Source organism: Mytilus edulis, chromosome 10, assembly GCF_963676685.1.
Source record: "Mytilus edulis chromosome 10, xbMytEdul2.2, whole genome shotgun sequence".
NCBI classification, from domain to species: domain Eukaryota; kingdom Metazoa; phylum Mollusca; class Bivalvia; order Mytilida; family Mytilidae; genus Mytilus; species Mytilus edulis.
Genome location: NC_092353.1, coordinates 40783249 through 41045319, shown reverse-complemented (window position 1 = coordinate 41045319; position 262071 = coordinate 40783249). Strand labels below are relative to the sequence as shown.

At 32.4% G+C, this 262071-nt stretch overlaps 8 protein-coding genes across 24 annotated transcripts; 7 read left to right on the top strand and 1 right to left on the bottom strand.

Annotated features, from left to right (window-relative positions):
* The first annotated feature begins 35364 nt into the window (after positions 1 to 35364).
* On the top strand, positions 35365 to 40364 carry LOC139491173 (uncharacterized). The gene is made up of 2 exons (XM_071278608.1): positions 35365 to 37141; positions 39519 to 40364. The coding sequence occupies exon 1, from the start codon at positions 35611 to 35613 to the stop codon at positions 37129 to 37131; it is 1521 nt and encodes a 506-aa protein (XP_071134709.1). The 5' UTR covers positions 35365 to 35610; the 3' UTR covers positions 37132 to 37141; positions 39519 to 40364.
* Positions 37154 to 39948, top strand: LOC139492771 (uncharacterized). The gene is made up of 2 exons (XM_071280922.1): positions 37154 to 38431; positions 38869 to 39948. Exons 1-2 carry the CDS (start codon positions 37154 to 37156, stop codon positions 39946 to 39948), a joined length of 2358 nt encoding a protein of 785 aa, XP_071137023.1.
* An 8155-nt stretch (positions 40365 to 48519) lies between the features above and the next one.
* LOC139491171 (mitogen-activated protein kinase kinase kinase 7-like) lies at positions 48520 to 117879 on the bottom strand. 13 transcript variants are annotated; one of them, XM_071278594.1, is made up of 20 exons: positions 117675 to 117868; positions 115926 to 116108; positions 115001 to 115046; positions 114097 to 114235; positions 111176 to 111300; positions 110170 to 110298; positions 109780 to 109837; positions 109092 to 109164; positions 107861 to 107930; positions 107117 to 107319; positions 105990 to 106182; positions 103917 to 104000; positions 102573 to 102665; positions 100626 to 100937; positions 98137 to 98207; positions 95617 to 95676; positions 78986 to 79041; positions 53860 to 53953; positions 51013 to 51083; positions 48520 to 50489 (listed from the first exon to the last, which is right to left on the bottom strand). In XM_071278594.1, the coding sequence occupies exons 1-20, from the start codon at positions 117726 to 117728 to the stop codon at positions 50483 to 50485; spliced, it is 2121 nt and encodes a 706-aa protein (XP_071134695.1). In that variant the 5' UTR covers positions 117729 to 117868; the 3' UTR covers positions 48520 to 50482. The 13 variants fall into 13 exon arrangements, with proteins under 13 accessions (XP_071134695.1, XP_071134696.1, XP_071134700.1 ...); XM_071278595.1 differs by having other exon boundaries at positions 48520 to 50486; XM_071278599.1 differs by lacking the exon at positions 102573 to 102665.
* Positions 117880 to 124958: 7079 nt separating this feature from the next.
* LOC139491170 (PAX3- and PAX7-binding protein 1-like) lies at positions 124959 to 152641 on the top strand. 2 transcript variants are annotated; one of them, XR_011656473.1, is made up of 19 exons: positions 124959 to 125205; positions 127355 to 127533; positions 127915 to 128017; positions 129967 to 130102; positions 131025 to 131140; positions 131522 to 131592; positions 134710 to 134882; positions 137209 to 137398; positions 138381 to 138498; positions 139330 to 139405; positions 139802 to 139914; positions 140521 to 140720; positions 141968 to 142115; positions 142709 to 142757; positions 144210 to 144286; positions 144529 to 144595; positions 145374 to 145520; positions 146070 to 146218; positions 151837 to 152641. XR_011656473.1 is itself a non-coding variant. In XM_071278593.1 (19 exons), exons 1-19 carry the CDS (start codon positions 124992 to 124994, stop codon positions 151916 to 151918), a joined length of 2478 nt encoding a protein of 825 aa, XP_071134694.1. In that variant the 5' UTR covers positions 124960 to 124991; the 3' UTR covers positions 151919 to 152641. The 2 variants fall into 2 exon arrangements, 1 of the variants encoding a protein (XP_071134694.1); XM_071278593.1 differs by having other exon boundaries at positions 124960 to 125205; positions 142709 to 142827.
* LOC139492106 (E3 SUMO-protein ligase ZBED1-like) lies at positions 148306 to 150467 on the top strand. The gene is made up of 2 exons (XM_071280248.1): positions 148306 to 149155; positions 149536 to 150467. Exon 2 carries the CDS (start codon positions 149601 to 149603, stop codon positions 150465 to 150467), a length of 867 nt encoding a protein of 288 aa, XP_071136349.1. The 5' UTR covers positions 148306 to 149155; positions 149536 to 149600.
* A 4281-nt stretch (positions 152642 to 156922) lies between the features above and the next one.
* On the top strand, positions 156923 to 161884 carry LOC139492430 (uncharacterized). The gene is made up of 5 exons (XM_071280626.1): positions 156923 to 157004; positions 157412 to 157641; positions 158978 to 159116; positions 159498 to 159664; positions 161614 to 161884. The coding sequence occupies exons 1-5, from the start codon at positions 156943 to 156945 to the stop codon at positions 161856 to 161858; spliced, it is 843 nt and encodes a 280-aa protein (XP_071136727.1). The 5' UTR covers positions 156923 to 156942; the 3' UTR covers positions 161859 to 161884.
* Positions 161885 to 188731: 26847 nt separating this feature from the next.
* LOC139491169 (uncharacterized) lies at positions 188732 to 192996 on the top strand. Of its 3 annotated transcripts, none has more exons than XM_071278589.1 (3): positions 188789 to 188824; positions 189347 to 189391; positions 190894 to 192996. In XM_071278589.1, the coding sequence occupies exons 2-3, from the start codon at positions 189375 to 189377 to the stop codon at positions 192575 to 192577; spliced, it is 1701 nt and encodes a 566-aa protein (XP_071134690.1). In that variant the 5' UTR covers positions 188789 to 188824; positions 189347 to 189374; the 3' UTR covers positions 192578 to 192996. The 3 variants fall into 3 exon arrangements, with proteins under 3 accessions (XP_071134693.1, XP_071134690.1, XP_071134691.1); XM_071278590.1 differs by having other exon boundaries at positions 188808 to 188824; positions 189347 to 189431; XM_071278592.1 differs by lacking the exon at positions 189347 to 189391 and having other exon boundaries at positions 188732 to 188824.
* A 7431-nt stretch (positions 192997 to 200427) lies between these two features.
* On the top strand, positions 200428 to 205426 carry LOC139491168 (uncharacterized). Of its 2 annotated transcripts, none has more exons than XM_071278588.1 (2): positions 200428 to 201013; positions 202486 to 205426. In XM_071278588.1, exon 2 carries the CDS (start codon positions 202490 to 202492, stop codon positions 204167 to 204169), a length of 1680 nt encoding a protein of 559 aa, XP_071134689.1. In that variant the 5' UTR covers positions 200428 to 201013; positions 202486 to 202489; the 3' UTR covers positions 204170 to 205426. The 2 variants fall into 2 exon arrangements, with proteins under 2 accessions (XP_071134689.1, XP_071134688.1); XM_071278587.1 differs by having other exon boundaries at positions 200875 to 200973.
* The last annotated feature ends 56645 nt before the right edge of the window (positions 205427 to 262071 follow it).

Here is a 262071-nt window from a genome sequence, read left to right as displayed (position 1 = left end):
CAAATTAATTCACAATTAAAAATTGAGTGATTCTCGTTTTACTTTCACAGGGTTGTAAAAAGGTGACTAAAGCACATTTTATGTACGCATGTAAACACTTTAACAACCCTTTAATGATACAAAAATATGCATTCTATCCCAATCGATTAACATCACGGTTGTTCGTTGGTTATGTTTTTTTTTAAATAATATTCCTACGTATTGTTGTTACATAGTTATGGCGAGCACGTGCAGTCCTGAATATTTCAAAACATCACAATACACTATGGGACGAGAACATTGATTTCATGCAAGTCTTTCAATAATGTGATCAGTTCATTTGAAATAGATTTGAAATGTGTAAAGTAAAATTGTGACAAAGTCATTTCATGATGTAATAATTAAAACTATATATGCAAGGTCTAACAATGTTCGCTACGTATAGCAGAAGTTTTCTTATTTTGCTTATAAAATCTCTGGTATAATATTACGGTTATGATTTCACACAAGGTTTTGGGTTGAGTTTAAAGGGGCACTAGCTGTCAAATTCATGGTCACCGATTTGACTCAAAATCTCATATTTGATTTATAACAATGTAAAACATTTATCCAAACTATCAAAAGTCTAAAATAAACAGTTTACAGAGCATGGGGTAGATAATAAATAGGTTCGTTTCGTGTGTATTTTAGTCCAGACGCCATCTAATTAACTATCGATTTGACCTCAGATGACCATATAAGCGATGTAAACATAAATAAAGATATGAATAGATTAAACCAACACGTGCAATTGGATTTTTATAGGTCTGTTTGATTTGATTTTATAGATTAAAAATAGATGTTTCTCATTGCTTTTAACCGTATAAGAATAATTGTATGTGCATCGAATTAGTAATCAAATGATTTACCGTAGTTTCACTTTCATTGTTGACATTTTTTTTCTTTAAATAACCAGTACACGTACAATGCACGCGTTGTCAATCTCTAGCTAGGGGTTAAATTGAGGTCGACTCATTCACTTGCAAGTGAATAACTAATTATCAATGTTTCTTAGCGTAATTTGACAAAATTGAACCTTTTTGGCTGCAAAAAGCGAATTGTTATTTCACTATCAATTTCACTTTCATTATTGATTGAACAAAAAAAAATCAAACTTCAGATTTTTTATATATCTCGTAGCTATTGCCCCTTTAACACAAAAAACAACTCACGGCTAAGATTAATCGTAAGTCATTAACAGTTCTGTATACTTACAATCAATCTAAGTCGTAAGTCTTCTTGTAAAACCGACTCCTTTAAAGAAATGACGGGTTTTTTAATGAAAACAAAAAAACAGATTCATCTAAAATAGATATAGATATCCACATATTATGTAACAATACTGAATTGAAGATGTTGATATTGAGGCATATAATGTTACATTGTTATACCGGGTACGTTGTGAGCTCTTCAACGTTCTGTTATAGTTCAACCTTTTCTAGCACGTTTATTAAAGGTTGTGTAAAACTGTTTGTTCCTTTTACTCTCAGATGTGTTTACTTTAGAATTGTACACAGAATGGGGACGAATCTAAATGATTTGAAGTAAGAACATTTAAATTCAAGGTGTAATACTACTATTGATTTTCCCTTATTAGTCTTTGTTAAATTTGCACTTTTCAAAACATTGTGTAGAAATTATCTTTGTTTGAAATACATAAATACTCGACCTGAGTAAAGTTCTATCTTGTCCAGTACAATAGACAAAATTTCACATAACATTGTTTGAATATAAGAAAATAACCATCACTGGTAGTTAACCCATCATATTTTCACACTTTTTGTACCCTTGTACAACCATTAGAAACCATCATCATCATCTTCTTCAATATTGGTCTCGAGTCGTAGACTACTGTAAATATTAACCAGGCGTAGGTCTGAGAAACCACTCTCCACACCGGTTTAGAGAAAATAAAAATTGGTATTTACAGTTAAAAATTTCTACATCAAATGGTGGTTTGTGTGGTTGTTCTCAGGGCAACCGCTGCTTGGAGTTATCCAGAATGGCTGAGTTGGTCACCGTTGTTGGCAGCTGGTTCCAATTCTGGATAGTGCGTGAAAAGAAGGATTGTTTGTACACTTCTGTTCTAGTGTAGATCTGTCTCAGTTAGTGTGCACCTCTAGTTTTGTTGTCTTTTTTGTTGATGATGCTATCGGTTTCTGGTTTGGAAATCATGCCATTGATGGTCTTGTTCATGATCAACAGGCGATTGTCTTTACGTCGGTCTTGTAGCGATTCCCAGTTAAAAAGCCGCATCATGTTGGTGACACATCCACGTTTTTTTTTTTTTTTTATATATATATCTCTGTTGTTATTACAGACATAACGGGCTCCCCTTCTTTGTACTTTGTCGAGGCGGTTTATCTTTTCTATTTTGTATCGGTTCCATACTGTAAATGCTTACTCAAATGTTGATCGGACCTTGCATCTGTATGTTGTTTCTCTGACTTTTCTGTTACATTCTATGAAGTTGCGCGCAAGAATCATAGAGTTCTTGAGGCTTTGGCTGCAGTTATCTCTGCGTGCTTTTTCAAGTTAAGTCTTCGCTGAGAGTTACGCCAAAATATTTTCTGATGTCCACAATTTCGAGTTGGTGTCCATGAAGGTGGTAATGTGTCCCAAAGATGTTTTTTCTCGATTGGTGCCAACTCTGATGACGGTGCATTTAGTAGGGTGAAAGCTCATCGGCCATACATGTTCCCATTGCTATGTCTTGTTGGAGGTTACTCTCATCTGCTTGACTCCTGATGTGCTTGTTTAACAAACTGTCATCAGCAAAAAGGTGAACTGCAGAAGATAATACAGTTACAGAACCATGTAAGCTAAAGTTTCCAATAGAAACACAAAATAAAAAATAATAATGATGCTTTGATTTTTGACCCAGATTGTTTTTTTACTGCAATGGAATGTAGAATTAATTTCCGACAACTGTCAAATTCAGAGGAATATTTTTTTGACTCTTTTTCGTATGTAACCGGATGTGACGTGCAGCCGGATGTGACGTGCAGCTGGATGTGACGTACTACGATTTGGTCGTAAAACACCTCAATAATAAGGGTGAATGCTGTTGTTTACTTGCGTCCATCATTTCATTATCGTTCCTGTATAAAAGCTAGTGTTCTTCTATTTAGATATCATAAGATGCTAAGTCATACAACGGATCACTCCAGACAGTCCAATGAATGTTTAATTCAATAAATTCTAGACACCAGTGCAATAGATGCACAAAATATTGTGTAACAATAGGTCTGGTTTATATCAAAACCAAAGGATACAGATAAGGATGCTTTTAATTAATTCACAAAGTGCATTTTATTGTATTCTGGGCAGACCGTTTGAAGTTTTATTCAGGGTCACTATTGTATCACAAATGATGACCAACATTGCAATTGGTTTGATTTTTATTATTTGTTCTTGATATTTTGTACTGATTTTCTATGATTTGTCTGAATGTACGTCTCTGCAAAGAATCTTGCGTCCTGTAGTAATACTATTTTAGGAAAATATTGTTTATATCTATCTTATTCCTCTTGTCAATTATTTCGACGATATCGATCTTATGCGAAAAAAGTGTAAATTAACAAACAGACCTTTCTTCATAGAAATCCAAGGAAAATTCAAAATAGAATGTCAAATATCAAATGACAAAATCAAAAGCTCAAAAACATCAAACAAAGAGAAAACAACTGTCATATTCTAGACCTGGAAAAGGCATGAAATATCATTAATTGTCCAATTGTTCAGATTTGAGTTCTCATTTCGTAACACTACTGTATGTAATTTGATAAAACAACAACTGTGTACACAAAATTTATGTGCAATCCGTGATGGCAGTAAAATAGTGAGATATTTTCGTGATTCCTTTCTGAAATGTATTGATAAAGGAGTAGGTCCGGTAAGGACCGATTTTGGCCTCAAATTTCAGGTTCATCTGACGAAAGATTTTAAAAACTTTTGAAACACTTAAGTGTCTATTTTATTTGAATTAATTAGTTTATGTGAAAGATTTTAACAGATTTAGTAATTAAAAACGATCCGATTCAAGCTCAAATATGAAAATTCTACCTAATATGCCGGAAAATGTCACTTTTCAGATGGTTTTTGGTAAAAATGAAAGTGGCCGCATCCGTGTTCATCCAACCTTTATATATGTTATGTATTATCATAAAATACAACTTACATTTTAATATTAAGGATGAGCACGAATGCGGCCACTTTCGTTTTACACGAAAACCGTCTAAAATTTAACTAAAATGCTAGAATTATGAGGATTTCAGTAATTTAGCATAACTTAATGGTGCTAGTACTGGATATATGTGCATTGTATTGTCAAAAACAGCCCATATTTATGTAGCAGAAGCATTCTACTGTCCAATAAATAACTAAAGGTTTACATTTTAACAATTTTGTAAAACTGTTATATTTTGGGGCCAAAAAAGGGTCTTACTGAACCTACTCCTTTATTTGTGCTGAGAAAGAAGACAGTCTGCCCCATATCTTGAATCTCGATATTGACATATATGGACAACCTTAAACTAGAATGTAACATGCAGACGTTATGAATTCAACATTCCAATTGTCAACTTCCCCTTTTCTAGCAGCAACAAACCCTTGTCACCATCGTATGGTGTTAACATATCCTATACTTAACTGCTAATGCTCGCGTGTGTTCGTGCCATAAGGACTACATAAAAACTAATCCAACATGGTTATGAGGAAGTATGTCTGAAATCGACAGACATTACGAATTGGTTGATACCTACGAAATATCAGTGTCTCAACGTCAGGTTTTTAAGGGTATTCATATGATCTGTAATTTAACGATTGAGTCCTACTCCTTGCTGCAACATTTTTACTGAATGAGAATTTTTACGGTGGGTAATATATGAATAGCAGGAGGAGCTTGCCCTGTCGACGCACCCTCTCTCATTTTTCTGTTTCTTTTTTTAATAAATGCAATGTCCGCAGTGTTTGTTTATTATCTTGATATAATTTAATTTGGGATGTACCGCGTCTTCTGATTGGATGACGTTGTTTTATTTATCAGCTCATAGACATAATTTAGTCATGTGACCGTGACGTCATTAACGTTTTGACATGGTTTACTCCGGTTTAAATGGAATTTACAATTAAATTATAAGAAATAACTATAATATTATATCTGTCTATTCGAAATAACATAACAAAATGTGGTGCACACTTTAAAATAACACGCTACGAGGGTTATTCAGTGTGCACCAAATTTGTTATGTTATTTCTTCATAGACATAAAAAATATTTCAGTCATTCCTTAATTGTATCTTTCTGATTTAGATTTGAACATCTAAAATATGTTCTGGTATACTCTATTGTCAGGTTTATTTAACTGTTGACAAGCATCCTTGTTATTGATATGGTTCGCTTGTATAGTGGTATCGGCCATTCCGGTCCTCATAGTTAATTACTTGTTTTAATTCAGTTTAATTCATCACTCTATTGTACTGATATACTAAAGGTATAGCATATGGAAAACATAAACAAAACACCACATGACTAAAAAAATATCTAAGTAAATATCAAAAGAGTCCCTTGTCCTCAGTTCTATTTACAAAATGAAAATTCAGGGACAGATCATTGATGAATGAGAAAGTTTAGGCCCAATGCTTATGCAACCACAAACAAGATTCATTGCCATCTTTTAAAAATGCGGTCATGCATGTCAAAACATTTCTTAATTCATTTAAAGGGTAAAATTTAACACTGAAACGATAATTGTGAATTATTGATACGCAATAATGTATAAATGTAGCAAACTTATACATGTCGATTTGAAATATACGACAGAAATGCATGTATTCTTACAACCACCAAAATACATTTCAGGAACTGAAATAAAAATTACAAAAAAGGTTCTAATTTCATGCGTAGAAATCATCTATCATGAAAATACAAACTGGGAATATTGATTAAAGAATCATCGAATGCAAACTCAAAAGTTATAACAAGTATGACCGTGTTAACGGTGTGGTTTCATTTGGATTAAACTATTGAAAGTACTGTTTCTGTCGTTATCAGAGCTCAGAATACATTTCAGTTTGCTTGAACTAATATTCTATTTGCCACACAGTAGGTGAGATATATACATGCAGAGAATTTAAGTAAAATTATAAAATTACTTTGAGTTATCTGTCACAATAAAAAGTATTGATGATGAAATAATTACACATGGATATAGAAATGTTTGTCTTGGGATATTTATACATAATTAATACCGAGATATGTAGCAATGGAGGCGATAACATCGACAAAAGCTTCACGTGCCGTATCTGTGTCTATCTATAACGAACTGTTATGTATTACGAAAACAGATGTAACCAGCAACAGTTATATAGTAGAGGCATATATTAAAAGAACATTTGTAGCAGTGAATTGGAATCTCAAATGATTATAATGGTGTTGAAAATTATATATTTTCCTCACATTTCATCGTTTTCAATATAATGGAATTTGAAGTGACTGCAATACTAGTGAGAGGTTAAGCTAGCTATACAACCAGGTTGAATCGACCATTTTCTATATAAGAATATAGTCAGGAATATAACAATTGTTATCCATTCGTTTGGTGTGTTTGAAATTTCGATTTTGCCATTTAAAACGGGACTTTTGGCTTTGAATTATCCTCCGAGTTAGTATTTTTGTAATTTTACTTCGTATCATATTTTATCTCCAGTTAATTGAATTCCATGACAAAAAATATTTAATGAACTTCTTCTTATGTTTAAATTTAGTACATTGTGTGATTACAAGTTATGAAAAAATATATATATACCCTCTACGTAAACGCAAATATAACAGTATTCCTATAACATCATTGCTACTTTCGCTACTGATGGGTGAACTTTACACTGCTTGATTGAATTTTACGCGAATGACATAAAATGAGAGGTTTAGCTAGCTATAAAAGCAGGTTTATTCCACTGTTCTACAATAGCAAATGCATGTACCATGTCAGGAATATGACCATGCTTTCCATTCGTTTGATGTGTTTGAGCTTTTGATTTTTTTTCTTCTATTTCGTGACACTGCTACACAGTTCTTTCCTTTATAAATTCAAGGGGGACTTAAATGGTCTAATGTGGAATCTAAACCTAAACATCAAAAGGTACACTTTACTGAAATCACATCAGAAAAGATGTGCAAACAAAGGTACATATTGTATGGTCATCTGTTATTGTTAGGTAATGTCTATAACGTTGTTGGAATATATTAAAAGCGGATAGTATGCATAAATTGATGTCTAGTTCAATTTGTAACATCTTAATGGTCTAGTTCGTGCAGAGCATTTCTTTACATTGCAATTTTGCATAATTTTTGATGATTTCGATGTGAGAATATCGACCGTCATCGTAAAAATCTCTAAAATACCAAAATAGTAATATGTTTGCATATTTTAAAGCAGATTGAGGCAATTTGTAAATAGATATTGACTTTAGCACCCAACTGTTATTTCTAAAGTCAGAACAACAGCATGAACAAATTGCTATTTATTGGTTAATTCATATCTTATGGAAATTGTTTACGTATGACTATGATAGGTTTGTTAAAAATTAGTAAAAACTGAAGAAGAAAAAACTGAATTAATACTAGTAGCATTTTTTTACTATAATAATTGTGTTCTTTTTATGATTCTATCCATGGACATATACGAAACTTACTTATCTCTATGGCTACGCACGATGACCCATCAGGACGAAATGTACACCACTTTGACAGAAGATAACATGTAACATGCAGTTACGCTTGGTTCTTTACATTTAGAAAATAAATTTTTGACCAGTTTTGTTATGCGCAAAAGTTTTTGCGAAATTTACCAAAGTAGTATTCAAACTTATGATTCATTCATGACAACTAATAAGGCCATGGGAAAAATGAAATACGATAAAAAGACAACCATTAAAATACTAAAATGAAACTAAATACTGAGCAACACGAACCCGACCAAAAATCGGGGTGATAACAGGTGCATCAGAAGGGTAAAACTATTCTTATCATCATGTGGAACCCGTCGTGTTACTATTTAAGTAAAAATCCCAGAATAAGTATAATTTGGTAGGTCGCATTCAAGGAAAAAGGAGTTTTACTCCAGTATGAGTAGTATCGTCAGTTTAATGGGTTTTTTTTAGCGTTGTCTTTTTAACATCATAATTTCAAATTGTTTCTCAATCATGTGTTGTTAATTGTTTGAACTGTTTCCTCGTCACTATTATTTGATGATTTAGTTTTTAAAGACATGTGTCTGATTTTTGCTTTCTTTATCAATACTTCTCATAATTACGAGATCTCATATTTGTAAGACGTTCTTGTATAGTCAAGTGATTGTTTTCCATGGGTAACAATTACCTGTATACAGGGTCGAAAATACAATTGCCCTCGGCTGACTTTGTTGAAGGTCACCTTTGTCAATAGGATACATGTCCTCATTTTTAAAATTCTGAAAAACGAGAAATTCTTAACAACAATATAATCAATATCTTATTCACACAAGTTGTGTATGCGATAAATAGAAGCACCATCAGAAATATTACATTCAATTTCTTTCAATTAATAAGTGGTATCACTTTCCGGAATGTATAATTCCCAAAGTTCTTTAACTTTGTACTTATTTGGTCTTTCTACAGGTTTGTTTCTTGTACCCCTAATTAATGTTTTGTAGACGAAACGCGCTTTTTGTGTACCAAATAGTAAGCTTGTGACCTTTATTGAATTTTAACAACCACTGTTGATGGACGTTTTGTACCCAAAGATATTAACCGCCAAGCGTGAGCACATATGGGTCGACATAAAATAGAATTGTTACAGTCATTTTCCTTTCATTTACTCAAAACAAAATGTTGAAATATCCGATGGTCTTATGTTTTTTTCGCCTCCTTTTAAACTAGCTTTGGTCCTTTATATGTGGAACAGTGTTTCGGACGTTTCGGGTTTTCAATGATCTTCAACCACGTACTTGATTTTAAAAGACTTTCAAATCCTTGATTCGAGAACCACTGATGTATATTATGTAGATGAAACGCGTGTCTGCGAACCGATTTATAAGCCTGATATCTTTAATGAATTCTTTTCTAAACACGTGTTGATCAACATGTATACAGAAATGGGTTCGGACGCCTAGGGTATCGTCATTACTGCCGTCATTGCTATGTAACTAAAGCAATTTATAACATATTTTTCTTATATTATCTTTATATTAATTTTTTTTTAAATAAAAAACTAAAGCGCAGGCTTCCTGACGTAAAATCGACCTTATTGTTGTCTGGTAGTCATACAAGAAAGAAGAAACATAGCAAAGGGACATTTAAACTCATACGTCGAAATAAACTGAAATTGCCATGGACAAAAAAGAAATTCGACCAGAGAAAAAAATAGTATACAAAACACAACATAGAAAATTAAAGAGTGAGCAACTCGAACCCCGTTACAAACCGGTATTGGTCTAAAGTGGTTAGATTCTGCTCCACATGTGGCACCCATCATATCTTATTTTTGTTTTGTCTTTTTTATGAGTTCTTGATTGTTGTTTCTGGTAAGTTGATATAGTACAATAGTATCTGAATATGGAGCTTACTAGAAAAAAAAGTATTCTGTTATGAATACATGATGTCTGCAATCATCATTTGACGCTTATCATTTTTACTCGGAACCGAATGACAGATGCTTATCATCTGTTTTGGATCATGCAGTTTTGATTGTTTGTATGTCGTACATGTTTCTGAGTTTATGATATTTGCACTTGCATCGTTATATTACAAATAAAATTGATTTCTACAAATTGTTTTGTGACCACTGTCATGATGTTGGGTGTAAAAGGTTATTCTTTAAGTGATTTAGAGTTATAGTTTTAACTTCTTTACAATGACTTTTAATTTTGTATTTCCTCGTTTGTGTAAGTGATTTACTAGTAAACTAATTATGTGTAATGACATACATACAAAGATATTTGAAAGATATATGCAGTGTTTACCTTGCACCGTCATGTTTACAAACATTGGGATAATTCTGACACAATATATTTGTTCTGTAGGTAATTAATTAAACAAAACATCACCGATCTGCATCATTTACATAACTTTCCACTAGCATGGCCGTCATTCCAGACATTATGCAACTGCCTTAAACCATGACAAAAAGCTTTTAGTTCGTTGTGATTTATTATTCCAGTAGCTAGCAGTTGTAACAATACATTAGTCCGTATGTGAAAATCTTTTGGCTCATAGGAATTTATGGTTTATCATAGCCTGCATTATATCTGTATTTGTAAATATTAAATGCAATAGGGCTCTAAGGAATCTTCTGGCTCATAGGAAATTATTGTTTATCATAGACTGCAGTAGATTCGTATTTGTAAATATTGAATACAATAGGGCTCTAAGGAATCTTTATTAGTCTTAATGTCGCTCAATCGTATCGTTTTCAATTATTCGGTTCAAAAAGGTTTCAATACCCAAACACTTGCCACCAGGATGCTTTTACTGGTGAACACAGTATATTTGAGTTATCACTAGTGGTCTGCCACTCTTATTTGCCGAGTAAAAACAATTACTTTCATTGATTACTGTTTGGTTTTGAAAATAATACAAATCTTTTCTTTTTTAATGTGCTTCCTCTACAATGACGGAATCTTGAATAATTGAGTGTGAAATGCAGGAAGAACATGGAGGCTAATCGACGGACTGCGCATTAATGTTCTGTATTTCAACATTTGTCATTTATTCATTTATCAAAAATAATTACATTTTCGATTGCAGCAGTTGTCTAATTTTTTCCAAAACTCCTCATTGTTTTCATATATAACTCAGACTAAAAAAGACTCATCAACAAGCAGTGACTTAAGCAATGATTAGAGAGAATTTGAGACAGAATTTAATGTCATATTTTGGAATACAATGAGACAGAAATGTCATGGTATACTAGGTAATTGTTAAAGACAGTCGTGCGATGTCAACCTATAGAATAACACGTAGCAGAGATTTCAAAGCATCCAAGGATATAATCCGAAACAGAAATCCCACGTGGTGAAAAGGATATCTTTATTATGCGATTTGGATTTTATTTATTTTTGAAGTTGACCTATAGTTGTTACTATCTGTGTCATTTGGTCCCTTGTGGAGAGTTGTCTCATTGTGAGATCTTCTTATTTCTAGTAAGAATTACAATATATAGAGATTTCATATGATTATAGGGAATTTTGGGGCAATAATCTTTGCAAGAGGTATAGGAGTAAAGATTTCACATAACAGATGTTTGCGCCTGTCGCAGGTACTGAACTGCAGTCTTTGTTGGGTACTGTGTGTTATTTTTTTGTTTTGGTTCATTTATTTGTTTCGGAGTAAAGTATGGCGAACATTTCTTAAACTATCATACACTGTTGTTTAGAGGTCAGCTGGAGCCATCCTCTTGTTTGCAAGATTTCTCTACTGCGTTGCTGACCCATAGGTAGCTCTTTTGTCGGGTCGTTTTCTCTTGTACACATTCCGCTTTGCCATTCTTTATATTATACTATGTCATTACGTGTGACAAAAATATCATGTCATTCTCATTAGGAAATAATGTGAGATATAAATCCCCTGTTATACTAGGTAATAACGTAAGACATAAATCTCATGTCATACTAGGTAATAACGTAAGACAATAAATCTCATGTCATACTAGGTAATAACGAAAGACAGAAATCTCATATAATACTAGGTATTAAATAACGTAAGACAGAAATCTCATGTCAAACTAGGTAATAACGTAAGACAGAAATCTCATGTCATACTAGGTAATTACGTTAGACAGAAATCTCATGTCATACTAGGTAATAACGTAAGACAGAAATCCCATGTCATACTAGGTAATAACCTAAGACAGAAATCTCAGGTCATACTAGGTAATTACGAAAGACAGAAATCTCATATCATACTAGGTAATAACGTAAGACAGAAATCTCATGTCAAACTAGGTAATAACGTAAGACAGAAATCTCATGTCATACTAGGTAATTACGTTAGACAGAAATCTCATGTCATACTAGGTAATAACGTAAGACAGAAATCCCATGTCATACTAGGTAATAACCTAAGACAGAAATCTCAGGTCATACTAGGTAATTACGAAAGACAGAAATCTCATATCATACTAGGTAATAACGTAAGACAGAAATCTCATGTCAAACTAGGTAATAACGTAAGACAGAAATCTCATGTCATACTAGGTAATTACGTTAGACAGAAATCTCATGTCATACTAGGTAATAACGTAAGACAGAAATCCCATGTCATACTAGGTAATAACCTAAGACAGAAATCTCAGGTCATACTAGGTAATTACGAAAGACAGAAATCTCATATCATACTAGGTAATAACGTAAGACAGAAATCTCATGTCAAACTAGGTAATAACGTAAGACAGAAATCTCATGTCATACTAAGTAATAACGTCAGACAGAAATCTCATGTCATACTAGGTTATAACGTCAGACAGAAATTTCATGTCATACTAGGTAATAACGTAAGACAGAAATCCCATGTCATACTAGGTAATAACGTCAGACAAAAATCCCATTTCATACTAGGTAATAACGTCAGACAGAAATTTCATGTCATACTAGGTAATAACGTAAGACAGAAATCCCATGTCATACTAGGTAATAACGTCAGACAAAAATCCCATTTCATACTAGGTAATAACGTCAGACAGAAATTTCATGTCATACTAGGTAATAACGTAAGACAGAAATCCCATGTCATACTAGGTAATAACGTAAGACAGAAATCCCATGTCATACTAGGTAATAACGTAAGACAGAAATCCCATGTCATACTAGGTAATAACGTCAGACAAAAATCCCATTTCATACTAGGTAATAACGTCAGACAGAAATTTCATGTCATACTAGGTAATAACGTAAGACAGGAATCTCATTTCATACTAGGTAATAACGTCAGACAGAAATTTCATGTCATACTAGGTAATAACGTAAGACAGAAATCCCATGTCATACTAGGTAATAACGTAAGACAGAAATCCCATGTCATACTAGGTAATAACCTAAGACAGAAATCTCAGGTCATACTAGGTAATTACGAAAGACAGAAATCTCATATCATACTAGGTAATAACGTAAGACAGAAATCTCATGTCAAACTAGGTAATAACGTAAGACAGAAATCTCATGTCATACTAGGTAATTACGTTAGACAGAAATCTCATGTCATACTAGGTAATAACGTAAGACAGAAATCCCATGTCATACTAGGTAATAACCTAAGACAGAAATCTCAGGTCATACTAGGTAATTACGAAAGACAGAAATCTCATATCATACTAGGTAATAACGTAAGACAGAAATCTCATGTCAAACTAGGTAATAACGTAAGACAGAAATCTCATGTCATACTAAGTAATAACGTCAGACAGAAATCTCATGTCATACTAGGTAATAACGTCAGACAGAAATTTCATGTCATACTAGGTAATAACGTAAGACAGAAATCTCATGTCATACTAGGTAATAACGTCAGACAGAAATTTCATGTCATACTAGGTAATAACGTAAGAAAGAAATCCCATGTCATACTAGGTAATAACGTAAGACAGGAATCTCATGTCATACTAAGTAATAACGTCAGACAGAAATTTCATGTCATACTAGGTAATAACGTCAGACAAAAATCCCATTTCATACTAGGTAATAACGTCAGACAGAAATTTCATGTCATACTAGGTAATAACGTCAGACAGAAATTTCATGTTATACTAGGTAATAATGTCAGACAGAAATCCCATGTCATACTAGGTAATAACGTAAGACAGAAATCCCATGTCATACTAGGTAATAACGTCAGACAAAAATCCCATTTCATACTAGGTAATAACGTCAGACAGAAATTTCATATCATACTAGGTAATAACGTCAGACAGAAATTTCATGTCATACTAGGTAATAACGTAAGACAGAAATCCCATGTCATACTATGTAATAACGTCAGACAGAAATTTAATATCATACTAGGTAATAACGTCAGACAAAAATCCCATTTCATACTAGGTAATAACGTCAGACAAAAATCCCATTTCATACTAGGTAATAACGTCAGACAAAAATCCCATTTCATACTAGGTAATAACGTCAGACAAAAATCCCATTTCATACTAGGTAATAACGTCAGACAGAAATTTCATGTTATACTAGGTAATAACGTAAGACAGAAATCCCATGTCATACTAGGTAATAACGTCAGACAAAAATCCCATTTCATACTAGGTAATAACGTCAGACAGAAATTTCATATCATACTAGGTAATAACGTAAGACAGAAATCCCATGTCATACTAGGTAATAACGTCAGACAAAAATCCCATTTCATACTAGGTAATAACGTCAGACAGAAATTTCATATCATACTAGGTAATAACGTCAGACAGAAATTTCATGTCATACTAGGTAATAACGTCAGACAAAAATCCCATTTCATACTAGGTAATAACGTCAGACAGAAATTTCATGTCATACTAGGTAATAACGTCAGACAAAAATCCCATTTCATACTAGGTAATAACGTCAGACAGAAATTTCATGTCATACTAGGTAATAACGTCAGACAGAAATTTCATGTTATACTAGGTAATAATGTCAGACAGAAATCCCATGTCATACTAGGTAATAACGTAAGACAGAAATCCCATGTCATACTAGGTAATAACGTCAGACAAAAATCCCATTTCATACTAGGTAATAACGTCAGACAGAAATTTCATATCATACTAGGTAATAACGTCAGACAGAAATTTCATGTCATACTAGGTAATTACGAAAGACAGAAATCTCATATCATACTAGGTAATAACGTCAGACAGAAATTTCATGTCATACTAGGTAATAACGTAAGACAGAAATCCCATGTCATACTAGGTAATAACGTAAGACAGAAATCCCATGTCATACTATGTAATAACGTAAGACAGAAATCCCATTTCATACTAGGTAATAACGTCAGACAGAAATTTCATATCATACTAGGTAATAACGTCAGACAGAAATTTCATGTCATACTAGGTAATAACGTAAGACAGAAATCCCATGTCATACTATGTAATAACGTCAGACAGAAATTTCATATCATACTAGGTAATAACGTCAGACAAAAATCCCATTTCATACTAGGTAATAACGTCAGACAAAAATCCCATTTCATACTAGGTAATAACGTCAGACAAAAATCCCATTTCATACTAGGTAATAACGTCAGACAAAAATCCCATTTCATACTAGGTAATAACGTCAGACAGAAATTTCATGTTATACTAGGTAATAACGTAAGACAGAAATCCCATGTCATACTAGGTAATAACGTCAGACAAAAATCCCATTTCATACTAGGTAATAACGTCAGACAGAAATTTCATATCATACTAGGTAATAACGTAAGACAGAAATCCCATGTCATACTAGGTAATAACGTCAGACAAAAATCCCATTTCATACTAGGTAATAACGTCAGACAGAAATTTCATATCATACTAGGTAATAACGTCAGACAGAAATTTCATGTCATACTAGGTAATAACGTCAGACAAAAATCCCATTTCATACTAGGTAATAACGTCAGACAGAAATTTCATGTCATACTAGGTAATAACGTCAGACAAAAATCCCATTTCATACTAGGTAATAACGTCAGACAGAAATTTCATGTCATACTAGGTAATAACGTCAGACAGAAATTTCATGTTATACTAGGTAATAATGTCAGACAGAAATCCCATGTCATACTAGGTAATAACGTCAGACAGAAATTTCATGTCATACTAGGTAATAACGTCAGACAGAAATTTCATGTTATACTAGGTAATAATGTCAGACAGAAATCCCATGTCATACTAGGTAATAACGTCAGACAAAAATCCCATTTCATACTAGGTAATAACGTCAGACAAAAATCCCATTTCATACTAGGTAATAACGTCAGACAGAAATTTCATATCATACTAGGTAATAACGTCAGACAGAAATTTCATGTCATACTAGGTAATTACGAAAGACAGAAATCTCATATCATACTAGGTAATAACGTCAGACAGAAATTTCATGTCATACTAGGTAATAACGTAAGACAGAAATCCCATGTCATACTAGGTAATAACGTAAGACAGAAATCCCATGTCATACTATGTAATAACGTAAGACAGAAATCTCATGTCATACTAGGTAATTACGTTAGACAGAAATCTCATGTCATACTAAGTAATAACGTCAGACAGAAATCTCATGTCATACTAGGTAATAACGTCAGACAGAAATCTCAGGTCATACTAGGTAATTACGAAAGACAGAAATCTTATGTCATACTAAGTAATAACGTAAGACAGAAATCTCATGTCATACTAGGTAATAACGTCAGACAGAAATCTCATGTCATACTAGGTAATAACGTAAGACAGAAATTTCATATCATACTAGGTAATAACGTCAGACAGAAATCTCATGTCATACTAGGTAATAACGTCAGACAGAAATTTCATGTCATACTAGGTAATAACGTAAGACAGAAATCCCATGTCATACTAGGTAATAACGTAAGACAGAAATCTCATGTCATACTAAGTAATAACGTAAGACAGGAATCTCATGTCATACTAAGGAATATCAAGGTCCTACCATTCCATGGAATAACGTGATACAGAAAGCACATTACCTCCAGTTTTTAGTGGATGTTGTTTTGCTTGTCGTTATTGTTGTTTTTTTTTGCGATGTCGATTTATTAGTTTGAATGTCCCTCCGGTATTTTTCGACCCTCATTTATAGTAATGAAAAACGAGAGACTGAAAATTCATAGCATACTAGGTGACAACGTATAAAGTAGATTTGGTATTGTGGTTTTGCATCTTTCATCTTTCATCTTATTATAACATTGCTGGAAAGTTTCAATAAAAAAACTCATCATGAGATCATGATGTTGACTTGCATGTATGTAGAATTACCTTCATATAGCATAGACTATGTTTGCATTAGAATATACAGGTACTTTTTTTTATTCATATTAATGTTTCGTTAAAATCAATTGGAAGACACCCAGAAAACTTAATTCGACAAAAGCAATTTGTACAATATTACATATCTAAAACTATTTGCACATTTTTGTAAGAGCTCGTTTGATCACGAACGATTTTATTTCATAATTACACCGTTAGAAACATGATGCCAAGTCAGACAGAAAATGAAAAGTAATACATACTTCAAATAATGATAAATACTGATTCTTGAATTAATTTTCTATATTGCAAATGATTTTGTGGTAATTTTTAGATTGGCATCAAATGCGTTTTCAGAACATGATTTCGACATGATAAATGTTAATATAGCCAAGTATTTTTCTCGCATTACTAAATCATTGTGCATCTCCTTATTATGATGTAACAACAGTTAAAGCTTACTTATCGAAAGTTCAATTTAATTTAATTGTAAAAAGCAGTTATGCAAAACAAATCTGGTTGATAATTTTTTTATGCAATAAATAAATAAATAAATGTTTTTACATTCCAACTGACAGACATATAATTCGAAATATTGTTAGAGAAAAGTAAAATAAATTTCAAAAGTTTATACAGAATGCGTAAATAAAGTAATAGTATGCTACCGCTGTTCATAAGTCATAAATCAATTGAGAGAAAACAAATCCGGGATCACAAACTAAAACAGAGGGAAACACATTAACTTTAACAGGAAAACAGAGGGAAACACATTAACTTTAACAGGAAAACACATTAATTTTAACAGGAAAACAGAGGGAAACACATTAATTTTAACAGGAAAACAGAGGGAAACACATTAATTTTAACAGGAAAAAAACAAAAACACTGAATTGCAATGTACATAGACACGAATTACCTGATAACAATCAAGGTAAAATGCTCGATTTGAAAATTTGAAAGCGCGAATAGAATATGACGAAGTACAAATATGTAACATCAGATGACAAGTGCAATCATCTTGTTGAAATTTTATTGTACAACAGTCATAGTAATGATGTTTTGGCTTATTATTAGGGCGAAATCAATAAATAGATAAAAACATATATGCAAATATGCAAATCTGAGTGTTAAAAGCACATTTTCTTGTGTGTGCATTGGGTTGCAACTAAACATATTACGATTTTGAAATAACTGTTAACATTTATATGTAAATGAGTTTGACTGTCCCTCTGGTATATTTCGTCCCTCTTTTATATGTAAACCGTTATTCATTTTTTTGGAAAACGTTAATGCAGTGCATAAAACATTGTGTTGTAGTTTTTTTAATTACATTTTTTTTCTTTTTAATGACATACATCTTAAATTGACAAAGACAGGGAGGTTTGTACGCATGTTACACTGGTTGAGCTCATCCCATTTTGTGTTTGTACCAAGTCAAGCTTTTTGGGCCAGGTATTGTTTTTGTTATTTTTTTCTTTGTTTGTATGTTAGTTTTCCAGGACTATAGACTGAATATGTTTGATATGGTCGTAAAAGTAAATCAAAATAAATAAACGAAAGCATGCAAATGTAGTTACCTGCAACTGATTACATCAAATAAAAGAAGGCACATAATTTTGAAAGCGGGATCATAATGAGGTCGCTACTACACTAAGGTGGTTGTGACCTCTATTTTCATCAAACTAAAACCCCATTTATGTTAAGTGGACAGCTGAAGCCCGCCTCTGGGCTCGGAATTTTCTCGGTGTGACGAAGACCCATTGGTAGCCTTCGGCTGTTTTCTGCTTAGGCCAGATTGTGTCTCTTTGACACGTTCTCAATTTAAAAAGCGTTGGCTTAGAGTTGAATTTCAGTAGGAGTTCAATCAGTATACCTAATATTTATGTTTACAAATGACAATGCATAAATGACTAGTAGACATACTACATCTTATTACTATGATATTAGGCTTGCCTTTGGGGAACAATGATTTGACTCCTTTTCACTTTCATAGTCTCTATATTAAACGTATCTTTCCCAGACACAAAACAATCATATAATCGAGTGACGTCACTTCTAAAAATGTCTAGGTTTACTTGTCTACTGAGAAAAAATCTATCTTTTCGACAAAAGTTTATTATTGTATTTTTCCTCTTTCATTCAAATATCCTCGAAGGACTTCTCTCCCAGATTGATATTGTTCATGCAGATTTTATTTGGCAGTATAAGGGAATTTTATCCTCAAATCAAAAATGTGTTATATTCAAATTCCATATTGACAAATAATCTGATATTTTAGATAGCCTAGCTTGCAAATAGATATAACCACGCCTTTAAGCATGTCATCTTCTCACTTTTTCTTTCTTTTTTATACCTTTTTAGATAGAAGAAGAATTCTAATGATTTCCAGATATTCTTTCTTGTGGTACAAAAAGGCGAAGTGTTTCTAAAGTTTTAAAATAAGTTAATCCATGACTATGATCATAGCAATGATAATCCATCACAACAAAGTGCTAACTAGTTGGTTGGTGATAGCTTCGGGAAGGAAATCGCCAACAGAAGTGGCATCGACCCATTGGCGGTTAATAAACTCATAGATACCGAGCTTAAATTGTTGTACCCATGACCCGAGTCAAATATAATTAGTGCCTTAATCTTAAAACTAAACAAGAATGTGTCCATAGTACACGGATACCCACCTCGCACTATCATTTTCCATGTTCAGTGGACTGTGAAATTGGGGTCAAAACTTAAATTTGGAATTAAAATTAGAAAGATCATATCATAGGGAACATGTGTACTAAGTTTGTAGATGATGTGACTTTAACTTCATCAAAAACTACCTTGGCCAAAAACTTTAACCAAAACTTTAACCTGAACTTCACACAATCATTTTCGATGTTCAGAGAACCCTGAAATTGGGGTCAAAACTTTAATTTGACAATCAAATGAGAGAGATCATATCATGGGGAACATGTGTACTAAGTTTGTAGTTGATGTGACTTTAACTTCATCAAAAACTACCTTGACCAAAAACTTTAACCTGAAGCGGGACAGACGGACGCACGAACGGAAGGACGGACGAACGAACGAACGGAGGCACAGACCAGAAAACATGATGCCCTTCTACTATCGTAGGTGGGCATAAAAACGCCAAATAAAGTAACGAAGTTGAAGAGTATTGAGGGCTGAACATTTCGAAAGGTTTTGCCGATATTCGTTCAGTCGACCGTTTCTTTCTTCTTTGTTTCACGGTTTTTTATGATATGAATCCATTGCGTATATACAAAATTTAGTCCTGGTATATATGATGAGTTTATTTGCATGTTTGTTTGAATTTTTCGGTCTGATGTGCTGTATATCTGTGGTGTATATTTACACAGTTTGGCTGATGGATCCCAGTTATTTTTTTACAGCGGTGTACTACTGTTGCCTTATTTATAGATATAGGAAGATGTGGTGTGAGTGCCAATGTTTTGGTTGTTCACCTAATTTGATCAATTAACATAACGTAGCTATTAATTGTGAAGAAGTGTGAAATTTATCTAGCTATTAAACCAAATGTAATTAACCCTTTTTTACGGAAAATGCCTGTACTTGTTTTTCATCCATTCAGTTTGTTTTTAAAGCAGAACATTTGATTTTGAACGGTAATATGGTACTGGCATGACTAAAACAAACCTTTCTAAAATTATCCATTTAGAGACATTTTGAAATTATAAAGAACGTAAGGTTTCAGTTCCCTTAGTCAAAAATCCTAATATGGATTTGGTAAATTTTAGGGCCCCTTTTTGGCCAAATAGCTCTTCAACTGCTTCGGTTCTTATACATCTTTACCTTTCAAATATTCGGCGTAGAGCGTTCCTGATGAAGATTAATCCAGAAAAGCGTTTTGGATGCATGAAATTCATAACGTCTTGGTTTTTTTTTATGGACTTCCGCTTTTCAAATTTACCTTTGAGATCGATAGTTTTAAATACTTATTTCGTTAATTCATTTTAAAATAATTTAGAATAACCTTTGGTGATACTGATACATATTTGCTATATAGTTGACAATTAAATAAAAAGTATCGTGCGTCAAGAGCTTTTCTAGATTTGATTCTGATCAAGAACGCTTCAGCTCAAATATTTGAAAAGCAGCTGGTGCGTAAAAAAGCTGCAACATGTATGATAAAACGGGATTTAAACACAAATGCCAAATTCATATTTTAGCCAAATTTGTCTTAAGTAGTTGAAATCTTAAGATAAGTTTATGTTATATATTATGTCAGTGTCAGCATGGTATGGCAAATAATCGAATACATAAGCACTGACTGTTGAACTGATAATACTATAGGGACTAACAGGCCACCAGCATGGTTATCAATCTAGTGCTGGTTAATCAAATACTACTAAACACTTTATAAATTGTGGTCGAGTGGAGGTGTTTGCTGGATTTACCTTCATCAAAAACGCCCAAACCTAATCAAGTCGCTTTGGTGTAACATATATCGGCTTTTTATCCATCGATGCTTTCGGAGAGAGTTTACATAAAGGACAAGTCAGCTGCAAAGCTTTTTTAAAATATAGTAAGATATTCTATTTCTGTCCCTTTTGGTTATATAGTTCTAAACGTTTTTGTGTATTTAAACATCCTTGGATCTAGTTTTTTTAGGATTAAGTGTTCATGATGAAGGTAAATTCAAAACAGCGACATGGACACACGCAATTTAAAAAGTATCATTTTCTGTCAGCTACAATGCACAAAGTGAAAAAAACTGCTATGGGTTTATGTAAACTGTGTATTTGTTGATTTCAGAATCAAACATACACCCATATAAAGATTTAACCCTTATGATTTAAGGAACATTTATCGACTGATCATGATGATAACGTAGTGGGGAAATATGCAACCACACGTATTCATTCGGAAATGTTAGAAAAATAAAATGTCCATTTGAGAGAGTGGCCATATATTTGATCCATTATTTCTTTATAAGTTCGCTACGGATCCCGGAATTCTTATTACTTCATCTAACAAGAATCAATCATTTCACTTCCGGTGTGTGATTATGTCCGATAGATGTCCGGAAGCATAAACAATAAAGATTTCAAGGATTTCCTTTCTTTTTATGTCTGCTGATTCGAGATGGTAATTTGTGTGATAATGGAGTGATGAATGACTGTATAAACGAAATGATACTTTAAACTGTGCTGCATAGTGCAAATCACCAAAATTAACAAAGGATGACTAATCAATCAATGCATTTGATGGAGGATAACTTTCAATACTAAACTGAAAATCTAAAAGCTGAGCTGAAACAAATATTGTTAGAATCCTTTCAAAATTGATGGTTTTAATGTTATTTTGGTACATTTTACTATCTGATGTTAGTTTAAGGATGGAAGGATACATTGATGTTTTATGTTTAAACAATTGCCTCTACACAAAAACCACTGTATATGATTTTGCACATAGACTTTGGAGAAAGACATAGTCTTGAGTTCCCTTGGTGTGAATCAGAGGAGATAGAACCTAACAAATACTTCAAACTCTAGCACAATCCAATACCATAAGAACACTCAGGCGATGGACACTTAAGGGACAAAAATAACAAAAATACAGAACTCGAAGGAAAATTCGAACAGAAAGTCCCTAATCTAATGGAAAAACCAAAAGCTCAAACATATTAAACGAATGGATAAGAACTGTAATATTCCTGACTTGATACAGACATTCGCTTGTGAAGAAAAATCGTGGATTAAACCTAATGTATAACTAGCTTAACTTGTGACTTGTATGACAGTCGCATAAAATTCTATTATATATGTGTGTTCAAAACAAACAGATATATACGAAAGATAAACTCTACAAAATACATTTAAAGCCAAGGTTTAAAACCTGATTTAACCCACCATTATTTCTTAAAATAACCTGTACCAAGTCAAGAATATGGCAGTTGTTATAATTATAGTTCGTTTCTATGAATGTAGCATTGTTGTTTTGTTTTTGGTTGCACTTCTGTGTTCTGTAATTTCGTTATTTTACTCTTATAGTTGATGTGTTTTCTTCAGTTTAAATTTGTAACCCGGATTTTTTTTTCTCTCAATCTATTTATGACTTTGAATAGCGGTATACTACTGTTGACTCTACTTTAAAATGTTGTTTCTATACTTGTGCATTCATAAAAGCCCGAATAAAGACGCATGTGACCGAGACATAGAATATCATGTCCACAATCTTTCCGCGTTACCGAAATCAAATTAAAAGAATATTTAAGATGGTATGTGTCATTTTAACCTTTTGTAGCTGGGGAAATTACTTTTTAACAGTGAGATAAGTGAACTAATTGTGTTGGCTGAAGGTTGTTTATTGGATAGCACAACGAAGTCTCACCGAATTTGCCGTGACGAAATTTAATTTTCTAGGATCAGCATAATCACAAGAGACATTGACAAAAATAAATTGTAAAGGACACAACACAACTTAGTTGTAACTGAAAGTGAGATTTCATGTTTAACTCTCGGTGTGATTTAATTGGAAAATTAAGGATGAAAAGTGTCTCTCTGTTTCTATATATTTGTCCAGACAAGATCGTTGTTGTATTCTCCGTGGACAAAACATTTGCATCACGAAAATTCACCCGTTTCGTACTTCTAACAGTACACATTTGTCCTAGTGATTTTGTCTTTCTGACCTACTTTTTGTTTAATTCCTACAATCTTTTAGCTTACGCTGTTTTTTTCTTATTAGTTTTAGATACAACCAAATGTAAAGTTCTAAAAAAATATTTCTGTCTTCATGTCTTGTAACCTAAACGATAATAATTGTCTTATTACCATTGAGATGTTAAAAGATTCATTACGGTCACGGGTTTTTGTTTAGGTTCATTGTATTATTTGTATGGTTTCTCCTAATAACTTTCTTATTCGTTTCATTGATTAACACAATGTGCCATATCAGTTGGAAGTTCATTTAATACAGAAAGCACATTAATATTTCAGAAGTTCTGTGACATCATTGAGATCATTTTCCAGAAGGCATGCAATTTCACAGACATTGAATATAGATTAAATTATTAAATAAGTATATGACATTGATCTTTTCTGTGACCAAATGACTGTATAAAACTATCTGTCTTCATATAAAAGAGAAGTGTTTCGATGTGTTCCATAGTCATTAATACATTTTGAAAAAAATAGTGAATCGCAAAACTCTAAACTGAGTTAGACCGAGTAAATAAAAATGATATTTTACCAGTTTAAACATTTATATATATAAATAAGAGTATGATGCAAATTATATGAACCATTCTACTTACATTTCGGATGGCTATAGTTCAAAGATTGTCCAATGATCTGTTTAAAGAAAAATAATTGAAAGTTACAACTTTTAATTGTTCGGGATCGGCAAATAATACATTTGTGTGGAATAATACGGATGATTGTTACTAAAATTGAAACATTTCTATTGAAGTCGTCATTTTACTATGCAGATAGTTATCAAAGGTACCAGGGTTATAATTTAGTACGCCAGACGCGCGTTTCGTCTACATAAGACTCATCAGTGACGCTCAAAACAAAAAAAATTATAAACCCAAACAAGTACAAGTTGAAGAGCATTGAGCCATTATCGTCTAAAGAGAACGTAAATAACGCATGTACTTTAAGAAATACTCATAATACCTGTGTTATGACATTATGTGATAATTTTAGATACAGGCATAATTAGTAAAGAAGCAGAGGGAACCACTGACTATACAACAATACAACACCTTGAATAAAGAAAACAACTTTATAATTCACAGAAAATTGATATTGAAAATTGAGGATCCAAAATTCCAAAAAGTTGTGCCAAATACGGCTAAGGTAATCTATGCCTGGGATAAGAAAATCCTTAGTTTTTCAAAAAGTTCAAAGTTTTGTATACAGGAAATTTATAAAAATGACCACATTATTGATATTGATGTCAGCACCGAAGTGTTGACTACTGGGCTGGTGACACCCTCGGGGACGAAACGTCCACCAGCAGTGGCATCGACCCAGTGGTGTAAATAGTTATCAAAGGTACCAGGGTTATAATTTAGTACGCCAGACGCGCGTTTCGTCTACATAAGACTCATCAGTGACGCTCAAATTAAAAAAAATTATAAACCCAAACAAGTACAAAGTTGAAGAGCATTGAGGATCCAAAATTCCAAAAAGTTGTGCCAAATACGACTAAGGTAATCTATGCCTGGGATAAGAAAATCCTTAGTTTTTCAAAAAGTTCAAAGTTTTGTATACAGGAAATTTATAAAAATGACCACATTATTGATATTGATGTCAGCACCGAAGTGTTGACTACTGGGTTGGTGATACCCTCGGGGACGAAACGTCCACCAGCAGTGGCATCGACCCAGTGGTGTAAATAGTTATCAAAGGTACCAGGGTACGCCAGACGCGCGTTTTGTCTACATAAGACTCATCAGTAACGCTCAAATAAAAAAATAATAATTTATAAACCCAAACAAGTACAAAGTTGAAGAGCATTGAGGATCCAAAATTTCAAAAAGTTGTGCCAAACACGGCTAAGGTAATCTATGCCTGGGATAAGAAAATCCTAAGTTTTTCAAAAAGTTCAAAGTTTTGAATGTGTGTTTAATATTTTGAAAGCGAATCTAGAAGATTCTAGAGAAAAGTTTAAAAAAAGTACGATGAAGAATGGCGTGTAGTATTATAAGCTATAGAAAAGATAAAAATATTTTATTAACCAACTAGGTGCATTATTGCCAAAAGTGACTGTTTATTAAAAATAACATATTTTCTGTAATGGCCCTGTTTTTCTGTAATGGCCCTGTTTTTTTCTGTAATGGCCCTGTTTTTTTCTGTAATGGCCCTGTTTTTCTGTAATGGCCCTGTTTTTTCTGTAATGGCCCTGTTTTTCTGTAATGGCCCTGTATTAATGCCCAGTTTGTCTGTATTAAGCCCTGTCAGGGTTTTTAAAAAAGTTAATAAAACTAAATTGTAAAGAATATAATACCTTTTTGTATTTTATTTAAGTTAGTAACCAGCAACCAACATTAAAGAACCATATAAAGGGATCACTGTTCATCCTGTTTTTAACACATATCTCTTTCAACTTAATATCTTGGATATTTGGTTTATTGGTCTATAAAGCTTTATAATTGTGAAGTACGTATACAAATTATTTTGTTCAAACTAAACTGTCATTAAAAGAGTAGGACAGTACATCAAGTTAGCAGCAACACATACGCTTTTGTTCAGTTGGTTAATAAATGTATTAAGAAATGAGTGTTTTTATAATGGCCCTGTTATATGTCCTTGGTCAGTAATAATGGCCTCGGATGTCTGTAATAGCCCTCGGCGTTGCCTCGGGCCATTACAGACTTCCTCGACCATTATTACAGACCTTGAACATATAACAGGGCGTTTATAAAAACACCTATTCATTAATACTATAATAATAACTAAACATAACATTACACAGAAACCCAAATATTGAACAGCACAAACACGTGTTAGACGCACTTTCCCTTTACAAGCCGTGGATCCTGTTCCATAAGTGGAACCCGTCATCCTGCTCATGTACGAAAAAAATATTTCAGATCATTGTTTGATGTGTTTGAGCTTTTGATTTTGTCATTTGATTACGGGTTTTCCTTTTTGAAAATTTATCGGAGTTTAGTAATTTGATGTTTTACTTTTTGGTACGGCGTCATACCATAGCAGATTGGTTATTGGCTCTTGTCTAAAACTAACACATATCAAAATTCAAAATATATCATTACATTATGCAAGATGAAAAATATAAGTATATCTAATGCATTTTAAAAAAAGATTTTCATATGCTAATCCCCAAATTGAGAATGAGAAAATTTACTCTCGGAGGATACAGAAATCAATTGATTTAGATGTATTTAAAATGAATCCAATTTCTATTTTCCTAAGTCTCTGGGTGTTAAGAATATGATTTATAAAGCCATTATCGTCTAAAGAGAACGTAAATAACGCATGCACTTTAAGAAATACTCATAATACCTGTGTTATGACATTATGTGATAATTTTAAATACAGGCATAATTAGTAAAGAACCAGAGGGAACCACTGACTATACAACAATACAACACCTTGAATAAAGAAAACAACTTTATAATTCACAGAAAATTGATATTGAAAATTTTCCATATGTCCACGAATTTTATCAACGCTTAAATTTCCATTTCCGTGAATGAGTTTAAATGACTAAAGCAAACAATCTTTGATTATTATTCTAGCTTGTTTTCTGTTTTTTAGTTCTAAAATTTTTGTTGTTTAGTAAGAAATTTTTATAGACTATTTTATCAACGCTTAAATTTCCATTTCCGTAAATGAGTTTAAATGACTAAAGCAAACAATCTTTGATTATTATTCTAGCTTGTTTTCTGTTTTTTAGTTCTAAAATTTTTGTTGTTTAGTAAGAAATTTTTATAGACTACTGTGAACAGAAATAGTTTTAGAATATTGTTGTTGTGTAAGAAATAAAAATGCAAGGATCAAATTAACAATGAAGAAGAGCTAAAACATTCATGCGAATATTTGTTTTTGGAAGAGTTTACGGTATCTCTATCGGAACTATGAGCTCCGATTTAATCGAGTTGTCTAATATGCCTGTTTCATCAATATCCTACGTTAAACGTGGACGATTAGCTCTGCAATAAACGATCGAACAATAAGCAATGCTTCTGTGTCTATTCTATTGTAGAAATAATCAACGAGTCATTTTCACATTTGGCATAGTTGCTGGCACTGTTAGATTTTCAATCAGATTTCTATTAGAGAAGAGGCAGACTTCGTTTCACAGATCAATAGATGAGTATAATGATTTGTAATATATATAGTTGGGATATAGATTCTGGAATCTTAAATTACTTATCTGGTCATTCTCAAACCTGATGAAAAATTACTTTCTACATTTATGTCAGGACGTCGGAACCAAAACACGTAATTTTTCTCTTCTGGACATTCTCACAAATGAAGTAATTCCGATTCTTATTTAAATCATCTTAACAATGTGCAAACTAGTAAACGGCATCTTTTGTCTAATGTGGCAAAAAACGGTGTAATTTCACTTAAGTGATTTAAATCATTGTTATTTCAACAAAACATGAATGACGTTAACTAATCTGAAAGATCATTGTACTTTCAGGTTCTAAGAAGTCAGAACGAATTCATTATCAAAAGTACAACTCACAAGGAGCAAGACTAATTTACATGTGAATAGAAAGACGAATTCAAACATGAGGGGGGATAGGAGGGGTCCTGATCCCGAAATCCCGGACTTAAAAAAACGAAATCCCGAGGTCCCAAATTTAAATAAAGTAAATCCCGACGTCCCGAAATCCGAAAAAAAGGATTCCCGGATCCCGAAAGGGTCAATCCCGAAATCCCGAGCTTAAAAAACACCCGATCCCGGAGTCCCGATAAAGGTCCTAGCCCCCCTCAAACATGTAAATTAGAACGGTGGCCTTCCGGATTGAATTAGTTTACAATAGTAATCATGGACCCTGTATAGCTTGCAGTTCTGTGTGAGACAAGATTCTGTGGTGAAGACAGTACTTTGACCTATAATTGTTTACTTTATTAACATTGTAATTGAATTTGAATTGAAATTGGATGGGGAGTTGTCTCATTGGCACTCATTCCACAACTTCTTGTTATAAAGAATGAATTTCCGTGCACAGATAAGTTGGGATGCATTTTGTCCTTTAATTTAGAATATTTAATTAATACAGGTAACACAAATGACACACAATGATGACCTGCCTGTCCCAAGTCAGGAGCCTGTAATTCAGTGGTTATCGTTTGTTTATGTGTTACGTATTTGTTTTTCGTTCATTTTTTTACATAAATAAGGCCGCTAGTTTTCTCGTTTGAATTGTTTTACATTGTCTTATCGGGGCCTTTTATAGCTGACTATGCGGTATGGGCTTTGCTCATTGTTGAAGGCCGTATGATGACCTATAGTTGTTAATTTCTGTGTCAGTTTGGTCTTTTGTGGATAGCTGTCTCATTGGCAATCATACTACATCTTCTTTTTTATATATTTGTTGAAAATAAATCGTTTAAAACTCATGAACTTTGAGAGCATATTCATTTGTAAATATACGACAGTCATCACAATAAATGTAAATATTAACAATGAGTAAAAAAATACGACCAGAAACAACAAAAGCAACAGAGCGACATTTTCCGTAATGGCCTACTCGCCTTATATGTGGGATGGCTAATGTTCGATCGTATAAGCTTAAACATTTGTTAAAAGCAGAGGCTAGTTTGGTCGGAGTTCAAAAATGTGTTTGAGAAGGGTTGTTTGTATTCCCTTTGAACGTTTCCTAGCAGTATTACATGTTAAAAATCAGAACAAATTAATCCAAAAACAAATATTGTAGGATTTGAGTAATCATACAATAGTTATCAAAGGCACCGGGACTATAATTTAATACGCCAGACGCGCGTTTCGTCTACATAAGACTCATCAGTGACGCTCAGATTAAAGTAGTATAAAGCCAAAATAGTAATAAGTTGAAGAGCATTGAGCTCCCACAATTGAAAATTGAAATACAAAACAAAAAAAAGATACGTTTAAACTGTAAAATGTTAAATGCACATGCATACATACAATCAAATTTGTTATTGATTTCAACTTACGACTTTAATAATATAGATAAGGTTTGATAGGTTTGAATATTGACCATTCTTTAAAATGGACATTCGATACATGCACTTTAGAGTCTTTACTTTTATGAACCCCTTAAAATACGTAAGACAACCTAGACATAAGTCAATAAATATAAACATAAGCGAAGAAAATCTAATATTGTCACTGGGGTCATTTCCCAGGGGGTTTATACCAATCAAGTGGTAACTCTTTTATCATGAAAAAGTAGTATAACTTGAGTACGGACTATTATCTGGGGATACAAACTTATTATTGCAAATACTTAATCATTTATCACCCAAAACAAAGTTATAGAAAGAGATTATGCGTTTTGGATAAGTTGTCAGCAAAGTTTTTAGGTTACAATGCTGATATTTTGTTAAAGGAAGGATTGGGCAAAGGAAAAAATTAAACAACACTTTATGAATACCAATTGCGTTCTAAGCGCTTTTCTGGATTAATCGTCATGCGAAATACTCAAAGCTGAAAGTCAGCGTGTAAAAGAACATAAAAAGTTGAAGAGCTTTATGACTAAAAATGGACATAAAAATCATAGCCAAATTCATCTAAGGTCAATTGTGCTTGAGGGAATTGAAAACTTAGTTTCTTGATTATTTCTGAATTCATAAAAGAACAATTTTTAAAAGTAAGTTGTAGAGACCCCCAGCCAAGTTATAGGCTACTACCACGACAGATACAAGGATCTGTATTACGATTGCTAATTCAAGCAAATGTTTTTGCTATCGTGTACAGCATGTTCTTGTAGTCTCCAATACAACGAAGTTGACATAGTGTACAGAAGATTATGCATGTGTTATCATACTTAATACGTGTACCAATAGCTGGTAAAAAGTAAAATCTCAAAAATAATGAACTCCGAGGAAATTCAATCGGAAAGTCCCTAATCAAATGGCAAATTCAAAAGCTTAAACACATCAAACGAGTAGATAACAACTGTCATATTCCTGCTTTTGTACAGGCATTTTCGTATTTAGAAAATGGTGGATTGAACCTGGTTTTATAGCTAGCTAAACCTCTCACTTGTATGAAAGTCGGAGTGTGTGAGACATAATCAGGCAACATTATATATGAGTATTGTTTCTCATTATAGAATTGCTTTTTGTGTTGTTTGTAGATGACAATTTGAAATGCTAACTTACTATAAAAACATTAAACTTCGCTAGCTAAATCGGGAGATTTTTTTTCCAGACTGCGTAGAAAATGAAGAGAAATTGGCTTTTTTTTCTACCTTCAAATGGTAAAAATAAACTAATGTGTATAATTTACGAAAATATAATAAATCTCCAGCCTAGAAGGAAGCGAATTTCCATTCCTCACACAGAGTGTTAAGTGAATTAAACAATCAAGTAGATGGCAAAGACAAAACTATAATTAATCATTGTATAAATGGTACGGAGGAAGCCATAGTCAACGGAAAACACTTTGAAATTCAAAAACCTATATTTCAAAGGATGAATGGCATTGGAAAGAGTTTAAGACGTCTTAATCTTAAAGTATAACATTATCAAATGCATTAGTAACACAGAAACAAATTCCGGATCAACTGGAGTATCCTATACGCAACAAATAGTATCGAAGTGTATTTTTATTTGAGTAAATCGGAAATACAAAACAAATTGCGTACCTTAATGTTTATATGCGCTTTCAAAGTATATATTTTTGTTAAGTATCAATGAAGTTGATTTGATGGACATCTAACGATACATTTACAGTACTCAGGGATATCTATAACTTAAATGTTACATGTTTTACAGTCTTAAAGAGCATTGCTGTTGTTCTATGTACTTTTAGACTTCAATTTGCTTTAATGGCAAAAATATCAATAGACTTAACTTACTATACAAAAAAACAATGTTTTCTTTGTTTGGTGTCTTTTGTTTCATTTCTGTATTTGCTTTGATTTCTTTCATGTTTTTGTCCTGTTTCGCTTGATTTTGTTTGTTTTAGAGGATATATTATTGTTGGGTATAAATAATATGATGCTATGCTTTCATTCATTTCCTGAGCCTTTACCTACTTTAATCCTTTTTTAATTAATGAAAGGATTCCTTCTTTTATATTTAAATTTCCTTACTTGAAACAAGAAAGTAAAAAAAGATTTCTGCAGTTCTTTCTCTTAACATTGTTCTTCCTTCAATTTGACGCATTTTTGAAACATTCTATAAAAAATTTCCCATAATGCACTTTTTATTAAATTGGACAAAGCTGCACTTGAGCTTCCAGACGACATTTGATGTAATCGCAAAATGCGCTTTGTCACTGTCGTATCCCTCACATGGCCAATTTAATCCATAATAAAATCTATATTTGTCCAGTAAAGACAATAAACATATATGACCGCTTGACCAATCAGTATAATTGTATATATTTTAGTTTGCTGCTGCAGTCTCGGTCTGTAATGGTGATTATATGTCATAACAATTTCATGTTAAGTTGACACTAACAAAGACTATCTTTTATATTGGTGTCCATTATTGCCTTATTTTACTCATGCAAATTTGTAAGTGCGTATGTACTTCCGTGCACTTTTACGTGTAATCGTCTGTCTGTGATGTATGTTTTCACATTTTTGTGATTTTTTGGGATGGATCCCAATTTCTGTGCTATTTACCAATTATATCTGTTTGAGATGCTCACCCAAATGTGTCAATATAACGGAACGATAAAAAAAAATGTCATACAAGAGGTGGTTAAGCTAGCTATAGCACCACGTTTAATCAACGTCAAGAACATGATAATAGTTTTTGCTCCGTTGGTTGGTTGTCAGTTTGTATGCACTTCTCTTTTTACAATTTAGTTCGGTATTTGGCCGTTTGAAAATTGTTATGCTCTGCCAAGCTTTTATTGAAGACATTAATCATGTGTGTCTTTCTTTCATTAGTGAAGTACGGTTCTTGCTATTGTTTTAGCTGTATTCTTACCCATAGGACTTTTGGACATAATGATAAGTGTCCAATATTACTATTTTACTGACTTTTTGCCATTGATAAGTAATACATAGTCGACGGGTTCCGAGATAAAATCTTATGTTGTTAATCACCATTGGCTAGCAGACGACATATTATACTGTTAATCACTACTGGCTAGCAGACGACATGTGGTGTGGTTTTTGCTTATAACCGTTTTTATACAGTCACATAATAGGAAATAAGAATCGTTTATAAACATAATGTACTTTTAAAAAAAAATAAAAGATGGGTTTGGGTTGCAGAATAAAAAAGGACTATTACTGCAGAAAAATGGACTAAAAAATTTAAGGAAAAACAGAGAAAATTGACATGAAAAAAATTAAGACTAGTTGAAATGTAAAATAAATACAAAATTAAAAAATACAGGTATGTAGGACCATTATCAGACCTTTCTATGTGTACTTCCGCCAAAATGAAGCAGAACTTATATTTTAGAAAAACAGTACAAATGTATTAAGAAGAATATGACCTTTTAAATCGCTGGTAACTTTATCATTCCCTTAAGGTAGATAGGGTGTCTTCCTCCATTTTGAAATACTAGAAAACAAGGTCTAGATCTTTGAAGAAATGTGCAAACTTTTATAGTAGTAGGTAATTCATGTGGAAGAATTTTCATTATAATATAGAAAATGCCATGTTTGATCATATTTATAATTGTATTTTACAAAAATAAGAATTCTTTTGTTTGATTCATTTTTTCCCAACTTTGTCAAATAAGGGGAGGCAACTCAAATGCAAGGGTAGATAATTCAGATAGTGTTACTTTTACAATAGAATATGTTAGGAATTAACCCATTTTTACATGTAGCAAGAAAACGAGTCCGGTGACCCCATTTTTTCTTTTTCTTATCTGAAAGCATAATATTGGAGCTATCTTCACATATTTTATCTCACAATTCTATGGTGTGGTTTGCATTTTATGGCGGAAAAATGGGTTTTCCATGCATAATCTATACAAAATCTTGTCAATTTTGCACAACCTGTAGTGTGAAAATAAGTCCGGTGACCCATTCTTTTTATTAATGTTTTTAAACAAGCAGGATATGAACTACATTTTGGCAAATTATTAAAAGATTATAATTTAGACACCCCATCTACCTTAACAGATTTGTCAATTGTGATTCATGGCTTGATCAGATGTAACTATCAGTGATTTTTCACTTGCCATGTGCAACATCCCGTGTGTCACCAGTATATCAGGAGGTGTTTACCTGACTGTTTGAACACTTACGCTTCTCCATTAGGAAATTTCTAAGTACTTTTTATTCTGGACTAACATTTTTCTGTATTTAATTGTTTTTTAATGTTGTATTTTTATTCTTTGAATTGGGTTTTTTTTCACCTTTTTGTTCTTCTTCTTAAATGATTTGTTTTTGAGTTTTAATTGCAGTTGTGTTAATACTAGGTCTGTTTTGAGTTTTCGCTTGACCCATCGTCATTTACCAAAAAATTATATAGTTATTAAAGCGAAAGTGAGGTGCAGATTCCATTCTCTGTTGCAGATTCCATTCTCTGTGAAAGAGCGAAAACTAGGAGCATGTTCCATATTCCTTAAAAAAGCGATAACGAGGTGCTGATTCCATTTTATGTGATGCTTTTTTGATTATTAACGGCGGTTTTATACGCCGACTTATTCTGGACCTAAGAGTGAACAATGATAACCTAATTCACGGATATTGACTAACGGTGAAGTAACGTGATTTTTCTAATGTGCAATAAAATCATTTAGAAAAACACGATAAATCTTTTATCCTTTTAACCTCTGATTTACAATCAAATAATAATGGAAATGATAAAAAAATACCATTAGTATTGGAAATAAATTATCTAAATAAAACATCTGGTAATGTTAATTATTGAATTTAGAAAATTATCTATAAAATAGATAATTAGATTATACATTATAGAGGACAAATGTACGTACTGACATACTACCAATACTAGTACATACTATTTCACTTTTTTTCTACGTTTAACATAAGCCAATCAGTTGACAAGAGCTAAAAGCTTGAATGGTGTACAATGAAGGCCCGTTTAGTATAGATAGAAGCTTTTATTTTTCTTTGCTCTATTGTCCTTTACAGTTTTGTTTACTATCCTTTGCTTAAACTAAATCTTCAAAATTATATATTGGTAACCCGGACAATATGTGAAAAATAGAACTGAAGACTTTTTAAAACAATACTTCAGCTTCTTACCAGATAACATGTATCGACACACAAACTTATCTTGATTGAGGTCAGCAATCCACGTCTTTCAAGCAGAGCATGTACGTTAAGAAACAACAATTTGAAGCAGCAGTCAAAATACACTCGCACAGAAACTATGTTTATGACATTTTTGTTTGTTCTATCTACTTTTTTAGTTCGACCTTATGTTGTTTGTTAAAATAAAGACTTCAAAATGAAATCTTGATATCAAGACATGTGGGAATTGAAACTGAACCACTTTTTAAACAACAATTCAACTTTAAACCAGATTACGAATACATAAGTTTTCGGTCACCAGTTAAAGGCTTTCAGTAAACAGTCAGAAGAAACTGTCTATGGCTTTTTGTTTGATCTATCTTCTTTTCAGTTTGACTTTATATCTAGTATTTAAAGCAAGTTCTCGATATAAATCTTAATATCAAGACATGTGGAAGTTGAAACTTAACCACTGAAGTACTTAGGTACTGACATGATTTATAACAATCCGTTCTACAAATTTTATATTCACTACGTTACACTTACCTGATAGGTTTACATAATTGGATATTCTCTCCGGTATTTGGTCTTATCTCGCTCAAGCGCTTAGCTGGTCTTTTAAAAATCATCTACATCTATATCAGTTAAGCGCTTAGAACCTCAGTCTTCTTTCCGGCGAAAATCCAGCCGGTCGTGTTTTCGCTCTGAGAAAATACATTGAAATAATTTGTTTATGAGTTAAGAAGTATTAAATAAGTAATATTATGGCAGAAGTCGCTATGAACGGTTCAAATAGCGAGGACGACGTTTTGCAGGAACGTCCCAGTTTGTCAACTGACGCGAACGAAACGACAAAGATGGCGGCTCGTACTCGTTCTTCGTTATCCTCTAAGAAGAGCAAAAGCAGGTCTACTAAGAAAAAGGACGACCAGCTAGACGCCTTAGAACAGAAATGGGAAAGCAAGTTTGCCCGATTTGATTCAAGGTTAGATAAGATATGTAATTTTATGGAAACTAGTCTAAACCCTGGCACTTCGGGTGAGCAGGTACAAAATGTTTCTACTTGTAATCAACAGGATAGCGGCTCTTCGGGAGCGCGCAGACCTTTACAAGAAACACAAACTCCTGATGTAAATTTGCCTACAGATAATGAGGCAGAGGAAAATTTACATGGAGATGTTATGTCTCTGACACCAGGCCGTTCAGAGAGACTTAACATTGGGTTATTCTCAGATGAAGAAGATGGGACTTCAATGAGAAGTGACAATGAAAACCATAATACTGTAGCTAGGTTCAGTAAATATTTAAAGTGTCAAGAAACTGAGGAAACAGACTCTGGTATTGACAATCTTAATCAGTTATTTGGTGACGACGCCAAAACTAAATCAGTTTCTAAGTCAGTTGGCCTTGTTTTAGACAAAAGTCAGATTGATATTCTTTCTGGATCATGGCATTGTGAAAAACCAGAAAAGATAACTGCATACAATGAACAATATAAATTGTGTTTCCCAGTTCATGAAAGTTCTGAAAAACATTTAGATATACCTAGTCTAGATAGCTTTACATCAGACCTACTAGTTAAAAAACATGGTCAAAAAGCTTTTACAGTTTCTAATAAGAAAAAGACTTTATATACACCTTTTCTAAAATCAGTAGAAAAATTGGCTTATCAAGGACAAGCTGCTGCTAAAATGGGTATTGTTTCATCGTCTTACATGCAACAGGCATTAGGTACATTATTAGAAACATTATTAGACAAAGAGGTGAATATGGATAGGGCAGTACAACAAGTACGTGATATCTTTGCTATGTCAACAAAAAGTGTTGATCAGGTTGCAAGAGCAGGTGCATTTCATCACCTTATTAGAAGAAAACTAGTAATGGAAGATACTGGGTTAAATGACATAAAGGAACTTAAAAATTCTTTAATTTCTTTACCACTTTCAAGCAGTGGAGTGTTCGGTGACAAGTTTGAACAAACCTTGAAAGATAGGATAGAAAAAGACAAACAACTTAAGGAATTGCTTCCTGAGTTACATATTGGAAATAAACCTACATCTTTTCTAGGTAAAAGAAAAAACACTGCTTCTAATGATTGGCAAGCAAAACGTGTAAAACAAAATGTTAATCAGAACAGTTTTAAATCAACTCCAAGTACTCAGCGTTCTTTTCAGAGAACTAGCACTGTTTCAAGACCTGACAAGAGTGAAAATAAGTTCGAGAAAGCAGGAACTAATTTTCGTCCCTCATGGGGCAACCAGGGAAAAAACCAACAAAGAAAATGACTATTTAAAGGTAAGCAATATCATGGCTTGTCATCCGGAGATACCTGTTGGGGGACGTCTAATTTATTTTCTGAAAAAATGGGAACAAATAACAGACGATCAATGGGTGCTTTCTGTAATAAAAGAGGGTTACAAACTGGAATTCTTAGAGATTCCAAAGAACACAGGAATAAAATACACCTGTGTATCTGCAAAGGATCTAGATATTTTAGATACAGAAGTAAGAGAGTTAGTACAAAAAGAAGCTGTAGAATATGTACCTCTGAACGAAATAGAAAACGGTTTTTACAGCACATTTTTTCTTGTCCCCAAGAAAACAGGGGACATGAGACCAGTAATAAATTTAAAACCCCTCAACAAGTATCTCCGAAAACAGCATTTCAAAATGGATTCCCTTTCTACGGTTCTCAATCTGGTGAAACAAGGAGATTGGGGAATCAGTCTGGACTTAAAGGACGCATATTTACATGTCCCAATTTACAAAACACACAAGAAATATCTGAGGTTTTGTCTAAAAAACGGGAGAGCTCTTCAGTTCAAGGCTCTACCTTTCGGTCCAACCTCAGCCCCAAGAGTTTTTACAAAAATTGTGGCAGTAGTAGCTGCCCATTTAAGGTCAAGGGGCATAAGACTGGTTGTCTATCTAGACGACTGGTTCCTTCTGAATCAAGAAAAAAGTCAATTAATATTAGATCGAGAATTAGTACTCAATCTCCTTGTCGAACTAGGATTCATAATAAACTTTAAAAAGTCCACTTTGGATCCATCACAACAGATAACATACTTAGGGGCAAGGTTTCTCTTGAATCTGGGGATCGTTTTGCCAACAGAGGAAAGAACGTCAAAATTAATAGCTTCATCCCAGGCAATGATCCTTCAAAATCAAGTAATAGCCAGAGATTTTCTTCACCTTCTAGGGATAATGTCATCCTGCTTAGAAATAATTCCCAATGCAAGATTACACATGAGACCTGTTCAAATACATCTGTTAAAATTTTGGAAACCAGTTTCTCAGGATCTGGAGTTCAAAGTCCCAATTACTGCACATCTAAGAAGCCATCTAAAATGGTGGTTAGATCAAACCAACATAAAAAAGGGGAGATCATTGAAACATTGGGAAACCCATGCCACTATGACAACGGATGCCTCAACATCAGTGGGTTGGGGAGGTCACATGGGGACTCAGATAGCACAAGGAACCTGGAACCTATCAGAGAAAAAACTCCATATCAACTGCTTAGAAATGGAAGCAGTGATAAGAACGATAAAACACTTCTTATCCCAATTGAGGGGGAAAAATGTATTAATACGTTGCGACAACTCAACAGTGGTACAATACATCAATCGTCAAGGGGGGACCAAATCAATGATTCTATGTCTAAAAACTTGGGAATTATGGAATTTGGCAATCGATCATCAGATTCAATTGAAAGCAGCCCACATTGCGGGCAAAGCAAACATTCTAGCGGATTTATTGTCGAGAAACAAAATAAGACACACAGAATGGACACTAGAAAAATCTGTAGTACAAAAAATATTCCTAAAGCTAGGGTCACCAAAAATAGATCTGTTTGCATCAATCCACAACAAACAAACTCAGATTTTTTGCACGTGGTTTCCTCACAATCAAGCTTATGCTCTAGACGCACTGTCAATTCCATGGCAGAATCTGTTCGGGTATGCATATCCCCCAATATGCCTAATACCAAAAATTCTACAACACATGTCCCAGTACAGGTGTCAAATTCTTCTAATAGCACCACATTGGCCAAGAAGACCTTGGTACCCAGACCTGTTGAAATTACTAGTAGATTACCCTTTAAAAATTCCAATCGGAAACAATCTTTTACACCAGCCGGAATCACGGATTTATCATCCAAATCCAGAAATATTCAATCTAACTGTATGGCCTCTATCAACAGACTCTTTAAAAAGAGAGGCTTTTCTAAGGACACTAGACAATTATTGTCTGCCTCATGGAGGGCAGGAACGCAAAAAGATTATTCTGGCAAATTCAAAAAATTCTGTAGCTGGTGTAATGAAAGGGAAATTGATCCCTATACTGCCTCTTTGACAGAGGTAGCAGATTTTTTGACAGGTCTGTTTACTAAGGGACTTCAATATAGAACAATAGCTGGATATAGGTCCATGTTATCTACAGTCTTACCGCCTATAGAAAAAATTCCTGTAGGCCAACATCCATACATAATAAGACTTTTAAAAGGTGTATTCAATTCAAGACCACCTAAAATTAAACTTTTACCGGAATGGGATCTTTTGAAAGTTTTAGACATGTTACAAAAAAGTCCATTTGAACCAATGAAAAACAGTGTTTTAAAATATGTTACTTGGAAAACTATTTTCTTATTTGCTATTACTACTTTCAGACGCTGTAGTGATCTTCAAGCATTGAGAATAGGAGATGGTAATATTAGTGTACATAGTACTGGTGTGTTTTTCATTAGAGAAGGCCTTTCAAAGCAGGATCGTCCTGGACATAATGGTTCAAAAATATTTGTTCCAAGTTTTAAGGACAACAAATTATTGAATCCGAAAAGGTCATTGTTTTATTATTTGAAAATGACGGATAACTTCCGTAATTGTGACAGAAGTAACAGTAAACTGTTTTTAAGTGTAAATAGTCCGCACAACCCGGTCTCTAGTCAGACAATTTCGAATTGGATTGTCCAAACCATCCAAATGGCATATAATGACAAAAACAAGTCTGTCAAGGCGCATAGTACAAGAGCTATTGGTCCTTCATGGGCCCTATTTAATGGTTCATCTATGAAATCCATCATGGAAGCAGCAGACTGAAGTAGAGAGTCTACTTTCACGAAATTCTATTTGAGAAATCTAGAACCAAGCGTTTTATCTTAATCGTTGAATAAGAAAAAAGAAAGAAAAAATATATAAAAATAAACTTTAAAAAAATATTGTACATTCATGTATATAATATATAGATATTGAAATCCTCATTTCCGACGAGATGCGATGGAACTTTAGATGATGAATATAGACTACAAAGTGTTTGAATGATAGAAAAACAGAATATTCATTATAGTATTAGTGTAAATAATAGATGAATTTTAAATGGAGAAGAGGAGGAGTGATTTTATTGTTTTAAAAATGTACAGTGTATATATATAAATTGAACAAGAAATTACTACCAACCACAGAACAAAGTACTGCTTTGAACTCTGGATGTATCCAATTATGTAAACCTATCAGGTAAGTGTAACGTAGTGAATATAAAATTATATAATTTGGTTCACAAATTTGAATTTTGTGAACGGAGTTACACTTACCTGATATACTACCCACCTCCTCCCCTCAGTAGATTTTGGTGAATTCAGCTGGATTTTCGCCGGAGAAAACTGAGGTTCTAAGCGCTTAACTGATATAGATGTAGATGATTTTTAAAAGACCAGCTAAGCGCTTGAGCGAGATAAGACCAAATACCGGAGAGAATATCCAATTATGTAAACCTATCAGGTAAGTGTAACTCCGTTCACAAAATTCAAATTTGTGAACCAAATTATATAATTTTCCATCAATACATTTTGAAATTATAAAGAAACTAAGGTTTTAACTCTCTCATGCAATGCTGACTTTAGATGGATTTGGCTATTTTATTAGGTTATTTTTGGTCATATAGTTCTTGTAAATGCTTGGCTTTCATATATTTGGCTTTGAGCGTTCCTAAGAAAATTAAATCCATAAAAGCGTTTCGGACACATAAGATCTACATAACGTGTTGTTTTCATTTGTTTAACACTAATTCAGCTTTAAACCAGATTTTCGACACAACAACATTAATCTTGGTTTTCGGCCACCCGTCAAAAGCTTTTAGGCAGTGACATGCACGTTTAAAAATGGATTCAAATTAGACAGACACTCCTTCTGAAACAGTGTTTATAGCTTTTTTTCTTCGCTCTATTTTTCTTTATTGTTCGACTTTCGTTTATATCTTATATTTAAAACATGCCTTTATAATAAATGTTGATAAACCGGACGCTCTGTCAAAATCGAAACTGACAAACTTTTAAAAACATTGCTTCAGCTTTCACCTTCGGTAACCAGTCAAAAGTTTCAAAAGCTTTCAGATAGTATGTACATTTAAAAATGAATAAAGTAAGACAGACTCTCTTGTTGAAACGGTGTATAAAGCTTTTTCCACTATTTACCTTCATGGTTTGACTTTATATTTAAATCCCACGCAAGTATTCAAAATAAACCTTGATATTTTAGAAAAAATGTGAAAATTGAAACTGAACACCTTTCAAAATACTGATTCACCTTACAACCAGATTATCGACACAAAAATTAATCTTAGTTTTCGGTTTAGGAAGCATAAAGGCAACAGTAGTATACTGCTGTTCGAAAGCCATAAATCGATTGAGAGAAAACAAAACAGGGAAACAACAAAAACACTAAAGTGCATCAAAAAACTAAACGAAAACGCAAAACACACAAAAACTAACTTTAAGATCACAAGAACCATTTTACCGACTTGGAACAGGACGTTTTAAGAAAAAATGGTGGGTTGAACCTGGTTTTGTGGATAGCAAAACCTCCAGCTTTTATGACAATGTTGAATATAACACTAAAATGACAACATCACATGACAGGACTAAAAAATAAATAAAAAATAACAGAACATTCTTCAAAAAAGAGAAATACATAAATAAACAATACAATCACCAGCCCAGTAGTCAGCACTTCGGTGTTGACATGAATATCAATTATGTGGTCATTTTTATAAATTTCCTGTTACAAAACTTTGAATTTTTCGAAAAACTAAGGATTTTCTAATCCCAGGAATAGATTACCTTAGCCGTATTTGGCAAAACTTCTTGGAATTTTGGGTCCTCATTAATGCTCTTCAACTTTCTATTTGTTTGGCTTTACAACTATATTGATATGAGCGTCACTGATGAGTCTTATGTAGACGAAACCGCGTCTGTCGTATTAAATTATAATCCTGTTTTCTTTGATAACTATATATAACATTATGACATGCTACATGTAATAGTTATAAAAAAGGTACCAGGCTTATAATGTTAACTAATGAAGTAAAGTTAAACAGACACTCCTACTGAAACTGCGTTTGTAGTTTTATTTTTCGCTGTAGTTTGACTTTCGTTCATATCTTATACTCAAAGCATGCCTTTATTATAATCGTAATAAACCGGGCGCTATGTGAAAATTTAATCAGAAACTGCGCAACTTTAAAAACACAAATTCAGCTTTAAACCAGATTATCGACACAAACATTAATCTACGTTTTCGATCACCAGTCAAAGGCTTTCAAAAAGCATGTACCTTTTTAAAAATAAATGGAATCAAATCAGACAGATATTTCTACAAGAATCTGTGTTTATAGCAGTTATGCTATATTTTTCTTTACAGTTTGACTATTTATCTAACATTTAAAGCATGACTTCATAATGAACCTTGATATACTATAGACAATATGTGAAAATTGAAACCTGAACAACTTTTAAAACATTGATGATCATCAACACACACATCTTGGTTTGTTTTCGTCACCAGTTAAAAGCTTTCAGGCAGTATGTGCGTTTAACAAATAAAAAAACCAGACAGATAGTTTTTTTTTTTGTTCGCTCTATTTTTCTATATAATTTGACTTTGGTATATATCTTATATTTAACGTATGTCTTCAAAATAGATCTTGAAAAAACCGGACGCCTGTGTAAATTTAAACTGAACAAATTTAAAACACTGATTCTGCTTATAACCAGATTATCGACACAATCATTTATCATTGTTTTTTGGTCACCAATCAAAGACTTTCAGGAAATAGTCAGACAGATAATCCTGCAGACACTGTGTTTTGTTTGATCTATCTTATTTTGAGTTTGACTTTAAATATTTTATCTAAATCAAGTTTTCAATATAAATCTTGATACCAAGACATGTGGAAATTGAAATTGAATTAAGTACTTCGGTACTGACATGAATTATAAAAATACTTTCTATCAACTGTCCGTTGAAAATTTTCGAAATTATAACGAAACTAAGGTTTCAATTCCCTCGGACAAATTGGCCCTAGATGAATTTGGCTATTTTATTAGGTAATTTTTGGTCATATAGTTGTTCGATTGTTTCGGTTCTTATAAATCCTTGGCGTTCATGCGTTTGGCATTGAGCGTTCCTGGTGAAGCTAAATCCAGAAAAACGCTTCAGACACATGAAATCTATTAAACGTGTTGTTTTCTTTTTTTAAACACTAAATCAGCATCTAACCAGATTTTCGACACATACATTATTATTGGTTTTCGGTCACTAGTCCAAGGCGTTCAGGCAGCATGTACTTTAAACTATGGAATCAAGTTAGACAGAATCTCCTACTGAAACTGTGTGTATACCTCTTTTTATGCCCAACTTACGATAGTAGTGGGGCATTATGTTATCTGGTCTGTGCGTTCGTGCGTACGTCCGTCCGTCCGTTCATCCGTCCGTCCGTTCGTTCGTTCGTCTGTCCAGTTTCAGGAACAAATTAATAAACACTAATTCAGCTTCAACCCTGATTATCGACACAAACATTAATCTTAATTTTCGGTCACCAGTCAGATTTTCAGGCAGCATGTAAGTTAAAAATGGAGTCATGTCAGACAGACTCTTCTACTGAAACTGTCTTTATATCGTTTTTTGTACGCTCTATTTTTCTCTATAGTTAGACTTTATAGTTTATGTCTTATAGCTAAAGCATGCCTTTATAATAAATCTTAATTAACCGGACGCTCTGTGAAAATTGAAACTGAACAATTTTTAAAACACTTATTCAGCTTTAAACCAGATAATCGACACAAACATTTATCTTGGTCCCCAGTCAAATGCCTTCAGAGAGCATGTACGTTTATAAAATGGTATCTAGCCAGACACACACTCCTAAGGAAATTGTGTTTATAGCTTTTCTTTTTTGGTTCCATTTTCCTTTACAGTTTGACTTTAAATATTGTATATAAAGCAAATGTTCAATATAAAGCATGATAAACCGTACAGGTGTGAAAATTGCAACTGAACAACTTTCAAAACACTGATTCAGCTGCATACCGTGTTATCGACCCACTGAACAAAACTCTTAAGCTTTCGGTCACCAGGCAAAGGCTTCCATGCAGCATGTACGTTAAAAATGAAGTCATGTCAGACTGACTCTCCTACTGAAACTGTTTTATAGCGTTTTGTGTACGTTCTACTTTTCTCTATAGTTAGACTTCAGTTTATATCTTATATTTAAAGCATGTCTTTATAATAAATCTTGATAAACCGGACGCTCTGTAAAACTTGTTACTGAACAACTTTTAAAATACCGATTCAGCTTCAAACCAGATTATCGACACAAACATTTATCTTTTTTTTATCGGTCACCAGTCAAAGACTTTCAGGCAGCATGTAAGTTAAATATCAAAACCAGACCAATTAAATATACTCCCAAGACATAACAATTAGACATCTTGCCCTTTACAATCATTGCCAGTGTGAAATGTAAGCCTATACATCACTGCTAAAGCAATAAATCTATAAATATTTTATCAGGCCAAGGTTAATAATGATGAGCCATGGGAGATTTTAAAACCGCCATTTTTCATTTTAATTCTCTTGGGGTAATTTTTCCAGACGATGAACAAAGTCTCTTATCTAAAACATTTCTATAACAAATCACTTTTAAACTACGTTCAACTTTGTTTCTTCTAGAACTCATTTCCTGCATACAGGCTCCTTTTTTGTAATAAGGGAAAAAGCGCACTATGAAAGTAATCCATGTTTCCTCTAAAAGAAGGGCTTATCAAACGCGTCTTTGTTGTGGTTTCATTGTGTTTGGGAAAAAGATACAGGGTTCAGCCGGAAGCTGCATATCGCCTTCGATTGCTGCTGTCAGTGTAAATGTGAAATGTTGACTGCCAAAGATTACATAGAGACCAAATGACATAGAAGTCCGTTTATAAATACAATATAGAAATATAAAATAAGAAAAATCTTTTTTTATTTCTCAATCACAAACAATTTGAAACTCTGTTGAAGTTTCAGAACATACAATGAGTATTTTCCAAAGTTTGCTTCTTGTGTTATCTCACAGACTTGACAAAATGGAAAAACAAACTTCTGGTTTACCACTTCAAATGTCCAGGGTAAAAGATGATAAAAAATTTCTATTCCTTCGTATTTTGTTGAGGAAATTATATTTGATTAAATCAAGACTTGTCATTTTTAAAATAAAATTCTTCTGAAAGCCATATTTTAAGGAGAATCAAGTATGTTTTACATTTAATAGACCAATAAAAAATAATGATTTTTACATATTAGTTTTTCTGTAACTAACATATTACAGTCAATAATTATGAACAAATTATCCAGCACCTTGAAACCAATTACCTCTTTACACGAATAAAATACACCTTACTGAAAAATCTGTTCACTAATTATCTAAATATATAAACAGCACTTCTTGGAGGCCAATTCATCTAACGTGTTTCCAATATGTGTTGTTGAAGCTAATGGTCTTGTTTTCGTTCCATGGTATTGTTATAGATATGTTTTAGGTGTACTTGATTAAGTCCTCAATAGAACAAACAAACAAAGCTGGAATGCCAGAACTACTAAAACAAATGAAAAAAACTTCTTAAATAGCATGAGATAAATACGTTTTATAGCCGACTATACAGTAACTTCATTTGAACTCTAGTGAAAAGTTGTCTCATTGGCAATAATATTAAATACAACTAGTATCGAATATTTGTTTCTAAAGATAATGGTCTTGTTTTCATTCCATGTTATTGTTATAGATACATTTTGGGTGTACTTGATTAAGTCTCTAATAGAATAATCAAACAAAGCTGGAATACCAAAACTATTGCAACAAGAATGAGTCCATAGTACACGGATGCCCCACTCGTTTTTAATGTGTAGTGGCCCGTGAAATTTGGGTAAAAAATCTAATTTGTCATTTAAATTAGAAAGATCATATCATATGGAACATGTATACTAAGTCTAAAATTAGTTGGACTTTAGTATCATCAAAAACTACCTTGACAAAAAACTTTCAAAGTAAAATCACAAAAATACTGAACTCAGAGGAAAATCAAATCGGACAGTCCATACATAATCACATGGAAAAATCAAATGACATAACACATCCAAAACGAATGGACAAGAACTGTCATATTCCTGACTTGGTACAGGCATTTTCAAATGTAGAATTGTCATTGGCTAGCTGCCAGAAAACAATATTGCTGCTCTACTATTGTAGGTGGGGAATAACAAATGAAAAACATTACTTCTCCAATAGCATCAGAGAAAAACATTTTATAGTCGACTATAGTGTACTGTTGAAGGACGTATGGTTGCTTATACCTGCTTACATTCACTTCATTTGAACTGTGGTCGACAGTTGTCTAAGCTCTCATTGAAAATCAAACAATATCTCCTTATTTTCAAATCAGTCAGAAAAAAATTAGCTTTTTTATGTCTAAATTAATGTGTGCAAAATCTCGTCTATAATTTGTCAGATAATAATGTGTCATTAATTAACCAGCATGTATTTTGCACATTTGCCAGAAATTAACCAGACTAAATGAATGCTACATGTACTTTTTGCAAAATATGCAAATGTAACAAACAAAAATTGATGTTCCAGATTCTTGGGCATTCAAACATACATAACTCTTCTTGTTAAAGGTTACCTCCTTGAGAAGAAGGATTAAAATGAATAACCCATAGCAATGTGATGAATTATTAAGTGTTATTTCTGTAAAATAATTACTAACATCAGCCTACAGATTATAATCATATTTTTGTATAATTAGAAATATTGCATCAACATTAATTTCTTAAGATTTAAATTATGGGTAACCTTCCTGTTTACCATGTATGTTTTGTAACTGGATGTAAGAATATTTGGTATATTGAGGGGGAATGGGGTCATAAATGACATCTAGAACTGATTATAATTATAGAAATACAAAAACGTTAATATGCAGGATGAGTTTTAAATTTATTATTTCTATCATTTTTTAAAAGGCAATAAAAATCTTTTTATAAGGCCTCAAGTATTTCATTTAAAAAAAAATTAAAAAACGCCAGTCAAGGTCGTTAAAAACTTCCATCATCATTTTCAAAGTATGTGGTCTAGATAAGCAAGGTGGAGGGGTTAGTACACACAAATAAAACAAAAAGATTATCTTAGCTTGTATTGCTCACCTGGTGAACATTATTTGTAGACTTGCATATCCACATACTATAGAAATTCTAACATGTTTAACATAGTGCCCAGAGTTTGCTAAACAGCCAAAACTACAAAAACCAACATAACAAGGGCAATAACTCAAAAGCAGGTGTTCAAATGTTCAGAGAATACACATCTCATTTACGAAGTTTATTTTTTGTCCAGCTTTTATAATTTTCAATAGGTTATTTTTTGAATTTTTGAATTTTAACCTAGTATCTCCTACATATTTTCAAACAATGGCAAGGAAATGCAAAACAAGTTTAATATAAACATATCAGAGGCAAACCCTCAAAAGCAGGTGGAGAGAATTGTCCACAATTTTCAGGGAAGATAAAACATGGTGTGTTGATAATTTCGGTCCTGTCAGATATTTTGCAATTTATTTGAGTTCAAGAAATATAAACTAAAACTGTACATAGACCTTATGTTCTCTTCTTAGACATGGCAGCAATTTTGGTTGATCAACCTGGACAAAAATCACAAGCTTTAAAATTGAAATCCTACAGAAGAAGTGGTAAAATTTTTATTTCAATCCTTTGAGCAGTTTTTAGAGGAAAAAAAACAATGGAACTAAAATGATGACAAAATCTCACATGGCCCCACACCATTTTGAGCCTAGAACATGTCTCTCTCTTTGTTGTTTTTCTTGTTTTAACATCTGGTTTTCTTTTAAATGCTGGTATGGTATATAAGCAGGGGCTTCAGAAAGGACATACACACTAGCAATTGCATTTATTTAACGTTTACTAGTGTAGCTTGATAACCAGAGAGTAGAACATTATCAGTCTTGCTGTCAACAATTCACTTTGTTACATAACATAAACATTTCAGGTGATACATTCACGTGTCCCAGCTATTAGGTAATGGTTTCTTATAAAATTCACACTTAAAAAGTTTGCTTTTACAATGCAATTTACTCTAAAGTATCAAATAAATATTCTTCTGTTGTCCTTTGTGGGCACACTAATTTTGAATAAAGTATGCACCATTCACCTCTATTCTCAAGTTGTTTCCTTGACACATTCCCCATTTCTATTCTCAATTTTATTTACTGTTTTCTTTTTTAATATCAATTTTTGGTCCTTTGTTAATTCTACCACATAACTTTAATTTTTTAAATAATGACAACAATACACTCTATATTAATTACAATTTAATAATTAATTCAACAACTGCTGTTCATGTCAAGTTTCTTTCACACATTATAGACCTTGTATACTTTGAAAAAATTATTGCACATTTTAACAAATGTCTCTTCTAAAAGCATATATCTATAAAATATTCATATAACATTTAAACAAATGATTCGTTCAACAATAGCAGCTTAAAAGGGCTGATATTTAACATGATTTATGTTTTTTCTTAATAAAAAACCCCATTAAATTCAATTTAAAAACAGTTACGCACATCACACTTGAACTAAGTACTATCAAACTCACTAACTATTCTCAATAAGCTCATTACAATATCATAGTAATTAATATTCATATTCATAATTTATTTTTGATCTTATCTAATAAATTCTAAGGCAACTGAAATAAATTATAGTTCTTCAATATCTTGTCAATTTACATTTTACATATTAAAATTGTTATGAAAGGGGGCATGATAAAATGAGACAGATCGATTATTATAAATAAAAGTGAAATGAAAAATAAACAGGTCAAAAAGAATTCTTTTATTATTTTTTTTACTTTAGTAAATAATTTTAAATTACACTTTACAAATTTCTTGCTTTCTTTCATCAGGAACACTCAATCCCACACATTAGAAAGCAAGGGATGTATACATTCATAAAAACCAAGTTTTCATAGTAAATGGATGCTCCACTCACACTATCATTTTCTGTGTTCAGTGGACCCTGATATTGGGTCAAATCTCTTAACTTTGAATTAAAATTAGAAGGATCATATCATAGATAAACATATGTATTAAGTTTTAAATTGATTGGAATTTAACTTCATCAAAATTTGCCATGACCAAAAACTTTAACCAGAAGCGTTAAAGAAAGACGAACAGACGTGCAGACAGAAAAAAACATAATACTCCAAGGTGAGGATAAAAAAAAATGTAAGGAGCAGTATGAACAAAGGGGACCAAATTCTTCTAAGGTCTACTTTGCCTGAGGAAGTTGGAACCATAAATACTAAATAATTTCTCTATTTATAAATGGTTCTTTCTTTCCATTGATTCTGTCTAAAACAACTAACTTTCATAGTATACGTGTATAATATTCCAGATTATCAAGGGCAGTTGGGGAAACTTGCTAATAATGTCAGCATTAAAACATTTTTTATACCATTCTAAGACCTCTTTATAAAAAAAGTGTTGGGAATTGGGAAATACAAAAGTATTGTAATGGCTGCTCACCTGAGAAATTAAGATGAGGGTTATTAAGTAACATTAAAAATAAATTCAGTTAAATAAATAAAAATGTTTTTATAATTTAAAAAAAAAATATGCTGAACATGGTTTTGAAAATGTAATAAAAGGATATAGTGGCAGTAAGAATATTTCTTGTATTAAACATGCATGAATATGTCTAATTCATAACTCACAAATGCTAATTTATGACTGAAGTTACAAAACAAGAATTTAAAAATGGTATAACATCATTATTTACTGTCTGACAAAAACAAAATAACAACATAATTTTATACATGTAGTTCTATGCAATCAAAATGTGTATAAATCATAATCAACATAATAAAATCTGGTAATAGCTTTTTGAAAGCTTGTCAATAAATTATTCATTCATAATCAAAATGAGTTTTTAATTCCATGATAATGTAATAACAGCCAGAAATACATGTGATATGCATTTCAAAGCTGGGTTTGTTTATGTTCTAAATGAAATTAATTTTTAAGTGATAAGAAATGTACAAGCTTTGTAATCTTTCGAAGATTATTATTCATAATGAGTTCATAATGCAACATGCATTTCACCAACACAGTTGGCAGTGAAAGGAAATTACAGAGCTCTCATATGTTCCTTTGGGAGTTGATAATTTAGTAAGATCTTCACAACAAATGTTTCCATCTTTGAAGAAAAGAAAGTTTCACTGTAAATCAGGTTTCATCCTCAATGGACTATAAATGTCATCTTCTGAAGAAAAGAAAAGTGTTTTCAGAATTTTTTTTATTACAACCTTACAAATAAATGTATGTTTTAATTCAGAATTTTTTATCATTTGAGTTTCTTAAATAAGAACAGACAGAAAAATTGTTGTTTCATAATTAAAATCAATATTCCACCAGAGTACATATCTTAAATACAGCCATTGTTTTATATTTGCCATTTTGGGGCCTTTTATAGCTTACAATGCAGTATAGGTTTTGCTCATTGATAAAGGCTGTATAGTTTTTTGGTCTCTTGTGATGAGTTGCCTCATTGACAATCATACACATATTCTTATTTTATAAGAGGAAAAATTCTAGACCAAAATATAGGGGACTCATAGTAAGAGAAAATGAACAAAATTTCAATACAGAAAAGGAGCAGACATTTCAATCAACTCTCTATAACTCCAAATAAATCATCAATATTGTTCCCTCTTCCAAATAGTGCTAATGTTTTCCTAGGCATAATTCAAAATAAGTTCAAAACAATATAAAACTTTCAACATTACCTTCTTTGTTGTATCTGTCTAATCTGTTGTACCTGTTTACTCAGGTTTTGTGTTAACAGTTTAAGACTCTCCTGAAAAAGTATGCAAACATTTCGCTAATCTTTTATTTGCAATAAAATTGTCAATTAAAGTCACCTTTTTATCATTACAGATAAGGGCTGTTCCATAATAAAATGCAAGGGTGATGATCAGCACTCAATACCCCTATCACCAATAATACAAAATTTCCCTTTAATTTATACATTCATACCCACTTTTATAAGGACAATGCAACTGCTCACAATTAGTTAATAGGGCTGCTTTCTATTCCCATACCACAATCAATTTTGGAACAACCCTTACTGTTATGTTCTCTTTAATATTTTGCAAACTATAGCAGGGCATGCATATGATATTCAGTCTGTTTGTGAATCGGAAATATCTAAAAGTTTAAATGGAGACTATATGTCTTTACAAGTAATCATATATATTCATTTTTTATATAAATAAGGTCGTTATTTTTCTCGTTTGAATTGTTTTACATTGTCATATCGGGGCCTTTTATAGCTGACTATGCGGTATGGGCTTTGCTCATTGTTGAAGGCTGTGCGGTGACCTATAGTTGTTAATGTCTGTGTCATTTTGGTCACTTGTGGACAAATGTCTCATTGGCAATCATACCACATCTTTTTTTATATATATATGATAATTTTGAATTTCTTGAAAAGGAAGACACTAAGTTACAAACTTATATATACTGGTAAGTATTAAATACCGGGTATTGTTTTATGTACCTTCTCATCATCTCTAATTATCTTTTACAAATTCTATTTAGATTTGAATAGTTTTTTTTAGAGTTCATAGATTTTTTATTTTTTTCATACTCAGGTAAAAATAGCTATATAGAACAAATATTCTTTATTTCAAATTTACATAAGATTTAAACTAATAATGAGGTAAAAATTATATCAGTGTCATATTCATGAATAATTGTAAGATATCAATAACTAAACATTAAATTTTCTATTTATGAAAACATAAAAAAGAAGAATATCAAGAAATTCGGTGAGCCACATATTTAAGGTCAATCAATCTAGTTCATTCAAGAAACTAAACTAGACAAAATAGAGCTGGACTTAATCAATGAAGACATTACAAAAATATGTCACCATCTTAAAGACTACCAACATGAATTGAGTAAACACATTAACACAATAGAGTGGTAAACTGAAATATAAAACCTTAATAACACAGCCTTGTAACTAATCAATACCATGATCCTTCATCAAAGATGGCAGCACCTTGTTATCTTTTAATCATTCTACTGACAGCTTAGGTCATGGACATACATGGTCAATGGACCACAACAAATGTCCGACTAACCATCTTTATCAGTCAAATCTAAATCTTTCTTTAAGAGAAAATCGTTAAAAAATATTGAACATGTGCTATATCAACGCTCGTAATTTGAATACTATTGATAAGTTGTAAATCAAGGACAATGATTTGCATAATAAGACCATTTTTGAATGATTTTTCGTCTACATATGGATATAACGATATGTTATAATTTGATAAACTTTGCAGAAATTCATTGACACATCTGCCTCCTCTCTGAAAAATTCTATGCCTCATAAATCAGAAGCTGCTCACCTTGTCAGCACATTTTTATTACATTTATCAAAATATTTATGAACATACAAAGTACTTCTGACCTAAGTATTGGCTTAATGTCATTTCATACAGACTGTTCATCAGTTTAAGCAATGGTAATTAATGCTTTTCAATATTTTGGAGAAAAAAAAGGATGAGAAAAAAGTATTTCCAATAAATAAGCAGAACAAATATTTGCCTACATATGGAAATATTATCGTTTATCTGTGCATTCTACAAAAAGCAGTTGTAAGATAATGTAAATTGAAAGGATCCACAAAAGTTGGTCAAAAGGAAGCAATAACCTAGTTTTGCTATTTGAAAGGCCAAATAAATGATAAAATAATGCGAGTAAAAAAGGAAACATTTACTGATTTCTGCAAATTAGCAAAATTAGGGAAAGCTGGAAAGATTGAAAGCTCCTGGGTTCCAACAAAAGACTAGTCCCTTTATCCAGAAAGTTCCTGGAAGTCAATTTCACTTTACAATTTGAACAAGAGAAAACCTCAATTTCTTAAATTAAACCAAAATTTGTACAAGGTTCTTAAGCAATTAATAAGTTATTAATATTCTATTATTCCCACAATCCTCCAAGGTTTACTGTCGTCTGCTAGATTCCATTACCAGCAGACAAATGTATTTCCCCTTGTTTGTGTTCAGATTAGGTGATACAATATAAAAACAGATGTCTCTCACGTCTCCTATGGTTTTCCATTAAAAATGTTGCCAAAAGGTTTGTCTTTATTTTCCGTGATAATATCAAGTAACCCAGAAAATAAAAGAAAAACATCTTCTATGACAAAATTGATCTACAATTACTAATGTGATGCAATAACTTTTGTCTTTTACTTTATTCCTTAAAAGCAGCATAGGGGAAGGTGTCCTAATCCCAGAAAATTGTCCAAAATTTTACAAAGGGGGTAAATACTTATCACTAAAACTTTGATGTGGAATCATTTTTTCAATCAACAAATCTTTCTTCTTTTATGGTAGCAAAATATCACAAAGTGTGTAAAATCATGAAGAATATCCTTGAAAAGGGAGAAACCTCTTTTAAATCATTTAAGTGTTCCCTTACATGCATGTACATCGATGCTTAATTTCAAGCATTCATGTGAACCAGAATGAAAATAATCTGTGTTTGTAAGCAGCTTAAACTTTACTTGTAAAAATGGGTTGACAAAAACCTAACAATGATTTTTAAGAGTTACTTACATTTTCCTCCATTAACTGATTGTATTCATCGTATAATCTTGTACTACTTTGATGGTTCTGTTCATCTATCTCAAATTCTTTCAATAAATCATTTCTGTAATGACAAAAAATATATCATGATTAAACATATGAACTATTTTTTTTTTGGTAAAAAAGGTCTTCATGTACAAATATCTCTCAAAAGAGAGTTTGGAAAATGACCACTATCATCTATTAAAGTAACTTTTCAAACTTCTAAAGTATGGAAGTAACGTCAAATATCAGCCTGTCCCTCCAGTAAATATGTTTATTAAACTCATCATAGATACCAGGATTGAAATTTTGTATTAATCCCACTTGCATGTTTTGTCTACAAAAGACTTGTCAGTGCGGCTTGAATAAAAAAAGTTAAAAAGGCCAAATAAAGTACAAAGTCGAAGAGCATTGAGGACCAAAAATTCTTATAAATTTTGTCAAATACAGCTAAGGTAATCTATTCATGAGGTTAAAAGCCTTAGTTTTCAAAAATTCAAAGTTTTGTAACCAACTTGATTTATAATTATGACCATATCAATTATATTTCATGTCAACACAGAAGTTCTGACGACTGGGTGGGTGATACCCTCGGGGAATAAAACACTCCACAAGCAATGGCATCTAACGACTGGGTGGGTGATACCCTCGGGGAATAAAACACGCCACAAGCAATGGCATCTGACCCAGTGGTTGTAAATAAACTCATCATAAATTTGAACTCAGTTAGTAGCTTAACATCATGTATATATAGAGAACATCTTAAACAAAAGTACAATCAACACTTCTTTCACCTATTGACTGATGACACCTGTACATTTAGAAACTTGTAAATTAACCTCATTAGTGTTATTATAAGGTCATTCTTCAACTCATCACACAAATTAATATTAGATTTCTTAACCATTTGACCTGGGTGAATGTTTAACCTCCCTTTACAAAAACTTAGTTAATGACCACCAAACATTTCCTGAATCTTAAGATTCATTCAAATTCTCATTAGTTCACATCAGCAGTAAGAAACTATTTACTACTGTAGTAGTCGATTATGTCAGGTGCAAAAATTTGTGCCAGTGGCTAATTAATCATTAGCCGCTTAAATGCTATTATTTCTAAATGACCGCATAGCTGTTTAAATGTATCTTGACCCCCCAAAAAGTTGAAGTCTAAAATAGGTAGACAGTTAATTGTAAAATGTTACAATTAAAAGTTCAAGGTGATATTAAAATTAACCTGACCTGTAGAAAAACAATAAATAGACATAAAGTAATATTGACAACTTATAAAGAAAGCAGGCAGTTTAACTGAAGAAAAAGATCAAAATCATTAGTCTTAGCCATTTTATGTCTGAAACTTTGCAAAGAAGCTGATTTCAGGAGAATTCATTATAAGAAATTTGACTTTTTTTCACTACCTGAAAGTCAGTAAATAAGAAAAGAATTGAAGTGTTGATCAAATTTAACTGTTTTTGGCTGGTGTAATTAGCATGTTATATTTTCCTGATTGCTGATAGATCTGACAAATTAGCATTTAAGTGATATTGATAAAACTTAGAACTTTTCAATCTTTTTCTATCGACATTCATACATAGCGGAAAATGAATTTATCCCTACTGCCTGCTGTATAAACAGTGTGGATCTATGGAGATTAAAATTTGATTGTTACCGAAATACGACTAATTTCTCGATGTTTATTACATTTACGTCAATGTCTCACCACATTTGGCGAAGTAATTGACAACTACATTGCTATATTTGAACATTTGTGGATTTTTTAGTTGTCTGTTTTCGGCTGTGTTATCAAATTTGTGACATGCTGCTGTGCTTTTTCTAATTTAATGGTCTGATATGCTTCTTAGTTTGTCTAATCTAAATTTTCTTTAATCAAAAGTAGCATATTCGGTCAAATTTATTACCAAAATTTTTTAAATATGACTCGCTGCAAATTTTATACAGAAATAGGAAGTTATTCTCATATTTGCCTCCTTTTGTATTGCTTGATATATGATTTTTAAACTTTCAATTCATACCAGTATATGAATTTTAGTTTTTTTATAGAATGCAAAACAAGAACTGTGAAAGAATAATATTTTTTGAAATATTCACAATTTTCAAAAACATATTCAATATGTTTTTGAAAATTGTGAATAAAGTTTTCATTTTCAAAAAATAAAAAAAAGCTTGTATGATTTTTATAAAATAATGCAGAACATTTCCGAAAATTAATTTTGAAAAAGAACTTATTCATTAATGTTAGTGTTAAAATTCAAACTTGGAAGTTGAAATATTTATTTTCCATACATATTATGACAGAATACAGCCTTATAATTACACCACAGTCTTAACAAGTTTTAAAACCACATTTGTACTCTTAACAAGTTTTATAGCAACTTTTTTAGACCCCACAAGTTTTCTAATGAACTCTTCATTTGGTTGATTAGGGGAAATGTCTGTAACCTATTATAATCTCCTGCTTGCATACTATTATGTTTTGTTTTGACTCCCAACAGTTGTAATTTCCATAATGACAAACTATTTTACACTGGAATTGCATGTTGAAATCCCATAATCCTTGTGCACCAATATCATCATTGAAGCTTCAAATAACATGCTGCCAAATTTCCAATCAATCAGTCGCGCATGTATAATTTATAAATTACTGACAATTGATAGAATTTGTGCAGTTTGGGAATTTTTCTAAATCTAAAATTTCATTGTATAATATATCAATATATCTAATTCTTTTTCCTCTGAGAAATTATCTTTGAGGATTATGTCAAATTACATTAATTTTTCAATAATTTTTTACAATGTTATTATAATATATACAATTCATGTACTTTTGTTTGAAATTGAATGTGCCTAAGTGTAGGAGTTGTTTTGACAGATGTAACATGCATAAAATAGACTTATTTAGAGAGCTAACAAAGTCATGCATCCAGTTCAATGTACCATCAAGATTGGTGTAAAATTATCTCCCCTTAGAAATAATGACACATTTTTATTTCAGGACTAAAATGAAAATAACAATTTATAAATTTGAAGCAATATCAATTAGGTGTACAAAATAAGTTGGAGTTGTTTAAAAATATAAGCCCTCCCCCAAACAAAGTACAAAGAAGTATGTCTAATTAAGACTATAACAAAAATTGTTCCTAGAATAAACTTAATAATCAAGTGAAAATAGTGCACAGCAAACTAAACGATATCTGCGTCAATGCTTTGGAGAGCATTACATCTGCTATCTATAAATTTTCAAAGATGAGATAACAGTTCATAGAAATGTAAAATTGTCCAATCTAATTGTCCAGGATACTGTAAAACACTTTCCTCCTACAGGGATAATTGTAATAAGTTATTTCCACTAAATCATAAATGGAAGTTTCAGTAAATAAGATCATATTTTTCCTTCTCTGTTATTATATATATCTGTCATTAGTGTTTGCTGGTTGAATTACTTACAATGACTTTGACCTTGGGTTGTTGTAGAAAGGTCATTGCAGCCATCATAAATCTATTGAATATTGGGTTTTCATGAGTTTTTATAATAGATTTATGTGATGGTAACTGACTGGTCCATAATTACAACACAGATAACATTAATGGAATTGTTCCTAATAGATCTGATTCATAAGAATTGTGTCTTGATGTCTAAAAAATGTTCAATTCAGTAACTCCTAACAATTTAAGTTATTTTTTTCCCAAAGAAAATTTATTCTTAATCTAAGACCTTTATAGGATGAAAGCAATTAACTTACAGAAAAGATTGGGGTTAAATTTATTTACAAAATTACTTGTATTATCTCTTATAGAAAAGCAAATTCGAGGAACTACACAATACCTTATCAGATGAAACTTTGTTCGTGAATCAATGATTTCTTAGCTAGCTGGATACAGGTTCATCTGGGTTATATAGGGCCATTTTACAAATTTTTAATTATGATACAAAATTTGAAGAAAAGTGCATGAGAAATACTATGAATAATGTGTTCTCACCGAGAGCAAGTATCTTTACCAGACCCAGAGGATGACGGTCTATACTGAGCAAGTATCTTTACCAGACCCAGAGGATGACGGTCTATACTGAGCAAGTATCTTTACCAGACCCAGAGGATGACGGTCTATACTGAGCAAGTATCTTTACCAGACCCAGAGGATGACGGTCTATACTGAACTTTCCTCTCTTGATTTTAAAATTTGAATACAGTTGATTAGGGTGTTAAAGGGTTATTTTCGTGCAACGTGCTTTGCCATTTTTATTTCACGTGCAGCCGTGAAAAAGGTTCGTTATTCACTGTGTTTCGTGAAATCGGTAAAAAGATCAACGTGCAAGGCATTTTTAATTGTTTGTTCATCGTGAAATGGCAATTTTATTTCGCGTTCTTCCGTGCAGATGGGGTATCTGCACACCCCTCGTTGATCAGTTTTATGATCAATAATCAACCCCTTAATTGTACTTGAATTTTTTCAATCGAGCCAAAGACCATTCCAAGATTTTTGTCTTTGGTTACAGTTACCTACTGATATCATGGATCTAGCTAATCTGGCCAGACTTCTGGTAACATAGATATTACTATACTTTACAGTTACAGTTACCTACTGATATCATGGATAGCTAATCTGGCCAGACTTCTGGTAACATAGATATTACTATACTTTACAGTTACAGTTACCTACTGATATCATGGATAGCTAATCTGGCCAGACTTCTGGTAACGTAGATATTACTATACTTTACAGTTACAGTTACCTACTGATATCATGGATAGCTAATCTGGCCAGACTTCTGGTAACATAGATATTACTATACTTTACAGTTACAGTTACCTACTGATATGATGGATAGCTAATCTGGCCAGACTTCTGGTAACATAGATATTACTATACTTTACAGTTATAGTTACCTACTGATATCATGGATAGCTAATCTGGCCAGACTTCTGGTAACATAGATATTACTATACTTTACAGTTACAGTTACCTACTGATATCATGGATCTAGCTAATCTGGCCAGACTTCTGGTAACATAGATATTACTATACTTTACAGTTACAGTTACCTACTGATATCATGGATAGCTAATCTGGCCAGACTTCTGGTAACATAGATATTACTATACTTTACAGTTACAGTTACCTACTGATATCATGGATAGCTAATCTGGCCAGACTTCTGGTAACATAGATATTACTATACTTTACAGTTACAGTTACCTACTGATATCATGGATAGCTAATCTGGCCAGACTTCTGGTAACATAGATATTACTATACTTTACAGTTACAGTTACCTACTGATATCATGGATAGCTAATCTGGCCAGACTTCTGGTAACATAGATATCACTATACTTTACAGTTACAGTTACCTACTGATATGATGGATAGCTAATCTGGCCAGACTTCTGGTAACATAGATATCACTATACTTTACAGTTACAGTTACCTACTGATATGATGGATAGCTAATCTGGCCAGACTTCTGGTAACATAGATATCACTATACTTTACAGTTACAGTTACCTACTGATATCATGGATAGCTAATCTGGCCAGACTTCTGGTAACATAGATATTACTATACTTTACAGTTACAGTTACCTACTGATATCATGGATAGCTAATCTGTCCAGACTTCTGGTAACATAGATATCACTATACTTTACAGTTACAGTTACCTACTGATATGATGGATAGCTAATCTGTCCAGACTTCTGGTAACATAGATATTACTATACTTTACAGTTACAGTTACCTACTGATATGATGGATCTAGCTAATCTGGCCAGACTTCTGGTAACATAGATATTACTATACTTTACAGTTACAGTTACCTACTGATATCATGGATAGCTAATCTGGCCAGACTTCTGGTAACATAGATATTACTATACTTTACAGTTACAGTTACCTACTGATATCATGGATAGCTAATCTGGCCAGACTTCTGGTAACATAGATATTACTATACTTTACAGTTACAGTTACCTACTGATATCATGGATAGCTAATCTGGCCAGACTTCTGGTAACATAGATATTACTATACTTTACAGTTACAGTTACCTACTGATATCATGGATAGCTAATCTGGCCAGACTTCTGGTAACATAGATATTACTATACTTTACAGTTACAGTTACCTACTGATATCATGGATAGCTAATCTGGCCAGACTTCTGGTAACATAGATATTACTATACTTTACAGTTACAGTTACCTACTGATATCATGGATAGCTAATCTGGCCAGACTTCTGGTAACATAGATATTACTATACTTTACAGTTACAGTTACCTACTGATATCATGGATAGCTAATCTGGCCAGACTTCTGGTAACATAGATATTACTATACTTTACAGTTACAGTTACCTACTGATATCATGGATAGCTAATCTGGCCAGACTTCTGGTAACATAGATATTACTATACTTTACAGTTACAGTTACCTACTGATATGATGGATAGCTAATCTGGCCAGACTTCTGGTAACATAGATATTACTATACTTTACAGTTATAGTTACCTACTGATATCATGGATAGCTAATCTGGCCAGACTTCTGGTAACATAGATATTACTATACTTTACAGTTACAGTTACCTACTGATATCATGGATCTAGCTAATCTGGCCAGACTTCTGGTAACATAGATATTACTATACTTTACAGTTACAGTTACCTACTGATATCATGGATAGCTAATCTGGCCAGACTTCTGGTAACATAGATATTACTATACTTTACAGTTACAGTTACCTACTGATATCATGGATAGCTAATCTGGCCAGACTTCTGGTAACATAGATATTACTATACTTTACAGTTACAGTTACCTACTGATATCATGGATAGCTAATCTGGCCAGACTTCTGGTAACATAGATATTACTATACTTTACAGTTACAGTTACCTACTGATATCATGGATAGCTAATCTGGCCAGACTTCTGGTAACATAGATATCACTATACTTTACAGTTACAGTTACCTACTGATATGATGGATAGCTAATCTGGCCAGACTTCTGGTAACATAGATATCACTATACTTTACAGTTACAGTTACCTACTGATATGATGGATAGCTAATCTGGCCAGACTTCTGGTAACATAGATATCACTATACTTTACAGTTACAGTTACCTACTGATATCATGGATAGCTAATCTGGCCAGACTTCTGGTAACATAGATATTACTATACTTTACAGTTACAGTTACCTACTGATATCATGGATAGCTAATCTGTCCAGACTTCTGGTAACATAGATATCACTATACTTTACAGTTACAGTTACCTACTGATATGATGGATAGCTAATCTGTCCAGACTTCTGGTAACATAGATATTACTATACTTTACAGTTACAGTTACCTACTGATATGATGGATCTAGCTAATCTGGCCAGACTTCTGGTAACATAGATATTACTATACTTTACAGTTACAGTTACCTACTGATATCATGGACAGCTAATCTGGCCAGACTTCTGGTAACATAGATATTACTATACTTTACAGTTACAGTTACCTACTGATATCATGGATAGCTAATCTGGCCAGACTTCTGGTAACATAGATATTACTATACTTTACAGTTACAGTTACCTACTGATATCATGGATAGCTAATCTGGCCAGACTTCTGGTAACATAGATATTACTATACTTTACAGTTACAGTTACCTACTGATATCATGGATAGCTAATCTGTCCAGACTTCTGGTAACATAGATATCACTATACTTTACAGTTACAGTTACCTACTGATATGATGGATAGCTAATCTGTCCAGACTTCTGGTAACATAGATATTACTATACTTTACAGTTACAGTTACCTACTGATATGATGGATCTAGCTAATCTGGCCAGACTTCTGGTAACATAGATATTACTATACTTTACAGTTACAGTTACCTACTGATATCATGGATAGCTAATCTGGCCAGACTTCTGGTAACATAGATATTACTATACTTTACAGTTACAGTTACCTACTGATATCATGGATAGCTAATCTGGCCAGACTTCTGGTAACATAGATATTACTATACTTTACAGTTACAGTTACCTACTGATATCATGGATAGCTAATCTGGCCAGACTTCTGGTAACATAGATATTACTATACTTTACAGTTACAGTTACCTACTGATATCATGGATAGCTAATCTGGCCAGACTTCTGGTAACATAGATATTACTATACTTTACAGTTACAGTTACCTACTGATATCATGGATAGCTAATCTGGCCAGACTTCTGGTAACATAGATATTACTATACTTTACAGTTACAGTTACCTACTGATATCATGGATAGCTAATCTGGCCAGACTTCTGGTAACATAGATATTACTATACTTTACAGTTACAGTTACCTACTGATATCATGGATAGCTAATCTGGCCAGACTTCTGGTAACATAGATATTACTATACTTTACAGTTACAGTTACCTACTGATATCATGGATAGCTAATCTGGCCAGACTTCTGGTAACATAGATATTACTATACTTTACAGTTACAGTTACCTACTGATATGATGGATAGCTAATCTGGCCAGACTTCTGGTAACATAGATATTACTATACTTTACAGTTATAGTTACCTACTGATATCATGGATAGCTAATCTGGCCAGACTTCTGGTAACATAGATATTACTATACTTTACAGTTACAGTTACCTACTGATATCATGGATCTAGCTAATCTGGCCAGACTTCTGGTAACATAGATATTACTATACTTTACAGTTACAGTTACCTACTGATATCATGGATAGCTAATCTGGCCAGACTTCTGGTAACATAGATATTACTATACTTTACAGTTACAGTTACCTACTGATATCATGGATAGCTAATCTGGCCAGACTTCTGGTAACATAGATATTACTATACTTTACAGTTACAGTTACCTACTGATATCATGGATAGCTAATCTGGCCAGACTTCTGGTAACATAGATATTACTATACTTTACAGTTACAGTTACCTACTGATATCATGGATAGCTAATCTGGCCAGACTTCTGGTAACATAGATATCACTATACTTTACAGTTACAGTTACCTACTGATATGATGGATAGCTAATCTGGCCAGACTTCTGGTAACATAGATATCACTATACTTTACAGTTACAGTTACCTACTGATATGATGGATAGCTAATCTGGCCAGACTTCTGGTAACATAGATATCACTATACTTTACAGTTACAGTTACCTACTGATATCATGGATAGCTAATCTGGCCAGACTTCTGGTAACATAGATATTACTATACTTTACAGTTACAGTTACCTACTGATATCATGGATAGCTAATCTGTCCAGACTTCTGGTAACATAGATATCACTATACTTTACAGTTACAGTTACCTACTGATATGATGGATAGCTAATCTGTCCAGACTTCTGGTAACATAGATATTACTATACTTTACAGTTACAGTTACCTACTGATATGATGGATCTAGCTAATCTGGCCAGACTTCTGGTAACATAGATATTACTATACTTTACAGTTACAGTTACCTACTGATATCATGGACAGCTAATCTTGCCAGACTTCTGGTAACATAGATATTACTATACTTTACAGTTACAGTTACCTACTGATATCATGGATAGCTAATCTGGCCAGACTTCTGGTAACATAGATATTACTATACTTTACAGTTACAGTTACCTACTGATATCATGGATAGCTAATCTGGCCAGACTTCTGGTAACATAGATATTACTATACTTTACAGTTACAGTTACCTACTGATATCATGGATAGCTAATCTGGCCAGACTTCTGGTAACATAGATATTACTATACTTTACAGTTACAGTTACCTACTGATATCATGGATAGCTAATCTGGCCAGACTTCTGGTAACATAGATATTACTATACTTTACAGTTACAGTTACCTACTGATATCATGGATAGCTAATCTGGCCAGACTTCTGGTAACATAGATATTACTATACTTTACAGTTACAGTTACCTACTGGTCCGAGAACACAATTAATTCGTAGTGCATTTCTTTTAGAACATAAATGAAAATAAAAAAAATCCCACCTGCGCTTTCTCAAAGAAACTTTTACAGTGTGTTGTACTACTTTTGGGACAAATTATATCAAATTTATAGAAAACTTCATCGCCTCTAACTCAAAATATTGCCAATTTTATGTTTAGGGCGTCTTGAAATCTTTTGACAGCTTCCGAAGTGCTCATTTTCAACCTTTTTCAGCTGGACCAAATCACTACTTTCCTTTAAAATTCTGGACCCAAATTTTTTTACAGTGTAATTTCAACCCCCTTCTTGCAATTTGAGGCAGTGAATATGGAGAAATAAATTTGGAAGGGGTATAAAAATTAATGGCAAGTAACCCACTGTCAACACTAGGGACTATATTTGTGAACAACGAAAATCAAGGGACGACAATGGTGGTCTCGGACCTAATAGGGTAGAAAGAGTAGACAAATCTTAAAAAAACTTGGTATGAACAAAGCTTAATGTATTATAACACTACTTACAAAGTTTCATGACAATAGGATGTATATTATAGACATTAAGTTTAGTTCTATACTCATCTTTGCGTGTAAAATTTTGACGTTAAAATTGAAAAATTTCAACTATCAACATTTGGGGCTTTAAAAATTTAAATATTGCAAAAAAATACTTGTTAAATGCCTTAATATATAACTTATCATGTACTAAAAGCAATAGAGTACTCATTTGATTTATCAGACTTGGCATAATTATTCATAAGTCAAATTTATATGAGCCTGCGCCTAAAAATTCAGGTTTTTCAATGAAGTGGAGCCTTACATGAAGATGTAATATTTTCCAGCAATTTTAAATTTGTGAAGCTTTTTGGTTATAAATAATCCTTACATATGTATTTAAAGTACTTTAAATGGAAAGAAAAGTTACAAATAACATATCATATTAGTTTAAAAGGGTCTTAGGCCAAGTAAGACTGGAAAAAATTTAGGGTCAATTAAGGCCGTGCCACATATTTACATTTAAAAATGCATATTGAGGCTATAAAAAATAAAAATGTGTGTCTTTTTTATCATTTCTATACTCATGTGACATGATACAACAAATCTGAGCACAAAAAGACTCTTGCAAATAACTTTTCTTACAAGCAGTATGGGCTGAAACAAAGATTTTTGCCTTTTTAGGGAAAAACTTTCATGCAATTTATTCTCAACAGGCTTATATTTAAACCACTTGCTATCCTACAGAAGAAAAGAAATATAGTATGTGAAATGGAACAGGTACAATAGACATTGTAAAGTGCATTTGATACAAATTTAGTGAAGTCTCTAATATGGACATCAAATTTTATATACCAAGCTCCCCACTATTGCCTTCATCCAAACAAGGCGTTAGACAAGGGTCATTCATACAACACATTTTGCACATTTTATCTGAGATAAACTTCTTTTCTGTAGATTCAGAGTTCATAAATAAGTAAAAGAAGCAGGTAAAGGCATAGAAACACAAATATTGACACATAAAAACCTGTCAGATAGAAAGTCAGGATGCCATTTATGCATCAATATTGAAAAAGTTATAAAATGCCTATTTTGACCATAAAATGTCAAAATTGGTCGTTTTGGCAGAAATTCTATAAAATAAAAGTTTAAATCCTTTAGTTTCATGCTATTTGACAAGTTGACACCATCAAATCATTTAGGGAAGTTGCCAGAGTACAAATTCTATATTTACAGATTTCACCTCTTAGGTCCGAGAACACAATTAATTCGTAGTGCATTTCTTTTAGAACATAAATGAAAATAAAAAAAATCCCACCTGCGCTTTCTCAAAGAAACTTTTACAGTGTGTTGTACTACTTTTGGGACAAATTATATCAAATTTATAGAAAACTTCATCGCCTCTAACTCAAAATATTGCCAATTTTATGTTTAGGGCGTCTTGAAATCTTTTGACAGCTTCCGAAGTGCTCATTTTCAACCTTTTTCAGCTGGACCAAATCACTACTTTCCTTTAAAATTCTGGACCCAAATTTTTTTACAGTGTAATTTCAACCCCCTTCTTGCAATTTGAGGCAGTGAACATGGAGAAATAAATTTGGAAGGGGTATAAAAATTAATGGCAAGTAACCCACTGTCAACACTAGGGACTATATTTGTGAACAACGAAAATCAAGGGACGACAATGGTGGTCTCGGACCTACTGATATCATGGATAGCTAATCTGGCCAGACTTCTGGTAACATAGATATTACTATACTTTACAGTTACAGTTACCTACTGATATCATGGATAGCTAATCTGGCCAGACTTCTGGTAACATAGATATTACTATACTTTACAGTTACAGTTACCTACTGATATCATGGATCTAGCTAATCTGGCCAGACTTCTGGTAACATAGATATTACTATACTTTACAGTTACAGTTACCTACTGATATCATGGATCTAGCTAATCTGGCCAGACTTCTGGTAACATAGATATTACTATACTTTACAGTTACAGTTACCTACTGATATCATGGATAGCTAATCTGGCCAGACTTCTGGTAACATAGATATTACTATACTTTACAGTTACAGTTACCTACTGATATCATGGATAGCTAATCTGGCCAGACTTCTGGTAACATAGATATTACTATACTTTACAGTTACAGTTACCTACTGATATCATGGATAGCTAATCTGGCCAGACTTCTGGTAACATAGATATTACTATACTTTACAGTTACAGTTACCTACTGATATCATGGATAGCTAATCTGGCCAGACTTCTGGTAACATAGATATTACTATACTTTACAGTTACAGTTACCTACTGATATCATGGATAGCTAATCTGGCCAGACTTCTGGTAACATAGATATTACTATACTTTACAGTTACAGTTACCTACTGATATCATGGATAGCTAATCTGGCCAGACTTCTGGTAACATAGATATTACTATACTTTACAGTTACAGTTACCTACTGATATCATGGATAGCTAATCTGGCCAGACTTCTGGTAACATAGATATTACTATACTTTACAGTTACAGTTACCTACTGATATCATGGATAGCTAATCTGGCCAGACTTCTGGTAACATAGATATTACTATACTTTACAGTTACAGTTACCTACTGATATCATGGATAGCTAATCTGGCCAGACTTCTGGTAACATAGATATTACTATACTTTACAGTTACAGTTACCTACTGATATCATGGATAGCTAATCTGGCCAGACTTCTGGTAACATAGATATTACTATACTTTACAGTTACAGTTACCTACTGATATCATGGATAGCTAATCTGGCCAGACTTCTGGTAACATAGATATTACTATACTTTACAGTTACAGTTACCTACTGATATGATGGATAGCTAATCTGGCCAGACTTCTGGTAACATAGATATTACTATACTTTACAGTTACAGTTACCTACTGATATCATGGATAGCTAATCTGGCCAGACTTCTGGTAACATAGATATTACTATACTTTAGTTACAGTTACCTACTGATATCATGGATAGCTAATCTGGCCAGACTTCTGGTAACATAGATATTACTATACTTTACAGTTACAGTTACCTACTGATATGATGGATAGCTAATCTGGACAGACTTCTGGTAACATAGATATTACTATACTTTACAGTTACAGTTACCTACTGATATGATGGATAGCTAATCTGGCCAGACTTCTGGTAACATAGATATTACTATACTTTACAGTTACAGTTACCTACTGATATGATGGATAGCTAATCTGGCCAGACTTCTGGTAACATAGATATTACTATACTTTACAGTTACAGTTACCTACTGATATCATGGATAGCTAATCTGGCCAGACTTCTGGTAACATAGATACTACTATACTTTACAGTTACAGTTACCTACTGATATCATGGATAGCTAATCTGGCCAGACTTCTGGTAACATAGATATTACTATACTTTACAGTTACAGTTACCTACTGATATCATGGATAGCTAATCTGGCCAGACTTCTGGTAACATAGATATTACTATACTTTACAGTTACAGTTACCTACTGATATGATGGATAGCTAATCTGGCCAGACTTCTGGTAACATAGATATTACTATACTTTACAGTTATAGTTACCTACTGATATCATGGATAGCTAATCTGGCCAGACTTCTGGTAACATAGATATTACTATACTTTACAGTTACAGTTACCTACTGATATCATGGATAGCTTATCTGGCCAGACTTCTAGTAACATAGATATTACTATACTTTACAGTTACAGTTACCTACTGATATCATGGATAGCTAATCTGGCCAGACTTCTGGTAACATAGATATTACTATACTTTACAGTTACAGTTACCTACTGATATCATGGATCTAGCTTATCTGGCCAGACTTCTGGTAACATAGATATTACTATACTTTACAGTTACAGTTACCTACTGATATCATGGATAGCTAATCTGGCCAGACTTCTGGTAACATAGATATTACTATACTTTACAGTTACAGTTACCTACTGATATCATGGATAGCTAATCTGGCCAGACTTCTGGTAACATAGATATTACTATACTTTACAGTTACAGTTACCTACTGATATCATGGATAGCTAATCTGGCCAGACTTCTGGTAACATAGATATTACTATACTTTACAGTTACAGTTACCTACTGATATCATGGATAGCTAATCTGGCCAGACTTCTGGTAACATAGATATTACTATACTTTACAGTTACAGTTACCTACTGATATCATGGATAGCTAATCTGGCCAGACTTCTGGTAACATAGATATTACTATACTTTACAGTTACAGTTACCTACTGATATCATGGATAGCTAATCTGGCCAGACTTCTGGTAACATAGATATTACTATACTTTACAGTTACAGTTACCTACTGATATCATGGATAGCTAATCTGGCCAGACTTCTGGTAACATAGATATTACTATACTTTACAGTTACAGTTACCTACTGATATGATGGATAGCTAATCTGGCCAGACTTCTGGTAACATAGATATTACTATACTTTACAGTAACAGTTACCTACTGATATCATGGATAGCTAATCTGGCCAGACTTCTGGTAACATAGATATTACTATACTTTACAGTTACAGTTACCTACTGATATCATGGATAGCTAATCTGGCCAGACTTCTGGTAACATAGATATTACTATACTTTACAGTTACAGTTACCTACTGATATCATGGATAGCTAATCTGGCCAGACTTCTGGTAACATAGATATTACTATACTTTACAGTTACAGTTACCTACTGATATCATGGATAGCTAATCTGGCCAGACTTCTGGTAACATAGATATTACTATACTTTACAGTTACAGTTACCTACTGATATCATGGATAGCTAATCTGGCCAGACTTCTGGTAACATAGATATTACTATACTTTACAGTTACAGTTACCTACTGATATCATGGATAGCTAATCTGGCCAGACTTCTGGTAACATAGATATTACTATACTTTACAGTTACAGTTACCTACTGATATCATGGATAGCTAATCTGGCCAGACTTCTGGTAACATAGATATTACTATACTTTACAGTTACAGTTACCTACTGATATCATGGATCTAGCTAATCTGGCCAGACTTCTGGTAACATAGATATTACTATACTTTACAGTTACAGTTACCTACTGATATCATGGATAGCTAATCTGGCCAGACTTCTGGTAACATAGATATTACTATACTTTACAGTTACAGTTACCTACTGATATCATGGATAGCTAATCTGGCCAGACTTCTGGTAACATAGATATTACTATACTTTACAGTTACAGTTACCTACTGATATCATGGATAGCTAATCTGGCCAGACTTCTGGTAACATAGATATTACTATACTTTACAGTTACAGTTACCTACTGATATCATGGATAGCTAATCTGGCCAGACTTCTGGTAACATAGATATTACTATACTTTACAGTTACAGTTACCTACTGATATCATGGATAGCTAATCTGGCCAGACTTCTGGTAACATAGATATTACTATACTTTACAGTTACAGTTACCTACTGATATGATGGATAGCTAATCTGGCCAGACTTCTGGTAACATAGATATTACTATACTTTACAGTTACAGTTACCTACTGATATGATGGATAGCTAATCTGGCCAGACTTCTGGTAACATAGATATTACTATACTTTACAGTTACAGTTACCTACTGATATCATGGATAGCTAATCTGGCCAGACTTCTGGTAACATAGATATTACTATACTTTACAGTTACAGTTACCTACTGATATCATGGATAGCTAATCTGGCCAGACTTCTGGTAACATAGATATTACTATACTTTACAGTTACAGTTACCTACTGATATCATGGATAGCTAATCTGGCCAGACTTCTGGTAACATAGATATTACTATACTTTACAGTTACAGTTACCTACTGATATCATGGATAGCTAATCTGGCCAGACTTCTGGTAACATAGATATTACTATACTTTACAGTTACAGTTACCTACTGATATCATGGATAGCTAATCTGGCCAGACTTCTGGTAACATAGATATTACTATACTTTACAGTTACAGTTACCTACTGATATCATGGATCTAGCTAATCTGGCCAGACTTCTGGTAACATAGATATTACTATACTTTACAGTTACAGTTACCTACTGATATCATGGAGAGCTAATCTGGCCAGACTTCTGGTAACATAGATATTACTATACTTTACAGTTACAGTTACCTACTGATATCATGGATAGCTAATCTGGCCAGACTTCTGGTAACATAGATATTACTATACTTTACAGTTACAGTTACCTACTGATATCATGGATAGCTAATCTGGCCAGACTTCTGGTAACATAGATATTACTATACTTTACAGTTACAGTTACCTACTGATATGATGGATAGCTAATCTGGCCAGACTTCTGGTAACGTAGATATTACTATACTTTACAGTTACAGTTACCTACTGATATCATGGATAGCTAATCTGGCCAGACTTCTGGTAACATAGATATAACTATACTTTACAGTTACAGTTACCTACTGATATCATGGATAGCTAATCTGGCCAGACTTCTGGTAACATAGATATTACTATACTTTACAGTTACAGTTACCTACTGATATCATGGATAGCTAATCTGGCCAGACTTCTGGTAACATAGATATTACTATACTTTACAGTTACAGTTACCTACTGATATCATGGATAGCTAATCTGGCCAGACTTCTGGTAACATAGATATTACTATACTTTACAGTTACAGTTACCTACTGATATCATGGATAGCTAATCTGGCCAGACTTCTGGTAACATAGATATTACTATACTTTACAGTTACAGTTACCTACTGATATGATGGATAGCTAATCTGGCCAGACTTCTGGTAACATAGATATTACTATACTTTACAGTTACAGTTACCTACTGATATCATGGATAGCTAATCTGGCCAGACTTCTGGTAACATAGATATTACTATACTTTACAGTTACAGTTACCTACTGATATCATGGATAGCTAATCTGGCCAGACTTCTGGTAACATAGATATTACTATACTTTACAGTAACAGTTACCTACTGATATCATGGATAGCTAATCTGGCCAGACTTCTGGTAACATAGATATTACTATACTTTACAGTTACAGTTACCTACTGATATCATTGATAGCTAATCTGGCCAGACTTCTGGTAACATAGATATTACTATACTTTACAGTTACAGTTACCTACTGATATCATGGAGAGCTAATCTGGCCAGACTTCTGGTAACATAGATATTACTATACTTTACAGTTACAGTTACCTACTGATATGATGGATAGCTAATCTGGCCAGACTTCTGGTAACATAGATATTACTATACTTTACAGTTACAGTTACCTACTGATATGATGGATAGCTAATCTGGCCAGACTTCTGGTAACATAGATATAACTATACTTTACAGTTACAGTTACCTACTGATATCATGGATAGCTAATCTGGCCAGACTTCTGGTAACATAGATATTACTATACTTTACAGTTACAGTTACCTACTGATATCATGGATAGCTAATCTGGCCAGACTTCTGGTAACATAGATATTACTATACTTTACAGTTACAGTTACCTACTGATATCATGGATAGCTAATCTGGCCAGACTTCTGGTAACATAGATATTACTATACTTTACAGTTACAGTTACCTACTGATATCATGGATAGCTAATCTGGCCAGACTTCTGGTAACATAGATATTACTATACTTTACAGTTACAGTTACCTACTGATATGATGGATAGCTAATCTGGCCAGACTTCTGGTAACATAGATATTACTATACTTTACAGTTACAGTTACCTACTGATATCATGGATAGCTAATCTGGCCAGACTTCTGGTAACATAGATATTACTATACTTTACAGTTACAGTTACCTACTGATATCATGGATAGCTAATCTGGCCAGACTTCTGGTAACATAGATATTACTATACTTTACAGTTACAGTTACCTACTGATATCATGGATAGCTAATCTGGCCAGACTTCTGGTAACATAGATATTACTATACTTTACAGTTACAGTTACCTACTGATATCATGGATCTAGCTAATCTGGCCAGACTTCTGGTAACATAGATATTACTATACTTTACAGTTACAGTTACCTACTGATATCATGGATAGCTAATCTGGCCAGACTTCTGGTAACATAGATATTACTATACTTTACAGTTATAGTTACCTACTGATATCATGGATAGCTAATCTGGCCAGACTTCTGGTAACATAGATATTACTATACTTTACAGTTACAGTTACCTACTGATATCATGGATAGCTAATCTGGCCAGACTTCTGGTAACATAGATATTACTATACTTTACAGTTACAGTTACCTACTGATATCATGGATAGCTAATCTGGCCAGACTTCTGGTAACATAGATATTACTATACTTTACAGTTACAGTTACCTACTGATATGATGGATAGCTAATCTGGCCAGACTTCTGGTAACATAGATATTACTATACTTTACAGTTACAGTTACCTACTGATATCATGGATAGCTAATCTGGCCAGACTTCTGGTAACATAGATATTACTATACTTTAAATATCCTATTCAAACCCTTTTGGTGCTGACCCCAGACCATTTGGTGTTGCAGAACTCATTCCTTCTTTATTTGATATTTAGGTGACACAGACAATGACACATTGGAACTTGATGAAACCATTATACAAGTGAGAGGTTTAGCTAGATATAAAATCAATCCACCATTTTCTACATACGAAAATGTCTGTACTAAGTCAGGAATATGACAGTTGTTATCCATTTTTTGAAGTGTTTGAGCTTTTGATTTTACAATTGCATTAAGTGACTTGCGGTTTAAAATTTCCTCGGACTTCAGTATTTTTGTGATTTTCAGTTTTTGAACAGTTTTCAATTGATTGAGGCTGCAAAAGAACTGAAATAAGTGCATAATATATGGTTAAAGGGTGTTGATTAATTGCTGTCTCATTGGTATTGACCTAGCTTATATACAGTTTATTCTCATTTCAAGATCCTACATAAATAAAACACATTTTTTCATCTCAATAAAGATGTATCTACTGTTAGTTAAAAAAATCGCTTAACAATTTAAGATTGACACACTCTAGACAATTAGGCTAGATTTTTTTATATACCAATAAATCAACCTAAATGTCTATTTCCAGAAAAAGGTTAGAATTAGGAAATAACACAAGGAACAAGATCAATTATACAGGGAACCAGTTCAGCAACCAGGTCAACACAATTGTTAATGCTTTCTTTATGGAAAATGTAAACCAAAACTGTTTTTATATAATTGGGTTTCTCTAAGGAAGATGATTTATGAAAATTTCCTGACTAGAAAAAAAACCCTTAATAAAAAAGTCTTGATATAGATACTGAAATTTACCATTGAGAATATAATAGAACAAGTCACATGGTGATGAATTGGAACAGGAAATGGATTTAGCTATCCCTAAAAATATGATCTACTAAAGCAATCTATTACATGATGTTATTTGTAAAAATACATAAACTTATTTACATAAATTGATTATATAAATTTACATAATTCTTTTGTCATGGTAAAGTGCAAATTAAAGCAAAGTAAATGTGCACATTAAAACAATAAGATTGGAAGTTTGATTTTTATCTTCTGAATATTTAGGGGTAAAAAATGTCATGTAAATACATGTGTTCAGGACAAGAAAAATCTATTAGGGAGGTTCTTTACAGTGGGTTTATAAGACAGAAATATTGCTAGGCACTATAAAGTCCTTGACACTATGCACTTTGCATCAATTATAAAAGACAACAGATCTAGATAATGTTACATCAGCATTTATCACTCATAAATGTAAACCCAAACCAACAAGTTAAATGTATTGGAAACTTATAATGTTACATCAGCATTTATCACTCATAAATGTAAGCCCAAACCAACAAGTTAAATGTATTGGAAACCAATATATACATTATGGCTCATTTCGAATAAAAAACCTTGGGCTTTGCTAGAAAGCGTTGTAAAAATGGCTTTAACAACAGATAGAAAAAGTTCACCAAGAAAGCTGAGATCTCTTCAAGTAAAACAATATATTTTCCTCCTCTTCTAACATGAACATTCATCCTATAACTCATCCCAAACAACTAATTCTCTTTCTTACTGGAGATCAATGTTAAAAGATATGATTTACTCGCATTTCTTAATTTGCCTTATTCAGTTTAATTCACCAGGGGGAAACAGTTATGACTAATTTACAGAGGCATTATGGGAAAACAAGAATTAAACATGCAAACATTAGTTCTCTTTTTGCAATTTTTTTATTTAGTTGAGATGAATTAATGTTCTTTAAAGTCAACAGCACTTGCTTCATGTGAGAATGAATTTCTATGAATAATATAAGATTTTTTTATTAAAATAGTTTAAATGATTTATTTATTCACAGAAATATTAATAATTTGAATTGTTTTGTTTGATTTACCAAGAGAATTATTGCACTAAATCTAAGCATTGATTAATTTAAGTTTAGCTTGAAAGTTGTGAAATTGCTGTGCAATCCAACTTGTACATGCTGGATACATGACTAGATGAATTTTGTAATCTTTATGACTTATTATTTCATACCTAATGAAATCTTCCCATGGACATTAAGCAACCAACAATCAATCAATCTTATCAAGTATGAACATGGGATCATTGAACTTAATTCCTGCCATAATGTTGTTGTTTTGTAATGATATTTTTCAAAAAAGTGAACTGAAAAAAGCCAGTCTGCATCAATAACTAATTTTCACCAGTGACAGCTTTTCAAACTGATACTCCAATGTTTGCAAGAAACAACTTGTAACCCAGCATTTAATTATCAACTGTAGTGTAGAAGTACTTTAGCTGAGGACATATAATCCAATTGAGTGGGTCTGATTCGTCAATGATTTTTAAATAAAATATTTTCATAGACTGAGCAAATTCATGCATTAAGAGGAAGGTTTGTGCATGTCCCAATGCATGAGTTTCCAAGTTTTTCAATATTTTCTCATTCTGAATTTAAAAATGTAAAGCACTATCCTTCAATTTCATTCTTATTTTTTGTTCATGTTTTCAAAAATGAAATTATTTAATTTGAAATACAAATAACTTGCATGTTAACATAACAATAAAATATAATTTTTCATCAATCTTTTCCTTTATCTATGATCTGAATACACAGAATCATTCAAAAATTATTGCAGTTTATTATGTCTATATTTAGATTTGCAGACAGACAACTTAAACTCCAAATCACTCCTACAAATGACATATCGAATTAACAGGTCAAACTGATTGTGCTCACAACTTTTAAATAGGTCCCATGGATCCAAATATTTCTCTCTGAAAACTTCCTGATTCATAATTCATTTATTCTTTCAAATATGGCAGTTTACTCAAAATTTCCCTTGTGTCCACTTATGTTTTTATCTTTTACTTCCTGAACATTTTGCTGACTTGTATTTAATTCATATTTCTCAAAGTGACACAACTCAATTTAAATTTCAATAGCATTCAAATTACAGCTGAAGAATATTAATTTAACAGGAATAGGATGAGGTGTTGTTTTCTCCACATTTTAAAATCATTGTTATATCTATGATCTACACACAGACTGACCTGTTGGCTCCATTCATATATATTCCATAACTAAAAAGAACTGTTAAAATAGTTATCAAAGAATTATTTTTTCTGTATAAACGAGAAAAGAAAAAGTGTTTCAAAGATTTATTTCTGCCATATAAGCCAATGTTCAAAAGTTTCAAGGGAAAAAAACTTTTTTCTAGAGTGATGGTAATTTATGCTTTAAACAATATCACATGTCAACCTAGTCATACAGGATTTAACAGGGCTGAAATATTATTTTGATGGTTCTGCTAATAAAAAAAAGTCACAGTTTGTAGCATTTAGGACAGATAATGTAATCTTTAAAGAATTGAATTCTTAAAATGACATCCAAGACTGTCAACAACAAATAATAATCAATAAAATTGAGAATGGAAATGGGGAATGTGCCAAAGAGACAACAACCCGACCATAGAAAAAAACAACAGCAGAAGGTCACCAACAGGTCTTCAATGTAGCGAATAACCTTTTTGAAAAAATGGGCAAAACAAAACAAAATATTTTTGGACACCAAAATTTTCATACCAAACATAGGGAAAAGAAGTAGAGTCAAGTAAACTAAAAGGGGCCAAATCCAACCTCCGAAAATACAGACAGGCATAATACCAAGTTTCGGTCTTAATAAAAACCATACCTTAATTTCAAAGGAGTTTGAGTTCATTTGCAGTGAATTAAATAACTATTTGCAATAAAGGTCATTTATTCAAGCATACCATAAAATCATAATATTCTGTATTATCGCTATTTTGTGCATTTTTCTTTTGATCTTTTTTTGTGATAATTTTCATATCATGCTTCTCGCTTGAGATGGAAAAATTATCGCTAGAAACTAAGGAGGCCACGTGGCGTTGCTAACGAAATTGACATGAAATTGACAACGTCCTCATAGGTAAAATAGCGATAAACAGATTATCATTGGTCATCTCAACTCGATTGCTTTTCTCACTTTCGCTGTACCAGCTCAAGCGAGAAAATCAATCTCGTTGAGATGACCAACGATAATCTATAATTATATAATCAATTATGCAATATATATGCAATATTCCAAATCTGAATAAATGACAAAAAATCAGCAAAGGTAGCGAATAAAAACCGCCAAAAAATCCCCAATATTAAAGATTTTAAATTTGGGGATACCACCACCTGAAAACTCCTAGAAGGTCAATGCAGTTTTATGAGAGGTGCACCCACACGATAAGCTTTTTGACAAAATGGACAAAACAAAAAAAAACTTTTTTGCTACTCCATTTACACCTTCTGTGAATTCGTTTATTTTTCGTGGGTACGAATTTTCGTGGTTAGAGGAAAACTTGCATATTCATTCATATTTAATTTCATGGTTTTGGCAAAGTCTGCATACTTTCCTCTAGAAAACTTGGAACTTGTTGAACATATATATTTGATGCTACCTTAAGCTTGTACCCACAAAATCCACAAAAAGGGGTATCATATAATTATTAATGAACTCACAGTATTTCAGTTATAAAACTTCTTTGTGCCTAACTTAAGATATCCCAAAATTTTTGATGAAATAAAAGCCAGAAATATGCTTCAAACATAATTCATAATAAATTGACTTGCTATTATTAAAAGAGTTACTACTAAAATTAACACATTAATGAAACCCTATGCAAAAGCTTAATTTTGTAGCATAAATCTCTTAAGAACATAAATATTAATGAAAGAAAATAATTTAGATGTCAATCTGAGAAAAAACAAAAACAATTCTGGTATTATGAAAACATGTAACTCTACAGGACTTTACTTAAAACAACCTCATAACTCACGATTTTTGCACTATTCTTGGCCCAAAACACATGCTTTTTAAATTTTACAGATTTTTCAAACAAGGTTTCTACTTTTTGTATGGTAATTAGAAACATACAAAAGAACCATCATAATAATTAGATTTGGATGTTTAATGTATTTCTACTAGGTTTAACATATAATTTATGCTTACAAAAAATGTATATTAAAATCTAAGTGTCCGCCTAATTTCATCTTCTACATAGAAGATGCCAGGTTGATTTTGAACTAAACTGAACATTACAATATAGAAGAATGTGTCCATAGAACACTGATGCCCCACTCACACTATCATTTTCTATAATCAGTGGACCATGAAATTGTAGTCAAAACTCTAATTTGGCATTAAAATTAGAAAGATCATATCATAGGCAACATGTGTACTATGTTTCAATTTGATTGTACTACAATTTCTGTCTTCACAAAAAATTCCCTTGACTAAAAACTTCAACTTAAGTCGGACAGGGGAAAGAAAGAACAGACACAGTCAGACCGAAAAAAAAATAATACCCCTCCACAATCGTAGATGGGGCAGAAAAATATTTCTCTTGAACTGAATTTTAATGTGCGTATTGTCATGAGTTTACTTTTCTACATTGGCTAGAGCTATAGGGGGAGGGTTGAGATCTCATAAACATGTTTAACCCTGTCGCAATTTTGCGCCTGTCCCAAGTCAGGAGCCTCTGCCCTTTGTTAGTCTTGTATGATTTTTAATTTTAGTTTCTTGTGTATAATTCGAAGTTTAGTATGACGTCCATTATCACTGTACAAGTATACATATTTTTTAAAGGGCCAGCTGAAGGACGCCTCCGGGTGAGGGAGTTTCTCGCTACATTGATGACCCATTGGTGGCCTTTTGGCTGTTGTCTGCTCTATGGTCGGGTTGTTGTCGCTTTGACACATTAACCATTTCCTTTCTCAATTTTATGCTCCCTCTCACCATCACATTTCCATGTCAAGTGAACAGCCAAACCTGGACAAAACCTTTCTTTGGTACATGTATATATTTTTGTGTAAGATCATTAACTTTCTTAATAGGTAATTATCATAAATTGATTGCCTAAGCGTAGAAATACTTTTGAACAGGCAATTATGACAAAATTAGTACTCACTTTCGCTGTATAAGTAAAGCTAGCTCTGTCTGTACTTTAAGGTATTCTTGAGCAAGCTGTAATGAAAAATATAGGAATGGTTAATAACAATCAAATGAAAGACAACTAAATGTATCAGTGTAGCATAACAGCAATACAAAAGATGAAAGATGCAAATCTTGCATCATAAAAAAACTATCACAATGCTTGGTTAAAATATCTCATAATAAATTTCAGTGGAAGTTCACAATTCCTGTCCTAATCTTCACCATATGATCCATATCAAGTGCAAAAAAAGAGGAAAACAAAAGGGGATAGAAACAAAGAAGGAACTGAAACTAATCCGACTTAAATTTGTTTAACAAAAACAAAATGTCAAGCTTTTTTCTTTTTCGTTCATTCTCAAGTTTATGTTAACTATTTTTTTCCCAAATGGGCAATTTCTAAGTTAAAATCTATGTGGATAAAAAGAAATAAATTCAAATTACAATGATTTTTAAACAAATGTTATTTTTCTAGGCCATTGTATACTGTTTTTGTCTGAAAATAAATTGAAAACAATCAATCAAAGTCAAAGAGTTATTGTCCTTGAACCCAATTAGCAGTTATAAGGTTATTTAATAATAAATTGCTTCACTAAGCGCAACTAGATACAACCGCAGAGGTCCAACACTGAACAGTTGGGACAAATTGGACACAATATTCAGGCTTGATATAGGTCTGAATTAGGATTGTAATTAAATATTTGACACATAATAGGTTTCTGACATAGAATAACTGTATACAGTTAAAGAACTTAGAATTGGTTATATGATTTGAATTTATATGCAATTTTTTGAATTTGTGCAATACACTAAGCTGTTGCGAATTGACCCCCACCCCACAATTTTTTTTTGCTTACCCCCACCCCCCTTTTTTTGCTTTCGTGCAATACACTATGCTGTTGCGTATTGCCCCCCCCCCCCCCACACACACAAAAAAAATCAACAAAAAAAAAATCTTTTAACCCCCCCTTTTTTTTAGAAAGCTATTCAATTAAATTGTAAAAGCATCTAGCTATAAAATATAAAACCATAATCCAATTAATGTTGTATAGCCTTCCTATCATATCAAATACACAGAAAAATGCAGAACAAATCCATTTAATATTTGGCAAAAAGTTGTTCCATCAAAAACGTCAAGGGATAATAAATGTTTTTATTTTCTGCTATTTGTGAAAAGGAACAGTACATTTATGGAAGTAATTGATGTATTATATGTTTGTTCAATATAAAGATTCTTTTGTATGATGTAACATTTTATTTTCTTTATAGAAATATAGAAAATGCTGCCCTTAATATCAGTTATTATGAGATTAGTCTGTGCTTAATTCTGGGACATTTAAACATGAAATTAACTCTTAAATGAATCTTTCATATACTGGTACATGTATATAAAACATGTTTATGGTCGGTTTGTTGTCTCTTTGACACATTCCCCATTTCCATTCTCAATTTTATGATTACATCAATTTCAATGAAGAAATGAATCTTTCATATAAAAAACTTATACATGAATTTTTATGGTTACGAATAATAAAGAACACAATTAAAACAGCATATAATTCTATTTGGTTATCTTTGGGCAATTTTTGGTACAGATCAAAATAACACTGAAGGTCCAATCACTTATAAATAATTTTTTAAACAAAATACAGCAAGTTAGTAGAAAGCATGGAGCTATTGAAGTTAAGTATATCAGGAAATATTATTAATTTGTTTCCTGGACAAACAAAAAACTGCATGAAGGATGACAGGGTTCATATAGTCATCAGTGGCAAATATTACATGCATTCTAGGTCAGGAAGTGAACATTTTAATGTTATCTGAATATTCAAACTTAATCTGTGTTTTGTGGTATTATAAGCATTGTGTATAAGTTTCATAACATTTGGTTGAGGCAAACTCAAGTTAGACAAGAGAAACAAATTTTGGGACATTCAGACGGCCAAGGGTGAAACTTAATTCTCCCTCCACTAAGGAAGGAGCATTAATATCATACACAATTCTAACATGCATGTGCTGGAAATTTTGAACCAAAACTAGAGGCTCTAAAGAGCCTGTGTCGCTCACCTTGGTCTATGTGAATATTAAAGGAAGCAGATGGATTCATGACAAAATTGTGTTTTGGTGATGGTGATGTGTTTGTACATCTTACTTTACTGAACATTCTTGCTGTTTAAAATTATCTCTATCTATAATGAACTTGGCCCATTAGTTTCAGTGGAAAATGTTAGTAAAAATTTACAAATTTTATGAAAATTGTTAAAAATTGACTATAAAGAACAATAACTCCTAAGGGGGTCAATTGACCATTTCGGTCATGTTGACTTATTTGTAAATCTTACTTTGCTGAACATTATTGTTGTTTACAGTTTATCTCTATCAATAATAATATTCAAGATAATGACCAAAAACAGCAAAATTTCCTTAAAACTAACAATTCAGGGTCAGCAACCAAACAACGGGTTGTCCGATTCATCTAAAAACTTCAGAGCAGATAGTTCTTCACCTGTTTAACAATTCTACCCCATGTCAGATTTGCTCTAAATGCTTTGGTTTTTGAGTTATAAGCCAAAAACTGCATTTTACCCCTATGTTCTATTTTTAGCCATGGCGGCCATCTTGGTTGGAGGGCCGGGTCACTGGACACATTTTTTAAACTACTAACCCAAAAGATGATTGTGGCCAAGTTTGGATTAATTTGGCCAAGTAGTTTCAGAGGAGAAGATTTTTGTAAAAGATTACTAAGATTTACGAAAAATGGTTAAAAATTGACTATAAAGGGCAATAACTCCTAAAGGGGTCAACTGACCATTTCAGTCATGTTGACTTATTTGTAAATCTTACTTTGGTGAACATTATTGCTGTTTATAGTTTATCTCTATCTATAATAATATTCAAGATAAAAACCAAAAAGAGCAAAATTTCCTTAAAATTAATAATTCAGGGCCAGCAACCCAACAACGGGTTGTCCGATTCATCTGAAAATTTCAGGGCAGATAGATCTTGAACTGATAAACAATTTTACCCCATGTCAGATTTGCTCTAAATGCTTTGGGTTTTGAGTTATAAGCCAAAAACTGCATTTTACCCCAAGTTCTATTTTTAGCCATGGCGGCCATCTTGGTTTGATGGCCAGGTCACCGGACACATTTTTCAAACTACTAACCCAAAAGATGATTGTGGCCAAGTTTGGATTAATTTGGCCAAGTAGTTTCAGAGGAGAAGATTTTTGTAAAATATTACTAAGATTTACGAAAAATGGTTAAAAATTGACTATAAAGGGCAATAACTCCTAAAGGGGTCAACTGACCATTTCAGTCATGTTGACTTATTTGTAAATCTTACTTTGCTGAACATTATTGCTATTTACTGTTTATCTCTATCTATAATAATATTCAAGATAATAACCAAAAACAGCAAAATTTCCTTAAAATTACTAATTCAGGGGCAGCAACCCAACAACGGGTAATCCGATTCACCTGAAAATTTCAGGGCAGATAGATCTTCACTTGTTTAACAATTCTACCCCCATGTCAGATTTGCTCTAAATGCTTTGGTTTTTGAGTTATAAGCCAAAAACTGCATTTTACCCCTATGTTCTATTTTTAGCCATGGCGGCCATCTTGGATGGTTGGCCGGGTCACCGGACACATTTTTTAAACTAGATACCCCAATTATGATTGTGGCCAAGTTTGGTTTAATTTGGCCCAGTAGTTTCAGAGGAGAAGATTTTTGTAAAAGTTAACGACGACGACGGACGCCGGACGCCGGACGCCAAGTGATGAGAAAAGCTCACTTGGCCTTTTAGGCCAGGTGAGCTAAAAAGGAGGGGATGGTGTGTGGGGAAAATGGCAATAAGAGGACAAAATTAGTTACTATACTCAGCCTACTGGACCAGGGTTCGCTCTGTGGTAAAGCTGCATCTTAATCAAATTTATCTTTACTGAAAATACTAACGAGATACAAATCAAGATTTCCCAGTTTAATTCTATACATCTTGCATCAACTTAAAAAACATCCACAAACTAATATAAACCACAAACATATTGGTCAATTTATGATTCCAACCTCCTGTCCAAATTACCCAAATTCACATACATAAAACAATTAATGAAATCAAATAATAAAGAAACAGTTAAACAATCCTTTTCTCCTTTGAGAAGCAGCCAATTTTGATGGTAACCTTGTCACAATCTATTACCTACTATTATAAATTAGTAAAACTTCAAAGTACCGAAACTTTTATCTAATGTTTCATGTGTGATGGCCTGTGAAGTTTTGATGTAGAGATTTAATAATTTCCACTCACTGCTGGGATTATAAATTTAGACTGATTTATCGATTGCCATACTAAAAAATCTTTAATTAATTATAATAAACGTGTTTTTGGTATACTTTATGGTATCCATTTGTAAAGGGCATTTGAAAATGCTAGTAAAATAATTTCATTGAGAACATTATTGTTTCTTTTTTCAATTATGATATCTATTAAAGCAAAAACAATTTTATCTTCTACAAATATTAAGAAAGTATATTCAAAAGTGGAGAAGAAAAAAAACAACTTTAATAATGTTTTGTTTAAAGTTGAGCATGCTAAGTATCAACCATTTTCAGGACAAGAACACCTTTTTTTTAACTAGACCAGAAAACGGAGCAACAAGAGTGGGATGGTATCATATAAAGCAGGGTTCATCAATTATTAGGTCTAAACCTCAACAAGAACAGGATGGTATCATATAAAGCAGGGTTCATCAATTATTAGGTCTAAACCTCAACAAGAGCGGGATGGTATCATATAAAGCAGGGTTTATCAATTATTAGGTCTAAACCTCACCAAGATAGCAACAAGAGCAGGATGGTATCATATAAAGCAGGGTTCATCAATTATTAGGTCTAAACCTCAACAAGAGCGGGATGTTATCATATAAAGCAGGGTTCATCAATTATTAGGTCTAAACCTCAACAAGAGCGGGATGGTATCATATAAAGCAGGGTTCATCAATTATTAGGTCTAAACCTAAACAAGAGCGGGATGGTATCATATAAAGCAGGGTTCATCAATTATTAGGTCTAAACCCCAACAAGAGCGGGATGGTATCATATAAATCAGGGTTCATCAATTATTAGGTCTAAACCTCAACAAGAGCGGGATGGTATCATATAAAGCAGGGTTCATCAATTATTAGGTCTAAACCTCAACAAGAGCGGGATGGTATCAGGTCTAGATATCAACCTTTACCACATATGGGAGCTACCATTTGATTTTTATGGGGGGGCTAGGATGAAAAATTTTGTCCTGCATTTTTTTTTAGCTGTAATCTCTGTTCTGCCTTTTTATTTTTCACTCTGTTCTGTCCTGCCTTTTTTTTTTCAAATTTCATCCTAGCAACCCCCCCCCCCATGAAAAAATCAAATGGTAGCTCCTAAGAAAATCAAGATAGACATAAAAGATCACTTTATAGTATTCCACAATTGAAAAGGCACACTGTACATTCATTTATTTTCATGGGTACCAATTCATGGATAAAGAAATATTTGTATTTTTGTGTATATACTTTTCATAGTTTTACAAAAGTCAGCATGCTATGGCCTATAAAAAATGTCCACTTCATTGGATATTTAAATTTGTGAGTCAAAAGTACCAATGAAATCAACTAAAATCAGTATCCAAAAATAATAAATACAGTACATATTATATGGTCCAAAACAAAGTCAAGAGTATGAACAATTTGAACAGCAACTATAAAATATTCATTCTAGAGATGCAAAGGAGTATATAGTTTGTGAACAATAAATCTGTTTTCACCTTCAATATTTTGTGTCTGTACCAAGTAAAAACTATCTGGACCTTAAGTTGCTTGTTCTTATTTAGTCGGTACCTCACTGTCCAAGGTTAGAGGGAGGGTTTGGGATAAAAAAAATAGTTCCAACCTGCTGCATTTGTTTGCACCTGTCCTATTAAGTCAGGAGCCTGTTGTTAAGTGGTTGTTGTTTGTTGATGTGGTTCATAAGTGTTTTCATGGTTCTTATAGATAGAGACTGTTGTTTTTTTCTCAATTGTTTTACACTGGTCATTTTGGGGCCCTTAACAGCTTGTTGTACGGTGTAAGCCAAGACTCTGTTGCAGGCTGTACTTTGATCTATTATATTGGTTTTTTTTTTTGGCACATTGTGACTTGGATGGAGAGTCCTATCATTGACTCTCATACCACATTTTCCTATTTATATGTATTGTGTGACTGTTAAAACGGAACTAGATTTGCATAATATGGGTTATTATGCAAACAATTGACCGATATCCTTGAGAGAGCACTACAAACCAATGACCGCAGATTTATTCGTCAATATCATATCAACAAAGTGCACAATATATAACATATTTCTTGAACTTCTTTTTACTCTAAAGGAATCAGACATTTTAATAGTCATCTAACTTGTCATATATCACATGGTCAAAAGAATAACTGGCTAATTACGGTCCATAAATTGTCATTAGGTGATCTTCAACAGAAGCGCCCAATCAATGATACAAAATGGGTTATCCTTTGAAAATTACGATCTTTGAAAATTACATCTAAGACAAAAATGCTATGTTTTATGATATTCCCATGTTAACGATTAGATTGCATTAATTCAGGGTTAAAGGACGCTTTGATGGAATATTTGTTAATTATTTTGGATGTAATGACATTATAATTTAGTTTAAATGCTTGGCTATGAATTCCTAATGGATTACCGTACTTCTGTACTTGTAAATTTATAGCCGTATGAACAAGATTAACAGTGATGTCAATTCAGTTCAACAAATAAAAAGAACAATTAACGTGCTTAATTCTATTTGCACAAAAGGGAATTCTGTATATCTAGCAGGTCAACATATCAATTTGCCTTTAACACTTGCTATTCGGGATTAGCCTCAGAATAGGAATCACCTTTCTATACTGGATATTATATTCAGTGGCGGATCCAGAAATTTTCATAAGTGGGGGCCCACTGACTGCCTAAGAGGGGGTCTGATCCAGTCATGCTTCAGTGATTTCCTAGAAAATCAGCCTCATTTTTCCCAGAAAAGGAGGGGCATTTTGTATTTTGGTTGTTTAGAAACAAAACTTGTGTAAAATCTAATTTAAAGTTCAATTCAAACAAGCAACAACTAAATTTCGGAAAATTCATTTTATCTAAATTTTAGTAATTTTAATTGCCTTTCAAAAACGCAAATTTTCAAATATTTCATTTTAAATGAAATCAGACCTTTTTTGTCATTGTATAAAAGAACTAACAACTATTTCATGTTTGATAATAAACAAACAATTTCACTCCTGACATGTTTACTCGAACAATTACATCATAATTCATTTATCTCTGAACGATAATGAATATTATAACCATAAAAAATAGCTATTAAAAGATTTTCTTTTTTCCAGGATGATCAATACATTTGAGTTTTTGGATCATTTATCATCAGATATAACCATCAGAACTTTATCCTACATTTTAACAATCATCTGATATAAAAGCATAAATCATAATTTAGACTCATTATTTGTACATTAAAGACACTGATAAAAGATGACCTTAACCTTAAGCTTTATACAAGTGTGGTTTGAAGTGGAAATTATTTTAAAACAATGGTTTATCAGTTTGAAAATTTTCTTCAACTGATGATAAAGAAACAGTTTAAAACATGTATATTTTTGTACAAAATACAATTAAATAATTTCTAGTAGCCTTTCTGAAACTATCTGTCCATCTGAGGTCGTACATAACCTTAAAGAAATGGTCTACGCAAAATATTTTCAGTAAGCTAGATTATTCCAGGGGAAAACTAAACAAAAAGGCATACTTTGTATGTATTTTGAATGTTTTTTTCTTTAAGGCAACATATTGGCTGAAGGGGTCAGGGTCAAAGGCTATTTAAAGGTTACACAATCACTACTAAGGTCAAAGCAGTGAAATAAAGATGACACTTATCCCTAACTTTGTTATAAAAATTTGACACTCATCCTCAACTTCATAGTAAAAAGATGACATTTATTCATAACTCCGTAGTAACAATAAAAGTACTTATTTTAGTCTCTAATAAATCCAGCAGCAGACATGCCTACCATTCATAGAACAATAAAAGAACATCAGTTCTGTCCTATACTAATATTGCTCTTGTAATTTCATGTTGGGTAGCAGCACGATATGGCTCAAACTTATATCAAACCAAAAATCAATGTTGAGTTTCAGCATGAAATGACTTAGTCCTAATCAAACCAAAAATCGTACAGTCTCGAATAACAAAATAAAAACATCTGTCAGAAACAGAAAGAAGATCTTTCTATTTATTTTATTTCTTTTTCACATTTTCACAAGTAATGTTGCATCATTTGCACTTGACAGAGAATTAGATCTTCGTGTTTTGACAGTTGTGTCTAGATTTATCCGATTTATATTTCAACGCTGCTAAAAAATAAGTGGCTTGTAAATGCACTGGTATTCTATCCTGTTGTAATTACTTACAGGATAACCATTAGATAAGAAATTGGGTTTGAACTTAGTCTTAGTATGTTACATAACTCCAATTTCATATCATTTTCTCAGTTAAATGATTGACAATTGCTGTTATGATAGGCTATTCCCCATACAATAACACTTAGAAATAGAGGAAAAAGGGCATAATTCATTTTAAGACACTGACCTAAATGTAGAACTGAATCAAAAATCTCTCTGTCATAAAATATAAATCACAGTGACCTTAATTAAACTGAACTGCATTGTACAGTGGAGATCAGTTCTAACCTCTCATAAATTCTGTCAGAATCTGTCAGGAGAACTGTTCTAGAACAGTATGTAGAACTGTCAGCCTGACACCTTTTAGTCAGTTCTAGGTTAGAACTGTTCTAGCTAGAACTGATTTGGTCAGTTCTACCTAGAACTGATTTGGACAGTTCTAGCTAGAACTGATCCTGACAGTTCTACCCTAGAACTGATCCTGACAGTTCTAGCTAGAACTGACCAGATATTTGGTCAGTTCTACTTCTAGAACAGTTCTACGGTTAGAATTGATTTCAAATTCTACGGCTAGAATTGATTTATAAATTCTACGGCCAGAATTAATTTATAAATTCTACGGCTAAAATTGATTTATAAATTCTACGGCTAGAATTGATTTATAAGTTTTAAGAAATATTTGTCTTAATATAAAGGCTTCGGCAAAATAGCGATTAATATTATATAGAGTTTTGCTATTTTGCCGGTTTTATTTCAGATTAAAAATTATAATCGGCAAGAGAACATGTTTAACCTCGCCATATTCTGCATGTATGTGCCTGTTCTAAGTCAGGAGCCTGTTATTCAGTGATTTTCTTTTGTCGATGTGTTACCTGGTTACATAAATTATTTGTTTTTCTTTCATTTTTTGAACATAAATTAAGCCGTTAATATTGGGGGGGGGGGGCATTATTATTTCATTTATTTTACATTTGTCATTCGGGGAGACTGCAGGATGACTCGTTTTACATAACAAAATTATCTGACCTTAATGTAATACGTTATTCCGGCCCAAACCACCAGGGACGGATCCAGCAGTTTAAAAAAAAAGGGGGGGGGGGGGTCCAACTAAAATAAATTGTCCTCATTCAAATGCATTGATCTTCCATAAAAAGGGTGCTGTACAGTAATTCAGTTATAATTTTAGGTCAAGAGGGACTGTAATATATACAAGTTATAGCAATATTGGAAAACAAAATTTTGTACGCATGAATTTATAGTGCCAGCATGTCCTCTTCAGGCGCGGATCCAGAGGGGGGGGGTTCCGGGGGTTGGAACCCCCCCTTTTTTTTGGCCGATCAATGCATTTGAATGGGAGCATATAGCTGGAACCCCCCCTTTACTCTAGGTTGGGAACCCCCCCCCCCTTTTTAAAATGGCTGAGTCCGCCCCTGCTCTTTTTATTCAAAGTATTGAATCGTAAACAAATATCAGTAGTTTTCATACTTCAGACTGAGTCGTGTAATAAAATCTTTTGACCTCATCAATCTAAACTGACCTTATTTGCTCTTTCTTTCTGCAAATCTATATAGCTGTACAGCAATTCAGTTATAATTTTAGGTCAAGAGGGACTGTAATATATACAAGTTATAGCAATATTGGAAAACAATGACCTCAAAATTTTGTACGCATGAATTTATAGTGCCAGCATGTCCTCTTTTTATTCAAAGTATTGAATCGAAAACAAATATCAGTAGTTTTTATACTTCAGACTGAGTCGTGTTATAAAATCTTTTGACCGCATCAATCTAAACTGACCTAATTTGCCCTTTAGTTCTGCAAATCTATATAGCTGTACAGTAATTCAGTTATAATTTTAGGTCAAGAGGGACTGTAATATATACAAGTTATAGCAATATTGGAAAACAATGACCTCAAAATTTTGTTCTCATGAATTTATAGCGCCAGCATATCCTCTTTTTATTCAAAGTATTGAATCGTAAACAAATATCAGTAGTTTTCATACTTCAGACTTAGTCGTGTAATAAAATCTTTTGACCGCATCAATCTAAACTGACCTTATTTGCTCTTTCTTTCTGCAAATCTATATAGCTGTACAGCAAGTCAGTTATAATTTTAGGTAAAGAGGGACTGTAATATATACAAGTTATAGCAATATTGGAAAACAATGACCTCAAAATTTTGTATGCATGAATTTATAGTGCCAGCATGTCCTCTTTTTATTCAAAGTATTGAATCGTAAACAAATCAGTATTTTTCATACTTCAGACTGAGTCGTGTAATAAAATCTTTTGACCGCATCAATCTTAACTGACCATATTTGCTCTTTCTTTCTGCAAATCTATATAGCTGTACAGCAATTCAGTTATAATTTTAGGTCTAGAGAGACTGTAATATACAAGTTACAGCAATATTGGAAAACAATGACCTAAAAATTTTGTTCGCATGAATTTTCTAGTGCCAGCATGTCCTCTTTTTATTCAAAGTATTGAATCGTAAACAAATATCAGTAATTTTCATACTTCAGACTGAGTCGTGTAATAAAATCTTTTGACCGCATCAATCTAAACTGACCTTATTTGCTCTTTCTTTCTGCAAATCTATATAGCTGTACAGTAATTCAGTTATAATTTTAGGTCAAGAGGGACTGTAATATATAAAAGTTATAGCAATATTGGATAACAATGACCTCAAAATTTTGTACGCATGAATTTATTGTGCCAGCATGTCCTCTTTTTATTCAAAGTATTGAATCGTAAACAAATATCAGTAGTTTTCATACTTCAGACTGAGTCGTGTAATAAAATCTTTTGACCGCATCAATCTAAACTGACCTTATTTGCTTTTTCTTTCTGCAAATCTATAAAGCTGCACAGTAATTCAGTTCTAATTTTAGGTCAAGAGGGACTGTAATATACAAGTTACAGCAATATTGGAAAACAATGACCTCAAAATTTTGTTCGCATGAATTTATAGTGCCAGCATATCCTCTTTTTATTCAAAGTATTGAATCGTAAACAAATATCAGTAGTTTTAATACTTCAGACTGAGTTGTATAATAAAATCTTTTGACCGCATCAACCAAAACTGACCATATTTGCTTTTTTTTAAGTGAGTCTATATAGTTGAACAGTACTTCAGTTATATTTTTTTTACTGTATAGTATATATAAATAACTGCAATATTGGAAATTGAACAAACATGACTAACTTATGTCTATGGGCGCTGATAACACAATAACGACAGAAGACCCGTTACATCCAAACTTAAATTATTAAATAATGAACCGTCACAAAAAGTGACTTTTTATTTAGTCAGTAGTTCATGATGGTTTTTTTTTAAACAGAACTATTTAACGGCATCATCTAACACTCACATCACTGATTCATATACTTTATTTTAAAATGAAAAGTACATGTATGAAAAGTTCTCTTCTTGGAAAGGTATACTGACTATACTGTTTATATAATTTGAAGAAGGAAAATGATTGGTTTTGTTTGTAGCCTTACGTCCAGTGGCAAATATTTCATTCATGTTCAGATCGAGTATATTTTTCTGACGTTCCAGACTCCCAGATATTATTCATTATCGTTATGGATAAGTTTGGCAACGAGATAATGCAAATCTGAGACCTCAGTGCAAATGTACATAGTTTTCTTGCGTTTAACAACTGTGTTCATTACTATGATATCCCATAATTCATCCACTGTACAATTTTCGTTTGAGCATTTGTCAAAACAGAATCTTAAATCATGAATGTAAATCCAAGGCAAACAAGGTAAATTAAGATTAAATTTACTTGAATTAAATGCAGAGTTATATTTACGAAGAGACTGTTAAAAACGGGGAACGAAGAAACGTAAACAATGATGTTTCCGATTTGCAATCTCATAAAAATATTTCTCCGATGAGTTGGATAACCTCCTATCCACTTCGATATTTGTACATGTAAATTTTGATCAGTAAAAAATATAGAAACATCTGCTATTATATATAGTAAAGTAATTGGAACTGATTTTTTTCTTCTAAATTCTAAATTGCCCTTTCTGCAGTGACGTCATTTAGAACTGTTCTACAGTCCTGACTGATTTAGTCAGTTCTGCTGACAGTTCTACGGTTAGAACTGATTTGGTCAGTTCTACCTAGAACAGTTTTAGACAGTTCTACACTAGAACTGATCCTGACAGTTCTACCTAGAACTGATTTAGTCAGTTCTACCTAGAACTGATCCTGACAGTTCTACCTAGAACAGTTCTAGGGTAGAACTGTTCTAGCTAGAACTGTTCTAGGACAGGTTAGAACAGTTCTATGACAGAATATTCTGACAGTTCTAATGAGAGGTTAGAAGTGATCTCCACTGTACTTTACAAGAACATTTAGAAACATAAACACCATAGTTATATATATTACACTAAACTTGTGAAAATTAGGCACCAAAAAATTGAGAAAAAAAACCGACACAGTAATACAAATGTAACTGAAAAGTATTGTACCAACAAAAAATATTATAGTATTGAAACATGATTGACTTATATTTAAATAGATCTGGAAAAAAATAAATGGGAAATGTGACCATGCCCCCTTTTGCGTATAACTTTAGGGAAATAACGCATGAATGATAATAGTGACACTACACAAATTAAAAATTGATTAGAATTTTGTGGTGATAATGATTGTGTATAAGTTTCATAACATTTGGTTGAGGCAAACTTAAGTTAGAGAACAGAAACCGATTTTGAGACAGACAGACGGATGGATGGATGGAAGGACAGATGTAAGTTTAGACCGAAAAGGGTAAAACTTAATGCACTTTCCACTATGGTGGGGGCATAAAACGATAACTGTGAATAAATACACAAAAAGATTTTCTCCAACAGGCAATACGATCAGTGTATTGAAGTTAGTAAAATCAATTATCTCCCCTTAAATGTGTTTATGTCAGACCAAAGTTATATACCTTTAGCATATCCTCAGGTAGTGTTCTAAAACTTGGTTAATTTTCATCAATATTGTTTAGCTGTTCAGGATTTGTTCTTAAAAGGCAGACAAACTGACAAACAGACAGTGGAACAGCATCTTCGCTAGCCAAGTGTTACGATCCACTCCTGTTCTCTTCACCCTTGGCGGATTGAGACAAAAATTTCGGAGACACAAGGCAAGGGTTTTTATTGGTTGCAGTAGAAACTCGCTGCATCCAATCAAAAAGCACATATAACATGATCACGTGTAGATTTAGAAAGTGTTTGTAAACAATTGCCACATGTTTATTGTGCAACAAGTCTTTACGTTACTAAACAAACCACTATATTTAGTGACAACTTGAATGTTTTTAACCAACTAAAAGAAGTTCCTGTGTATGTTTCATGCACAAATACGTGAATGTTGACGTATATTTTCGTTTCCGGTTTTACCAAGTGTGTAGAATCTAGACGCTATCGTGTTTTTACCTCCAAATTGAAGAGTTCAAGTGCTACCATTGGTCAAGAATAATGTATTCGGAATGAGCGTGACTTTTATCTTCCGATAGATGGCGCAACATTGATATCACAAATGTAAGCTCAATCCGCCAAGGGTGAAGAGAACGGGAGTGGATTGTAACCCTTGGCTAGCGAAGATGGTGGAACAGGAGCCAATAAAAGATTTTATGTTAGGGAGGTGGACCCAAACTTAAATTTTTTGCCAATGCCAATGCAAGGCAAAAAAATTGTTTGATTTTAAATTTTGAAAAAAAAAATCATAATGCTTTGCAAAAATACTGAACATTTCTACTGACTATCAATTTGTTCTGAAACAGTACCTTCAACGTTCACCCAACAGCAATTGCAGAAGCCTTCAAATTCCAATAAATGTTGTTTATGAAACAGGTTAAAAATTAACTACTTCAAATCAAAAAGACGTAAATTATCTAGTTTCTAAATAACAAAACTGGCAAAAAATTGGGTGCTTTATTTTACATTTTCAATTCAACCTTGGTAATTTAGTTGTTTATTCTTCTAACAGATTTAATCTTCACAAAAATACAAAATGCTTGTAGCAAATTATATACATATTGGCTAGAATTAAATTCAAATTTACACCTATTCCTTGCTAATCTTTAACAGGTGATAATAACTACCGTTAATGTGTATATCATACTTGTTCTTAATCCTAAGATTCCTTGAAGAATTTCGTAACTTGCAAAAATAATTTTATGATGCAAACCAACCCAAAATACATATAATTTTCCCAGTCTTATTCATTAACGACTAATTTGAAAAATTCGTTGAAAACAGAAACAGCTATCAATTTGTAATAATTGTTTATATGCTATGAATAACATTTGTTTTTCAGAAAAGATATTATGCCCGACGGAACTTTTTTTTATCATATATCACGCTTTGATAATTATGTTGAAATTAAGTACAATAAAATTTAAGCTATGTATTAAATATAAAAATTGTAATCAGGAAAAGAATCGTGCCAATTGCACTCGGATAAAAATGGGAGCTCTTGTCATTACGATTCATGATATCAAATAGAGAAAACATTTTATACAATTTACATTTCATAATGATTCAGATACCAATTTACATATAGCATTCTTTGAAGTGAATGAGATATAAAAATTTTGATGTAGACGAAATAATAACTAACATATCAAAACTATGCTTCACCTGCGATCTAATTCAATCAAACACTTGTTTCATCAATTGTAGCAGCATTTAATAATGGCCTGATACACAAGGAAATCTTCCTCTTTGAAATTTTACGTGTTTTTAAGCAAAATGTGCATCTAGAAAATCTTTTCAAGTACCAAATTAAATTTGAGAGCTTTTTGGATTTCAACATAAATCACTGTTTCATGATCACCGCATTACTCAAAGGATCGTTCTTTTTTATTCTTCTAAATTCATGCTTTGGGATTCGTACCATTTAATTACAAACATTTATAAGATTAATATATCATGTAAAATTTCCCAAATAATCTATATTAGGAACAAGACCACCATGCGTCCTTCTAAAAATAGACGAGTAAAAACATGAAAATAACTTGTAAAAAGAGAGATATCAAACAAAAGCAGTCCCTTTAGAAGTTACACTTAACAGAGAAATTTTGTTGTTTGGTAATATTAGTTTTTGTCTTACATCAGAAAATTGAAGTTTTTCAACTTGTAATTTCAGACTAAGTACTGTTTCAGACTAAGTACTGTTTCAGACTAAGTACTGTTTCAGACTAAGTACTGTTAACTAAATTGTGATATTTATAGGGTATGATCAATCCCAAAATCAAAAATAATTGGTACATGTACTCCAAAGGAGAAGTGCATGCATACTTTCAAATCACAGTACTAGGTTGACCACCACATATAATATTACCTTAATTTTCCTTCCAGACATACTGGAATAATGCCATTTTAAAAGCAGTAAACGTTTTAAAGGCAGAGAACATATTAAAAACAAATTATTAGAAATATAAACAAATGGAAGTTGTCGGCCAACAATACAATAAAAGCTACTTTTACAGTCTCTTACATTTATTACAGGTCAACATTTGCATGGTTTTTCTTAGTATTTTAAGCATTCATTGTGACTTTGAAATGAAGAACAGCAATAAAAGCACTGATCCCCTTTAATTTTAGTTTTGTTTAGGACAAAATGTATTTATGTAGGGATTTTTTTAATGAATTGATACCCCTTGACATTTCTTTCCACTTTATTTCCAAATATGATTAAATAACCATGAACTTTGACATTTCACCTTCATATTAAATATGATTCATCTTTTTGTCATATAGCATCATAAAATAAAATTGAGTCACAATTATGTGCTGAGATATATATTGTCATATGCATAGGGTTTAAAAGCTGAACTTTTGACCTTGAAGGTAACGAAAGGCAGGCTTTAACTACCGGTATATTTGATAATCAACCTCTGTTAGTTGGCAACCCTATAACTATTTCACATCCATATATCAATTGTGAGGGGGTTGGAAGGATAAAAAAGCAAAGATACCTTCATGTTGCAAACAGCTGAGATTTTAACCTTATTAGTCACAACCTCTTTCAGTTGGCAACACAATTACAATTTTACATCAACTAGGGGGAGGGAGGAAAAAATTTATTCTGACTTACCTCACAATGCTGTTGGTATATCTCCATTGATTCCTGACTTGGGGGATAAGGTGTTATTGGCTGAAATAAAGAAGAGTATATGTTAACCAATATTTATGTACAAGCAGTGGTATCATCTTTATTTTGTTTATAAGTGCTTTTTTCGTTTCAACTAAAATTTGAAATCGGATAACTGTAAACTGACTACCAGAATGATAGAGTATAAAGACAGTGTAAATTGACCTAGGATTACTATCCTCAACTTTTGATACATATGAGTTTGTTTTAATATAAAAGACATATGCTTTTTTCCTCTACCTAAAATTAAAAGTATTCATTATCTGCAGCTTTAAATCTGCTTTGGATTTACTTTTTTTCATTCAGAACCAACTTTCATGGATTTCATGGGGTAGAGACAAACCATGGTTTAAAAGTTCAAGAAGAATAATCCATAATAAGTATGTATTCAAACTTTGGCAATGAAAAGGAATCCAGTATCTACAAATATACTATTTTACTATATCCACAAAATAAATTGCTTTGCTGAGCGCAGCTGGATACGACCACAGAGGTCCAACCCTGAACAGTTGATGCAAAAATGGACACAATTTTCGCTCTTGAAACCGGTAAGAATTTGGATTGTAATTGAAATATTTGACACATAATAGGTTTCTGACTGTAGTCAAAGAACTTAAAAATGGTTATATAATTTGAATTTATATATTTTTTGCTTTTGTGCAATACACTATGCTGTTGCAAATTGAACCCCCACCCCCTCCCCCCAAAAAGAAAGGTTAACCTTCCCTTTTTTGCTTTAGTGCAATACACTATGCTGTTGTGAATTGACCAAAACTCTGAATCCACTCCTTAAAAAAAATTCATTTACCACACACACCCTTTTTTTGCAAATAGTTCAAAACATAACATATCTTTATACATAATTTACAAGTAGTGTAAGGGAGGTAAATCCAAACATACACAACATTGTATTTTAAATGAATTTGGATTACCTCCCTTACACTGCTTTTAAATTGTCTTAATTGTCCATTAACCAGAAAAACCTAGTTTTCCCCCCTTTTTTGCCCCTAATTCCTAAATGGTTTGAGCCTAACCCCCAAAATCAATCCTAACCATCCCTTTGAAGTATGGAAACTTGTGGTATAATTACAGATAGATTCATACACAATTTATTGTCTGGAAACTACAAACATGCTTATTTGTGCCTCTTTTTTGGCCCTAATTACTAAACTGTTGGGACCATAACCCCAAAAACAATCCCAATCTTCCTTAAGTGGTACTGAACCTTATTGTAAAAATTCATAGAGATCAATTCACTTAAACTTAAGTTATCATATGGAAACTAAATGCATCTTTGGATGAAGAATTACATGCATGATAGCATTATACGACACCAAAAAAAAATTTGCGGTTGTATAGAAATTCGTGCACATGAAAAATGAATCCAGAGAATTCGAAGAAAAGAATAATCTTGAAGAAAAAAATATGCCAAGACTCATAAATAATTTAAGAGATCCAGATGAAAATTTGGATTTGCGATACTAATCCCTTGTCAGCATGCATCCCTGTCTCTTAATGTGGTACTTAAGCAGGGTTTCCGCTGGCGGTCGCCATTTTCGCAATTTGCGAAAAAATAATAATTGTGGCGATAAAAATTCGTCATTTGCGAAAGAATTTGGCGAAAGAAATATATAAACCGATTTATTTTCCTCCATCTTGTTTATTTACTTTTTTCGAGTTTCTCGGACTTTACCCGATCAGACAATACTCGGAATTCACCTTGACCTCATTAAGATTTAGACAGAAAATCAATAATCAGCTGATTGCATTTCATAGCTATCGACAACAAAGGACTAATTAATAAAGGTGTTGATTGAATTGTTTCACAAAATGATATGGTCAAATGGCTTCCGCTATAAATGTCACATACAGAATTTATTTACATCTTTGCGACGCACGTGTTTGAAGCAAACTTTTGACATCTCTCCCTTTAAAGATAGTTTTGAAAAGAAAACTGTTGTTGTGAAGAAAATTGTTCAAAAGCAAGAAAAATCTCCGATTTAAAACTTTAATTCTTTTATCCTTTGACTTTAATAAAGTCGTTTGAGTGACACATGCACGTGTTTCAAGCATAGTTGTACGTCTCAACTTTTTCATTTACGATGGTCAAGAAAAGAAAACTGTCGTTATGAAAAAATCTATCCAAAAGGCTGGGAACAACCCCTCGAATGAGAGTAACCCTTCAATGTAATGACTAAACACGAAATGAGGGATCAATTTCATGTGATAAAAGCTTTTGTTTTGTTGTAAAAATTACTTCTTAGTACAAAAGGGCACAACAGGAAAAATATATTTATGTTACTTGGCGAAAAAAATAATAAAGTGGCGAAAAATATATTGTTTTGGCGAAAGAGGTGGTGAAAAAAATAATTGACCCAGGGGAAACCCTGTACTTAAGTATATAAAGTTCCAGTACAAATTCAGTAAACTGTGTTTAATTGAGATTCAGGATATATAACTTACCTGTAACTGTTGGTCTAAGGAATGGTAAACCAGATTCATAGCAAAAGCTTCAGCGTTTGACAGACCAGTACCTAGAACAGAACAAATCATATTGATCAATGATAAAATTGTGTAAAGAAGATTTTTTTCATTTTTTCTACATCAAATAATATGACAGCAAGCTAATAAATCTGATTTTACTAGAATCACTGTTGAATTCTTTGCAATGAAATTACCTAAAATTGTATATATACATATTCAGATATCTTATTGTGCCTATGTCCGCGATTGCAAAAAATGAGGAAAATTTCCTATATCTGGAATTCTTCTGTTCAGATGAAGTCAAGCATGGTCTATTTATTGCATACACACCTGTACTCATCTACTTTTATTTCATAAAAGTATGTTTATGTTCTTGTGTTACTTAAAAGTATGTACTTATTCTATAATTATAAGATATTACATGTACTTTTCACCAACCCCTTCATTTCTGGGACCAATTGTTTTAAATGTTTTGATAACAATCAGTGCTTTTGAAGAAAATGTGGCTCTTTATTTGTTGGATGATTAAATAAACAGAATTATCGCTATTTTGTGCATTTTTTCCTTTGATCTTTTTTTGTGATAATTTTTCATATCATGCTACTCGCTTGAGATGGAAAATTATCGCTAGAAACTAAGGAGGTACGTGGCTTTGCTAATGAAATTGACATTAAATTTACAACGTCGTCATAGGTAAAATAGTGATAAACAGATTATCATTGGTCATCTCAACTCGATTGCTTTTTAGGCTTTTGCCGTACCGGCTCAAGAGAGATAATCAATCTTGTTGAGATGATCAACGATAATCTATAAGGATAGACTATGTGATTGAAAAACTGCCCTCATTCCTAGAGTGTCTATATGATTTTTAAAAAATATCGCAGTGAAGGAATAAGAATGATGATAGTAATAAAGTAAATATCAGACCCATAAAAACAATAATTTTCTTTAAAAAATTCAAGTTTTGTAGTAAATAAAGAAATTCCCAAACTCATTTTTTTAACATTCCATGTTCCAAACATAAAAATATATAATTTATAAACAAAGAAATGAAATTTTAAATAACTACTGTAAATTCAGAAATTATTGCGTACATTTATAATTGTGATTTTGTCATTTTAGACTATAATGCGATTTTAATTTTTGCAATTTTGAGAAAAAAATCTTGTTTAACTCATGTAAAATATTTCAAAATGTGAGTTTAAATTATTGTGATTATAACACTGTTGCATTGTTCACAATAATTTCTGAATTTACAGTACATATGTAAAAGAAATCATGCAAAACAATTTCAATTTAAAGAATTCATGCAAATAAAAATAACTTCAACACAGCAATAACAGTTAACCAATGCAATTAACTTCAATGCTCATAATTAACTAACAAAAGAGGAATAACCCAAGATAAAACAGGAGTTTTTCATTGTCTTTTTTGTAGTAGACAGGTGTTTCAGTCCATAAATGAGAAGGTAGGTGTTGTCCAGCAAAGGAGTAGGTCCGGTAAGGACCGATTTTGGCCTCAAATTTCAGTTTCATCAGACAAAAGATTTTGACCACTTTTTAAACACTTAAGTGTCTATTTTATTTGAATAAATTAGTTTATGTGAAAGATTTTAACAGATTTAGTCATTAAAAACGATCCGATTTAAGCTCAAATATGAAAAATCTACCTAATATGCAGAAAAATGTCACTTTTCAGATGGTTTTTGGTAAAAATGAAAGTGACCGCATCCGTGTTCATCCTTAACCTTTATATAAGTTATGTATTATCATAAAATACAACTTACATTTCAATATTAAGGATGAACATGAATGCGGCCACTTTCATTTTTACCAAAAACCATCTGAAAAGTGACGACCGAATACACGAAAACCGTCTAAAATTTAACTAAAATGCTAGAATTATGAGGATTTCAGTAATTTAGCATGACTTAATGGTGCTAGTACCGGATATATGTGCATTGTATTGTCAAAATCAGCCCATATTTATGTAGCAGAAGCATTCTACTGTCCAATAAATAACTAAAAGTTTACATTTTAACAATTTTGTAAAATTGCTATATTTTGGGGCCAAAAAGGGGTCTTACTGAACCTAATCCTTTCAAAACACCAAACACAACAACCTGCTTAAATTGACAAACTTTTTCTTGACATGCTCAGGCAAATGTATATAACCCCTTGCTCGTGAAGAACATTTTTATGTAAAATGGATTAAATTGTTTGGTGAATTTATGTCAAGTTGTAAATACTACATGTTTTGGTTGGTCCTTTTCTATCTTTTAAGTTACTTTTTGGTGACAATTTTCAGTGTACTTTTTAAGAACTTGTGTATTATTGTGGATTGATTAATATTCGTTGGATACCAATTTTTGTGGATTTTGTGGGTACAGGAGAATCACAAATTTAAAATTTTCATTTATTCATGATACAAAACAACCGATAGTCTTTAAAATATCTAACATCAATTACCTTGCTGAATATCTGATGACTGTGTATTCCTGGGAGGGATCAACTCTATCTGTATACCTCCCCCAGAGTCTGACGTCCATGAGGCGTGACGTGACCCTGTGGCTGGTACCCTCTCTGATGTCTGAGGCTGATGGGATACAGATCTCTGTGGGAGGGCATTTGCCCTGTTTCCTGTTATAGACCCTGGGAAAGTACTGACTTGATGAAATGTTTGTCCAGAACTGACAGGAATGTGGGCGGTGTTTATAAAAACTGGGGAGGTGCTTTTTATTTGGTATCCTTCATCTGAACCAACCCGTCGGTGACCACGCCCTGAAAATGCAAACAGCAACCACATACTCAAAACTTGCATGCAGTTAATAGAAACATCAACTTAAAAGTTCAAAAGTTCAAAGCAAAATATCTTAACAAAATTTCTAAAAGCTGATTTAAGCTTTGAACTAAAATTCAAATAAAAAGAGATCAACCCAACAAAATTTCACAATTAAAAAAACATAACATTTATTTAATCTAAATAATCAAACATTAGATATAAATGATGATTTGGCAATACATTTTTTATTTTAAACATATCACTTTTATCACTAACTATTTTATAAGTCAAAAGTTTCATGCATGAAGGAACAAAAATGTATGAAACAGTTTAGGAAGATCTGATGTGTGAATTATCATTGAGCATTACAATATCAGATGTCTAAAACATTCCAGGGAAAACAGACAACTTCAAGAACTTTTTTTTTGTATCTTTTATGGATGTGTATTTCCAAAAAGACTGAAAATATCGCCTTAACCAGATACGTAGCGGTAATGAGATGTCCCTTTCTAAACGTCTTGTGACATTTTTATCATCACATTCAATTAAGTTTTATAACCCAATTTATAAAGGAGAATAACATGCAATTGACATGCATGGACAATCCAAATGCAATAACATTCAATTCTGTAAAAACACCTCAATTGATGAATGCAGTTTTTGTGTACTATTGTGTAATTAAAAAATTATGTGGATTTCAAATTAATGGTTTCAGACTACAAAATAATAAATAAAGGGGAGATAATTTAATCTTAGCATAATTTCATGGATTTAAAAGAGCAATGAAATAAGAAACATGCATCAAAATATGGCACATATTTCAATACACATTTTTATATTGTTTGAAATATTCAAATTGAGAGTTGCAGATGGATTTTCTTTTCCATGCAAAGATAAGCCGGAATATTTCAAAACAGAATCATTTTGTATTTGATAAACACTTCAGCAAACACACATATTTAAAACATGTTCAAAGATAAGCATGGAAAAGTTTGTCACTTTGTTTCATTTCTTTAAACTACAAGGAAAGAACATGCAGAACTCATTTTAACATGCAAACAGACATGCATTACTAGAAAATGTTAGTGAAAATAGAAGAATCACTCTTTTAAGTTGAAAGAAATGCTGTGAAGCAGCCATCAATAAAATGTAATCAAAGGGAGATAAGTGAGTAACTTTTAACTTTGAAGCCTGGTATCCTGGCCAATGCTGTGCTAGGTAAAACAGATGTTTGTATCATTTAAGGGACCAGCTGAAAAAAGTTCACTCAACCAATTTTAGATACAACAGAAATAGGTGATTAACTGGTGTTTTTTTTAATTGCTATTCATCTAAAGGGACTGAGACATAAAGTCAATAAAGTTGTTTCTAAAATCCTATATATGTAAACAAATATCATTGACATATGTATCAATTTTCCACTTCAATGTTTAAAACTTCACCAAAATATGAGAGTTTGAATTTATTTTTAATAATAAAATCATTCTAATGGCAAATTTAATTTTGTAAAAAATCTGATATTAATTTGATCACATTCTGAAAAATATCTATTTAAACTGCCAATACCAGGATCCCAGGTTTTATAACACTCATTAGTGACAGGAAGTGATCAAAGGTAGATAACTTTATATTACCTGGAAATTTGAATTGTGTTTGATCGGATATAAACTTTGGTGATAAGAGTGCAGCGGTAGTGTACGAGGTATATCGTAGATGAGTTGGTATGGCTAAATATTAAATAAAGACACTGTTAGCATAGGCAAAGACGTTATAATAATGTACTAAATAAAGAATTGGTTAGGTTAGGCAAAGAAGTTATAATAATGTACTAAATAAGTTCTATACCCATAGATACACTTATGGACAGGAGTGAAAATTCTCTTCACTTTTTTAAAAGTTTTTTAAATATAAACATACTTTCATACTTATGAAAGAATACCTAAAGGTCTTTAATGGTCAGTGGTTTTTTTAACTATGGTGATAGTTTACCATGTCTTTGAAAGTAATATAGAAGGGTTATTGAAAACCGGATCGCTTAAAACATTCAAATAGAAAAAGTGTTAGAACTTTTCACTCCCATCTTTAGACCTGTTGCCTTTTTTCGCTCCAAAAGCACAGAAAGAATGTGTTCGTAAATTGGATAGCATCCTACATAATAGATTTCCAATTCACCATTTTTAGATTCTGAAGCATTCTGGGAATAATTTCAAATACCAAAAACTGAACATTTCAAGACATCCTAAACTAAGGAAGTTAGAATTATGACATGACGTTATATTAAGATATAAACAATGAAAGACCCAAAATCCTTTAGATTTTAAAATAGATATTTATAGTTCACCAAAATTATGAACAAAAACAGTTTTGGCTAAATAGGCATCCGATCAGTTCTAATTACAGCATGCATTAGTATTTATGAAAATATTTCTATGAGGTTAACCTATACCAGGGATTTAGAGTACACTTAATATAGACATCACACTATCTTACTTAAAACCTGAACAGATTTCCATACATTATGTATAACATAATACATAACCCACTTTAAGAAACTTTGAAAGAGATGGGATTCTTTTATATACAATTAAAATTGGGCCATGAAATGTAATATGGCAGGTGTTTGGAAAAATACCTTTCTAATTTTTTTGGAAAAAGGATCATTACTTGAAAAATCAATTTAAAAAAGTATCAAAAAGAAATATTCCTACTACAAAATGTTTAAATTCACACTGTAAAAATAACAAGATGTGATATGATTGCCAATAAGACAAACTGTACATAAGTTTTACTTTAAAAAAATGTATTAATCATTAAAAAAAATCTTAAAATTGTTATAAAAAAGTCCTATTTGTCTACTGAAACCATTTGTTATAAAACCCACCACTGGGACCCGAATAAGCAATAGCTCCAACGATCTTCTACCTAAAAACATAAGGAGACAGAAAAGCGAGGTCAGAATTCGTGTTGTGGTTTCTCACCTGCTGACGAGGTTGTCACTGGTGTCTGTATTACTCCACCCGTAATCATTATTATGGTGCCATGAGATCCCGCCCTACGATGGCCTAGCAGAAGCAGAGGATTAATAATGCCATGATTACACGATAGATAAAAAAATCACAAAAATATATATAGTACAGTATATATGATTAAAGATATAGCTGGATTAAGTATTTAGTTGTAAGAGGTAATATTCTGTTTATCAATGAGTTTTCAATATGCATAGAGCAAATTTATTCCAGGTGAATTAGCATAATTCAAAGAAACATTTTGGCTGTTAACTTCAGTTCATAAAATAAGTTTTTGTTCTTTGACACAAGGGAGAGAACTCCTCAAGGGAAAAGTTGACATTTAATTGTTAAAGACTATTTGACATAGGCATATCAAAGGGACATAACTCATGTTGAAATATTTGAGACATTGCAAATATAAACCTTTGATGTAAATGTCATAAAATAAGTTTTTGTTCTTTGGCACAAGGGAGAGAACTCCTCAAGGGGGACAATCCTACAAGATATGTAGACCCTGACCAAATTTGATTCTATACCATATGTAAGAATGACAATACTTTAAATTACTGTTCTTAGTAATGAATTTTAATTTAAAAAAAAACCAATATTATGCCCCAAATCATCAGCATTATCAGACTTATTTCAAATTTATATAAAAATTGGCCTCTGACATTAGAAGAGCCAAAAAGAAAAATATTTGCCGATTTGCCCAAGATATTAAACAGAATATTACCTTTAATTTATGCTATCAGGTAAAAGTCAATGTAAAAACCACACTGATAGTTAGTACAATCTGAATAGTAGTACATGTCCATTCTACTCAACTATAACATTAATATCAACAATCGTAAATGTATGCTCCTTTTTGATTTTAATTAAATAAAAAAATAAAAAGTTGATATGAAAATAGTGAGAATAAAGACTGAAATGAAATCAGAGAATTCAAATGCAAAGTTGAATATAACAGATATCTTAAAGTAAACTGTGATCATGGGAAATCTAATAAAAACGCAATACTAAAAGTAACTTTCAGAAAACATTAATTTTCACTAATTGCTTCCATGATAAAAATAAAAAAGCATAATTAATATACAATACTTTTTCAGCATATTTCGAAATCATAACTCTTGTAGTATGAATAAAAGTCTAGATTTGTAAATTTTTTTAGTTTAAGCTTCAAAATAATTTGTTTAATTAAGCCATTGGTTTAATACGTTCGGTAATTAATACTGTTAATTCCATTTTCTCTCTGCTCATAGCAAAATTTTCATGCAACAATCCTCTGATGAAAATACCTTATATCTTACACAATAAATCTCTTGAAAACAAATTTTGCATGTATGTTTCCAATGAATAATTTATTCAGACAAATCCTAAATTACCTAGTCCATAAGTTTGGATGTTAACAACTTCAAATTTTGTTGTACATATGTCATGTATGTAGACAAAAAAAAAAAATGTTTTATTATAATTTTTTTGTCATCAAATTTAAAGTAAAAACTGAACAAAATTACATCTGTGAGAGGTGACATCCTTATTACATCTTTTCCTATGATCTAATTTTTTGTAAATAGCAAAAGATTATTTTTTTTAATTATTTTTTTGTCAATGAATATATAAAGTTAAATCAAACAAACAAAAAAAAACAAATGTAAATAGTGATGGGATTTTTTTACTACGATCTTTAAAAATCTTTTCATGCAAAGTAATTCATGCTTCAACAAGAGACAACTACAAAAATTACTAAATTGAAAACTTATTAAAATCAAACCAACAAACAAGAAAATTATTTATCGACGATATCAGTATATATGTGTCTCTAATATATCATACTTATTTAGAGTACAAATGCCAATTTAACATATATCTTTTCGCTCACTTCTTCAATATTTTAATAGTTTCTTAGCTGGTATATTAATTTCGCCTAAAAAACATTTCAGAAATTTTTTATCGAACATAGAAGTGGCTTTATAGATCTACATATCTTATTCTCTGAAACAAGCCATTAAATTTCATGCTAATTTGTCGATCAGAGTTACCTACCTTTGTAAGAGTTTCCACTGCTGCCACTACTACTGTTGGTTATCTCCCTACTTATATCACATTTCATCAGAGTACTGTCTGCTGAGTAACGTTTTAAATGATCTGGGGTACCAGCCCGTGCAGCATCGTTCAGACTATCTCGACTACCGGCAAGGGAGGGTGGGGCACTCTGTTGTCCTCTAGTTTGTTCATCCTGAGAAATGTAATACAAAATATAACTTAAGGTGGTACCGAACACTTTCACTAAAATTAATTTGGCTCGTTTAATTTTCATAAAATTTTGTCAAAGTAAATACTTTAACAAAAATATAAAAAATTTCAAAATTTTGAACCAACCGTTTTGTCAGAAAAAATACACTGGTTATATAGCAATTTGTCAAACACCAATTTTGATCATTGAGAAGCTTAATATTCCTTTTACAACACAACGTAATTAAAATGTTTAGCTGACTTTACAGAGTTATCTCCCTGTAGTGTTAGGTACCACCTTAAAGCAACCAAATAATTTTAATCTGTAATTTTCAGGATTTTCTATTTTTGTTCAGTGATTGATGATTGAATATTTTTACTATTAAACATATATTTTTAGTGGGTTTTAAAGCACTTCTTCTGTATTTGAACTATTTAGTATATTTGTTTTATTTGGCAGCACTTTTTTATGACAGAATGTCAGTTGAGGATGAAGAGTGGTGCTTGTTAGCTCCAGACTAACAGTTAGAACTTCTATAACAAAACTTCACCTTTCAATATTAGCAAATGACTGAATTATGACTTGAACTAACACACCTTCATCCAATATATCCAAACCTGCTATAAACATCACCCCCATGAAGCAAAGACATGTCTGGTAAAACAATTTTTGTCCTGCTGTGCATTATGAACTTTTATTCAAAGTCATCTCTGTTTTAAAAAATGTCAGACCTTGAGGTAATACAATTTCAAGTCTGATCATTGTATTTAGAATTTAACCAATAAAAAATGCATGATTTTGTGTTTCTACCACACATTTTGAACTCTGAGTACTGTGTGACGTTTTGTGAAGTTTTATGACTGCAGGCCCATTTCTGACTGGTTATGAAGTTGATCTTTATGTGTTATTTTCTACATTTGTAGCCTCCTAGTCTTACCTCTAACACTGGTGGGTTAATGGGAGGATTTGCCCTGGGTGGAAGAGGAGGTGGTATGTTGAACTCGTCTGACTTCTTGATTGTGTCTGATCCAATAAGGGTACCAGAGCGTGATTCTCCTGTCTGTTGACTCGTTGTTGATGTGTTAGAACTGGGAGGTGTGTTGGAGTATGATGTTGTCACAGGCACTGAATTATTGAAGGCTAAAAATTAAACATTAACACATTAAATTAGAAGTTAAATTTTCCTCAGTTTGAATTGAATTTGAATTTTCCTCAGTATATTTTGTTGGAACGACCTAAGCATCAAACACTAAAGAATAAAATCATGAAAAAAATATATAAAATTCCTTTGACTAACCATATTTTGAATATTTATCTGAAGTTAAAAATAACATACTTGTGTATTCATTTATAAAGATGGATATAATGTTTGTGGGTTGAGGAATTATTGTGTTTTTCAGTGGATAACTGATTTGGTGGTTTTTCACATTTTGAATACTACCATATAGTTTTTGTTTGAACAGTTAATTATTTTTTGCTTGGAAATGTTTTATAGATGCCCAATGACCATTCTTCATATTTTAAAATAAGATTTTTCTCTTACTTCAGAAAACCTTTTAAAAAAAATTGCAATAGTACACAAAAGTGTCAGAATTTTCAGTATAGTAGCTATTTATTTTGAATTGTCATTTGTTTTCTAAATAACATTATTCTTACATGGACTAATTCTAAAAATACCTACTGAAGTCAGGTGATTCACATGATTGTCTATTGTTAGGGTAAACTAAAGGTTCCTCTGCTCCTCGGAAAAACTGCAAACAAGAAGAGATGAAATAATTTATTTAATGTACAACACTATTGATGCACACAAGTATGTTTCTATGTTTTGGTAAATTTCTAATAGAGCATATTTTAATAGCAAATATGGTATGGTGCTTAGTTTATAATAGACCATTTAATCATTCTACTGAGGATTTTTCTAACTTGTGTGGGTACCAATTTTAATGGATTGAAGTAAACATGCATTTTTCATAGAAATCTGGAAAATTGGCTCTAATAATTAAAGATGTGAATTACAGCCGAATGCAATGAGTGTGTAGCTAAAGGTAATATCTTTGGTTAGCTTGCTTGCTAGCTGAACAGTGAAGTCATCATTAGGTAAGGATTACTACCCTCCTTTTGAAGTTGACTAGTCCTACAGATGGATAGCTATAAAATGGTTATCTGTCAGACTAGTCTACTCTTAACCCTTTCAACCCTATATATACATGGCATATGCTGTGATGATGTATGCCGTCCGCCACTGCTATTCTATATATTACCTTTAGCTACAAACTCACTGCAATCAGCTGTAAACACATGTATGATTTAATATAAATAGATTCATTTTAATCATGTAAATACCTTTTTGTGTTGAAATGTTTCAATGTATGTACTGTGATTTTTCTTGTTATTTAAATTCTGATGCAAACAGACTGTAATGGCTGTAAGGTGACCTATTGTTGCCTACCTTCTACATCATTTGGTCTCTGGTGGAGAGATGTCTCAATGGCAATCACACCACATCTTCTAATTTTTATATATATAAGAAATAACATCCTAATTATACCTTATCACTATTTGTCCGCCATTAATGGAGATCACAAAAGTTCCCATAGAATGTTGATGTCACAATGGAAAAGTGATTGTTTTATAATGTCAATACTTCAAGCAGCACAGATTAAGAAATAGCAATATTATAGGTCTATAATTATGATCAGTACAATTTCTCACTTATACAATAATTTTCAACATTTAGTCTTGTTCTAACATGCTGTGTTCAGAAAAAGACAAAATTTCTCATCCAACCTGCTACTATTTCTTATGTAAAAATCTTACTTTTCATTTAAAGGATGTTTGTATGTATACAAGAACATCTCAACCTAAACAGAAAACAGAAAATAAATCTCCAAAACAGAATATCTGACACTCACCTGATATAGATGTGTCATGATCCTTGCCACTTCAATCATAGAGGGTCTTTCTGCTGGGTTACCTGACCAACATCTGTAAATGAAGGAATAACATTCAAATATATTTACAGAGATCAATGTTAGAAAGAATCTGTGTAAACTATGATTACCATTATACAGTATCTCCATGGGTAGCCAAGGTTCTGAAACACTCAAATTAAACTATGTTTGGATATATTGTAGTTTTCCATTATTTTTTTCCCCTTTAGGCAAGTAAATCAAATGATGTAAAACATTACAAGCTGCATTCATATACATAGGAGTGTACAATGTGAGTATAAATTCAATCATAGTATTACTTCAGGGCTATTCTAGAAAAAAATGTATGGGGGGGGGGGGGGGGGGGGGGTTGGAAGGCAGTTTTTGTCAGCACCCGCCACCCAGACAATTGTAATTGAGAATTATAATGCATTATAGTGTGAAAAGTTGCTCTGATACCCATCACCCATGTATTATTAATATAATGTGCCTTCCACCCCCCTACATTTTTTTTTCTGGAATAGCCCTCACCTAAAATTGTATACATATATTGTCCATTTGACTTCTGTGTTTGCAGGAAAAATTGTACATGTGACTTTGTAATTTAAAATTAAATACATGCATACAACAGTGTGAACTTAATAAGACTGATTACAGAATCTATACATACCTGACCATAAGAAGTTCTAGAGGTTTGGGTAAATTACTTATCAGTGGAGGCCTTGTACCTGAAATGCAAAGAAATGAATTCAAAATTAAAATTCATAATCAATACATATGACAGAAATTTATTTTATAATGTTATTGTACCCAGGGAAGGCACTTTGAAAATAAGGTAACCACCTCTCAATATAAAAAAAGAAGATCACTGAGGCCATTCTTAAAATATCATATTTATTTTTAAAGTAAAAAAAATATTTTGATACTGACCCAATACAAAGTTGAAATTAAGGAGGAATAGATTGGTACAATTTGTATTCAGTAATAAATATGTGAAGATATAACCATATTAAAACACTTTAAGCCCATTGTATCTCACATGTGAAACATTACTATTTACCATTATGAACAGCCCACATTATTCTGAAAGCAGGTCCTCCTATTTCATCAAAAGGCTTCCGTCTAGTAATCACCTCCCATAAAATTATACCAAAACTGAACACATCACATTTTTCACTGTACATATTTCCTGGCAAAAGAAAAGAATATTATTTAAACATGGCATGCAATTGAGTGCTTCTAATCAAGATAAGTTATACTGTATTAAAGTGTAATTACAAGTAAAAGATGTTGTTGAGGGTAATTACACCCTGGTTCAAAAATTTTGTCATAATCAGAATCATTAGTTTATTTTCATGAAACTTTTTAATCGTACAAAGAGGGTATGTAGATCTGAAAAACAATTTATTTACTTTATATAATGAACAATGGTGGTTTTAGCATACCATATTTTATATCTTGGTCCTTCTCTGCGAGTCCTGATCACTCATTTTGCATAAAAATGGCTAAACTAAATTTAACTTTAACCTTTTTTACAATCAAAAATTAATTTCCAGAAACACTTCAAGATCTCATTTAAGGTTGCCATTCGAGGATCTGTCAAAATATGTTTTTCATTTGATGGTTTATACACCAAAATGAAAATAGCATATGTAATCAGATAAATGACCATTGTTTAGGATGTTGTTGAAATATTACCCAAAATGCACATGACTCTTTAATGGTGAATTAAATATTACCCAAAATGCACTTGACTCTTTAATGGTGAATTAAATATTACCCAATACATTTGATGGTTGATGGTAGATAACCTTCAACAGTACCAAGAATACACTAGATTCTTAAGTGAGGGGCTTAAAGGGGGGTATCTGCACGGAAGAACGCGAAAAAAAATTGCCATTTCACGATGAACGAACAATTAAAAATGTCTTGCACGTAGATCTTTTTACCGATTTCACAAAACACAGTGAATAACGAACCTTTTTCACGGCTGCACGTAAAATAAAAATGGCAAAACACGTTGCACGAAAAATAACCCTTTACCACCCTCTTAAGTAGTTAATTACCTTCAAATACTTCTGGTGCCATCCAAGCAGCACTTCCTTTGTTATTGGTCATGTGTGTCTGTATATCACAAGCTGTACCAAAATCACAGATTTTCAGAACTGTCCCTCCCATTATTAGAAGTAAACTGAAAATATGTTAAAAAGTCAATAAAGTTACAAAGTCCATGAAGTCATCAATTTTAATTTAACCTAATGTACATAAAAGGAATGATTATGATTTTTTTTTATGATACATATTTAATGATTGGTACTACAAAATTTCAATTCTTTCAAAAATAGTACCATTACCATAAAATGAAATGTTAGGTGAATCTAAACAAGACAATAAAATATAATAGAACCCAAGGACAAAAATAACAGCCTTCAACAACAGACAGTTTTCCATACAAAATGTTTAGTTGGAAATTGTCACAGTCTATAAAGTGGTGGAAAAAATTTAACAAAAACAATCAAAGATTCATACCTAAATCTGCAAATGATGAAAAACATTTAAATATGGCATAGCAGTACAGGTATAATTCAAATGTGTATTGGAATGTAATATGATTATTGATTGACTGCTGACAGCGGATTCCATTGAGTGCAGTGGTCTCGCTAGCCCAAAATAGAAGGGCGCCGCGCCCTGGGTGCCCTCAGCCGCGCCCTGGGTGCCCTTAGCCGCGCCCTGGGTGCCTTCATCCGCGCCCTTCTGCCCTGACGTCTTTTCCCAAAATTATCTTGTGCCGTTTTGGTAAAATTACGTTTCATCGATTTCTGATCTCCAAGTTAATTACATATATGACACCTGTGTGATTGCCGGGCCCCCAGGTTAATCATGTCATTACAATCAATTACAATGATAAAGACTTCAAAGGTGTTAATAACTAGGTAATTTAATTAGGACAATGTATCTTTTTGTCATACTTTTGATGAATGTGTTAGCGAGTGTCTTTTAGCTTGGGTCGGCATTTTCGATCTCCAAGTCACAATGGAAGAGGGTATATAAATGAAGACTTTCATGACTTTAGAATTGAATTTAAGTCATCAGAATAAAACTATGCCTTTACAGAAATGCCTTCCATCTCAACTTGTTAGCGACAAGCACAGTTTTTAATTAACCCAAACGTGGTGGAAATTGATTTTGGAGTTACTTCCCCTGTTTTAGCTTATTACAAATTGGTGCTCTAAAAATATTATCTAGTATCAAAAAAAGGAATAAATTACCAATTGAATATACAATAACATAATAATGTTACCTTAAAGATATTAACTGTCTTTGGACATATTAAAAAATATATATTGCAATTTCTACTTGATAATTATACTTTTAGCAATCCATGTTCTAAACATTGTTAAATTAGTAATGCTCTCAATTGCTTAAGAAATAATAAAAGCTGTAATTCCTATATAGATAAAAAAAAAAAAAAAACCCACATATTCTTTGATAATGGGTAGAGTGAAGTTAAACTGTAAAAACATAATATGTTGATGAAGATGTACAATATCATTCATAACTACACAAACAATGAAATAAAGACTATAGTTGAAAAGCATCTTTATTAAAAAAAAAAACATATACAGTAAAAAAAAAAAAAAGAGATTCGTTAACTCGTGATACACACAGAAACGTAGACAAAGAAATGAGCAGTGCCTTTTCTTATCATAAAAAGTGCCCTGCCCTCCAATGGCACCCTGCCCCTTTTGATTTCTAGCTAGAGCACTGGAGTGTGTAGCCAAAGGTAATATCTTTGGTTAGCTTGCTTGTTAGCTGAACCGTGAAGTCTTTATAAGGTAAGGTATACTACCCTCCTTTCAAAGTAGCATAGTCCAACAGACAGATCGATTGGTTTTCTGTTGGACTAGTCTATTCTTAAAGTAGGGTAATTTACCTAACCTAACAATGACTTCACGGTTCAGCTAACAAGCAAGCTAACCAAAGATATTACCTTTGGCTTCACACTCAATGGATTTGCTGTAATATTATATGCATTCTGATATTGTTCTTATACAACTACCCTAAACATAAAAGAAGATGAGGAAGAGTAAGCTCACAAAATTTTCATTAATAGAAATTTCAGATTAAAAAAAAATTGCATTTAAATAAAGACAATAATCTTAATTAACATTATTAACAAATCTATTATTTATTGATCTAGGTGTAGCTGAGAAAAAGCATAATGTAAAATAAAACAAAAGAAAAACACATCCTTTCTAACTTGCTGTTCAAAGGGAGATAATCAAAGTTTTTCTCAGATCATATAAACTATTGTTGATGAAATTAAAATTAAGTTGTAACCTTTTTGTGTTATTTTTAAATATGTTATTTGCTGTAGGTTCAGATATATTTCTAATTGGATGTCTTCTCTTGAAATGAATACTTTATCTAATAGTTAACTGGTTCAATAATAATATTTAGTAGAATATATTGCATGTATATGTAATTTGAAATACTTCATAGGTTTCCATCAATCAGATGCAACAAGGAATAATGTCAAATTATCTTGAGTATAAAGAAAGAAGAATTGGATGGAAAATAATGGAATCCAATTGTGGATGTTAACTCTGAGGGACATGCTTTTATACTCCAACAACTATCAGGGAACAGTGATGTACATGAATAGTCTGTGAATTAATTTATTTTCCTTGTTTAATTTTCTTGTATTTGGGAATAATTGATTTTTTGGGGGCTTCTAATTTTCCCAGTTTAACAAATTTATAAATGTGTATTTCATTGATTTTCCAAATTTGAGGTTCATTGTACCAGTAAAATGTGTATCCCGCTAATGATTATGTATCCACAGTATATAAATAAGGTTTTGACACCAACATACTTGTAAAATCATTAGACAACTTTTTTTTGTCTTCTTATGGCCCTTTTTTTCTTATGGTCTGTCTTTATCATATATAACTTCTTTATTTAGGTACGCTTTTTCTATACTTACTTTGGAGGTTTCAGATCTCTATGGATCAATGCTTTCGGCTTCATGCCATGTAAATACTCCACACCTATGGCACATTGAAGCAACCAGCTCATGGCATGGGCAGTGTTATAAATTGGTTGTGGACCAGCACCATGAAGCACTACAATATACAAGTATATTAGTTTTAAAGCAGGTCGAATAAGGAAACAATATTTAACATAAACAAAACAAATTACTATTTTGTAATTATTCCAATGAATTCAGAAATTCAGAGGAGTAGAAAATTTCTTAAAATTATGCAATGCGACAATAGAAATCTACATTTTGTACCATTTGGTTATATTTATGATCCCTTTTGACTCTTGTGGAGAATTGTCGCATTGGAAATTATACAACATCTTATTTTTATCATGTTTATATTATCAGCAATTATTAATAATCATATTTTTCTTTGAACATTGCAATTGGTTGTGATTGAACAAGAATCGCTAGCTGTTCAGGAGAATCAGATTTTATCACTGTTTTTTCAAGGCTAAATTCTATTTTTTGGGTTTCGTCAAGTTTTTGTTAGCTTAGACATTTTTCTTTTTTTATTTTACAATGAAATTGACTTTCCATTTTAAAACTTATAACCTTTTTCGAGCAATTATGTAATAAATCAAATGTTCTTTTTGTTCTATTGAAGAAGCAGCTGTTTCATTTAGAAAAGATAACTCAAGACACATTTTGCAGCTCATCTTGAAAGTGCCTGTCCAGGAGATTTTTAAGAAGTGTTTCATTTCATCAAAACCAGAGGATCTGGAAATGTCTTCAAAACAGAATGTAAGACAGAACATGTACATTGTCTGAAACTTGTAAGCAAAATGTGGACACAGCATCTGTACTTCAATAAGATTGACACACCTCTGTTGTTTATAGTACCTACCATTATACAGTGAGCCACCTTCAGCATACTCCATTACAAGACATACCTAAAATAACATGCAATCTTTGTACATGTATAATAAAATATCTAATATATATATATATATATATTAATATATTTTCTTTGTCTGTTTATGTTGTAATGTAACACCATGGTCTAAGGTTAGGGTGAAGGTTGGTGCCTGTTTAAACCTACTGTATTTTTTAAACACCTGTTCTAAGTCAGGAGCCTGTTGTTCAGTGGTTGTTGTTTATTGGTGTGGTTCATAGGTGTTTCTTGTTTCTAGTCTTTTATATTGATTAGAGATTTGGTGTTGCCTGTTTGAATTGATTTACACTAGTCATTTGGGGCCTTTTATAGTTTGCTGTTCCAGTTAAGCCAAGGCTCTGTGACTGTGTTGAAGGCCATACTTTGACCTATAATTGTTAATTTTTTTATACATTGTGACTTGGATGGACAGTTGTATCATTGGTAATCACACAGCATCTTATTTTTTATAATACATGCTTCCCTTTATTAATAAATACATGCAGAAAATATGTGTGAAAAAGATGACTTTATATCTGATGCGAAATATTTTCAGATTTTCATCTCTTACCTATGTCTACAACCAAACACATCTTTTTTAACTTTTTTAGTTTGAAGTTTTTTATTCTTTCAAAGTTTCAACTTGGAAATATTTCTTTTAAATACAGTCTGCACCAAAAACTTTTTCAACTACTAGTTCGAAGACCAATATTCTGACATTTTTCTTATTAGTCCAAACAAAGTTTTGCAAAAACTTACTAGTCTGAATGAAATTTTACCAGTCTGGGTCATCGGACTAGTGGCTAACTGTGCAGACTGTAAATATCAGCACGATCAGGTGTACCACAAACATGCATTATCATCATGATCATATTTAAACCATATACAATGTACTTACTGTTGGTGGTTTAGTACAAGCACCATACAGTTTGACTATGTTAGGATGATTAACTCTTGACAGCTGCTTTAACTCTGTCATAAAAGCTTTCCTCTCGGATTCGGTTTCTATTAGTTTTACTGCAACATCTTTTGATCTCCATTTTGCTCTACTGACAACTCCAAATGCTCCTTTCCCTACAACCTGCAAAAAAAATTAAAACAATATTATTTTAAATAAATGATTGTCATTCTATCTATCAACAACAATACAGTATATATTTCCAACATTACATCTTCATTGTACAATGTATCAAACTCAATGATTTTGTACTAAATTTTTAAACTGCAACTTTTAAACAATGGACAGTTGTTTGAGATTAGACATTCTGGTGTAAATGATATATAAGTATATGTTGTACATGTACAAATATTTTTTTCAAATTTAAAAATTTAAAAAGTAAGTTATTTATTGGCATAAATGAAAAAAAGTTGAGGACTAAAAATTTGATCCATCTTCCCACAAGAACAATTTTGTTTTTTGGTCAATATTTCATATGTACATGTAAGCTATAGTAAAGTAAGATACATTTACATATGTACAAATATATATACATGATATATGTCATGATCAAATGTAACAAAATAAACCACACAAAACCAAGTAAATTCAATCAATATCATGGAAACACAAATTTATTTATGACATAACATTAACAGAAATATAAAAAGAGTTTAATATAAAGAATTTTTAGATGATAAGAATAATAATGATTCATGAAGGAAAGCCAAAAACTCTTTCTCAAGCATGACAAGTGGTAAATTTAGCAACTACCAGCTGAATTTATTGGTTTACAAATTTATAAATTTCATTTCTTTAGATAATGGGTATCCGGTCGTTCTGTCTCCAAACTAATCCGGCCCAAAGTCGATCCGGCCCACATAATAAAATATTGAATAATCTATACTGCCTTAGGCAGCAACTGGGGGGGGGGGGGGGGGGCTATGGATTTTTTTGGAAAAAAAAGTTTGTTTCCAGTTTTTGGAGAAAAAAACAATTTGTTTTTGATTCTGAGAGAAAAAAAATGTTTAGTTTCCCCCTTAGCTGCCACTATATGTAATGCTAAAATTGAAAGAAAAAATTGTTTTCGACTTGTCGCGAGAAAAATATATTGTTTAGTTTTTCGCCACAGGCGAAGAAGAAAGTTTGTCCAGAAAAAAAATCTGTAGCCCCCCCCCCCCCCCCCCAGAAAATCAAATGGTTGCTGCCTTAGGAGATTTGGTGACAGATTTAAATCAGTATAAATGGAATTTGTAAAATCTAAAAGTATCGATAATTGATGACATTGCTGTATTTTGAATCGATACGAAAATGAGTGCAATGTGTCTGTTTAACCATACATGTCAAAGATTAATGAAACAGTAACTTTTTGTACTCATTTTAAAAAAAAATAAACACACATGTTACGGCCTAACTGACAGTTTGGCTGTACTGGCGGACACATCTTGAATTTGGAAGTTGAAGCAGCGGCCGAATTGTCAATTTTTTAGAGCTGTACTGTAGAATTATCATATAATCTAAAAGGTTTTTGTCCACCTGATTACTACTCATAGTGGTTGACAATGCACAAACATAATGTAATCGTATCTTTCATAACTTTATGTCTACTCTAAGCTATAATAATACAATGGAGAATATGATTATGAAAATCAAAACATGGACAGGGTTTGACAGACTAACATATATAAACAAATATACAAGAAGCATAACCTCGTAGAATTGTAGTTCTCGAAAGTCTATCTCCTCCACAAAAGTGGGTTCCATTTTAAGTTAAATACTCATAAATCTACGTTCGTCTTTTCCATGAAATAGGTTTTAAAAAATCCCTGCCCATATTTTGGTCGAACTGAAAGTGGAGGAACTTGGGAGACTCGTTTTGGAATTAGAGCAAATCATGTTACACTGATGTGTTCATGTTATGCAGTCGATATCAACCTAAACCATAATTCCGGAATCATCCGGAAGTTACCGAACAAGCGCGATTGTGAATACGACAATCGCATGTTCATGTTCATGTTAATTAAAGTGATATTGGTGTTTCAGGATTAAAGATTTTGTCAAACGTCAACGAAACAAGTCTTTATAAAAGAAACGTAAAGGATATGGCGTGACACAAATCAGCACATGCATATTTGTTAGTTAATGACTACTTACTAGTATATGCGTACATGAAAATAGACGTTTCGGCCATGGTGTCAGTTCGGCCTTGCCAACGGTTAATTAACATTAATTCGATTTAAACTTAAGTTTGGACACTCTCTCAAATGTAATTGGAATTAAATTATAATCAACTAATTGAAAAGTTAACGTCGTTTGGACGGTGCAGTGAAGAGAATTTGACACGCATTGCATCTACATCTACATCTAAATCTATACTATTGATCTGCAGTGGACATCCATAACGCAGATACTGCTGTGCAAACGTCAACCTGCGTGCTCAGTATTTACAATTGCAATTAAAATTCGATAAAAACAGGTGGTTTCTGTTTACAGCTGCAGTCTCCGAAGTTGCTCCTTGAAGCTTTCCAGAGACTAGCTTGGAAGGTTTCAAGAATCAGGCTGTTCCAGTCAGTGATGGTGCGTAGTTTGTAGCTGTAATTGTAGGCATCTGTGGAAGTACTGATCTGAGTGAATTTTCTGGATGGTATTGTCTATAATAATAATAATAATAATAATAATCATAATCATTAAAATGATGATGATGATGATGATGATGATGATGATGATGATGATGATGATGATGATGATGATGATGATGATGATGATGATGATGATGATGATGATGATGATGATGATGATGATGATGATGATGATGATGATGATGATGATGATGATGATGATGATGATGATGATGATGATGATGATGATGATGATGATGATGATGATGATGATGATGATGATGATGATGATGATGATGATGATGATGATGATGATGATGATGATGATGATGATGATGATGATGATGATGATGATTACAATACACAATATATACGATACATAAAGACAATACTAACACATATATGGTAAAATATATTGGCATTATTTTGAGTGCAGTATCCTTAAGTGTATGAAAAATTTGCTGACTGTATTTTATCAGGGATAACGGCCATGAAAACTCTAAAGCTTGTTTCCAATGGGGTCCCTTCATGGAAACGGCTTATAGTTTCGACATACAAAAAAGATAACACAGAAATCAATATGACATAAAAATTCTTATAAAAATAATTTATATAAAAATATGATTAACAATATAAAAAGGAGTCTGATGACGCCGCACTATAACTTTTGGCCAAGTGCTCTTTGACGCTAATTTTGAATTTCTTTATTTTCTTTATTTTTTTTAACATTAATTGGCAACATATTCCAATCTTAATTGTATGCCATTAAAATAAAATGTGTCTTTAACTGGAGGAACCCAGAAGTTATATTCCTATGGCATTAATAATTTTAAAAAGGTTTACTTTTATAATGTGAAATGTGTATACTGTATTATTGATGGTGAGACGTTAATAAATTATTATTGTATTATTGTTGCACTATTTCGTGTGAAATGATGATGTAAATTTCTCACCGTTGTATAAAATTTGAATAATATAATTAGGACAATGATGGTAATAAATATTATGTATGATGGTTTAATCTCAATTGTTTAACACGATTTTCAATATTAACATAACCAATACTATTCAATACATTATGGTCAACTTTTGAACTATATCCAGTGGTTTTTTTTTTTTATAAATCTAACACATTTGTTTTGTAATACTTGTAACTTATCTTTATATTTTTTGCTGACACCAGCATACCATGCAGAACAGGCCTATAGTCAAAATGACATTGAATTAAAGCTGTAACTAAAGTCTTTCTTGATTGTTCAAATAAACATTTTGCCTGTCTGTATAGGAACTTCAATCTTGAATTTATCTTTTGAATAATAGTATTTAAAAAAATTTCTCCAGAAAGAGAATTATCTATATTAAGGCCTAAATATTTCACACAATATTGCGAGGAAATTGTGTGATTTTTACAAGTAACATCAAAGTTACGGATTTTAGATAATTTACGTTTTGACCCAAACAGAATAGTTTCTGTTTTCCCCAAATGAAGTGATAATTTATTATCAATCAGCCATTTGCTACAAGATTCAAGTTCCTTACCAAGTTTCTCAGATATAACTTCTGGGTTTTTATGAGAGTATAGTATGGTACTATCATTTGCATATAGTAAAATTTTGCAGTCTTTACTAATACTTATAGACATGTCATTAACATATAGATTATAATATAGGAATAAAAGTGATTCTTAAATACTCCCTTGTGGTACTCCACATGTAATATATCTTAAATCAGATTCAGTACCATTTATACTAACTTTTTGTTGTCTATTACATAAATATGATTCAAACCATTTATTACATTTTTTGTAGTTTGTTGCACAATATAAGATGGTCGACAGTGTCAAAGGCTTTTTGTAAATCTAACATTATCATTCCAGTATAAAAACCCTTAGCAGTTTCATTTTTAATATGATCTAACAAATGAATAAGACATGTATCTGTAGAATAAGCAGATCTGGAACCAGCTTATAAATTATAAAGTAGATCATTTTCCACCAGATATTACTGACGATCAATGCATTGAATATGTACATATTGTTGGAATCCCCCTTTCTCCTGGGTTGGGAACCCCCTTTTAAATGTGGCTCGATCCGCCTCGATCAATTCCAGTCAGTATTTACCAAAGAAAACCTAAATAACTTTCCAGATAAAGGAAAAAGTCCATACTACACCATGAAGGACATAAAAATTAGTACCAACGGAGTCCACAAATTGTTAAAAAACCTGAAACCGCATAAAGCTACTGGTCTCGACTCAATACCAGCCTTTATACTGAAAGCAGCAGCAGAACAACTTGCTCCGATACTCACAGACCTATACCAAACATCATTGAACACTGGTGAAGTCCCGCAAGATTGGAGAGATGCCAATGTAGTTCCACTTTTTAAAAAAGACGAAAGGCACCTAGCATCTAACTACAGACCAGTATCTCTAAATTCAATCACGTGTAAGGTCTTAGAACATATTGTACACAGCAACATCATGGACCACTTTGACAAAAATAAAATACTAACTGATGCATAACACGGGTTCCGCAAAAGACGATCACGCGAATCCCAACTAATCGTAACCATCAACGACATTGCATCAAAATTAAAAAGCAGCGGCCAAGTAGACATCATCCTGCTAGACTTTGCAAAAGCATTTGACAAGGTACCACATCACCGCCTCCTACACAAGCTGGAATACTATGGCGTCAACCCCAAAACCAATAAATGGATTCGCTCCTTCCTACATAACAGAAAGCAGAGCGTGATATTAGAGGGTGCTGTCTCCTCACAAGTACCAGTACTCTCTGGTGTACCCCAAGGCACAGTCCTTGGTCCATTACTGTTCCTGGCCTACATAAACGACATGCCAGAAACAGCATCTACATCAGAGACCAAATTGTTCGCGGATGACAGCCTACTCTTTCGTACCATCACCAACCAAGCTGACAGTGAACTACTTCAAAAGGACTTAACAGCATTGGAAGACTGGGAAAACAAATGGCAGATGAGTTTTAATGCCAAAAAAAATGCCTTGTCATCAGAATATCCCCAAAAAATAGACCAGTGATACAAACATCGTACCAGCTACACGGTCATACTCTAGACACAGAGGAAGCAAGCAAATATCTTGGAGTAACTATCAGCAACAACCTAACATGGGATAAACACATAGACAATACAGTAGGCAAAGGAAACAGAACGTTGGGATTTATACGTAGAAACCTCAAAGGCTGTACAAAACCTGTAAAGGCAGCTGAGTATGTATCCATGGTAAGACCTGCAGTGGAATACGCAAGCACAATATGGGACCCAACCGCCCAAAATAAAATCAAGGCAATTGAACAGGTCCAGAAAAGAGCTGCACGATTTGTGAATAACAACTACACAGACCGAACACCTGGCTGTGTCACAAATATGGTTAAAAATCTGAAATGGGAAAGTCTAGAAGAACGGAGGAAAACAAATAGATTATGAATGCTATTTAAGATCCAGCATAATTTTATAAATATCGACCGTCACCAATATTTGACACCGAATGATAACCGGACCAGAGGTAAAAACCGCTTCTTCCAAGAAAGAACAAGTACAGACACTTACGGCCAATCTTTCTTTCCGAGGACAATCAGGGACTGGAACAACCTACCAACAACAGTTACAGCGACCAACACCGTTGAGGGATTCAGATCTGCCCTGAAGGCATGCTCTGAAAGGAAGTAGGAAAACCCAGTTGTAAATAATTTTAATTGTATATTTTTGCGAACGTTTTAAATGTATTTGTAAATAGCCAAAAGAAAGCTTTCTGTGTTGCCCGACACTGCGTAAAGTTTTCGCGCGGAACCATGAACATTCAGTATTGAATCCGGTTCCTTACCTGGAAGAAGAACGAGATATTCGTGTAGCGGCCAAAAGTATACAATGGTGGTAATATCTGTAGGGCAACATATATAAATAATATATATGATATCTGATACCGGTATATCCACTATTTTAACTTCATTTTTCGGTCCAAGTTCCCCTGTTTACATGCACAGACATTATTTTATTTTTTACATTTCTGGTTATTATAGAATTAGTTTTTCCGGTCGTCACTGAATACAAAAAAAGTTTGAAATAGAAAATTTGATCATATAAACCAAACATGATCGTTTTAGATTAAAAATCAGACATGAAATAATATGTTTTGTTACGTTGAAGGTTTCCAAAGAACTTGACGTGTTATAATGTAATAACTCTCAGAACCCTCTCATGAGCCATCACTGTTTCTTTACAGTATGGATCAGGCATTTGTTAAAGCCGCTTAGATACTACCATATATTTGCTATAAAATCACATATTAATTAAATAATTGAGTAGATATAAAAAGATGTGGTACGAGTGCCAATGAGACAACTCTCCATCCATGTCACAATTTGGAAAAAGTAAACCATAATAGGTCAAAGTACGGCCTTCAACACAGAGCTTTGGCTCACATCGAACAACAAACTATATAACGGGTCCAAACTAAATAACTAGTTTAAAACAATGCAAACAGGAAGATCAACGGTCTAATATTTATTAAAAAAAATAAGAAACACTTATAAACCACATCATTATCAACAAACGATAACCGCGGAACAACAATAGCATTGTTCCTTATGATATCTATACGATGAGTTTATTCACTTAGACCCGGTGCAAAAAATAACCGAATTCAGTTTTGTTTTGAAAATGGAGGCAAATAACCATCACATTCCTCTAGCTACTTGATGCAATGTTGCTTAATTGCAACAGCTGTGATTTATAAGCCAACTAGGCAAAAGCAATTCATTTTTTAAAAGATCAAAATTAAAACAAAATGAATATAGTATATTTGTTAGAGTCCTTTAGTTTAAACATAATTATTTATAGTGGATTCGGAAACAGTTTATTGGTACTTATATTAATCCCTTTCTACTTTGCGGGTGCGAGTGTCTTGTAGCGGCATTACTGCGGCCTGTTTTTTTTCGAAATCTATAAGGGTGTACAGTTTACGTGTAAGAGATATCTCTCTCTCTCTTAACATGGGTAAGCCATTTATCGTCCCCTAGCTTCTAACGGACTATCATCTTTTCTAAAGACCATATACTCGCAAATGGTGTCAAGGGAGAGTCCTTTCTTATTTGTGATGAAACAAACAGAACAATGATGAACAAACAAAGAGCAACAATTATTTAGACGCAATTATGTAACGTTATATTCTTCTGATCTACGCCTGATTACTTTATTAACATCAATGAATAAGAGTTGATTCTTGAAAAAGAAACCATGGGCCCGGATTTTAGAACAATGAATAATGGTGACTTTTAAAGTAACTATAAGTATATCAGTATGCTATTATGAGTATATTAAAGGCATTTTCGTTAAAATGGGAGGGTTTTTAACTGCAATTCCCATTATGAGTGACCGCATGTTGCAACCTTACCGGATCAGTGTCATCACATGCATCATCCCCCTCGACAATATATTAAAAATATATAATTTTGTATAATTAACTGGGACTTTTATCTTATATACGCGTACGGTCTGGCTAATATTAAGAAGTTAGTTCATTAGATTCAAATGTAAATAACAGATCAACAAATCTTATATTTCAAATTAATACAAAAAGTTCAATAGATATTGAAATGAAACTGACTTAATATTTTAACTTTTTAAAAAGGTCACGCTAGTTTAATCTGTTAATCTCCTGTAATTATATTAGCATGGCAGTAATGCTCATTGAAATTGAAGTTAACGGATGTAAACAAAATGAAGGGGGACAATTGTTTTAGAATATTTGGGAACTTTAAAACAAGAATGCATATGCAAAGAAACATGCATGAACTGCAAACATGTAAATGTAAAAAAAAAAATAATAACATTGTGGTAGTAAGTGTCAACTTGAGCGAGAGTACATAAATAGAATCATCAGATATAGAATTAAACAAACATTTAATTTCAATTGTACGCTTATTCCTTTATCCATCTAATGTAAAAATAACATCTTGTAGAACTAAAACTACAAATGTTTGGTAATTGGTTTTTCTTTCTTAGATTTAATCCATATGATATGATACCTAAACATGTATGGTCAGCTGGACCGTACGCGTATGGTCGGACCACACGAGTATACTTATACGGTCCGGGCCGTACGCCTACAGTCCAAATACTCGTATGGTCTGGAACAGTAAAACTAACTATAATGCGGAGCCGGAAATACATTATTACTCGTTTTGCATTTGTATAATTTAAATATCTGCGAACAATGAAACAAAAGGAAGTATAAAAGTAGAAAGAATCGATTGGTATGTAACATGCCGACTGTAAATTAAGCTTTTGATTCAGATTTGATTTGATTGATGTAATTAGGGTTACCAGATGATTATTTCAAATCAACACTTTAGTGTATGCTGTTGAAGCAACATGGCGACGTTTAAAAAGCCGCGACGTAATTTTCGAGGTAGAAAAATTGTAACAGAAGAGGAATCAGACGAAGAAAAGGATGACGATGTACAAGAAATGGAAGTTGACGAACAGTCTAATGATGCTGAAGGACCAAAGCTTTCCAAAAAATCAAAGAAGAGTAAAAAAGAAGCGAAATCGTCTTTGAGTTTTGTCCATGATTTACAAAATGAAGGTTAAAATATATATTATTTAGATATCTGTAATTATATAAATAAAATGCATATCGGTCATGCGTGACACCTACAATTTTGGGTGTCAGACCTCTTCATTGTCAATATTTTAAACTTGTTCTGAATGTTCATTCAGACTTTTTGTAGTTCAGTGAAAAGGGGGGGGGGGGGCAATACACTTTATCGCTAATCCCGGCTGACCCGACCGCTTGAACTTTTGATGCATATAACAATCACTTTTCCATTGTGGCGTCAGATATTTTGCTTTATGACGTCAAAATTTTACGGGAACCTGTGTGATATCCGTGGCCAGCATGTCTCCAGTAATGTCGGACAAATAGCGATAAGGTGTATAGGGGGTCCGTTAACATGTTAACAACACCTCAAATTGGACAAAAACAGTTAACAACAAATGCAAAAATGCTGATAGCTGTTAACAAAGTGGGTTGAAAATAGTTAACAGTTAAATCAATTTTTTTTTCTAATATAGGATTTCGATATATTTTTTTATAAATGAACTTTATCATATACTTAAAAGAAAAATGAAATAAAAAGATGGGGTCACCGTTCATTTAAGCTCACAATCTGCCTCTGGAACAAGCATAAATTTTTGTTAATGTCCTTTTTTTCTGTTGAACTAATAGGAGAAATAGATGTAATATCGAAATAAAAAAATAACCTAATTACAGAAATCGCTTAAATTTTACAATTATTTAGTTTATGTACAGCTTATTTGAAAACAATAATAAAAAATATAGGTCACCGATGAGTTAAAAAAGATATTTCAAATTAAATGACAAAAAATGGCATTTTTGCACCAAAGGGAGATAATTTGGAGCTTTTTCAATGATATAAACATTTTAAAAGTCATCTGGGACCAAACTGAATCAATTTTTTGGGTTGATTTTTGTACCATATCATAAAGTTATAACTAATAGTGTAATAAATAAAACTTGTAATGAAAAAATAAAGGTTTAATTTTTTGCTAAAATTTTTGTACCCAGGAGCCACCTTAACAACACCTTTAAAAAGGCCAAAACAGATTAACATAAAAAGGTATTGGGGAAAATATCCATCATTTTTTTCAAATTGGGAAATGTATAATAAACCAAGAATTTGACTGGAACTTCAATTTGCAATCCCCTTTTCAAGAGGTAAAAACCTAATTTGAAATAAGACCGTCTTATTGTCAGTAATGATACATAAATAGACCCTCAAATCTGCATATATAGGGTCATTTTAGGCATGAAAAATGTTAAAATGAGTGTTTTTTCAGTTTATATTCATGCCGTCTTCATGCTAAATGGCAGCCCAGGCTTGTAAAATTGCTCTTGGGCCTGTTAAATAATAAAATCATATCTACAGGCCAACAGAATCTAACTAAAAAATTTCTTAAATTGAGCTACTGGCCTGTAGATTTAACAGTTCATTGTGAAGACTGGTTCATGCACAACTACTACTGAGACTGCACTGTTTGGGGAAAAAAAATGTCTTTTGGGAAATAATTTTAAACCTTTTTTTCAAATTTGGATTCTTCTCCAGGGGAAAAAGCCTTTATTCTCCAGTAATTTAAGGCAAACAATATCACTAGTAGTAGTACTGAAAATTAACAAGATTCTTTTCTCAAAATCAGTTGATTGTTTTATCGTCTTAAAGAGATTGTACATTTTAGCGTCATGCACCAAAAATTACTGTTAACGTTATTTGGCAATAATTTTTACTGTTATTCCTCATGAAGGTACCCCTATTACCACCCTCTGACATTGTCAACTCACTTCAACACTTGATTTTTCTTGACTAACAGTGCTACATGTAACTGAAAAATTACCAGAAAAACTTTAAGGAAGGCTATGTCTAACTCTATAAGCTTAGAATATAAGATAGGTACGGAAATAGGACTACGGAAACACAGTTTTACCCTTTTCCCTCTGTATGTCCTGTGCGTCCCTAAGTTGGTTTCCATTCTCTTACTCTAGTTTGCCTCCACCAAATGTCATGAAACTGATACACAATGCTTATTACTTCAAAACACAGATCCAGTTTGAATTTTGGTGGCGTCACTTTACTTTAACTTTACCCTATACTACTTAAAACTATCTGAAATATGTACATGAACTATGTCTTTGATTTAACTCCCTTTCAATATTTCAGGAGAAGAAATCAAGATTAAAAAATCTAGTCACAGCAAAAAACTGGCAAAGATGCTAAAAAAGGAAATGCAGAAAGAGAAGGAAGAGGTGCATAAAGAAGAAAAGATCATAAAACAGGAACCTGTCCAGGTTGAACATCTTGAAGTTATTCCAAAGGTTGACAGAGACGCACACATAAAGGTGAGACAAAAATTCAACAATTGTTTTGGTTATACATTGTTATAAGGGCAGAATTAAAGAATAAAATTATTACATTTTCCCTTTGATCTTACTGCCTAATATTTGTCTAGATAATGTACAGAACCTGATACTTGAAAATATCAGAGCAGCAAGCTCACATGTTCATATCCATTCACATTGAATTATCAATGTAACTTCAATTCATACAACCAATAAACTTATTAGAGTAAAATAATTTTACCTACTTTTTCATTTTATTTCATGTTTTGAACAACATCAAAAACATAATTTTAAAATGCAAAGTCAAATTGTCAATAAAAAGAATAATGACATTTCATTGTTTATACTGACTCATTCAGAGCATTATTTATATTTTTTCAGAAATTACGAGAAGAGTTACTTACCTTGAATGGAGAAGAGGCTGAGGCAGTAGATAATGAGAGTGATGAGGATGAGAAAGGAGCTATACATAAAATGCTGGGACGTGAGTGGTTTGGAGAGTTTAGATCATTTATTATTATTCTGATTTATGGTACCAATGATTTGCAAAATAGAGGTATAGATAAACCTTATATTTGAAGAGACAACCACCCAACAAAGAGAGCAAAAAATGATGATGCCCACCAAGGTCTTCAACTCAGCAAGAAAATACCCCAACTGGAGGCAGACTTCAGCTGGCACCTACACAAAAATGTGTACAATAAGTACAATTTTTTATGTGTCTGTAAGGCCACACCAATTTGATCCCTTGTTCGACGGACCCGCCCGCACCTATTTTTTTCAAAACAGAATTTTTTTATTTTCTTTATATTCCCGCATCCGGAATTGTAATCATGTCCATTTCCCGCACCGTTTTATTGATGTAGTAAATATTATAAAAAGATATCAACATTTGTTAAATCACAGTCTAACCTGTAAATAACGATTTTAAACATAAAAGGAACTCAACACACTGTGTAAATATCTGTGAGAATATGTGTTTCAGCATGAAACCTGGAGTGCTCCGATAAAAAGTTATAACAGCGGGTATTTCCGTGAAGAACAAGAAATTGGTTTCTTTCCCCCTTACTTATATTCCCTATCAAAATATGTTCGTGGTTAGAATAAAGTACAAAGAATTTCTGAAGGACTTGCCTTCAACTGCAACTACATTGTATGCTGGCGAAACAAAACTATCCATAGCCGCTGCATGTTTATGCACCTGTCCTGATTGATTCAGGAGCATGTCGTTTAGCAGTTATCGTTTGTTGATGTTGTTCATTGGTATTTTCCCGTTTGGATATATAAATTAGATCGTTGGTTTTCAAATTGTGTACGCTAATAATTTTGGGGTCCTGTATAGCTTACTGTTTGGTCTGTATCAAAGCCCTGTGTAAAAGGCCGTACTTTGACCTGTGTTTGTTATTATCAGGTTGAGAACAACCCTCCCTCAGACAAGGGGTCATTTTACTGATGTAGAAAAGAAAATAGAAATACCAAGGATTTGTATAGTTCTTCTATACAAAACCTTTGAACACTTAGAATTTTGTACTCAAAAAGAGGAGAGTTACATCATATTTTAAACAATTTTTTCTAAAAAAGGGGTCCACTTATTTTGAATAATATTAAACTGTTAAAGTAAATGTGTTAACATGGTTAAAGTCCAGGAATATTACTAAATTCTTGGACATGTTTTGACCATTTAATACCAGATAGATATATAGTTCTATGAGAAAATATGAGCCCTTTTGTACAAACAAATATATTATAACTTATATTGATCCCTCATAAAACATGTAAAAGGGATATTTATAACATTAAGGGGTTGCCCCCAAACTGATTATGATTTGGATGGAGAATTGTCTAATTGTCAGTCACACATACATAGACCAGATTTAATTATTTCTTGGTGAGCAGGGAAAAAATACTTCAGAAATTAAAGAAATGTCAAAGTACAAGTGATAAATCAAGTTTTAATATATATATATATTGTCAAAACCTATTATTTTATGTTTACAAAAAAAAATTATAATCGCTTGCCTTTACTTTTCAAGCTTCGCCTCAAAAATTTGCAATTAAAATATTTTTTTATTTAAATTTTCAAATCGCTCGCTCGCCCCAAATTTTGGAGTCCAAAAATCCGTAGAACAAGAAATTAAATTGGTGTGGCCTAATGAGACGTTAGCTAAAACTACAAACTGAAATATCCATACAAATTCATTTTTTTTTCAATCTTCAAAAATTGGTTTCTCCAAAAATAACTGAACTTATAGTAGTTTGTGAAGTAAAGATTTAGTAGTAATTGGCTGACTCTCCATTGAACTCTGAAAGATGTAATTTTATTATTAAAAAAATTGTTAACAGGTAAGTTCTACTGTAAAGCTGTAATACCTGTTTGTGTAGATTACTGAGCACTATTTAATGCATGATTAAAAGTGTCCTTAATATTTGTAGGTGGCCAGATACCAGATGCAAACATGATCCACAGCATCAGAAAACAAAGACAACAGAGACGAGATCTGGGAGATTTTATACCTGTCGAGGATACGGTCAAAGTTGAAAAGGCCAGTTCAAAGTCTAGATTAGTCAGGTACACTATATGTTGTGGGAAAGGTTTAGACAATAGACAAATGCATCAACCTTTTTTACTTGTGTGTAATTGTTTCTGTTTTAAAAACCTTGCGTGCTGTTCTAAATACATACGTACCATAATCAAGAATAACTTAATGCAAAGTATTTCCAAAAGAACTCATAGTTTTAAGCATCTAAAATTGGCACATATACACTGTTTGTAGTACATGTACTGTAATAGGGAAGGAAGTAAATACAATTTTGTTATGAATGAAAATCAAAAGTCTTTGGTGAGGTTTTTATGCATCTGACATTGGTACATTTATCTAAAGAAATAAAAATATAGAAAATTAAATCACAGTTGATTCATTAACTTGTGTTTCAGGGCTATTCCAGGAAATAAAATGTATTACATGTAATATGGTTGGATACGATTCATTAACTTGTGTTTCAGGGCTATTCCAGGAAATAAAATGTATTAATATGGTTGGATACGATATAATTTGTAATACATGTACCTTAAAAGAGAAGGAAGCAAATACAATTCTGTAATATAAGAAAATATGAAGTTCTAAGTAATGAAGTATAAAAAAAAAAAGTGTTGTACAGCACCCTCATATAAAACTAAGGAAATGCAGTATGATACAACAATTCACCAGAGTTTAAATGACAAAGATATAAGCAATACTAGGTACTGCAACCATGAGAAAAAACCTGCATACAATTCAAACAGGAAAACTAATGTCCTTATTTACATATATATCAATACAAATAATGAAAAACAAATGTGACAAACAAACCCACGACAACTGCTGAATTTCAAACTTTATGACAGGCACATAAATAATGAGGCAGATTACACGAACATGACGAAATACAGTAAAAAAGTCAAAGTTAAATTTATTAAGTCTGATTGTAAAATTTATCATTAACTTTTTCAGAGAGGATGACAATGACAAGAGTGATGATGATGAAGAAGGCAGGATCGATTTCTCTGTTAATACATTTGCCAAGGAAAGACAGAAAATACAAAATGACTTCCTAGCTATTGAACATGGTAGGTTAGAGAAGCCTAAAATTGACTAGAAATATTAAAGAATACTAACTCTAGTATGTTTAAAGAAGAATTTCCTATAGAAAACCATGTGTTTATAAGATGTGACATTCTGCGAATTTTTGTTGCACAGAAGATTCTTTAAAGCAATATCCTAAATCAAAAAAAAAGCATTTTGAAATCTAGAAAAATACAGTTTACCAGAATAATATTAGTTGATAAACATTATAAATGCTTTTTTTTCTATAATTTTCCTGACGTAAATTTGTATTCATTTCTGAATTCATGAAATTACAGTTTGTAATTAATATGAAACGTTCTACAAACATGACAAACATATCATATTTTTAAACCAAACAAATATATTGATTTTTTTTTTAACAGGAAGTGACCAAGAGAGTGACCAGGACAAAGAATGGGAAGAACAACAGATCAGAAAAGGTGTCAATACACAGGTACAGTCATTGGACTTTTGTATTGACTGCAACAAATGTCGCAGAATGCAAACCTATCTCATTTCCCAGATTTTATTTCATACATATACATGTACATTTGTACATCATTTATGCTTGAAACACAATAAAAGTTTTGTTATACCTAAAGTGATAATGGTGATTATGATTGTTTTCTCTCTCAGATACCAACTTTATCAGTAGTTAAAAGGACAAGGTACGATAAACAAACTTCAAACCTAAGGGAATATTTTAATGTGATAAGTAGCTTTCCAAAACAAAATGAGAAAATAGGGGGTCCTAAAACGGGCCTTATCGTACCTTGTCCTTTTGGACTTGACTTAATCAATGAGAGCTTGATTGATTGGTGTTTAAAGCCACTTTCAACACTATTGTAATATATATTATGGCATGTAGTCTTATTGGTGGAGGAAACTGGAGTGCTCAAAGAGAACTACAATTTACTGACCTTCTATAGGAAACAGGGGTTCAAATTAGCGGTGGTCCGAGGTCCGTGACCTTACACTATTGCAATCAGACTTTCATTTTGGTTACTAGCTATGCCGTCAGACCTTCGATTTGAAAGAAAATAAAAATTAACTTTGCAGACCTTTTTACCAAAATTTCCAAATAAACGGATCTCAAAATTTATTTTCATCTTTATTATTCATGATAGCGATGTTTATTTTGTTCAACCGCTAGCTTTATACCGAAAAATCGCCAACAAGTAATGTGTAAATTTCGATTAAAATCGTATCTGACTCACTGACAAAAACAATGGATGCCATAAACTGGAAATGAAGACAATTACAATAACGGATTAGATTCCCGGGGCTGATAAGGGTAGTTCCGGGTTTGCCAATCAAATACAATAAAAAAATAATAGTTCCAGGCAGGTGACAAAATACATCTATGATTATGAAATATAAACACTAGAATTGAACAGACATGGGGTAATTGTAATTGTAATCGTTAATCAGCTGTAATTGATTACAATTTTTCAAGTAATCATTGTAATCATTAATCAGCCAAAAATCTGATTACATGTAATTTAATTTAATCAATTACTTTTCAAAATACCCTGTAATCCTGATTACTTTTTGATTACATTCTGATTACAATGAAAAAAATCAAAAACTGTTTATGGTCAATAAATTAACCTTTTTGTTATTCATATTTAATTGTAAACTTCAGTAAAAAAACTGTTACAGTATTGAAAAGTCATCATTACCCTAGAAGTAAAAGATTCACAATTTAAAGATGTATATATATATATATATATATATATATATATATATATATATACATATATATATACTTTATAATAAAATAAATTATTATTATTATATATTTGATAATAACTGTTAATTTCAAGTAATACTTTTCTTTAACCCCTGAATTATAATCTTTTGTTAATATTGTGATCTTTGTCCACTTTGAATTGACAGGTAGGTGACCAATTAAGGTTTGTTTCTATTGCAATTACCAATTGTGTATAGCTGTAGGGAAATCATGGTAATATATATGATAAATGATAAATCAGACATGTGAAAATTTATCTAATTAGCACAAACTAATTGAAAGGGGACAAATATGTAGTTCAAATTAAAAAAAAAATTGTATGTTTTTGGACTGGACGTGTAAAATGCAATGATTTTTGGTACTTATATTTTGTTAACAATTTGGTAAAACAATTCTAGTAACATTTTACATAGTTTTTAATTGGTCATTTTATTTCATCCATATTTTAACTTCCAGAAACTGAACCTTGAAATACACATGATACATGGGGAGGTTTGATGACAAACACCAAACTCTTTATAAACCTTTATTTAATAGAAGTAAAAATAATTCAGAGATCAATGATGATTAAGTGTAATGGGTCTTAACCAATGACATGTAAATATGCCGTAAATTTTTGTAGTTTATTAAAACAGGTTAAGTTTGATGTTATTATTTTATATCATATCATAAAATTCTTATTTTGTTATATTAAACGTTTATTCATTCACATCAGTCAAAATGTTTTTTTTTTAAAGTTCATTGTAATCAGATGTAATCATGATTACTTTCCCAATGTAATCATTAATTTAATCAGATACTTTCAGAAATGATGTAATCGTTAATTTAATTTAATCGTACAAATGCCAAAGTAATTGTAATTTAATCAATTACATTGAAAGTAATCAGACCCATCTCTGGAATTGAAACCAAAAGATATATGGAAAAAAATGAAAAAGCAGAAAATATTTTATACAGAAACTCAAAATTACTTTTAGTTCACAAATTTTCATGTCAAAATCCAATACAATGTGACAGTAATTTTCTTTATCATTAATAAATGTTGATATTACATGTAGATGTTTTTAAAGTGTAAACATATTACTGCAATGCCAAGGGGTAATTTCTTCCGCTCAATTTTGAAGGGCCAGTAAATAGCTGGAAGTTTCTTACTTTATTTTCACAAATAGTGCAACTAGATATGATACAATGTAAACAAAGTAACACAAGCTCTAGTGAGCTTTTAAAATAGAGCTGAAGTAGTATGAACCCTGAGATAATGGTATAATTAGTAATTAATTACCAATCGTTGAGACAACACACCCACCCACAGTGACACCCTCCTCAATACCAAAAAAAAAAGATTATTTGAATTCATAATACAAGACAATTACATTGATTATTGAACATGTTATACAACAGTGACACTGACAATGAAATAAGCTAACCTAACACCAAAAGCACATTAAATTTGTATCTTACTGAGTTATGAAATATTTCAAGTAAAAGTAGGACCTGAAATTTAGGTTGTGGACCTTTCAGTTTCGAGTGTAAAAGGTCCTGGATCTTCCAGTACCAACTGTTAATTTGAACCCCTGGGAAATCTGACAATCCTAGTCAATTATAGTCCAAAACTCAGTGCAGATTTCTAACTCATAACCTCAGCGTTTAAATCAATGCTGATTTTGTGTCAACATTAAAGTGATTAGAAGAGTGATATTATGCCAATGTCTACTTGATACAGAAGACAAATTTAAGCTCTGTTTGTAGGTCATTCAATTGCTTTGTCATGTAGATTTACTGCAAAGAATTACAGCTAGTTAAATTATAAAATTTCAGGGTGGTCCAGGACAGGAGGAATACAGCTATGACCAGTATAGAGAGAACAGTAATGGTTATGGTGGATACAGAGAAGAAGAAGAACTATCATTTAAACCATTCAAACCTCTTACTGACTCACAGGACATGTCTGGTGTAACCATGGAGTCGCTAAGGAAACGTTTACAGGAGAGGTAATATACACCTTTGAAGAATTGAAAAAAAATATACACATATAAGTTAATTATAATGTTTGAATAATCTACCTGTGTTCTCCCCAGGCCCTTAATGCACCGCGGGCCCGCGATGTATAATTTGTGACCGTGGTTCTATCGGTCTTCCCACGATGTATAATTTTTATCCGTGGTGCTAAAATTTTCAGGTGAAATTTGACCAGTTCAAACCAGTTCAAACCCAGATTGTTTACACCACGTGATCAATTTACCTTATGAGGTTAACCTTGTTGATTGGATTTAATCTATGTCACTAACACTTGTAACATGATTGTTTTGTGTCTTAATTAAGATTTTATTTTTATGATCACAAATTACTACACACCCAGCTTGTCTGACGAAACAGCCTTTGGACATCTGAGTCATCTCGGCCTAATATCACATGACCCAGTTAATTCAAGAAGAGAATTCAAGTTTATTTACAATTAATTGCAATCTTTTTTATAAATTAAACTTATAAAAGCCATGACTGTTTTAAAAATTAAAGGCTTAACTGTACGTTCAAACTGAATATCTATATTCAAAATTAATGAATGAAAGAAGTAAACAATGTCCATAAGCACATGTTAAAATCTATTTATATCTACTACTTCCTGTCATTTAGGCGGGAAAATTAGGGAGACTTTGTTGTTGACATTGAATATGGTTACTTATTAGGGAATTCTGTTAAATGAATCATGACAAACAAAGATAAAGGTTTAAGTGAAGCATTTAGGTTGTACAATGTATCTATGTTTGGTTTACCACCAAACACAAGAAAGGTTAATATTTACATGAAATTTATATAAATGGCAAAATGTTCAAAAATTTATAATTTTTTTTTAGTAGAACTAGAAGTTAAGATAGAAACTGGTTCAAATAATAAAACAATATAAGTTCTTGCAAATTTTAAGTCTCCTTAAGACAGGAATCCTTTTATATATATACAACAATTTTCTATCTAGAAACTAGAATTTTTTTTAAATTGAACTCTTAAATGATATTTTATTTGAATTGATCATAGATTTTTTAAAAGATTAAATAACTATAATTATTTTATAGTAATGAATCATGTTTTATTTATTTTAAAAAGATATTCAAGTATACAAATTGTTCATTGATTTACTTCTCTTTTACCAATAATTTTCTGTCTAAATGTCTAAGAAACATATGATAACACAGTACCACAGTATTAAAACAAAACAAAAGACATAAAAACAACAGTAACTAGAAATATAGGTAAGCAACGCAACGCGACACCACACATTATACAATTATTTTACCAAGAGCACATGTATGTTACCCTGGTACTATCCAAAAATCCTGGGGAGATCACTGATCTACCCTTAATTTTCTCAATAATTCACTTGTATTTATAAGTAAATTTTTCTTACAGTCCCACAAAAATTCTCAAGTTTTGAGATGTAAAATCATGCCTTTAATGATTTTTCTCAGATGTAAGCTCATAATTTTTTATTAAAAGTTCAATGTTTCATCTCATTAATTCAACAAAGAAACTGATTGTGCAAAGATCACAAGTATTTTCGCAAGGCCTTCAAAAATAGCTCCTTGGGGGCTTGTAAATGAGCAGTGTTTTAAAGATAACAGACAAATGGGGTTTTCATTGTCCATGAAATAACACTTAAATGATAAGTAAAGACATCTGCAAAGGGCAGACAATTTAAAATTCTATTAGAGCAAGGAAATCTAAGAATTCAAGAAAAGAAGATAAGATGACTTTTTACTTATACAAGTAAAAAAATCTGAATGTCTAAGGGACATAACTAAGCCATTTTTTTTTTACCTATACAAGTAAATAAAATTCACTTGTACAAGTATCATACAAATTAACTTATATGTGTATATATTTTTTTTACTTCCTCAAGTAAATAAAAATTACTTGTATAAGTAATACCCTCAGTAACTCCTGTAAATATAACCAAACATTGTTATTGTTAAACAAGAAAATAAATACCTCTGAGCTGGTTGTTACATATTCAACTGCAAAATACAGCTTAAATTAATCTATTTACGTTTAATAATGTGATTTGCATTTATTTAGTGAAATTCTTGAAATATTTTAAAGCAGAAGTTGGTCGTTTTATGAAGGAGAAAAATTGTATGACTATATGAATAATGGTAAAATCACATAATAGATATAAATTAAAAAATGTTTGGTAGGCAAGTTTTCTTTTTATCTACGTTATATATTCAGACATTCAATTTTTATGTAATAAAAAGATATTTTATTCGTGCTTATTTCATTGGAAATATTATTTTCATCATTTACCATAATGTATCTTTGCAGACTGACCTCGATGGATGAAGTGCATCGTAGCCATGTGCGTGAGCGAGACACACTTGAGACGGACATTGAGGAATCATCAACTAGTATTGACACGTGTAAAGAGCGTGTCAAAGGGTTGGAAGAGCAATATCGCTTCTTCCAAGAAATGAGGGGGTATGTGAGAGACTTGGTTGAATGTCTCAATGAGAAGGTGGGTGTCTCTTCTATGTTGGGAGGGATTCTGTCCCTTGAAAGAGGGTTGGGCTAATGCCACTTGTATATTTCCTATAATTTTATATCCAGGTTAAATTTTTATGTGTAACAAGATTTTTCTTGAAATTTTTGGTACATTTTATAGTCTAAAATTCTGTTCATTAAATTGATTTTTATATTTGAGTACATTTCATTTAGATTTACATAAATACAAGTGGCACAGGGGCCATGTGAGGGTTGTCATCCTTGTATTGTCAGTTTTATTTATGAACTATGTTTACCTCTTTCACTTTAAAGATAACCACTAATTTATTTTTGCAACTACAATTCTTTTTAACAATGAGTAAGAAATGTCTAAAAAAAGGAGTACTACATTTAACCAATGCAATAGACATGACGTTTCTCTTTGAAAGCTCTATATTGTTCTTAATGTATAAAACTTAAGTTTCAGTTAGATCAGCCATGGAAATTACCACACAGTGACATTTTGGGAAATATTTAGGAGTTTATATTTATAAGAACTTATTACAATTAAGAAAGCATAAGTGAGTCAGAGACTTACAGTGAAGAGAAATGAACAACGTAAACAACAGGAAAAACTGCATTTTATACATTTATTTCATTTAACATTTCACAAAAAACATCTGAACAATTTTTCAGTTTTCGTAAAAAATGTATTAACTACAGCATCACTTTTAATATCCTTTTAAGTTTAAATATATTCAGTCAGTCACTTTTAAAACAGTTTGGCGTTTTTTTTCTTCAGAACTGACATGAAAAACACAATTCAATTTGTCATACAATTTCAAATAGTCAAGTATAGTTTGAAAATTCACTTGGTGTCAGTTCGTAGACGAAGGATTCTTTTTAAATGTATAAACAAAATAAAAAACAAAAAAAAAGCTTAAGAAATTGTATGCATGCACATAATTTTTTCTTATCACTTCATGTGTGTCATATTCATTTTCTTTTTATTTTAGGTGCCTACAATCAACGATCTTGAGAATAAAATGCTTAACTTGCTAAGTAATAGAACAGAGAGGCTGATTTCCCGTCGCCAACAAGATGTACGAGACCAGTGTCAAGATTATATGACAAGTCGGTATTTATACCAGTTTACTCCATTCTGTCCCATTTATCATATAGCATTCTGTCTAATTGATGATGTCTAGCAGATAATGATGCTTTGACTTTGATATGATCTTGGTATCTCTTCCTTTTTTGCACAATGGTTGGAGTTTAGACAAAACATTTTGACAAATAACATTAAGTTATTATAAGCCCTTGTTATCTTCTCCTTTTATTTATAAAAGTTTGTCTGCATTGCACAAACATGTGTAATAATTAGATTTTAGACACAAAAAAGCTGTAACATTAAGCAAAATACATTATTAATTATATCCTTTGATAGAGGGATCATAATTTTAAATTTATTTTTTTATATGGTTCTCAGTTAATATGTCTTTAGTCCCCTACCAATGGAGATTTTTCCTTTTTTTTTTATTATATATAAATGTTATTGCAAAATCCTATTATAAAATTTTCCCCCAAAATAGTTGTCAAATGATATTGTAAAAAAAAAACAGGTAAGGAAACCATAGTTATATAAGATTTTATTTGTAGATTACCAAGGTAAGTGCTCATAACAATACACATGTTATCAAAAAAAGATAAAACCTTTCCTCAGAATCAGCTCCAGTTTACCTCGCAATTTATTTTTTTATCAAATTTAAAAAAATGAGTTATTCATTGGAGCGGTCACTTTGCTAAAATTTGAATCACCAGGTAAACTCCATCTCCTTTGGAATATGGGTTCAAGCAATCAATGCTTATTTATATATTATCTAAAATAGAAAGAACAGGAGTAACATGGTTTGTGTGGAATACAAAATACTTCAAACCTTAAGTGTGTAACCTTTGATCTTTCAGGTAAAGCTATAGTTGTCATTGAGACATCGGAGGACCAGGAAAGACAAAGGAGAGTTGCAGAAAGAGAGGCCAGGAGGTATGTATACATATATTTCTTTAAAACAAAACTTACAGCAAAAATTAAATGGCTCTGCTTTTGCGACCATTGTGCTCATGTGATTTAATTTTTCATTGTATATACATATTTTTCGTATTTGTGTAATAAAACTCTTTAATACGGACATGAAGAATTACTAAAAACTTAGTTTCACCAAAATATGTATACAAAATATACATATATAATTAGCAAACACGCCTTTTTCATGATTTTTTTTTACCTCTGGATAACCAACTATTACAAAAAACAAAACCAAAATAAAACACACTTGAGATTTTTCAAACACACGAGCACAGAATGTTAATTAATATGCTTTGTACCCTTCATTTATTTAGCAAACAAGTTGACATAATTATTCTAAATTCTTTTTTTTAGGGCCAGGAGACGAAGATTGAGAGAGTCAAAAGATATTGTAGGTCACCATGACGGTCTCTCCTCAGATGATGAACAAAACCAATCAGAAATTACTAAATTCAATCTGGAAAAAGGTGGAAAGATATTTTATTCATCATACCCCACCCACTAAACTGACACACATATTAACAGTGTACATAAAAAGTCTCCCAAAGACCTTTTTTGTTTACATGATAATGTTTTTATCATTTAATATTGCAATGTATTGTTAGTTCTCTTTAGAATTGGAGTATAAAGAGTTATAAATCATAGTTTGTTAATTGAGTTCATCTTGAGTATCTATGTGAATGTTTACAGCAGCCAATATTTCAAGGGTCAATTGATGGTCCTTAAATGGTAAACTTCTGTACAAAAAAAATTGCATTGCCTACAGCATTAAGATGTAGTTTTTACAGAGTTGTAATGGGAAGATATTGAATTACTAAGATAGTTATACAATTTTTGCTGAAATTTTATCACTTAGTTTTGCTCCAAATTGAATATGAATGAATGAATGGTAATTGCTGAGGTCAAGTAAAAAAAAACTTAATTAGAAATTTCAATGCAATTGTATTGATTTATAATTATCATATTCATTAACAAGAATTATTACAGTATTTTATATTTTGGAACATGAGTTTTAAAGACTTAACCCTGATGAGCTATTTTTAACCCAGAAATGTGTTTCTTTTTATTCTTAGAAAGCATACACACTGGAGTGGAGAGATTATTCGAGGATGTTGTTGAAGATTTTAGTGAGATCCATTCCATACGAGAAAGATTTGAGGACTGGAGGTCTTTATACAATGATACATATAAAGAGGCCTATATAGGACTATGTCTACCCAAACTTGTGAATCCATTTGTTCGGTTACAGCTGATCAACTGGAATCCATTACAGGTAGGATCACAAATAAACAATAAAAGGAGGAGATTTATGCCCCCTATTTCTAGCTAAAATTACATACAAGGATTATAAAAAAGAGGAGTGGAATGAGTGCCAATGAGACAACTTTACATTCAAGTCACAATGTATAAAAAGCTAACAATTATAGGTCAAAGAATAGCCTTCAAAACGTAGCCTTGGCTCTCACTGAACAGCAAGCTATAAAAGGCCTGACAATGAAGAAAAGAATAATACATTTACCATTATAATAAGTCATAGCTTAAACACTGAGTAGATCAAAAATTTGTATCTTTTTTGAAAATTTATGAAGCAGCATCTTTTTATGATGTCACAAAATGCATGACTTTATTTTGGTCAAATTGAACGAAAGCAATGTCACTTTTAGTGGTTTTAAGAAGGGGAAACAAAAAAAGATCTTTTAATATTATGTATGTTATATGAAATTATTACGCATTAAACTTTTATGTTTATGGTTTTGCCCATCCTGGACCCTATATTTCCTAGACCCAAATGTGGTTAAAATCCAGGTGATTTTGACAACTTTCATTACAATCCTTATGTTTACCCTTTTTGGGGAGTATTAAAATATCCCACTTTTTAAGTAAAGCTTATCAGAAATATTCTTATCTCACTTCCACACATAAGAAAAAAAGATGAGAAAGAAAGGTAAGAACATGTGGGACTACTCTCCAGAAGAGACCAAATTATTAAACAAAAATAAAGTAAAGTTCTTCAACAATGAGTAAAACACATACTGCATGGACAGCTTTAAAAGACCCCAAAATGGCAAGTGTAAAAAAATTCAAAGGGAAAACTAACTGCCTGATTTATGTACAAAATAATGAATGGAGAAAAAAGATATACAGCAATTAAATACAACCACTTTATTGCAGGCTCCTGACTTTCTATACATCAACTTGCAACTATTTCCAACTTCACAAATAGATGCAATATTCAGGGTCAAATATGGCCCTTACCCAACATACTCCTTTGTGAAATAGAAATGTGATCTTGATACATTTGTGATATTTTTGTGGGCTGCTTAATACACTTATTATTTAAAGCAGTAGAATAAAAACATGTGATCAAAGAGAAGTTAACAGAAAATTTTAAAAGACATAAGCTATCTTAACTGTCAGAGGGAAATGTAATTAAAAAAAAAATTTGAATCAAAATAGAATTGTGAATGTTTAAAAAAGGTAGTATGCATGATAATCATTTATAAAATCTTTCTTTTACAGGAAAGTTGTCGAGATTTTGAAGAGAATAGTTGGTTTGATACCATGCTTTTTTATGGTTCAAAACTTGAAGAATTAGTGGAAAATGTCGATGATGATGTAAAATTATTACCCACTATTGTGGAAAAAATTATTCAACCTCGTCTTACTGGTAAGATAGGCAATTTAAGGAAAAGAGCTAAAAAATCTATTTTTGTTTTGTTTATCACTATTTTCGAAATCTGTAACATTTGACCCTAGATTTTGTGACATCAAAATATTACGGGAATAATTTGAGTGATGGTCACTAATAGCAGACAAATAGCAATAGGGTGAATTGACCAAATAGTAAGAATGGATATGATGGAAGGCCGTGACTACAAATAGTCTCTTTATTAATTCTATGACAGTTATATTGCATGTTCAGTGTTGAAATGTATTTATAGCTTCCATATATGGTTCCTGATTTCAGCAATGCTTATTGGAGAGGTGCACAAAGGGAGAGTTTTGGGTCCCTGTCAATAGAAAACATTTGAGAACAGTTTAAAGATACACATTTTTATTATGCCTTTGTTTAATTTGATGTTACTTTCAAACGTCAAATAAATCTTATAAATTTGCACTTTTGTTATATAATATTATTCTTAATATGATGCTATAATTTGTTCATACTTTACTATTGAATTGTAAAAGAAATAAACGATAGATTTAATGTTCAAGATTAAGTTGTATGCACACTGACTTGAATGTCATCTTGCTTTTCAGTATTTGCTGAGAAAATCTGGGATCCATTATCAACAACACAAACTTCCAGGCTAGTAAATGTCGTTCAAAAAATTATAAATGAATATCCATCAGTTCATGCTGATAATAAAAAAACACAGGTAAGGAGACATTCCATGTTGTAAACACATTTGCAGGCATTATAAAGAGCACATTCGATCAAAAGCAGGTTTTAAAAATCTTGATTTAACTTCTCTCCTCAAAGGGCTTGCATAGCCAAGTGGTCTAAGTCACTCCTTTCCTAAAGGGGCTTGAGTGGGCTTAAGTGGTCTCAGTAACTTCTTTCCTAAAGGGACTTGAGTGGGCAAGTGGCCTAAGTAACTCCTTTTCTAAAGGGGCTTGAGTGGGCAAGTGGTCTAAGTAACTCCTTTCCTAAAGGGGCTTGAGTGGGCAAGTGGTCTAAGTAACTTCTTTCCTAAAGGGGCTTGAGTGGGCAAGTGGTCTAAGTAACTCCTTTCCTAAAGGGGCTTGAGTGGGCAAGTGGTCTAAGTAACTCCTTTTCTAAAGGGGCTTGAGTGGGCAAGTGGTCTAAGTAACTCCTTTCCTAAAGGGGCTTGAGTGGGCAAGTGGTCTCAGTAACTCCTTTCCTAAAGGGGCTTGAGTGGGCAAGTGGTCTCAGTAACTCCTTTTCTAAAGGGCTTTCCTAAAGGGGCTTGAGTGGGCAAGTGGTTTAAGTAACTCCTTTCCTAAAGGGGCTTAAGTGGGCAAGTGGTCTCAGTAACTCCTTTCCTAAAGGGGCTTGAGTGGGCAAGTGGTCTCAGTAACTCCTTTTCTAAAGGGGCTTGAGTGGGCAAGTGGTCTCAGTAACTCCTTTCCTAAAGGGACTTGAGTGGGCAAGTGGTCTCAGTAACTCCTTTCCTAAAGGGGCTTGAGTGGGCAAGTGGTCTAAGTAACTCCTATTAAAATGTTTAAACTTGCTGCCTTGGTATACACTTGTCCTAAGTCAAGAATCTGATGTTGTCATTGTTGATGTGGTTCATAAGTTTTTCTTGTTTCTCGTTTTTTTTTTATAGATTAGACGGTTGTTTTTCCTGTTTGAATGGTTTTATACTAGTCATTTTTTGGTCCCTTTATAGCTATCTGTTCAATGTGAGCGAAAGCTCTGTATTGAAGACTACTTTGACCTATAATGGTTTACTTTTACACGTTGTAACTTGGATGGAGAGTTGTCTCATTAGCACTCATACCACATCTTCTTATAACTATATATAGTTGTAAAAGGAACTTTTCAGAGTTGAAATGTGTATTATTATCAATCTGTGCAGTATAAACACTGATTAAATGAAAAAAAAATACATTAAAGTGCTGATATTATGCACCAATTTTTCATTGGTTTATCTTAGTGATTTGAAAGTAAACGTCATTATTCTTTCCTAAAACATTATTTACACCTTGAAAAGTTGAATTTAAAACATTGGGGCAGAACCTCTTATTGAATTTTTGCCTGAAATGTAAACTTATAATTCCATATCTTTGTTTACAGGAATTACTGAGAGCTGTTGTTAATAGAATGAAAAAGACTCTTGATGATGATGTATTTATGCCTCTCTATCCCAAATCGTAAGTCATTTGATCTCATCTCCTAATAACACTATTATATATATATATACAATATAGATTATTTTTTTATTGTTAATTTATACATTTGTAAATAAAAAATGGAAGCAATCATCTTTTGTAAAAAAAAGTTTGAAGGGTTTTGACCTATATTTCGTAGTTGACTACAGAAGTGTGACACTGAAAATTATTGAACAGAAAGATCAAAGACTTTATTTTGAAAATTATGATAATTTTCGTTTCAGAGTAACGGAAAATAGAGGATCTGGCTCATCTGTATTCTTTCATAGACAGTCCTGGACATGTATAAAGGTAAATTAAAGCAGTATAGCAACACATAATATATTTACATGTGATTTGGTTTATAATATATACATGTATATATATATATAAGAAGATGTAGTATGAGCCGCAATGAGACAACTCTCCATCCAAGTCACAATTTGTAAAATTAAACCATTAATTAAGACTTCAAGAGGGAGCATTGACTCACACCAGAGAGTAGGCTGTAAAGTTCCCCAAAATTGACTAGTGTAAAACCATTAAAACAGGAAAACCAATGGTCTAATCTGTATAAAATCATATATATATTTACCTGTTGGACTATCAAGCTTATTATGATAGACAGTGTTATATGTAGCATTCAGTTTCTCAATACTCAAATTGAGTATCTTGAAATAATATTACCATACGATATTAAGAATACGTTTTGTGATGTTTTGATCTTGTGTTTGTTTATAGATATGTCTCTACTGTAGTATGGCGACAAAATGCATGTTTTTCAAAAAGTGTTCTAATCTTTTATTAGAGTTGAGGTAGATTCAGGAATTCTTTGGAAAATTTTAATTAACCAGAAAACCTCTAGTATTCATCATCAATGTCTAGGTGATAAAATATTAACTCATAGTAATCACTCATTTGTGATACTTCTGCCTTTGAGTAATCTTTCATCGATTGCTGTAACTTAAAAGAAATGTTAAATTGTGGCTTACAACAAAAATATTAGAAAATGCCACACGAGTTGCACATTACATTATGTTAAAAACTTATTCATTAATTCCTTGTTACATATCAAAGTTTTATATTTCAGCTTCTAGGTAACATTTTGAGTTGGCATGGAATCCTTTCCAGTAAAGTACTACACAGTCTCGCCCTGGATGGGTTATTGAATCGTTATATCATACTTGGTCTGTGTAATTCACCCATTGGTCAAGAAACCATCCAAAAATGTCAATCAGTAAGTTTTTTGGACAGATATTGTGAATTTGGAATATGTTGGTGAACAATCAACAGGCTATATCAAAAAGTATTGCTTGTCTGGGATATTTCTAGCAATGTTATTTGTTGGGTTCAAAAGGCATTTTAAATAATATTCTTAATAGGTGAATCTCCATATATAGAAAAGCTTATTTTAAGTAATGTAGTAGTGTGTATTTCGTTGATTGAAAATACATATTAAAATTCAGTGACGAAACTTAAAATGTATACATTATATTTGTACAGAAAAATACTCAGTGCTATAAAAAAATGTTGAAGAGAGAAAGAAACAGACATCAGCCAATTTAAATTTTTAATATCAAAATTGGAGAAGACGTTACTAAGTTGAAAAATTGTGTCTAATCCATTTGTCATTTTTGAACAATAATGTTTAAACTAATATCAAAATAAATTAAAAAGCAAGCACCATATCTCCTTTATAATACCAAATCTTTTATCAGGACATTTTATATATATAATGTACCAAAAAGAATTTGATGTTTCGTAACATTCTGTGTTATATTTTCAGATCATATCAACATTTCCTAAGCAGTGGTTTACAGGTTTAACAGAAGACAGAACAATGCCACAGTTAGAAAACCTCTGTAGATATTTAGTGTCAATATTTAATTCTATTCATACTCAGTCCCGTACAGATTTCCAAAAAATGGAAGCCAAGTAAGTTTTCATTTCTTAAAGAAATATATTTTGAGTGAGTTTTAGGAAATTAGGAAGAGTGTCTCACTGCATAGTGTTGATTCTTCATTGTATAAAAAAGAAGACAGGGTATGATTGCCAATGAGACAACCCCTCACAAGAGACCAAATGACACAGAACAACTGTAGATCACTTATAAATGGCCTCCAACAATGAGTAAAGCCCATACTGCATAGTCAGCTAAAAAAGGCCTGAAATGAAAAATGTAAATCAATTCAAACGAGGAAACTAATGACATAATTTATGTACCAATAGATGAACCAAAATCAAATATGTAACACAGCAAAAATCAACATGTTTACCAGAACTACAGGGGAAGGGATTGGCGTACAAAATTTTGAAATCCTTTCAGAAGTACTTATAAGGTTTAAATGAGGAAGTCATACTCAAACATAAGAATAAATGATCGATGAGAAAAACAGGCAAAAGACTAGCAAAATGTAAAATGCATACATGAAACAAAACAGATACAAAAATTGAAAAATGTATAATATCAATGGGACACTAAAATAAACAAACTTTTACAAATCCAGTTGTTGATGGTATATTTTTCCATTCTATATTATTATAAGCTATTTAGAATCTTTCAAAATTTAAATTTGAATAGCCATGATAGTAATTGTGGATTCATTTATTTATGTGGTTTGAGGAAAAAATAGTTTGTTTGTATTGTTAAAGCATGCATGCAAGTGTGTTAAAAATTGTACTTTATTAATAACATATTATTCTTTGTCCACCTTTACCCATGAAGTCTCTGAATCCCGAAATAATAATGAATCCACAGTATATTTTACAAATCAAATTGATAGTTTTGTTTTGTTGATTTTTATACGACCGCAAAAATTTTAATTTTTCGTCGTATATTGCTATCACGTTGGCGTCGTCGTCGTCCTGCGTCGTCTTGCATCTTGCGTCGTCGTCGTCTGAATACTTTTAGGTTTTCGCACTCTAACTTTTATAAAAGTGAATAGAAATCAATGAAATTTTAACACAAGGTTCATGACCACAAAAGGAAGGTTGGGATTGATTTTGGGAGTTTTGGTCCCAACATTTTAGGAATTAGGGGCCAAAAAGGGCCCAAATAAGCGTTTTCTTGGTTTTCGCACTATAACTTTAGTTTAAGTGAATAGAAATCTATGAAATTTTGACACAAGGTTTATGACCACAAAAGGAAGGTTGGTATTGATTTTGGGAGTTTTGGTTCCTACAGTTTAGGAATAAGGGGCCAAAAAAGGGCCCAAATAAGCATTATTCTTGGTTTTCGCACAATAACTTTAGTATAAGTAAATAGAAATCTATGAAATTTAAACACAAGGTTTATGACCATAAAGGGAAGGTTGGGTTTGATTTTGGGAGTTTTGGTCCCAACAGTTTAGGAATGAGGGGCCCAAAGGGTCCAAAATTGAACTTTGTTTGATTTCATCAAAAATTGAATAATTGGGGTTCTTTGATATGCTGAATCTAACTGTGTATGTAGATTCTTAATTTTTGGTCCCGTTTTCAAATTGGTCTACATTAAGGACTTTAAGGTCCAAAGGGTCCAAAATTAAACTTAGTTTGATTTTAACAAAAATTGAATCCTTGGGGTTCTTTGATATGCTGAATCTAAAAATGTACTCAGATTTTTTTATTATTGGCCCAGTTTTCAAGTTGGTCCAAATCGGGGTCCAAAATTAAACTTTGTTTGATTTCATCAAAAATTGAATAATTGGGGTTCTTTGATATGCCAAATCTAACTGTTTATGTAGATTCTTTATTTTTGGTCCCGTTATCAAATTGGTCTAGATTAAAGTCCAAAGGGTCCAAAATTAAACTGAATTCTTGGGCTTTTTTGATATGCTGAATCTAAACATGTACTTAGATTTTTGATTATGGGCCCAGTTTTCAAGTTGGTTCAAATCAGGATCCAAAATTATTATATTAAGTTTTGTGCAATAGCAAGAAATTTTCAATTGCACAGTATTCAACAATAGCAAGAAATCTTCAATTGCACAGTATTCAACAATAGCAAGAAATCTTCAATTGCACAGTATTGTGCAATAGCAGACATGGGGTAATTGAAATATGTAATTGTAATTGACTGTAATTAATTACAATTTATCATGTAATTGAATGTAATGTGTAATTGAGCATTTTTTCAATTACATGTAATTGAATGTAATTAATTACATAGCCAAAATTGCCTGTAATTGACAATTACTTTTCAATTACAAGTCAATTACATTTGAAATTTTGGATCAAAAGATTAAATCTTGTGTTTTCTCAAAAAATTATTAAAAGCAATAATCTTAACAAATGTTGTAAGCTGACAAAGAAAAGCCTTCACAGTATACTTTCTGTATTAACACAACCATGGTAGATTCTTCATTTTGTATTGAATGATAAAAAAAATGTAGACACATGCCATAATTTTAAAAGAAACCACTAGGAAGTCACTGTCTTGACCTTAATTAGTAGATTTAGATAGATATTTTAAGACATTGATTTAACATAATTAACTTTATTCAAGGACTTAAATAACCAATAAATATAACCTCTGGCTATTTGTTTTATTACAAACTATATAATGACTGTTTTTATAACAGTTATGTTAAACAGATATAAGGCTAATTAGAGAGAGATAAATATACCCCTAGGGCCTATAGGTACATGTTTAAATTCTTGAAGGGATAATGCATATGACAAAATCTCACTTGCAAAATTTGTTCACTATATATATGAATGTTGAAAGAAAACATTTTATCAGATTTAAAAATGAGCTCCAAGAGTGTACTGGAACATTTTACTGTTCCTGATGACTTCCAAAATGGAAATACTTTCAAAGGAAAATGTATGCATTGTGGCACCCTCATTAGTGGAAGTTATAAAGTTACATCCAACTTTGTTACACATATGAAGGTAATACTATATAAGAATTTTAAAAATTAATAAATTCATAATGCTTCTTTTTCATTTCTAATCAGATTTCATTTATCTTATATCCTCTAATAGCTTACATTTAAATTTGGAAAATATTTTGTTTATTAAATTAATTAGTTGTGATTAAAACTAAAGTTTATTTTTGTTTTAAGAAGTCAGATTTCTAAATCACTTATTTAAGATAAATAATTTGAATAAGCTGGGATAAAAATGAAAATCATTTCAAAAACTAAAAAATAGTGCTCTTTTTTTGTATCATTTACAATCAAATAAATTTAAATAAATGTAAAATTTCAATAGGTAAATTAAAACAATTTAATATTTTCAAGATATTAAATAAGGCCTTTTGTAATTTTCAGAGAAAACACAGAGATTTGTACATTCTGCATTCTGAGAATAAAGAAATTCAACCAACATTGACACAATGCATAAAAAAAGTGTAAAATATTCACCGTCTGATCCAAAACAGTTAGAAATGACAAATGCTCTTATAATGTTCATAGCTGGGGATCTTTTACCACTCTCTATTGTCGAAAGTGAAGAATTTAAAAACTTGATGGAAAAAGCTGACACTAAGTATCAAGTGCCTAGCAGAAAGCATTTATCTTCGAAACTTCTACATGAAAAATCGGTTGAAATAAAAAATAACCTTGTAAATACTCTTAAAAGAGCTGAAAGTGTGTGTTTAACCATTGATCTCTGGTCTAGTAGACAAATGAGAGGATTTTTGGGAATCACAGGCCACTTTATTTTGGACTGGGCTATGAAGTCTGTCATGATATGCTGTAAACGATTCAAAGGTAGACACACAGCAGAATCCATCAGGAGTGAATATGAAGAAGTTGTTACTTCATTTGAAATAGGTTTTAAAATTGCTGCAATAGTCAGTGACAATGCTAGTAATATGGTCAAAGCATTTTCAATTCCTGGCTTTGATGACTTTAAGGTAGATCATGAGAGTTCTGATGAGGAAATTGATGATGTAGACAAAGAAATTGAAGATGACCAGTCTGATGATTTACATTTATCCGACTGCTTACCCAAACATTCAAGATGCTTTGCACACACCTTACAATTGGTTGTTAAGGATGGCCTGAAAGATTGTTCACCCCACCTTAAAACTGTTATTACAAAGGCATCAAATATTGTCAGTTTTGTTAGGAAATCTATTATTGCTTCAGAAATCCTTGAAGATTATAAAAGATTGCAAGCTGCTAATGCTACAAGATGGAATTCACAACTGCATATGATTTGCTCAGTTAGGGATTTCTGTAAGTTCAGAAATGGATGATTACTTGTCAGATAATTGTATTGATATGTCAAAAGACCCTCTTTTGTATTGGCATAGTAACTGTCAACGTTTACCACGTCTAGCTAAGTTAGCAGTGCAATATTTAGCTATTCCAGCAACATCTGCACCAGTTGAACGCTTATTTAGCACTGCTGGAAAAACATTTAGGCCGGAAAGGTGCAGACTGGCTGATGGAACATTTGAAAAGCTGATGATGGTCAAATGTAATGGGAAAATGCTTAAATAAGTTATATGACACAATACAAAAATGTATATACTAGTTGAACACTGTCTAATTGTTATAACTATAGAGCAATGTATAATACTTATGTACATATCATAGAATAAATGCATGTTTTCAATGTTTTATCTTAAATTTCCTTTCAAATGTAATTGAAGTAATTAATTACATTTGCCAAGTAATTGGAATGTAATTAATTACATTGGTAAAAAAAGTCAAATGTAATGTGTAATTTAATTGAAGATTTTGTAATTGTAATTGAATGTAGTTAATTACTTTCAAATGTAATTGACCCCATGTCTGTGCAATAGCAAGAAATTTTCAATTGCACAGTATTGCGCAATAGCAAGAAATCTTCAATTGCACAGTATTGTGCAATAGCAAATATTTTCAATTACTCAGTAGTGCGCAATAGCAAGAAATATCTTATTGCAATTTCAATTGGAGTTATCTTTCTTTGTTCAGAATAGTAGTTGAATCAACTTAAATCTTTGTTTTATACAATACAGATATATAATTAATATTTCAATTGGAGTTATCTTTCTTTGTCCAGAATAGTTGTTGAATCAACTTAAATCATTGTTTTATACAAAATACAATGTATATTCACTTTTTCTACCAACTGATAAATTAAAACAATCTTTACCATTCAGTGATAACAAGCACTTTATTTTACATTTTAATATTTTATGATGTATTTAAATGAGTAGTTATTGTTGCAAACTCCATTAGAAATTTGAATTGAGATCAGTTTTGGAAAAAGGGAAAGGGGAATGTGAAAACAAATGGGGGTGGGGGGTTAAATTTTTCTCATTTCAGATTTCATAAATAAAAAGAAAATTTCTTCAAACATTTTTTTGAGAGGATTAATATTCAACAGCATAGTGAATTGCTCAAAGGCAAAACAAATATTTTAAGTTCATTAGACCACATTCATTCTTTGTCAGAAACCTATGCTGTGTCAACTATTTAATCACAATCCAAATTTAGAGCTGAATCCAGCTTGAATGTTGTGTCCATACTTGCCCCAACCGTTCAGGGTTCAACCTCAGCGGTCGTATAAAGCTGCGCCCTGCGGAGCATCTGGTTTCTCAATATTTAAATGATTACCATTGTTATCTTTTGCAGAGAATATGCCAAACAGATCAGTAAGATGCTTATTGGTGTTCATGCCATGGATCTCGTTACAAATCTACCAAAAGTCACATGACTAACAGAGGAAACTGTGGAGGAATTTCAAAAACTTTGTGTTTAACTGTGTGACACTCCAAAAACACTGCATTAACTCACAGTTAAAACTATGAATAAACTAACAGTAAAAATGTGAATAAATTGGTAGTTAAAACTGTGAATATACTGACAGTAAAAACTGAATAAAGTGACAGTCAAGATTATGTTATAACTGTAAATGCAGAAACAGTTTGCTAATGGAGAACCACCAAGCATTGTAAATCAGTATGAAAGGACTATAGTTGGCTTCTTGAACATGTGTTGTATGAGAGGAAATGTTACATCATAGTGCTATGTATATATGACTTTTTATGTTGTAGTATGCCTTCTATCAGGGTCTTTCTTTTATTCACCTAATGTTATCCTGTCAAAGATATACATGTAATCATCAAAATTTTTCAAAATTTTTAGTAGAAAAAATAAAAACTGAAAAAAAGCAGTTAGTACCAATGGAAAATGGAATTTTATGTTTGACTGATTTTTTACCCTTCATATATTTCTTGTTTTATATCTCTCTCCAGAAAGGAAAATTATGTTTTTGGGGTGGATTGGAAATATAAATTCCATTTTTGAGTTTGTATAAATTATCTCCCTTTTAAGACTGTATGTTTGAGATCACTATTGCAAAAGCAGAAAATAAGTATGAGAGTTTATTGGAAATATGAATTCCATGTTAAATGAAGTTATTAAAAATGTACAACAGCATCTGTTATAGTGTTAGTTATAATAATTTTACAGGTATCATTCTGCACAAACTTCCTTGGGCATGATATATCAAAAGGTGGGACATTTTGTTATTACGCATAGAAAATCTCTTACATACAAGAAACTCTCATTTAACTGAATTTGAAAGGTAATACCATTTGTTTTTCTTTAAGAAAAAAATGAGACGAGAAACATTTTAGAATGAAAGAAATATTTTCAAATAAGGAAATTGTTTGAAGAAATGTACTCTATAAAGTAAGGATTACATTGATAATAGGAAATTATGAATAATAATAACCAAAGCTGATTTTCAATAGTATCTTTTTAGTCCAGTCCATCTAGCATAAATTTTACCCTAACCTGAAAGTTATTACAACAGAAGATTTTTAAGTTTTAATCTTTAGCATTATACCCCAAATATACACAGAAAAAAGTCCCATAAAATCATTCTTGAGGAAGACTAAAAAAGTCACCATTTAAAATTCCTATGGAGATTTGCATTGAAAAGCAAGATAACTCTTGCAAAAAAGGCAGAAATATCACTAAAAATTACAAAATAATAAGTTTACCACTTCTATTCACCAGAACATATTAATTCTTATTTTATTTTTGGTCTTTAGAGTATAACAAAAAACTCTATAGGTGTTTTCATATCTTTTATTAAGCTATAATCTAGTTTTAGTTATTCGTTAGTTGACCATTTATTGAATTTTTCAACATGTTAAGGTAAAGAATCTCAAATTTTATAAAAATATTTTATTATGTATTCTTCTTTTTGTAATTTAAAGTTTCTTTAGACAAATAAGATGCTGAAAAAATATAATATACAGATATAAACAATACCAAATTTTCACATTATTTTTTCAAAATGGTCACAAAGCTTCAAATTTGCAATTTCTTCAATGAAAATGCACAAAAAAATATAAAACTACCCATAACACTTCGTTTTTGTACATTTCATGAGCAGAAGATTATATGATTTAGTCAAATACCAACTTTTTACCCCATCAAAGTATCATACTTTACATAAATTTCAAGAAAATCAACCAGAAACTGACCTAAAAAGACTCATTTTTGCAGAGTTATCTCCCCTTCCAATGTTAATATCCATAGGAAATTAAAAATACTGATTTTGAGTTTTCCTCAAGTTAGATTTTATGGGACTTTTTTCTGTGTATATTAAGGGCATAATGCTATAGATTAGAACTAAAACATTTTCTGTTGCAATTAGTTTGAGGTTAAATCTTAGTTTGACTGGACTATTTCATTATATTATAGTTAATGTATGATTGCAAATGAGAGGATTATCCACCAAAGTTCTGATGTAGTGGATTTAAGCAATTATAGACAACTGTATGACTTTCAACAATGAGAAAGACCTATACCATATAGTTGGCTATAAAAGGCAAGACATCAAGAATATGAAACAATTCAATTGAGAAAACTGACGGCCTAATAATTAACAAAACAATTTACAAATAAAATATGACAGACATAAACCAACGACGACAACTGTACTACAGGCTTCTGACTTTGGTCAGGATAATAGGTTGGTTCTAATTTAGAGTCAAAATGTACACGTTGAGATTTGTATTGGTATATGGTTTTGTTTAAATCACAGACAGGAATAGAGAACTTTTTCTAAGTTGAAAGGAAAGTAACAAAAGTACAAAACTCCAAGGGCAATTCTAAATGTGAAGTCCCTAAGCAAAGGGCAAAATCAAAAGCTCAAAACACATCAAACGAATGGAGAACAACTACATTTGTTGTCGGAATCATCCGTATCAATCCTACCCAAGTATTCAATCGTAATAATTTTGCCAACCGCTGAAAATTGGGAAATAAACAACTCACAGAAAATGATTAATTAAAAATCTGTTTCAGAAAAAACTGTTGTTTTTGTCTGAAAAGAACTTATCAATCATTTGGTAAAATTGTATAAGATACTGTGAGAAAAACCTAACAAGTGTTATTTGTGGTATGTCTAATAAGTTACGAGTTTCCTTTTTTAGATGCAAATTTACCCATGATGTCAATGTCATTCAGACTCTCTTGACTTTACGTATGAAAATGAAACAAGATCAGATAACTACGAGAATCATTTAGACTTTCCCATAAAATTGACCAATCGGAAACTGAGATATCTAAGTAGACGTGACGCGTTTATTGCCAATTCATCAGCGGTTGGCAAAATTATTACGATTGACATGCTTGGGTATGATTGCTATGGATGATTCTGACAACAAATATAGGCGTGTTATACACCATTGTAAAGATAAATCAATTTAGATTTACGATATAACAAGTTTTAGTGGGGTTAACAGCCTAGAAAGCGGCATATAAAGGAATTTCGTCACTGCCTGACGTTTTTCTAAAATCCAAGTTAAGTACCTTGCGTTATATTGAGGTATATAGGAATTTTTTCCGAGACAAGTGCTTGTGGTTGTTGATCAACATTTAGCTTTTATGAAAATATCGAAATCTTTGAAACAATGAGCACTATAGGTTTTGAAATGATTGTAGGGTTCATCTGACCTTTATATCATTTAAATTGATCATTGGGCTATGATATGTTTTGTTGGATTGATAACGTTACTAAGATACTAAAATCAGTAGTCAACTTAATCCAAGTTTTATTATGGTAAGTATGAGTTATGCCAACTAAAAGAGCATAATCTATGTAGTTCTTATTCACCGATTTGACTCATTATCTTGTATTTGTTTTATAACATACAAAAAACGTATATCCAAATTACATAATGTCTATATGAACAAACGATTAACAATACATTGACTCGATAATATGTATCTGCATTTCATATGTATATTAGTCCGGACGCCATCTGACCTCCACAGACTGACAATGGTCATATTATGGGATATATGGTTTACTCCTGACCCCCTACAGACCCATTTTTTGTTTTCAAGATTTTTTTTTATATCCAGAAGCGTCAAATCTTATTAGAACTAAATGAAAATGAATATATGGAAGGTATCAAAAATGTTTAATGCACACCTAAAAAACAAACCAAAACATTTATTTTCTGATCTATTTTATTAGCTGGCTGCAATAACTACATAGTAAAAGGTGACATATACACGATCAAGTAAAGAAAGAAATACACATACAAACGCTGACCGTTCAATTTTGAATTAATATTTGTTTTCCCACCATTTTTGACGAGACTGCGACTTTTGTCGCACAACACTCGATATAGGGATAGTGATCCGGCGGTGGCTCCGGTGTCGGGCGTTATCTTACTTCTTAAAAGTTTTAAATTATAGAAGGTGGAAGACCTGGATGCTTTTTATACTTTGTATATAGATAACTCATGTTACGAAGATTCCATCTGTCGCATGTTCATTGTCGTTGACCTTATTTTCATGGTTCAGTGTCAAAGTAAAGATTTTTTGTAATGTTAATTTCCCTCTTATTAAATATGAGTAATAGCTAGGATAACTATATTTGGTATGTGCGTACCTTGCAAGGTTAAATTTTGGTGGTCAAATCCATATCTCAGATACTATAAGCATTAGTTCTAGTATATTCGGTATATGGAAGGACTGTAGGGTGTACATGTCTAGCTTGCAGGTGTCATCTGACCTTGACCTCATTTTCATGGTTAAGTGGTATAAAATAAGTTTTTTTCTTTCTTATACTATATACAATAGGCCAACTATATTTGGTGTATGGACTTACTTTATGATTTACATGTCAGTCTCGCAGGTTTCAATTGACCTTGACCTCATTTTCACGATCCATTGCCCAGTGTTAAGTTTTTGTGTTTTGGTCTGTTTTTCTTAAACTATAAGTAATAGGTCAACTATATTTAATGGATGGAAGAATTGTAAGCTGTACATTACTGTCTGGCATGGTTCATCTGACCTTGACCTCATTTTCATGGTCCATTGGTCAATGTTTAGTTTTCTTTGTTAGTCTTTTTCTTGAAAACTATAAGCAATAGGTCAACTATATTTAGGTGTACTGAATGATTGTCAGGTGTCAATGTATTTCTTGTTTGGTGAATACGACCTTAACATAATTTTCTATATCATGTTAAGTTTATTTATTTAGAACTTTCAACATGATATCAATGATTATTAAAGAACGCGAGACATTTCAGCGTGTGCACTCTTGTTATATTAATTTTTATCATAAAGGAATAATAATTTCTCAACATGACATATTTGGTTCACCAAAAGTGTGACATTGCTATTAATATTTAACCCAACATAGATAAAATATTATTCAATATTCATCAGACTATACCTGGTTTCAATCCGATAAGGTCACTGAGAATGTTCTACATCATATTATTATTTTTCACTTTGTTGTGTTGCCTCCAGGTGTCCAATCAAGCGTGAGTTATTTAGAAATTTTAGTTGTTTTCCTCTTTTGCACACATGCTTTTTTTAATCCAGTATACACTGTTGCTGTTCGTATGTGTGGTATATAACTTAGAGGAATGGAAGCACCAATTCTGGCCTGACCAGACAACACAATATAACGTAGGTTTTATTTTAAAGAAAATATATCCTAAGCATAGCTGTATCTTTGTCAATATGTAAATTATTTGGATAGTTTTTATATCAATAAAAATCTAAAGGGTATGGGATAACTGCAGAACCCTTGTTGTTTCTTATATATGACTATAAAAAAATATATTAGGAGGGCACATTTACCCTGTTGTTCAGATCATAAAAACCTGTTCTACTTCATATAAAAAAATACCAATAATTATCTATGATTCATTATATTTTATATCAGAAAAATACCAATAAACACCTATGATTCCCTCGTGTCATATCTAACAAATGGATCACGTGTGTCATATTTTTTCAATACGACAACCTGCCAACCAATTTCATCTACTGTTGCTGCTGCCGACTTACCAATATTTGGAGGTGAAATCAAGTTCTTTTTGACTTCAAAGAGTTCAGAGGGTGATGCTGTACAGTTGATTTTCAACCACGAAGTAGTTGAATATAACAAAAAAGGTTTTTAAAATATAGATATATTAATTATGATGCTTAGATAACAGATAACACACATGCATTTAACTTTTAACAATACACATCAATATAATATAAGAAAATGTTTCACGAAGTTGAGCATAACTAAGAAATAGAATAAGGTCGATATTTTAAAATTCATAGAAAGGTTAGAATATGTAAACTGTGCCACTTGCTCGAGGATAAAAATGTCTTCCTCCTTGAACGTAAAATTAACACAAAACTAAGGAGTTATTTATTTCAAAATTGTTTATCTTCCAATAGTGTTATCGTTCTTACCCCAGAACAAAACCCCTCTGTCATGGTTCTCACCCCAGAACATTACCCCTCTGTCATGGTTCTCACCCCAGAACATAACCCCTCTGTCATGGTTCTCACCCCAGAACATAAACCCTCTGTCATGGTTCTCACCCCAGAACATAACCCCTCTATCATGGTTCTTACCCCAGTACATAACCCCTCTATCATGGTTCTCACCTCAGAACATAACCCCTCTGTCATGGTTCTCACCCAAGAACATAACCCCTCCATCATGGTTCTCACCCCAGAACATAACCCCTCTGTCATGGTTCTCACCCCAGAACATAACCCCTCTATCATGGTTCTCACCCCAGAACATAACCCCTCTGTCGTGGTTCTCACCCCAGAACATAACCCCTCTGTCATGGTTCTCACCCCAGAACATAACCCCTCTATCATGGTTCTCACCCCAGAACATAACCCCTCTATCATGGTTCTCACCCCAGAACATAAACCGTCTATCATGGTTCTCACCCCAGAACATAACCCCTCTATCATGGTTCTCACCCCAGAACATAACCCCTCTGTCATGGTTCTCACCCCAGAACATAACCCCTCTATCATGGTTCTTACCCCAGAACATAACCCCTCTATCATGGTTCTCACCCCAGAACATAACCCCTCTATCATGGTTCTTACCCCAGATCATAACCCCTCTATCATGGTTCTGACCCCAGAACATAACCCCTCTATCATGGTTCTTACCCCAGAACATAACCCCTCTATCATGGTTCTCACCCCAGAACATAACCCCTCTATCATGGTTCTCACCCCAGAACATAACCCCTGTATCATGGTTCTTACCCCAGAACATAACCCCTCTATCATGGAACATGTTGAAAATATTGGTACCTTTATTCGAACTAAGGGCAGAATTCATGTATTTTTTTCCATGTGTTTATTTTTTTATTTAGAATTATTACTTTTTGGCTATGTATTGTTTTTTTTTTTTTTTTTTTTTTCATACACTGAATATGTTTATATTACAATAAAGATTATTATCTTTTTACTGTTTTCACAGGAGTATTAACTGTAGACCTGTATTCTATGTATATAATAGAAGATACTTTACTTATGATGTATGGCAAACCAGGTTTCTTTGCTAACAACACTGACAACATAAAGGGAGTTATCTGCAAATGGCCCATTGGTAATGGAAAGTAAGTTAAAAAAAATATTTTCTTTTACAATACCATTGAAAGTTCGTTATCCGATGTTTTCACTTCTACTATGAGATTAAAAATTCTGTTGAGCTTTTGGTATCTGCAAGTGCCCAACTGGTAACGGAATGTCAGTTTATATTCATACTATTTGTTCGAAAAAAAGTACCGAATGTTTGCTATCTGCATGTTGCCATTTAGATATTTCATCATTACATCATGTTTAAAAAGACTCTTGAAGGGTCATGATGATTGGACCGGTAAGTTTTACTATAAGTCCCTTTCCAACACAGAATTTTTGAACACGTTGACATTGTGCGTGCTTACTGTCTAATGTCATCATTTCTAACCTACACCAATAGCGCATATTGTATTCTGTAGTTTTTGGGCAAGTGAACCGCCTACCCCAAAACATCTTAGTTCGTACGATGATATCCGGAAGACTATGGTAGGTGGAGATCTTATTCGATTCGTTATTACAACCAGAGGATGTAAATGTCCGCCTGGAGAAGACTGTGGAGATGTTTATGTCGGAGGAGATATGAAGGGTAATTTGTTTTAGTACAAACGTCTTTCTTGAGATCAAGTCTATTGAAATTCGCCTTTATAGTGGTTTAAAAAAATAAATGTTTAAAACTGTTAAATCCCTTACCTACAGAAACATGATTAATTATAATGTAATATAAATACAACATCTTCTGGATAATTAAACGTTATATTATTTATAAAAAATGAAAATGATTATTAATGCAAACAAAGTTTTTGTTTATTGGAATACATCTAAACCTGATGCAAGCGAAAATATTGGCTCCCTTCTTGAAGGGGCACTAGCTGTCAAATTCATGTTCACCAATTTGACTCGAATTCTCATGTTTAATTCATAAAAATCTTAAGCGAATATCCAACTACTATAAATATAGAATAACCATACATTGTTTTGAAATATTAATGTTATTTGTACAAGGCTTAGAAACAGGTAGAAAGCGAGGCTGTGCCGAGCATTTCTACCTGTTTCGAGCCGAGTACAAATAACAGATTGATATTTCGAGACAATGTATGGTTATTCTTTATATACTGCAACTCTTATAACTGTTCAAAATGAATTATTTAGGGTAAAATCGTCATTCTTTGATTGTGAGCGGACAATGTAAAATTGCCGCGAACCTGTATGTTTTATTGACGTCATAAATAAAACTGTACGGAAAAGCATTGTCAACGTCATAAACAAGGTGATATACGGTCAGTGAATGTATATCACATATAAATATACAGTCAATACAATTTGACTGCTCAAATAGCACAGCTGCAGTATATATTTGAAATAAACAGTAAAAAAGCAGGTAATCGATCATATATACAGAATTTCTAATGTATTTTGGTCTAGACGCCATAAAATTTACTATCGAGATGACATCCGAATACTGCCGATGGTCACTTAACCCGATATAAACAAAAACATGAACATAAATAGATTGCGACATCGTGCAATTGAATTTGTATAGGTCTGTTTGATTTCATGCTTAAGGTTAATAAACGTTTTTACCTGTTTAAGAATGATTTTATTTTGTGAATCGAATCAGTCAACGAAATGATTCACCTTTGTTTCACTTTAATGATGATATTCGTTTCCTTATAAAGGATGGACATGACTTATGCACGCGTAACCAATTTCTAGGTAATCGGTTAAATTGAAGGTCACATGAATAAGGATTCAAGGTCAAATTACTCACTTACAAAAGAATAATTCATCAGCGATATTTCTTTGACACAATTAAACTGAATTGACTGCTAAAAACGAATCATTATTTCATTATTTAACCTTCATGAATGATTGAACCAAACGAAATCATATTCTTTTTTTCTCGTAGCTAGTGCCCCTTTAAATAATTTATAATTTTAAAATCATCATTTCTAACAAATGTTCGTTATCTGATCTATCCGATTACATCTTTAATCTAAAATTTTCACGAAGCTTATGAGCCGGTAGCACCCAATTAATAAATGCAGAAAATAATATTTAATTATCAAATATGACTCTAGCTTAACCTTCTTATAAGGTAGTCAGTAAAACCGGAGATAATCAGTTCTGCATAATTTAAAAAAAAAAAATGGCAACAACTTTCCATTAAGAGCAAATCATACAACAGAAATAGCTTCTGTCCCAAATAAAAGAGATAAACCATGAAGACCAAAAGGACAAAAAAAAAACCAAAAACACATCTACGTTTACATGCTTCTACACAACATAACAATAGACAAGTGTCGAGCTAGAACTCGTACCGAGTATTACAAGTTTTGAACAATCTGCAATCCCTATGAATGACGAGATCGAGTCTCCGGTCAGATATAAGTTGGCGTATGATTTCTTTGGAACTTGTCCTTTTTAAAAGTAAAATGATTATTATATTCTAAAGATTACTTCTTAAATCATGACACACTAAATAAGTTAGATTTTACATGCATTTTTAAAATATTTAATCAATATTTTTTTTTTTAGATTTCAAGATAACAAAAGAAGGAGCAATCAACTTTTCTAAATCTATGATATTATTTTTTCCTATTCCTACCAGTCCAATGTATTATCGAGAGGTCTTGGTCGGCAATGTTCAACCTAACAATACATTAAACTTTCTGTTATCGTATGTGGATGCTACAACATGGGAGATAGAAAATGGTGTTACCATGGCATGTCAAATAGGAAATACATCAGGACATGCAGATTTCTATTTCAGTAGTGATTAATAAAATATATTAAACCAGTAAACCAATTTTGATGTGAAACGGTCATCTAGATACGATCAATTCTAAAAGACAGATTTGTTTTTAATTAATTATCAGACTTTAACACTTTGTTTTGTGGATCTCTTTGTAAGTTTTTTTTTTCGTATTATGAATTGCTGTATGGTCATTTTAAGTGATCGTATTCTAATGAATTAGTTAATTTTAAGTAAGCATGGAAATTATACATTTACAAAAATAAGAAGTAGTGTTGACAATGATAGGTTGTGATGCCGTTGGTTCATTAAAAGTGGAACATAAATTTTAATATCTGTATCCCTATATAGATAACATACTATTCAATTCAACAGTCTATACCTGGTCTCATTTCGATAAGGTCACTGAGAATGTTCTACTTCATATTATTATTTTGTACGTTGTTGTGCTGCTTTCAAGTGTCCAATCAACCGTGTGTTTCTAAGAAATTATAGTTATTTTCTTTTTTGTATAAATAATTTTAAAATGCAGCATACCCTGTTGAATTTTTTGGCCTCAAAAAGTTCAGTGGGTGATGCTGTCTAGTTGATTTTCAACCACGAAGTAGTTGAATACGACCACGAAGTAATTGAATACGACACAGAAGGTTTGTTAAAAGTAAGACAACAAAATACCGAACTACAAGGAAATTTCAAAACGGGAAGTCCCTAATCAAATGGCATAATCAAAAGCTCAAACACATCATACGAATGAACAACAACTGTCATTGTCATTTTCCGGACTTGGTACAGACAAGTTCTAATTTAGAAAATGGTGGATTAACCTGGTTTTATAGCTAGCTAAATCCCTCACTTGTATTACTGTCGCAAAAACTCCATTATTTTGAAAACATTGAATGAACAAAACAAACAGACATAATACGTAAAAATGTTAACAATACGGATAGAGCAGTCAACATGGGGTTTAAATCTTTATTATACTCTTAAAACACAGATATATTAATTATGATCACTAGAAAACACATAATAATGTATTTTTAACTGTTAAAAATTGCACATCATTTTAATATTACTGTTATTGAAATATCATCGTTTCGTAAGGAATGTTTACGAGATTGATTGTTCTTTATAAATAACAAATACAATACATTTTCTTAAACGATATGTAAAATCTTCCGTGTGAATTGTCATATAAACAACAACACCACAACATCGTTCTAAACCATATCAGAGTTTATATTCCTATCGTGTTAAAATGTTTTCGATATAGCAATGCATTTAAACTGAACGACAACTAGCCACATATCCTCATCTTATTATTCGGTACCAAGTGAAGACCTAATTATTACTAACATTTTTATCTTTATTTTGCTTTAACTATAACTATTATAATAATATTATTATCATTTTAATCAGTATTATTATTATTATCATAATTATTATTATTATTATTATTATCATAACTATTATTATTATTATTATTATCATAATTATCATTATTGTTATCATAATTTTTATTAGTATCATAATTATTATTATTATCATAATTATTATTATTATCATACTTGTTATTATTATCATAAGTATTGCTACAACTATATCCACAGGAGCATTAAAAGTAGACCTTTATTCACTGTATATAATGGAAGATACTTTACTTATGATGTATGGCAAACCAAATTTCTTTGCTAACAACACTGACAACTTAAAAGGGTGTTAACTGCAAATGGCCCATTGGTAATGGAAAGTAAGTTGATATTTATACACTTTGTTTGAAATTACCATTGAAAATTCGTTATTCGATGTTTTTACTTAATAATATACAATATTAAAATATACAATCAGATTAAAAATCTTGTTGAGATTTCGTTATCTGCTATTACCCTCTTGTAACGGAATTCTAGTTAATATTCATACTCTTTGTTCAAAAATAGTACTGAGTGTTTGATATCTGCAAGTGGCCATTTTATCATTACAATGTGTTTAAAAAGACCTTTGAAGGATCATCACGATTTGAGTGTTTGGTTTTACTATGTCCTTTTCAACCATGGAATGATTGAACACGTTGCTATTGTCCGTGCTTATATGACTTGTCTGCATCATAATTTCTAACCTACATCAATAGCGCTTATTGTATTTTGTAGTTTTTGGGCACATGCACCTGCTACCCCAAAACATCTCAGTTCATACGATGATATCCGGAAGACTGTGGCAGGTGGAGATCTTATTCGATTTGTTATTACAACCAGAAGATGTAAATGTCCGCCTGGAGAAGACTGTGGAGATGCTTATGGAGGATATGTGAAGGGTAATCTGTTTTAGTACAAACGTCTTTCTTCATATCAAGTCTGTTGCAGATCTTTTTTATGGTGGCTTAAAAAATATCTCGAGGATTAATACTGTTTAATCTTCATTCTCCTGAATAATAATTACATATTTATAACATAATAAAAACATCCTTTGGATAATAGTACTTTACTGCTGTTTTGTATATAAGTATAGAACTACTTATTGATGCAGATACAAGTTAAAAATATGAGATTTTAAAGTACTAATGATATTTGAAACGCTTGTTTGCCGATGCAATTGCAAGAATCAAATTCAAACAATTCTAACAAATGGTCAAAATCTGATTATTCGGATCAGATATCCGGTTTCGAGTTCTTATGATTTTCACGAAACTTTCTATTTTGAGAGCTTGCATAATCAAGAAACCAATTGCAGGCAATATTTTTAAATGATCAAATATGATAATAGCGTAAACTGCAAAAAATATCATCGGTTCTGAATAAAAAGTCAAAGACAACATCATTCAATTAAGGGCAAATCATGCAGTGGAACTGGTTCCTCTTTTAAATGAAAAAAAGATGCAAGGTTCATGTCAATCCAAAATTAACCAACTCGTCGGGGTTCACATACTGCTACTACACAAAACAATAGACAAGCGTTGAGTGTGAATTCGTCCTGATTACTAAATATTTTGAATAAAAGTAACAAAAACTATGAACGATATGCAATCGAAACAAAACTCAAAGAATCACAACATATTCAGGATTAAAACACTAGTCACTTACTATTTAATTGCGTATGTCTTTTTGGGAACTTGTATTGAGATATAGTTTTTCATATGTGACGTCATTTTCCTGCTGTTTCAGAAATTTCATAAATTCAAATGTGACGTAATTTTTAATGCCTTTTCACCATCGTATGTGACGTCATTTTCATAATTTACTGCGTTGAGGCCTGGACTAAGTCGGGTCTGTCTATTCTGTGTTCAACTTGGTCTTTGCATTATGTATTCGTGTTTGTTTTCTGTAATGAGTTAATACTTCAGTTTCATTATGTATATCTGTTATATTCATTTGATAAAATTTACTGTTTGCAATAGCATTAATTGTTCTACATAATAAGGATGTTCTTATCCCAAGCATAAAAACATAGCCGTATTTGACACAACCTTTTTCAACTTTTGATCTTCAGTGCTGTACAACTTTGTACTTTTTTTCGCTTTCGATCTTTTATATCTGGGCGTCACTGGTGAGTCTTGTGTGGACGAGGCGCGTCTTTGGCGTATTGAATTTTAAACCTGATGCTTTGTGTTATTCATTAATCATGTGTTTCTTTGTCTAATACGTTCTCCTATTTATTTGTATTGTAGTCCTGTAATATTATGTTGTCCCTTCAATGTTATATTTAACATTGCCATTAAAGTGCGAGGTTTGACATGACACAAAACCAGGTTCAACCCACCATTTTTTCCTTTAAAAATGTCCTGTACCAAGTCAGGAATATGGCCATTGTTATATTATTGTTAGTTTCTGTGTGTGTTACATTTTAACGTTGCGTCGTTTGTTTTCTCTTATTTTTGAGTGTAATTTCACATTGCGATAAGACGTGTCACGGTACTTGTCTATCCCAAATTCATGTATTTGGTTTTGATGTTATATTTGTTATTCTCGTGGGATTTTGTCTGATGCTTGGTCCGTTTCTGTGTGTGTTACATTTTAGTGTTGTGTCGTTGTTCTCCTCTTATATTTAATGCGTTTCCCTCGGTTTTAGTTTGTTACCCCGATTTTGATTTTGTCCATGGATTTATGAGTTTTGAACAGCGGTATACTACTGTTGCCTTTATGTATAATAACATTCTATAGATTATTTCTTTGTTTATAACACACTAAATAATTTAGATTTCGCATGCATTCTTTAAATACTTAATCAATATTTATATTTCATTTTAGATTTCAAGATAACAAAAGATGGGACTATCAGCTTCTCCAAATATATGACATTGTATTTTCCTATTTCTACGATTCTAATGTATTATCGAGTGGTCTTTGTCGGCAATGTTCAACCCAACAATACATTAACATTTCTGCTGTCGTATGTGGATGCCACAACATGGAAAATAGAATATGGTGACACTATGGCATGTCAAATAGGAAATACACCAGGACATGCAGATTTCTATTTCAGTAGTGATTAATAAAATATATTAAACCAGTCAACCATTTTTGATGTGAAACGGTCATTTAGATACAATCAATTCTTTAAAGCCAGATTTGTTTTTAATTAAGTTTCAGACTTCAACACTTTGTTTTTTGAACAATTTGTAAGTTATGTTCGATAATTTCTGTATAGTCATTTTAAATAATCGTTTTCTAATCAATTATTTGATTTTAGTAAGCATGGAAATTATACATAAACAAAAATAAAATGAAGTGTTGACAATGTCAGGTTACGATGCTGTTGTCATTGTTTGGCTAAAAAATATTATGCATGTGAATTACTTATGAACATGAAACATGTGCCTCTTAAATGTCTTACACATACGACGATTCACATTTATTCATCAAAATTCATAACAACAAATAACAATTCAATATTATTTGTATTTTCAAACCAGTACATATGTACTGTCTACTGGGTTGGTATTACATTAGAACAAATCAACAGATGCAGTTATTATTCATGTGAAAGCTATAATATTAACGAGACACTTAAATAGCACCAGAGGTAAATTTTGACAACCAATGTCTCTTTAATAAGGCTCGAGGCTGAAATAATTGATCAGTCACATATTAAAACATCTGTTAAAGAGCTGATAAAAAAAAAGACAAACCATGACAACATTGACAAGGAATGAAAACCGAAAGAAAGAAGAATGTGGGAGATAACACCTTTATTAAAAAGTAGACATCAATCAAAGCACTTAGATTTTACAACACAAATACTTTGATATATAAGTAGTATGCTATTTTAAGGGTAAACAAATTTGTTGACCTCACATGCCATATAGCAGTACAGGTAGGTTGGATTAATTATTTAGGATGATATATAAACATTGTTTGCTGTTAAACAATCTTTTTAATTTATTCAAAGTGAATTCTATATATAAATAAAGCTGTGAAATATTTTTCTCACGTTCTGACGTTAACAATTTATCATTTCTCACAGTGGTACAAAAATGTAGATCATAAAGCCATTGTCCTACTTAAGTCTAACTTAAAAATGAATACAATTTGGCTTAATACTCTGCTAGGAAGAATTTATTGTCATACTGTGGATTTGTAATAACTGCATCTGATTTGTTTCGGAATAACTGTCAAATACCTAATCAATTACTAAAATAATGCAACAAAAGTTCTTTAAAGTATGTAAACGAGGGGCGAAAGATACCAGAGGAACAGTCAAACTCATAAATCGAAAATAAACTGACAACGCCAAGGCTAAAAATGAAAAAGACAAACGGACAAAAAATAGTACACACAAAACAACATACAAAACTAAAGACTGAGCAACACGACCGCACCAAAACCTAGGGGTGGTCTCAGATGCTCCGGAAGGGTAAGCAGATCCTGTTCCATATGTGGCACCCGTCATGTTGCTCATGTTATTACAAACCAGGTACACGATCTTTCCTGTACTGTATATGCCGCTATGAAAAACGTACCCGAGATAAGATAAAGGCAATAGTACTATGCTGCTGTTCAAAAGTCATACATTGATATATCTCACTGCTATATACCTCGTCCCTTCTTTTATCCACAGCAAACAAGGTCGCACAAAAGTGTGTTGTCATCTAAAATTAGGTTATTTTATTATTTTATAATAAATTGCGAACAATTAAAACTAATTAACGATGTCATGGATGATAAATCAAGATACATTTTTCGCTCAATTTATAACAGTATAAAACATAAAATGACCTCAGCTTAAACAGAAGGCTTGCATAATTCAAAAGATTTTAACAATTCAAGGTAACATTTGGATTAATAAAATTGTTCATTCAAAAGATATTCATTGTCTTCTATTCTAACAATTCAAACGTACAATTATTTGGGACAATTCTAATTCGTCGTCTCTTAAGTTCATTTTCTTGTCTTTAATAAGTTTAGTGTTTATGAAAGATCTTAGTTAGTATCTGTTATTGTTAAAAGAGTAAGAACCATAAAGACAGAAATCAGCTCATTTGCATCATTTTACAAAAAGGAAATTTCAAAATAAGATGTTAAAGGGATAATTCGCGATTTTTCACTTATCATCTTATTGTGTTCATACATTGTCATAATACCATAAAAAAACATATTCACCAAGTTTTATTTTGATATGAAAACTAATAAAGAAGAAAATTGGGAATTATTAATTTTATTTCTTCAAACTTCCTGACTTATGTGACGTAGTTTAAGTCTTTTTGCATGCCGGGAGTGAAATTAATCTCATTTAAGTCTTGTTCGTTAACCATCTAATAACGCAATTTAAAGCGCATCGACGACTTTTGGTGTAGCTATTAACTGACTAAAAACAAGTGATAGCCATGCAACATTTAAAATTATATTGTAGGATTTATGTGTGGATTTTTTTATACGAATTTTAGTAATAAAAGTAAATCATACAATAGAACATTTTTATGATTTTTTTTTCTACAAATACTTTAAACAAACATATGAAACTGGCATGATCGATAATGTACATGTTGGTATTCTGACCTTTTTGCTTCAGTCCAGCAAACATTTTCTGCTTGTACGGTGGAAATAATGTGTATTGTTATGTGACACTTAGTGAATGTTGAATGCGTGGTTAAATTCAAGGTAATTAAAAGATTAGCATAATGTCATTCTGATCTTTTGATCTTCATTCAGTGATTTCTAGCCGTCACGGTTCAGCGTTCCAGGTGTGAACAACATTTCGAAGAATGATAAAACGGGAGACATAGTTGTAGACGCAGAAATGTAAAAAAAATTTAAAATTAATGTGAAACAATAAGGTCGCATAATAACTGGATAGCCGTTGTATATTTTTTATTTTTGCATAAGCTCACTTTTAAATGAACTATGCCTTTTGATTACTTTTGTAACGATGACATACTGAATTAATTGAATTGATTAAATTTATAAATAATAATAGCCGTCTAAACACAAGTGTATGAACTAAAAATTGTAATATTTGAAATAAGGATCGATAACCTTTAATATTTGAAACAGATCATTAATTTATTCCATCCAAAGCGATCTTTATTAACATATTCAGGAATTAATGTTCTCTTCAAAATATTTTAAATCTCACAACTCACAAATACTCTTCAGCTATTTGAGAAAAAAAAGATGTTTAAAAAATTGACAGGAAATTTAATGATCTTCTTGGAATGGAATCGAAAAATTACGAACAGATACTCTTTTCAAGTGTGAAAAACATAAACAATTTTTTTACATAATCGGGAATTTCTTTATAAAAATAGTCTTCGTCTCACAACGTATAATACTTTAGCTATTTAAGGAAGTTCGCTGCTCAGTTTCAAAATAAATAGCTTTAAATAAAACTAGTATATATTGATAGGGGGTTAATTGAGCAATAAAAAAAGCAAAAAAAATATAGGGGTCAATGTGCTTGTTTTCGAGATATAAGCCATTGGAATTTTGGCGGGAAAATGTTCTCTCTTGACTTTTCATAGCTTCATCATTGACCACTTAGAGTTCTCAAAAACTACTATAAAATAAATAAAATTTTATAAAACTTTTACAAATGGCTTAAAATTATACATGTAAAAGATTTATAAAAAGAAAAATGGGGGTTCATGGGCAAAATTTTTTAAGGCATTCAAATGGATAAAACCAGAGGATTTCGAAAATCTGACAAAAATTCCAAAACATGACAAGCAAACATCCTTAACCAACGATGTTTTAAAAAAAAGACAGAACGGATTTAATGTCATCTTTCCTTATTTCTGAATGTATAATTATAAGTCTGTTTTAACTGGCAAGAAAACCCCTAAAGCGGACAAGCAGTTTATTCTTTAAATTTCTGTTATTGAATATCAAGGAAGAAAATAAATCCCGAAAATGATTTGAAATTTTGATACACAATAGTTTTCCTGGAAAAGATTCACATCCCTTGGGGATAATTAGTGTACGTCCAGTGGCATATATATTACATGCATGTCGGAACAATTGTGATGATGACGAATTCAATGTATACATGTATACATTTTAAATAGCGCTATAGTTCCGTAACTTTCTATCCAGGCGTATAAACGAAGTGTCGACAAGTGCGTATTTTTTTTAATAAATATTTCTGGTATGTTCCAATCTGTCCTTCATTATTGACAACAAGTATATACTCACATTTTCCCAAATTAACCCTTGGGAAAAATATGTAAATAGATTTTTATTTTATCAAATGTTTTTTTTTTGGGGGGAGGGTATTATTTAGATTTTTATAAATAATATTCTTTACACTAGAAATGTTATTTATAAACAAGCGTATGCGTTTAGTAATGACTAGCATATCACTTTCGGACACGCAAGACAGAGATGTATATTATACACCTGATAGTTCAAAATAGAAAGTTACAAGTTATCGGCCGTGTACACTCCTCAATACCCTCAGAAGTGAAAAGATGCATGAACTTGCAAGTCTGACAGGAAATCGCTTGAATACCTGGACGTGTCACCTCACAATACCTTTGGGAGTAATACCTTTAGCCATGCTGGTGATCATACAGATAAGGGAAGGTCCGAATTTAATTAAATTAGGTTAATCACATAAAAGAATTATGAACAAATTAGATTTTCGAAAACAATTTTCACGGAACTCTTATTTATGATTTGAACTTTGACTTTTAACTAATTCCAATATAAATAGTTTGAAAATGACAGACCACGGTTGCTTAAAAAATAATAACATTTTCGTATCAAGTTAGTTAGTCGGATAAAACAACCGTACGATTGACAAGATATCGACACGCAATTACGACTACATCAGGTTATTATAATTTTGGTCCTTTGTGGTTTATAAAGATATCTTGGTTTCTGAACGGAGAAGATGACAAAATGGCGGCACGCAGAGAATTGATACCCTAAATTTAAAATCGATGGTGATCTCTTATCTAGCAGAATAAAACTTTAATATCTATGAATTTGAGCATTTTTATACAGATTGGACATAATATCAATTTTTGATTTTTTTGCGAAGTTTCCCTTTAAGATGAATAACTTTTAATTATATGTATCACCAGAAGTTTTCGGCACATAACACATTTTGTGATAAAATAAAAATGAAAATAACACGTTAACATTTCATACTTTTCTGTATTAAACAACATCAGGAACGCTCAGAGACGAAAGTTTCAAAGCCAATTTTGTAAAAGAGCCATATCAAAGAACATTTGGTTGAAGAGCATCATATGACAAAAAGGACCTAAAGGTAGCTAAATCTGTAAAAGGTCAAGTTGGGTAATGGATTTGAAACCTTAATTTTCTTTTTATAGTTTTAAAATTTTAAACGGACAATTTTAGAATTGTATTATAAATCATATATAATCCCAAGAATATAACACAAGTACCGAAGGGTTATTTTCAATTCGAACATTTGTTATGTCAAAAAATGTAAATTGAAAAAGTATATTCAACAGATGAAAAATTAAGTAAAAGTGTATTAAAATAGTGCATTTACTTTTACCTTTCTGGAAGATTGGTAAATAAACAAGTACAAAATTCCAAAGCAAATTCAAAAAGGGTAAGACCATTAAAACTGATAAAACAAACGCTGTCAACATGATCTATCAACCGTAACGGAAATCATGTTAACTTTATGGTTGTTTTGATTTTGTTGCAAATGAATAATGGTTTATGTAAATCAAATTTATCCATTGCTTTAAAAAAAATCAGCTGATATCATTATTGATTTAGAGACCTAGGTTACATATATAAACATATGTTTGTTTACTCTAACATATCATTAATTCTTTATTGATATAACTGTGTACCTGTAGGTTTGTATGTGAAAATCGTGTTAATATTTAAATGTGAAACATTTGATGTTTTTTTTGTAGAATATGCAAACGTCGTCGATCCTTTGTTTACTTTGTTAAATATTCTCGTGTAAGTATTTCATTTTTATGTAATATGAACAAGAATAGTTATTATAATCAATGAGACAACTATCCACCACAGATTAAATGACGTGTATATAAGCAAGTATTGGTCAATGTTCGGACGTTAGAAAAATCCTTTCCGTAAAGATATATGTAAAACTTTTATCCTTCCATTATTTTCATTCTGTAGTGACATCGCGTAAAAATGTCGGCCACCGCAAGCGCAAGTGCAAGGAGAAAGCCATAATTAAAGAACGTAAACAAATATGCAGTGGAAGGTAAAAAGGAATAACTGATTGTTAAAGAACGAATTTACTAAAATAATTCAATGAAATATTTTTAAAAAGTAAGTTTGACAAATGGAAACGTATTCAAAATACAAAAAGAATCAAATCATGTCTCTGAATTCTCCTGTTACTCACATGCTCCATGTGTTATGTGTTGATTGTTTTTTTCAAAATGAAGTCCTTGTGAACTTTGGCAACACACTCGAAAGTTAATTAGCTAGCGATCTAAAACTACTTAATGATATAGAATTTGTCGATAATGCGTTATAGATTCGTACTTGATAGAAAAAAGTGCATACATTACCGAATTAGACTATTTACCGAGTTTGTTATAAAATGAGCAACACGACGGGTGCCACATGTGGAGTAGGATCTGCTCACACTTCCGAAGCAACCCGGTGTATGATTGCCAATAAGACAATTTTTCAGAGGAGACCAAAATGACACGAAAATAAACAACAATAGATCACCGGACGGCCTTTTAATAAGAAAAACAACCCATACCGCATAGTCAGCTATACAAGACCCCGAAATGTCAAATCTCAAACAATTCTAAAGAAAAAACGACCTAGTTTATAATATATGTATATTCAGTGGTTGTCGTTTGTTGATATTTGTTTTATGAGAGTTTTTCGTTGTCGTTTCTCGGTTTTTAAAAAAAATTAAACGGTTGGTATTCCTATTTATATTGTTTGACCATAGTTATTTCCGAGCCATGTATAGCTAGCTGGTGTGAGCAAAGGCTCCGTGTTGAAGGCAGTAATTTGACCTATAATAGTTTACTGAGCTCATGGAGTTGTGTATGTAATTAGTGTTACTGTGACTGTGGAGGTAAGATGTCACATGTGTTACAAGAGAACAACGATTGTATATGTATTTGAAAACGAATTTACCTATTTGTATTATTGTAGGTATAACTACCACCATACAGATGCGCTTGTGTTCAACTAGTTTCATTTTATATAAATAAGGCCGTTAGTTTTCTCGTTTGAATTGTTTTACATTGTCATATCGGGGCCTTTTATAACTTACTATGCGATATGGGCTTTGCTCATTGTTGAAGGTCGTACGGTGACCTATAGTTGTTAATGTCTGTGTCATTTTTTGTCTCGTAGACAGTTGTCTCATTGGCAATCATACCACATCTTCTTTTTTATAGTTGTTATGGTTGCAGGTCATATTGCGTTAGTACAGGATGTAGCTCTGCGAGCTCGTGGAGTTGTGTGAATAATAAATGTTACTGTGACTCCGGAGGATATGGAGGGGGATAAAAGGAAAAGGAAAAGACCAGAATTTCGCGAATGATGATGATAGTTTTCTAATAGATACCACTGTTGTAAGTGTAAACTGTAACATATGTCATTAAACAAATCGGTACTTCCAATTTATTGACTGTGATTATCGGTATTTTTTTAGTACTTTACTTGTGACGTCACTTTTGTGGCGTTGAAATGGTCTTGTGACGGACTGTTCGTGGTTCATGTGTGCTTGTATTTGTGTGTTGTCCTAGGTTATTTTAAGTGTTGTTATTCTGTGGTTAGCATGTTGAAATACCTGGTATATCTGTCCCCGACAAAGTCAAAATAAAAATAACCAATAATTTCTATAATTAAAGTTAAAGGTGTAGGTCCGGTAAAGGTCGATTTTGGCCTCAAATTTCAGGTTCATCTGACGAACGATTTTGGACACTTTTTAAAAACTTAAGTGTCTTTTTCAGTTAATTCAATTAGTTTATGTGAAAGATTTTAACTGATTTACTCTTTAAAAACGCTCCGATTCATATTTAATATGAAAATTTATCAAATACGCCAAAAAAATGTCACTTTTCAAATGGTTTTTGTCAAAAATGAAAGTGGCCGCATCCGTTCTCATCCCCAACATTTCTATATGTAATGTATTATCATTTAATAACACTTACATTTCAATATTAAGAATGAATACAAATGCGGCCACTTTCATTTAAGACGGAAACCATCAAAAATTTAACTAAAATGCAAATTTTAAGATTTCAGTAATTTAGCATGACTTAATGATGCTAGTACCCGATATATGTGCATAATATTATCAAAAACTGTCCATATTTATGTAGCAGAAGCATACTACTTTCAAATAAATAACTAAAAGTTTACATTTTAACAATTTTGTAAAACGGCTCTATTTTGGGGCCAAAAAGGGGTCTTACTGGACCTACTCCTTTAGGTCTGAACTAAAACTGACATGAAATGAAATGAAATGAAACGGATGCATATCAAGCTACTAATACAATTATCTACATGTAACCAAAGAACGAGGATGTAAGAATCTAAAAGTCAAATGTTCGGCCATCAAAAATGAGCAAAATCATACCGTATAGTATTCTTAGCATGAGTTTTTATCATTCTTTCCCTGATAGTCACTGCATAAACCATAAGCGATTGAATTAAGGGTATCGAGCAGTACAGATAAAGTCATCATTACGTGAGCCATTACGAAAGAATGACCAATTAAGATTTTTTGTGTCATCATTGACCGCGGAAATAATTCATTTATAGCCACGAGTGTGTCCTCTTTTCCTCGATTTTCAAATCATTGAATGAGACTGATCACCCAATCTTTATCTATCATCAGTAATATGACGGATTCTGCAAATGAAATAGAATCTGTGTAACATTCAGGCACACATTATACTATCCGATGTATCTTTTTGGTTGCTCGTATTTTCTATGTAGTGTGTTCGACCGATGTTTGTTTTAGTGTTTATTCATGACTCGTGTCCGTTTTCTACGGATGTGATATATCACGCATATGTATTTACACAAGCGACACCGCAAGTGCCACAGCAGAATCTGCTTACCATTCCAAATCAACCTCGGGTTTGCGGGTTTCGTGTTGCTCAGTTACACTGTGTTATGAAGACTATGTTTGTCTTTTTGTCATTTTTCGTTTTTGTCTTGGCGTTGTCAGTTTGTCTTTCCCATATGAGTTTGAATATTCTTGTGGTATCCTCTGCCTCCTTTTGATGGAAAATGTTGTTCATGGACCCGTCTAACAAAGTTTGCATTTTGAAAGGACGTCAATTTAACTGATTGGACCACTTTGTTCCATCGCTTTTTTTTTTATAAGCAGCGGCTCTTATCAGTAAAAAGGATGATAGAACAAGCTTGCTAAGGTTACTTTAAGGTATGAATTTTGCTTTAGTTGAAAGCCGTACATTGACCTTTAGATTTTACATCGTCCTTTGTTTACCTGTAGAAAATTGTCTTAGTAGCAATTATCTCCTTATCTTTGTATTCATGCGTTTCTTTTTCTTTTATTTCCTTTTTAATTTACAACTTACTTCAATTATAGAAATTAATTATTTTCACTTCGACTGTGTCAGTGACAGATCCAAGAATCGTAAGGCATTTAAATGATACCCCAGGGATATTTTCTAAACCAGTATATAAATCGATAGAGATTGTATAATTGATTGCATTCTTAATAACAAGCTATTAAATAAAGGCAACAGTAGTATACCGCTGTTCAAAACTCGTAAATCGATGGAGAAAAAACAAAATTGGGGTAACAAACTAAAACTGAGGGAAACGCATTAAATATAAGAGGAGAACAACGACACAACATTTAAATGTAACACACACAGAAACGGACTTAGCATTAGACAAAATCCGATTAAAAATGTGGACAAGGACGTTCAAATTGAAAACAAAATATTACTTTGAAAATATAATGAACAATATCCTCTGACTGCCTGATCTCAACTGTTAACTTATTAATTGAGTGGTGTAAGATTTACTGTTCTCTTCTATTCAAACAACCATGCTTTTAAAAAAAACTCATTTCTATGCAGGTGTTTTTTTTAAACTACTTTTATGTAAAATTCTTGTTATTTTGTATCAAATACCAGTACATCTTACTTGAGCCCCTGTTTACAAGTAGAATTGATCGGAGTTGATACCAATACCGAAGTACTGTCTACTAGAATGGTGATACATTGGAACAAATAAAAAATAAAGTTATTATTCCTATTTAAGCTATAACATTAACGGGGGAGTTTATACAGCACCAAATACCTATTTTGACAACCAATGTCTCTTCGGTGAGGCCCTAGGTCAAAATATTTGATCATTCAAATGATACAACACCTATTGATTAGCTGATAAAACAAAAAGGTCAAACCATGGTAAGGAATGTAAACTGTGAGTGTGGAAGATGCATTCCTTCATTTATAAGTAAAAATCATTCAAAACACTAAGATTTTACAATATAAACACAAGGATGAATAGTATGATATATAAAGGATTGATAAATGTATTCACCTAAATTGCCAAATGGCAGTGTAGGTAAGTTGAATAAATTATTTTAGATGATAAATAAACATGGTTTGCTGTTTAACAATCTTAATTAATTCAAAGTGTATTCTATATAGAAAGCTGTGAACTATTTTTTTCATATTATGTTCTGTTTTTATCAAATTATCATTTGTCACGGTGATAGATGATTAAAAATTGTCCTACTTAAGTTTAACTTGAAAATAAAAAAAAACTTTGGCTTAATATCTTGGAAGATGTTATTGTCATACTGTTGAATTTTAATCACTGGTTTGTTAAGGAATAACTGTCTGATAGCCGATCTATTGTTGAAATAATACAACAAAGCTTCCTCCCTGTACTGTTTATGACGCTTCTGTATTAAATCTTCTATGAACTATATCGCTGATATTAGATAAATTAAGGCAAAATGGCTATACTGCTGTTCAATAGTCATAAATCGATTTAACTGAAACAAATCCGGGCTATAAACCAAAACCGAGAGAAACACATCAACTTTTAGAAGACAATAACATAACAACAGAAATACTGAACTGCTATCAACACAAACGCCACCATACATAGAAACAGACTATTTGATAACAACGTAAAGCGTAAAATGGAGGATTTTGATGAGCAGTTTAATTATCTTGATTGTTTGATAAATACAAGTTTTCTTTAACATGACGCATAATTGTTATCCGTTGTCTGGTTAATCTTTATTGCTTTATGTACTGATGGTTTTGGTGCACCATGAATTAGTACGTACTTTGATTGAGATTCTAACGGTAAGATTGGGATCTAACTAACTAGAAACCACTGTCACATTTCCAAGTCAGGAATATCGTTAGTGAGTTTTTGTTTATGACATAATGTTTAAGTTGTTGACTATAATGTTAAGTTACATTACAATTATCGTTAATTTAGGACGAATTAGTTCCTGACACATTGCATAGATATACTAGTATATCTAATGTTGAAGATTATGTATTGCCCTCGTGTGTTTGTTGGTTAATTTTCTTTTTGGAACGTTTTCCCAATGTTGTATACCCCGTATCTTCTTTTATGTACAACACACAAGGTCGCACGAAAGTGTGTTATCACCTGCAAATAGATTCAATTTATTATTCTAAAACATAATAAGGATGACATGGACGATAATTCAAGATACATTTATCGCACAACACATTACAGTATAAAACAAAGATATTTTTTTCAATAAGAGGTAAGATTTGAATTATTATAATTGTTTAATGTTATTCATTGTTTCCTATTTCAATAAATCGAACTAATAATGAATTGGGACCATCGTCTAAACTATTTCATTGCTTGTCCTAAATAAGTTAGTGTTTAGGAAAAATCGAAGTTAGTATCTGTTATGGATAAAACAGTAAAGACAATGAAGATAGAAATCCGACCATTTACACCAATAAACAAACAAAATATTTCAAAATAAGGTGTATTTTAAAATTATGATAACTAATATGTAGCACTATTTTGTTATAAAACAAAAATTTAAACAAGTTTACATTTCATACGTCCGAAGCGTTTTTCTTTATTCATCTACACGCTCAAAGCCAAACATTTGAAAGCCAATGTTGTATCAGAGTCGTAAATAAGAACAGTTAAAGAGCTATATGACAAAAAGGACCTCAATAGAGATTTCCAATAAAATGACATTACTCGACATAACCGACCTATCTGACCGTGTTTCGGCCTATTTGAGTGAAGGAAGACGAAGGGGACCATAAACTGCATGACGTGTTGGCTCGTTGAATGCACATACTTTGTTGGAATACATGTTATATAAAAATTAGTGCAAACTACTGTTTTAATTCTTCACATATTTTGTAATTAAATTGGGATGATTTCATTAACAACAACCTTAAAGGGAATTATTGGTTCGGTTACCGGTAATCAAACACACCTTCATTATATACTTCGTCATTTCACTTGACCCATATAATTATCTCTCTCGAACGATGAACTATTAAAGTTAATAAATCCAAATTAAGCTTGAACAAATAAAAATATTGGAATCTGAAGCGTAATCATAATGCATATTCTCATTTTTTAGTTATAAGATTAAAACAACAGTTTCAAACACACCGGAATGTAAAAGGTGTACAAGACTTGCCTCTTCTTTTTAATTACAATTCTTCTATAAATTATTTCAAGATACTTTTGTTGACGGTAAAAATTCAGTTCTCTCATGCATCTGTCAGTTTATATCTTGTTTTTAGTCATTATGATGCATGGATTTTAGGAAGAGCCCATACCAAGTTGACGTAATGTAATATAACGTCAATGTTCTTAAATTGTTTTCTTTTGTTCAACAATTTTTGGCGTTTAATTGTACAAATACGTATAAAAAACGTACATGTACGGACTATTTAATTTAATTTGTGTTAATTAAGATGATCGTTTTAGTTTTATGACCAACTTATGATACCATGGGAATATTATATTAACTGGTGTGTGCATCCGTCCGTTCTTCAGTTTTGTTCAAAATATAAAAATAAAAAAAGAAGATGTGGTATGATTGCCAATGAAACAGTTGTCCATAACAGACCAAAATGACACAGAAATTAACAACTATAGGTCACCGTACGGCCTTCAACAATGAGCAAAGCCCATACCGCATAGTCAGCTATTAAAGGTCCCGAAATGGCAACGTAAAAGAATTTAAAAAAAAACTTTAAAATTACATAACTACTATGAGTTTGATCCAGTGCTGCAAATGTTCTGATTGATAAACGTTGTATACGTTTATATTCCAGATTCATTACTGTCTCTTTGGTCGCCACACGCCTCGACAGCAAACTCTCAAAAGTTATCAAGGGAAAAGAAATATGGTCACTATTAGTCTTGTTCCGATCGGAAGTCAAATCATTGCTAAAGTGGAGAGTCTGTTATAAATATGTGTGGGATGTATAAGTACGCAGTTTCGTCCGGTCAGAGCGAGGACGTTAAATCCGATCCCTCTTTTATATATTATGCCACGCTCTCTACGCGTTAATCATGCATGAAATATTTTTCAGTGGACGTTATGCAACCAACTGTCAATTAATCGATATTAGCGTAACTTGAATTATATTTCTGGTGAGGGTAATGATTTAAATTCTGGCAGTTAAAGCCTCACCTTGGTGTAAAGACGCCAATGCTAGTAGGGAGATGACGGTTATTGAAAATATGAATCGCAAAATATGTGCGCATTTGATCAATATATTTCAATTACACTTCTTAAAGACTTTATTCTCAGTATTCGGTTATGCATTACAATTTTGATAGGTTCCTGACCCCCCCCCCCCCCCAAAAAAAAAAAAAAAAAAAATGCTTCTTTTTTTTTCTTTTTTTTTTTTTAAAGATTTGGGGATACTTAGTTTAAGATCCACTATGTCTCTTTGACATTTAACTTTTGTCGACATATATGGATAATCATAACAAGGAGAACTATTAAGTCTTGCTTATATCAAACAAGGTAGTAGAATACTACATAAAATGTCGGAATACCAAGTGTCTGTTAACAACTTCGTCAACCAAAAGTAACGAGTTCTTTGTAAAAAAAAAATCAAGCATCACATCAGTTTCACAGTTATGACCTCTTGTTCGGATCAGTTTTTAGCGAGTAATACTTTGTCTGTTACTTAAAAAAGATATCTGTATCTACCTTGTTCATTTTAGGATGCATCTTGGATCCACATCTGGCAACACAATCTATTACGTAATGTTGTTCATTGTTACTTACCAAACACATTTCCAATAATGATTGTTTAACTTATTAAAATGAATTCGGTGACCCCCTTTTAGTTGCTTATTAGGAAAATGTATAAAATACTCAAAACAATTCAAAACAATGTTTATGTATCATCCAAAATAAATAATTCAACCTACCTGTACTGCCATATGGCATGTTAGGTCAACAAATTTATTTACCCTAAATATAGCATACTAGTTATCAATGTATGTGTGTTGTAAAATCTTAGTGTTTTGATTGATGTCTTCTCCTTAATAAAGATATTATATCCCACATTCGTTTCTCTTTCGGTTTTCATTCCTTGTCCATGTTGTCATGGTTTGTCTTTTTTGTTTTATCAGCTCTTTAACAGATGTTTGATTATTTGGATGATCAACTATTTCAGCCTCGAGCCTTATTGAAGAGACACTGGTTGTCATAATTTACCTCCGGTGCTGGTTAACGCAAAAGTCATAAATCGATTGAGATAAAACAAATCCGGGTAACAAACTACAACCGATGGAGACACATCAATTATAAGAGGAAAACAACGGAACAACAGAAACACTGAAGTGCAACAAAAAACAAATAACAATGCAACACACACAGAAACAAACTATAAGATAACAACTGTCATTGTCCTGACTGGGTACAGGCCATTTAAAAGAAAAATTAGTGGATTGAACCTGGTTTTATGGCTAGCCAAATCTGGTGCTTTTATGGCAATGCTAAATATTCCACTAAAATGACAACATTACATGACAGGAATACAGTACAAATAAATGCAAGAACATTCAGGACAGGGAAGTACACAAATAAACAATACAATAGTACATTTCTACATGATCAACAAAATAACAACAAACACGTAAAACAAACTAGGACAACATAGGACAACACACAAATTTCAAGGGCGTCATCACTAGTTGGTTGACCGTGATCGAATATCTGTTCTACAAATGACGATGTATTTGTTCCTATTATTGTATTAACAATTACGTTTTTTTCTAAGATTGTGACAAAGCACGTATTAGTATTCATACAAGCGACACGGCTGCTGCCACAGGTGAATTATAATCTGCTTACCATTCTAGATCAACCTCAGGTTTGAGGGTTTTATGATGCTCAGTCAAATTGTGTTATGAAGACTATTGTTTGTCTTATTGTCATTTTTTGTTCTTGTGTTGAAAATCGAGGAAAAGAGGGTGGACGTGGTTACAATTGAAACATTTCCGTGGTCATAGATGACGAAAAAAATAAATATTGGTCAGCCAACTCGTGATGGTGGATGTAAGGAGGACTTTAATTTTGACCGCTCGGAATACTTGGTTCCATTGCTTATTCCATAAGCAACGGCTCTCTATTAGAGGAAGGATGATATAAAAAGCTTGCTTAGGCTATTATACGGTATGCATTTTTTCGCATTGTTGAAGGCCGTACATAGACCATTAGATTTTACATCGTCCTTTGTTAACCTGTCACAAGTTGTGTTTTTAGCAATAATCTCTTTATCTGTTGTATTGAAGAAATTGTAAAGTTAAGTTGTATTTTGTTTTACAAAAAAACGCCCTCTTTAGCTGAAAAAAAACTGTTTGTTGTTCTCTGGACATAATTATCTTGATATCTATAAGGCCAATAATTATGTACGTACATGCAAACTTTGTGCTGCAAGACTAAAAGGAGGCGGATGATACCACAGGGATTTTCAAACTCATACGGTAAACACAAATTTACAACGGTTACACAAAAACATAAAAATGTCAAAAAGACAAACATAGTCTTCATTACACAATGTGACTAAGCAACATAAAATTTGCAAACTCGATGTTGATTAGGAAAGGTTTAACAGATTCCGCTTCACTTGCGGCGCCGGTCGTGTTGCTGGTGTAAATTGTAAATAGATATATGCGGTGATATGAGAAGTACAAGCTCTGGAATATCGGATCAACTGTTAAATATGCTCCATATCCAGGCACAGCTGAAATGTTACTAAATCAAAATGAACAGTTCACAATTTCGTCGTGCGTCGTAGTCGTCCGTTAACTTTAACAGAAATCGTCTCCTCTGAAACTAATGGACAAAATAAAACGTGGCCTAAATCATTCTTATGATGAAGACATAATCTTTCAATCAGTTTAATTGAGGTCTGGAGCTGGCATGTCAGTTAACTGCTAGTAGTCCGTTGTTATTTATGTATTATTGTCATTTTATTTATTTTCTTTTGTTACATCTTCTGACATCGGACTCGGACTTCTCTTGAACTGAATTTTAATGTGCGTATTGTTATGCGTTTACTTTTCTACATTGGCTAGAGGTATAGGGGGAGGGTTGAGATCTCATAAACATGTTTAACCCCACCGCAATTTTGCGCCTGTCCCAAGTCAGGAGCCTCTGGCCTTTGTTAGTCTTGTATGATTTTTGATTTTAGTTTCTTGTGTATAATTCGGAGTTTAGTATGACGTCCATTATCACTGTACTAGTATACATATTTTTTAAGGGGCCAGCTGAAGGACGCCTACGGGTGCGGGAGTTTCTCGCTACATTGAAGACCCATTGGTGGCCTTCGGCTATTGTCTGCTCTATGGTCGGGTTGTTGTCGCTTTGACACATTCCCCATTTCCTTTCTCAATTTTATTAGGGTATATAAGTAAAAAAAATGTATCCGATGACATCAAGATGGCCTCCATTGCTAAACAATAGAACATGTTTTTTTTGTGCCTATAACTCTGAAATTGAGAGCAAATCTGGGATAAGTAAAAATGTTCATCAGGTCAAGATATTTCTGTCTTGAAATTTTCAAACTCATATGACAACCAGTTGTTGGATTACTGCCCTTGAATTGGTAATTTTAGGGAAATTTTCAGGTTTTGGTTATTATCTTGATCATTAATATAGATAGAGATAAACTGTGTTCGCAAAATTGTTTAGCAAAGTAAGAGCTACAAATAAGTCAACATTAACAAACTTGTCAATTGATTCCATAAGAGTTGTTGCCCTTTAAAGATTTTTTTTACAATATTTTTACAATATTTGTAATCGTCTGAAACTGCTGGGCCAAACTAATCCACACTTGGCTTAAATCATCCTTAGAGTATCTAGTTAACAAAATGTATACAATGGCCTCCTATCATCAGAGATGCCCGCCAATGCTAAAAATAGATCATGAACGTAAAATGCATTTTGGCTTATATATCTGAGATTATAAGCATTTAGAGCAAATCTGGAATGGAAGCAAAATTTTCATTAGGTCATGAATTTTCTACCCTGAAATTTTCCCAGACATCGTCAAGCGTTTGTTGGGTTGCTGCCCATGCATTGGTAATTGTAAGGAAATTTTGCAGTTTTTGGTTATTATCTTAAATGTTATAAAAGACAGAGATAAACTGTGACAGCAAAATTGTTCAGCATATTAGTTAACATAACCAGATTTGTTAAATGACCCTTTCATGAGTTATTGTCTTTTAAATGCAATTTTTCCCAATTTTTTGTAAAATTTTGTAATATTTTGTTCTGAAACTACTGGGTCAAATTATCAAAACTTGGCCTAAATCATCTAGATTAAAAACTATATTCAATGACCCCGCCAGCAATTCAAGGACATCTAAACTGATTTGTGTCATGAATTCTATTCTTGTCTATTATGTTGGAAAGTGTCCTTTGTTGAATATGCATATAGACCAAGGTGAGCGACACAGGCTTTTTAGAGCCTCTAGTTTTTTTTGTCAATTCTAGAATATTTTTCAATATTTTAGCAGTCTTAACTGTACTTGTGCTATCCTTTATTTAAAGTTGGATTGAATACATGAGTGAAACATTATCAACAAAATTTTGAAATAATAAATTTATAGAAATAAATATCTTCTTAATATCAGAACGTGAAGTTAAAGGATTTTTTTTCACGCTAAAAGGATTCTTTAAGAAATATCCTCTCTTTTATGAAAGATGGAACTAGTCGAAAAGCAGAGGAGCACAGTTTGGTCCCTGGACAATGACAATAAATATAAACATTTGATGATATCCACAATCGGTAATTATTCAAGTCTAGATAAGTTTTGAAATTACATAATTTGTTTAATATGTCACAAATCAGTTGATATAAAAAAGAAGATGTGGTATGATTGCCAATGAGACAACTCTCCACAAGAGACCAACATGACACAGAAATTAACAACCATAGGTCACCGTACGGCCTTCAACAATGAACATGAGCAAAGCCCATACAGCATAGTCAGCCATAAAAGGTCCCGAAATGACAATGCAAAACAATTTCTTGAGCACTATTTTACATGTAAAGAATGTTTTTGAGAATAAAAAATTTCAAAGTTATTTGTCTTAACCATCGAACTCACTTCAAATAATGGAATTGAATGACTTAAATTTGTGCTTCAAAAACTTGGATCATCAACTATTTAAGATATAAAAAGAAGATGTGATATGATTGCCAGTTAGAAAAATTTCCACACGAGACAAATTGACTTAGTAATTAGAATATATAAGTCATAATATGGTCTGCAACGATGAGCAAAGCCAAGACTGCATGGTCAGTGTTATGAACGTTTAATTATATTTCCATAGTTTTTGTTACCCGAAAATATTGTTCCCGGCAAAATTGACAGTTTTCTATTGTGCGTTATGAAATTCCGCCAACATGTGGCATTCGGGAAACATCATTTGTTTTTCAGTTGTTATTAATCCTACATTTCATTAGTAACTGCATTTTACCTGCTTTATATTCCTAAATCGGTGTAAAGTCGGATGAAATTGTCCATTCCTTCAATATAATTCTATGTTTACATTCTCGATAACTTTAATAATAACATTTAACCTTGACCGGCTACGGACTATATTCTTACACGCAAGGATAAGGCCTGCTAAGTCTTATAAAAACCGGATTTTTCTTATAACGAAACGAATTTGAACCAAGCTTGAAAGAATACAAGAGGTAATAACGCATACACGAAAAACACATTCAAACGTTTTAACATTTTGTATTTCATTTACTTGTATTTATTATTATTGACAATAATAATCTCTGATACTTTTAAAAGTTGTTTAGTCATTATTTAATATCCAGAAACCAAAGATATTGTTTTTAAATTAAAGATTGGCAACAATCTTTACAGTCAGGTTTATTAGGCCACAAAACGACAAACATTTAATACCGGCCGTGCCAGAGCTGTAGAGCCAGTCAAGGTCGTAAAAAACTCCAATCATCAGCAGCATGCAAAACAGTTAAAAAGAGAAAACTAACGGCTTAGTTTAACGAAATACAAATCTGTTACATAGCAACAAACGACAACCAAATTACAGAATCCTGACTTCGGACAGACTAACAGATTCGAAATGTCCAATCGTTGTGAGATTTCACACATTTCTAGAGGAAGATAATTTTAGTACCGTATAAGATGTATTATTAAGTAGAAGATTTATTTTATTTTTATCGCACAATGTGGTTATATTTTTTCCTGTAATTTTGAACATTTTTAATACAAAAGTCTCTCTATTACTGGAGTAACCTCTGCAGTGTAGCAGCATGTGCTGTTCATTTTCAATTTCGCCACTTTTACAGATTTCACAAATTCTTTGATCTCTGGGCACTTTTAAATATCTTCCTCTTTCAATGGCAAGGTTATGAGCACTTACTCTTAATTTACACAATGATGATCGATCAGATTTCACACAGTTCCAACAGCATGGAAGAAACCTCTGCTGTTGGACTTTTAGTCTCTGGTAGTAAAACGTGGTGTTTTAATTATTTTTTTCAAATTATTAAAAGGAAATCGATAAATTATTTTTTCTCTGTATTTTGTTTAAATCAAATATTAATCAACATTGACAGATGGTGTCCTCTATGTAGTGTAGTGACGAATTCACGGGAAAGAGAGTATCATGCATATCATAAGCGTTTGTCTCCCTTCTTTCATTGGAAATCGTCATTTTAGTTTAAAAGAATCCCCAAAAAGATCGCTTCGCTTCGCTCCGCAGTATCTTCAATGTTTTCAGGAATAACATGTTCCCCTTTGTGATATTGTTAGTGTGTTATTGAGGTGAAGGTCAGCTGAGTTTGGGGCACATCACGCGGACTTTACATTAGCACATGGACAAATTATGATATGACAGGAAAATTGTATGTTAAGGACCCGAACACAAAAATTTTACAGAATAATACTTAATAAAGAAAAATGGCATACCAAATACAGATTACAGAAATGATCACAACCCCCCTCCCAAGAAAAAAAAAATTAAACAAAAACTTCTAGACGGTAGTACATTAAGGTGCTAACCAAATAGAGAAAATTTCGTAAAAATGAAAACGATTATATTGCAAAATGTTGAAGGACCACTATCTAGATCATTATCTGTGTACTAAATGTGGACTAACTTTGTATGAAACCGTCTGATAAATTTTTTAATATAAAATCATATCACAAAAAGGAAAGATAACCTAGTCGAAATAAAGAAAGAATTGGTAGAAAAAAGGTTCTAAAATATTGAATAGCATATAAAAATTGTCTGCAAAAATAAAAAGAATAGGAAACAATGGATTACATTATAAAGAAAAAGGAAAAATCGGCTAAAATATAAAGAAAAAGGAAAAATGTCATAAAAACTAAAGAATAAAGAAATGGCAGACATCTACACATTCAGACCATCGTCTATATATTTAATAGACAATAGACAATAGACAATATTTTATTGGCACAAACGCATTTACAATAAATGGTAATGACCGAATGGATAAACAATTTAAAATACATGGTAGTAAAATACAAACAATTATATATATACGTGAATAAAAGATTAAAGGTATAATGAAAATCTATTGCAATAGATTACTTCTTGCATTTAAACAATTTGTTACGAAAGAGGAAGATAATTTTAGTGCCGTATAAGATGTATTATTAAGTATAAGATTTATTTTATTTTTATCGCACAATGTGGTTATATTTTTTCTTGTAATTTTGAACATTTTTAATACAAAAGTCTCTCTATTACTGGAGTAACCTCTGCAGTGTAGCAGCATGTGCTGTTCATTTTCAATTTCGCCACTTTTACAGATTTCACAAATTCTTTGATCTCTGGGCACTTTTAAATATCTTCCTTTTTCAATGGCAAGGTTATGAGCAATAACTCTTAATTTACACATTGATGATCGATCAGATCTATTTTTTAAAGCATCAACATAACCTGCCCGTTCACTCATTTTGTAAACACCCTGGAAAAATGTTAATTTTGGAGATGCTGAAATATTTGCATGTTGTTCCTGAAAACCCTGTTCAATTAGTCTTTGTGTTATAAAACCAAACAGGGGTTTAATAGTAAGGTTATCATTTGACAAATATGATAAACCTAAGTTTTGAATAATAATATTTAACCTTTTAACCCATGGGTTGCTTTTTTTTTGTAGCATTATATATTTGGTGAACTAAACTTCCTTCTGAAGTGATTAAATGGTCCCAAAATTTAATACTAGATAACATTATCCTATTTTTCAATGGCAGTCTTGCAAGTTCGGAACGACATGCATCATTCGAGGCCTTACAGTGTACTCCCAAGATTTCTTTAATAAATTTTATATGCAACTTTTCATAGGCATCACTGTCTTTAAATGTCGAAATAATCCCCCAGATTTCGCTACAATAAAGGAGAATAGGGGCTACTAAGGAATCAAAAAGTTTTTCCAGAAGTTTACAAGGGTTATCTAATCCTATTGCTTTCTTTATTTTAAAATATGCTTTCCTAGCTTTTTCCATAAGCGAAGTGATGGTGACATTAAAACTGCCATTATATCTAATATCAATACCCAAGTAACAATAAGTACTAACTGTCTCTAAGGATTTGCCATTATAATAAAATTCGTTTAGAAAAGACTTTCCGTTTGAATTAAAAACCATTACTTTTGATTTCTCTGTATTGACTTGTAATATCCAAGAAGAACAATAATTACTTAATGTATTGAGACAATTTTGCAAACCCTCTTTGCTATCTGATAATAATACAATATCATCGGCATACAATATATATGCACTTTTAATTATTGTAAATATATATATCATCTGATTAATACAGCTATATAAAATCATGATACGAATATTAAACGAAACTATCATGTCAATTAGTTGTAAGAGTTTGTTTACAGTGCACTAATTTATACATACATGTGTATATTAGCTCTATTCAGTTTATTTATTAAATGTGTCTCCTGACTTCCAAAGTTTATTAATAGAATCTTCTTACCTGACTTACAAACATTAAATCACGTGACCATTTACATTCCTTATCAACAGAAATGTTCTATTTATAAGTCTTATCAAGGTATGTAATTTGTATCATTATTTCGTTGTATATTACAATCACAATTTTAATACACAGACATCCGTACAATCACAAACACACAAAAGTGAACTGAAAATGTAGTAATAATTTGTTTAGCTTTTTGTATTTTATTTTGATTAACTCAGTTATTTCATGAGATATGTTCGATCACATTGAATTGTTTTCTTATAAGGGTCTACATGCAGGATTTCAAAAATATGGCCGTTTTTTAACAAACAAAATCTACTATGAGTACGGACAAACTGAGACATCGAAAACGTTTTAAGACATGGTAGGAACTAGATACATAAAAGTTGTATGATATCTATAATGTTTCAGAAAATTAAAAACTTACCTGGATTTTGATGTGCATTTTTTTCCAGTCTACAGAACATAGCAATATAAACAAATACACGAGTTTTATTTGATATGGCACCTTCTGCAGGGACGGGAAAAACGCAAAATGTAGTTAAGTTATTTATATTCTGAAACTTGAAATTCATTTAAATTCTATTTATCTAGGTCAAGCCATGCTGTAAAGCTTTTCCAGATGCACAGCATGCACAGGTTTGTCGGTACTCAGAGCAAAATTTGTAGTGTAAACATGGTAAATACAGCCACATTTGCAAAAAGGTTATGATGAACCATAACCGATGTTGTCTTTTAGAACTTTTACTGCCATTGATGAAAGCGCTCTCTGACTCACCTGTACAATTCGGTAACATTATTTTAACAAACCATTAGTCCCACAGCTAATAAGTCCGACGGCCCATTGATCCGAAAACACATTAGTCCGACAACCCAATAATCCGACAACCCATTACTCCGACAGAACAATACTCTGTTGTTGTTGTTATTGGTTTTGGTAGGCGACTTACTTATGTATATATACTCTGTATATATATATATTTTATCTGTATTATAACATATATGCTATACCATATGTACAGAATTGATTTGAAATCTGTATACTAGATATATAGTATACGTAAGTACAATTTCTGTATAGGAAACTATTCTGTATAACTCAGTTATGAATGTTCGCGCCTTTCTGTATATACAAAAATCGTTTATGCATTTAAAGAATTCCAAAAAAGGATATACATAAGTGTTTATGTATGGATAAGGACCGTGCAGTTGCAATAAGCATGTGTTTAACTCCAAGGCACTGACACACATATCCCGCATGAGAGTAGTTTGGTCTTTTTAGATAAGATTTACCTATAAACTTATGGCATATGCAGTGTCGGAATAATGGGATGTCGGATTAATAATAGGCTGTCGGAATAATTGGATTTCGGAGTAATGGGATGTTGAAATAATGGTTGTCGGACTACCCGGATGTCTTTAACAATTCTTGCCAGATTTTTTTTATCAAACTTCTAACATAGGATTACATCAGGAATGTCTTTGACAAGTTCAAAAATCAGTGCTGATAATTTAGTTTCAAATCAGTTTTATGCCACTTGGAAACATTTATTATATAGAAAACTGCATTGTTATTACACTCATTTGTACAATTCTTGCCAGAATGTTATAAAAATTATTCCATAGATTTTTAAAAACCAATGTATTAGTCGAGATAATTAATCATGCCAATCATTGATTTTTCAAAGAGTTATACCCCTTGGGAAAATTAGTTATATGAAAATTGCTTTTTGAGCCTTTCAATGCATTTCACGGGTACAAATCTTGCAGAATACGCATAACATTTGCATCATGTGCATAGTCTGAAACATTCATTACCCTAAGAAATTTATTTATAGTGTTAAAGAAAAAATAATCAACCGTCACCATCACAATCATCATCACAATCATCATCACAATCACCATCACCATCATCATTCCCATAACCATCACCATAACCATCAAATCACCATCACTATAACCATCACCATCATTATTATCATAACCACCACCATAACCATCAAATCACCATTACTATCACCATTACTATCACTATCACCATAACCATAATCATCACTATCGCAGTAGCCCCCACAGTAGCCACAGCCGACAACGATTTGAATATGTAAAGTATGCACTTATGTACATATAATCTATTGTAGAAGTATGGCAACCAATTCCAGTAATTGTGGTGTTGGTGAAAATCTGCAGATTAATGAACAGTCAGTAGTATGGTGTTCCAAATGTGATGAAGGACTCTGTGAAGAATGTACAAATCATCACGCTGTTTCCAATGCATCAAAAAGCCATGAAACCGTTTCTATTGCCGAATACAAAAAGTTACCGACCGAAGTCATACACAGCGCTCAGACCTGCAAACTTCATAATGAGAAATTCGAACTTTTCTGTAGAGATCACGATTGTCCATGCTGTCAGAAATGTGTGAATTCTCACAACGATTGTAAAAGTTTAACGGACATAAATGAACTCATAAAGAACATAAAAACCTCAAACGCTTTTTACGAATTCGAACAAACCCTACTGGAAGTTGTCCAGAATATTAAACAACTCCGCACTAACAGGAGAGAAAATCTAACATTGCTAGAAAATAAGAAGAGAGAAATTGAAGCAGAAATAAAACAAAGCAGGATACATATAAACCACCACCTTGATAAACTCCAGGATGACTTGATTAAAGAATTAGTAAGAGTTGAACAAAAAGAAAATAGAAAAATAGAAAAATTATTGACTACTCTAAAAAAGAAGGAATCAGATATCATTGAGGTACAAGAAAACATTGCCACTATTAAACAGCATGCGCCTGAACTTCAAACATTTTTAACCATGAAAAATATCGAAAAAGATATTGCAGTCGAAGAAACTTTTTTTCAATCGATTGCCACAAGTGGATCCACAAATCAAGTCAATATTTCATTCCAGATTAACAAGTCTTTACAGGAAATCTCTGCCATCGTACAGAATTTTGGGGAAATTAATGTCAGTTCTGATCCATGTGATTTTCCCATCCAGAAACGGAAGGATAGACAAGCCCAGATTATGGTAACTTTTCCAACCAGAAATATTGATAACCTAACTCTGAAATTACAGAAACGTATCAATACTGCAGGATTGTCAAATGTTCATAGTTGTGCACTGCTTCCCGGCGATAAGATGGTATTCTCCTGTACTAAGCAATATAAGATAAAAGTATTCAAGTCTGACGGATCGAAAGATTTCCAAATTAAGAAAATTGGTCCAACGTTTAATGTGGTATTTATTGGTGATGATTCTATTGCTGTAACTTCTGGCTTTGGAAATCAGATCAATATAATCGACTTAAAGAAGCACAAACTGAAGAAATCAATACAAATTGATTCGTACAATAGTGGAGTAGTTTACAAAGATGGACATTTGATTTATTGTGCTGGGAGTAAAGGACTACAAATGATCAGACTGAATGACGAAACCGTTACAAATGTTAGCAATTCCGAACTCCGAGATTATGCGTACGTTACAGCATTAGGTGATAAACTGTTCTACACAGATTATAGATATCACAGGGTAACCTGCTGTGATAACCATGGTATCATACTGTGGACGTTTGATGATTCAAGTGTTCTGATGTCTCCATTAGGTATCTCTGTAGACAATGATGGTAACGTGTATGTAGCAGGAAATTATACTCACAATGTGGTCGTTATCTCTCCTGATGGACAACGCTACAGACAACTCTTATCAAGCGATGATGGACTAAAAAACCCGTGGGGTCTGCATTATGACACATCGACCAATAAATTGCTAGTTGCAAATCGATTCAATGAAGCGTTTTTATTTGACATTAAATGACAATAAAAGAAGATTGATTTTTCCAAACTTCGACTTACCGAATTTATTATTTGGTAGATCTGGATTACTAACAAGGTTTTAAATGAATTATTGCATTACGTGTGGTTTGTTTTTTTACATTTCGTTGTCAGCTAATTGTTGACTTATGAGCTTGAATGTCTCTATAGTATATTTTGTCTCTCCTTTTGACCCCTTTTAGTTGCTTATTAGGAAAATGTATAAAATACTCAAAACAATTCAAAACAATGTTTATATATCATCCAAAATAATTAATTCAACCTACCTGTACTGCCATATGGCATGTTAGGTCAACAAATTTATTTACCCTAAATATAGCATACTAGTTATCAATGTATGTGTGTTGTAAAATCTTAGTGTTTTGATTGATGTCTTCTTCTTAATAAAGATATTATATCCCACATTCGTTTCTCTTTCGGTTTTCATTCCTTGTCCATGTTGTCATGGTTTGTCTTTTTTGTTTAATCAGCTCTTTAACAGATGTTTGATTATTTGGATGATCAACTATTTCAGCCTCGAGCCTTATTGAAGAGACACTGGTTGTCATAATTTACCTCCGGTGCTGGTTAACGCAAAAGTCATAAATCGATTGAGATAAAACAAATCCGGGTAACAAACTACAACCGATGGAGACACATCAATTATAAGAGGAAAACAACGGAACAACAGAAACACTGAAGTGCAACAAAAAACAAATAACAATGCAACACACACAGAAACAAACTATAAGATAACAACTGTCATTGTCCTGACTGGGTACAGGCCATTAAAAAAAAAATTAGTGGATTGAACCTGGTTTTATGGCTAGCCAAATCTGGTGCTTTTATGGCAATGCTAAATATTCCACTAAAATGACAACATTACATGACAGGAATACAGTACAAATAAATGCAAGAACATTCAGGACAGGGAAGTACACAAATAAACAATACAATAGTACATTTCTACATGTTATCAACAAAATAACAACAAACACGTAAAACAACCTAGGACAACATAGGACAACACACAAATTTCAAGGGCGTCATCACTAGTTGGTTGACCGTGATCGAATATCTGTTCTACAAATGACGATGTATTTGTTCCTATTATTGTATTAACAATTACGTTTTTTTTCTAAGATTGTGACAAAGCACGTATTAGTATTCATACAAGCGACACGACTGCTGCCACAGGTGAATTATAATCTGCTTACCATTCTAAATCAACCTCAGGTTTGAGGGTTTTATGATGCTCAGTCAAATTGTGTTATGAAGACTATTGTTTGTCTTATTGTCATTTTTTGTTCTTGTGTTGAAAATCGAGGAAAAGAGGGTGGACTTGTGGTTACAATTGAAACATTTCCGTGGTCATAGATGACGAAAAAAATAAATATTGGTCAGCCAACTCGTGATGGTGGATGTAAGGAGGACTTTAATTTTGACCGCTCGGAATACTTGGTTCCATTGCTTATTCCATAAGCAACGGCTCTCTATTAGAGGAAGGATGATATAAAAAGCTTGCTAAGGCTACTATACGGTATGCATTTTTTCGCATTGTTGAAGGCCGTACATAGACCATTAGATTTTACATCGTCCTTTGTTAACCTGTCACAAGTTGTGTTTTTAGCAATAATCTCTTTATCTGTTGTATTGAAGAAATTGTAAAGTTAATTTGTATTTTGTTTTACAAACAAACGCCCTCTTTAGCTAAAAGAAAAACTGTTTGTTGTTCTCTGGACATAATTATCTTGATATCTATAAGGCCAATAATTATGTACGTAAATGCAAACTTTGTGCTGCAAGACTAAAAGGAGGCGGATGATACCACAGGAATTTTCAAACTCATACGGTAAACACAAATTTACAACGGTTACACAAAAACATAAAAATGGCAAAAAGACAAACATAGTCTTCATTACACAATGTGACTAAGCAACATAAAATTTGCAAACTCGATGTTAATTAGGAAAGGTTTAACAGATTCCGCTTCACTTGCGGCGCCGGTCGTGTTGCTGGTGTAAATTGTAAATAGATATATGCGGTGATATGAGACGTACAAGCTCTGGAATATCGGATCGACTGTTAAATATGCTCCATATCCAGGCACAGCTGAAATGTTACTAAATCAAAATGAACAGTTCACAATTTCGTCGTGCGTCGTCGTCGTCCGTTAAATTTAACAGAAATCGTCTCCTCTGAAACTAATGGACAAAATAAAACGTGGCCTAAATCATTCTAATGATGAAGACATAATCTTTCAATCAGTTTAATTGAGGTCTGGAGCTGGCATGTCAGTTAACTGCTAGTAGTCCGTTGTTATTTATGTATTATTGTCATTTTATTTATTTTCTTTTGTTACATCTTCTGACATCGGACTCGGACTTCTCTTGAACTGAATTTTAATGTGCGTATTGTTATGCGTTTACTTTTCTACATTGGCTAGAGGTATAGGGGGAGGGTTGAGATCTCATAAACATGTTTAACCCCGCCGCAATTTTGCGCCTGTCCCAAGTCAGGAGCCTCTGGCCTTTGTTAGTCTTGTATGATTTTTAATTTTAGTTTCTTGTGTATAATTCGGAGTTTAGTATGACGTCCATTATCACTGTACTAGTATACATATTTTTTAAAGGGCAAGGACGCCTACGGGTGCGGGAGTTTCTCGCTACATTGAAGACCCATTGGTGGCCTTCGGCTATTGTCTGCTCTATGGTCGGGTTGTTGTCACTTTGACACATTCCCCATTTCCTTTCTCAATTTTATTAGGGTATATAAGTAAAAAAAAATGTATCCGATGACATCAAGATGGCCTCCATTGCTAAACAATAGAACATGTTTTTTTTTGTGCCTATAACTCTGAAATTGAGAGCAAATCTGGGATAAGTAAAAATGTTCATCAGGTCAAGATCTTTCTGTCTTGAAATTTTCAAACTCATATGACAACCAGTTGTTGGATTACTGCCCTTGAATTGGTAATTTTAGGGAAATTTTCAGGTTTTGGTTATTATCTTGATCATTAATATAGATAGAGATAAACTGTGTTCGCAAAATTGTTTAGCAAAGTAAGAGCTACAAATAAGTCAACATTAACAAACTTGTCAATTGATTCCATAAGAGTTGTTGCCCTTTAAAGATTTTTTTTTACAATATTTTTACAATATTTGTAATCGTCTGAAACTGCTGGGCCAAAATATCCACACTTGGCTTAAATCATCCTTAGAGTATCTAGTTAACAAAATGTATACAATGGCCTCCTATCATCAGAGATGCCCGCCAATGCTAAAAATAGATCATGAACGTAAAATGCATTTTGGCTTATATGTCTGAGACTATAAGCATTTAGAGCAAATCTGGAATGGAAGCAAAATTTTCATTAGGTCAAGAATTTTCTACCCTGAAATTTTCCCAGACATCGTCAAGCGTTTGTTGGGTAGCCGCCCCTGCATTGGTAATTGTAAGGAAATTTTGCAGTTTTTGGTTATTATCTTAAATGTTATAAAAGACAGAGATAAACTGTGACAGCAAAATTGTTCAGCATATTAGTTAACATAACCAGATTTGTTAAATGACCCTTTCATGAGTTATTGTCTTTTAAATGCAATTTTTCCCAATTTTTTGTAAAATTTTGTAATATTTTGTTCTGAAACTACTGGGTCAAATTATCCAAACTTGGCCTAAATCATCTAGATTAAAAACTATATTCAATGATCCCGCCAGCAATTCAAGGACATCTAAACTGATTTGTGTCATGAATTCTATTCTTGTCTATTATGTTGGAAAGTGTCCTTTGTTGAATATGCATATAGACCAAGGTGAGCGACGCAGGCTTTTTAGAGCCTCTAGTTTTTTTTTGTCAATTCTAGAATATTTTTCAATATTTTAGCAGTCTTAACTGTACTTGTGCTATCCTTTATTTAAAGTTGGATTGAATACATGAGTGAAACATTATCACCAAAATTTTGAAATAATAAATTTATAGAAATAAATATCTTCTTTATATCAGAACGTGAAGTTAAAGGATTTTTTTTTCACGCTAAAAGGATTCTTTAAGAAATATCCTCTCTTTTATGAAAGATGGAACTAGTCGAAAAGCAGAGGAGCACAGTTTGGTCCCTGGACAATGACAATAAATATAAACATTTGATGATATCCACAATCGGTAATTATTCAAGTCTAAATAAGTTTTGAAATTACATAATTTGTTTAATATGTCACAAATCAGTTGATATAAAAAAGAAGATGTGGTATGATTGCCAATGAGACAACTCTCCACAAGAGACCAAACTGACACAGAAATTAACAACCATAGGTCACCGTACGGCCTTCAACAATGAACATGAGCAAAGCCCATACAGCATAGTCAGCCATAAAAGGTCCCGAAATGACAATGCAAAACAATTTCTTGAGCACTATTTTACATGTAAAGAATGTTTTTGAGAATAAAAAATTTCAAAGTTATTTGTCTTAACCATCGTACTCACTTCAAATAATGGAATTGAATGACTTAAATTTGTGCTTCAAAAACTTGGATCATCAACTATTTAAGATATAAAAAGAAGATGTGATATGATTGCCAATTAGAAAAATTTCCACACGAGACAAATTGACTTAGTAATTAGAATATATAAGTCATAATATGGTCTGCAACGACGAGCAAAGCCAAGACTGCATGGTCAGGTTTAAAAGGCCACAAAACGACAAACATTTAATACCGGCCGTGCCAGAGCTGTAGAGCCAGTCAAGGTCGTAAAAAAACTCCAATCATCAGCAGCATGCAAAACAATTAAAAAGAGAAAACTAACGGCCTAGTTTAACAAAATACAAATCTGTTACATAGCAACAAACGACAACCAAATTACAGAATCCTGACTTCGGACAGACTAACAGATTCGAAATGTCCAATCGTTGTGAGATTTAACACATTTCTAGAGGAAGATAATTTTAGTGCCGAATAAGATGTATTATCAAGTAGAAGATTTATTTTATTTTTATCGCACAATGTGGTTATATTTTTTCCTGTAATTTTGAACATTTTTAATACAAAAGTCTCTCTGCAGTGTAGCAGCATGTGCTGTTCATTTTCAATTTTGACACTTTTACAGATTTCACAAATTCTTTGATCTCTGGGCACTTTTAAATATCTTCCTCTTTCAATGGCAAGGTTATGAGCACTTACTCTTAATTTACACAATGATGATCGATCAGATTTCACACAGTTCCAACAGCATGGAACAAACCTCTGCTGTTGGACTTTTAGTCTCTGGTAGTAAAACGTGGTGTTTTAATTATTTTTTTTCAAATTATTAAAAGGAAATCGATAAATTATTTTTTCTCTGTATTTTGTTTAAATCAAATATTAATCAACATTGACAGATGGTGTCCTCTATGTAGTGTAGTGACGAATTCACGGGAAAGAGAGTATCATGCATATCATAAGCGTTTGTCTCCCCTCTTTCATTGGAAATCGTCATTTTAGTTTAAAAGCATCCCAAAAAAGATCGCTTCGCTTCGCTCCGCAGTATCTTCAATGTTTTCAGGAATAACATGTTCCCCTTTGTGATATTTTTAGTGTGTTATTGAGGTGAAGGTCAGCTGAGTTTGGGGCACATCACGCGGACTTTACATTAGCACATGGACAAATTATGATATGACAGGAAAATTGTATGTTAAGGACCCGAACACAAGAATTTTACAGAATAATACTTAATAAAGAAAAATGGCATACCAAATACAAATTACAGAAATGATCACAACCCCCCCTCCCAAGAAAAAAACACCAAAAACTTCTAGACGGTCGTATATTAAGGTGCTAACAAAATAGAGAAAATTTCGTAAAAATGAAAACGATTATATTGCAAAATGTTGAAGGACCACTATCTAGATCATTATCTGTGTACTAAATGTGGACTAACTTTGTATGAAACCGTCTGATAAATTTTTTAATATAAAATCATATCACAAAAAGGAAAGATAACCTAGTCGAAACAAAGGAAGAATTGGTAGAAAAAAGGTTCTAAAATATTGAATAGCATATAAAAATTGTCTGCAAAAATAAAAAGAATAGGAAACAATGGATTACATTATAAAGAAAAAGGAAAAATCGGCTAAAATATAAAGAAAAAGGAAAAATGTCATAAAAACTAAAGAATAAAGAAATGGCAGACATCTACACATTCAGACCATCGTCTATATATTTAATAGACAATAGACAATATTTTATTGGCACAAACGCATTTACAATAAATGGTAATGACCGAATGGATAAACAATTTGCAATACATGGTAGTAAAATACAAACAATTATATATATACGTGAATAAAAGATTAAAGGTATAATGAAAATCTATTGCAATAGATTACTTCTTGCATTTAAACAATTTGTTACGAAAGAGGAAGATAATTTTAGTGCCGTATAAGATGTATTATTAAGTATAAGATTTATTTTATTTTTATCGCACAATGTGGTTATATTTTTTCTTGTAATTTTGAACATTTTTAATACAAAAGTCTCTCTATTACTGGAGTAACCTCTGCAGTGTAGCAGCATGTGCTGTATATTTTCAATTTCGCCACTTTTACAGATTTCACAAATTCTTTGATCTCTGGGCACTTTTAAATATCTTCCTTTTTCAATGGCAAGGTTATGAGCACTAACTCTTAATTTACACAATGATGATCGATCAGATCTATTTTTAAAGCATCAACATAACCTGCCCGTTCACTCATTTTGTAAACACCCTGGAAAAATGTTAATTTTGGAGATGCTGAAATATTTGCATGTTGTTCCTGAAAACCCTGGTCAATTAGTCTTTGCGTTATAAAACCAAACAGGGGTTTAATAGTAAGGTTATCATTTGACAATTATGATAAACCTAAGTTTTGAATAATAATATTTAACCTTTTAACCCATGGGTTGCTTTTTTTTGTAGCATTATATATTGGGTGAACTAAACTTCCTTCTGAAGTGATTAAATGGTCCCAAAATTTAATACTAGATAACATTATCCTATTTTTCAATGGCAGTCTTGCAAGTTCGGAACGACATGCATCATTCGAGGCCTTACAGTGTACTCCCAAGATTTCTTTAATAAATTTTATATGCAACTTTTCATAGGCATCACTGTCTTTAAATGTCGAAATAATCCCCCAGATTTCGCTACAATAAAGGAGAATAGGGTCTACTAAGGAATCAAAAAGTTTTTCCAGAAGTTTACAAGGGTTATCTAATCCTATTGCTTTCTTTATTTTAAAATATGCTTTCCTAGCTTTTTCCATAAGCGAAGTGATGGTGACATTAAAACTGCCATTATATCTAATATCAATACCCAAGTAACAATAAGTACTAACTGTCTCTAAGGATTTGCCTTTATAATAAAATTCGTTTAGAAAAGACTTTCCGTTTGAATTAAAAACCATTACTTTTGATTTCTCTGTATTGACTTGTAATATCCAAGAAGAACAATAATTACTTAATGTATTGAGACAATTTTGCAAACCCTCTTTGCTATCTGATAATAATACAATATCATCGGCATACAATATATATGCACTTTTAATTATTGTAAATATATATCATCTGATTAATACAGCTATATAAAATCATGATACGAATATTAAACGAAACTATCATGTCAATTAGTTGTAAGAGTTTGTTTACAATGCACTAATTTATACATACATGTGTAATATTAGCTCTATTCAGTTTATTTATTAAATGTGTCTCCTGACTTCCAAAGTTTATTAATAGAATCTTCTTACCTGACTTACAAACATTAAATCACGTGACCATTTACATTCCTTATCAACAGAAATGTTCTATTTATAAGTCTTATAAAGGTATGTAATTTGTATCATTATTTCGTTGTATATTACAATCACAATTTTAATACACAGACATCCGTACAATCACAAACACACAAAAGTGAACTGAAAATGTAGTAATAATTTGTTTAGCTTTTTGTATTTTATTTTGATTAACTCAGTTATTTCATGAGATATGTTCGATCACATTGAATTGTTTACTTTATAAGGGTCTACAGGATTTAAAAAATATGGCCGTTTTTTAACAAACAAAATCTACTATGAGTACGGACAAACTGAGACATCGAAAACGTTTTAAGACATGGTAGGAACTAGATATATAAAAGTTGTATGATATCTATAATGTTTCAGAAAATTAAAAACTTACCTGGATTTTGATGTGCATTTTTTTCCAGTCTACAGAACATAGCAATATAAACAAATACACGAGTTTTATTTGATATGGCACCTTCTGCAGGGAGGGGAAAAACGCAAAATGTAGTTAAGTTATTTATATTCTGAAACTTGAAATTCATTTAAATTCTATTTATCTAGGTCAAGCCATGCTGTAAAGCTTTTCCAGATGCACAGCATGCACAGGTTTGTCGGTACTCAGAGCAAAATTTGTAGTGTAAACATGGTAAATACAGCCACATTTGCAAAAAGGTTATCATGGTTATGATGAACCATAACCGATGTTGTCTTTTAGAACTTTTTACTGCCATTGATGAAAGCGCTCTCTGACTCACCTGTACAATTCGGTAACATTATTTTAACAAACCATTAGTCCCACAGCTAATAAGTCCGACGGCCCATTGATCCGAAAACACATTAGTCCGACAACCCAATAATCCGACAACCCATTACTCCGACAGAACAATACTCTGTTGTTGTTGTTATTGGTTTTGGTAGGCGACTTACTTATGTATATATACTCTGTATATATATATATTTTGTCTGTATTATAACATATATGCTATACCATATGTACAGAATTGATTCGAAATCTGTATACTAGATATATAGTATACGTAAGTACAATTTCTGTATAGGAAACTATTCTGTATAACTCAGTTATGAATGTTCGCGCCTTTCTGTATATACTAAAATCGTTTATGTATTTAAAGAATTCCAAAAAAGGATATACATAAGTGTTTATTTATGGATAAGGACCGTGCAGTTGCAATAAGCATGTGTTTAACTCCAAGGCACTGACACACATATCCCGCATGAGAGTAGTTGGGTCTTTTTAGATAAGATTTACCTATAAACTTATGGCATATACAGTGTCGGAATAATGGGATGTCGGATTAATAATAGGCTGTCGGAATAATTGGATTTCGGAGTAATGGGATGTTGAAATAATGGTTGTCGGACTACCCGGATGTCTTTAACAATTCTTGCCAGATTTTTTTTATCAAACTTCTAACATAGGATTACATCAGGAATGTCTTTGACAAGTTCAAAAATCAGTGCTGATAATTTAGTTTCAAAACAGTTTTATGCCACTTTGAAACATTTATTATATAGAAAACTGCATTGTAATTACACTCATTTGTACAATTCTTGCCAGAATGTTATAAAAATTATTCCATAGGTTTATAAAAACCAATGTGTTAGTCGAGATAATTAATCATGCCAATCATTGATTTTTCAAAGAGTTATACCCCTTGGGAAAATTAGTTATATGAAAATTGCTTTTTGAGCCTTTCAATGCATTTCACGGGTACAAATCTTGCAGAATACGCATAACATTTGCATCATGTGCATAGTCTGAAACATTCATTACCCTAAGAAATTTATTAAAAATGTTAAAGAAAAAATAATCAACTGTCACCATCACAATCATCATCACAATCATCATCACAATCACCATCACCATCATCATTCCCATAACCATCACCATAACCGTCAAATCACCATCACTATAACCATCACCATCATTATTATCATAACCACCACCATAACCATCAAATCACCATTACTATCACCATTACTATCACTATCACCATAACCATAATCATCACTATCGCAGTAGCCCCCACAGTAGCCACAGCCGACAACGATTTGAATATGTAAAGTATGCACTTATGTACATATAATCTATTGTAGAAGTATGGCAACCAATTCCAGTAATTGTGGTGTTGGTGAAAATCTTCAGATTAATGAACAGTCAGTAGTATGGTGTTCCAAATGTGATGAAGGACTCTGTGAAGAATGTACAAATCATCACGCTGTTTCAAATGCATCAAAAAGCCATGAAACCGTTTCTATTGCCGAATACAAAAAGTTACCGACCGAAGTCATACACAGCGCTCAGACCTGCAAACTTCATAATGAGAAATTCGAACTTTTCTGTAGAGATCACGATTGTCCATGCTGTCAGAAATGTGTGAATTCTCACAACGATTGTAAAAGTTTAACGGACATAAATGAACTCATAAAGAACATAAAAACCTCAAACGCTTTTTACGAATTCGAACAAACCCTGCTGGAAGTTGTCCAGAATATTAAACAACTCCGCACTAACAGGAGAGAAAATCTAACATTGCTAGAAAATAAGAAGAGAGAAATTGAAGCAGAAATAAAACAAAGCAGGATACATATAAACCACCACCTTGATAAACTCCAGGATGACTTGATTAAAGAATTAGTGAGAGTTGAACAAAAAGAAAATAGAAAAATAGAAAAATTATTGACTACTCTAAAAAAGAAGGAATCAGATATCATTGAGGTACAAGAAAACATTGCCACTATTAAACAGCATGCGTCTGAACTTCAAACATTTTTAACCATGAACAATATCGAAAAAGATATTGCAGTCGAAGAAATTTTTTTTCAATCGATTGCCACAAGTGGATCCACAAATCAAGTCAATATTTCATTCCAGATTAACAAGTCTTTACAGGAAATCTCTGCCATCGTACAGAATGTTGGGGAAATTAATGTCAGTTCTGATCCATGTGATTTTCCCATCCAGAAACGGAAGGATAGACTAACCCAGATTATGGTAACTTTTCCAACCAGAAATATTGATAACCTAACTCTGAAATTACAGAAACGTATCAATACTGCAGGATTGTCAAATGTTCATAGTTGTGCACTGCTTCCCGGCGATAAGATGGTATTCTCCTGTACTAAGCAATATAAGATAAAAGTATTCAAGTCTGACGGATCGAAAGATTTCCAAATTAAGAAAATTGGTCCAACGTTTAATGTGGTATTAATTGGTGATGATTCTATTGCTGTAACTTCTGGCTTTACAAATCAGATCAATATAATCGACTTAAAGAAGCACAAACTGAAGAAATCAATACAAATTGATTCGTACAATAGTGGAGTAGTTTATAAAGATGGACATTTGATTTATTGTGCTGGGAGTAAAGGACTACAAATGATCAGACTGAATGACGAAACCATTACAAATGTTAGCAATTCCGAACTCCGAGATTATGCGTACGTTACAGCATTAGGTGATAAACTGTTCTACACAGATTATAGATATCACAGGGCAACCTGCTGTGATAACCATGGTATCATACTGTGGACGTTTGATGATTCAAGTGTTCTGATGTCTCCATTAGGTATCTCTGTAGACAATGATGGTAACGTGTATGTAGCAGGAAATTATACTCACAATGTGGTCATTATCTCTCCTGATGGACAACGCTACAGACAACTCTTATCAAGCGATAATGGACTAAAAAACCCGTGGGGTCTGCATTATGACACATCGACCAATAAATTGCTAGTTGCAAATCGATTCAATGAAGCGTTTTTATTTGACATTAAATGACAATAAAAGAAGATTGATTTTTCCAAACTTCGACTTACCGAATTTATTATTTGGTAGATCTGGATTACTAACAAGGTTTTAAATGAATTATTGTATTACGTGTGATTTGTTTTTTACATTTCGTTGTCAGCTAATTGTTGACTTATGAGCTTGATTGTCTCTATAGTATATTTTGTCTCTCCTTTTGAGACCGGTATAAATATGTGCATGTTTCTTATCGGTATCAATATTCATTCCTGTATGGAAAAGTTGCAATGATTTAAATGAGATTGCCATGAATTCCAAAGATTTTTGGATTGAAAAAAAAAATACATGGTAGTGGTTCAAAGTAGAGAAAAACAGGATTTGGGTTATCCATCCATCACACACTATCAATACATGCATGGAGAAAACAAAACTATTACAAATCAAAGAAACAACATTTCTTCATCGCAAAGTCATAATGTTTCCTTCAACATGGAACAACAACAAATTTTTCACCTCGCTGCAAGTTAAAGACGTCCCCTAGTACAGCTTTACTGGAATTGTTTGCAGAATGAACTTTATAAGATATAACACCACAAAATTGGCATGGTCGAATTAACATATTGGAGAATAGTATACGTATTTAAAACAAAACAGTGTGTATACTCATACAGTACATACACTTGTAGTGTTATTATTTAATATGCATGAAGAATTGAAGGTTCGGGCTAATTATCAATGAGACAAGAACCCAACGACAAAGTAAATCAATTCAATATAAATGAAGAAAAAGGCGATTTCTATTGAACCTTTACTTGCATTAAACAAAGATTGTCGCTTAGTCATTATAACGCTACCAATGATAATTATGAAGTAATAGCACAGAAAATAGAGGAATATGCGAATTATTTTCGCTATGGTGACCTGTACCAACCGGAACGAATATTTGTTTACGAGGAGATATTTATCAAGAGCCAGCGCAAAGTTTGTTTCTCGTGGCGTTAGGCTGTATATTTAGGCATACCGGTATGCGCTTAGATTTTCACTTCCCATGATGGCTATACTGGTAATGAGAAATGGAAGATTAAATCCTCGAAAGGAATATGTGAGGTATAATTGGTTAAGTGACCCTTCCGGGAGCGGTCTTTTTTATTTATTAAAATAGCTAGAGGAATCTAATCGAGAACCACCAATAAGTTACAATCTTTCTCCAGGTGGAATGTTGTAGCCATTTGGACATGGCAGATTGTTTTGCTTTAAATCGATTATGTTCAAAATTAAATGTTTTTGCTACCTCGACTTATCCTATTTTTTCAATATTTTAATGTTGGTTCTCTTTAAATAAACGAGTTTTCACTGAAAGCAAAGGAACACATAAAGAATTTAGCTATCAAATAAGAAAAGTAAAGAATATAATAATAGGCAATTGTCAATATGACCACGCCGAATCGATACTTGTTGTTCACTGAGTTTAATCAAGATTTTGTTGAACTTAACTGGTTGGATAAAAGGGCAAACATTTTCTTGGTAGTTCATATTTGGTTTTTTAGGCCATGCACGGTTGTAATATTTATTTTAAAAAAGGCGGATATACGTCAATGTAAATTGAAATACATCTCTTCTCATATTACCTCCTTGCTTAAACACAATTCATTATAAGTATATTTTTTCATCGAAGATATCAGGTATACGTATTTAAGACAGCAAAGCACGGTATACGTTTATGAGACAACAAGCAATCGACCGCATAAATCAACATACATTTCAATACGAGACAGCAACCAATCAACAACATAAATCAACAGACATTTCAGTATGAGACAGCAACCAATCAACAACATAAATCAACAGACATTTCAGTATGAGACAGCAACCAATCAACAACATAAATCAACATACATTTCAATACGAGACAGCAACCAATCAACAACATAAATCAACAGACATTTCAGTATGAGACAGCAACCAATCAACAACATAAATCAACAGACATTTCAATACGAGACAGCAACCAATCGACAACATAAATCAACAGACATTTCAGTATGAGACAGCAACCAATCAACAACATAAATCAACAGACATTTCAGTATGAGACAGCAACCAATCAACAACATAAATCAACATACATTTCAATACGAGACAGCAACCAATCAACAACATAAATCAACAGACATTTCAGTATGAGACAGCAACCAATCAACAACATAAATCAACATACATTTCAATACGAGACAGCAACCAATCAACAACATAAATCAACAGACATTTCAGTATGAGACAGCAACCAATCAACAACATAAATCAACAGACATTTCAATACGAGACAGCAACCAATCGACAACATAAATCAAAAGACATTTCAGTATGAGACAGCAACCAATAAACAACATAATCAACAGACATTTCAGTATGAGACAACAACCAATCGACCGCATTAATCAACATACATTTCAATACGAGACAGAAACCAATCAACAACATAAATCAACAGACATTTCAATATGAGACAGCAACCAATAAACAACATAATCAATATCAATTTGTTAATACATGTAAAAAGATTTCTGGTATACATATGTGAGACAGCAACCTACAAAAATAATCGAAGGACAGGTCCATATGAATATAAGAAGATGTAGGTTCAACAAACTATTCAAATATCGACTCATAACTCATCTTATATCCCCAAGCCGCTATCGTCTCAATACATAAATATACTAAGTTATCACAAACCCTGACAAAATTAAGTTAGTTTAAGTCAACCGAAATATACATCAAATAAATGAAGGAGAGAGGAGATTCTCACCTAGAAAGCGAACGAGGAAATATGTTCCCAAAATTATCAGGTTGTGTGCGTTTTTTTTTCTTTCATTTTGGAAGAAGGGACAAATGATAAATGATTACAGACATGCACCGATCATTTTACTAGGAAACATGTTACAAGTATCCGTTAAAAGTGTCATGTTGACCTGGAATGTAAATTTGGCCGGTATAATCCGACAAGAATCTTTTTTTACTATGCAATACAGGACATTGTATTTTCACACGATAAATACAGTATAAAATATATGATGAAATCAAGTGCATATAAATAGCTCTGTCACTAGCTCCGTCCATGCGTTTTGCTCTTGCTAGATTTTTATCCTGTATCTCTTGTATACAACCCATTGATTTGTTATTTATGTTTAACTGTTTTGCCTTTCCTATAAACGTATGCCGTATAAAGCATAATAAAGTTATGAAGACAAACTTCTTCGTCGAATGAATTTTGAAAATCAGCATGAAATAGGGAATAGTTTGGAAATTTCTAGGCGGTATTATTTTATATGACCATGATCCGATGGATGCATTAACGAATCACGTCATTAGATTGATTACGTCATCAATGTGTAGTGCACTTTTTGAATACTTTTTCATCTTTTTAAGTTTTGGATTTTTTCGGCGTTTTTTCTTATCCGTTTTTTGTAAAGGTATTTTGTCCTTATTTGAATAATTTCTATCTTCTATATTTTATGTATGCAGAACTTTACTTGTATAATATTCTTACATTTTTTGAAAAGTAAACTCTTGATAACTTTAGCCAGTTTAGGAAAGTAAGCCTAACATGCATTTATAGATATACTAATACTGCAATAGCGCCGAGTAAAAAGAGTAGATTTGAGACTTCTAAATAATATATATATATATATATATATTTATAAACGCATTCTTACATAATTTTATTTTCATTAATTTCATAAAAAGGCTCCCTTTTCATATTTTTCAATCTTGGGAGAAAAAAAAAACGCGCGAAAGCTTCAAGACGGAGGAATTAAATTTATCACAAAAACGGCGGCGTCATAGTACATTACGTAGTTCATAACATAATTTGAATTGGCCGATGAATCGGCCCTTTGGCACTGAGAGGAGTATGTCTTTGGGCCGATCATCGGCCCTGTGGTACAGAACTCGTTAAGAAGTCTTAAACTAGCGCATCCACTAAGTTCACATGAACAGTTTGAAATTTCGTTGCTGATAGGAGCAGACTTTTACTGGAAGATAACTGAGGATAAGGTGATACGAGGTGAAGGACCCACAGCAGTTAGTTCCAAAATCATCAATTCTTATTTGAATGGAGAGTTGTTTCATTGGCACTCATACCACATCTTCCTATATCTATATCAAAAGACTGCATTGATATTTGAAAATGGACAATACCACGCGAAGTTGCCATGGAAACAGGACCACCATGACTTGCCATCAAACTTCTATTTAGCGAAATCCAGAACAAAAAGCACAATCAGAAGACTTTGTCGGGAACCAGAGCTACTTCAAATATATGGGGATATAATTAAAGAGCAAGAGAAAAGAGGATTTATAGAAAAGGTAAAGGAAGATACAATTCCGGTCAAAATTCATTACATTCCTCACCATGCTGTTAAAAGGGAATCAGCTACCACACCCATTAGAATTGTATATGATTGCAGCTGCAGACAATCGCCACACCATGCAACCTTAATGACTGTTTAATGCCTATACCGCCAGTACTTAATGATCTTACAAAAATTCTGATGAGATTTCGACTGAACAAAATTAGAGTGAGCACAGATATTGAGAAAGCCTTTCTACATGTTGGCCTAGACAACAGTGACAGAGATGTAAGACGATTCCTATGGTTGAGCGATCCGAATGACAAAACTAGCCAGCTGATTACTTACAGGTTCAAATCTGCCTCATTTGGCGCCACATGTTCTCCATTTATCTTAAATGTAGCATTACTGAAACACTAAGATACAAAACAAAACGGAAACTGCATCCACCATGAAGAAGGATTTGTATGTTGATAACGTTTTATCGAGCCTTGATAATGAGAAGAAAGCTCTTACATATTTCTGCGAAGCAAGATCGTTAATGTCAAAAGCTGGCTTTATTCTGCGCTCTTGGACATCAAATAGAAGCCATCTACGAGAACTTGCACATGCTGAAAATGTGCTTGACAAAGACACTTAAACGAAAATACTTGGACTACGTAGGTATACAATTACAGACAAACTTTCTTTTCCGGAAGTAAAATTGAACCAGGAAATCGGGAATATCACAAAGCGGGAGATTGTAAGCCAGTCATCAAGGATTTACGATCCGTTAGGACTTTTAATCCCTATTACTGTGAGAGCCAAAATAATAATGCAAGATTTATGGAGACAGAAAATAGACTGGGACAAACCTATAACGTCGTCCGAACTGCAACAGATAAGGATACAACTTGTCAAAGATTTAAAGATCAAAACAACTGTAGAAATGAAAAGGCACAATTTCATGGACGTCAAGTTGGTTACCTATTCCCTATTCCCTATTCGTTACCTATTCCCTTTTCCCTATTCGTTACCTATTCGTTACCTATTCCCTATTCCCTATTCGTTACCTATTCGTTACCTATTCCCTATTCCCTATTCGTTGCCTATTCGTTACCTATTCCCTATTCCCTATTCGTTACCTATTCGTGACTTATTGTTTTTGCTCAGTTCTTATTATTTTTATTCTTCTTCTTCTTCCTCTTCTTCCTCTTCTTCCTCTTCTTCTTCCGCCACTTTAAAAATAAACTTGTCCGCAGCATTTCTCCAAAACTACTTGTCAGATTTACTTAGGGTTTCATAAAATGTTAGACTAATATGTCTAGGTGAGCCATCTATCGTTCATTTGTGCATTGGGGTCTATTAAGGGGTATTTTGGGGGGCAGAAAGAAGGGAGGGGTTTACTATAGAACCCTATTAGATTTTATTTTCTAAAATTTTCAAATGAATATAACTTGAAAACTGTAAGTGATAGATACATGCAGTCTGCAGAAATGATTAAAGGACAAAAAAACCAAACACATGAAATATAGGGGAGTCCCTGGGGGGGGGGGTGTCATCCCTACCCCCTTCAATTCGAGAATATGCTTTTAACTTGTAAACGGTCCAGATCCCCACCCCTAAACGATATATATTCTTGTATGGGACAATAAAACTAATCAAATGAAATTAAATAAAAGTTCCTGGGGGTCACCCCCACCCCGTTCAATTTGAGAATGTACTATTATCTTGAAAACGGTCCAGATCCCCACCCCTAAACCATATATATTCTTGAATAGGACGATAAAACAAATCAAACGGAATTAGATGGAAGTCCCCGGGGGTCATCCCCACCCCCGTTCAATTTTAGAATGTGCTATTATCTTGTAAACGGTCCAGATTGCCACCCCTAAACCATATATATTCTTGTAGGGGACAATAAAACTAATCAAATGAAATTAAATAGAAGTTCCTGGGGGTCACCCCCACCCCGTTCAATTTGAGAATGTACTATTATCTAGTAAATGGTCCAGATCCCCACCCCTAAACCATATATTTTCTTGTAGGGGACAATAAAACAAATGAAATGAAATAAAAGGAAAGTCCCTAGGGGCAACCCCACCCCCTCTTGTTTGAAAACTTATAAACGGTCAACATCCCCACCCCTAAACTATATATATTCTTGTAAGGGACAATAAAACTAATCAAATGAAATTAAATGGAAGTTCCTGGGGGTCACCCCCACCCCGTTCAATTTGGGAATGTACTATTATCTTGTAAATGGTCCAGATTCCCACCCCTAAACCATATATATTCTTGTAGGGGACAATAAAACAAATGAAATGAAATAAAAGGAAAGTCCCTAGTGGGTCAGCCCACTCCCTCTTGTTTGAAAACTTGTAAACGGTCAACATCCCAACCCCTAAACTATATATATTCTTGTAAGGGACAATAAAACTAATCAAATGAAATTAAATGGAAGTTCCTTGGGGTCACCCCCACCCCGTTCAATTTGAGAATGTACTATTATCTTGTAAATGGTCCAGATCCCAACCCCTAAACCATATATGTTCTTGTAGGGGACAATAAAACAAATAAAATGAGATAAAAGGGAAGTCCTGAGGGGGTCATCCCACCCCCTCTTGTTTTAAAACTTGTAAACGGTAAACATCCCCACCCCTAAACCATATATATTCTTGTAGGGGACAATAAAACAAATAAAATGAGATGTAGGAAAAGTCCCTGGGGGTCACCACCACCCCCTCCTGTTTGAATACTTGTAAATGGTGGAGATCCCCACCAGTAAGCCATATATATTCTTGTATGGGACAAAAAATCAAATCAAATGAACATGGGACCATATGAATTGCGAGTTATGGGAGCTTTGTTTGGGAGACTTCGTAACAGCATCCTGTTACAATTACTTCTTGTTGTTTATACTCTTATATCTGGTAATAGTTCTAAATTTGTTGAGGTAAAATGATTTTTTTATGACCTATTTATATGTGTTTGTGCTCAACCGATCCTTTTACTTTATGTTCGAAACTCATTTGTTCCTTATTTGATTTTTATACGTTCTACCTTTTAACTGCTTTATGTCCGTATGTTTGAAGATGGATCTTGGTTCGAAGGGATGAAATCACCGTGTTAGCGCTTGCATAAAAAAAGATGTGGTATGATTGCCAATGAGACAACAACCCACAATTTTTTTTTTGCGCGCCCGGAGAATGTCGTGAATATAGCGCGAACCATGTTCCTGTGTTAATGTACTTTTGTTTGTCTACGTCGGAACGCTCCGCAGTATCTTCAATGTTTTCAGGAATTACATAGATATAGAAAGATGTCCCCTTTTGTGACATTCTTAGTGTGCTATCGAGTTGAAGGTCAGCTCAGTTTGGGCCACATCAAGCCGAGTTTACATTAGCAAATTAAAAAATTATGATATGACAGGAAATTTTTTTATTAAGAACCTAAACACAAGAATGGTACACAATAATGCTTAATAAAAAAAAAGGCATACCAATTACAGATAACAGAAATGATCACCCTACCCCCCCCCCCCCCCCCCCCCAAAAAAAAAAAGAAGAAATGAAACAAAAGCTTCTGGACGCTCGTATATCAAGGTGCTAACAAAATAGAGAAAATATTAAAGAAAAATAAAAACGTTTATACTGCAAAATGATGAAAGATCATTATGTAGATTATTATCTGTGTACTAAATGTGGGCTTACTTTTATAAAAATTATAAACTTTTCTGGATTTTGCTATTCATTTTTTTTCATTTCTGCAGAAGGTTCAAAATTACGGAAGCCGATAAGGGCCATTAAAAAAAAAAAAATTATGTCGTAATTACGACATAGCATGTCGTAATTTCGACATAATATGTCGTTATTACGACATCGCTATGTCGTAATTTCGACATAACATGTCGTTATAACGACATCGCTATGTCGTTATTTCGACATAATATGTCGTAATAACGACATCACTATGTCGTTTTAACGACATAGCTATGTCGTAATAACGACATCACTATATATATTAAAGAATATGTATTATCATTGCCAAGAGACTAAATGACACAGAAATTAACAACTATATGTTATCATAATGCCCCCAATAATTAGAAAAGCCCCCGCATAGTCAGCTATAAAAGAGGGACGAAAGATACCAGAGGGAGAGGCCCCGAAATGCTGTGTGGCAGACAGTGTTAACATTAATTAATTATTAGCTCCCTTGGTAAAACTCCAAATTTCATATTTAAAGTATTTCATTGTTGATTAATTTACATGATGCTTAATAAGTATATATTTGTTAATTGCATAGCTTTTGCTATTTGAATTCATTTGTTAAAGATATTTATTCATATTGTAAAGTTTAATATTTGTATCGTTGCAAAATCTTTGGTCACCTTCTTTGGGTACCTTCTGTGAGAAACTTATATAATTTATAGAAACTTCGAAATTTCATCCGCAAAACAAAATAAAAATGTTAGAAAACACGAACCAATATTAAAGCAAATTCAATACATGTTTCAAATTATGTTTTTACAGCTCTTGATTATATACTAAGTAATATCTAGTATATTTGATGATTATATTAGCAAAGCTATGTGAAAAAAAAACCGGATGTCCAACGTTACATTTATGAAAAACTGTTTTAAATCTTATGTATAGTGATCCTATTTCTTATTCTCTGATCTTCTTGATACTTGGCAGGAACAACGACAGGTGTCGGTTCTTTGTGGCGTTAAAGACGTTATTTTTGCCAAATTTTATTTGACTCGGTGGCTTTATATTAAGCGGGAATAAGAAAAATGTCCAACGACGTTTTTCGTTATCTCAACGACTGAAAGTGAATTTTGTAAGTAGCAGAAAATAAATAAAAATAGTAAGACAATAATAATATCTAACAAAAGTTCAATTATTGCTGATTCAATAAAATCTTCTCTACACAGTCGTTTTTCAAACGGTAGCCATTTTGTCCAAGTTGATATTTCATTTTTCAAAGCAGTTAACGCGTATTTTTTATAATTAATCAAATCAAAAGTTAGATACACGAAGAGTAAAAAATGACAAGATTCTTTTCTTGTTAACTACATGTTTGGGTCTTAAAGGAATAAAATACTTCCACACATAACAAAACAGTAGCCAATTTGTCCAAACGTCGAAAGTTCGAAAGACGCTAATTTCCGTCGTTACATGTGCTAAAGTTTCAATTAAATGTTCATGATAATTAAAACAAATCGTGTTGTGAAATTTGGAAAAACAGGTTGATGATTGCTGCCGAAAAAAAAGAATAGCGCATGTTGCTATAGACTCAAGTCCACCCGGGGACATAGGTTCGACACAGGTTAAATTTTGCAATTTTTATTAATCGTTCATAGCTTTTAACGATTTATTTAAAAGAATGGTGAAATGGGGTAAAACATCTCATTACATGAACTTCGTCCAACTTTTGCAAAGACAAATTTTAGACACCAAGACAATCCTCTAAATGTAAAATTCGAATTGGAAATTTATATTGTGGAAGTACTCCATAGATCATTTAAAGTCGTCATTTCAGTAAGGTGCAATCACCAATATTAAAAGACTTATACCAGTTCACGGAGTGTTTTACTTCGCGATTTGTCCTGCTATTCATGTTATAACTGTCGTGATGAAATTAATTCCTGTACTAGCGAAGCCCGAACTTCGTCAATATAAACTTGTGAATGAAATGGAGGTACTAGTAATTGAAAGACAAATCCCAAACAGCGACGAAAACCGTTTCATCGAATTTTAAAAACCCGGGATTATTTAAGCCGTTTTCGCGGACGATCCAGGAGTAGATTACTATATTTTAAAATGTATATCAGAAATTAAACACTATAGATGACTTGCGGAAATAATTCTCAAGCCAAGGTTCAAGTAATTGAAGGGGTGTATTTCGACAACTTATGTACCAGGGAAAATACAATTCTATTCAAATTTAACCAAGGGAAAAAGTGTTCGATTTACTTGCAGAGTGTCAGATATATTTGTATTGGGGTTGAGTTAAGATTTAGAAATTTTACAATGACAGATGATATGCACCTTGAAAGTTAAACATCATATGATAAAAGTTTCGTACATCTAAAAAAAAATATCCTTTTTACGGAAAGCTGTACCACATCTGCCTATATCTACTTCTGTCCCATCTTTCTTTCCCACATTACTTGCGACAGTAATGCATTTTTAGTTGAAATAACTTAAAGGGTAAACATTATTAAATAGATTTCCACAACTTGAGGTAATTTATGATAAAATGACATCACAAAACGAACAGAACCAGAATCAGAAATTTTAAAAAATTTGTAATATAATAAATAAATCAACCAACATATAAAAAAACAAATAAAACTTGCAAAAATTAATCAAAAACCCTCTTCGACGCCGCTTTTTACGTGTAACGTCGTGTTTTAGGAACATCGTGCCAATCGTTTGACAGTATATACACAGCAATCGATACGTCCATTCACCCTCATTACCACAAACCACCGAGTTGTGCGCTTGTTTAAAGAAAGGTGTTAGGCTTTGCTTGCCTTGATAGGACTTTAGGTCAGTCGGCTTAGTTCCCGGTTGGTTTCTTATTACTTTCAATCAGGATCTATAAAATATATAAGTTTCTCACAGAAGGTAACCAAAGAAGGTGACCAAAGATTTTGCGACGATACAAATATTAAACTTTACAATATAAATAAATATCTTTAATCAATGAATTCAAATAGCAAAAGCTATGCAATTAACAGATATATACTTATTCAGCTTCATGTAAACTATTTAACAATGAAATACATTAAATATGAAATTTGGAGTTTTACCAAGGGAGCTAATAATTAATTAATAACACTGTCTGCCACACAGCATTTCGGGGGCTCTCCCTCTGGTATCTTTCGTCCCTCTTTTATAGCTGATTATGCGGGGGCTTTTCTAGTTATTGGGGGCATTATGATATGACCTATAGTTGTTAATTTCTGTGTCATTTAGTGTCTTGGCAATCATAATACATATTCTTTAATATATATAGTGATGTCGTTATTACGACATAGCTATGTCGTTATTACGACAAGTTATGTCGAAATTACGACAAAGCTATGTCGTTGTAACGACATATTATGTCGAAATTACGACATAGCGATGTCGTTATAACGACATGTTATGTCGAAATTACGACATAGCGATGTCGTTATAACGACATATTATGTCGAAATTACGACATAGCGATGTCGTTATAACGACATGTTATGTCGAAATTACGACATGCTATGTCGTAATTACGACATAAATTTTTTTTTTTGAATGGCCCTTATCGGCTTCCGTACAAAATAAACTAAGTTTGGAAAACGTTTGAGAAGGTCCCCTTATATAATCAATGTTGTGAGTAGTATTAATTTAAATGGACAATAGATAGAAAATAGGCACCTAAAAACAATAGATGATTTAAACTGTAACTGAGTGGACCGTATTATATGAAACTCGTGTATTTGTTTATTTTGCTATCTTTTGCAGACTGGAAAAAAATGAACGTCAAAATCCAGGTAAGTAATAAATCTTCTGAAACATAGACTTCATATAACTTTTTTTTATCTATAGGTCCTAGCTGCTATGCTTTCTTAGATGCGTCAGTTTGTATGCACTCATAGTAGATTTTTGGGTGTAAAAACAGCCGTATTTTTTTCAATTCCTTCAGATGAACCTTAAATCTATATCCTCTGATTAAGGTTCATTAGGACCCTTTGGCTAAAAAGGCCGTACTTTCACCTCAAAACTAACTCTGAGTACAGACAAACCTGCGCATCTGTAATTTTTTTAAGGCATAGCATGGCCTAGATAAATAAATTTCAAATAGGTTTTATGTTTTAGAAAAATAAAAACTAGGATTTTGCCGTGCACTTTTTTTTCATTCCTCCAGTAGGTGCCAAAATAAGTTGGGAAACAGTTTTGAGAACTTCCCCGCAGTTAATAATTGAAGTAAGCTGTACTGATTTACATTGACAATAGATGGACAATAGATACCTGACAATAATTTGTGATTAAAATTGTGGACCATATCAGAGGGTAGTAATGCCCTATACCGTCAGGCGTCAAACGGTCATTTTCAGCTACCGTTTGCGTCAAATTGGTTATTTTTTTTACCGTGATTCGTTAAACTATCCTTATCGTTATTCGTCAGAGGTCTCAAATAATTATCGTTACCGTCATTTTGGGGGGAAATTTAACGTGATTCGTCAAAAATCAGTAAATTTTCTTATCGTCTAATAGAATGTACGTGTACATTTTATCGTCATGAATAAAAAATTACCGTTAACGACATTTGGCAAGAATTTTTACCGAGATTCGTCATGAAGGTGCACACATTACCACCCTCATATCAAGGGAAACTGTTTTTTAATTTTATCATCTTCTGCAGGGACGAAAAAAGTGGGTGAAAATACAGTCATTTTAGCCAAAGGGTCCTTAATACAGCTATATAAAATCATGATACGGATATTATCTAACTAGGTCAGTTAGTTGTGTAAGAGTTTGTTTGTGCACTAGCATCTGAGACTAGCATATACATACATTGATTAATATTATTTCTATTCAGTTTATGTTTTGAATTGTGTCCCCTGGTTAACAAAATTTATTTATAGAATCATCTTACCTGACTTATAAACATTAAAGCACGTGACCATTTACGCAATGTTATATTTACAAGTAATAGCTTTTCCAAAAAGCTTGCCGTATTTTAGCTGATTATATTGATTATATTAAGCTGAGTATGACAATCATGACACCTTCAAAGCGACATAGGATTGAGCAAGAACGTATTGACTTCTATTTCACTATTCTACCAAACAGGAAGTAATACTCTATAGACTATAACACTCTCATGAAAAAATTCCATGGCAATATTATTTACCTACGAAAACATGTTTAACCCCAAGCGCCATTGTCATGATTGATATGGACTATATAAAATTGCTGTTTGGTGTGAACCGAGCTTTGCGTTGAAGACGAAACTACAAACTTTAATAGTTTACTTTTATAAATTGTGACTTGGATAGACAGTTGTCTTTGGTATTTACATGTATATGAGATCCTGTAATATCTATCTACAAGATTGAGATCACATTTTTTTGTAATAAATTTAAAACATATATAATTCTGTAATATCTGATAATATGTATCAGTTATTTGTGATTTTTCATTTGATGTGTACTCTCTGGTAATGTCAGTATCAGCATGATCAGTTGAATGGTTGTGATATAAAAAAAAATGGGACAGTTTGCAATTGTCATGTGCAGGTACACCACATGTGGATCTTTCCCCTCTCATTTATAAAATTGTGCATGATATTTATCAAAGAAACGCACCAGTATTTTGGTGAATGAAACACTTGTCATATTAAATTAAAGTCAGAGGTGGAGTTTTGTTGTTTTTATAGGGAATCACTCAAGCATGACTGGAGTTGGCCCCTTTGTAGGCAGTCAGTAGGCTCCCGCTTATGAAAATTTCTGGATCCACCACTGAAAGTTTGAGTAAAGTTAGATAAGAATTTATGACAAATTATGTTGAAATTTGCACAGATAATGAATGAAAAATCTAGTAAATTAAAAAATAGGCACTATTATTAAAAGCTTTCCTTGCTTATTCACAATCACATATAATATCCTCCATGCTATTCCGATCTGAGTTTTTATTCATACATACATGTAGTCTGGTGCTGTTCCAAGTAGTCTTCTTTATTCTGTTTCTTGAGAAGTATTTGTTTTACCTGTTCAGTCACTGTAAAGTGTTACAATTTATATTTAAACGCAACACATAAATAGTGACCAAAAAGGTACGGCTATCACATGAGAGAAGCTAGAAAAAAGTAAAATGTAAACATTTTAAACATTTTTGTGGGACCATGAAAATGTGGTATAAAGATAGATATGCATAGATAGACCATAGAACAAATAAGCAAACAAATTCAAAGGAGATGTACATGTAAGATGAATTATGAAAAAAAAGAGGCATGGACAATAAATATAGCCTTTGTTAGAGGTGACCCAGGTCGCCTTTCTCTAAATCAGCTATATTAAAGGTAACCACATATTTCTGGGCCGGGTTGAAAAATAAATGAAAATGACTTTGAAAAAAGCTAATAGAAATACACCAAATTTGGGAGACATCTATTAAAATGTTTGAAATAATAAGAAAGTTGAGAAGAACTAAGCTTTTTCAGATAATATACAGACTATTGCAGTCAGCCTATAAAAGACTCTTTGCCTCCTGAAATGTTTGCTTATACACTGTGCTTTCCTATAATGATTTAAAATCAGTGTGATAGTTTTCATGAAGAACACAGGTATAATGTCAAGATAAATGTTGTGTTACATGTATCTACCCAAATAAGTAAAATATAAAAATTCTTGACTTCTAAAACCAGTGATTGATCTCCTGATTTATATCTCATCACTCTATGCAGATGCTGTGCGAAAAAAACCAATTGACTTACCAGTATGCTTCTTTCCATTGAGTTGATTTATTATTAATTATTTCGCTTTGAATACACCTTATTGCTACATATGTACTATGTCCGCCATTACAAACTGTACATGTACATCACAAATATTTCATGTAAAATTTTGATGTTTTAATACAAAATATATGATGCCACAATGGAAAAGTAATTGTTGTATGACATTAATGGTTAAAGAGGGACAGATTCTCAGGTCAGCTGGGACAATAAGGGGGAGGGGGGCGATTTCTCCACTCATGCTTCAGTGCTTCCCTACATAATCAACCAAATAGTAATGTTCATCACGAAAAAATATACTAAGTGTAAGACCTGATGATGTGAATAAATTGAAATCAGACGTATCAAATAGAGTTTTCAGTGCTTTTGATATATCAATGGGCAATCTGATGAGTTAAGCCTTTTTCGACTGATTTTTATAGTTCGTTCTTATGTTGTACTGTTATACATGTACCACTGTCCAAGGTTTGGGGGAGGATCGGAATCCCGCTACAATGTTTTACCCCGCCACATTATTTATTTATGTGTCAGTCCCAAGTCAGGAGCCTGTAATTCAGTGGTTGTCATTTGTTTATGTGTTACATATTTGTTTTTCGTTCATTTTTTTGTATATATAAATAAGGCCTTTGGTTTTCTGGTTTGAATTGTTTTTCATGTCATATCAGGGCCTTTTATAGCTGACTATGTTGTATAGGCTTTGATCATTGTTGAAGGCCGTACGGTGACCTATAGTTGTTTTAAAATGTCTGTGTCATTTTGGTCACTTGTAGACAGTAACTGTTGTCTCATTGGCAATCATACCACATCTTCTTTTTTATAATGACTGCTGATTACCACTGTGTCCATACTGGGACTATTATGGTCCAACAACCAGTGGCGGATGCAGAAATTTTCATAAGTTCAGGCCCACCAAATTTCCCAGAAAAGGATGGCATGCCCCCTGGTTCCCTTCTAAATCAGACTCCTGACAACTCCAAAGAATAAAACAGCATGTACGAGTACACCAAAGATCATCAAACTGTCTACCCCACATGCAAACATCTTTTTCGGAGTTCACTGTGTTGCAAGTTTTTTTGGTTTGAAGGATCGTATAAATGATTGCCTCGGGGGTCATTGTCAAATATAAAGCTAAATTATATAATTTGCAACAGCTGACACTATAGTATCCTATAGTGCACTGAAACCCTTGCCAATAACAATACCGTGATGCTTGGTGTAGGCTTCTTTGCATATAAGAAACCATATTGCTCACCTTGTAATTTTTGTATTCTTCTAAATTATCAGTAGCGTCGAGTTTGTTTATTTACACCAGAAATCAATGAAGCGATGAACTAATCCCGCTATCATGTTTAACCCCGCCACATTCTGTATGTATGTGCCTGTCCCAAGTCAAGAGCCTGTTATTCAGTGGTTGTCGTTTGTTGATGTGTAACATATTTGTTTTTCGTTCATTTTTTGTGCATAAATTAGGCCGTTAGTTTTCTCGTATGAATTGTTTTAAATTTGTCATTTCGGGGCCTTTTATAGCTGAATATGCGGTATGGGCTTTGCTCATTGTTGAAGGCCGTAGGGTGACCTATAGTTGTTAATTTTCGTGTCATTTGGTCTCTTGTGGAGAGTTTTCTCATTGGCAATCATACCGCATCTTCTTTTTTATAATTCAAAAATATATAACTTCAATTCAATTCATGTTATCTGAAACGTTAGCTGCATTTGGAAGGGAAATGATCGTTTTATAAGAGGGTTACTTAATAGAAATTCACAAAAATACAAAATTTCTATTTGTATATTACTTCAAACGGCATGTTTTTATAGATTGATTTATTGATGTTTGCTCAACGCCAAATGAAATCATTTCTTGAATAATCAGATGAAAAATTAATTGAACAACAAACTGAATACGTTTCCTCTACAAAGTGAAAACCGAAAGAGAGGGGATGCAATTCAAATCTCCACTAGAAAAAGAGAGCATATTGGTTTCTCCACGCCAGGCATATGACAGTTGGTTGGTAACGTTTGATTTTGTCAGGTTTTTATTTTACTTCCCCCTTTTTGAATTTACCTTTGAAGCTCGATATTCTTGTTATACATTTTTCTCAAAGTCATTATGTAGATGATATACATTTATAACAATCAATATGTTGCTAGACCGACGAACAAATATAGTGACGCAGTTCCATTTAATCCTGGATAAATAGCCTATAAAATAGATAACCTCGGGTACATTACAATATTTTTCACATGATTTAGCAGGAAGTTAAATTTGAAACTGACAACTTAGTCGGATTGATTGGTTGGTTGATAATTGATTTTGATAAATCCACAAGGCAAAAACTGGCTAGTTTTGTACACATGAGAAGTTATCTAAAAAAAAAATAAATTCCGCAACAAGTGTAAAGCTACAATAATATTTGTAGTGTTTGAATTTGTATAATGCTTTAATGAGTATTTTAATTTCGTGATACTATCTTAAATGTGACATATTGAATAATTGACCAATCCATTTTTCCCTTTTCCATGAATGTGACCTACCGAATTAGACTTATCACCGGGTTTGTACTAACACGAGCAATACAATGGGTGCCACATGTGGAGCAGGATCTGCTTACGCTTCTGGAGTACCTGAGTTCCCCCTAGTTTTGGTGGGGTTCAAGTTGTTTAGTCTTTCATTTTATATGTTGCGTTTGGTGTGCTGTTGTTTGCTGTTTGTCTTTCTCTTTTTTAGCCATGGCGTTGTTAGTTTATTTCCGACTTATGAGTTTGAATATTCCTTTAGTATCCTTTGCTTCTCTTTATTGCGTTTAAATTTCACATTTAAGTGATATTTAGTGCAAATGTATATCAATAAATAGTTTCATACTTAAACTTTACATATTAACCTTAATGCAAAATGCTTTTAGTGATATCTTCTAAAAAATATTAAGCCCATAGCACCCTAGATTTTCAACCACAAGACGATTTTAGAGACCTTTAACCTCAAAGATGTGAAAAACAAACCTCCGGATTGCTCATGTGCATCGTCAAAACTCAATTATAGTCTAGCTGATCATGTTATTACTGGCGACTTTGGCATCGTAGCCAATGAATACATAGCAGAACTGTTAGCCAAGGGACCAACATATAAAATTCCCCAGCCCATTAACTGGAAATATAACTTCAGGTTAATGATGGATGCAGTTGAGAACTATGCCAGAAAATGGGTAAAGCGCGAACCAGATGAACCATAACTGGACACTTTGTCTGAATGGATCAAAGCTATTCGATCATGCATGCAAAAGCGCATTCAGGAACTACGATGTACTATGAACACACAGGTATCTAAACCATTCAAAAATCCGGAGATTGTGGATACTTTGTCCTCTTTTCATGACAAATATGTCGTTGTTCCAGCAGGTAAAGCCTCCCATGATATTGTCTTCATATGTAAAACTATTATTTTGAATGTCTCACAAGAGAGCTTGGCAAAAACGGCAAAAATGGTTATCCTACATATTCTTTAACATCATTTACAAAAGATGGAATTATCGAAAATCACAAATCTGTCCTTTTCTTTTTTGGTATTAACATCAAAGAAGACGACGAAAATCTACCGTCATTATACCAAAAAAGACCATCACAAAACCTTTTATAAAGAATGACACATTGCTGGATCATCAAGATGTTCGACTTAACACCTTTATGAAGTGCTGACTACTATTCTTTTTAGTAAAAGAATAACAAGAGTAAAAGATGGACTTTAGAAAAATTGTGATGAGATATATTCAACCAATGGTGTCAATCAGATGTGGATTCTTAGAAATTCTAAAGATCTACTGCTTAATCTTAAATCACAATCTCTGCAATTTTGCAGCAAGATTAAGACCTTAGATTTTTCTACATCATCTAATTAAACAGAGCTTTTCTGTAAAAGTGGGAGTCGTAGATTAAATGTCTTGTTTTGGGGTTATAAGAATTCTTATTTTGTGAAGAACCACACTGATGCTATCAGAAAATACACTGATGATGATGTTATCAAAATGCTGGACTTTTGGATCGACAATATATTTGTTGAGTTTGAAGGATTGATATTTCAACAGACAGTCGGTATTTCAATGGGTTCCAAATGTGCACCCCTTCTGTCCGATTTTGTTTTGTACTCGTATGAAGCAGAATTCATTCCAAACCTTCTAAAAGACATGCAAAAAGAAAAAGGACCTTGCGAATTTTTCTAAGTTTACTTTCAGATATATTGATGATGTCCTGTCACTGAATAACCCACATTTCAGTCAGTATTTATATCTCATATATCCCAATGAACTTGAAATTAAGGATACTACTGATACTAGTAGGACTGTTTCATACCTTGATCGTTTCCTCAATATTGACACAGATGGACGACTTCAGACTAAAATCTATGACGAACGGGATGATTTCAACATCTCAAGTATCAACTTCCCATTTCTCAGTAGTAACATATCCTCTGCCCCGTCGTATGGTGTTTACATATCTCAATTGATACGTTATGTACGTGCATGTTCACACTTCTTGTACTTCATATACATGAGTGTGCTCATTACGCAGAAACTGGAGGAGGAGGAAAGGTTACATATGACACTCGGTAAATTTTATGGATACCGTAACGAATTGGTTGATATATTCAGTTGGATATTTCGTTATATCTTATGTTCGCTGTTGAAGACGACGTGGTTCCTTATTTTCTCATCCCGCTTTCTGGTATTTTGTTGTTACTCTCTTATATGTGTAGGTCCGATGGGACATTTTGTGCTGATTTGCTGTCTGTTTATTTCGTTTGTGGTTTGCATTCTGAATTTTCGACTAATTCATTTTAATTGTACATGTTGTACCTTTGTTATCTTCCGACTCTTTTGTAAGTGTTTTGCAAACTGTTGATTAATCACAAAAACATTATGTACAAATTATAATTGGTTTATTTTAAATAAAATGGCCGCATTCCGGTTGACAAGCAGCACAACGTGCTCTAGATAATTTGCTGTTTGTTTGTGCTGAAAGCTGATAGGAATGTTATACAAAATACATAAGTGACTTTATATCAACTAGTTGTCAAACTATATTTAAACATGAACCTTAGATATAAACCATTTATACACATATGGAAAATAATTTGAAGGCAATTGCGGGTAAAACAAAATTAGTACCTCAATATACTGAAGGTAAAATTCAGGCAACCTTCAAGTGTTAATGCAATGTAGTGCTATCCCTTAGGAGGTAAACTGTTATTGTAAGATATTTCAAAACGCTAGAAGCATGTGAATATAACCTAATTAAATGGAACGACCTTGATAAGAAAACCAAACCATTGACAATCAACGATGAAAGAAAATTGTTTGATTAGAAATCACCCCTTCCTCAAGATTTAGATAAACTGTCGCAGCAATTAAAAGAAAAAAATAAATATTATTACAATGTTTTATAGTACAAATACTATATTGATACAAGAAAAGAAAACTGGCCAATGGGCTCATTTGGAATATGGTCCATTGTTGTTTGTAATTGGTGACAATTTATTAAACAAGTCGAAGAGAAATTACTCTGGTGCAGAAGAAGATAACTAATAAAAACTGTCGCAGATGATTTACTTATACAATACAGTGATAAGTTGAATCAAGAACCTGATTCATTCCTCACAGATTCTTTAATATAACAATAAGACAAGACACTCCCAGAAACTGACAATGGCAGGGGGCAGGTATTTCAGATAAAGTTGAAACACAAAACCTATAGAAAAATGATGATAGTTAAACCAACACAGAAAATATAGAAACAGAAAGAACTACTGAAACCTCTAACAACATAAGTGAAAATAAAAGTGATACACAAAGTATCATGATTAAAACCCTTTTAGAAAAAAGAGAATTGCAGAATAAGGAAACAAATGATCTGAAAGCAAGTCTGCATATGCTAGAAAAATGTCAAGTACAAAATGATGAGAAAAGGACAGAAATATGTGGTATATGCAAAACAGTACTGAAAAAAATAAATGATATGACAGAAATCACAGATGAAATCAAGGTGTGTAAAAAGTCCATAATGAAGATGGAAAATGTGCTGAATTCACAACTAGAAAGAAGAGAAAAGAAAACTACAGAAAATAGCTATGATATTACAGAAAAAGTATTGATGAATGAAAACTGTCTGATGTTAAACTGTGAAAAGCTGGATAGAATTAATTCAGAAATTAAAGACTTGAAAAATCAGCTAGTCAAATGATAATAAACAACATGAACCAGATATTAGGATTACAGAAGTAAATACAGATTTAATTCATAAAGAGAATAGTAAAAATGTACAAGAGATCAATACCAGAGAATAAAGTACAAACATGGTCACAAAAGAATACTCAGACAATGACTTAAGGACTATAGGTACGTTTATAATAAAAGACCTACGTAGTAGCAGGATGTATAAGAACACATCTGTACGTATTACTACCTTACGGGATAGGACAATTTATGGTGCTACACAGCTTATTAAATCCGGTAATATCAGTGAAAAAAACATCATGTTTCAAGTTGGATTAAATGAACTGAAACAAATGAACCAGATGATATAATGGAAGAGATGGAAAGACTTATACAGTCTACATTACAAGAACTACCAGGATCATTAATCATACTGAGTAAGCACATAGTGAGCTCTAAGCATCATTGTGTAAAGCCTCTTCAGCACAAAGTTGGCTTTCGGCATCATTTACGACTTTAAAGAATCATATATTGTTCTCTAAATATAATATAAACGGTCAAAACAATCTTAATATTTTTTCGCCTCCTTCATAGAAGATCAGAGATTTCTCACTAAAAGTATATATATTAAAATTTCATCCACCCGAATGGTACAAGAAACGTCTATCACCATTTCCACATATAAACCATGTTAATTCTTAAAAAAACATTTTCTTTACACATAAAATTGAAAAGTGTGTGTCAAAGAGACAACAACCCGACCAAAGAGAAGAAAACAGCATATCAAAATGTCAGGTATAATATAAACGGTGCGACAACTCTCCACCAGAGACCAAATGACATAGAAGTTGACAAGTTCACCGTACGGCCGTCAACATTGAGCAAAACTCTTGCCGTATAGTAAGTTATAAAAGACTCAGTCACAGTTCGACATAAGAACAAAACATAAAAACCAGCTAAAAAGGGTTTATCTGATCAGATCAATACAAAGCACATTGAGACACATAGTACAGATCTGACAGTACTCGTAAATTATAGGTATATTGTAGAACCGTGAATATGTATAAAGCTCCTTCATTGTTGATTTTACTTATCATTAACATTTCCAAGAGGTACACATTCCTCCAAAAAATAATCGATTGGCCCTAATTTTAGAATTCCTCCTAAATATTGCTTATCAAAACCATTCTTTTGAATTATTTTTTATTCAATGAGAACTGTAGGTATGAGAGCGTTTATGCTTGTCGGATGGATGGGTATCAAAATCTCTTTATCCCCTGCTTCATTGTGATTCAAAGGGCGACAATAGTTTAGAAGCGTATGATTTACTCGTATGACTTTAAATTGCTTCAAGTTTGTTGTAATTCAATTTGAGAGATGGGTTGTGTAGGTTTGTATTTATAAGTGAAAATATTTTCAATTCATTTTTGGGTAGACATTTTGGTCCATTGCTACATGAGATATTTCTAGTTTGTCTCTGTATCGCCGGCGGCGAAATCAGGTATGGTCTGTCTGTTTGTTTCTCTCCCTGTGTCTGTCTGTCTGTGTGTTACATTTCTTACACTAAACATAGTCATACAAGGACAATTTTCGTCAGACTTTTTATAAATTTTCTGTTTACAAAACTTTTAATTTTTCGAAAAACTAAGGATTTTCTTACGTCCAGGAGTAGATTACCTTAGCCGTATTTGGCACAACTTTTAGGAATTTTTGGGTCCTCAATGCTCTTCAACTTTGTATTTGTTTGGCATTTTAACTGTTTTGATCTGAGCGTCACTGATGAGTCTTATGTAGACGAAACGCGCGTCTGGCGTATTAAATTATAATCCTGGTACCTTTGATAACTATTTACACCACTGGGTCGATGCCACTGCTGGTGGACGTTTCGTCCCCGAGGGTATCACCAGCCCAGTAGTCAGCACTTCGGTGTTGACATGAATATCAATTAATTGGTCATTTCTATAAATTTTCTGTTTACAAAACTTTTAATTTTTCGAAAAACTAAGGATTTTCTTACGCCCAGGAGTAGATTACCTTAGCCGTATTTGGCACAACTTTTAGGAATTTTTGGGTCCTCAATGCTCTTCAACTTTGTATTTGTTTGGCATTTTAACTGTTTTGATCTGAGCGTCACTGATGAGTCTTATGTAGACGAAACGCGCGTCTGGCGTATTAAATTATAATCCTGGTACCTTTGATAACTATTTCCATGGCTTCCATTGAAGGGAATGATTTTATATTTGATAAAATTGACAATGGAAATAGGGAATGTTTCAAAGTGACAACAACCCGACCAAAGAGCAAAAACAGCCGAAGGCCACCAATGCGTCCTCAACACAGCGAGAAAATCCCGCACCCGGAGGCGGGCTTCAGCTGGCCCCTAAACAAAAATGTGTACTAGTTCAGTGAAAATGGACGTCATACTAAACTCAAAAACATATAAATGAACTAAAATTAAAAATCATACAAGACTTACAAAGGCCAGAGGCTCCTGACTTGGGACAGGCGCAAAAATGTGGCGGGGATAAACATGTTTAGTGAGATCTCAACCCTCCCCTATACCTCTAGCCAATGTAGAAAAATCAAACACACAGCATTACGCACAGTAAAACTCAGTTTAAAAGAAATCCGAGTCTTCTTCTTCTTCTTCTTCTTCTTCTTCTTTAGAATTTTAATTTTATCTATGATGAGGATTATTATTATAATATGTTTGATTTATTAGATTTATTTGAGGTTAAAGAGGATAATTAAGACACTGAGTTTAATTTTTATTAAATAAATCAAAAGAAATATGAATAATATTTATAATAAATTTATAGGATTAAACACTTTACATTTCTGATATAATTCAGATTTGAAGTGAACATGGTGAAAGGCTAAACATTCTGGTTTTTTTTATCAAAGTTTTTTTCAAGGAATAACTATTTTATTGAACATAGGTTTGTATTGTAAATATTTCATGCTAATTTGAGTTTAGGCTTAATTGATTTATTTACTCCTTTAAAAAAAGTATTATACATATATTTGAATTGACAGGTAGCAGACCAATTAATGTATGTTATTATTTCAGTTACCTATTCTGTACGTAGGGCAATATGAAAAAAGATAAAAGAAAATTTATCTAATTAGCACAAACAAAAATTGTGACAAATGTGTTGTTTAAAATAAACAAATGTTGGTATATATAATTACATGTAAAATGCAATGATTATTAAACAATACTATTGCAATTTTAGATATGTTTTTGACTGATAACTGAAATACATATCAAATCTGTAAAATGTCAGAAAGACAATAACCAAGCCTCTTTACAAACCTTTATTCAATCGAAGTCAATATATTTCAAAGATGTACAGGTGTTATATCTGGACATACATTGCAATTTAAGATACGTTTTTGACTCGCGTGCACTTCATGTAAACGCTGCGTTCACTCTGCGTTTACTCCCAAATTTTAGTAAACATAAAAAGTAAACGGGCGTTTACTTTTACGTTTACCTCCGCATTAATGCGAAAAAGGCGCGTCTTCTAACTTTGTTCATGGTAAACGGGCGTTAACTTCCGCGTCTTCTGGGTTGTTGTTTTGTTTTGTTAAAAGTAAACGCACGTGGTTGGGTTACACTAATGAATGGAGCAATGAAAGAACAATTTCAGGACCAAAATGAAAATGCTAATATCTTTTTTTTTTTATCATAGGATTTATCTTAAATTTGAACTATAATAAAAATTTCATTATTTAATATTTGAAAATATGAAAATAACGAAAAAATATTTTCAAAGCTTGCGAAAACGCGAACTCATCAACGTTGACAATGACCGGACCAATATCGACAATGACAGGACCAAATGAAAGTGCTAATACCTTTTTTTATTTCTCAAAGAATTCATCTCAAATTTGCAATATAATAAGCCTGAAAATTATATACTTTTTATACCTCAGAATGAATTGTAAGACATAAAAGTGAAGAAATTTAAGTTTAAAATTCCAAATTGATAGCTCTATAAGTCTACGGTTACTAATATTTATTTCAATCACAATAAAAAGTGACAATATTTTTTTTTATTAATATTCTTGTACTTGCCTGATAAATGAGTACTTTTTATACCTTAGGATGGATTGTTAGACATAAAAGTGAAGAAAAAAAAAATAAGTTTCAAATTGCAAAATTTGTCGCATAAAAAAAGGGGCCAATATTTTTCATTCTGTTAGAATATCATACAGCGGCACTAAAATTATGTTTTATTAAATTAAATTAAATTTTGTCCCTAAGGATGAATAGTTTTACACAAATTGAGAGCTCTATAAGTCTACGGTTATTAATACTTATGTCGATAACAACAAAATGTAACAATATTTCTTTTGTTTTATTAATATTCTTGTATTGGCCTGATAATTAATACTAGCACTACCTCAGAATGGATTGTTATACAAGTGAGAGGTTTAGCTAGCTATAAAACCAGGTTCAATCCACCATTTTCTACATTTGAAAATGCCTGTACCAAGTCAGGAATGACAGTTCTTGTCCATTCATTTTTGATGCGTTTTGTTATTTGATTTTGCCATGTGATTATGGACTTTCCGAATTGATTTTCCTCTGAGTTCAGTATTTTTGTGATTTTACTTTTTGTTAGACATAACAGTGAGGAATTTAAAGTTTGAAATTGCAAAATTTGTTGTCGCATCAATATAATATAATCAATATGAGGTGTCAGTATTTTAACTTTTGTAAAAGTATTATATTACAGCATTAAAATCTTGTTCTTTTGGTACATAAGACGGACATTTTTACACAAATTGAGAGCTCTTTAAGTCTATGGTTAGTTAACGCCCGTTTACTACTGACTAAACGGACACAGAGAAATTTCCATTTTGACCGCGTTAACGCAATTGTAGTAAACGCGCGTTTTCTGGTAATTGCGTAATGTTTATAATCACTCTTATTCTTTTTAACAGCTTTTTATAATTGTTTTCAAAGTAAAAAATATTTTTGTTTTAACGAACTTTGGTCTGGTCTATGTTTGATTTTATATCCTTTTGCATTTATTTCTCTTTTAATCTCATAAATTACTTCATCTGAACATGCTTGTTTGTAGTTTTTATTCTTGCGTTTATAAGGTTTAGTAATAGTTTAACAAGCAGTAGTTGAAATATCCTGCAAAATATTAGTTAATTAATATGTATACTCCTCAACTCAACATTGTCTTCTTTGCATGTTTGTAACTCTAACTCTATTACATCCCTTTTTAAAACATTTTCTCTTATTGATGCGTCAACTAATTTTTTTTTGAGTTTTCAAACCATTTGTAAGATTTTATTTGTTGCCATTTTTTTCATCTAATACTTTCTATTTATCAAAATTAAATACGCAATCTATGTATAATTCTATCTGTACATGATCTGATAGATAGATACAAATATTTGTCTTAAAGTATTTCACTGAGGACAGGAGACTATCACTGACAATTGCATAATCTACAGTACTATAATCATTGTTTGACATACAAGAAAAAAAACCCAAGGGAATCTCCTACAGATCTAGCAGTTGATATGCGTAGTCTCGAAGATAAGCACAACCCTTATAACTTTAAACCATGTGTATTAAGAGTTAAGTCTTCATTTCCTCTGTCAAGTTTATTATCTGATTTGAGTTCATCTTGTTAAATACTTTTAACCATTAAATATGTTAATATAAGGAGAGACTTTCCCTTTTGAATTTTCCTCGGAGTTCAGTATTTTTGTGATTTTACTTTTTTCAATATAATCTGGATTTGTTGCTGTCCTTGCATTAAAATCTCCTATATGTAGTATTTTACCTTTAGTCGGAGGCGAGCATATTTCTTGTTCAAGAGATATCAAATCATATTCATAGTGGCTTGATGAAATAGGTGGGATATACACCACACACATAAAAAAATCTTGGGAGAACCCAAAGAATGATTTATTTACTTTAAGCCAAATACGAATTTTAAATAGTTGATTCCCTTCCAAAATTGTTGTTGAATGTAAATGATAATACCACCACTATGGCGTTTTTCTTTTTTTCTTTTTTTTCTGAAATTTGAGATAAAATTAAACCCTGGAATTTAAAATTGTGCGGTGTCGCCTTTCCATATCTCTAGTAGAATAGTTATATCATTATTTAATAAATTGACAAATATTTTGTCATTAATCTTATCACAGAGACCACCCACATTCCAAGACGATATTGACAATTGTGTCTTTTTTGTATTCATAGATTAACATATTATTATTGATCTGGAAGCTGTTTTAATTTTACCTATCTGAGATTATAATTGGAAATAACATATAAGAACATAAAAAGCATATTCAATATATAAACAGTTTGTAAATCATTAAAGTAAACATTCACAACTGATAAAAATGTGTTTCTATTCGAGCAAATATTTCTATGCATAACCTGATCCCCATAAGATGTGACAAGAGAGACAACGCAAAATAAGACCTGAACATTTGTCATACTATAGTTTCCAATACCAAAACTTTAAAATTTGTTAATAAGTGTTCTCTTTTTCAAAAAATTGTTTGATATAATTATAGGACACTGAAATTTATCTTTTTGTCATATGCATTTTCTTATATATAAGGCATTAGATATATATAGTTCAATTCCCCATTTTCTACATTTGAAAATGCCTGTACCAAGTCAGGAATGTGACAGTTGTTGTCCATTAGTTTGATGTGTTTTTTCATTTGATTTTGCCATTTGATTAGGGACTTTCCGTTTTGAATTTTCCTCGGAGTTCAGTATTTTTGTGATTTTACTTTTTAGACATGTTAGATATTATGAACAATTGAAAATACCTTGAAATAGACAAAACTAAATTTCCAATCCATTTATCTCTCTTTTCTTTCTATGTGAACTACAAATGCACATAACGGACTCATATTATACTTCATGTTTTTAACAAGCCTATCACTTATTTTCTACCTTTTTGTACACCTATTATATCTGTCTGAAATTGACACATTTAATACCTTTTCCTTTGCATCTCAGTCATCATTTACTCTAACAATGGTGTATTATTACTTTCAGAATAACCTCTTTCATTTATTGTACCGTTTCTGCTGTTATATACAAAATCCTTAGTGTCTCTGTGATTTTCATTACCTGACCTATGATTTTGACCATAATATGGATATAACCTTTGACTTTGTCCATTATAAGGATTTGACCTTTGACCTTGTCCATGATATAAACCCTTTGGTTATATAAGTTAAAATTGTCATATCTAGATTGTGGAAAAAATCCCTTTGCTATGCAATAACCACTATCTTTTTTTGTCTTTCTTGTGTGTAACTGTTTTGTCCAAATTTTTAGACAATCTATTTCAATCTATTTCTGTCTCATTTATGATGAATTTTAGATTAAAGACTTTTTTCATACACCTGACTAACCTTATGACTCCATATGAGTTCAAATGAATACCATCAGTGTAGTCAATAAATTTCATATTATCATACTCAACGTGAACAATATCAATTTCCCAACAAAATTCAATAATAAGATTGTTCATAACATGTCTTTTCTGTTCATATTCTGTTGCCAGTCTTCGATCACTGTAAAATCGTGGTATAATTTGACCCAGTATGATTGATGATCCTGGTAGTTCTTGTTTTGTAGGCTGTAGTCTTTCCATCTCTTCCATTATATCATCTGGTTCTTTTGTTTCAGTTCATTTAATCCGACTTGAAACATGATGTTTTTGCACTGATATTACCGGATGTAATTAGATGTGTAGCACCATTAATTGTCTTATCCCGTAAGGAAGTAATAAGTACAAATTTGTTCTTATACATCCTGCTTCTGCGTAGGTCATTTACTATAGGCGTACCTATAATTCATAAATCATTGTCTGAGTGATCTTTTATGACCATGTTTCTACTTTCTTCTCTCGTATTGATCTCTTGTACATTTTTACTATTATCTTTATGAATTAAAATCTTTTTTAACTTCTTTAATCCTAATATCTGGTTCATGTTGTTTATTATCATTTGGCTTTTCTTCTTTTTTGTTAACTAACTGATTTTTCAAGTCTTTAATTTCTGAATTAATTCTGTCCAGCATTTCACAGTTTAACATCAGACAGTTTTTATTCACCAATACTTTTTCTGCAATAGCATTGCTATTTTTTATAGTTTTCTTTTCTTTTCTTTTTCTATTTGTGAATTCAGCACATTTTCCATCTCCAGTATGGACTTTTTACACACCTTGATTTCATCTGTGATTTCTGTCATATCATTTGTTTTTTTTCAGTACTGTTTTGCATATACCAAATATTTCTGTCCTTTTCTCATCATTTTGTACTTGACATTGTTCTAGCATATGTAGACCTGATTTCATATCATTTGTTTCCTTTCTTTTAATTCTATTGTTTCTAAAAGAGTTTTAATCATGACATTTTGTGTATCACTTGTATTTTCATTTATGTTGTTAGAGGTTTCAGTAGTTCCTTCTGTTTCTACATTTTATGTATTGGTTGAACTATTATCATTCTTCGATAGGTTTTTGGTTTCAACTTTGTTTGAAATACCTGCCCTCCACCCCCATTTTCAATTTCTGGGAGTGTCTTGTCTAATTGTTCTATTAAAACAAATCTGTGAGGAATGAATCAATTCTTGATTCAACTTATCACTGTCTTGTATAAGTTAATAAACTGGGACATTGTTTATTTGCTTATCTTCAACTGCACACGAATGATTTCCCTTTGACCTTTTCGCTATCATGTCACCAATTACCAACGACAATGGATCATATTCCAAATGAACCCATTCGCCAGTTTCTGTCCTTGTATCAATGTAAAATTTGTACAATAAAACATTGTAATAATATTTGTTTTTCTTTTAATTGAAATTGCTACAACTGTTTTATCTAGATCTTGAGGAAGGGGTGATTTCCAATCAAACAATTTTCTTTCATTGTTGATTGTCAATGGTTTGGTTTTTAAGGTCGTTCCATTTGATAAGGTTATATTCACATGCTTCTAGCGTTTTGCTTACAATAACAGTTCACCTCTAAAGGGCTAGCACTACATTGTTTTAACACTTCAAAGTTGTCCTAATTTTCTTTTACCCGCACTTGCCTGCAATTTTTCCCCCATATCTGTATAAATGGTTTATATCTAAGGTTAATGTTCAAATATGGTTTAACAAATAGTTGATATAAAGTCACTTATGTATTTCGTATAATATTCCTGTCGGCGTTCAGACCAAAAACAGCAAATTATCTAGAGCACGTTGTGCTGCTTGTCAACTGGAATGTATGGAACACCATGACTGCCTTATGTTGATGATCATCATTATATGCATTGGTCACAGCGTTATATGCAGTGGTCACAACATTATATGCAGTGGTCACAACATTATATGGAGAGGTCACATCACTATAAGCAGTAGTCACAACATTATATGCAGTGGTCACAACATTATATGCAGTGGTCACAACATTATATGCAGTAGTCACAACATTATATGCAGTGGTCACAACATTATATGCAGTCGTGCTAACATTATATGCAGTTGTCGGAACATTATATGTAGTGGTCACAGCATTATATGCAGTGGTCACAATATTATATGCAGTGGTCACAACATTATATGCAGTGGTCACAACATTATACGTTTTTTTGTTGATGAAGGTGATGATCAGTGATGGTGATGATGATGATTAATGTATGTGATGGTGGTGGTTCAGATTCGGTAAACTTTTTTATCGTGTGGTTCTTCACAAAATAAGAATTCTTATAACCCAAAACAAGAAATTCATATCTTCGATTCCCACTTTTATAGAAAAGGCTCTGTTTAATTAGATGGTGAAGTCGATCTTTTAGTGTAGCATGGGGAATAGTAGTGTAAAGTGTAGAAAAATGAAAGGTCTTAATAATGCTGCAAAATTGCAGAGATTGTGATCTAAGATTAAGCAGTAGATATTTAGATTTTTAAGAATACACATCTGATTGACACCACTGGTTGAATATATCTCATTACAATATTTCTGAAGGCCAATTTTTACTCTTTTTATTATTTTACTAGAAAGAATAGTAGTCAGCACTTTAGAAACATGATCCAGCTATGTGTCGTTTTTTATATGGGGTTTTGTGAAGTTTTGGTATCCAGTATAATGACGGTAGATTTTCTTTGTCTTCTGTGATGGTAATACCAAAAGAAAGAAGGACAGATTGGTGATTTTCTATAATTTCATCTTTTGTAAATGATGTTAAAGAATATGTAGGATTACCATTTTTGCTGTTTATTCAAAACACTCTTTTGTGAGACATTCAAAGTAATAGTTTTACATATGAAGACAATATCATTGGAGGCTTGATCTGCTGGAACAACGATATATTTGTCATGAAAAGAGGACAAAGCATCCACAACCTCCGGGTTTTTGAATGGTTTAGAAACCCGTGTGCTCATAGTACATCGTAGCTTCTGAATGCGCTTCTGAATTATTTATCGAAAAGCTTTGATTCATTCAGACAAAGTGTCCAGTTATGGTTCATCTGGCTTGCGCTTTACCAATTTTCTGGCATAGTTCTCAACTACATTCATCATTAACATGAAAATATATTTCCAGTTAATGGGCAGGAGAATTCTATATTTTGGTCCCTTGGCTAACAGTTCTCTTATGTATTCATTGGCTACGATGCCAAAGTTGCTAGTAATAACATGACCAGCTAGACTATAATTGTATTTTGACGATACACATGAGCATCTTTGAGGATACAGGTTTCTAACATCCTCTTGTGGTTGAAAATCTAGGGTGCAATAGGCTTAAAATTTATTAGACGATATCACTAAAAGCATGTTGCATTAAGTTTAACATGTAAAGTTTAAGTATGAAACAATTTATTGGTATACATTTGAACTAAATATCACTCAAATGTGAAATTTAAACGCAATAAAGAGAAGCGAATGATACCAAAGGGACATTCAACTCATAAGTCGGAAATAAACTGGCAAAAAGCCATGGCTAAAAAAGAGAAAGACAAACAGCCAACAACCGTGCAGCAAACACAACATATAAAATCAAAGACTAAGCAACACGAACCACAATGAACTAGGGGGGGGGGAACTCATGTGTTCCGGAAGGGTAGGCATATCCTGCCTCACATGTGGCACCCGTCGTGATGCTCATGTTAGTACAAATCCTGTGATAAGTCTAATTTGGTAGTTCACATTCTTGTAAAAGGAAACGGGATTGTAACCAAGGAATGCAGTCAACCTAGAGATATAATCTATTGTAAATAAAAGGAATATTTAATTAAAATATTGAATTTGTCAATAATTCAAATGTAAGATGTAATATAGTATCACGGAGTTAAAATACTCAACAAAAATTATAAAATTCAAATACTACAAATATAATTGTAGCTTTACACTTGATGATGCGGAGAGAAAACAAATCCGCGTTACAAACTAAAACCAAGGGAAACACATCAACTATAAGAGGAAAACAAAAGAACAACAGGAACACTGAAGTGCAACAAAAACAAACGCCAACATACATAGAAACGAACTATTTGATAACAAATGCCATATTCATGACTTGGTACAGGACATTTTAAGAACAAATGATGGGTTGAACCTGGTTTAATGGTTGCCAAACCTCCCGCTTTATGACAATGTTGAAAAATATCGCTAAAATGACAACACTACGTGATAGAAATACAGCACAAACACACGCAAGAACATTCATCACAGAGAAAAGCACAAACAAATAATAAAATAGTCGACACAACATGCAACCTGAAGAACAACAACGAACATATTCCATCAACGAAAGGCACCACAGGATATAAGAAACGGTGACTCGATTACGTAACTAACATGCAATCTCGAACGTTATACAAATATTTAGCGATATGTTCCAGCAAATTTTAATGCATCTCGTAAATATCAAAAGTAACTTTCAAAAACATGGCTATCACATGATTAAATCATTCCTATTCGGAACAAACGAACTATTTAGCTTATTGGTATTATATTTTGAATTTAAGAATTATGCCAAAAATGTCGAACCACTTCAACAGGAATTTCAAATTAAAATGATGCTGAAGCATATTCAACAGCACATGAATAAAAACAACATCCAAGTATGAAAACTTTAGGGAAAATCTGCTATGATGTGTAGTTTTTTACTGAGATATGGACCGAACAATTCTTTGAAAAGTGAAGTAAAGGTTTATTTTATATTGAATAGCGTCAACATCTTTAATTCTGTGATTGATATTCACACATGTAGGTACATTCGTTTCTTGGATAATAAGAAACCCTCCAACTGTAGTTGCTAGACCGAATTATGCGGATAATGTTAGAATCTCCACTTGGTTGATTTGGTTCCCACCTGAAATACTGCATTGTAGATCCATCGTTGTACGTCCATTTACCTTGTGTCTTTTTACCTTGTATACATATTCCATTATTGTACACTCTTCCAATGTCAGCTGAAATAAATGTATGTCTGTATTAATTATAAATTAGGAATAGAAATAATTGCTGTTGTGAACTTGGCCTTTCACACAGCTGCCTCAAAATGAATTTAAGTATCTCAAACCAAAGCTCATTACCCTTTCATGAGTGAAACTTCCTTAATTTATTGACGATATTGTCCGGAAGAAGTTTGTTCTTTGAAGTATAAATAATCAATAGAGGTTTTACAAGGAATTGTACCAAAGTTTAAGACGAATGAGACAAAAGCTGTTATTCGAAAACATTCGATTATACTGAAACTTTAACTTAGACTTTTGACCCATTGACTACAGTTGGTGTCTTTTTCATTCGTAGGGTGAAAAATACAACACATATTGCTAAATATCTCTGATAAAAACCAATTTTTTTTTTCATTCAAAATACAGAGTCCTTTCATGGCCACTGTTACCGTGACCTTTGAACCACTGACTCAAAGATCAATAGAATCGGGATAATAGTCCAGTAACTACTCCTGCTTGTTCTCAAGTGTTAATATCCAAGTGATGGTATGTTAGTACCAAGGATATTCCTAAATATCTAGTAATATCTTGGGAAACCTGTATCAAGAATGTGGCAATGACTGAAAAGTATTCAAGATAAAGTTGTTGTATGAGTATCTGAGACGTCTCTGTTTTAAACACTATGGGAAAGGAACTACCAAAATATTATCTTTCTGATAGCTGGTGTAGTCAATTATATTATTTTTTAACATTTACTTGCAAATGATTGATACTAATTCATTTCGTCGGAAATCTGCAGATTATATTTGTAAAAAGACAGATTGTTTTTCTTTCTATTTCCGTAAGTATTAAAAAAAAATATCTTTTTTTATAATTTTATAATATGTCAAATTGGCAAAGAAAAAAGGAAATATAATGATTTATTACTAACACATATAAATTGTCGGTATTTCAAATCGTTGGCTTTCAAATATTTGGCTTTGAGCGTTTCTGATGAAGATACATCCAGAATTGGCGCTTTGGACGCATTAAAATTTTCAACGTGTATTTTTCATTTCTTTTAGCTTTTCATTACCTGTAACAAGCTTGATATAATCGTGTCTTTCATTGGAATCGATACGCATGAGCTCACTTCCTGGACACACGAAATCGTCATGAACAACGGACACTTGAATTGGCGGTTCAAATTTATAACACAAGTCCAGTTCTCTGTAGTAGAACAAGTTGACCAAACAGCGACCAGCACCTGGCAAAATTGCAATTAACGGTAGTTATCTTATTATGAAATAAAATACTGATAGCTGAAATAGTTCTGTAACAAAAAATGTTTAATTAAACAACAAGAATAGAGGAATATGTGGGATGTTCATCGACGAAAAAGCCACAAAACAACAGACTGTTTTGCAGAAAAATAAAATTTGCTAAGGTCACAACAATTTTAAGATACAAAACTATTGACGGATATTAAAACGAATATTTTTTTAAACAGGTTCCATATTAGAAACTAGATGAAATTTCATCTTGCAGATTAAGTTAAAATAATATTGTCCTGACTGTTAACGTGAGAAGAGATTAAATTTTGTACCACTAACCAATATGAGAGACCCGATTTGGCGTGTCTGTTAACTTTGAAAGCGATTAAATTGTGTACCACTAACCAATCAGAGAAATCCAAGTTAAATTATGTTTCCTGTCTGGGCATAGAAAGTTAGTAATGAGTTGCAAAACATTGTAAAAATATCAAGTGAAATAACTGAGACAGGGCTCAACACAACATGATAAAGGTGTCAAAACTATTCTTTCACCATGTGCTCTTCATTTGGGATAATTAACCTTACAAATTAGTTACAAGATTTTTCGTATTTATTTGTTCATATAAAATATAATATAAGATTAAAAAACATCCTTCAGAAGAACGGAAATTATTCATTCAATATGCTTGTCCGTTATTTTAAGTTCGTTAAAGCTTTGTGAATGAGTTACGACAATTGTTTTCTACCTGTCCACAAAATAAAAAATAAGGTTATATACAGCAAACCATTCCCTGAAACGGCACCTGATAATATGTTGATTTTAAAATGCTTAATGAATTATACTGAATTTTTACATCCCTTTCATATGATTCAAAAAAGAGGCCAAACATACCAAAGGGATATTCAAACTCATGATTAGAAAACAAACTAACAAGCCATAGTAAAACAAAAAATGAAAAATTACCAAAAAGGCTAACATTATACAAAACATAACATAAAAAACTAAACACTTAGCAACACAAATCCCACAAAAAAAAACGAGGGTTATATCAGGTATTCCCATGTGGTACCTATCAATTTGGTCATGTAATTAAAGTATATAAGCCGATACCAGTCCAAAAAGAATGAACTGTTAGAGGCTTATATCTTACTTAAAACATTGTTTAACATGTCAAAAAAAGGGAAAAAAGCAAACAAATAAAATCTTTTTTTAAGATTTATTTTCATCAAGTGTGTAAATTGTTTTGTGGATATACTTTATTTACATTATCCTAATTGGCCCCTTTAAACAGTAGATCAACTTAAACAATAGACAAAAATAAAGGACAGTTAAAGGTAAATATATATGTACATGAAGACACAGTGTATGCGTACAAAATGTATCATGCTTTTTGCGTGCGCTAGGACTACTTTATATATTTTTTTGATAAAGACGATGAAAGTATATTCTTAATGCAAACAATGAAGAAAGTGATGTCAATTAGTGATTGTGTTGTTTCAAACTTTTGATTTAAAATCAAATGTGTATTCAGATATATTTAATTTCAGTGCGGACAACGAAGAGGATATAGTTGTAGCAGCTAATAATGGCAAGTGTTTTTTTTATATATATATATATATATTAAAATGTAGTCCTCTCCTATTATCTCATTAATTCTTCTGGGGTTTTATTTCTTATTAGTCGAATGAGAAAAAAATAGAAAAACGTGTGAACACAGGTTCACGTTGAAGAAAGAGGTTCAAACATATCGAGTGCACCGCATTCGATTTTATTTCAAATATAACAATATAAGATATAATGAATGAGCACAAATGAAGAGATAACACGCGTGCAATCAATTTAAATTCTTTTGTTGTTCATCGGAATATTCCCATCTTATATTATTTCAATGAATTTTAAGAGAATTATGATCCAAATATTACATCTTTTATTTGTAAAAATGAATTAATATGATTTTAATATATAAATTCATCGCCATAAATTGTCCCCCCTTTTTTCAATCAATGCAATGCAGGAAAAGGTTTTATGTTCAAATTTATATAACGCAATCACAAACTGTCTAAAACTTATTTAAAAAACATATGTTTAAATCTAGCACCTACATTTATTAAATTTCAAGATAGAGTACATTGGTTAAATAGAAATGATCACCACGAACAAAGTGCGAATCGGACACATGATTGATTTGTTTAACAGATAACTTGCGGTAACGTGTTCCTTTACTTTGCCTCCCATATTCATCGTCGTTAATAAGCGAAGTTTTGTATTATATTCCTATACAGGCAATAATATCAGATAAAAAAACTTGTTAATCAACGCTGACACCTGAAAATTATCAATCTATTGTAGTCCTCTTGTTAATGAAGCACGTTCTCGATTTGCACTTTGTACACAGGGTGGGGTGTAGGTTGTTAATCAAATTCTGTATTGGTTATTTTATTCAAAGAACAATATGTGGCTTGCACATAAAAACATGGTAAATCATTTACTTCAGGTGAATTAATTAATCTTGATTATGATAATACAATGTTTTACTTGTGGTCCTTGTATTGCTGCATGATCTATCAAGCGTTACAAGTATTATTATTTTTTTTTCATTTAAATTGAAGCTGAAAATGATGCTAGGAAGAATGAGAGCAAAACCAGATGTCGATTTTTATATCCAAAGACGGACGGGGATAAATATTTTGCAAAAAGAAATACATTAAAGCAACAAAAACAAAACTTACGACGAGCAATATTAACCAAATTGGTGATAAAGGAGACCACCCAAAACATGAGAAAAATGGCTGTGAAATAAGTTTTGGCAGTGTGAAAATCAAATTGAAAGTTTTTTGATGAGTGACAAACTGATTGTATTTGAAGGTGACTTTAATAAAATGTTTCTGTGTAATTGTAATTTGTTCTTTCGTTGTATTTTTATTTCACATGAAGAAAATAATTGTGGGAACTGACTGAATTTTTCAGTTCTTGAACTATCATTTACATGTAAGAATCAATTATGCTACTTTCAGCAGTCCAATATTGTTAAGAAAGAGGAGGATTATTGTTAAAATATTAGACAGTTAAAGGTAACATAATGGTTTCTGACAGGTAAATGAAAGTCCAATCACTGAAATAAAGAACGGGTAAAACAATAGGATGACGTCACAATCATGTTTTAAGTAAAAACTCGGTAAAAAGCCTTACCTCGGTAGGTCAAATTTGAGGAAAAGTGGACGGTATTATGGTTTCGACAACTGAAACATACACGTCGTCATCTGTGAAAGATATTTTCCAAAACGGTCATCTAACTATGATGGCGTCAATTAAATTTTCAAATGGATGATTTTAAATTCACCAATAGAAACTCTTGGTTAGATAACTTCCTTGTAAGCAATAACCCTATGTCTATTCACGGTGAGGGAATGTAATACAAGCCGAATATAGATAATAAAAATATTTACTCTAAAAGAATAGCTCATATTGGAAATTCAGCTCACTGAATGAGTCTGGAATACATATTTACAGAAATGCGTTTAGGACGCATAAAATTTATAACGTGTTGGTTATTTTTTTACAATCTGTTTACCCAACTTATCGTCATATTATGTACAACAATCTATTAAGTGGTTGCAAAACTATCTATCTATTATCTATCTATATTTCAAATTTCAGAATGAGGGAATATCAGCTTGGTAAATGAGAAGCAGTTCAATTTTATTTCACTATAAGACACTATATAATTCAAATAATATATATAAATCATATTTAGAACAAATCACAAACAATTGACACCTTGAATATTTATTATCAAGCATGTAGAAAAAAGAGGGGCGATATATACTAAAGGGGCATTCAAAGTCGTAAATACACTGACAACGCCCTGGCTAAAAAAGAAAAAGACCGAATAACGAACAAGAGTACATAACACGAAAGACTGATCAACACGAACCCCACAAAAATTGGGGGATCTCAGATTCTGAGGAAGGGTAAGCAGATTCTGCTCTACATACACCTATATGTATCTTAATATTTATCTCTTTTCATGTGTTTGATGAACCACTTTACTTTTATATTGAACAGTTTTGAAGCAGCAATTAATACAATGTATGAACTTCCTTTAAGATTTTTATAATGAATTATCTTACCGGAGGCACACCTAAGTATTCTATCCGGGAATCCTAGCACGATAAAAAAAAAACCGAAACATTACAGTGTTAATTGTTAAATTCAATTTTCATACGTTGATATTTTCTTTTGTCAGCAAAGTTCAGAGCATGACAGTTCAAATTTTCCATTCTCCTATAATTTGATCATAGGATATAGATGTGATCAAACATACAAAATAGTCTCTTTCTTTGTTACTCGTGAATTTGTAAATGAATATGAAAGTAGATTTAGATAATACTTCTTTGACAGCAACCTGAATACAAGACAATCTTTAATATGTAAAAGGCAGAGCGGAAACGATTTATAACGAACTGTTCATTTTATACCTTTAACCAGTACTTTCTTCTGTAGTTTTCGTCTGTATAAAATTTTCAGATATGAATTGATCAAAATAAATAATTTTTATTTCCTGACTTTTGAAAATTAGATCTGTGTAAAATGAATCAAATCTTATTTGATAAGACCCATTGCGAGTCGTTGTAAACAAGCATGGGAAATGTGTGCTTACTTTGTGATCATGCAAAATACCATAAAATATCGTCAACACAAATAGCTTTTAAAGTAAGAATATTGATGTGAAGGGTTAAATTGTCGTATGATGAACGAATTTACCCCCATGTGAAAAGCGCATGCGTTTGAAAACACGACCGTAACAACCCATTAAGATGTACACTTTAACAGAAGTTGACACATAGTTATACTAACAGAAATGTATGGAACGCCAAAACTGTCTTATTACACCAATTTTCATTATATGATGTACATTTTCCTTTATATGATGTGCACTTGTCATTATATGATGTGCAAAAACCTTTATATATTGTCAATTTGACATTCTAATATGACGTTCTATAAACGCTTTAAGTACACACCCGTGGTAAAATATAAATATATTGTTTGTGCTGTTCCGATCATACTCCCACGTCATATGCTTTTTTATGAATGAGCTCGATCACACTCCCACGTCATATACTTTTTTATAAATGAGCTACCCGACGTCATTGAACGATGACGTAAGAATATAAGCATTTTACGGGAAAATGCACGATTGTGAAACCGAAAATCATCACAACAAAGAAACGTAAACAAACGATGATAAAATGTGTTTTAAGCCATTTATTTTTACATATAAGTAAAATTATCATTTAAATTCATCCACACCTATCTAAATACGTTATTGTAAATAGTTTAAGCATGTCACTAGTTCAGGTTGCTCCGTTCTTTTACGTAAATGTAATTGTGCGTTTATTTACGGGAACGGCAAATATTTGCCTTCTCCTAGAGCGCTTCGATCCAAAAGAATTGCCGTATTTGTCCTATTAGAATAAAAATAATTCATGGGGGCTTGAATTTATACTGATTTTACCACAGGTTTGCCCTTTAAGCCGATATTTTACCCCTCGCTGTCGCTCGCGGTAAAAATTTTAGCATAAAGTTCCAACCGGTGGTAAAATCAGTATAAATTCAAGCCCCCATGAATTATTTCGTAATTAGATGAGGCGAAATTTCCTTAAAAGATGTGCAAAAATCCTTATATGATGTGAAAATACACTTATATTATGTGCAAATATACTTATATGATATGCAAGTATACTTATATGATGTGCAAATATACCTATATGATGTGCAAATATACTGATAAGATGTGTACATATACTTATATGATACAAAGATACTTATATGACGTGCAAAGAAACTTATATGATGTGCAAATATACTTTTATGATGTGCAACTATCCGTATAAGATGTGCAAATGTACCTCTATGATGGGCAAAAATCCTAATATGATGTGGAAATATACTTATATGATGTGCATTTTTTTCTTATATCAAACGCAAACATCTGTATATGATGTTGTTGTGTAATTATATGAAGTGCTTATAATATTATATTATGTGGTTCGGACTTCTTCCTCAGATGATGTCAAAACGTCCTTATATGATGTGATTTTATCGTTGTTCTGGTCAATAAACATGATTAAGGTTTGAGCGATTACTCTCTACATGTACGTCATCCCCGTTTCCGACCTGCTTATCCGGAATTATTTAACACAACCCAAATCAATAACTATTGTTCTGAAAATGGATGAGATTTTAAAACATACAAAACTTGGCACGTTGGTATCTCGTTTAAGAGATGAAAATATCACATCTGATATTGTTGGAAAAGAATCAAAATATGAATTGCAAAGTTTAGGTTTAATCGATGGGTCTACAAAAATTAACATACGGTAAAAGTGATTAAATTATGGGTCCACTACTGTCTACTGAGAACCTGTAGTTCAAATAATTGATCTACCAGAGGCTATTCTTTTTCTGATCTAGCTGTTCCAGCCTTGAATCAGCTTCCGAAAGTGCAATTTATAGACAAAATGAGAGTACATTTTAACAAAATTTGTTTCAGGCATAATTATACTGGTATGGATGAATAGATATATGGAATGAACTTCAACTCGCCGCATTACCTTTACAGGTAGAATCATAATACTTGCGTGCATCGTTTTAATTTCGTTTGCTCGCATTTTTATTATAGTTTCAACTAGACAGCTATCCGGAACATAAAAGGATCTTCACACAAACATACAGAGGTCTTTAGGACTTACATTTCGTGGGAAGTCACTAATACACACCTCCAGACTTAAGACACCGAACTCTTAAAAGGGCTATGGTGCCGACCGTTCATTTTATTGCAAGAGGGAGGGAGAGGAAGGAGAAGAGGCATGTATTTTTTTTTAATTGTTTTATACCAAATTTCTTGAAAAAGAATTTATTTATTTTAGAACGGAAGGGAACAAATAGTTTGTTTCCATTGAAAATGAGAGAAAAAATAGAACAAAAACGATATAAAATAAATAATCTTGTTTTACACAAAACTGTTTTTTTTTTTTTTTTTTTTTTAAAGTCGATTAATAAGTTTGTTCTGAGCCCAAGAAAATACACACAATCACCCCCACCCCCAATCACCACCAGAGATGAATAGTCGATGCCTAACTAGTCTGATTAAATTAGATCCTTTGTCTAAGCTTTGCGTACAAGGATCTAACAACAATCCATTTTTCTTTCATAACTTGAAATAATTACATTAGCCAATGACATTTCAATCTCAAAATTTTTACAAGTGTGTATCAATCCGACAAAACCAAAATGGTCTTTAATACAGAAAGTAGAGTTGGGCGTTTTCAGACCCTTGTAAGCAAAGATTGGACACACATGATCTGTATTTTAATTATACTTGTGGCTTATTGAAGTTAAAAAAAAAAGAGATTTTATTTATTGTTTACTGAGCCCTTGTGTCTTTTTGAAAGTGACGCGCTGCAGATGTAAAATCTAACCCTGTAAATTTAAAGTCAACCACTGGAGATGTAAAGTCTTGCGCTGTAGAGCTAAAGTCCAACGCTGTAAATATGTGTGACTATATGATGGGCTTAAAATATATATATGTAATCATTATAAGGGTGAAAGACTTTATAAGGTATTTGATTGTAGAAGTCAAAATAAAAGACTTGCGTACAAATTTTAATTATATTATGAGATGTTTTATATGCTGTTAATTTTAAGACAGAACAGATATTATTAAAAACACTTGAATATTAATATTTTAGAATAAATTCACAATAAGTTAAAATCTTAAGATGCTGGTTACCTTTTTAATAGAGTATTTATTTATTTATTTATGTTACATTTCCTCGTCAGTTTTTATCTAGCGTCGTAACACAGTACATGATATATAAGGCATGAAGATGGAATTTTTTACAGATCAGCTGAATTATCTATCGTAAAGGATCTTACAAAAAAAGTAAAATCACAAAAATACTGAGCTCCGAGGAAAATTCAAAACGGAAAGTTCCTAATCAAATGGCAAAATCAAAGGATAAAACACATCAAACGAATTGACAACAACTGTCATATTCCTGACTTGGTACAGGCATTTTTAAATGTAGAAACATGTACTGTGTTACGACGCTAGATAAAAACTGACGAGGAAAGGTAACACTCTAACAGATCTAACATTGTTGGGCTGATATTTAAACGAATTCTATATACAGAATGTATTTCAGCCTTGTATCACCATCACTGCTGGTGATCCGATGAATAAAATGTGTCGCAGAGTTGTCACTGGTTCAGACGTACTTATAGTAGAATTATTTCTGTGACTGCATCCTGCATTAATTTGTAAGATCCTTTACGATAGATAATTCAGCTGATCTTTAAAAATTCCATCTTCATGCCTTATATATCATGTACTGTGTTACAACAGCAGATAAAAAATGACGAGGAAAGGTAACACTCGGACACCGGAAGCTTTATTATTGTAGAGCCTAGGTAGTCGAGTGGTCTAGCGTGTCGGGCATAGTGCAAGGCAATTTGGTGCCACGATATCTCAGTAGCATGATGTTTAGACGAATTATATATACAGAATGTATTTTAAGCCTTGTATCACCATCCCTGCTGGTGATCCGATTGATAAAATCTGTCGCAGAGTTGTCAGTGGTTTAGACGTACTTATATATATATACAACTCGTCTAAACATCAACCCAACAATGTTAGATCTGTAAATTTGCTTTGTTCTTCCCTCGCCGGGATTCGAACCCATGCTACTGAGATATCGTGACACCAAATCGCCTGCACTGTAGCCGTCCCGCTAGACCACACGACCACCTGGGCTTCAAATAATAAAGCTTCCGGTGGCCGTGTGTTACCTTTCCTCGTCAGTTTTAATCTAGCGTCGTACTACAGTACATGATATATAAGGCATGGAATGTAATTGTTACAGATCAGCTCAATTATCTATAGTAATGGATCCTACAAATTAATGCAAGATACAGTCACAGAAATATAACTGACGATGAAAGGTAACACACGGCCAGCGAAAGCTCTTTTTTTTGAGAGCCCAGGTGGTCGTGTGGTCTAGCGGGACGGCTGAAGTGCAGGCGATTTGATGTCACGATATCACAGTAGAATGGGTTCGAATCCCGGCGAGGGAAGAACCAAAAATTTGCGAAAGCAAATTTACAGATCTAACATTGTTGGGTTGATGTTTAGACGAGTTGTATATGCATTATGTACACAGCCATGTATCACCATCATTGATGGCGATCCGATGGATACATCTGTTGTAGAGTTGTCACTGACTCAGACGTACTTATAAATATAATTATTTTCTGTGACTGTATATTACATTAATTTGTAGGATCCTTTACTATAGATAATTTAGCTGATCTGTAACAATAACATCTTCATGCCTTATATATCATGTACTGTAGTACGCCGCTAGATTAAAACTGACGAGGAAAGGTAACACACGGCCAGCGAAAGCTCTTTTTTTGAGAGCCCAGGTGGTCGTGTGGTCTAGCGGGACGGCTGCAGTGCAGGCGATTTGTTGTCACGATATCACAGTAGCATGGGTTCGAATCCCGGCGAGGGAAGAACCAAAAATTTGCGAAAGCAAATTTACAGATCTAACATTGTTGGGTTGATGTTTAGACGAGTTGTATATGCATTATGTACACAGCCATGTATCACCATCATTGATGGCGATCCGATGGATACATCTGTTGTAGAGTTGTCACTGACTCAGACGTACTTATAAATATAATTATTTTCTGTGACTGTATATAACATTAATTTGTAGGATCCTTTACTATAGATAATTTAGCTGATCTGTAACAATAACATCTTCATGCCTTATATATCATGTACTGTAGTACGCCGCTAGATTAAAACTGACGAGGAAAGGTAACACACGGCCAGCGAAAGCTCTTTTTTTGAGAGCCCAGGTGGTCGTGTGGTCTAGCGGGACGGCTGCAGTGCAGGCGATTTGGTGTCACGCTATCACAGTAGCATGGGTTCGAATCCCGGCGAGGGAAGAACCATAAATTGCGAAAGCAAATTTACAGATCTAACATTGTTGGGTTGATGTTTAGACGAGTTATATATATATTATATATATATATATTTATATATTCTCAATATGTTTATTAAATTTAATAAAATAAAACAGGGAAATATCTATCAAGAGAATCATGACCTTGAGGAAAGGTTGTTTTAATTTACCGTTAAGTTACATATAACTACAAGTACATATTTACATGTAGGCCATATGGTGACATGTTGTAATAACAATTAATTAATAAACTGGACGTACGCGAATTCTACAACTATCAATTGTCCAGCTTGGTCAAAACATGTCAATTAAAGTCAGCTTGATAGATATTTGTCTGTGTATCTTTCGAATAGAAACTTTTATTGTCAAAGTAATAGAAATTTTGATAAACTGTTATACATGTTATTTTCAAATGACATTGTATATACACTATTGCGTGTACTGTTTAAACAATCCCGTCCGTTATGGACACCGGTTGTTATGGACACACCGCTCCAGACCGGTTAAATAAATAGTTGTTCCTAATATCCTTGTGTTGTGTTACATATAATGTTCAGCGTTGTAGATATACATTTCATTTATATCTTAATCGCTGGACTTTACATCTTAAGTGCTAGACTTTACATCTCAAGACCAACAGTGCTCCGTAATAATTAAAGCTTCAGGATTGATGATGTTAAAATAATCTCTTTTCAAATGAAATAGAAAAACAAAGGATATAGGGTATCCATCCATGACACAATGTTAGTACATCCTTAGCAAAACTCACACAACATTCATCCGTAAACTTTCACATTTTCACCTTTTTCTCTGAAACAACTCAGCAAAATTTAATAATTCTTTGCAAGAATAATGTATTGACATTCCTGTATAAAAGACCTTATTTAGTTCTGATTGGGAAAATTTGATACCACCAGAGTCGATCTTTGAATTTGACTTGTCAATTTAAAAAAAAATGCAAAATGGTTAGTAAGAAAAGATTTACAGATAAATAATTAAACATGACTAACATCATAAATCAACTACTTAGGTCATTTTCTTTCTTTGGGGGGTCCTGGAAGGAATTTTTGGAATTTCTGGTTTTTTTTCTATCCCCACCTTGAAGAAGGAAAGTAAATTCAAGATCCCCTCTCCCCTTTTTTCAAAAGACATAAAACTTTCACTCCCCCACACACTCACACACATTTCTCGATACTTCTGATCGTTATAACAAAAGCAATGCATATATTTTTTTTTCTATTATAAATATATAATATTGCATCAGTAGAGGATCTAGACCTTAAAGTATGGAAGTTGCTTGCGACTTCCGGAAACTTTATTTGGATATGCCGGTTATGGTCTCATTGATATTTACCACACCTTCATTCAATTTTAGCTTCAGATGAAAAATACTCTCCTAGAAGAACATGTTAAAACTAAGGATTTGGATCTCGGATATTATCTTAAACCATTAATATATACACTCAATCAGGAGATTTACGATTAATCATGTAAGGAAACAGGTACTAGTACATAGATTAGAGATTTTTTACTATATGGAAAGAAGTATAATCAGGAAAGATTCGAGAAAATCTGCAAAACATAAGAGACCATAGTATATTCATCATATCAGCTATAATATTTTCATATTTGAAATACAGAACTGCAAAAATTTTGTAAAAGAAATGTTAATGCCAACCACCACTTGAGGTATACATTGATTGGCCTGCAGGGCACAGCTTGATACGACCGCAAAGGTCGAACCCTGAATAGTTTGGGCAAGTATGGACACAACACAACATTCAAGTTTTATACAGCTCTGAATTTGAATTGTGATGAAATATTTGACACGGCATTGGTTTCTGAAACGGAATGAATGTGGTCTAAGATCTTAAAAATTGGATAAGACATTAACGTATTACATGTATTATGGACCAATATTCAAAATCTGAATACATTGTTGGATTCAGCATATCAAACAACCCCAAGTAATCATTTTTTTATGAAATGAAACGAAGTTTTATTTTAGACCTTTTGACCTCAATGTGGACTAATTTGACAACGGGGAAACAAGATCCAAAATCTCAATACACGGTCGGATTCGGCATATCAAAGATTCCCAGATATTCAATTTTGTTGAAATGAAACAAAATTTAGTTTCGGACCCCGATTTTGAACCAATTTAAAAACTGAGCCCAAATCAAAAAATCTAAATACATGTTTAGAATCAGCATATCAAAGAACCCAAATAATTCAATTTTTGAGAAAATCAAACTGAGTTTAACTATGGTCCCTTTGGACCTGAATATGGACCAAATTGAAAGCCGAGCCAAAAATCAAAGGTCTAAATACACGGTTAGATTCGGCTATCAAAGAAACCCCAAGAATGCAATTTTGGTTGAATTCAAACAAAGATTAATTGTAGACCCTGTAGAACTTAATTTAGGCCAATTTTAAAACGGGGCCCAAAATCCCAAATATAGATATACGGTACGAATTACGATATATCAGAACCCTAAGAAATAAGACTTTAAATCAAAACCCATAGTAATTAATGGGCCAAGAAATAAGAAATGTATACAAAGTATTAGAAAAGGATTGTTTTTGCCCCTAAATCCAAAATAATTAAGCCAATACCCTCAAAATCAATCCCAACCTACCTTTTCGGTATGGAACCTTTTGGTATATTTTCAAAGAGATCCATATACTGATACACAAGTTATTGTATTGAAACAAGAAAAAAGTCTTTTTTTGGCACCTTATTCATGTTATTCCTTAGGACAGTTAAGACAATAACCCCGAAAATCAATCTAAAAAATGTTCTTTTGTGATATGGAACCTTGTGGAACAAATTGATAGAGATCCATACACTTATACTCAAATTATTGTCTGGAATACAAATGTCTTCGGACGACGACGACGACATCGCCATATCATTCATTAAAGGCGTCATATTTTTGCCTTCGTATAAAAATAAAATGGATACCCCCTTTATATATTCCTCTTATCCTATCCCCCCTTTCCAGGATACAAATGACCGGTCCCTTATAGCAGATATAACACTTCCAATGTAAGATTTCTGTCCATGTTTGCGTCTTGTTTTAATTATATCTTGAGAAAAGTAAGGCAGGTTTTACAAAACATGAAAATACTTGAAATTTGTGTATCAACTTCTTACATATTCTCTAAATAGGACAAGTATTTTCACTGGAAACATACTATTTTGTTTGCTTACCTTCTGAAATAATAATGTCTTTTCAAGGAATTTGGAATCAAGCATTTGAAATAAAAAGATGAATGATTGCTACCTTAGTCAAGTTTACAGTTCGATGCCTTGAGTCTGGAAGGGTATATACATTATGAGCGAATTCCAACGAAACATTTCATGTTACGGATTACTGTCTAGTTGAAGCTGTAAAAAAATGCACGATTACATGTAAAAAAAAAACTGAGCGCAGATTAAATGCACCGAGTTGAAGTTCATCAAATATCTCTTTTTATCCATACCGGGGGCCAGAGTGTCCGATTGGTCTTAGTTGTCGAACAACTGTATCACTAGCCTGTCAACACTTAGGTTGTGAGTTCGATTCCTGCACGTGTCAGGTATTCTCGACTCAAATCTTAACTTGACTAGAATTGTAAGTTATCCTACCGAAGGTCGGTGGTTATCTCTGTACACTTTCTTCGCCAATAAAAACTGACCGCCACAAAATAGCACGATAGTACTTAAAGTGGCATTCAACATCAATCAATCAATCAATCAATCAATCAATCAATCATCCATATCGGTATAATCATGCACGAGTAGAACATTTTATAGCTTTTGTTATGAAATACTTCAAAAAATTACTATAGGAAATGGATTTAAATAAAGCGGTAATTCAAAAAGAGGAAATGATTATACCAGTATAGCTGTCTTTTGCAATAATGTGTTACCATATTTTCGCCACAGCAGGTATATTCTACAACTAGCTCCTGTATTAATGGATCTAAGTCTTCCTCCGAAATGTTTGAAACGTCGATTTTTGTTAAATTGCAATGTCTTATTTTTTCTATAAATTGCACTATGGAAGCTGATACGAGGCTGGGGCTGCTACTCTGGTAGATCAATTATTTGAACTCCAGGTTCTCAGTACACAGTCAAGGGCCCATGATTTAATCACTTTAACTCTGTTCATTGTTAAAGAACCATTGATTAAACATAAACTTTGTGATTCATATTCATGACAGATGTGATATTTTCATCTTTGAAAGAAGGTACCAACGTGCCAAGGTTTATCTGTTTTAAAATATCATCCATTTTCAAAACGATAGTTACAGATTTGAGCCGGGTTGAATAATTCCGGAGAAACAGATCGGAATCAGTTATGGCATAGAGAATAATCGCTCAAATCCTAATCATGTTTATTGACCATACAAACGATACGATGAAAGCACATCATATATGTTCGTTTTGACATCGTATATTAAAGTAATCCGAACAACATCATATTATGTTACAAGCACATAACATAATGACACAACCACATCACATAAAGATGTTTGCACACAATATAAAAGAAAAAGTACATCTTATAAGAATATTTGCATCATATAAGTATATTTGTACATCATATAAGTATATTTGCACATCATATAAGTATACTTGAACATCATATACGTATATTTACACATCATATAAGTATATTTGCACATCACATAAGGATGTTTACACATCATTTAAGGATATTCACACTTCATTTAATGCCAAGTGCACATCATGTTTAGGTAAATGCATCATATAGTGCCAGTGAGCATAATAAGACAGTTCCATGGACATGTACTTGTCAGATGGGTATGTCAAAGGAGAAAGGCGGATGCAAATGACAGAAATCAAGGTAGAATTATTGTAACAATTTGTTGATAAATAATACAAAATAGATACATGTTATTAGCTTAGGAATATTTTGGTATCAACTGTGTAAATATTATTTTATTCAGATTTATTTCAATGATGTAAAAATGATGTATTTGCATTTCGCTTTTATTATATTCCCTTTGATTTATTTAATTTTATCTTTTTACGTTCTCATTCGACGAGTTAAAACGCTGCAATATTGTTGTTTGCGACGGAATCCTTAGCCAGTTAAACATTAGAATGCAAATACTGTCCATTGGGACACATAGTCTGCTAGCTGGATGTATCAACTAAGTGGGGGCATTACAAAATTTGCTATTTTTTCCCTATATCTGAGCATGTTGACATATCTGTCATAAATTTGTACTCCAAACTGAATATATCGGAATATCCCAAATACCAAAAGAGAAATCATTTAAAAAAACAAGCAATTACAAGCACCACAGCTTTATAATACATGTGCATATACTGAAAGCAAGGGATGACGTCGGAATTTTGAAAAGTTAACGTATTCAGTTAAGAAAAAAAACGGTAACTATAGAGGGAGGAATAAGTATTACTATTACTTTACCAATGTCAATGCTGGTTGAATACAAGATACTGCATTTGCCGTTAGAGCGGAAAAAGGTTAACTTTTCAATGTGAGATCATTTTCATCATGCAAACGAGTGTATTAGTTAATTCAATTTTAGTTTACTTGTCATTCCCGTGACTATCGATACATAGGAACTGTAGTAAAAATGTTAGATATATAGAAAGTACATAAAAAAATAAAAACCGAAAACAATGATGCAAATGTAAGACTGTGTTTAGATTGTTCGTACATTATGGTATACATAAAAGTAATAATTGTGTCTTTAGTTAAACGTTTCGTATTTATATACCATGAAATCCTCGTTTATAGATATGATATTAATCAAGATTCGATACTGGTAGTTATCACTACTTATAATTAATATATGTTTTGAAACATATTAGTATTTTGACCATACGAGTATGGTAATGATTGTATGCGTATATACACATATGGTCTCACCATACGCGTATGGTAAATAATAGCACAAATGTTGAAAGTTACTTTTACTGTAAATTGCATAGATCCGACATTTAAATGTCATAATTTATATTATTTACGAGAATATAAAATCAAATTTTTACTCATTTAATCATATTTTAATTTATTGGTTAAAGTTAAACAACTTTTTTCAAGTTCATTACCGATGTTTTTATTATGAAACATAATATCAGAGACATATAATACAATTTGTGTATATGTATCTTGTATTAATTCGGATAAACAAATTGTCATGATGCGCTCGATATTGACCCTAGCGAAGCAAGATAGCAGATAGACTAACTTTGGTGGATAGTCATCTCCTTATCTATATAAGATTCACCTAATTTGTAAAATATAAAAAAAATCAGTTAGTAACTTGTGTCGATTTTGGTTTGGAGAACGAACTGTGTATTCCTGCGAAGGAAGTTTGAATTAAAAGCAATTATTAAGAATATGCATATACAAAATACACCTGTGGTCCGGCCCGTTAATAATTAAACGATTATATTATCATATGGTCGACATACGTATATTGTCCTAATACTCACATGGTTCAGAACATATTTATTGTTAATAAAAATTAACATTGGAGTAGAAAATCCTTCATATTTCAAAAAAATCAATGTTTTGCCAACAGTTAATTTTCATATGACCTTAGCAATGATAATTCATGTCAACACAGAAATGCAGACTACTGGGCTGGTGATACGCACGGGAAGGAAATTATCCATCAGTAGCGGCATCGACCAAGTTGTTGTAAATACACTCAGCATTGGTACTAGGGTTAAACTTTTGTAAACCAGACAAAATACGAAGTTACTAGTACATAAATTTATGTAGACTTACGTTCTTGTGAAAGGTAAAATTTCCACCCTTTCGCTGAAGATGACATCACAGTATAGGTGAACGGATCTGAGTGTAAAATACACATTCGTGTCAGATTGTTGTAGAAGAATGATAAACAACGCGTATTTGATACACATTTTATGCCGCATTCCCCTACAAATCTTACAGGATAGGCTCCAATGGCGTTCTCTTCTTCATATTTGTTGTCATATTCAGGCTTACTGTGCGCTGAGATCAATCTTAATCTTGATTCACTTTGTACAGTAATGAACATCGTGTGCATACATAGAACTATGATAGATATAATCATTCTTGTTAGTACGCAAAGCATTCCAATATGATTGCCTTCAATAGTTTGTGCTTTAAATACTTATGTGGTTACTATGCGCTGACGTTATACGATGCGTAGTATGTGTTGATTGGTCTGTTCCACCTTGGAAATATTCGAAGCTATGTTTTAAAAAAAAGCAAGCAATATTGAACATAAACCGAATGGATCGATGTTGTGACGTATTTAAATGACTGGTAATTCGCGTTACAGATAGAAGTACAGATATTGAATGGAAAGATTAAATGTTGTTCTTGTGAGAATATCACAGCATTTGACAGAGCACAGGAAGTATAAATGATGAAACAATGAATGGGAAGATTAAATGTTGTTCTTGTGAGAATATCACAGCATTTGACAGAGCACAGGATGTATAAATGATGAAACAATGAATGGGAAGATTAAATGTTGTTCTTGTGAGAATATCACAGCATTTGACAGAGCACAGGAAGTATAAATAATGAAACAATGAATGGGAAGATTAAATGTTGTTCTTGTGAGAATATCATAGCATTTGACAGAGCACAGGAAGTATAAATGATGAAACAATGAATGGGAAGATTAAATGTTGTTCTTGTGAGAATATCACAGCATTTGACAGAGCACAGGAAGTATAAATGATGAAACAATGAATGGGAAGATTAAATGTTGTTCTTGTGAGAATATCACAGCATTTGACAGAGCACAGGAAGTATAAATGATGAAACAATGAATGGGAAGATTAAATGTTGTTCTTGTGAGAATATCACAGCATTTGACAGAGCACAGGAAGTATAAATGATGAAACAATGAATGGGAAGATTAAATGTTGTTCTTGTAAGAATATCACAGCATTTGACAGAGCACAGGAAGTATAAATGATGAAACAACTAAGCTGGATTACTTATTTACGGATGAAAAATGTCAAAAACTTTCAGGGGACTGGAATTGATAAACACTTTTGCTGTCTTATAGAGTATTCTCAGCATTTATTTATTGTTTTCCTTTTATCCCCACGAAATCGTGTAGAATATCATAAGTTCAAATCGTTGAATGAAAAAAACTTTATAGTTTTTTGGCGTGCATACGCTTTTCTGGATTTACCTTCATCATGAACGTTTAAATCCAAACTATCGAAAGTTAGGGTGCTGGTAGAACGATAAGCATGGAATGTCCATAGAGAGTTTACAACACTTTTTAAAGGTACCGTTAAAGCATTATTCCATTCCAGATCATAGCGTATACTTGTACATATCACAACTCGCTACTCTGATTATGAAGGGTCTAATGTTGCCGATTTTTAATTTATTTATTTGTAATTGGTATATAGAACGCAATAACCTTTCATCTCGTCAGTATGTGTCGAAACCAGTCTTTATCAATTACAAACAAGACGAACTCGGGTTTGCAGCTTTGTAAAAGAATTATTGTTAGCTACCCGCATAAGATCAGTGATAAGCTTCACCAATACTAGATTTCTTTGTTGCTAAAAGATTATACTCACATATAAAAAGTGTGGTTTAGCTGTCATATATCACCATTTTAAAATCGAAATTCAACAAAATTGTTGAATTAAATAATTAACGAAATTAAACTTATAGAAACCATTTATACCCAAAATTTTTCGTGTATAATTTTTGATATGCCAATTCATGACCAATGTTTAAATCTGTAAGAGACAGATGTCGGTCAGGAGTCAATACCGACTGACAAAAACCCTCTGACATTGTGAAAATCTTTATGAATATACTTCGTAGCACATTTACCTTAAAATTATAATGCAAATGAATTGACAAAAAAATGTTAAGCTAAAATTATATCAGTCCACTATTATTTTGCATCAGTTGTTTTGTTAAGCAACAACATCAAAAGAACTAAGTTCGTGCGAGTCGGGTTAGATGATTGACTTGGTTCTGCAACCACGCATCCAATGTTGCCTAATAGGACCAGACACTATTTTAGTATTTTGTCAGTAAAAACTTTATATGGTCATCTTAGATTAAGATGCATTTCTTTAACATAATCAAATATAAAAAATATACATATACTAGTACATGTTAAATTATATATATTTAAATGTTTCATCAATACACAGCATTACAGATCTGCCTTCATTAGGGGTCCAACTTTTAAATTGTTTGGTATAGTTTTTAACTTTGATCTTTTAAGCATGTCTCCTAGACTTTTGTGTTAGTTATACATAACTATTGGTCAACATTTAATACGTGTCCACAATCTTCGTCAAACTGCAGTAAATGCAATTCTTTCCTGATACCCTTTTTTACGTATGCATGGGTTATATTTAGTTATTAAGACTGAAGGAATATATCATTTTTCCTTACAATTTCTGTGCTGCAGTATTTTAGTGGGATCAATAAAAACAGCATATGTAATACAAAATTCATCTATTTTGACGCTATTCAATCTAATTACAATTAAATCTCCACACTCGTTCATTTATTTATGCTTGGTCACTGCGTGGGAAATCTAAAAAGATCCCATTAGAGTTCGCCTCAGAGGTTAACATTTGAATAAGGTCACAACCTTTTTCTGACGCAGCGACCAAGCATACAAATACGAGTGAGTGCGGACCTTTAATTTTAATGAGATTGGGCGTTATAACCCTTATCAAAATTTGTTATATTTGTATTAAATTGTTATCGTCACTTGTTGTTTCTTATCTGCCGTATTGCTTCACCTTTAATAAATCCACAGAATACAAGCTTCGAGTTACAGCTATTTCGAAGCAAATAGAAAAAAACTTGTTTCTTTCAAATGTATTTCAAGGTCATGAATGCCATATGTTGTAAATATTTGACCATTAGTTACAATAACGTCTATGAATAGTTTCATGGTTGAACTTCAATAAGAGATTGTAATTATTTGCCAGAAGAAAGAAAAAAAAATCTTTAATTTAATCTGATGTTCCATTATATATTATAAATCAATCGTCCCTGTATGTAATGATAGTTCGTCTTTAAGTGGGAATGCGGATACTATTTGATTCATTATTCAAAACATACGTATGAATATCAGTTTGGGTTGCTCATCCAATTTCGCTAATAAATAACACAACTATAATAATGTTATACAAGTCTGAGGTTTAAAGCCAGGTTTAACACACGATTTTCTTCGGAAAATGCTTGTACCAAGTTAAGAATATGACAGTTGTTTTTCACTCGTTCCATTGATTGAAAGGCTTTAATTTCTCACTGATAATAATGAAAGTTGAAAGTATTTGTTATATAGGCAAACCCAAAATATATTTTATGTGTTCAATATAATATATAGTGTGCAAACATTTATATTTCGTGTGCTCGATAAAAAAATTATTGTGGGCTTAAATGTATATTGTGTGCTCTACATATAAATTTATTGTGCGCACAAATTCACACGGAGTTCACATGTGGTAGTGCTGTCTAATGTCTCCAGTTCAGAAAGATTCATCAGTCATAATAGATTTTATAAGGTTTTATTTTGACATAAGGTGAGGTTACAGGAAAATTAACTCACTTATCGCAAAGTATCATTAATTATGTATAGTCTTTAAATCGACACCTGGATATATTTTTGCAGATGTTTTGGCCCACTTATTTTTTATGATTTCTGAATCAATTGATCCCGTCTCATTAAAAGTATATCAAATTTAGTTTTGCGTAACAGTAAACTGTTTTTAGTTTAAAACAAATACCTCAGGGATTAGGTTCGGCCAGCAGTTGTTAGTAATGTCCGCATCTTTAAATGAATATTCTGGTCCCCAAATAAGATAAGATAAAAACAGCCTTCTACATTAGTATCAACATACATCGATATATTAGGAAGTGTAACATTACAGCAAACGTAATACCATCAGAATGCTAGTTTATAAAATGTAAATATACCTTATTATCTGACAAGCAAAACACATGCTTCAAAAAATATATGAGAAAGTACATGAACGAAAATCAACTGTATGCATTATCTCCTTTAAGCTTAACAAAAGATATCACACCTACTTTGGTCATTCTGAAAAACTATTGCTTCTTTATTTCAAGTTAGACTAGAACACACCCGCAAAATCGCGGGCATTCAGAGCGTAGTTTAAAGTATCAGTATGTAAAGTGTTGTTGGGAGAATTTTGTTAAATACAGAATGACTGGAGAATTTCAGCAAAAGTATCATAAGTCATAGGTTATTGGGGACAGGAAAATGTTTTTTTTTACCCTCCACCTTTATTTCCAAAGTTCACAATTTTTGGTTTTCTATCAATTTCAATATGAACATACATTTAGTATGTTATGAACATTTATTTAAGTAAGGAGCCTGTAATTCAGTGGTTGTCGTTTGTTAATGTGTTACATATTTTTTTTTCGTTCATTTTTTGTACATAAATAAGGCCGCTAGTTTTCTCGTTTGCATTGTTTTACATTGTCATTTCGGGGCCTTTTGAAGCTGAGTATGCGGTATGGGCTTTGCTATTTGTTGAAGGCCGTACGGTAACCTATAATTGTTAATTTCTGTGTCATTTTGGTCTCTTGTGGAGAGTTGTCTCAACATGGCAATCATACCACATCTTCTTTTTTTTTTGTAATCAATGAATTTTGTAAAAGATTTAATGACTGGAGAATTTCAGAAAAAGTATCAAAAGTTCACATGAATAATTTTAGCGCTTATCTGTATATTATGAACATTCATTACTATATAAATAAAACGTATTTACTTTCAATTCTAAGTTTACTAATCGATCCATGGTGATCATTGATATAGTATACAGACCCTCTCTATTTAATAAACTCTGTGACTGCCGTGGATAGTAAACTTGAAAATGATAGCAGATAAAATTCTGAAAATACACTTTTTTCGTAGTATATGTATGTTCAAAGTATACAGAAAAACGCAAACCGGAAGTCTAATCTGACTTAAAATTTCGTACAATGACGGAACAATACCCGGATGCCTTTTTTCTCGTTTTTCTCCTAAAATAACTCAATCTGAATGATCATATGAATGGATGAAAAATGTGACTATGCACTGTACCTATAGGACACAGAGGCGTGTTGATTAATTTATTGTGGAAAGAAGAGAAGCGACACCAAAAATGAGGTCTTCTCGTTTAATAGTATAGATGATACATACAAATAAACAATCAACGAAAAACAAATATGTTATACAGCAACAAACGACAACCACTGAATCACAGGCTCCTGACTTTAGACAAGCACCAACAGAATGTGGCGGGTTTAAGCATGTTTGCTGGTGCAAATTTTCCCCCAAACATGGGACAGTGCTGTTACAGTTCGACATAGAAACAAACTATAAAAACCATTTGAAAAGGACTTATCTCATCAGATCGACACAAAGCATATAAAACCCATAAGAAAACACAAAAGACACAAAGTAGAGATCTGAGTGTATTCGCAGTTACTGAAAGATAGTTCAAAGTCAATAACAACTAATAAAAAATCATGTGTCTAAGACTAAAATATCAATCAGTACACACCTCACATTCAATAGAATGAGTGTAAAAGCGTCATTAACAATCCATAGAAGAACATTACCATGTGCAATATCAATTATAGGTATCGACAGATTGTAGAACCTGAAATATTTATAACAAAGAAATTCAGTTTGGTCTTAATTTACTGATTTAAAAAGTCAATATTTATACCGATAAAAACAATATTCAAAGATCTAATTACAGTGTTGAATTGCTAACCTTATAAAACAAGTGTACTTAAAGGATCGATAATTTTACCTGGATCGTATCTATATTTACGAGCTCGGTAAACAACATCACCGTAAAAATAAGAATGTAATATCCCAGTTGTAATTAGTTTTCTACAGGTATAGACTTCCAAACCAAATCTTTGTATCTATGGAAGAATTTAGTGAAAGATTTAAGTAATTTGAGGTAACGAATTTCTTGACTCATTAATTTAATTCTAAAAAATAAATTACGTTACTTGAAAATCCAAAAAGTCACTACAGACACGGAGATAGGGAACGAGTTGTGATATATAAACACCGTAAGATGGTGCAAAAGGAACAACACCTTCCAAAAAATCAAAATTAATATTAGGGAACGAAAAATCGTCT

Excerpts from the sequence above, each read along its gene's own strand:
- LOC139491173 (XM_071278608.1), top strand. The coding sequence starts at position 35,611 with ATGGCAGAAGTCGCTATGAACGGTTCAAATAGCGAGGACGACGTTTTG.
- LOC139492771 (XM_071280922.1), top strand. The coding sequence starts at position 37,154 with ATGGCTTGTCATCCGGAGATACCTGTTGGGGGACGTCTAATTTATTTT. Across the intron at positions 38,432-38,868 it reads CCCAATTGAGGGGGAAAAAT|GTGTCAAATTCTTCTAATAG; the intron begins GTATTAATACGT and ends GTCCCAGTACAG.
- LOC139491171 (XM_071278594.1), bottom strand. The coding sequence starts at position 117,728 with ATGGAACCCACTTTTGTGGAGGAGATAGACTTTCGAGAACTACAATTC. Across the intron at positions 116,109-117,674 it reads GAGAACTACAATTCTACGAG|GTTGTAGGGAAAGGAGCATT; the intron begins GTTATGCTTCTT and ends TTTTTTTTGCAG. Across the intron at positions 79,042-95,616 it reads TATACCAACAGCATTGTGAG|CTTGCTCAAGAATACCTTAA; the intron begins GTAAGTCAGAAT and ends TTTTCATTACAG.
- LOC139491170 (XM_071278593.1), top strand. The coding sequence starts at position 124,992 with ATGGCGACGTTTAAAAAGCCGCGACGTAATTTTCGAGGTAGAAAAATT. Across the intron at positions 130,103-131,024 it reads TCAAAGTCTAGATTAGTCAG|AGAGGATGACAATGACAAGA; the intron begins GTACACTATATG and ends TAACTTTTTCAG. Across the intron at positions 140,721-141,967 it reads TCAACTGGAATCCATTACAG|GAAAGTTGTCGAGATTTTGA; the intron begins GTAGGATCACAA and ends TTTCTTTTACAG.
- LOC139492106 (XM_071280248.1), top strand. The coding sequence starts at position 149,601 with ATGCATAAAAAAAGTGTAAAATATTCACCGTCTGATCCAAAACAGTTA.
- LOC139492430 (XM_071280626.1), top strand. The coding sequence starts at position 156,943 with ATGTTCTACATCATATTATTATTTTTCACTTTGTTGTGTTGCCTCCAG. Across the intron at positions 157,005-157,411 it reads CTCCAGGTGTCCAATCAAGC|AAAAATACCAATAAACACCT; the intron begins GTGAGTTATTTA and ends ATTTTATATCAG. Across the intron at positions 159,665-161,613 it reads TGTCGGAGGAGATATGAAGG|ATTTCAAGATAACAAAAGAA; the intron begins GTAATTTGTTTT and ends TTTTTTTTTTAG.